Source organism: Aquarana catesbeiana, linkage group LG06, assembly GCF_042186555.1.
Source record: "Aquarana catesbeiana isolate 2022-GZ linkage group LG06, ASM4218655v1, whole genome shotgun sequence".
NCBI lineage: Eukaryota > Metazoa > Chordata > Amphibia > Anura > Ranidae > Aquarana > Aquarana catesbeiana.
Window position 1 is genome coordinate 14,548,525 of NC_133329.1, and position 241,545 is coordinate 14,790,069.

Consider the following 241,545-nt stretch of genomic DNA (forward strand, 5'->3'; position numbering starts at 1 on the left):
ATATCACAGATCCCCCATATCACAGATCCCCCCATATCACAGATCCCCCATCACAGACTCCCCATATCACAGATCCCCCCATATCACAGATCCCCCATCACAGACTCCCCATATCACAGATCCCCCCATATCACAGATCCCCCCATATCACAGATCCCCCATCACAGACTCCCCATATCACAGATCCCCCTATATCACAGATCCCCCATCACAGATCCCCCCATATCACAGATCCCCCATCACAGATCCCCCCATATCACAGATCCCCCCATCACAGACTCCCCATATCACAGATCCCCCATCACAGACTCCCCTCATCAATATTACACTGCCGCCCCTTGTATAATGTCACAGCACTCCCACTCAGCACTTACCTGTATCACGCAGGACGCGAGGCATGGTAGGTCCGGACGGAGGGCGGGACTTTGGAAGTGAGGGGCAGGTGATTGGTTCCTGGGACTGCCCCGATGCCTAGTAACCAATCACCTGCTTCTTAGCACAGAAGGTCCTTCGTCATGTTTCCCGTCCTGTGGGAAGTAGCAGAGGGCAGGGGGAGTGCTGCGATGTTAAAGGGGCAGTCCGCGGGCCGGATAAAAAACGATGGAGGGCCGGATTCGGCCCGCGGGCCGTAGTTTGAGGACCCCTGACATAGACCATAGACCAGGGGTGCCCAACCGCTGGCCCGTGGGCCACATGTGGCCCGCCATGTCTTGCTCTGAGATGGCGGGTCGGCAAGCCCAGATCGCGGGTTCCCGACCCGCCATCTCTGAGCATTAGTGCAAAGAACGGAGCTGCCGCTTGAGGAAGCAGATCCGATGCTTCCTGTATAGCGCCGGCTCCTTCACAGGCGGAGTGATACCAAATGTACTCCGCCTGTGAAAGGAAGCATCGGCTCTGCTCTCTACTGCAGCTGCATGCTTCTGTCACAATTATGCTCGGGGCTGGTGAGTCGGGACACAGAAACCCGCGATCTGGGACAGCAGCCACCAGTACCAGCCACCAGTACCAGTACCAGCCACAAGTATCAACCAACAGTACCAGCAGTACTAGCCAGCAGTACCAGCACCTGTCAGCAGTACCCACCGGCAGTACCAGCCAGCTGCAGGAATCCTGAGGAAGAAGTGAAGATTGAGGTCAGTTGAGGAGCAGGTAAACCGATGTGCATCAGTGTGAAAGCAGCTTTAGGCCCCTTTCACATGATCGGTCCGATCGGGTCCACCAGTCTGTTTTTCAGGTGGACTCAAATGGACTCTCCATTCACCTCTATAAAGCGGCAGATGTAAATGGACTCATGTCCATTTACACCCGCCTATCTGCAATCCGATATCCTTAAAAGAAAAACAGAAGGGGATCTGTCCCCTTCTGTCTGGGTGGATTGGAGGGCCCTTAGGGTAGAGCGGATTGCATCCGTGTCTGCTCTACATATGCAGAGTGGACACAGACCTGCCATCACCCCTTTATGCTCATTGTGGCCCGCGACCGATTACCAAGTCGATAAAGTGTCCCTCGCTCCTCAAAAGGTTGGGCACCCCTGCCATAGACCATCCCCCGCACCACCGGCTCTCACCGCTGTCAGTCTGCAATTGTGACAATCCCTCCACTGGTTTCCATTCAGTGTCTGCCACCCCACTTTGCCAGTCCCTCCACTGGTTTCCATTGAGTGTCTGCCACCCCACTCTGCCCACCCCTCCACTGGTTTCCATTGAGTGTCTGCCACTCCACTCTGCCAACCCTTCCACTGGTTTCCATTGAGTGTCTGCCACCCCACTCTGCCAATCCCTCCACTGGTTTCCATTCAGTGTCTGCCACCCCACTCTGCCAATCCCTCCACTGGCTTCCATTCAGTGTCTGCCACACCACTCTGCCAGTCCCTCCACTGGTTTCCATTCAGTGTCTGCCACCCCACTCTGCCAATCCCTCCACTGGTTTCCATTCAGTGTCTGCCACCCCACTCTGCCAATCCCTCCACTGGTTTCCATTCAGTGTCTGCCACCCCACTCTGCCAATCCCTCCACTGGTTTCCATTCAGTGTCTGCCACCCCACTCTGCCAGTCCCTCCACTGGTTTCCATTCAGTGTCTGCCACCCCTCTCTGCCAGTCCCTCCACTGGTTTCCATTCAGTGTCTGCCACCCCACTCTGCCAATCCCTCCACTGGCTTCCATTCAGTGTCTGTCACCCCACTCTGCCAGTCCTTTCACTGGCTTCCCATTGCCCAACTAATAAAATTCAAAACACTAACAAAAACATTCTCAATGCTAAAACGTATTAGGTTATTCATCCAAAGTAGAGCTCTAGTCAAAAGTTAAAATTGACTCTACCCATTGTCCATCAACATAGGTGTATTTAGAAGAGAACTACAGAGGTAGCATGTGGTGATGAAAACAGAAAGTCCAAAGGAGCATACAGCTGGAAATCTAAGTGTAATCTGTAAACTGGCACCTTCCACCAGATTCCTCATGTATCACACACCCCTCTGGGGTTTGAACTCACCAGACTTCTATAGTAAACGAGCCTTAACCAATATCCGTGGCTACCTCCACACCTTGTCCTCAATCGGAGTCACAAACAAAATCCTCAGGTGCCCAAAATATGAGAAGAAAACTCCACATAGTCTAGTCCCGTTTTAAAACTTTATTTGAACACTTCCGATAAGTAAAACCATATACTCTTCTAAAATGTAGTTTACACAGTCCTTGTTCCCCGGTTGGTCTGATAACCAGTTGTCTAGTGTTAATACCAAACCTTTCACTGAGAGGACATACAATGGTTCCGTAGTGTGCTGAGCGTTCCACGCCATCCAGCACCACTTCCGGTTTCCTCACTCAGTAGTTTGACCTTTGGCAAAGTCGTAATGATGAAACGCGTCAGAGAATGACCTTACGGCGACCAGGAAGTGAGGTAGTGACGCCTTGCGTTCCAAACTGCTGAGCGAGGAAACCGTAAGTGGTGCGGGACGACGTGGAATGCTCAGCACACTACGGAACCATCGTATGTCCCCTCAGTGAAAGGTTTGGTATTAACACTAGACAACCGGTTATCAGACCAACTTGGGAACAAGGACTGTGTAAACTACATTTTAGAAGATTATATGGTTTTACTTATCGGAAGTGTTCAAATAAAGTTTTAAAACAGGACTAAACTATGTGGAGTTTTCTTCTCATATTTTGGGCACCTGAGGATTTCGTTTGTGACTCCGATTGAGGACAAGTTGTGGAGGTAGCCACGGATATCGGTTATGACTCGTTTACTATAGAAGTCTGGTGAGTTCAAACTCCAGAGGGGTGTGTGATACATGAGGAATCTGGTGGAAGGTGCACGTTTACATATTCCACTTAGATTTCCAGCTGTATGCTCCTTTGGACTTTCATCACCACATGCTACCTCTGTAGTTCTCTTCTAAATACACCTATGTTGATGGAGTCAATTTTAACTTTTGACTAGAGCGCTGCTTTGGATGAATAACCTAATACGTTTTAGTATTGAGAATTTTATCTGACAAGATGAAGTGTTTTATTTTAATTAAGCGGCTGCTAAGTAACATATTCAATTCAAGTTTGAGTAGGTTTTTTTTTTTATATATATATATATATATATATATTTTATCCTATTTTATTTTATGTACTTTATGCATTTTATTGAAATTTATGCTCCATAGCGCTGAGATAGGGGAAATAGGTATCGGGATAGTCTACATTGTTACCTTTCTGTTTACATTTACTAACAATAACATACAAAGACATTTACAACTCTGCCCTGAGCTACATCACCAATCTTGTCTCCAAATATCACCCAAACCGTCCTCTCTGCTCCTCCCAAGACCTCCTACTCTCTAGTTATCTTGTCTCCTCCTCCCACGTTCATCTCCAGGACTTCTCCAGAGCCTCTCCCATCCTCTGGAACTCTCTACCCCAATCTGTCTGGCCACCTCCTACTCTGTCCACTTTTAGATGATCCCTGAAAATGCATCGCTTCAGGGTGGCCTATCCTGCCTTCAGCTAACAACTGAATCTTCTACTTCCCTCATCAGTTTATCCCTCACACAGTGGCGGCTGGTGTATTTTTTTTGGGGGGGGCAAACAATGCACCCACAGCCACCACCCCCCTGGTTGATCGGGTCACCCCCACCCCCGTGGGTTGGTCGGATCAATTGCAACCCCCACTCTCCCCTGGTCGGTCAGCCCCCACACTTATCCCATCTATGGTGTAAGCAGCGCTTCCCTCCGGGCAACGGCTTCTTCTGCGTCTCCTCATGGTAGTCGTGCATCTCCTCATTCCTCCTTCCTTCTACTAGACCAATAGGATCGCTTCTCATTTTGGACAATCAAGAAACGGGTCTCAAGACCCACTTCCTGATTGGCTGGGAGGAAAATCAGTGTGACAATAGCGAATATTCATTCGCTATTGTCACACAACTGGGTAAGCACTGCACCCCAAGCCCACCCTTTATTGAAGCCAATTAGAGCCTCGCTCTAATCACGTGCTTAAAAATAAAAAAAACATTGAAATCCATGTGTCCGGCGCCCTGCATGCAGATTAGGGGGCCGGACGCATGGATAGAGGGGCGGCCCCCCTAATGGACGTTCCACCACTGCCCTCACAGTTATTACCTTTTGTTTCACCAGCCCCTCCCTATTAGATTGTAAGCTCCCAGCAGCAGGGTCCTCCTAACCCTCTTGTATTGAATTGTATTGTTGCTGTATTGTCTCCATTTATATTGTAATGCACTGCACAGACTGTTGCTACTATATAATCCTGTATATTAATAATAATAATAATAATAATGTATGTATTATGTGTGGAATTACATTTTCTTTTTATTTCCTATAATCGTCAGCTCCATCTAGTGGCCGTAATGCATAGAGCCTGTAAAGAGCCTCTCCTGTCTCTCCAGGAGGGCTTTCACACTGGAGCGGTGCGCTGGCAGGACACTAAAAAAAGTCTGCATCTTTGAAGTGGTGAAGGAGCGGTGTATACACCGCTCCTCCACAGCTTCTACCCATTAAAATGAATGGGCAATGCTGCCAAACCCGCTTTGCGGGTCGTTTTAGCCCTTTTTTGGCCGCTAGCGGGGGTTAAAACTGCCCCGCTAGCGGACGAAAACCCCGGCTAAAAATAGCGGCACTTTACCACTGACGGCGCCCACGCCCTAGTGTTTTACGCTGAGGCACTTGTAAACTGCCAGTAAAAGATTTGAGCGCTTTTGAAAAGCTTTTCAGGTGCTTTTGAAGAGCTTTCCATTAATTTCAATGGAGAGGGGCGTTTTTTCACCGCCCTGCCAGCGCCCTGCCCCATTGTGAAAGTATTCATTGATTTTAATGGAAATAGGTTTTCGGGAGCTTTTCATGCACTTTTTTTAGCGTTAAAGCGCATGAAAAGCACCTCATTGTGAAAGGGGTCTAAGAGGCAGTCCTGTTCATTTATTGTTTTAATACTGGATGGATGAAGACTTTTTCCACTCTGATAATGAAGACCGCTTATCCATTCACGTCATCCAATGCAACAAATTATTCTCACAAGAAAAATGACCCAAAAAGTTCTTTTTTTTCATTAGTGTTTGTATATGTTCTGTTGTTCTTCAGAGGGCGGGACTAGAGGGTCCTGTTTTGAATGGTGCAGTGTTATTGGTAGAACAATCACCAGGAGTAAAACAACAATCAAGATACCGATAATGATCATACACCTCTGAAAAGGAAAAGAAAAGCACAATCAGGATCAAAGAGAAATGGAAGATGTAGCCCCGCCCTTTTCCACCTTTTTGATGCGTCATAGTGTGACCATATATCAGGCCAGTGGCGTCGCTAGGGGGTGGCCTCTGGGGCTATAGCCTCGAATCTAGGCCCATAGCCCCGAGTCTCTGTAGGGGTCGCCAGCCACTGGGCCGTGGCATCCCTGCGGCCGGGCCGTGAGTATGGTGGGCCGCATGACAGAGCCAGAGAGCCGGCAGGCAGAACAGGAGAGCCTGAGAGGAGGCGGGCCACATCACAGAGCCCGAGAGCTGGCGAGCAGAGCCGGAGGTCGGGTGGACAGCATGACAGAGCCGGAGAGCCAGCCGGCAGGCAGCACAGAAAAGAACGGGAGAGTGGGTGGGCAGGTGAGAGAGCAGAGAGAAGACATCATCTCTCACCACTCGGCCTGCATCACCGCTGTTCCCCCCTCACTGTGCAGCTGCGGTCAGCAGAAAGATTACATCATCTCTCACTGCCCACCCTCTCTCTGGGGACCCTGATGTAATGAGGGGGGCTCTTGGGACCCTGATGTAAGGGGCAGGCTCTCTGGGGACCCTGATGTAATGCGGGGGGGCATTGGGGACCCTGATATAAGTGTGGGGCTCTCTGGGGACACTGATGTAAGGGGGGGCTCTCTGGGGACCCTGATAAAATGATGGGGGCTCTGGGGACCCTCATGTAAGTGGAGGGCTCTCTGGGGACCCTGATGTAAGGGCGGGCTCTCTGGGGACCCTCATGTAAGTGGAGGGCTCTCTGGGGACCCTCATGTAAGTGGAGTGCTCTCTGGGGACCCTCATGTAAGTGGAGGGCTCTCTGGGGACCCTCATGTAAATGGAGGGCTCTCTGGGGACTCTGATGTAAGAGGGAGGCTCTCTGGGGACCCTGATGTAAGTGGAGGGCTCTCTGGGGACTCTGATATAAGGGGGAGGCTCTCTGGAGACCCTGATGTAAGGGGGAGCCTCTCTGGGGACCCTTATGTAACGAGGGGGGCTCTGGGGACCCTGATTATAGAGGAGGGCTCTCTGGGGACCCTGATGTAATGATAACATATATATATATATATATATATATATATATACATATACACACATATATACACACACACACGTATATTATATACATGTGTATACTGCCCAAACGTATGACCTTGTTCACTTCGCTGCTATGGGCTCTAGCCCAGATCTTTTATAGACCTAGCAATGCCCCTGGTGTATATAGGATTGTATCATTTTTTTCTCTTTTTTTTGGTTGAACTAAATGGACTTGTCTTTTTTCAACCAGACTAACTATGTAAATGTGAGGTCCTGGAAGAAAGTTTGCTGAATTTCTGGGAACGCCCATTGCCAACTCTTCTGAATGTGCAGCTCAGCTAATCTCTACCTTGTAGCCAAATTGCAAACTGATGAAAGTTTGCTTACACTGATTCATTGTAGAGTCATGACCCAAATTTGGAGAACATAGGAAGAACATAAAGCAAAAGAACTTGTATCCTTACTGGAGAGGGACATAGTTTTCTCTGTGTTTGAGTATTGGGTCCTGGATCTGGCATTGAAATTCTTGTTTCTTCACGCTGTATTGAACAAATGGAAGGGAGACTTATTGGTCAATAAAATCAAAAATGTCCTATGAGCCTCCACTAACTCTAAATCCAGTAATATCTCTTTACTCTTATAAATCAGCTGTAAGCGTTACACATGTCACATACAGCATGCAGGGGTAATCGAATCTAGTATATATATGCTGCGCTATCAGAAGTATGATACTTCTACTAAAATATAATACTATAAAATAATTTAAAGTGATAATAGTGCAATACATGTAAATAATAATGTCATAATATAATAATAAATAATCATGCAATATTGTGATACAATAAAATAAAGTGACAATGTGCAATCACGTGATGAATGACTGTATGTTTAAAACACAAAAGTCCATAGGATCATAGAAAGCAATTGATCCAAACTCCTCAAGATAAGGTAAAGTGAAAGTGCTTCAATTTGCTGTGCAAAGTTCAAAATGATGGCAATCTATAAGTGCTCCATAAAGACCATTGTGATTCTCAGAAAATGCTGTGAAGGTGATCCAATAACAAGATGCTGTGTTCTCACTCAGGTGCTCCCCCCAGGTATTGGACGCTCACCTTAGAGCGTGTGACCTTGCTGTTAAGCCTGGTCAATACACGCATTAGAACCACTTCTGGGTTCAGCAGTATATCCGGAATCCTGGACTGGTCCCCACTTATACCTCGGTATGTCAATAGAGAAAGGAGGACTTCATAGTGTAGTATGTTAAAACAATTTATTGAAACACAATAAAAAAAATCCCGAACAGGGTACTCACAATAGCCAGGCGCGTCAGTGCGCCACTCTACAACAAGCGTGAATGAGTTGGAGAAAAACGGCCGATAACGGGATGGTGTGCTGATCGTTCCCGGCAGATAGCCTGCCGCACGTTCCGTCCTGTCCCCTTCCCCAATGCGTGTCGATACAAGGGGTTTCCTATCTTCCTCAGGGGGCAATATTGTGTTTCAATAAATTGTTCTAACATACTACACTATGAAGTCCTCCTTTCTCTATTGACATACCAAGGTATAAGTGGGGACCAGTCCAGGATTCCGGATATACTGCTGAACCCAGAAGTGGTTCTAAGGCGTTTATTGACCAGGCTTAAGAGCAAGGTTACACACTCTAAGGTGAGCATCCAATACCTGGGGGGAGCACCTGAGTGAGAACACAGCATTTTGTTATTGGATCACCTTTACAGCATTTTCCGAATCGCAATGGTTTTTATGTAACACTTATAGATTGCCATCATTTTGAACTTAGCACAGCAAATTGAAGCACTTTCACTTTACCTTATCTAGAGGAGTTTATTTTGAGCATTATATTTTAGTATTTAGGCTCATACTTCTATACATACTAGAAACAGTAGAAAGTGTATCAGAGGCAATAAGAAACTCCAATCCTAGCGCTCAAAATGGAATGAAAGCATGGAGGACTGAGACTGGTAGCGGCTGAGGAGCTGATCATTGCGGGGAAGGAGATTACAGGCCATTTTAATTCTTACCTTTGGTAAGCATACACACAAAAGGGGGCTGATCACGTGGTGATTTGGTGAAGGTCTATCATCTTTAGGATAACATACTCCATTTGAATTAGAAGCTCTTTTTTCCTTAACCGCTGTCACTTGCATGCACCGGATTCATCATAGAAGGATATGTTTTGAATACATTTATTATACTATATATATAGTCCATTTTTTATGATATCTGGAACTTTTTTTTCTTTTAAAAGAAATTTTGCCTTAGACCAAAACCATTGCCGAACTTTTACAAGGATTGTGGATTTTTTAGCTTTGTCTTTTTTTTGGTTTTGTGATGTCAGTTTTTTTACCACTATTTGAACCTCATTATTGAGGCATACTTTTGCAGAGTCATAGTGTATATTATGACCAGAGGGTAATAGATGGTCTCAGCACTTTATGGTACATCATATGTATGAATGAACATTCATAGTTAGCGCTGTTAATACGTTCTTCTCCTAGGAAAGTATACATTTAGTATATATACTAGAGACTTATTGGACAGGTGACTCAGGAATAGGGATGAGCCGAACACCCCCCTGTTCGGTTCGCACCAGAACATGCGAACAGGAAAAAAGTTTGTTCGAACACGCGAACACTGTTAAAGTCTATGAAACATGAACATGAATAATCAAAAGTGCTAATTTTAAAGGCTTATATGCAAGTTATTGTCATAAAAAGTGTTTGGGGGCCAGGTCCTGCCCCAGGGGACATGGATCAATGCAAAAAAGTTTTAAAAACGGCCGTTTTTTCAGGAGCAGTGATTTTAATAATGCTTAAAGTCAAACAATAAAAGTGTAATATCCCTTTAAATTTCGTAGCTGGGGGGTGTCTATAGTATGCCTGTAAAGGGGCGCATGTTTCCTGTGTTTAGAACAGTCTGACAGCAAAATGACATTTCGAAGGAAAAAACCCATTTAAAACTACTCGCGGCTATTGCATTGCCGACAATACACATAGAAGTTCATTGATAAAAACGGCATGGGAATTCCCCACAGGGAAACCCCGCACCAAAAAAAAAAAAAAAAATGACGTGGGAGTCCCCCTAAATTCCATACCAGGCCCTTCAGGTCTGGTATGGATATTAGGGAGAATCCCGGCCAACATTTAAAAAAAAATGACGTGGGGTTCCCCCTAAATTCCATACCAGACCCTTCAGGTCTGGTAAGGATTTTGAGGGGAACCCCGCGCCAAAAAAAAAAACAACCGCGTGGGGTCCCCCCAAAAATCCATACCAGACCCTTATCTGAGCACGCAACCTGGCAGGCCATAGGAAAAGAGGGGGGGACGAGAGTGCGCCCCCCCCTCCTGAACCGTACCAGGCCACATGCCCTCAACATTGGGAGGGTGCTTTGGGGTAGCCCCCCAAAACACCTTGTCCCCATGTTGATGAGGACAAGGGTCTCATCCCCACAACCCTGGCCGGTGGTTGTGGGGGTCAGCGGGCGGGGGGCTTATCGGAATCTGGAAGCCCCCTTTAACAAGGGGACCCCCAGATCCCGCCCCCCCGTGTGAAATGGTAAGGGGGTACTTACCCCTTCCATTTCACTAAAAAACTGTCAAAAATGTTAAAAATGACAAGAGACAGTTTTTGACAATTCCTTTATTTAAATGCTTCTTCTTTCTTCTATCTTCCTTCATCTTCTTCTGGCTCTTCTGGTTCTTCCTCCGGCGTTCTCGTCCAGCATTTCCTCCGCAGCGTCTTCTATCTTCTTCTCCTCGGGCCGCTCCGCACCCATGGCATGGGGGGAGGCTCCCGCTCTTCTTCTCTTCTTCTTTTCTTCTCTTCTTCAAGAAGATGAAGGAAGATAGAAGAAAGAAGAAGCAGTTCAGAAGGGGGGGAGGTCGCACTCTTGTCCCCCCCTCTTTTCCTGTGGCCTGCCAGGTTGCATGCTCGGATAAGGGTCTGGTATGGATTTTTGGGGGGACCCCACGCCGTTTTTTTTTGGCGCAGGGTTCCCCTTAAAATCCATACCAGACCTGAACGGTCTGGTATAGAATTTAGGGGGAACCCCACGTCATTTTTTTAAAAAACTTTGGCCGGGGTTTCCCTTAATATCCATACCAGACCTGAAGGGCCTGGTATGGAATTTAGGGGGACTCCCACGTCATTTTTAATTTTGGTTCAGGGTTCCCCTGTGGGGAATTCCCATGCCGTTTTTATCAATGAACTTCTATGTGTATTGTCGGCAATGCAATAGCCGCGAGTAGTTTTAAATGGGTTTTTTCCTTCGAAATGTCATTTTGCTGTCAGACTGTTCTAAACACGGGAAACATGCGCCCCTTTACAGGCATACTATAGACACCCCCCAGCTACGAAATTTGAAGGGATAATACACTTTTATTGTTTGACTTTAAGCATTATTAAAATCACTGCTCCTGAAAAAACGGACGTTTTTAAAACTTTTTTTTGCATTAATACATGTCCCCTGGGGCAGGACCCAGGTCCCCAAACACTTTTTATGACAATAACTTGCATATTAGCCTTTAAAATTAGCACTTTTGATTTCTCCCATAGACTTTTAAAGGGTGTTCCGCGGCATTCGGATTTGCCGCGAACACCTCAAATTGTTCGCTGTTCGGCGAACTTGCGAACAGGCAATGTTCAAGTCGAACATGAGTTTGACTCGAACTCGAAGCTCATCCCTACTCAGGAACAGGATGGACATCCTTGTTCAAAGGGAAAATTCATCTTTATAATCATTTCTACCTGTAACACATCTCTTGTGCGTCTTCTAATTCTCAGTCACCCTGTCCATCTGGCCCACCCTCCCCATTTTCATCTATGTCCTCTGGTTGTCCTCTGGTTGTGGCAGGGAGCTGGACACTAAAGCTCCTCCATGTTTGGTACATGTCATCCACATACCTCATGGACCTCAGGAATGTCACATATGATACTCAGTATACATGTACAATTAAAGTGGAAGTTAACTTCCATGCATGACTTTTACCTATAGGTAAGCCTATAATAAGGCTTTCCTGTAGGTAACGTAAATATCTCCTCAACGTGCGCCGTTTAGGAGATATCTACATTACATGCAGCCAGTGACATCACTGGCGCATGCGCTCTGAAGGAACGGCCACCCATGCCTTCAGAGCCCCATGCCGTGACCGGCGGCTCCCGCGCGCATGCGCGTGAGTGACGTAATTGCGGCTCCGGCCAGTCACAGAGCCGGAGTCTGCGAACCCCGGAAGCAAGACGGGTGAATATGGAAGCGGCTTCAAGATTTGACCTCTCGGCGTGGGATGGCTTTGTTTTAAGGTAAGTTTAACATAATGTGCTAGTATGTGGTGCATTTTACATTCTATTTTACATTCCAACATTCAGTGTAGGATTCACCCCTGACACTAGGGATTTTCTATAAAGAGAGCACAGCAGGAACTGTTTACTTTCAGGCTGTCTTTCTCTTATTGACTCTCCATACAGTTTGTCAAAGAAGCAGACAGGCAGGGAGGGAGGGGTGGAGCCACCGCATTCGGTCATGTGTGTAACTTTCAGTTTGATATATTGAGCTCTGTAAACAACAGATTTATCTTCTAAAAGAGGAGCAAAGAAGTGGCTGGTGGATGTGTGAAAAGGTGCTGAGGGCTCCAACTGCTGGCTGGATATGAAAATACAAAATTCTTACATGAAATAGTTAACCAGTAGAAGTTTGACTGAATGGTACTTACCCCGCTGACCGACCCAGGTACTTCAGAGAATCTTTTAACTTTCTTGCCTGTAGGAGATACAGAGGTAACAGTGAGATTGCATTCTGCTGATAAAATTCAGGCTGTCATGAAAAAAATCAAAATGAAAGCCTTAGCCTCTTCCATGATGCGGGTGACAATTCTGTTGGCCTATGGTCTGTATGCAGTGTCACATTATTGTACACTCCCATTAGACATGTGGACGCTGGAAATGTGTGTTTAATTTTGGATGCATAAAACATTGAAGAACTCTATTTAGTCACATTCATTATGTTGACCCATTCTGTTTTCGGAATTCATTTTGTATCTCTTCATTTCGTATATTCCTTAGTCCCGGTGGATTTGAAAAATGTTGTAATTTTTCTGGAAGTTTGCAATACTGTATATTTAATATATTATCATTTGGAAAGATTAAATATCTTCAGACGCTAGCCCAAACCACCTGGTGGTATTTTTTTTTTTTCAGGGGGTCGGAGGGGCAGCGGCAAACAATGCCCCCACAGCCACCAACCCCCCCGGTTGGTCAGTCACCAGCCCCGCACTTACCCCATTTAGGTCATGGGCAGTGCTTCCTCCGTGCGTTGGGCATTTATAAGGAAGGGTGAATACGTGTACAAAAAAAGTGCATGTGTTAACCCACACTAAAAAGTGCACTTAAGGGTGTGCTTTGTCCAACCCCCAAAGGGGTAGGACCTCTACGCCGATACCCCCGTTGCGCAAGGATCCTGGCAGGGACATAGTGTTCAACTGGTCTACCTAGCCTGAAGGCCTGGCAGACTCCATTCTTCTAGGTCAGCCAAAGCCGACCATCGACTACTAGGTCAAGGGGCTCTCCCAAAGAGAACCTGAGGGCCACACATCCTCCCCCTAGACGTCAGGGCAAGCCCAAGGACTCACACCCTCCATCTTAGTGAGAAAAGAACACACACAAAAGTTAAAGAGTGCCAACGTGAGGGGAGAATGAATTAAAGTAAATAAGTGGCTGTGCACTGAGGCCTGGAAGACAAAAAGTGCCCTAGACCTAGCCAAAAGGCCCAGCCCTAAAAGGCGCAGTGCAGAAAAAGTTAGTGACTGTGACCATATGGCTTTTCACACAGTGTGGTCAAACACCAAAGTGTTACTAAGAACACCCCTAGGGCAACCACTCCCAGGGGGCACAGAGAGGACTCTCTGCCTTCCCAGCTCATGGCCAGACAAGGTAGATCCACTCAAATCAGGAGCAACTGGGCCTATCTGGTTTTCTCTGAGGACTGGTGCCCCAAAAGCCTGCCGATGCCCCGGTTTCTGTTCCAGCTGGTACTAACCTTCAGAGCCCCCATCACACCAGCAGGGATACTACTGTATATACTGTATATAGCAGGGATATGCAATTAGCGGACCTCCAGCTGTTGCAAAACTACAAGTCCCATCATGCCTCTGGGTGTCAGTCTTGCTATGCCTAATGGGACTTGTAGTTCTTAAACAGCTGGAGGTCCGCTAATTGCACATCCCTGCTATATAGCTATCCATTCCAGCCCCAGTTTAAGCCAGAATGACAGCATATCACCCCTACTGGTCACCGATAAGAACAGATACTACACTTGATCTTAGCCAAAATGTTGTCCTGGAGAGAATATAGCCTTTTAACATTTGATTTAGCCCTTATTCACACAGAACAAATGTACATGCAATTTCAAGGGACAAAAAGCTCATTATAGTGAGTGTTTCTCTTACCTTCAATAATCAATTTCATGCGATCCAACTTGTTCTTGAGGTCAGATGAGCTCTGATATCTGCTGGTCATCATATCTTCAAGGAGAGCCTTCTCTGTTGTGCTGAATAGGAAGAGTTCCTCAGCCTGATCTTTTATGCTTTGCTGGCTATTGAGGATTTCCGTCTTCAAATGGTCACTGCTGTCCTCCAGATCATCAACCACAACCAAGACTCTCTTCCTACCTGCTCAATAAATCCAGACATACAAATAACATGTAGTATTATCAACAAGCAATGTTCATAAAATATAATATCCTCAGATCCTGTGTTGGATCAAAGTATAGACAACTTTATTTTAAGGTGAACATTATATTAAGAAGTTGTGGGCATAAAAGGCAGTAGAGGGCAAAGAACGAGTCACCTGTATTGTCATTAGTCTTCCTTCAGCTGATTTTTTTAGATATTATTGACTAGCCATGCTTTGTTCTGCATGGCGGCTCTGTGTGAGGGCAGCCATCTTAGCCATGTCCTCATTGCCCCCAATGACAGAGATGCCTTGTTGTAGGCAGGATGCCCACATAAATAAATGTTAGTTCAGTTAGTGGCTGACCCAGGCTGAGGGAGGAAAGAGTTACTGTGTGTGCTACAGCTCCTGGGCTTTTTGCATCCAGGCCAGTAGTAGAAATATGGGGGGAAGGCTGGGTTTGAGGGATTTTTTGGTGGTTTGGACTGGCCACATCTGAAAGGACATGCCGTAGCTGCTGTGGAGAGGGGCTGCCTTGCAGTCTGTCGCAGGCATTGGGGTTCCGGAAAAAACAATCAAGACCCGGAGAAAGCTAAGATGGACTGCTACCTTTCTAAAGTATGCCTGGGCAGCCAGGTAGAGGTAGTTAAGGACATTAGAATATCATTGTTCATGTTGGACTGTACTAAGAAGAATTTCAGTAAAATTGCATCAACTGTTCTGAGACTGTTCTGAAGTTATTCAAAGGGGTGTATGTTGGGATGTATTAAAAGAACGGCAGTAGGGCACATGTAGGGTATGGAACTCTACTGATACAAATAGCAAAGCAAACAGAATATTAGCATTCATTAATAAGGGAATTAACTCCAGAGATAAAACGATAATTCTCCCGCTCTGCAAGACTCTGGTCCGGCCACACCTGGAGTATGCTGTCCAGTTCTGGGCACCAGTCCTCAGGAAGGATGTGATGGAAATGGAGTGAGTACAAAGAAGGGCAACAAAGCTAATAAAGGGACTGGAGGACCTCAGCTATGGGGAAAGACTACAAGCACTGAACTTATTCTCTCTGGAGAAGAGACGCTTGAGAGGGGATATGATTTCAATTTACAAATACCGTACTGGTGACTAGGGATGAGCCGAACACCCCCCGGTTCGGTTCGCACCAGAACCTGCGAACGGACCGAAAGTTCGCACGAACGTTAGAACCCCATTGACGTCTATGGGACTAGAATGTTCGAAATCAAAAGTGCTCATTTTAAAGGCTAATTTGCATGGTATTGTCCTAAAAAGGGTTTGGGGACCCGGGTCCTACCCCAGGGGACATGTATCAATGCAAAAAAAACTTTTAAAAATGGCCGTTTTTTCGGGAGCAGTGATTTTAATGATGCTTAAAGTAAAAAAAAAAAAGTGAAATATTCCTTTAAATATCGTACCTGAGGGGTGTCTATAGTATGCCTGTAAAGTGACGCGTGTTTCCCGTGTTTAGAACAGTCCCTGCACCAAATGTCATTTTTAAAGGAAAAAATCTCATTTAAAACTGCTTGCGGGTTTAATGTAATGTCGGGTCCTGGCAATATGGATGAAAATCAGTGAGACAAACGGCATGGGTACCCCCCAGTCCATTACCAGGCCCTTTGGGTCTTGTATGGATATTAAGGGGAACCCCGCACCCAAATTAAAATAAGGAAAGGTGTGGGGCCACCAGGCCCTATATACTCTGAACAGCAGTATACAGGCTGTAGGTTTGTTGTTAAGTAGAATCTCTTTGTAATTTTGAACGGGTACATTTTTAACGTGTTTAGCTCCAGCCAAAAAATCTTTTTTAAGCTTTTTGGAAAACATAGGGAAGGGTTATCACCCCTGTGACATTTGTTTTGCTGTCTTTCCTCCTCTTCAGAAGATTTCACCTCACTTTTTGTCCCAATGGATTGGAAAGCATCAGTGGAAAGGAGAAATGTTTTTCCCATATTAACTCTTACAGGAGAGAATTTCCCTTCCGAGGGGTAGATTTATTCTCACTTCCTGTTGTCTCCTTCCGTTTGCAAGTAGGAGTCGTTTGTAAGTTAGTTGTTTGAAAGTAGGGTCCTGCCCTATATACTCAGCAGAAATTTGGGCCTTAGGTGTTGCTGTGGCCACAACACTGTAAGCCCTCATAGGGCTCTGCTGTGAAATATTAGATCAAGAATTGTAATTACATGCCCCTGTTGAACAGGAGCTGAAAAATTAGGCCTTAGGCACTGGTGCTGGTGCCACAACACTGCAACCCCTCACAGACACTCTAGTTGGAATGCAGGAACGAGCCCTGCTGCAAAGTATTGCATCAAAAATTGTAATTACACGCCCCTGTTAAACAAGGGCTGAAAAATTGGGCCTTAGGCACTGGTGCTGGTGCCACAACACTGCAACCCCTAACAGACACTCTAGTTGGAATGCAGGAACGAGCCCTGCTGCAAAGTATTACATCAAAAATCGTAATTACACGCCCCTGTTAAACAAGGGCTGAAAAATTGTGCCTTAGGCACTGGTGGTGGCGCCCAGAACCAAAAATGCTCTTACAAGCTATCAGCGTGATGATTGAGGAGGAAGAGGATAATTACTCAGGGATAGTCACTCAGCCTCAGCATAGGCAATCTTTGAAGGGATCTGAGATTTCAAAAAAAATTATTCGGTTACATCAGCATCAGGTGCTTGGTAGCTGGTGGTGATCCAAGACTCATTCATTTTTATGAAGGTCAGTCGATCGACTGAGTCAGTGGACAGACGCACCCTGTGATCGGTTACCACGCCTCCTGCAGCACTGAATGTGCGTTCCGAAAGAACGCTGGATGCAGGACAGGCCAGTAGCTCAATTGCATACTGTGCAAGCTCTGGCCAGTGATCCATCCTCAAGACCCAGTAACCCAGAGGATTTTCGGTGGGAAAGGTGTCCAAGTCTGATCTTGCCCCTAGGTATTCCTGCACCATGTAAAACAGACGCTGGCGATGGTTGCTGGAACCAATCATACCTTGGGGCTGCGGACCAAAAAATTGTCTGAACGCATCGGTCAGACGGCCACCTTCTCCACCGCTCCTTCTTTGACTGACCGAAGCCTCAGCAACACGTTGTCCAGAAACAGGAGTTTGTAACCTCCCAGTCTCTGGGAACGCGTTGCACAGACCTTTCTGCAAGGCCTCCCGAAGATGTTTCATCCTCTGCTCCCTCTGCGATGGCAAGATAAGGTCCGCAACCTTACCCTTGTAACGTGGATCAAGGAGGGTTGCCAGCCAGTATTGGTCCTTCTCCTTGATACCACGAATACGAGGATCCTTACGCAGGCTTTGCAGGATCAGGGAGGCCATGCAGCGTAGGTTTGCTGAGGCATTCGGTCCGGAGTCCTCTGGGTCACTAAGGACGACATGGTCCACAGCCACCTCCTCCCAGCCACGTACAAGTCCATGTGTTTCTTGGGACTGATCCCTTAAAGACTGCTGCTGATGCTGAGTGCCAGGCTCCACCTCCATACTGACACAATCTTCCTCCTCCTCCTCCTCCTCTTCCTCCTCGTCCTCTTCCTGTGTGATCGGCGGGCACGCAGGAACACTGTCTGGATAAAGGGGGCCTTGAGAGCTAAGGAAGTCCTCCTCTTCCTGCCTCTGTTCTGCCTCAAGTGCCCTGTCCATTATTCCACGCAGCGTGTGCTCCAACAGGTGGACAAGGGGGACAGTGTCACTGATGCATGCACTGTCACTGCTCACCATCCTCGTGGCCTCCTCAAATGGTGACAGGACAGTGCATGCATCCCTGATCATGGCCCACTGGCGTGGGGAAAAAAAAACCAAGCTCCCCTGACCCTGTCCTGGTGCCATAGTCGCACAGGTACTCATTGATGGCCCTCTGCTGCGTGTGCAGCCGCTGCAGCATGGCCAACGTTGAGTTCCACCTGGTGGGCATGTCACAGATTAGGCGGTTCTTGGGCAGGTTAAACTCCTTTTGGAGGTCCGTCAGCCGAGCACTGGCATTATATGACCGGCGGAAATGCACACAGACTTTCCTGGCCTGCCTCAGGACATCCTGTAAGCCCGGGTACCTGCCCAAGAACCGCTGCACCACCAAGTTAAGGACGTGAGCCAAACAGGGCACATGGGTCATTTGTCCCTGTCGGAGGGCAGAGAGGAGGTTGGTGCCATTGTCGCAAACCACCATTCCTGCCTTAAGTTGGCGTGGCGTCAACCACCTCTGAACCTGCCCCTGCAGAGCTGACAGAACCTCTGCCCCAGTGTGGCTCCTGTCCCCCAAGCACACCAGCTCAAGCACCGCATGGCATCTTTTGGCCTGCGTACTTGCGTAGCCCCTTGAACAACTACGGAGCACCGCTGGTTCCGAGGAAGAGGCCATGGAGGAAGAAGAAGAGGAGGGGGTGGAGGAGAGAGGTGTGTCACAATCATTAGCATTTTGGAGGCGTGGTGGCGGAACAACCTCCAACACTACTGCACCTTGTCCTGCATCCTTCCCAGCTGCCAGCAGAGTCACCCAATGCGCCGTGAAACTTAGGTAACGTCCCTGTCCATGCCTGCTGGACCATGAGTCAGCGGTAATATGCACCTTACCGCTGACCGCCCTGTCCAGCGAGGCATGGACATTGCCTTCCACATGCTGGTAGAGAGCCGGAATCGCCTTCCGTGAGAAAAAGTGGCGTTTGGGTACCTGCCACTGAGGAACTGCACATTCCACAAACTCACGCAAGGGGGCAGAGTCTACCAACTGAAAAGGCAGCAGTTGAAGTGCTAGCAATTTTGCCAAGCTAGCATTCAACCGCTGGGCATGTGGATGGCTGGGAGCAAACTTCTTTCGGCGGTGCAGCAGCTGGGGCAGGGAAATTTGCCTGGTACAATCTGACGTCGGTGTACCAAAATCAGATTGCCCACAAGTACGTGGCTGTGACACACCTAATTCTACACCTTCATTCCTCTCAGTGCAGGTCTCAGAGAGGACTGAAGGTCTAGTGGGGTTGGAAATCTCAGCTGATGAGGAGCAAGCAGAGGTCCTCTTTGTTCTTTGGTGTGGGTCTTTTAGATACGCTTGCCAATGAACTGCATGGCAGGTCAACATATGTCTGGTCAAGCATGTGGTACCCAAGCGGGAGATGTTTTGGCCACGCGAGATACGCTTGAGACATATGTTGCAAATAGCAGCGGTGCGATCTGATGCACTCGTCTCAAAAAAGGCCCACACCAAAGAACTTTTTGAATAACGCGCAGAGACTGCAGCGCCCTGCACATGTGGAGCTTTGGGGTGTGATGCAGTCAATGCGCTGCCCTTAGGCTGGCCCCTGGAGGGCATCCTGCCTCGTTGGTGATGTGCCGCCTCCTCCTCCTCCTCTTCTCTCCTATCAGGCACCCACGTTGAGTCAGTGACCTCATCATCCCCTCCCTCCTCATCACTGGAGCAAACCTGGCAGTATGCTGCAGCAGGGGGAGCATGACTGCCAGATTGCTGTCCTTCTTGGGCACCCCCTCTGTCCGTGCTCGTGTTACTGCCTTCATCGAGCTCAGTATCATCATCAGAGCCTTCCAAACGCTGGGCATCCTCCTGGAGCATGTACCCAACACTGTGGTCAAACAGTTCGAGGGACTCCTCAGGAGGACATGGTGGGGCTAGGGAAGGAGTCACTGATGACATTGAGCCGAGGGAAGAGGCCGCTGCTTTGCCAGACAAAGTACCCTGGGCATGGGTGAGAGAGGATGAGGAGGATGAGGACGGCTTGGTCATCCACTCGACCAAGTCTTCCGCATGTTGCGGCTCAACATGGCCAGCTGCCGAAAAAAAGGCCAAGCGTGTCCCATGGCCACGTGCTGATGAGGAAGCACCGTCTCCACGACCAGCACTAGACACAGAGCCTGCTTGCCCTCTCTTATTGGCTTGTGACTGTCTGCCTCTCCTTCTTGGCCTTCCAGACATACTAATGGCCTGTAGCTGCACTAAGCTGGGATATATATATATATATATATATATATATATATATATATATATATATATATGTACTGATACTGCAGCTAGCAAAATCAACTGCCTGCCTGTAGTATGAGAACACCACCAACCTTCTACAGGTAGCTTTAGCTGAACACTGTAAGGTGGACGCACCCCACTAACTTGTAGGTTTAGCAGAACACTGTGAGCAAGACGCACTGCACTAACTGTAAATAGTCTAGCTGCCTGACTGTGGTACTAATAGGATCAAAAGAACACCAGCAATTTTATTTAAAATACTGTAACAAGACAAGCCTGCCTGTCAGTAAGAAGATAACAGGAACGGATCTAGCTGAACACTGTGAGCAGGACGCACCCCACTAGCTTGTAGGTTTAGCTGAACACTGTGAGGTGGACGCACCCCACTAACTTGTAGGTTTTGCTGAACACTGTGAGCAGCACGCACCCCACTAACTTGTAGGTTTAGCAGAACACTGTGAGCAGGACGCACTGCACTAACTGTAAATAGTCTAGCTGCCTGACCGTGGTACTAATAGGATCAAAAGAACACCAGCAATTTTCTTCAGGTAGCTGTATTTACTGTAACAAGACAAGCCTGCCTGTCAGTAAGAAGATAACAGAAACGGATCTAGCTGAACACTGTGAGCAGGACGCACCACACTAGCTTGTAGGTTTAGCTGAACACTGTGAGGTGGACGCACCCCACTAACTTGTAGGTTTAGCTGAACACTGTGAGCAGGACGCACCCCACTTACTTGTAGGTTTAGCAGAACACTGTGGGCAGGACGCACTGCACTAACTGTAAATAGTCTAGCTGCCTGACTGTGGTACTAATAGGATCAAAAGAACACCAGTAATTTTCTTCAAAATACTGTAACAAGACAAGCCTGCCTGTCAGTAGGAATATAACAGGAACGGATCTAGCTGAACACTGTGAGCAGGACGCACTGCACTAAATGTAAATAGTCTAGAAGATAACAGGAACGGATCTAGCTAAACTGAATACAGTGTATATATATATATATATGCAACACCTGGGATGCATATATATATACACAATACACTTTAAGTGCAGCTAACTGACTGACTGTCCTGCCTAATCTAGCTAACTCAAATGAAATGACACTGTCTCTCTCTCTCTCTAAGCACACTGGAACACACTGCACAGGGCCGCCGTGCAGGCGGCCTTATATAGTGTGGGGCGTGTACTAAATCCCCTGAGCCATAATTGGCCAAAGCCTCCTTGGCTTTGGCCAATTATGGCTCTCTGTTAAGGCGGCGCTGTGATTGGCCAAGCATGCGGGTCATAGTGCATGCTTGGCCAATCATCAGCAAGCAATGCACTGCGATGCCGCAGTGAATTATGGGCCGCGACGCGCCACACGAATTTGGCGCGAACGGCCCATATCGTTCGCAATCCGGCGAACGATCGAACAGCCGATGTTCGAGTCGAGCATGGGTTCGACTCGAACACGAAGCTCATCCCTACTGGTGACCCCACAATAGGGATAAAACTTTTCAGCGAAAGGGCGTTTAAAAAGACTCGCGGCCATTCACTAAAATTAGAGTTAAAGTGATTTAACAGGAAACTACGTAGAGCATTCTTTACGGTAAGAGCGGTAAGAATGTGGAATTTTCTTCCATAGGTGGTGGTCTCAGCGGGAGCAGTGTGGTCAACCGCCAGTATTTTTACAGGCAGCCTGTAAAAAATTGGCACTTTTCTCCTGCCAATAAATGCCAGTGAAAGAAAAAGGTTGCCAGTAAAAAATATGGCTGTGACGTTTGGCCGAGACCATCCGAGTGCCTGCTACAGTGTGTTCGGACTGTGGCGGCAGTGTGTCGCGTGAAGTCACAGTGCAAGGGAACGGAGCAGCCGGAGTCTCATGGGCAGGTCTGTGGAACAGGAGGGAGGCTGAAGGGACCACCTGGCATGGAGAGAGAGGGTCACTGTGACTCAGGAGGGGAGGTGTCATGTTGGTGAGGTGCCATCATCATCTCTGCTGCTGCACACTGCTGTCAGTGTCACTGTGAGAGTCAATTGCATGTGTGTGTGCCGTCCATTCTAATTTCTTGCCCTCTCGATTTCTGTTCCTGAGCTACTTATTTACTATATCGAAAATAAAATAAGTAATATGTTTTTTGCCGTAATATCTACCTTAAATCACTTTGCTAATTGCATATTGTACTTGTTTGTAGCCTAAATACTGAAATTTGCAATTAAAACTGTTATTTTGTAACTTTTAAATATGCCAGTAAAAACTTGAGTGTGCCAGTAAATTTTGGGTGTTGTGTCAGTAAATTTCAATCTGGTAGTTTGGCAACACTGGTGGGGAGTAGGGATGAGCTGAACACCCCCCTGTTCGGTTGGCACCAGAACATGCGAACAGGCAAAAAATTTGTTTGAACACGCGAACACCGTTAAAGTCTATGGGACACGAACATGAATAATCAAAAGTGCTAATTTTAAAGGCTTATATGCATGTTATTGTCATAAAAAGTGTTTGGGGACCCGGGTCCTGCCCCAGGGGACATGGATCAATGCAAAAAAAAGTTTTAAAATGGACGTTTTTTCGGGAGCAGTGATTTTGATATCCCTTTAAATTTCGTACCTGGGGGTGTCTATAGTATGCCTGTAAAGGGGCGCATGTTTCCCGTGTTTAGAACAGTCTGACAGCAAAATGACATTTCAAAGGAAAAAAAGTCATTTAAAACTACTCTCGGCTATTAATGAATTGCCGGTCCGACAATACACATAAAAGTTCATTGATAAAAACGGCATGGGAATTCCCTACAGGGGAACCCCGAACCAAAATTTAAAAAAAAATGATGTGGGGGGTCCCCTTAAATTCCATACCAGGCCCTTCAGGTCTGGTATGGATATTAAGGGGAACCCCGGCCAAAATTTAAAAAAAAAATGGCGTGGGGTCCCCCTCGAAATCTATACCAGACTCTTCAGGTCTGGTATGGATATTAAGGGGAACCCCACGCCAAAATTTAAAAAAAAAAATGACGTGGGGTCTCCCCAAAAATCCATACCAGACCTTTATCCAAGCACGCAACCTGGCAGGCCGCAGGAAAAGAGGGGGGATGACAGAGGGCCCCCTCTCCTGAACCGTACCAGGCCACATGCCCTCAACATTGCTCGCCCCCTTCTGACTCACGGGGACTTCCCTGTCCGCCCCCCTCTGACGTCACGGGGAATGCCACAGGGAAGTCCCCGTGCATCAGAGGGGGGCGGGGTCACTGGGTGGCCCCACCCTCCATTATTTAGAAGAGGAGAAGCCTCACACAGCGGGAGCCTCCCACCATGCTGGATGCGGAGTGGCCTAGAAGACGAAGGGAAGAAGACGCCTGCGCCGCAGAGGAAGATGCCGGATGAGAACACTTGAGAAAGAACCAGAAGAACCAGAAGAAGAAAAAGATGGAGGAAGAAACCGAAGGAAGATAGTAAATAGAAGAAAGAAGATAGAAGAAAGAAGAAAGAAGAAGCATTTAAATAAAGGAATTGTCAAAAAACGTCTTGTCATTTTTAACATTTTTGACCCTTTTTTTGTGAAATGGCAGGGGTACTTTTGTACCCCCTTACCATTTCACACAAGGGGGCAGGCCGGGATCTGGGGGTCCCCTTGTTAAAGGGGGCTTCCAGATTCCGATAAGCCCCCTGCCCCCAGACCCCCACAACCACCAGGCAAGGGTTGTGGGGATGAGGCCCTTGTCCTCATCAACATGGGGACAAGGTGTTTTGGGGGCTACCCCAAAGCACCCTCCCAATGTTGAGGGCATGTGGCCTGGTACGGTTCAGGAGGGGGGGCGCTCTCTCGTCCCCCCTCTTTTCCTGCGGCCTGCCAGGTTGCGTGCTCAAATAAGGGTCTGGTATGGATTTTTGGGGAGACCCAACGCCATTTTTTTTTTATTTTGGCGCGGGGTTCCCCTTAAAACCCATACCAGACCTGAAGGGTCTGGTATGGAATTTAGGTGGACCCCCATGCCATTTTTTTTTTTTAAATTTTGGTTCAGGGTTCCCCTGTGGGGAATTCCCATGCCGTTTTTATCAATGAACTTTTATGTGTATTGTCGGACCGACAATTCATTAATAGCCGCGAGTAGTTTAAAATGACTTTTTTTCCTTTGAAATGTCATTTTGCTGTCAGACTGTTCTAAACACGGGAAACATGCCCCCCTTTACAGGCATACTATAGACACCCCCCAGGTACGAAATTTAAAGGAATATTATACTTTTATTGTTTCACTTTAAGCATTATTAAAATCACTGCTCCCAAAAAAACGGCTGTTTTTAAAACTTTTTTTTGCATTGATACATGTCCCCTGGGGCAGGACCCGGGTCCCCAAACACTTTTTATGACAATAACTTGCATATAAGCCTTTAAAATTAGCACTTTTGATTTCTCCCATAGACTTTTAACCACTTAAAAACCTGCCCATAGCCAAATGAAGGCTACAGGGCGGTTGCTTAAATCCTCCCACTCGAGAGCATCCGTGACCGCCTGGTCCAGAGGACCCGGCGCATCACGGATCTCGGTAAATGGGCGCTAATCGCAGCCATTTACCATGTGATCGCTCCGTCAAATGACGGAGCAATCACATGTGAACAAACCTTCCTCTCCTCCCCTCTGTGTACCGATCGGTACACTGTGAGAGGAGAGGGGGATGGATGGATGGTAGCAGCGCTGTGGCACAGTGACAACTGTCATCCATCCATCCATGCTCAGCCATCCCTCACTACTCTGCAATGCCCCACAAAACTCTGCAATGCCCCACAATACCCTGCCATACCCTGCCATACCCCGCAATACTCCGCAATACTCCGCAATACTCTGCAATACTCTGCCATACCCCGCAATACTCCGCAATACTCCGCAATACTCTACAATACTCTGCCATAACCCGCAATACACTGCCATACCCTGCCATACCCCGCAATACTCCGCAATACTCTGCAATACTCGGTGATACCCAGACATACTCTGCCATACCCAGTCATACTCGGCGATACCCTGCAATACCCAGCCATGCTCTGCCATACCCAGCCATGCTCAGTCATACTCGGCCTCTGTATGTGGCCAGGCTGTGGAAGTCTCACACATGTGGTATCGCCGTACTCAGGAGGAGGAGGAGAATCTATTTTGGGGTGTCATTTTTGGTATGTACATGCTATGTGTTAGAAATATTGTATAAATGGACAACTTTGTGTTAAAAAAAAAAGCGTTTTAACCACTTCCCGCCTGCCGTCATACGACGTCCTTGACTTTGTGCGGGGATATCTGAATGATGGGTGCAGCTGCAGGCATCATTCAGATATCAGCTTTTTCATCCGGTGATTCCCTACACCATAGGAAAGATCATAGTGGCTGTTCCACTGCTTGATCGTTCTTACGGGAGGCGAGAGGGGACGTCCCCCCTCCCGCCCCTTCCGTTGCTTCTACCGACTCACCGCTACGATCGAAGCCAGGATCATTTTTTTTTTATTTCAGGCACAGCCTAGAGGTGAGATGTGGGGTCTTACTGACCTCATATCTCACTGTAAAGAGGACCTGTCATGCCATATCCCTATTACAAGGGATGTTTACATTCCTTGTAAGAGGAATAAAAGTGATCAAAAAATTTTTTTTTTGGAAAAAAGTGTCAAACTAAAATAAATAAAGTAAAATGAACAATAATAAAAAAAAAAATTTTAAAGCGCCCCTATCCGTGTGCTTGCATGCAGAAGCGAACGCATACGTAAGTCCCGTCCACATATGAAAACGGTGTTCAAACCACACATGTGAGGTATCGCTGCGATCGGTAGAGCAAGAGCAATAATTGTGGCCCTAGACCTCTGTAACTCAAAATTTGTAACCAGTAAAAAATTTTAAAGCGTCGCCTATGGGGATTTTTAAGTAGCGAAGTTTGGCGCCATTCCACGAGCGTGTGCAATTTTGAAAGGTGACATGTTGGGTATCTATTTACTCGGCGTAACTTCATCTTTCATATAATGCAAAAACATTGGGCTAACCTTACTGTTTTGTTTTTTTTTTAAAGCACAAAACATTTTTTTTTTCCAAAAAATACGCGTTCGAAAAATTGCTGCGCAAATAGCGTGCGAGATAAAAAGTTGCAATGCCTCCATTTTCCACCCCTACTGAGAACAATTAGAACACTACCAAACCAATGGAACACAGGCCTACATTCATGGATAGGACGATGTAATATCTTGAAAATGACGATTCTCCCGAAATTCCTGTACCTCATGCAAGCGTTACCTATTAATATCCCTCCATCCTATTTTAAACAGATGCAATCTATGTTCACAGAATTTATATGGGCCAAAAAGAGACCCAGACTCTCACACAAACTTCTAATCCTACCCAAACATTATGGTGGACTGGCGGTACCTGACATCCGAGCTTATCATAAGGCGACACACTTGGTGAGGCTAATAGACTGGTGTCGACACAGAGAAACCAAGATCTGGGCACAAATAGAGCAAGACCAAAGCAAGGTCCCCCTTAACAGAGCCCCCTGGTGCTACACGGACCTGCCGTCAGAAACAAAAGGACACCCACTGATTGGTGACACAATACGAATTTGTGCCCGACTCATCTCTCACACATCCATTTCTTCCCCTAATTCACCTCTATATCCCATACTGGGTAACCCTAGGTTTGAGCCGGGCATACAGGATGCGATCTTTCAGGGTCTGGGCGATGCGGGCCTGCACCAGTCCTCCCACTTTAACGCTGGGGGACGCTGGTACACTATTGCAGAATTTTCGGACCCGGCGGGCCCGTTTCGCTTAGACTTCTTGAGGTCCCGTCAGCTGGGACATTTCCTTCACTCCCTGGAACTTCCTGTCGCCAACGATCAACCCCTCACAACTTTAGAAGAACTCTGCAACACCACAGGCACATTAACGCATACTCTATCCATGGCCTACAGTCTCCTAAACACACCGCAAGCAGATTTTGTACCCCCGGGGTTGGTTAAATGGGAACTGGAACTAAATTGCCACTTTAGTACAACTACACGTCAGCACATTCTTAGATTCACTCACAATTCCTCTATCTGTGCCAAAACCCAGGAGACCAATTATAAATTACTATCGAGATGGTACAGAACACCAGCTCTACTCCACAGGTTTTTCTGGACAACGTCTGACCTATGTTGGCGATGTCGGGCAGACACAGGAACATTGGTGCACATTTTTTGGTCATGCCCTGTCCTGAATCATTTCTGGAGGGTGGTGAGGGAGGTTACTCAGAAATTCACTGAGTATATTATACCAGATGACCCCGCATTCTTTCTCCTGCATGCATCGGACATCTTGGAGAAAGTATACAAAAAATTAGTGATTAGACACCTGCTAGACGCGGCCAAAGCCTGCATCCCAATACACTGGAAGGCCACATCCCCACCGACAATTGCATCATGGCTTACAAGAGTGGAGGAAATAAAACGCATGGAGGATCTCATTCTCACGGCGCAAGATAGGCAAGAGACATTTACTAAAACTTGGCAGCTATGGAACATCTTCATATTATCTGATGAAGGTCAGGCGCTAAGAGACCTTGTTTTGGCTGTGTGAGCGTACATCCTCCAACACAACACGCTTCCTACCACTCTTTCAGAACGTTGGCGCAAAACACCATGTACGTGACCCGAGAATACCCTCTTTGATACTTCGTGATAAAGGGACTAACACCCCTCTCCCCCCCTCCCTCTACCCCTCCCGCTTTTGACCATCTATTCTTCTTTCATATAGCTATCTTTTACCATACTATTATTTCCTGTTCTCTCTACCCACATCCGTGGGATTACCCTCTTTTTTTCATTTTTAATTTCTTTTTAAAAAAAGAAGAGAAAAGAAAATGAAGGGACGGGGCGCATGGACCCCGACATCTAACTTCATGACCAGACCAAGTACATATACACTCTCCCAGAGAAGTTTCTCTTTTTACACCGCATAATTATTAAAGAGACACTGAGACAGTCACTGAAAACACACGAGGTGCCTTTAACGATGAAACATTTGTTATGTGTCTACCATGATTTGTTCTGCTGCCAGGAATTTTGTCTGTCTAGACATTTCTCTTAAGCACCTTAATCTGTAAAAGTGAAAATATGTCATTAGTTATACTATTGTGTAACTTGTTGGGCCATGATGGCCTTGTCTCTGTTATAAATAAACAATTAAAAAAAAAAAAAAAAGTTGCAATGACCGCTATTGTATTCTGTAGGCTCTTTGCTAAAAAAAATATATATAATGTTTTGGGATTCTATGAATTTTTCTAGCAAATAAATGATGATTTTTACACGTAGGAGAGAAATGTCAGAATTGGCCTGGGTGCTCCAGAATGCCTGAAGGTGCTCCGTGCATGTTGGGCCTCTGTATGTGGCCACGCTGTGTAAAAGTCTCACACATGTGGTACGCCATACTCAGGAGTAATAGCAAAATGTGTTTTGGGGTGTAATTTGTGGTATGCATATGCTGTGTGTGAGAAATAACCTGCTAATATGACAATTTTGTGAACAAAAAACAAAACAAAAAAAAACTTGATTTTGCAAAGAATTGTGTGAAAAAATGACAACTTCAAAAATCTCACCATGCATCTTTCTAAATACCTTGGATTGTCTTCTTTCCAAAAAGGGGTCATTTCGGAGGTATTTGTACTTTTCTGGCATGTTAGGGTCTCAAGAAATGAGATAGGCCGTCAGTACTTCAGGTGTGATCAATTTTCAGATATTGGCACCATAGCTTTTGGACTCTATAACTTTCACAAAGACCAAATAATATCCACCGATTTGGGTTATTTTTACCAAAGATATGTAGCGGTATAAATTTTGGTCAAAATATATGAAGAAAAAATTACTAATTTGCAAAATTTTATAACAGAAACGAAGAAAAATGCATTTTTTTACAGATTTTTCGGTCTTTTTTCTTTTATAGCGCAAAAAATAAAGAACCCAGCGGTGATTAAATACCACCCAAAAGAAAGCTCTATTTGTGTGAAAAAAAGGACAAGAATTTCATATAGATACAGTGTTGCATGACTGAGTAATTGTCATTCAAAATGTGAGAGCGCCAAAAGCTGAAAATTGGTCTGGTTATTAAGGGGGTTTAAGTGCCCAGTGGTCAAGTGGTTAAAGGGTGTTCTGCGGCTTTCGAATTTGCCGCGAACACCCCAAATTGTTTGCTGTTCAGCGAAAGTACAGAGCCCTCAGAGCCCTAGAAGATGGTATTATTTCCAAAGCTGAACTGTCATTTCTCATCAAAGGTTTTCGTAAAACTCCCTATTTTTACCATTTACCAAAAATCCATAAAGACCAGTCCAACCCACCAGGCCGTCCCATAGTAGCTGCTATGGAGAGCATCACCAGCGGGTTTTCTATGTACATAGACCATTTCCTTCAACCCCTTGCGCAACACCTCCCATCTTATATTAGAGATAGTACCCACCTATTGGAGATGCTTTCCTTCTACATCTGGGAACCCACCTACCAGTGGGTATCCTTGGACATTACATCTCTATACACTTCCATCCCCCACGCAGTAGGCCTCAGAGCAGTAGAATATTTTCTCTCTGAGGACCCCCTCATCAATTCCAGATAGGCACAGTACATCCTGGAGGCTACACAATTCTGTCTAGAACACAACTACTTTGAGTTTGACCACACCTTCTATCTACAAACTCAAGGCACTTTCATGGGTGCCAATTTTGCCCCAAGCTACGCCAACCTGACTATGGGCTACTGGGAACTACAATACGTCTCACATAATCATATCATATCATATATTATGGGCGCTACATCGATGATATCATTATGATCTGGGAGGGCACATCAGAGAGTATAGAGTCCTTTGTCAAGCATTGCAACTGCAACTCCCTAGGTCTATCCTTCACCCATGTCATAGACCCTGAAAAACTAATCTTCTTGGACTTAGAACTTTTTCATAGTGAATCTGAAATACATGCTACAAACTTTGTCAAACCCACCGCTGGAAATTCCTATATTCACTACCAGAGCTGTCACCATCCAACATGGATCAACAACATACCGAAGAGCCAATTCCATAGAATTCGGCGGAATTGCACCAAGGATGAAGATTACCACATACAGGGTAAACTCCTTTCCAATAAATTTCAAGACAAAGGATACCCACCACATCTGGTACAAAAGGCCTTCCTCCAACAGGCAAAGAAACCTCCACCCAAACTCAAAACTTCAGATAATCCACAACCAACACTTTTCACTACCCAATTTCATGATTGTCACAAGAAGATGGAGAACATCTTAGCCAAACATTGGTGCATCTTGCTTGGAGACCCCTTTCTAGGTTCTTCCCTCACCCAACTACCCAAGGTTTCATATCGTAGAGCAAAAAATATTAAAAGTAGGATAGCACCCAGTAAAATCCGTAAAGTCCCACTCACTCCAGCCTCACACATCCCCCTAATTCCATTAGTGGGAATGTACCAATGCCGGAAAAAATTATGCCTAACGTGCAAATTTGTTGACCATGGACAAAAAAACTTCACCGTTAAAGACAAAACATACACCATAAAAGACTTTTATAATTGTTCCAGTGAATACGTGGTTTACTGCCTGACCTGCCCATGTGGTCTCTTTTATGTGGGCAGGACCATACGCCCCCTACGCCAACGTTTTGGCGAACACAGGCGTTTCATAGAAAAGGGCTGGGACAAACAGTGTCCCTCTTCATTTTTTGAAGGAACACCAAAAATCTACCATGGGCCTCAGAGTCTGGGTCATCGAGGCCATGCCCAGAGGTCTTCCTGCTGCGGAACGTTTTAAACGCCTGTGTCAGCAGGAGGCCTACTGGATATATTCATTGGGTACTCTCTCGCTAGGGGGACTCAATGAAGAATTAGAAACACATTCTTTGTTGTAGTTTACTTCCCCCCCCTTCCCCTCTCCAATCATACATTCATTCTTCACTTTCTTATTATATATATATATATATATATATATATATATATATATATATATATATATATATATACACCTTGCCCATCACTATACAAACCATGTAGAAGTTTCTTACAACATAAAAATACCCCCATGGTCCTTTGCTGTCATATCATCCAGTCACCTGAGGGACCGCTGTCTCCTCATGGACCCAGATAGCAACTCCATTGTTCTCTATAACAACTTCACCCCCTTTCCCAGGAAATTGAAACTATGCCATAGAGGCTTTGCCTTCCTCTGAGGTTCTTAAACAACACAAATTATATTTTTAAGTGTTTGAATTATTCCCACTGATCACCAAACTAAGATGATACTTTTCCACTGACCATCAATGTAAGGGGTCCCATCCCACCAAGCAACAATGTAAGGGGAGCTTACCACCAATGGAAGGAAGCCCTTGCCCCACTGAATAATATATAAATTTAGGAGGGCTCTTACTCCACTAACCATCAATGCAAGGGAACAATTCTTTACTGGACATTAATGTAAGGTGGGACTATACACTGTTCTCCATTGTAAGCTGGCAGTACACTAATGTAAGGTGGTCCTACTCCACTGATCAAGAATGTATAGGGTCCATTCTCCACTGACCATGGAAGTAAGAGGCCATTACACCACTGATCACAATTGTAAGAGAGCATTACACCACAGACTACCAATGCAAGGGGACATTATACCACTATCCACCAATGTAAGGAGGCCATTCTCTCACTGATCACTAATGTATGGGGTCTTTACCCATTGACTAGCATGGTCTCTTACGATTATTGTAAGGAAGCCCTTCTCTGCCTCTATAAGAGAGCCATTCTCCACCAACCACAAATGTAAGCGGGTTCATCTCCACTAACCATCCATGTAAGGGGACCCTACTTCTGCTGACCACCAATGTAAGGCACACTCAGTGGCGGCTCTCTAATTAGGCAAATTAGGCGATCGCCTAAGGCCCCGCAGTCACAGGGGCCTCACGGCCGCCTAATTTGCCTGTGATCAATCACTGATGTTGTCAAAGTCTCACCCTGGTTCGGTGGTAGCAAGTGTGGGGAGCGGGACAATAGAGGCCTCTAGGTGGCCTCTCTCCCCCGTTCCTGCTCTCCGGCCCCTCCATGTTCTCCCTGGCTCAACCCCTCCTGCTCTCCAGCCCCTCCGTGTGCTCCCTGGCTCCTCCCCTCCTGCTCTCCAGCCCCTCCTTGTGCCCCCTGGCTCCACCCCTCCTGCTCTCCAGCCCATCCTTGTCCTCCCTGGCTCCGCCCCCATTTCATCAGCACCCCCCCTGCTCTCCACTCCAATTCTTTCTCCCCCCTCTCAAGCTCTCCCCCAGCGCTCTCCGGCCCCCACCCTCCAGCACTCTCTGGCCAACACCCCCCAGCACTCCCTTGACCCCAGCACTCTCTGGCCCCCAGCACTCTCCTCCCCCAGGACTCTTCACCCCCCACCCCCCAGCACTCTTTACCCCCCACCCTCCAGCACTCTCCACCCCCAGCACTCTTCAGCTCCTCCCTGCTCCTTGCCTCCCCCAGTGCTTTCACATACTGGGACATGGGGCACAGGAGGGGCTGCAGACAGGGACAGGGCTAGAGATCCCCCCCTCTTTCGCTAACCCCCTCTTTCTCACCTCCCCTTCTTTCTTTCACCCCCTGTCACTTCCCTCACTCCCTCTTTCTCTTACCCTCGCTCTCTTTCTCTCTCTCCCTCCTTCCTCTTTCTCACCACACTCCTCTCTCTTACCCCTTACCACCACTCCCTCTCTCTCTCTCCCCCCTCCCCTCCCTCACTCCCCCCTCCCTCTCTCTCTCTCTCCCCTCCCTCTCTCCCTCTCTCTCCCCTCCCTCTCTCCCTCTCTCTCCCCTCCCTCTCTCCCTCTCTCTCCCCCTTTTGCGCACCCTTTCTCTACCCCTCTCTCTCATCACCCTCTCGCTCACCTTCTCCTCTTTCTCCCCCTCTCACTCACCCTCGCTCCCCCTCTCTCACAATCTTTTGCTCCCTCTCTCTCCCCCCTCCTTTTCTCTCTCTCTCTCCCCCTCCCCCCTCTTCCCCTCTTTCTCTCGCTCTCTTTTTCACTCCCTTTCCCTCCCCCTCTCTCTCTCCCCTCCTTTCTCCCCCCCTCTTTCTTTCCCCTTGCGCTGTGCTGGGATCCCCCCACTCTACTTCGTCTGTGGATGTGGAATGACTCAGTGACATCGCCTCCCCATTCTCCTAAGACACAGGAAATTCTTAGAGGGGTTGCCACCTGGCTGGGCCCCAGATGTTTTATTGGCTGCATATGTCTGATGGGTGAGTAGGGTGCCCTGGAAGTTGTGCTGATGAACTGTGTGCTAGATTTGTCCATCTTTTTGCAGCCATTTTTATTGCTTGACTTTTTGTTCCCATTATGGGCGTGATTGGGGCCTCATGTGTAAGTTTCGCCTAAGGCCTCACAAAGCCTAGAGCCGCCTCTGCACACTTCTCCACTGACCACCAATGTAAATGGGTTTTTTCCCTGCCAAATATCATTATAAGGAAACCTTTCTCCAACAACTGGTAACAACTATTATTCATTTAATTCTATGATTTGTATTGCTAAAAATAATTATGTTGCATACAGGAAGTGCTAAAAAATTATCCACCCCAGCTGACAAATATACTAAGTATGGCATTACAAAAGACCCCTGTACTAGTTCAGCATATAAATTTGTCCAGATAAGTGAGTAATTCATGGCAAACATCTACATGCATAGATCCACCTAATCTGATGCTAATGCCAGCTGTAGTGAAATGTGCTATCCATAAGGATTTAATGTCATAGTTGTAAACAATATAGTGTTTATGGGTGGTTTAATGTTGCTACATCAATGTGTCTATAATTTATTGGACTATATAGATTAGTAGCTCACCAAAAGTTTGATGGAGATGTTGGAGCTCCCTGTCGTACAGAGAGTCTGTGACGTCTGTGACGTTGAGTCTTCCTCTTCTCTTGGAGTGGTAGAGGATGACAAAGTTACATTTGAACACCTCTTGCTGAAACTCAGGGAAGTTGTTGGTGATAACGACCGGGCGGACATCTTTCACTACAGAAATGCTGAGAAGAAAACGGACCAGCCACTGGTACAGATCTGGATGCTCTCGGGTGAATATCCCTACAACATACTTTTTAAAAACCATTTTCACCAGAGGACGAGTTTCTAAAATGAAACACAATCGCAAAGTTTCCATTAGAATATGATGGTCATCACTGGAATATGTGTGATCGGTCACTTAGAGGACGTTATACAAATGAGAAACAAAATTAAAAACAAGTAAACATGATAGCTTACTGGTTAGTTCTGGGACTTTGCAACGCCAAGGGTTCTCCTTGAATTCCCAACAAGAATTACCGTTATGGCACAAAGTTTCTGGGCACTTGACCTTCATTTCTACTATATGGCCAAAAGTATCTAGCACCCCCTCCAAATGATTCAGGTGTTTCCAATGGAGACGACTGCTATTGATGCAGTATACAAAGACATGGTAGTCTATTTTGCTTTCAACCCTGCAGTATTAGTTCAGTGAAGGCTCTTTTCTGTTGCAGCATAACTGTGCCCCTGAGTGTTGTATATGTTGTAATATGTTCACCGATTTATGTGGGACATTGTTGTGTGTATGTGCACATGCAGTCAATGTTGACCAGGCCAGAATGACAATGACAGAATGGTTGATTTGTCCAACTGAATTTTAACAGCTGAAGACTCTTTGATGTGTTAATCTTATGCAAGTCTATTTGAACATCTCAAAGGGTATTCAGGTGGTATCTGTTAATCTAATCTAATTACACATATCTAAAGGAGACTTGTTGATGTTGATATGCGGGAGTGCAAATTGGGGCGGTTTATGACTACAGCTGTTCACGGCTGGGGGTTGTTGTCTGTTTGAAAGACTAAAGCTAATCAAAGTCCTAAATTGAAACGGCCAATCAAATTGCTCAGCCATTCAATATTTAGTGAATATAACACGGCATTCAGTCTATAGGTTTTAGTGAGGCTTGTCTGTGTATGCACACAGACCTATGAACATGGGGTTCTGAATTATATTTACTCTGTCGGATTTTTCTGTCATCTGTGGACTTTGGACTTTGTTCTGTGTTGGAAGTCAATAAAGTGCATCTCTCTGGAAGAATTGGTTTGCTGCGGAAGAGTACTTACTAATTCATTATCATACCCACGATACCACTATACTACCACCCAATATACATATACCCGATCACTACACTGAGTACAAAGGCAAGCTCCATAAAGACATGAGCAGGCACAAATACCAACAGATACACTCCAAAATCATAGAAATCATGGAAAGCCCGACCAGAAAAGTGGAGGATTGAATAGAAATAAAGGTGGTGGTAGTTGTGATGCAACTCCATATTAATGGCCATGGTTTTGGAATGGCATGTCCAACAAGCTCATATAGATGTGATAGCCAGGGGTCCCCAAACCATTGACCAAATAGTACGAGGGGGTGCTGATAAGTATTGAGCCTTACCCAGAAAAAATTGAGCTAGGAAGTTATAAAATGCAGGGTGTACTGGCCAATTTATTTGTATACAATGGTGCAAAAATCAACTACCTATGATTTTAACTTATCTTTCTTTTTCAGGTCCAAATTGAACATGGCAGCGCCACCATAAAAAATTCAATGTGGAAGAGCATAGGACCTTCAAGGGAAAGGTGCAAAGCATATCCATGATGAAATGTCACAAACTTTGGGTGACAGTGGCCCTTCATATGCAACAGTTGGTTGTCAATTTTAAAACTGGCCATTTCGGTGTTGAAAGTCAGAAACTCAGTGGAAGGCCTGTTTCTGTTTCTGTGCCTGAAAAAGTCAAAAGTTTTGGGGACCCCTGTGCTGCAAGCTTTCTCGTTTCTAAGTCGTTGTGGATAATGGCACCAACTCTTTCACGTGATATTCCCAGATATGTAGCAATACTTTTGGCTGATATTGGTCCTCCATGATCAATGTCATGGATGGCTTTTACATTTGCAGGCACAGAGACAGAAACAGGCCTTCCAGTTTTTTTTTGCTTTTAACACCAAAATGGCTAGTTTTAAAATTGACAACCCAACGTTAAACTGTTGCATATGAAGGGTCACTGTCACCCAAAAGTTTGTGACATTTCATCATGGATCTGCTTCACACCTTTCCCTTGGAGAAACAAGAACTTGATTATGGCCCTATGCTCTTCCACATTTAATTTTTCTGGAGGTGCTGCCATGTTCACTTTGGACCTGAAAAAGAAAAATACCTTAAAACCAAAGGTAGTTGTTTCTTGCACCATTGAATATAGACAAATTGGCCAGTACACCCTGCAATTTACACCTTCCTAGCTCAATTTTTTCTGGGTAAGGCTCAATACTTATCAGCACCCCCTTGTATATGCTTCTGTTTATAGGAGTTTCCTACAGCTTCCTCCCGCAATCCATGGTAATTAGCTTCACCTCTAAAATGGCCCCAATATTTGTGGAGGATGGGCTCTAACCTCTTTGAATGCAGAGACTATGGTCAATTATTTTTTTTTTCTCTGTACACTACAGACTAATGTCTGCTATTTACATAAGAGGAAATTGTGTAGCTTTCATTTTGCTGATCACATTACTTCCTCCAGCAAACATGAGTCCTCTCTAAGAACAGACTCTCCCAAGGTGGAGCCGGGCCCATATATGACACAACTTCTTCTCCCATCCTCAATTGTCTCCTTCTATCTGGAAATCTGGTATAAGATTTAGGAGGTTCCATAAACCTCAGTTACTACCTGGGAAAAATGACAACTTCAATATTCAAAAACAGAGGGGATGGAGGTAATAAGACAGAGAAGGTGGGGGAGAGAGAGAACGGGGGGGGGGGGGAGACACAACGAGAGAGGGAAACACAGTGAGAGAGGGAGACAGAGAGGAAGGATGGGAGAAGAGAGACAGATGAGGGAAAGAAAGGAGGAAAAAAAGAGAAAGAGAGAGAGGGGAGAGTAAAAAAGGAGGAGGAGGAGGGGGGAGAGAAAAAGGAGGAGAGGAGAAAATGGGGTAGGGAGACATAGTAGATGGGGAAAAGAGAGGAGAATAGGGGAAAAAGAAGGAGAAAAGGAGGAGGGAGGAAGGAGGAAAGGTGGGGAAGAGAAATGAGAACAGAGAGAGGGAAGGAGGAGGGGAGGGGAGCGATAGGGTGAGAGGAGAGAGGAAAAGAGGAGGGGAGAAGGAAGGGGAGAGAGAGGGGGGAGAAATAGAAGGGGGGGAAGGAGGGGGAGAGAGGAAAAGAGGAGGGGAGAAGGAAGGAGAGAGAGAGGGGGAGAAGGATGGGTGGAAAAGAAAGGTGGAGAGAGAGAGGAGGGGGATAGAGGCGGGACACAGTGAGAGAGGGAGACAGAGAAGAAGAATAGGTGAAGAGAGACAGATGAGGGAAAGAAAGGAGAAAAAAAATAGAGAAAGAGAGAGGGGAGAGTGACAAATGAAGAGGAGGGGGAGAGAAGGGGGGGTGGGGAGATAGGTAGATGGAGAAAAGAAAGGAGAAGAGGGGGGAGAATAGGGGAGAAATAGGGGGAAAGGAGGAGGAGGGGGCAGATGGAGAGGTGGGCACGAGAAAGGAGAAGAGAGAGAGGAACGGAGGAGGGGATAGATAGGAGGGAGAGGAGAGAGGAAAGGAGGAGGGGAGAGAGAAGGGGGGAAAGAAGGGGGGAGAGAGAGAAGCAGGGGGAGAGGACAATCGGGGGAGGAGAGGGGGGGAGACAGGAAAGAAGGAGGGGAGAAGGAGGGGGCGAGAGGGGTGAGAAAAAGGGGCGGAAAAGAAAGGAGGAGGGAGAGAGGAAAGGAGAGGGGAGAATGAGGGAAAGAGGGGGGAGAAGGAGGGGTGGAAAAGAAAGGAGGAGAGAGAGAGGAGAGGGAGAGAGAAAAGGAGGAGGGGAGAAGGAAGGAGAGAGAGAGGGGAGGGGGGAGAGAGAGAAGTGGGGAAAGAGGGAAAAGGAGGAGGGGAGAAGGAAGGGAGAGAGGGGAGAGAAGGAGGGGCAGAAAATAAAAGGAGAAGAGAGAGAGGAGGGGGAGGAAGGAAAGTACGGGGGGGATAGATGGTGATAGAGAGAGGGGGGGAGAGAGGAAAGGAGGGGGCGAGGAGGGGAAGGAGGAGAGAAAAGAAAGGAGGGGGAGAGAGGAAAGGAGGAGGGGAGAAGGAGGGGGTGAGAAAAAGAAGAGGTAGAGAGATGGGGAGAGGTAAAGGATTAGAGAGGAGTCAAGAGAGGATAGGGGGATAAAGAGGGGGAGGAGAGAGATGAGGGGGGGGGGAGAAGGAAAGCAAAAAAAAAAGTTATCATCATCTATCATAAAGTATATCTGAGATATAACACAGAAAACACAATATACCACAGGAATGAAGACTTTATAGTAGATGTAAATCGTTTCTATATAGAAGTATTATATATCACACACTTACTTGGATGTGTATTGGTCTTCTGGTTACGTTTCCAGTATTTGTCGTTTATGAAAAATCTTTTTCTATCAATAAATATAAAATGTTTCCGATCATCGGACGGAGGAGTTGCTGCTGACTGCTCCCAGTTCTGTCTTCTATGTGTAATATAATTTTATTGACATTGGACTTTGTCCTGAGCAGCAAACAATGAACATTGTTCATAACGAAAGGGAAAGCATTCCACACTAGCGCTGGTTTTTATATAAATGTATCAATAGTTTTAATTATATACAATATGCTGACAGATAAAGCTCTCTGTGGTCATTCCATGTGCAGCGCCTTGCAAAAGTATTCACCCCCTTGACATTTTTCGTGTTTTGTTGCCTCACAACCTGGAATTAACATGGATTGTTTGAGGATTTGCATCATTTAATTTGCAGAACACGCCCACAACTTTGAAGATTTTTTTTATTATTGTGAAGCAAACAACAACTAGGACAAAATAACAGAAAAAGTCAATGTGCATAACTATTCACCCCCCTAAAGTCAATACTTTGTAGATCCACCTTTTGTGGCTATCACAGCTCCAAGTCACTTTGGATAAGTCTCTATGAGCTTGCCACATCTTACCACTGGGATTTTTGCCCATTCCTCCTTGCAAAACTGCTCCAGCTCACTCAAGTTGGATGGTTTGCGCTTGTGAACAGCAATCTTTAAGTCTGACCACAGATTTTCTATTGGATTAAGGTCTGGGCTTTGACTATTCCATTCTAACACATTTACATGTTTCCCCTTAAACCACTCAAGTGTTGCTTTAGCAGTGTATTTGGGGTCATTGTCCTGCTGGAAGGTGAACCTCCGTCCTAGCCTCAAATCACACACAGAGAGGTACAGGTTTTGCTCAAGAATATCCCTGTATTTAGCACCATCCACCTTTCCCTCAACTCTGACCAGTTTCCCAGTCCCGACTGCTGAAAAACATCCCCACAGCATGATGCTTCCACCACCATGTTTCACAGTGGGGATGGTGTTCTTTGGGTGATGTGATGTGTTGGGTTTGCGCCAGACATAGCATTTTCTTTGATGGCCAAAAAGTTCAATTTTAGTCTCATCAGACCAGAGCACCTTCCTCCATACATTTTGGGAGTCTCCCACATGCCTTTACGCAAACTCAAAAACCTGCCATTTTGTTTTTTACTGAAAGTTATGTCTTTCTTCTGGCCACTCTGCCATAAAGCCCAACTCTATGGAGCGTATGGCTTATTGTCGTCCTATGTACAGATACTCCAGTCTTTCCTATGTGCAGCTCCTCCAGGGTTACCTTAGGTCTCTGTGCTGCCTCTCTGATTAATGCCCTCCTTGTCCGCTCCGTGAGTTTTGGTGTGCGGCCGTCTCTTGGCAGGTTCGCTGTTGTGCCATGCTCTTTCCATTTGGTTATGATAGATTTGATGGTGCTCCTAGGGATCATCAAAGATTTGGATTTTTTTTTATAACCCAACCCTGACTTGTACTTCTCAACAACACTGTCCCTTACTTGTTTGGAGAGTTCATTGGTCTTCATGGCAGTGTTTGGTTAGTGGTGCCTCTTGCTTAGGTGTTGCAGCCTCTGGGGCCTTTCAAAAAGGTGTGTCTATGTAATGACAGATCATGTGACACTTAGATTGCACACAGGTGGACATCATTTCACTAATTATGTGACTTCTGAAGGTAATTGTTTGCACCAGAGCTGTATATTGGCTTTTCTAACAAAGGAGGTGAATGCATAGGCACATGCATAATTATCAGTTTTTTATTTCTGAAAAATAGTTTGATGTATATATTTTTCTAATTTTACTTCACCAACTTAGACTATTGTGTTCTGATCCATCACATATAATTCAGATTAAAAAAACAGTAAACTGAAGGCTGTAATGTAAGAAAATAGGTAAAAAGCCAAGGGGTGGAATAATTTTGCAAGGCACTGTATATGTGATTAGGTGGTCGGTATTGATGGGCACACTGCAGTCTCAGATTATTGTATCATCAACTGAGATACAACAAGCAAGGTAAATCTAACTGACTGCAGTACTTATGAGTTACTGTAGATGGCAGCAGACATATTAAAGTCTATGATTATAATGGTGGAGGCTTTGTTAGATTTTTACCAGTAAACTCAGATTATATCGTGAAATACGGCATTTAGAAGCCCGTGACACTGTTTTGATGTCGAATTTTAAAAGCAGCAGTGTTCTGTCAGATTAGCAAACATGTGAGATTAGCAGGTTTGCCGCTGCTTTTAAAATTCAACATCAAAACAGTGTCACTGACCTCTAAATCCTGGTACAAATGTGTGCTGAAATAAATAAAAAGTATCTAAATCCCAAAACAAGAATGTCGTATATTACTGATTACCAGATGTGGTGGCAGCATTAGTTTTCTTTTTTCAATTTTTATACCGTCTATTTATATTCACCTACTAATCCCGCCAGTAACACACTTCCTGTTTTTAAGGTGACAGCGCTCTCTGTACTTTATCTATAGAGGTGTAGCTTTCTCAAATCAAGAACAGGAAGTGTGTTAGAACTACAAAACATCTCCTCTCTCTTCATCTCCATTATATGAGGGGGGGAGGGGGTTGAAGTTCACAAAAGAATGTTGAGATTTCAGTTCATATAAAGGCGCTGGATTTCTAACAGGACCAACCGTTTCTTTCAGTACTTGCAGACAATGTATTAAAGGAAAAGTACGGCGAAAGCTTGTTTGGCTGTACTTCTCCTATGGATCACAGGATTGCAGTTCAATCTGAACTCCTGTCACCCATTTTCAGCAGCAGCAGCAGCAGCGTCCCCCCTATCCATGTGTCTGGCCCCCTGATCTACATACAGGGCACCAGACTATGGATTCCAATGATGGGGGTGTGTTTTTCTGAAGCATGTGATTAGAGCCAGAGGCCCCGCCCCCCGTTATTTAAGAACTGTCAGAAGAGGAGACGCGTCACACAGCGGGAGCCTCCCACCATGCCAGCATGGGTGCGGAGCGGCCCGGAGAAGAAGATGAAGAAGAGAAGAAGATGAAGAGAAGAGCGGGAGCCTCCCCCCATGCCATGGGTGCGGAGCGGCCCGAGGAGAAGAAGGGAAGAAGACGCCGCGGAGGAGATGCTGCACGAGAACACCGAAAGAAGAACCAGAAGAACCAGAAGAAGAAGATGAAGGAAGATAGAAGAAAGAAGAAGCATTTAAATAAAGGAATTGTCAAAAACTGTCTCTTGTCATTTTTAACATTTTTTACAGTTTTTTAGTGAAATGGTAGGGGTACTTTTGTACCCTCTTACCATTTCACACAGGGGGGGCGGGATCTGGGGGTCCCCTTGTTAAAGGGGGCTTCCAGATTCCGATAAGCCCCACGCCCGCAGACCCCCACAACCACCAGCCAGGGTTGTGGGGATGAGGCCCTTGTCCTCATCAACATGGGGACAAGGTGTTTTGGGGGGCTACCCCAAAGCACCCTCCTAATGTTGAGGGCATGTGGCCTGGTACGGTTCAGGAGGGGGGGCACCCTCTCGTCCTCCCCTCTTTTCCTGCGGCCTGCCAGGTTGCGTGCTCGAATAAGGGTCTAGTATGGATTTTTGGGGGGACCCCACGCCGTTTTTTTTTTAAATTTTGGCGCGGGGTTCCCCTTAAAATACATATCAGACCTGAAGGGTCTGGTGTGGAATTTAGGGGGACCCCCACGTCATTTTTTTTTTAAATTTTGGCAGGGTTTCCCCTTAATATCCATACCAGACCTGAAGGGCCTGGTATGGAATTTAGGGGAACCCCCCACGTCATTTTTTTTTAAATTTTGGTTCAGGGTTCCCCTGTGGGGAATTCCCATGCTGTTTTTATCAATGAACTTCTATGTGTATTGTTGGACCGGCAATGCAATAGCCGCGAGTAATTTTAAATGACTTTTTTCCTTTGAAATGTCATTTTGCTGTCAGACTGTTCTAAACACGGGAAACATGCGCCCCTTTACAGGCATACTATAGACACCCCCCAGCTACAAAATTTAAAGGGATATTACACTTTTATTGTTTCACTTTAAGCATTATTAAAATCACTGCTCCTGAAAGAACGGCCGTTTTTAAAACTTTTTGTTGCATTGATCCATGTCCCCTGGGGCAGGACCCAGGTCCCCAAACACTTTTTATGACAATAACTTGCATATAAGCCTTTAAAATTAGCACTTTTGATTTCTTCCATAGACTTTTAAAGGGTGTTCTGCGGCATTCGAATTTGCCGCAAACACCCCAAATTGTTCGCTGTTCGGCGAACTTGCGAACAGCCGATGTTCGAGTCGAACATGAGTTTGACTCGAACTCGAAGCTCATCCCTACTGGTCTCAGTAGTCCATTCATATCGGCCAATCTTCTTATGGGAAGACCTGCTGTCTGTGACCCCAAATCCCTCCTCTGCCCTTTAAAGTAAAAAAGAAAGTAAAAGCAAAAAAATAAATACAGTAAATAAGAAACACACAACATTGATCTCATGCTGTAGTCTAGGTGAACATCATGGGAAATGTAGTTCCAAAACGTCTGGGGTGCTGTCAGGGAAATGGCCGTGTTGTGGGCAATTCCGCCAGTAACTGTCATGGTGGCAGGCGAGTCTAGTGAGCACGCCCTGATCTTGTGGGAACACCCCCCCGGCCTATTTAAACCTGCCACTGACACTTGCAGTTTGCTGGATTATCAAACAGCTCCTGTGTTCCTGTGCCTTGTATACTCTGAAGACTCCTGCTTGACCTCTGCTCGGCTTGACCTGTGTTCCTGTTTATCTCCTCGCTCTGACCCCGGTTTGGCTGACTACTCGCCAGTCTTCTGCCCTCTGTGTATGGCCCAGCTTGTTCCTGTACCTCTCTTGGACTGTCTTTTGGTATCTGACCCCTGGCCTAGCTGCGGACCCTGTTCCTGGTTTACCCTGCTGTTACCGTTCAAGACTTCTCTCCGCACGGCTGCCACAATGCACTCTAGCTACTTACAGCCAACCAGCCAGCTTGCAGTATCCCTTGCAACCCGTGCACCTCTGTGCATCGCATTCCCTGTATCCAAATTTAGGGACGCACTGCACTCAGCCGCAAGGGGCGCCTTCTCAGCAACCCGGCCTCACACTACAGACTTGACAGTATAATCCAGCCATGACTGAGGCCGGTGGAGGTGCGTCCCCATTAGAGACTTTGTGCCAACAAGCCACCACTCTGACTCAAGCAGTTCAGAAATTACAGGAAGGTTATCTGCAACTAACAGATAAGTTGCAACACCTGTCAGAGTCATCTGCTCACGAACAATCCTCTGCGGCTCCCTTGATGATGTTCCCGCCTCCAGAACCTCGAGTTCCCATTCCGGAGCGATTCTCCGGAGACCGGAAAAAGTCAGATCCTTCAAGACTGCCTGCCTATTGTACCTAGCCCTGCAACCCCGGACTTTTGCTTTAGAGACTGTTAAAGTCGGGTTCCTCATCTCTTTGCTGTCCGATGAACCTCAGGCCTGGGCCCATAACTTATGGGAACAAAAGAGTCCAGTCATTTGCACGGTGGACGCATTCCTGGCAGCTATGGCACAACTTTACGAGGATCCCCAGCATACTGCCACCGCTGAAGCCGCTCTACACTCTCTGCAGCAGGGTAGGCGACCAGTAGAGGACTATACCCTGGACTTCTGGCGGTGGTCCGCAGACACAGCCTGGAATGAGGTAGCTTTACTACACCAGTTCCGCCTAGGACTCTCCGAATCCCTCAAGGACGAGTTGGCCAGGATCGAGATTCCCACTACACTCGAGGGTCTCATCCAATTATCCATCCAACTAGATCAACGTTTGCAGGAGAGACAGTGCGAACGATCACGAACCTGCAGACCCGCCAGTACACCCACCTTTGAATCAGTTCCCAAGCAGATTGGCCTGTTATGTTCCGCACTAACTATTGATGAAAGACGTTGTCGTATCCTAGCCAATCTCTGCCTCTATTGTGGAGGAAATGGACATTTTCTATGCGACTGTCCCAGGACGTTCAAGAAGCCACCTACCTACTCTCCAGCATATTTCCAGATTTCCGGGACTTCTCCCTCACAACTCGTTCTTCCCATTTCACTGCAGTTGGGAGAAGAAGAGATCCAGGTCCAGGCTATAATCGACTCTGGAGCATGCAGTTGCTTCATGGACTTGAACCTGGCAAGGAACCTTAGGTTGCCCCTCCTCCACAAGAAACAGGGTCTGGAAGTCCCTCTCCCGATGGCCATTGGGAATTCATACATTTTGACGTTTTGAGTTCACCTATGTCTCCAATTATCTTGGGTATCCCTTGGCTCCAAGCCCATAACCCCCAGATCGATTGGATCAAGAAGGAAGTCCTGTTTCCCTGAATCCAGAGATACCACCAGTTGTCTGACAGTCCATTCGGTATCCTCCACTAACCAGGATGTGCCCCGGGCGTACCATGAATTCCTGGACGTTTTTGATAAGAGAAAGGCCGATGTTCTACCACCACATCGGCCATATGATTGTCCTATCGAGCTGCTTCCAGGGGCCGAAGTTCCATTTGGACATATATTCCCCCTCTCTGAAGTGGAATTGGGGACACTACGACAGTACATAGACGAAAATTTGGCAAAGGGCTTCATCCGTCCTTCTTCTTCTCCTGCCGGTGCCGGCATTTTCTTTGTCGAAAAAAAAAGATAAGACTCTAAGACCATGTGTGGACTATAGGGAATTAAATAAAATCACCATAAAGAACCGATATCCACTCCCACTGGTCCCTGAACTCTTCCAGAGACTTCGTTCAGCCCAAGTGTTCACCAAACTCGACTTCTGGGGTGCCTACAACCTCGTTCGCATCCGTAAGGGCGATGAGTGGAAGATGGCATTCAGAACGAGGTTCGGGCACTTTGAGTATTTGGTGATGCTGTTTGGGCTCTGTAATGCCCCGGCTACTTTCCAGCACTTCGTAAACAACATCTTCCGGGAATATCTTGACTACTTCGTCATCATCTATCTGGATGACATCCTTATCTTCTCAACCACCTTGGAGCTCCATCGGACTCACGTAAAGACAGTATTACTCACACTAAGAAAACACAGACTTCACGCAAAAGCAGAAAAGTGTGACTATGAAAAGAAATCCATACAATTCCTAGGGCTCATCATCTCTACCGGTGGTGTAGCTATGGATCCACAGAAAGTGCAGGCAATCCTAGACTGGCCAACTCCGTCAGACAAGAAGGGTGTACAAAGGTTTGTAGGGTTTGCAAACTTCTATAGAAGGTTTATAAGGAACGTTTCTTCCATCATCTCGCCCATAACCCAAGTAACCCGCCTACATGTTCACTTCCTGTGGTCCTCCGAAGCCCAATCTGCCTTTGAGAAACTGAAGTCTTTGTTTACTTCTGCACCAATTCTTCGACACCCTGATCCTGCCCTGCCCTATATTTTAGAGGTCAATGCCTCAGAGGTAGCTACAGGAGCAGTACTTTCACAGCGCCTGGGACCCAAGTCTCTGCTTCACCCTGTGGCCTTCTCCTCCCTGAAAATGAGCCAGGCCTAGAGGAATTACGAAGTAGGTGATCCTGAGCTTCTGGCCATTAAGACAGCCTTAGAAGAGTGGAGATACCTTCTTGAGGGAGCCACGCACCCAATAATGATATTCACCGATCACAGAAATCTCGAGTACCTCCGCACTGCCAAACGCCTGAGACCCCGTCAAGCTCGCTGGGCTCTGTTCTTTTCACGATTCAACTTTCACATCACCTACCGCCCTGGCTCCAAGAACGGCAAGGCCGATGCTTTATCCCGAATGTTTCCTGATACCCCAGAAGAAACAACATCCAGTACGATCTTGTCTCCACAGAACTTTCTTTTGATTCAACTTGATCTAAGGTCTTCTCTTGAATAGGCCTCCCTCCAATGCCAGGAACCAGAGACTTCCTCTTTAAGAAGCCGGGGGGGGGGGGTATCTCTGGTATCAGGACAAGGTCTTTGTCCCACAACAAGCCAGAATCCAGGTCTTACAAACTTTACATGATCATCAAACTTGCTGGCCATTTCGGTGTACGGAAAACTATGGATCTTATTCAGCGATCCTTTTGATGGCCTACCTTGAAAACTGATTGCAAAAAGTATGTAAGCTCCTGCACTACCTGCCAGCGAAACAAGGGGTTCAACATTAAGTCTTGGGGTCTGCTACGTCCTTTGCCGGTACCAGAACAACCATGGAGGAATATATCTATGGACTTCATAGTAGAGCTGCCACCCTCTGAAAGATTCACAACGATTCTAGTTGTAGACCGTCTGTCCAAGATGTCACACTTCGTGACTATGATAGGTACTCCTTCCGCTGCAGACACAGCAAAGGCCTTCATAAGAGAGATAGTCAGACTTCACGGCCTTCCTGACAGCATTGTGTTGGATAGAGGGGTCCAATTTACTTCCCCGATTTTGGAAAGAGCTCTGCAAAGTTTTGTCTATTGAAGTTTGCCTATCCTCTGCCTATCACCCCCAGAGCAACGGTCAGACTGAAAGGACTAATCAGACCTTAGAACAATATTTACACTGTTTTTGCTCCACTTCCCAGGATGACTGGTCCTTGTTACTCCCCTGTGCGGAGTTCACATACAATAACTCAGTACACTCAACCACCGATCAATCACCGTTTTGGGCCAACTATGGGTTCCATCCTTCATTTCTACTTAATGTCATTCCAGAGACCTCAGTTCCAGCAGTTCAAGACAGGATAAAATCCATTCAGACTAACTTTCAAACTCTCCGGTTAACCATGCAAAAGGCCCAAGAGGACTACAAGGAACAATATGACAAAAAGAGGGGGTGAGTCCTAGCTTTAAGGTTGGAGATGAGGTTTGGCTCTCCTCAGCAAATCTTAAACTTGCTTGTCCCTCCCGGAAGTTGGGACCAAGATTTATTTGCCCATTCAAGATTAGACGGGAGATTTATCCAGTAGCTTTTGAACTGTCACTCCCGAGTTCTTATAAAGTGCACCCTGTTTTTTATGTCTCCTTACTTAAAGCTGTTATCTCTAGTCCTTTTTCAGGAAGGAAAGAAGATCCTTCGCCTCCAGTTTCTGTGGGAGATGAAACAGAGCATGAAGTTGGGGCCATCCTGGACTGCCGCCGGAGAGGTAGGATCATTCAATTTCTTATAAAATGGAAGGGTTACCCAGCAGAAGAAAGTTCTTGGGAACCTGCAGCCAATATACATGCTCCTAGACTTTTGCAGAGATTCCGAATTCGTTACCCCGAAAGATGGGCCCGGTTGGGCATCCGGAGGTTGCCCCTTGGGGGGGGGGCACTGTCAGGGAAATGGCCGTGTTGTGGGCAATTCCGCCAGTAACCATCATGGTGGCAGGCGAGTCTAGTGAGCATGCCCTGATCTTGTGGGAACACCCCCCCGGCCTATTTAAACCTGCCACTGACACTTGCAGTTTGCTGGATTATCAAACAGCTCCTGTGTTCCTGTGCCTTGTATACTCTGAAGACCCCTGCTTGACCTCTGCACGGCTTGACCTGTGTTCCTGTTTATCTTCTCGCTCTGACCCCGGCTTGGCTGACTACTCTCCGATCTTCTGCCCTTTGTGTATGACCCGGCTTGTTCCTGTACCTCTCTCGGACTGTCTTTTGGTATCTGACCCCTGGCCTGGCTGCGGACCCTGTTCCTGGTTTACCCTGCTGTTACCGTTCAAGACTTCTCTCCGCACAGCTGCCACAACGCACTCTAGCTACTTACAGCTACTTACAGCCAACCAACCTGCGGCTTCTATCGCGTCTCCTTGTCCTCTGCATCACAGTGGCTTCTGCCGTCCATCTCCTCCCTTCTCCTCTTAGGTGTCCAATAGGAACACCTGTCTTTTTAGCCAATCAGGTGACAGGTCTCCCGCTTCCTGATTGGCTGGAAGGAGGATCAGTGTGGCAATGGCGAATATTTTTTGCAATTGTCACACAACTGGGTGGGCTCGGGGTGCAGTGCTCTGTGCCCCGAGCCCACCCTTTTTTGAAGCCTATTAGAGCCCATGATTAGAGCCAGAGGCTCTAATAGGCTTCAAAAAAGGGTGGGCTCGGGGCACAGAGCACTGCACCCCAAGCCCACCCAGTTGTGTGACAATTGCAAAAAATATTCGCCATTGCCACACTGATCCTCCTTCCAGCCAATCAGGAAGCGGGAGACCTGTCACCTGATTGGCTAAAAAGACAGGCGTTCCTATTGGACACCTAAGAGGAGAAGGGAGGAGATGGACGGCAGAAGCCACTGTGATGCAGAGGAGAAGGAGACGCGATAGAAGCCGCAACCCATAGGAGCACTGACTGCCCACAACCTAGATGGGGTAAGGGCACGCAGGGTGGGGCTGGCGTACCGGGATACCGAGAAATTACCTGGTAGGCCGCCTGCCCTGGGGCCGCTTTGAGCTGCAGCGCTCCTCTCCCTCCTCCTCTTGTGTGTTGTGGAGCTGGGTCTGTGTGTGTACGGCGGCGCTGTAACAAGGTCCCGCCCCCCTAGGCCGTCTCGTGTGATAGAATGAATCAGTGTTTCGCCCATCACACAAGCCCCTCAAGGGGGGTGGGACCTTGTTAGCACCACTGTACAAACACAGACCCAGCTCACACATTGGGAGATGGCTGCTGTGTGTGTGTGATCCAGGAAATGGTGAGGCTGCATTGGTGGGCACAGAAAAGCTGTATTCATGGGCACAGTGAGGCTGCATTAAGGGGCACAGTGAGGCTGCAATGATGGGCACAGGGAGACTGCAATGATGGACACGGAGAGGCTGCATTGATGGGCACAGTGAGAGTGCATTCATGGGCACAGTGAGGCTGCATTCATGGGCACAGTAAATCTACATTTGATGGGTACAGTGAGGCTGCAATGATGGGCACAGTGAGGCTGCAATGATGGGCACTGTAAAGCTGCATTTGATGGGCACAGTGAGGCTGCATTGATGGGCACAGTGAGGCTGAATTTGTGGGCACAGTGAGGCTTCATTGGTGAGCACAGTGAGGCTGCATTCATAGGGAACAGTAAGGCTGCATTCATGGGCACAGCGAGGCTGCAGTCATGGGCACAGCGAGGCTGCATTTATGGGCACAGAGAGGCTGCATTCATGGGCACAGAGTGGCTGCATTTATGGGCACATTGAGGCTGCATAGGTGGGCACAGTGAGGCTGCATTGGTGGGCACAGTGAGGCTGCATTGGTGGGCACAGTGAGGCTGCATTTAGGAGCACAGTGAGGCTGCATTCATAGGGCACAGTGAGGCTGCATTCATGGGCACAGCGAGGCTGCATTCATGGGCACAGCGAGGCTGCTTTAAGGGTACAGAGAGGCTGCATTGATGTGCACAGTGAGTCTGCTATGATGGGCATAGAGAGGCTGCATTGATGGGCAGAGTGAGAGTGCATTCATAGGCACAGTGAGAGTGCATTTATGGGCAGTGAGGCTGCATTCATGGGCACAGTGAGGCTGCATTGATGGGCACACTGATGCTGCATTGATGGGCACACTGATGCTGCATTGATGGGCACAGTTGAGGCTGCATTTGATGGGCACTGGTGAGGTGCATTTGACGGGCACTGGTGAGGCTGCATTGATCTCTTGTATCATGTCTGCAGTCTCTAACCATCTCTTGTACCATGTCTGCAGTCTCTAACCATCTCTTGTACCATGTCTGCAGTCTCTGACCATCTCTTGTACCATGGCTGCAGTCTCTGACCATCTCTTGTATCGTCTGCATTCTCTAACCATCTTTAGTATGATGTCCTCAGTCTCTAACCATCTCCTGTATCATGTCCGCAGCCTCTGACCATCTCTTGTATCATCTCCACAAACTCTAACCATCTCTTCTATCATGTCCTCAGCCTCTAACCATCTCTTGTATCATGTCTGCAGTCTATGACCATCTCTTGTATCATGTCTGCAGTCTCTGACCATCTCTTGTATCCTGTGCTCAGTCTCTAACCATCTCTTGTGTCATGTTCCCAGTCTCTAACCATCTCTTGTATCATTTCTGCAGCCTCTAACCATCTCTTGTATCATGTCCGCATCCTCTGACCATCTCTTGTCTTATATCATGTCTGCAGTCTCTGAGAGGGAGGCTGGAGAGGTGTCAAGCGTGGGAGTGCCGCCAGGATGCGGATCATGGGGAAGTCAGATGTGTGTGGAGTGGACTGTGGAGAGGAGACTATAGGATAAAACCAGAGCCACCAACCTGGAGCCATCTAACTGAGCCCTGCATGGTGTACCTGAGAGGAGGTCAGTGACGCCAGGCAAGCTGGAGAGCCGTAGTTTGAAGATTCCCGGTATAGTGGGTATCTAGCCTAAAGCCTCATACACATGGTCTGATTGTTGGACGACCAAGCGCCTGATTTTTGTCAAAAGTGCGTGTGCAGGATTTTGTCTAGCGTACTAACGATACGCAAATTGTCGTTTGATAAACACGAACGTAGTGACATACTACGAGAGTGTAAAGAGGAAGTTCATTTCTCAAGCGCCACCCTTTGGGCCTTTTCTGCTAATTTTGTGTTAGTAAAGTTTCGTGAGTGTTGATTTGTGATTTTCAGATTGTACAAAACAAATGCCTTTTAAAATACGTTTGCCGTACATGCAAAGCAGCTTCATTATTATCCCATTAAAGAAGAAGAGAATTGTGCGCTGAATTGCCAGATTTCATCAATTGCCACGTCACGAATGTTAATTTTAGATTACGAATGGTAGTTTACAAGACCAAACTCTTCCCGGTCATTCCTTGATTCCGATCATGCATGTTTGTGCTTTCCACTTTTGTGTGACTGATTTCCGTACTGACCATTAGAAAATCAGAGGTTTTATATGCTGCACATCCAACTTCTGTCTGATGTAAAAGTCAAATCGTCTGTCGAATGCACCGTACTAACCATCCGAAAATCCACAGACACCTCGTCTTACGAATTTTCCCTTCTGGTTTTTGTACCGTGTATACGAGCCTTAAGTCTAAAGGGTGCCTATAGACGGGTTGAATCTTCGCTACTTTCCAGAAACTGAAAGTAATTCAAGGTTATTGAGTGAGTGATATATTTTATTGGGATACCTCCAGATAACATCAGTGTATATTTCCACAAGGTGTATTGGGTGTGTTGCCAACTGGAATACAGGCAGGGCACAGTGTGCATTCCTTTGTAGCCTGAATACAGACTGATATTCTTATAATATGATTACATTTAACAGAAGACATATATATTATTCTTTAATAGAGAATTGTGTAGGTAACTGTTGAGTAGGGATGAGCTTCGAGTTCGAGTCGAACTCATGTTCGACTCGAACATTGGCTGTTCGCAAGTTCGCCGAACAGCGAACAATTTGGGGTGTTCACGGCAAATTCGAATGCCGCGGAACACCCTTTAAAAGTCTATGGGAGAAATCAAAAGTGCTAATTTTAAAGGCTTATATGCAAGTTATTGTCATAAAAAGTGTTTGGGGACCTGGGTCCTGCCCCAGGGGACATGGATCAATGCAAAAAAAAGTTTTAAAAACGGCCGTTTTTTCAGGAGCAGTGATTTTAATAATGCTTAAAGTCAAACAATAAAGTGTAATATCCCTTTAAATTTCGTAGCTAGGGGGTGTCTATAGTATGCCTGTAAAGGGGCGCATGTTTCCTGTGTTTAGAACAGTCTGACAGCAAAATGACATTTCGAAGGAAAGAACCCATGTAAAACTACTCGCGGCTATTGCATTGCCGCTCCGACAATACACATAGAAGTTCATTGATAAAAATGGCATGGGAATTCCCCACAGGGGAACCCCGAACCAAAATTTAAAAAAAATTTAGGGGGTCCCCCTAAATTCCATACCAGGCCCTTCAGGTCTGGTATGGATATTAAGGGGTACCTCGGCCAAAAAAAAAAAAAACGGCGTGGGGTCCCCCCAAGAATCCATATCAGACCCTTATCCGAGCACGCAACCTGGCAGGCCGCAGGAAAAGAGGGGGGACGAGAGTGCGCCCCCCCCTCCTGAACCATACCAGGCCACATGCCCTCAACATTGGGAGGGTGCTTTGGGGTAGCCCCCCAAAACACCTTGTCCCCATGTTGATGAGGACAAGGGCCTCATCCCCACAACCCTGGCCGGTGGTTGTGGGGATCTGCGGGCGGGGTGCTTATCGGAATCTGGAAGCCCCCTTTAAGAAGGGGACCCCCAGATCCCGGCCCCCCCTGTGTGAAATGGTAAGGGGGTACTTACCCCTACCATTTCACTAAAAAACTGTCAAAAATGTTAAAAATGACAAGAGACAGTTTTTGACAATTCCTTTATTTAAATGCTTCTTCTTTCTTCTATCTTCCTTCATCTTCTTCTTCTTCTGGTTCTTCTGGTTCTTCCTCCGGCGTTCTCGTCCAGCATCTCCTCCACGGCATCTTCTATCTTCTTCTCCTCGGGCCGCTCCGCACCCATGGCATGGGGGGAGGCTCCCGCTCTTCTCCATCTTCTTCTTTTCTTCTTTTCTTCTCTTCTTCTCTTCTTCTCTTCTTCATTTTCTTCTCCGGGCCTCTCCGCATCCATGCTGGCATGGTGGGAGGCTCCCGCTGTGTGACGGCGTCTCCTTGTCTGACGGTTCCTAAATAACGGGGGGGCAGGGCCACCCAGTGACTCCGCCCCCTGTGACGCACGGTGACTTGACGGGACTTCCCTGTGACGTCACGGGGAATGCCACAGGGAAGTCCCGTCAAGTCACTGTGCGTCAGAGGGGGGAGGGGTCACCGGGTGGCCCTGCCCCCCGTTATTTAAGAACCATCAGACGAGGAGACGTCGTCACACAGCGAGAGCCTCCCTCCATGCCAGCATGGATGCGGATCGGCTCGGAGAAGAAAATGAAGAAGAGAAGAAGAGAAGAAAAGAATAAGAGAAGAAGATGAAGAGAAGAGCGGGAGCCTCCCCCCATGCCATGGATGCAGAGCGGCCCGAGGAGAAGAAGATAGAAGATGCCGCGGAGGAGATGCTGGACGAGAACTCCGGAGGAAGAACCAGAAGAAGAAGAAGATGAAGGAAGATAGAAGAAAGAAGAAGCATTTAAATAAAGGAATTGTCAAAAACTGTCTCTTGTCATTTTTAACATTTTTGACAGTTTTTTAGTGAAATGGTAGGGGTAAGTACCCCCTTACCATTTCACACAGGGGGGAGGGCCGGGATCTGGGGGTCCCCTTGTTAAAGGGGGCTTCCAGATTCCGATAAGCCCCCCGCCCGCAGACCCCCACAACCACCGGTCAGGGTTGTGGGGATGAGGCCCTTGTCCTCATCAACATGGGGACAAGGTGTTTTATGGGGGCTACCCCAAAGCACCCTCCCAATGTTGAGGGCATGTGGCCTGGTACGGTTCAGGAGGGGGGGTGCTCTCTCGTCCCCCCTCTTTTCCTGCAGCCTGCCAGGTTGCGTGCTCGGATAAGGGTCTGGTATGGATTTTGGGGGGACCCCATGCCGTTTTTTTTTTTTGGCGCGGGGTACCCCTTAAAATCCGTACTAGACCTGAAGGGTCTGGTATGGAATTTAGGGGGACCCCCACGTCATTTTTTTTAAAAATTTTGGCCGGGGTTCCCCTTAATATCCATACCAGACCTGAAGGGCCTGGTATGGAATTTAGGAGGACCCCCACGTCATTTTTTCTTTTTAATTTTGGTTCGGGGTTCCCCTGTGGGGAATTCCCATGCCGTTTTTATCAATGAACTTCTATGTGTATTGTCGGAGCGGCAATGCAATAGCCGCGAGTAGTTTTAAATGGGTTTTTTCCTTTGAAATGTCATTTTGCTGTCAGACTGTTCTAAACACAGGAAACATGCACCCCTTTACAGGCATACTATAGACACCCCCCAGCTACGAAATTTAAAGGGATATTACACTTTTATTGTTCGACTTTAAGCATTATTAAAATCACTGCTCCTGAAAAAACGGACGTTTTTAAAACTTTTTTTGCATTGATCCATGTCCCCTGGGGCAGGACCCAGGTCCCCAAACACTTTTTATGACAATAACTTGCATATAAGCCTTTAAAATTAGCACTTTTGATTATTCATGTTCGTGTCCCATAGACTTTAACGGTGTTCGCGTGTTCGAACAAACTTTTTTCCTGTTCGCATGTTCTGGTGCGAACCGAACAGGGGGGTGTTCAGCTCATCCCTACTGTTGAGTAATAATAAGACAAAGAAAGGGACTGAGGACAGAGATTCCCCAGTCCCTTTCTCTTCAGCCTCAGCTGCACTAATGAATGGGACGTGCTCTGTACTGAGCTGTTTCCTGTTCATTCATAAACTGAAGAACAGTGAACTCACTTTACTATGCTTCAGTTATAAAATGAACACAGTGAGCGATCAGTAACGATCGCTCACTGTGTTCATTCAGAAAAGGAAGGGGCCAGTTAATGATATATTTATCATCCCCTTCCCAGCTCTCCATCCTGAAAAAATCCCTTACAATATACAAACAACAGACTTTGGGGGCACACCCTAAAAACACGCCTACATTCAAGATGGTGCTGCTATAAGACCAAAAACAGAACAAAATAGATTACAGCACACACATACAAAAATGACATTTAAATCCTGCAAGGCTATTTAAAACACCTGATCAGATCCCTTGGGCCGGAGCACCCCATCTCCCTTCATTACCTCCTATTAGTGTCCACCTGTGTTATAGGAGGAGTCCTTATAGACCTCTCATAAGGCCCCTTTCACACTGGGGCAGTGAGTGCGTCGGCGGTAAAGCGTCGGTATTTTTAGCGCCCGTCAATTTTGAGGCGCTATTCGGCCAAGAAAGGGTTAAAACCACCCGCAAAGTGCTGCTGCAGCAGCGCTTTGCCGGCGGTATAGCCGCGCTGTCCATTGATTTTAATGGGCAGGAGTGGTGAAGGAGCGGTATACACACCGCTCCTTCACCGCTCCAAAGATCCTGCTAGCAGGACTTTTTTTAGCATCCTGCCAGCGCACTGCTCCAGGAGGAAAACCCTTGGGGCTTTTACATTGGAGACACAGCAGCGGCTCTTTTAGGGCGCTTTGCAAGCGCTATTTTTTAGCGCTGTAGCACCTGCAAAGCGCCCCAGTGTGAAAGGGGTCTAAGGAGGAGTTTGTCTCCCATTCTTTGAGATGCAGGACCATTCATTCTATGAATAGTGTAGGACCCACTGATAATGGGGTACTTTGGCGCAGTAGTGGGCTCAGCACTATATGGCCATATGGTGTAACCCAATCCCCATATTTTTTTACAAAGTTACACTTACAATGATACAAACAACTCCAATGTTAACATCAAGCACAGTGAAGATCATTTTGTCTCTCTAGATCGGGGGTGCGCAACATTTTGAAGAATGAGGGTCACTTAAGTGATTTTGGTAACTGGTCGCAGGCCACAATGAAATGAAATGGTTCAGAATTTAGATTTCACTTTTTATTTTGAATATCATAGTGAGCATTTTCCTTCTGCAGCGGCTGGATGCAGGTGTGAGGGAGAGGAGGAGAAATTGCCTTTGAGCATTTGCAGGAGGAACATTGAGAGGATCGGTTCCTGTAGATGCCGCCTTCACCACCCCTCCTGTCCAAGTGTAAAACAGAATGTGTTGAATGGGTCAACATTGCGACCCCTGACACTATCACAGTGGTTGGGGGAGGGGTAAAAACATGGGGTTCTACTACACCCAAAACCACAAATGTCAATGAGCCTTTACTGTCCTGAAACCCCTATAAGGCTGCTTTCACAAAGATGTGCTACAGTTTACCTGCACCATAGGTTCAGCACAGTGCACCTGCGGCTTTCCTGCGAGTTAGCTGCACTTTGCCATAGACTTCTATTATATATTGCAGGCGTGGTGCACTTTTAGAAAATTCACCAAACCTGCAGGATAAATTAGAAGTGTGCTTCCCTAGTTTGAGGTCAAGGCCCACATAAAAAGATTTAGACTGTCTATATTGTCTGTGGGTCTTTGGAGAACCCAATAAGGTGAACCTCTCCATTTGAAACATTGGGCACACAAGTGATCATTCACTGAAGTGAGATAACTATTGTACTATTTATGTTGGGGTGGGCTCAGTGTTTCTTGTGGGTGCTAGTGGTCCTTTGCACAAAATCTTGTATAATCCTCTGTGGCGGCTGCACCGCCTACACCTTGTCTATTACCCGCAGCCCGGCTGTTGATATAAGCCTTCTCCGTGTATAAATTACCCAGGATTTTGATCTTTAACTATGAGGTCCTTTTCTACATTTAAGGCCACCTTTACTGAGGCATTTTCTGAATGCTCATCTAGCCTGAGGTGTTCAAATATATACGCTAAACCCCTTAATGTGTGAGGCACCCAGTCACCTTGATATTTTTTTATAATAGGATTAGGGATGAGCTTCGTGTTCGAGTCGAACCCATGTTTGACTCGAACATCGTCTGTTCACCCGTTCGCCGAATTGCGAACGATATGGGCCGTTCGCGCCAAATTCGTGTGGCGCGTCACGGCCCATAATTTACTGCGGCATCACAGTGCATTGCTGGCTGATGATTGGCCAAGCATGCACTATGACCCGCATGCTTGGCCAATCAAAGCTCCGTCTGAACAGAGAGCCGTAATTGGCCAAAGCCAAGGAGGCTTTGGCCAATTATGGCTCAGGGGATTTAGTACACGCCCCACACTATATAAGGCCGCCTGCACGGTGGCCCTGTGTAGTGTGTGTTCCGGCGTTGAAAGAGATAGACAGAGAGACAGTGTCATTTGATTTGAGTTAGATAGATTAGGCAGAACAGTCAGTCAGTTAGCTGCACTTACAGTGTATTGTGTATATATATATGCATCCCAGGTGTTGCATATATATATATATATATACACTGTATTCAGTTTAGCTAGATCCATTCCTGTTATCTTCTTACTGACAGGCAGGCTTGTCTTGTTACAGTAATTACAGCTACCTGAAGAAAATTGCTGGTGTTTTTTTGATCCTATTAGTACCACAGTCAGGCAGCTAGACTATTTACAGTTAGTGCAGTGCGTCCTGCTCACAGTGTTCAGCTAAAACTACAAGTTAGTGCTGTGCGCCCTGCTCACAGTGTTCAGCTAAAACTACAAGTTAGTGTGGTGCGTCCACCTCACAGTGTTCAGCTAAACCTACAAGTTATTTTTTTGCGAGCTCTGCACAGTGTTCACCTAAAGCTACCTGTAGAAGGTTGGTGGTGTTTTCCTGATCCTATCACTACCGCAGGCAGCTAAAAAAGCTACAAGTTAGTTTTTTGTGAGCTCTGCACAGTGTTCAGCTAAAGCTACCTGTAGAAGGTTGGTGGTGTTCTCATACTACAGGCAGGCAGTTGATTTTGCTAGCTGCAGTATCAGTACATATATATATATATATATATATATATATATATATATATATATATATATCCCAGCTTAGTGCAGCTACAGGCCATTAGTATGTCTGGAAGGCCAAGAAGGAGAGGCAGACAGTCACAAGCCAATAATAGAGGGAAAGCAGGCTGTGTGTCTAGTGCTGGTCGTAGAGACAGTGCATCCTCATCAGCACGTGGCCGTGGGACACGCTTGGCCTTTTTTTCGGCAGCTGGCCATGTTGAGTCGCAACATGCGGAAGACTTGGTCGAGTGGATGACCAAGCCGTCCTCATCCTCCTCATCCTCTCTCACCCATGCCCAGGGTACTTTGTCTGCCAAAGCAGTGGCCTCTTCCCTCGGCTCAATGTCATCAGTGACTCCTTCCCTAGCCCCACCATGTCCTCCTGAGGAGTCCCTCGAACTGTTTGACCACAGTGTTGGGTACATGCTCCAGGAGGATACCCAGCGTCTGGAAGGCTCTTATGATGATACTGAGCTTGATGAAGGCAGTAACATGAGCACGGACAGAGGGGGTGCCCAAGAAGGACAGCAATCTGGCAGTCATGCTCCCCCTGCTGCAGCATACTGCCAGGTTTGCTCCAGTGATGAGGAGGGAGGGGATGATGAGGTCACTGACTCAACGTGGGTGCCTGATAGGAGAGAGGAAGAGGAGGAGGAGGCGGCACATCACCAACGAGGCAGGATGCCCACCAGGGGCCAGCCTAAGGGCAGCACATTGACTGCATCACACCCCAAAGCTCCACATGTGCAGGGCGCTGCAGTCTCTGCGCGTTATTCAAAAAGTTCTTTGGTGTGGGCCTTTTTTGAGACGAATGCATCAGATCGCACCGCTGCTATTTGCAACATATGTCTCAAGCGTATCTCGCGTGGCCAAAACATCTCCCGCTTGGGCACCACATGCTTGACCAGACATATGTTGACCTGCCATGCAGTTCGTTGGCAAGCGTATCTAAAAGACCCACACCAAAGAACAAAGAGGACCTCTCCTTGCTCCTCATCAGCTGAGATCTCCAACCCCACTATACCTTCAGTCCTCTCTGAGACCTGCACTGAGAGGAATGAAGGTGTAGAATTAGGTGTGTCACAGCCAAGTACTTGTGGGCAATCTGCTTTTGGTACACCGACGTCAGATTGTACCAGGCAAATTTCCCTGCCCCAGCTGCTGCACCGCCGAAAGAAGTTTGCTCCCAGACATCCACATGCGCAGCGGTTGAATGCTAGCTTGGCAAAATTGCTAGCACTTCAACTGCTGCCTTTTCAGTTGGTAGACTCTGCCCCCTTCCGTGAGTTTGTGGAATGTGTGGTTCCTCAGTGGCAGGTAACCAAACGCCACTTTTTCTCACGGAAGGCGATTCCGGCTCTCTACCGGCATGTGGAAGGCAATGTCCATGCCTCGCTGGACAGGGAGGTCAGCGGTAAGGTGCATATTACTGCTGACTCATGGTCCAGCAGGCATGGACAGGGACGTTACCTAAGTTTCACGGCGCATTGGGTGACTCTGCTGGCAGCTGGGAAGGATGCAGGACAAGGTGCAGTAGTGTTGGAGGTTGTTCCGCCACCACGCCTCCAAAATGCTAATGATTGTGACACACCTCTCTCCTCCACCTCCTCCTCTTCTTCTTCCTCCATGGCCTCTTCCTGTGCTTTGTCCTCGGAACCAGCGGTGCTCCGTAGCCGTTCAAGGGGCTACGCAAGTACGCAGGCCAAAAGATGCCATGCGGTGCTTGAGCTGGTGTGCTTGGGGGACAGGAGTCACACTGGGGCAGAGGTTCTGTCAGCTCTGCAGGGGCAGGTTCAGAGGTGGTTGATGCCACGCCAACTTAAGGCAGGAATGGTGGTTTGCGACAATGGCACCAACCTCCTCTCTGCCCTCCGACAGGGACAAATGACCCATGTGCCCTGTTTGGCTCACGTCCTTAACTTGGTGGTGCAGCGGTTCTTGGGCAGGTACCCGGGCTTACAGGATGTCCTGAGGCAGGCCAGGAAAGTATGTGTGCATTTCCGCCGGTCATATAATGCCAGTGCTCGGCTGACGGACCTCCAAAAGGAGTTTAACCTGCCCAAGAACCGCCTAATATGTGACATGCCCACCAGGTGGAACTCAACATTGGCCATGCTGCAGCGGCTGCACATGCAGCAGAGGGCCATCAATGAGTATCTGTGCGACTATGGCACCAGGACAGGGTCAGGGGAGCTTGTTTTTTTTGCCCCCTTTATCCAGACAGTGTTCCTGCGTGCCCGCCGATCACACAGGAAGAGGACGAGGAGGAGGAGGAGGAGGAGGAAGATTTTGTCAGTATGGAGGTGGAGCCTGGCACTCAGCATCAGCATCAGTCTTTAAGGGATCAGTCCCAAGAAACACATGGACTTGTACGTGGCTGGGAGGAGGTGGCTGCGGACCATGTCGTCCTTAGTGACCCAGAGGACTCCGGACCGAATGCCTCAGCAAACCTACACTGCATGGCCTCCCTGATCCTGCAAAGCCTGTGTAAGGATCCTCGTATTCGTGGTATCAAGGAGAAGGACCAATACTGGCTGGCAACCCTCCTTGATCCACGTTACAAGGGTAAGGTTGCGGACCTTATCTTGCCATCGCAGAGGGAGCAGTGGATGAAACATCTTCGGGAGGCCTTGCAGAAAGGTCTGTGCAACGCGTTCCCAGAGACTGGGAGGTTACAAACTCCTGTTTCTCGACAACATGTTGCTATTATCTCCTGTGACTATGTACTGGATATGCTATTAAGATGCTGCTATACTTACTTGGATATTATGTGTTTTTATTCATATTATTTATGTTTAATAAATTTATAGTTTTTTATATCATATACCCTTTGTGGTCGTGCCTAGTCCAAGTCCAAGCCCTCCAATTCCATTCTCTATTTCGTAATGTAGGACGTGGCATAGAGCATTTCTTCTTTTATCCACAGCAGCACTCTGTGGTGATGCAAAATTGTCTATAGTATTCTTGTTTGTATCGTTGTCACTGTATGCCTGATGAAGGGGTTAATGTAGGAGCTCCATAACATTGTGCTGCTTGTTCTGGGACTAATAAAAGGGTCTACTTCAAGCATGTAATTGGCTAGTAATATTCTACCATTGAAGATTTCTGTCAATGATGCCATACAATTCACATCATTGCAGCACTCTTTTCTGCGTGGCTGAAAAACCTTTGGCAAGCACCATATTCCATATGAGCAGCATATTCTTGTCAGTACCTTTTTAAGGGCAGCACAGTGGTGTAGTGAGTAGCACTCTCGCCTAGCAGTAAGAAGGGTCGCTGGTTCAAATCCCAACCACGACACTGCCTGACTGGAGTTTGCTTGTTCTCCCTGTGCCTGTGTGGGTTTCCTCCGGGTACACCGGTTTCCTCCCACACTCCAAAGACATGCTGGTAGGTTAATTGGCTTCTGTCCAAAATTGGCCCTAGTATATGAATGTTAGAGACCTTGGATTGTGGGCTCCTTGAGGGTAGGGATCGATGTGAGTGTGTGATATATGTGTGGAGCGCTGCGTAAAAATTGACACATCGCTATATGGGTACCTTAAATAAAAATAGGGATAGTTGTAGACACGCACCCACACTTGCTCAGGTTGAACTTGATGGACTGGTGTCTTTATTCAACCTTACCAACTATGTAACTATAAGGTTGAGCAAAACCAGCTTGGGGGACAGGAGTCACACTAGGGGCAGAGGCTCTGTCAGCTCTGCAGGGGCAGGTTCAGGCTTCATGCACACGAGACTCCGGTGCAAACTCTGCTGAACACGTTTTTAAAAGCTGAAACCAGTGTTTAGAAACCCCCTTTTTCCCGCGTTTGCATGTCGCGTTTAGCAGCGTTTTACCGCGTTTGCGTCTAGAAGCGGTTAGTTAAGATAACAAAGACCCTCCCCAAGCTCAGAAAGCATGATAAATTTTAACTGCTGCAGAGCAGAGAATGACATTTTGCGACCCAAATTTGGGGCTCCATATCTCAGGGCCACTTAGAGCTAGGAACCCCAGAAGTGGAGTGCAAACACAGTGGAACTAGCACTGCAACATATCCAAAGTTCGGGTTCCTAGCACCAAGTGGCCCAGAGATATGGGGCCCCAAAGTCGGGTCGCAAAATGTCAAGCACTTTTCTGCAGCAGAGAATGACATTTTGCGACCTGACTTTGGGGCCCCATATCTCGGGGCAACTTGGTGCTAGGAACCCCAAATATATATTGTAGTGTTAGTTCCACTGTATTAGCACACCAAATTTGGGGTTCCTAGCACCAAGTGGCCCTGAGATATGGAGCCCCAAATTCGGGTCGCAAAATGTCTTTCTCTGCTGCAGTTTACCATCATATTTCTGTGTTTTCTGGTCCAAAAAATAGGGTTCCTTTAAAAACACTTATAAACGCAAACACGGCTAAATGCCGGTACCGTGGTGCTAACCTGGAAAAAGAAAAGAAAATAGTTGTATATTTTTAGCTGAAGTCCTACGTTCCTCAGAAAAAGTGGCCTGTCCAACAAGGACTACAAGCCTAGCAGCTAATCCATCACATTTTTCTTCAAATTTACAGTCTGTAAAAAGGAAGCCAAAATTGTTGCTTGCAGAAATTGCTATTTGTGGTGCATTTCTGTTTAATGCATTAAACACGCTCAGTGGCTCAGAAATTGTAGCCTGCACATATAGGCTTGATATCTGTGGTGCAAATATCCTGCAGTCAGTCTCTGAAACAAGGAACTCATTTTTTTAATTCCAGATATAATGTGCCTGCTCTCTCCATCAGACATTGCGCCCTATCCAATGAAGGCTTCAAAGGTGTGGTGAAAATCGGTTCATATTTTTTATTTACAATTTGACACAAAAGACATGAATTGTTTAATTCCCAGATGCAGTATTCCCACTCAGTCTTCCTGAAATTGCTGCCTGTCCATGCAGGTTAAGCCCTGTGGTGAAAATCTGTATCATTTTTCTTTCCGGGTGCAATGTATTTAATCTCTCCCTCAGAAATGGTGGCCTTTTCCAATAAAGGTTTAAAAGGTGTCCTGTACAAATAGACAATCATTTTTTGGACAATAAATCTGCCTGATCTCTCCCTGTGAAATAGTGGTGTATCAAAAAGCAGTGGTGGCTGGTGCTCCATTTTTTGGGGGGGCGGCAAACTAACCCCCCACCCATCCGCCCTGCCAGCCGCGCTCGCCAGCCCTGCACTTATACCATCCAGGTCCCAGGCGGCTTCAGCGGCTTCAGCGGCTTCCCCAGCATCTCCTCCAAGCCAATCCAGTTGCTTCTCCTCCCGGCCAATCCGGCTGCTTCTCCTCCCGGCCAATCCTGTCCCAGGACCCGCTCCCTGTCCTGATTGGCCAGGAGGAGAAGCAGGAAGACAAATGCGAATGTTGATCCTCTATTGTCACAAGTGGGTGGGCTTGGGGCCCATTGAAGCCAATTAGAGCCTCTAATTGGCTCTAATCACATGATTTACAAAAAAAACCAGAAAACCCAGTAGAACTCTATGCGTCCGGGGCCCTGCATGGAAATTAGGGGCCTGGGTGCATAGAGATTAGAGAGTGGTGCCCCTGCACCCTGCATGGAGATTAGGGGCTAAGCACATAGAGATTAGGGGGCGGCACCCCTGCGCCTTGCATGGGGATTAGGGGCCAGGCGCATAGAGAATTAGGGGGGCGGCGTCCCTGCGCCCTGCATGGAGATTAGGGGCCGGGCGCATAGAGATTAGGGGGCGGCCCCCCTGCCCCCTGCATGGGGATTAGGGGCTGAGCGCATAGAGATTAGGGGGTGGCGCCCCTGCCCCCTGCATGGGTATTAGGGGCCAAGCGCATAGAGATTAGGCCCCTTATGGACGGGCCTCAGCTTTCAAAAAGACTGCTGCAAATACTATTTTTCTGTGGTCAGTCTGAAAAAATATTTTTTTTTGTTTAACAAAGCTAAAATGGGCTGCAGCCAGCAATGGATGATTTTCGTGTGGCCATCGAGTGGTCGGGCATGTTGGAAATTTTTGGGAAGACAAACAAATTTATAATCAATGATGGGTGAATCGTGCAAAAAATATAATCGAAAAATAAATGTGTATGAGCTGTGACCTGGAGAGAAAGGAAGATTCCTGGACACAAAATTTATTTTCTGTAGCAACATGAGGTGAAATTGAAGGCTTGTTTGGTCAAATTTTGAAATCAATGGTGGCACCAACAGATTACAAAATGCATGTAATTTCTAGTTTGCAATCTACTAGGGTGGGGCAAGTGCTCGTTTTTTGAGCGTTTTGTTTTGTTTTTTTACTTGAGCGTTTTTTGGAACAGCACCTTTCATTTGAATGGGCCTCTCTCTGCTCTAAAAACGCTCAAAAAGAAGCTCACATACCAAATCTTGACACAGAGCCAGGAGTGTTTGTGGCTGTGATTTTTGTACCACAATTTGTCACTCCACAAAATCACCCCCATGTTTGGGGTGCCATTAAATCTGAGTTTCTCCCGCCCCTTTAAAAATGAACATACTGTAGCTGCTGACTTCTAACATTAGGACACTTACCTGTCCTGGAGTCCAGCGATGTCGGCACCGCAGCTGATGTTTCCACCGGTTGGTCGGGAGCTGCCGCCACCATCGTGTTTGAGGGAACCCAGCAGTGTAGCCTTTCGGCTTCACGGCCGGGTCCCTACTGCGCATGCGCAAAGCATGCTGCGCTCTCTCACTGGCCCGGCAGAAGGGGAGGAGAAGGGGGCGCACACGCGCCCGCTGCACTGCGGGGATGCCGATGCTCGTGGCCGATGGTCGCGATGACCGCCGGCCGCAAGCGATCGCGGGCACGAGAGGCAGAGCAGGGATGTGTGTGTGTGAACATAATATATGTATTATTTTTCTGTGCTATTCACAAACCCATATCTGCCTTTGAAAGGATCCATGCCTCCACGTTTTGCTCTATTGGGTATCTGCCGACCTTGTCAAGTAAAGGGTGTCATCTGTTTGTTGTCTGTTTGTTACTGCATGTTTTTTAAACAATTTTGTGATATATTTTATAATTTACTGCCTCGTGTTATGCCCACAAAGTCACGCAATTTTTTAAAGAGTTTTTTCTCTTTTCAACCCTTTTGTCTATTATCATTAACCAATTCCATATCAAAAAAACATAACGCCACAAAATGATACTTGGCTCTGTATTCTCTGAAAGGAGCGGTACTAGGAGGTGGATAGAAGATGAAGACAAGGGATGGAGCTTAGAGGTAGATCAGGGTGGAGAGAGTACCTGCACCTATTCTTTGAGAAAAAAGCCCTGAATGTAACTGATATAGCTAGAAGCAGGGCTTTTTTTCAGCGGGAATGTGGGGGAACGCGGTTCCGGGACCTCCAGTACTGAATGGGGTGTGCTGGAGGGTCTATTGATCCCGGCTGCTGGGGGATCTTATGTTGCTAGGGGAGCAGTCACTTGTTGCTGGGAGGGATCTACTGTTGAGGGAGGGGTCTATTGTTGCTGGCTACTGGCAGATCTACTGTATTATAAGGTTGGGGGTCTATTGTTGCTGGGGGAGAGGGGTTATTGTTGTGGGGGTAGTATTTTGTTGCAGGGGGCCTATTGCTGCTGGGGGATCTATTGTTGCTGATGGGAAAATGTTGTTGCTGGGGGGGGGGATCTATTGTTCTTGAATGCAGAAGATTATGCTCGGAGGTAGGTAGGGGATGGAGACAAGGGGTGAAGCAAGGAGAAAAAATCCCTGGTTAGATGCCATCTTTTTTTGTATATTAGAGGTATTGTTATACCTCAGATGATATCTTCAGAGCTTGGCTGCCGTGGTAAACATTGAAATCTATTTAGAAAAATTAACTGTGCAATTGGTACAGCCATAGTAAGAAGAGCCGGTGTCTTGCTGAGAAAGTTCCCTCGGCGGAAAAGTTCCCCCACTGTACTGTGCAGGCGCAGCGCCTGCGCAGTACGAAATACTGTCCGCCACCGGAGATAGCCGAAGCTCAAACTCTTCAATCAGCTGTACACGGCGCCTGCGCCCTAGGTCCAGGTTCCTTCCCACCATCCAAGTGGACCTAGAGGGGGAATCTTCGCCGTGCCCGAAGCGTGGCGAGCGAAGCGTGCCCGCGAGGGGCCCTCTTACAGGTGCCGTGTACAGCTGATTTTCAGCTATTCTGCTTCGGCTATTTTTGCCGGATCCTACTGTGCAGGCGCAGCGCCTGCGCAGTAGAGGGAGGGACTTATCCGCCGAGCGGAACTTTCTCGGCAGAACACAGGTAAGACTGTAATAGTTGAAGTGTCGTTTATTGGTACATCAGAGTGACAATAAAACAATAATTCTGACGCGTTTCGACAATAGCCATAGTTGTAGCTCTTGGTGCAGCCATCACAAATAATCCCTGTCTCTACTCCTCACCTCACTCCTTCAGTCTCCTCTCGGATTAATATCTTACTAACTGACATATCAGTACGGATGTCGCACCTCTTCCTCAAACTCAATCTTTCTAAAACTGAGCTCATAATATTTCCTCCTGCCCGTATCCCCTCCCCTGACTTCTCCATCAAGATCAATAATACAACCATCAGTCCCTCCCCTCATGCCAGGGTACTAGGTGTAATCCTAGACTCTGACTTGTCCTTTCAGCCCCACATCCAATCGCTGTCCAAATCTGGCAGATTCCACCTCCGTAACATCTCCAAAATACGCCCCTTTTAACCGTTGAAGCAACTCATTCAATCCATTGTTATCTCTCGGAATGACTATTGGAACTTCCTCCTCATTGGTCTACCTCTCCGCAAGCTATCCCCTCTTCAGTCTATCATTATTATTATTATTATACAGGATGTATATAGTGCTGACATTTTACGCAGTGCTTTACAGCATTCGGGCAGACATTACAATTACAATACAATTACAATACCATTTGATACAGGAAGAATCAGAGGGCCCTGCTCATTAGAACTTACAATCTAGGAGGGAGGGTCGAGTGATACGAAAGGGTAATAACTGTTGGGGGATTAGCTGCTGAAGAAAATTAAAAAAAACAGTTGTTAGGTGGAGGCAGAGTAGGCTTCTCCGAAGAGAAAAGTTTTAAGGGATGAACTGAAGTAAAGAGAGATTTGGAGAATAGTCTGACAGATTGGGGTAGAGGATTCCAGAGGACAGAAGTGGTTCAGGAGTCCTGGAGGTGAATACGGGAGAAGGTGACAAGGGAGCTAGAGAGCAGGAGGTCTTGGGAGGAACAAAAATGAAGATTAGGTTGGTATTTTGAGACTAGGTTAGTGATGTAGCTGGGGGCAGAGTTGTGGATGGCTTTGTAAGTTATTGTTATTATTTTGAATTTAATTCGTTGGGCGAGTGGCAGCCAATGGAGGGATTGGCAGAGAGGGGTAGCAGACGCTGAGCGGTTTGTAAGGTGGATGAGTCTGGCAGCAGCATTCATGATGGACTGAAAGTGGGAGGAGCCTATTTAAAGCCTGGCCAATGAGGAGGCAGTTGCAGTAGTCGAGGTGAGAGATAACCAGGGAGTGGATCAGGAGCTTTGTGGTTTCATTGGTTACGAATGGACGTAGTTTGGAGATGTTGCGAAGGTTGAGGCGGCAAGCTTTGGAAAGGGATTGGATGTGAGGCTGTAAGGAGAGTTCAGAGTCCAGGATAACACCTAGCACCTTGGCATGTGGGGATGGGTGACAGAGAAGTCAGGGGAAGAGGCACTTGGAGGAGGAAATATTATGAGCTCGGTTTTGGATAAGTTGAGTTTGAGGAAGTGGTGTGACATCCAGACAGATATGTCTGTTAGTAAGTTAGTAACGTGTGAGGAGACTGATGGAGTGAGTTGAGGGGTGGAGAGATAGACTTGGGTGTCAATGATATTGAGAGCCATGTCAAGCTGACCCATGGAAGAGGTGTAGATTGAAAATAAGAGAGGTCCAAGAACAGAACCTTGGGGGACCCCGACAGAGAAGGGTAGAGGAGAGGAGGAAGTAAAATTGTATCACGAATGCTGCTGCTGGACTCATCCACCTTACCAACCGCTCAGTGTCCTCCACCCCTCTCTCCCAATCCCTCCACTGGTTTCCATTCAGTGTCTGTCACCCCCACTCCGCCAATCACTCCACTGGTTTCCATTCAGTGTCTGTCACCCCACTCTGCCAATCCCTTCACTGGCTTCCCATTGCCCAACTTATAAAATTCAAAACACTAACTCTAACATACAAAGCCATTTACAATTCTTCCCCAAGCTACATCACCAATCTTGTCTCCAAATATCACCCAAACCGTCCTCTCCGCTCCTCCCAAAACCTCCTTCTCTCTAGTTATCTTGTCTCCTCCTCCCATGCTCATCTCCAGGACTTCTCCAGAGCCTCTCCCATCCTCTGGAACTCTCTACCCCAATCTGTCTGGCCATCTCCTACTCTGTCCACTTTTAGATGATCCCTGAAAACGCATCGCTTCAGGGTGGCCTATCCTGCCTTCAGCTAACAACTGAATCTTCTACTTCCCTCATCAGTTCATCCCACACACAGTGGCGGTGTTTTTTTTTTTTTGGGGGGGGGCAGCAAACAATGCACCCACAGCCACCACCCCCCTGGTTGATCACGTCACCCGCACCCCACCCCCATGGGTTGGTCGGGTCAAACGCATCCCCCACTCACCCCTGGTCGGTCAGCCCTGCACTTATCCCATCTATGGCGTAGGCGGGCCTTTTCCTCCGGGCGACGGATTCTTCTGCGTCTCCTCATGGTAGCCGTGCATCTCCTCCCTCCTCCTACTAGACCAATAGGATCGCTTCTCCTTTCGGCCAATCAGGAAACGGGTTTCAAGACCCGCTTCCTGATTGACTGGGAGGAAAATCAGTGTGACAATAGCGAATATTCATTCGCTATTGTCACACAACTGGGTGAGCACTGCGCCCCGAGCCCACCCTTTATTGAAGCCAATTAGAGCCTCTGGCTCTAATCACGTGCTTCAAAATAAAAAAACATTGGAATCCATGTGTCCGACGCCCTGCATGCAGATTAGGGGGCCAGACGCATGGATAGAGGGGCGGCGCCCCTGCCCCCCTAACGGACGGCCCACCACTACCCTCACAGTTATTACCTTTTGTTTCACCAGCCCCTCCCTATTAGATTGTAAGCTCCCAGGAGCAGGGTCCTCCTAACCCTCTTGTATTGAATTGTATTGTTGCTGCATTATCTCCATTTATATTGTAAAGCACTGAGCAGACTGTTGCTACTATATAAATCCTGAATAATAATAATAATAATAATAATAATAATAATAATAATAATAATAATAATGTATGTATTATGTGTGGAATGACATTTTCTTTTTATTTCCTATGATCATCAGCTCCATCTAGTGGCCATAATGCAGTATTTTTCTGAAATACCTCCATCAGGAAACTACCACATTATGGCCACTAGATGGAGCTGATAATCGTAAGGAAAAAAATTGAAAATTAAATTTCATTCATATAACAAAAATGACAGGTAATATTCGGGACAGGGGAGGCATTTGCACAGTGAATTTCTATATAGATGGACCCCATTGTGTGTCATCTCATCCACGTCCTAAGTTTGGCATTATACATCTATATCACTACATATCATGTCATTATACATCTATATCACTACATATCATGTCATTATACATCTATATCACTACATATCATGTCATTATACATCTATATCACTACATATCGTGTCATTATACATCTATATCACTACATATCATGTCATTATACATCTATATCACTACATATCGTGTCATTATACATCTATATCACTACATATCGTGTCATTATACATCTATATCACTACATATCGTGTCATTATACATCTATATCACTACATATCGTGTCATTATACATCTATATCACTACATATCGTGTCATTATACATCTATATCACTACATATCATGTCATTATACATCTATATCACTACATATCATGTCATTATACATCTATATCACTACATATCGTGTCATTATACATCTATATCACTACATATCATGTCATTATACATCTATATCACTACATATCGTGTCATTATACATCTATATCACTACAAATTGTGTGGGAATTTCCTGGTACTCTTAGACCCCTTTCACACTTCAGCGCTTTACAGGCGCTACAGCGCTAAAGAAACTGCCTGCATAGCGCCTGTAAAGCGCCTCTCCTGTCTCTCCAGTATGAAAGCCCCGAGGGCCCTTCACACTGGAGCGGTGCGCTGGCAGGACGGTAAAAAAAGTCCTGCAAGCCGCATCTTTGGTGCGGTGAAGGAGTGGTGTATACACCTCTCCTCCACCGCTTCTACCCATTAAAATGAATGGGCAACGCTGCTGAACCGCTGGCAAAGCGCCGGCAAACGACCCCGCTAGCGGGCGAAAACCCCAGCTAAAAATAGCGGCCCTTTACCGCTGATGGCGCCGGCGCCCCAGTGTGAAAGGGGCCTAAGGCCCCTTTCACACTGAGGCGCATCTAAACTGCCAGTAAAACATTTGAGCGCTTTTGAAGAGCTTTTCTTTCATTTCAATGGAGAGGGGCATTTTTTCACCACCCTGCCAGCGCCCTGCCCCATTGTGAAAGCATTCATTGATTTTAATGGAAATAGGTTTTCAGTAGCTTTTTTAAGCGTGAAAGTGCCTGAAAAGTGCCTCAGTGTGTAGGCGTGTGCACCCAAAAGCTCAAGCACACATACGTGTGTATATGTATGTATGTATGTATATATGTATATATATATATATATATATATATATATATATATATATATATATATATATATATAAGTATTGGGACGCCTGCCTTCACACACACATGAACTTTAATGGCATTCCAGTCTTAGTCCGTAGGGTTCAGTATTACGTTGGCCCGCCCTTTGCAGCTATAACAGCTTCAACTCTTCTGGGAAGGCCGTCCACAAGGTTTAGGAGGGTGTCTATGGGGATGTTTGACCATTCTTCCAGAAGAGCATTTCTGAGGTCAGGCACTGATGTTGGACGAGGAGGCCTGGCTTGCAGTCTCAGTTCTAATTCATCCCAAAGGTGTTCTATCGGGTTGAGGTCAGGACTCTGTGCAGGCCATTCAAGTTCCTCTACCCCCAAACTCACTCATCCATGTCTTTATGGACCTTGCTTTGTGCACTGGTCCAAACAATTTGGTGGAGGGGGGATTATGGTATGGGGGTTGTTTTTCAGGGGTTTGGCTTGGCCCCTTAGTTCTACTGAAGGGAACTCTTAAGGCGTCAGCATACCAAGACATTTTGGACAATTTCATGCTCCCAACTTTGTGAGAACAGTTTGGGGATGGCCCCTTCCTGTTCCAACATGACTGCGCACCAGTGTACAAAGCAAGGTCCCTAAAGACATGGACTTAGCAGGGGTTGTGGGAAATTAACTTCAAGTACAATAATTCACATTATAACCGTAACTAAAACATACATAATTAAGTATAACACTCTAAAAAATATAAAATTCCAAAGTGCTATAATGGTGTAAACCTCCCAACTAAAAAGTTGTTGCACTTGAAGGTAATTTGTATTGCAATTATCTGTAGAGGGGTTTCCACCATCCCTGCTAAGGCAGCACTGATGGGCACTGATTGGCAGCACTGATTGGCAGCGTTGATGGGCACTAATTGGTAGCACTGATGTGCACTGATAGGCAGCACTGATAGGTGGCACCGATGGGCAGCACTGATGGGCACTGAATGTCAGCACTGGCACTGATACGCGGCACTGATGGGCACTGATATGCATCACTGATGAGCTCCGATTGGTTGCACTTATGGGCACTGATAGGCTCTGATTCGCAGCACTGAATGGCAGCACTGATGGACACTGATTGGCACTGATAGGCAGCACTGATCGGAAGTGCTGATGGACACTGATGGGCACTGATAGGCTGCACTGATGGGCACTGATAGGCAGCACTGATGCGCACTGACTGGCAGCACTGATTGGCACTGATAGGCAGCACTGATGGGCACCAATTTGTTAATACTGATGGGCACTGATATGCAGCACTGATGGGCACTGATTGACAGCATTGGTTGGCACTGATTTACAGCATTGGTTGGCACTGATAGGCCGCATTGATTGGCACTGATAGGCAGCACTGACTGGCACTGGTTGGCACTGATAGGCAGCATTGGTTGGCACTGATAAGCAGCACTGGCACTGATAGGCAGCACTGGTTGGCACTAATAGGCAGAAATGGTTGGCACTGATAAGCAGCACTGGCATGGATAGGCAGTACAGGTTGGCACTGATAGGCAGCAATGGGTGGCACAGATAGGGGAGAGGGGGAGTTTCACTGTCAGCAGATCGTGAGAATTGCCAGAGCTGTTCAGTGTATGAAACTGTCAGATAATGACAGTGCATGCAGGGAGAGAGACCAGCTGTCAAAAGTCAGTGGTGATGTCGGTGGTGGGTGGGCCGCTACACCAGCCGATAGGATGGGTCTGGGTGGGCCGCTACATTTCTCTGGCTCTGCCCCCTCTCCGACACCTCTTCTAACACCGCGTCACTAACAAGAAGGATCCCATCGAGTGTCATCTCTGCAGGTATGGAGCCTTCGGTTTAATGCTGTGAGTCTGCTCCGTCCATCTACTAGCCTCATACATCTAGTCGGTGATCCATCTGTTTGTTAGGATATCTGCATTTTTGGGTTTGCCATCTGGTAAGGAGGCTCTCGGCTTGGCTTTGGTGCACTGATTTGCTACATTCACTGGGTGTCTCTCATGCACTTTTCTCCTTTTTTGAGTGTTATTGTGTGAGTGTTATTCTACCGTATTTATTGGCGTATAACACGTACCCCAAGTTTAGGAGGGAATTTTAAGGAAAAAAACCTTTAGGAGGGAAGTTTAAGGAAAAAAAACTTACATTAAAATGCCCATCAATGCAGCCTCATCAGTGTTCATCTGCAGCCTTGTCAGTGTCAGTGCAGCTTTGCCCCAGTGCAGCCTTGTCAGTGCAGCTTTGCCCCAGTGCAGCCTTGTCAGTGCAGCTTTGCCCCAGTGCAGCCTTGTCAGTGCAGCTTTGCCCCACGATCGCCGCCGACATACACATAGCCTGTAGATTTAAATATGGCGCCGCGGAGTTTGGAGCTGAACGAGCGCCACCGAGATCACAGTGACTGGGCGGAGCCGAGATACACATAGCCGACTGTACTCGGCTCTTCTCGGCGCCGCTCACAGTCACGCCCAGTCCTGCCCTATGATGGACATCAAACAGGTCCAATGGCGGGACTGTGAGCGGCGCCGAGAAGAGCCGAGAGTACACTCGGCTATGTGTATCCCGGCTCCGCCCAGTCACTGTGATCTCGGCGGCGCTCGTTCAGCTCCGAACTCCGCAGTGCCATATTTAAATCTACACACTATGTGTATGTCGGCGGCGATCACCGTGATCGCTCGCAATTAGCGGGGATCGTGTATAACACGCACCCACTATTTTCCCCTGATTTTAAGGGGGAAAAAGTGCGTGTTATATGCCGATAAATACGGTAATTTATCTTAATTGCTTACCTGTGACAATGTTACGCTATGCCATATTTATTTTCTTTTCCGGGATGATTTCGTAATGTGGAATCAACGTTATCCTGTGATTTAAGTCTGCTACGAATCCATCATATTGTGACTATTTTCCAATCAAGGCCCGGGCTGGGTTTAAGCCATCAGTCTAATTGGCTCACCTTTCTGGTAAGCATGTAATTCATCAGTTGGGGATTCACTTCGTTATGTCAAATCACTGAGTGTTATTTTTGAATTATTGGAACATTCATTATTTTGGACTTTATTCAGCACTATCACAAGAAGTCTAATTTTTATATATGTCTTGTATTGATATAAATTTTTTTCACAAAAATTTGTTTTCACAATTAGTTTAATATATATATACTCTATATATTTTTTGCTTCATAGCTTATACTGAAAAGTAAATATTCTTTTCAGGTTTAATATAAATTTTTACATTTTTTGCACAGCTTCTCTGTTCCGTATTTGTTTTGTGCATATCCCACAATAAGCCGCTGCTTACTAGGTTCTTCCAAGCGCAGTTTTTTCTTCTTTCTTTTTAATAGTAGTACAAAACGGCAGGAGTGCAACAACAAAAATGCTGATAACGATACCGATACCAATCGTACACATCTGAAAAGGAAAAGAAAACCACAATTAGGATCAAAGAGAAACAGAAGATGTAGCCCCGCCCTTTTCCACCTTTTTGATGCGTCATAGTGTGACCATATATCAGGCCAGTGGCGTCGCTAGGGGGTGGCTTCTGGGGCTATAGCCCTGAATCTAGGACCCATAGCCCTGAGTCTCTGCAGGGGTCCCCAACCACTGGGCCGCGGCATCCCTGCAGCTGGGCCGCGAGTGCGGTGGGCCGCATGACAGAGCCAGAGAGCCGGCAGGCAGAACAGGAGAGCTGGACAGGAGGCAGGCCGCAGCACAGAGCCGGAGATCAGGCGGGCAGCATGACCGAGCCAGAGAGCCAGCCGGCGGGCAGCACGGAAAAGAGCCAGAGAGCGGGCGGGCGAGTGAGAGAGCAGAGAGATGACATCATCTCTCACCACCCGGCCTGCATTACCGCTGTTGCCCCCTCGCTGTGCAGCTGCGGGCAGCAGAAAGATTACATTATCTCTCACTGCCCACCCTCTCTCTGGGGACACTGATGTAAGGGGAAGGTTCTCTGGGGACCCTGATGTAATGAGGGGGGCTTTGGGGACCCTAATATAGGTGAGGGGATCTCTAGGGAAACTAAAGTAAGAGGGGGCCTCTCTGGGGACCCTGATGAAATGAAGGGGGCTCTGGAGACCCTGATGTAAGGGGGAGCCTCTCTGGGGAACCTGATGTAAAGAGGGGGGTTCTGGGGACCCTGATTTAAGAGGAGGGCTCTCTGGGGATCCTGATGTAACGATTATATTATATATATATATATATATATAGTGGGGACGGAAAGTATTCCGATCCCCTTAAATTTTTCACTCTTTGTTATATTGCAGCCATTTGCTAAAATCATTTAAGTTCATTTTTTTCCTCATTAATGTACACACAGCCCCCCATATTGTACACACAGCCCCCCATATTGTACACACAGTGTCATGAAGATCCTGCCAATAATCAGCGATCCAGACGCAGGGGGACACGGCCGCGGGTTCCACTGCGCATGCGCACGCGTTCACGGGTGCTGTCACGCACGGGCACGCGCACGCGCACTCCCGCTAGTGCCAGGCGGGCTATTTAAACCGGCCTGTCACACTCCATCCCCGCTGTCTGCTCTACAGCGTTCCGTGTGCCTTAACCTGATCTGACCTGTGTACTCTGCCTATCTGACCCGGCTTCCTGTTAGACCATCCTGCTATCCGCCTGCACCAGACCCTCTTGGCTTGCCTGACCATCCCTCTGTGTTGTCCCTGGTACCTCTGCTGATCGACCGATACCGACCTCTGGCTTGTTTGACCACCCTTCAGTCTGACACCTGTATCCAGCGTTCCAGTCTACTACCTGCTGCCTTGTTCCTGGTTCCAGTCCAGCGTTCCAGTCTACTACCTGCTGCCTTGTTCCTGGTTCCAGTCCAGCGTTCCAGGCTACTACCTGCTGCCTTGTTCCAGGTTCCAGTCCAGTGTTCCAGGCTACTACCTGCTGCTTGTTCCAGGTTCCAGTCCAGCGTTCCAGTCTACTACCTGCTGCTTGTTCCTGGTTCCAGTCCAGCGTTCCAGTCTACTACCTGCTGTCTTGTTCCTGGTTCCAGTCCAGTGTTCCAGGCTACTACCTGCTGCCTTGTTCCAGGTTCCAGTCCAGTGTTCCAGGCTACTACCTGCTGCTTGTTCCAGGTTCCAGTCCAGCGTTCCAGGCTACTACCTGCTGCTTTGTTCCTGGTTCCAGTCCTGCTTACTTACCTGCTTACTTACCTGCTTCCTTATCTGCTGTGGTTCCGGACCTCTCTGTGATTCAGCGTCCTCTACAGCTTCTGGACCCAGAGGGTGTCACCACTCCTGAACTTCCGGTGACTGTCGATCCTGCCAGGCACCCATACCACTCCTCACTCCTGGCCTTCTGTCTCCATTCCAGAGGAACAGGAGTGGGAGCTGTAAGGGAGGTCCTTCTCTGCACTTCAGGCTCACAACCCACCAGGTACGTGACACACAGCGCCCCAATATTATACACACAGCCCCCCTTATTGTACACAACAGCACTCCATATTGTACACACAGCACCCCATATTGTACACACAGCACCCCATATTGTACACACAGCACCCCCATATTGTACACACAGCCCCCCATATTGTACACACAGCACCCCATATTGTACACACAGCACCCCATATTGTACACACAGCACCCCATATTGACAGAAAAACACAGAATTGTTGACATTTTTGCAGATTTATTAAAAAAGAAAAACTGAAATATCACATGGTCCTAAGTATTCAGACCCTTTGCTCAGTATTTAGTAGAAGCACACTTTTGATCTAATACAGCCATGAGTCTTTTTGGGAAAGATGCAACAAGTTTTTCACACCTGGATTTGGGGATCCTCTGCCATTCCTCCTTGCAGATCCTCTCCAGTTCTGTCAGGTTGGATGGTAAACGTTGGTGGACGGCCATTTTTAGGTCTCTTCAGAGATACTCAATTGGGTTTAAGTCCGGGCTCTGGCTGGGCCATTCAAGAACAGTCACGGAGTTGTTGTGAAGCCACTCCTTCGTTATTTTAGCTGTGTGCTTAGGGTCATTGTCTTGTTGGAAGATAAACCTTCGGCCCAGTCTGAGGTCCTGAGCACTCTGGAGAAGGTTTTTGTCCTGGATATCCCTGTACTTGGCCGCATTCATCTTTCCCTCGATTGCAACCAGTCGTCCTGTCCCTGCAGCTGAAAAACACCCCCACAGCATGATGCTGCCACCACCATGCTTCACTGTTGGGACTGTATTGGACAGGTGATGAGCAGTGCCTGGTTTTCTCCACACATACCGCTTAGAATTAAGGCCAAAAAGTTCTATCTTGGTCTCATCAGACCAGAGAATCTTATTTCTCACCATCTTGGAGTCCTTCAGGTGTTTTTTAGCAAACTCCATGTGGGCTTTCATGTGTCTTGCACTGAGGAGAGGCTTCCGTCGGGCCACTCTGCCATAAAGCCCCGACTGGCGGAGGGCTGCAGTGATGGTTGACTTTCTACAACTTTCTCCCATCTCCCGACTGCATCTCTGGAGCTCAGCCACTGTGATCTTTGGGTTCTTCTTTACCTCTCTCACCAAGGCTCTTCTCCCCTGATAGCTCAGTTTGGCCAGACGGCCAGCTCTAGGAAGGGTTCTGGTCGTCCCAAACGTCTTCCATTTAAGGATTATGGAGGCCACTGTGCTCTTAGGAACCTTAAGTGTAGCAGAAATTTTTTTTGTAACCTTGGCTAGATCTGTGCCTTGCCACAATTCTCTCTCTGAGCTCTTCAGGCAGTTCCTTTGACCTCATGATTCTCATTTGCTCTGACATGCACTGTGAGCTGTAAGGTCTTATATAGACAGGTGTGTGGCTTTCCTAATCAAGTCCAATCAGTATAATCAAACACAGCTGGACTCACATGAAGGTGTAGAACCATCTCAAGGATGATCAGAAGAAATGGACAGCACCTGAGTTATATATATGAGTGTCACAGCAAAGGGTCTGAATACTTAGGACCATGTGATATTTCAGGTTTTCTTTTTTAATAAATCTGCAAAAATGTCAACAATTCTGTGTTTTTCTGTCAATATGTGGTGCTATGTGTACATTAATGAGGAAAAAAAATTAACTTAAATGATTCTACCAAATGGCTGCAATATAATAAAGAGTGAAAAATTTAAGGGGGTCTGAATACTTTCTGTCCCATATGTATATATATATATATATATATATATATATATACACACACATATACACACACACACACACACATATATATGTGTGTATACTACCCAAACGTACAACCTTGTTCACTTCGCTGCTATGGGCTCTAGCCCCAGATCTTTTGTAGACCTAGCAATGCCCCTGGTGTATATAGGATTGTATCATTTTTTTTTTCCCTTTTTTTTTTTGGGTTGAACTAGATGGACTTGTCTTTTTTCAACCAGAATTACTATGTAAATGTGAGGTCCTGGAAGAAAGTTTGCTGAATTTCTGGGAACGCCCATTACCAACTCTTCTGAATGTGCAGCTCAGCTAATCTCTACCTTGTAGCCAAATTGCAAACTGATGAAAGTTTGCTTACACTGATTCATTGTAGAGTCATGACCCAAATTTGGAGAACATAGGAAGAACATAAAGCAAAAGAACTTGTATCCTTACTGAAGAGCGGTATCGTTTTCTCAGTGTTTGAGTATCGGGTCCTGGATCTGGCATTGAAATTATTGTTTCTTCACGCTGTATTGAACAAATGGAAGGGAGACTTATTGGTCAATAAAATCAAAAATGTCCTACGAGCCTCCACTAACTCTAAATCCAGTAATATCTCTTTACTCTTATAAATCAGCTGTAAGAGTTACACATGTCTCATACAGCATGCAGGGGTAATCCAATCTAGTATATATACACTGCGCTATCAGAAGTATGAGTCTAAATACTAAAATATAATACTATAAAATAATTTAAAGTGATAATAGTGCAATACATGTAAATAATAATGTCATAATATAATAATAAATAATCATGCAATATTGCGATGAAATAAAATAAAGTGACAATGTGCAATCACGTGATGAATGACTGTATGTTTAAAACACAAAAGTCCATAGAATCATAGAAAGCAATTGATCCAAACTCCTCAAGATAAGGTAAAGTGAAAGTGCTTCAATTTGCTGTGCAAAGTTCAAAATGATGACAATCTATAAGTGCTTCATAAAATATATTGCAATTCTCAGAAAATGCTGTGAAGGTGATCCAATAACAAGATGCCGTGTTCTCACTCAGGTGCTCCCCCCAGGTATTGGACGCTCACCTTAGAGCGTGTGACCTTGCTCTTAAGCCTGGTCAATACACGCCTTAGAACCACTTCTGGGTTCAGCAGTATATCCGGAATCCTGGACTGGTCCCCACTTATACCTCGGTATGTCAATAGAGAAAGGAGGACTTCATAGTGTAGTATGTTAAAACAATTTATTGAAACACAATAAAAAATCCGGAACAGGGTACTCACAATAGCCAGGTGTGTCAGTGCGCCACTCTACAACAAGCGTGAATGAGTTGGAGAAAACTGGCCGATAACGGGATGGTGTGCTGATCATTCCCGGCAGATAGCCTGCCACACGTTCCGTCCTGTCCCCTTCCCCAATGCGTGTCGATACAAGGGGTTTCCTATCTTCCTCAGGGGGCAATATTGTGTTTCAATAAATTGTTCTAACATACTACACTATGAAGTCCTCCTTTCTCTATTAACATACTGAGGTATAAATGGGGACCAGTCCAGGATTCCGGATATACTGCTGAACCCAGAAGTGGTTCTAATGCGTGTATTGACCAGGCTTAACAGCAAAGTCACAGGCTCTAAGGTGAGCATCCAATACCTGGGGGGGAGCACCTGAGTGAGAACACAGCGTTTTGTTATTTGAACATCTTCACAGCATTTTCCGAATTGCAATGGCTTTTATGAAGCACTTATAGATTGCCATCATTTTGAACTTTGCACAGCAAATTGAAGCACTTTCACTTTACCTTATCTTGAGGAGTTTGGATCACTTGCTTTCTATGATCCTATGGACTTTTGTGTTTTAAACATACAGTCATTCATCACGTGATGGCACATTGTCACTTTATTTTATTGTATCACAATATTGTATGATTATTTATTATTATATTATGACATTATTATTTACATGTATTGCACTATTATCACTTTAAATTATTTTATAGCATTATATTTTAGTATTTAGGCTCATACTTCTGATAGCTCAGCGTATATATACTAGAGACTTATTGGTCACGTGACCCAGGAACAGGATGGACATCCTTGTTCAAAGGGAAAATTCATCTTTATAATCATTTCTACCTGTAACACATCTCTTGTGCGTCTTCTAATTCTCAGTCGCCCTGTCCATCTGGCCCACCCTCCCCATTTCCATCTATGTCCTCTGGTTGTCCTCTGGTTGTGGCAGGGAGCTGGACACTAAAGCTCCTCCATGTTTGGTACACGTCGTCTACATACTTCCTGCACCTCAGAAATGTCACATATGATACTCAGTATACATGTACAATTAAAGTGGAAGTTAACTTCCATGCATGACTTTTACCTATAGGTAAGCCTATAATCAGGCTTTCCTGTAGGTAACATAAATATCTCCTCAACGTGCGCCGTTTAGGAGATATCTACATTACATGCAGGCAGTGACATCACTGGCACATGCGCTCTGAAGGAACGGCCACCCATGCCTTCATAGCCCCATGCCGTGACCAGCGGCTCCCACACACATGTGCGTGAGTGACGTCATCACGGCTCTGGCCAGTCACAGAGCCGGATTCTGCGAACCCCGTAAGCAAGACGGGTGAATATGGAAGCGGCTTCTAGATTTGACCTCCCGGTGTGGGATGGCTTCGTTTTAAGGCAAGTTTAACATAATGTGCTAGTATGTGGTGCATACTAGCACATTATGCCTTTACCTTGCAGGGTAAAAAAAAAAAAAAAAAATCATCCAGCGTTTGCAACCGCTTTAAATGTCAAAACTTTATTGGTCAAACACAATCCTCTTGTTAAAAAGTTAAAAGTAGGGTCAAAGCTCTTTTCTCTCTCTTGTGGGTCAAAGGAATGCACTTAGTTCTCCTGAGGCTGCGACCAAGATTCAGCCGGCTGTGGCCTAAAGCCTGCTGTTTCTGACATCACAGATCCAGTCCATACTCTGGAGAGATCCCAACTTTAATGTCGGAATCCAACCAGATGTCTGATCGGCCAGCTGCTCCCGGCCCCACCACAGCCCAGTGCTCCAGTGAGCACTGGAGGGGCAGAGCAGAGATCCAGTGACCGACAGTCACCACACTCTGCTCACTGAAGACTGAGAACTGAGTGATCAGCGGTCATGTGATTGCTCAGTTCTCTGTCTTAAAGGTGGCGGCAGACAGATGCAACATTGGACCAATGCTGCACCCACCTAGGCGAGTATAAATGTTTTGTTTTTTTTTTAACCCACACTTCTCTTTTAACTGGGTTTCAGACCAGCTGCCGCAGGTTGGCTCCTCTGGCCGAACCGCCGTAACTGTATGTCGGCCCTTTAAGAAGCTGTAGGAGGCGCGCGCGCCCGCAGCGTGTGCCCGGAGCGAATGTGAGTGCCCGGCGGGCGCGATGACCGCCAGGCACCCGCGATCGCTCGTAACAGAGCGAGAACCAGGATCTGTGTGTGCAAACACACAAATCCCGGTTCTCTCAGGGGAGAGGAGAGAGATTGTGTGTTCATACTATGTATGAACACCGATCTCTCTCCTCCCCTAGTTAGTCCCATCCCCCCACAGTTATCACACACCTAGGGAACACAGGTAACCCCTTGATCGCCCCCTAGTGTCAGTGCCCCCTTCCCTGCCAGTGACAATTATACAGTAATCAGTGCATTTTTATAGCACCGATCGCTGTATAATTGTCAATCGTTTAAAAAATGTGTCAAAAGTGTCCAATGTGTCCACCACAATGTCGCAGTCCCGATAAAAAAAATGCAGATCACTGCCATTACTAGTAAAAAATAATAATAATAATAATAATAATAAATAATACAAATGTAATAATGCCATAAATCCATCCCCTATTTTGTAGACTCTGTTACTTTTGCGCAAACCAATCAATATACGCTTATTGCAATTTTTTTTTACCAAAAATATGTAGAAGAATACATATTGGCCTAAACTGAGGAAAAATATTAAGCAGCCAAATCTTCCGGGGCTGAAGTGATTAATGTGCATTAAAACTCCAAAACAAAAAATATATACACTGCAGATTATCAGTCCTTACATGTAGTGGCTGCATTCGTTTTCTTCTTTTCAGGCGAAAGGGGGCCATGGTTGCCACCAGGGCTGTGCACAGGCTGAGGCAGAAAGAAGAGGTATTCACTCCCTTTTTTTTTTCTTACTATTTTAAATTTGTGTTAGTTTTTGTAGTCCCTGCTGGGAGGGGGGCTTCGGCATCCTCGTCCTGAGCTCCAGAGGAACTTGTCCAAGCGTTGTTGGTCACCCAGGTAAACTATGGACATCTACCTTTCTTCATGTCCCTGACATGGGGACTGGGAGAGTAATAGTTTGCAGAAGAAATTTTATATTAAAAAAAAGCCAAAAAAGAAAACTAATGCAGCCACCATATCTAGAGACTATTACATTTTTGTTCTTGGGTATATATACACTTTAAAGGTAAACTATTATGATTAGGGCTCATTTTTTTATTTTTTTTTAATGTTTAAAATCATTTTATGTCTTAAAATTATATTTTATAAAAACGTTATAGAATTAAGAATTTTATATCTTAGAAAGTATTTTTAAAAACTTTTTTATATCTGTAGAAAGTATTATTTTACCGAAAGGGTAGTTGATGTTTGGAATAAACTAACAGCAGAGGTAGTGAGACAGTCAACAGTAAATGGCTTCAAACATGCTTGAGATAAACATATCTCTATACTCAGACAACAAGGTTGATGAAAAGAAAGGAAAAAAAAATACAAAAATAAATACATAAATAAATAAATAATTAAAAAATAAAATGGGCAGACTCGATGGACTACTCCTTCTGCCGTCACTTTTCTATGTTTCTATGTTTCTGTCTCTTTTTTTTTTTTTTCCTTTTTTATTATTTAAAACCTCTATTTTACATTCTAACATTCAGTGCAGGATTTACCCGTGACACTAGGGATTTTCTATAAAGAGAGCACAGCAGGAACTGTTTACTTTCAGGCTGTCTTTCTCTTATTGACTCTCCATACAGTTTGTCAAAGAAGCAGGCAGGCAGAGAGGGAGGGGCGGAGCCACCGCATTCGGTCAGAAGGTGTGTGGAACTTTCAGTTTGAGATATTGAGCTCTGTAAACAACAGATTTATCTTTCAAAAGGGGGACAAAGGAGTGGCTGGTGGATGTGTGAAAAGGTGCTGAGGGCTCCAACTGCTGGCTGGATATGAAAATACAAAACGCTTACATGCAATAGTTAACCAGTAGAAGTTTGACTGAATGGTACTTACCCAGCTAACTGATCTGGATTCTTCTTTCTTGCCTGTAGGAGATACAGAGGTAACAATGAGATTTCATTCTGCTGATAAAATTCAGGCTGCCATGAAAAAAAAATGAAAGCCTGAGCCTCTTCCATGATGCGGGTGACAATGCTGTTGGCATATGGTCTGTATGCAGTGTCACATTATTGTACACTCCCACTAGTAGACATGTGCACGCCAGAAATTTGTGTTTAATTTTGGATGCATTCATACATTGAAGAACTCTATATAATCACATTCATTATGTTGACCCATTTTGTCTTCGGAATTCATTTTGTATCTCTTCGTTTCGTATATTTGTTAGTCCGGATGGATTTGAAAAACTTTGCAGTTTTTTCCGGAAGTTTGCTATACTGTGTATTTGACATATTATCATTTGGAAAGATTGTACAAAGAACAGTGCAGCGCTGGAAAATTGTCACAAGTGTAAAATGTGTTATGTCAAAAATAAAACAAAGTGACCAACAACAGTGAATGACAGCCAAAAAAATGGCCGATATGAAATCAATCAATTGAGTGCTCATAAATAATTTGCAAAAGATATGGTGAAGACAAATATGATAAAAAACAGTTCATATAGTAAAGTGAAGGTGAGAAGTAGAGTCCAAAAATTATGATGCTCAATGCAGGAGTTGTGCATCAATATTCCACCGCTAGTGCTGCCCACCACCTGGTGATAAAGTAATGGAGGCTTACCGGAAAGCCTGCGACCACCCTTATTCAGGGGAGTCAAAACAGGCTTAGTAGTATATGGATCTCAGGGGATGTCCCACTGGAAGCTCTGTGTGATGTCCTACCACCCTCCTTCATGAACGGATAATCAGCAACAACAGGGCGCCAGTTCGGAGAATATAGTCCCAGGGGCACTTCCTATGTGGCAATCAATGTTGCTTCCAAAGAAGTCCGGCGAAGATGAACCGTAGATGCCAAAAAGAAAGAAGGGACTCCAATAGTGTAGAAGAACTAAGACTGCTATCAGCTAGCAGCTTCAGTGATGTGTGGGAAAGATTCAACATCTTCAGACGCTAGTCCAAACCACCTGGTGGTATATTTTTTTTGGGGGGTAGGGGGGGGTTTAGCGGCAAACAATGCCCCCACAGCCACCCCCCCTGGTTGGTCGGTCACCAGCCACACTTACCCTATCTAGGTCACGGGCAGCGCTTCCTCCGTGCATCGGGCGGCGGCTTCCCCTGCTTCTCCTCTGCATCATGGTGGCTTCCGCCATGCGTCTCCTCCCTCCTCCTTCTAGGCGGCCAATAGGGTCACTTATCCTATCCACCAATCGGGTAACGGGTCTCAGGACCCGCTTCCTGATTCTCCGGGAGGAGAATCAGGAAAACAATAGCGAATATTAATTGCTATTGTCACACAAGTGGGTGGGCAAGACCTTTGTGTTGCATACTCCCTCTGCGGAATAATGGTCATGATGCATGCAAATTATTGCCCCCAAAATCTATGAGGTGTACTTTTAGAAAAATGGCAAGCTATTCATCCTGTGAAACTGTGCAGGTGGGAGCAGAATCAAAGGCTATTGGGCTACTTTCCCTCCAAGTCGCATGTTATTCATTTATAAGGAAGAGTGAATACGTGTGCAGAAAACGTGCATGTGAAACCCACACTAAAAAGTGCACTTAAGGGTGTGCTTTGTCCAATCCCCGAAATGGTAGGACCTCTACTCTGATTCCCTCCGTTGCGCAAGGCTCCTGGCAGGGACATAGTGTTCAACTGGTCAGCCTAGCCTGAAGGACTGGCAGACCCCAATCTTCTGTGTCATCCAAAGCCGACCATCGAATACTAGATCAAGGGGGTCTCCCAAAGAGAACCTGAGGGCCACACATCCTCCCCCTAGACGTCAGGGCAAGCCCAAGGACTCACACCCTAAATCTTAGTGAGAAAAAAAACACACAAAAGTTAAAGAGTGACAAAGTGAGGGGAAATAAATTAAAAATAAATAAGTGGCTGTGCATGTGCACTGGCCAGGCCCTGAGGCCTGGAAGACAAAAAAGTGCCCTAGACTTAGCCAAAAGGACCAGCCCTAAAAGGCGCAGTGCAGAAAAAGTTGTAGTGACTGTGACCATAAGCCTTTTCACACAGTGGGGTCACACACCAAAGTGTTACTAAGAACACCCCTATGGGGACCACTCCCAGGGGGCACAGACAGGACTCTCTGCCCTCCCAGCTCATGGCCAGATAAGGTAGAACCATCCAAATCAGGAGGAACAGGGCCTATCCAGTTTTCTCTGGGGAATTACTCCCATGCCCTGACAGCCTGCGGGCACCCCGGTTTCTGTTCCAGCCGGTACCAACCTTCAGAGCCCCCATCATACCAGCAGGGATACTATATAGCTAGCCATTCCAGCCCCGGTTCAAGCAGGAACAACAGCATATCACCCCTACTGGTCACTGATGAGAACAGATACTACACTTAATCTTAGCAAAAATATTGTCCTGGAGAGAATATAGCCTTTTAACATTCAATTTACCCTCTATTCTCACAGAACAAATGTACATGCAATTTCAAGGGACAAAAAGCTCACTATAGTGAGTTTCCCTATTACCTTCAATAATTGATTTCATGCGATCCAACTTGTTCTTGAGGTCAGATTGGCTCTGATATCCGCTGGTCGTCATATCTCCAAGGAGAGCATTCTCTGTTGTGCTGAATAGGAAGAGTTCCTCGGCCAGATTTTGTATGCTTTGCTGGCTATTGAGGATTTCCATCTTCACATGGTCACTGCTGTCCTCCAGATCATCAATCACAACCAGGACTCTCTTCCTACCTGCTCAATAAATCCAGACATACAAACAACATGTAGTATTATCAACAAGCAATGTTCATAAAATATAATATCCTCAGATCCTGTGTTGGATCAAAGTATAGACAACTTTATTTAAGGTGAACATTATATTAAGAAGTTGTGGCTATAAAAGGCAGTAGAGGGCAAAGAACGAGTCACCTGTATTGTCATTAGTCTTCCTTCAGCTGATTTTTTTAGATATTATTGACTAGCCATGCTTTGTTCTGCATGGCGGCTCTGTGTGAGGGCAGCCATCTTAGCCATGTCCTCATTGCCCCAATGACAGAGATGCCTCGTTGTAGGCAGAGTTCCCACATAAATGTTTGTTCAGTTACTGGCTGACCTAGGCTGAGGGAGGAAAGAGTTACTGTGTGTAACCAGGCCAGTAGTAGAAATATGGGGGAAGGCTGGGTTTGAGGGATTTTTTGGTGGTTTGGACAGGCTACATCTGAAAGGACATGCCGTAGCTGCTGTGGAGAGGGGCTGCCTTGCAGTCTGTCGCAGGCATCGGGGTTCCGGTAAACAATCAAGACCTGGAGAACGCCAAGATGAACTGCTACCTTTCTGAGGTATGCCTGGGCAGCCAGGTAGAGGTAGTTAGGGACATTAAAATATCATTGATCAAATTGGACTGTACTAAAAAGAATTTTAGTAAAATTGCATCAACTGTTCTGAGCCTAGTCTGAAGTTATTCAAAGGGGTGCGTGTTGGGATGTATTAAAAGATGTATTAAAAGAACGTCAGTAAGGCACATGTAGGGTACGGAACTCTACTGATACAAATAGCAAAGCCAAAAGAATATTGACACACATTAAAAAGGCAATTAACTTCAGAGATAAAACTGCAATTCTCCCACTCTACAAGACTCTGGTCCAGCCGCACCTGGAGTATGCTGTCCAGTTCTGGGCACCAGTCCTCAGGAAGGATGTACTGGAAATAGAGCGAGTACAAAGAAGGGCAACAAAGCTAATAAAGGGTCTGGAGGACCTCAGCTATGGGGAAAGACTACAAGCACTGAACTTATTCTCTCTGGAGAGGAGATGCTTGAGAGGGGATATGATTTCAATGTACAAACACCGTACTGGTGACCCCACAATAGGGAGAAAACTTTTCCGCGAAAGGGCATTTAAAAAGACTCGCGGACATTCACTAAAATTAGAGGAAAAGTGATTTTACAGGAAACTACGTAGAGGGTTCTTTACGGTAAGCGTGGTAAGAATGTGGAATTCTCTTCCACAGGCGGTGGTCTCAGCGGGGAGCAGTGTGGTCAACCGCCAGTATTTTTACTGGCAGCCTGTAAAAAATGGGCACTTTTCTCCTGCCAATAAATGCCAGTGAAAGAAAAAGGTTGCCAATAAAAAATATGGCTGTAACGTTTGGCCGAGACCAACCGAGTGCCTGCTACAGTGTGTTCGGACTGTGGCGGCAGTGTGTCGCGTGAAGTCATGGTACAAGGGAATGGAGCAGCCGGAGCCTCATGTGCAGGTCTGTGGAATGGGAGGAAGGCTGAAGGGACCACCTGGCATGGAGAGAGAGGGTCACTGTGACTCAGGAGGGGAGGTGTCATGTTGGTGGGGTGCCATCATCATCTCTGCTGCTGCACACTGCTGTCAGTGTCACTGTGAGAGTCAATTGCATGTGTGTGTGCCGTCCATTCTAATTTCTTGCCCTCCGATTTCTGTTCTTGAGCTACTTATTTACTATATTGAAAATAAAATAAGTAATATGTTTTTTGCCTTACTATCTACCTTAGATCACTTTGCTAATTGCATATTGTACTTGTTTGTAGCCTAAATACTGAAATTTGCACTTAAAACTGTCATTGTGTAACTTTTAAATATGTCAGTAAAAACGTGACTGTTCCAGTAAATTTTGGGTGTCGTGTCAGTAAATTTCAATCTGGTAGATTGGCAACACTGGCGGGGAGCATAGATAATTTCAAAAAACTATTAGATAGGCACCTAAACGACCACAACATACAGGGTTATTCAATGTAATATTGACATATAATCACACACATAGGTGTAAGTTGCTATGGGTAACCAAGCATTAGTTCAAGTCACAAAACCTGGTACCTGGTAAAGGTGACGGGTCCTCTGGTAGAGAGGGTGTTGATGTTCTGGCTCCCTCCCTAGCATTCGGTTTCCACTAGCAACTGGAACTGAACCCACATTACAGAGATCCATGACTTGCTCACATACTGTCGATATGGGATGGAAGGAGTTACCAAGTGCATGCATGAGGTCCACGCTAGGTGCACAGCAGGACACCATTTTGTTATTGGGAGTGAGATAACAGAAGTACACTGGACTGGTGGAGAGGTCGTGGGCTCAGCAGCTTCCCACCTAATGAAACCTGCATCAAGTTACAGTGTGTAGTTAAATGGGACAGCGCTTTCAGAGGAACTCTGTACTTTTACTACTGCACACAGTGTCATGGCTCATCTCTAAGTCGGAATTGCCTTAAAGTGATTGTAAAGTCTTGTTTTTTTTTTTGTTTTGTTTTTAAATAACAAACAGAGCAGCCCTGATCCTCCTCTTCTCGGGTCCCTCTTTGCTGGTCCTGGCCCCTATTGCGTTCCCCCACAGTCAGCAGCTTCCTATGAGGGCACCAGAGCCAAGTCACAGCTCCGTGCATCCTTACAGACAACCTGACCCTCGTCCCCTCTCTCCCCTTATTGGCTGACTGACTTTAATTGACAGCCCCGGGAGCCAATGGCGCTGCTGCTGTGTCTCAGCCAATCAGGAGGAGTGTCTTGGACGGCTTAGACATTAATGGACCTCACTGGAGAGAGATGGGGCTCAGGTAAGTAATTAGGGGGTGCTGGGGTGGCTGCTATGAATGAATGAATGAATGATTTGTAAAGCGCTGCAAATGAAAACTGAATCGCCTCAAGGCGCTAAATGCGTTTAGTGTTGTCAGCTTCTAGAAGAGGAAGGTCTTGAGTTTTTTTCCTGAAAGCCAGATGGTTTTCTTCCACGCGGATGTGGGTCGGAAGAGCATTCCATAGCTGAGGTCCTTGGACTGCAAATCTTCATTCTCCCTTTGTTTTGTAGCGGTATTTGGGAACGAGGAGGAGGTTTTGGTTAGATGATCGAAGATTGCAATTGGGTGTGTAGTGTTTTATTTTCTCTCGAAGATATTGAGGAGCGTTTCCTTGTATGCATTTTGTGGGTGAGGCAGAGGGTCTTGAATGTGATCCGATTCTTTACGGTTAGCCAATGTAGGTTCCTTAGGGATGGGGAAATGGACTCCCAGGGTTTTTTTCCTGTTAACAGTCTTGCCGCCGCGTTTTGAATGACCTGTAGGCGCGCAAGCTGATATTGGGGTAATCCTATGTAGAGCGAGTTTGCGTAGTCGAGTCGGGAATTAATTATTGTTCCAACTACTGCTGCTTTGTCCTCTTCTGGGATGAAGGGGATGAGTCTATGTAGCAGGCGGAGGAGATGGTGAGATCCGCTAACTACTGATCCTATTTGTGCATCCATTGTCATTTCTGAGTCAAAGATAACTCCGAGGCTTTTGGCTTTGGTGCTTGGAGAGATGGTTTGTCCAAAGATGGTGGAAGGTGTCCACGGAGTCTTGGTTTTTGAATTTTGGTTAGCGTGTAGGAGAAGAAGTTCTGTTTTTGAACCGTTGAGTTTGAGGGAGCTAATGGTCATCCAGTCATCTATCAAAGTGAGGCATTTCTCTAATTGCTGATGGTGGTCTTTTTGTCCAGTGATGCGAAAGTACAGGTGGGTGTCATCAGCGTATGAGTGGAAGCAGAGGTCTGATTTTTTGATGATTTTGAGGAGTGGGCAGATGTAGATGTTGAATAGGACTGGTGACAAGGGTGAACTCTGAGGGATTCCACAGGAGATTGTGCGGGTTTCAGAGGTGAATGCTCCCAGTTTCACTGTCTGAGAGCAATTCCCTAAGAAGGGTGCAAACCATTTTAGACTAGAATCTGTGACTCCTGCTACTTCAGTGAGGCGGACAGGTAGAGTATTGTGGTCCACTGTATCAAATGCTGCACCGAGGTCTAATAGTACCAGGAGACATGATTCTCCGTCATCTGCTGCTTCAAGGGCATCATCCCATATTTTGAGAAGTGCTGTTTCTGTGCCATGGCCTGGGCGGAAGCCTGATTGCAGAGGGTCCAGGAGTTGGTGTGTGTCCAGGTGGCGTTGTAGCTGTTGTACTACCGCTTTCTGCATATTCTTGGAGATGGTGTTGAGGCTTGTTATCGGTCTGTGGTAGTTAGGGTCCTTAGGGTCGAGATTGGGTTTCTTTAGTAGGGGTTTGATGATAGCTTGCTTGAGGGTGGTTGGCACAATCCCTTCTTTGAACAACTGATTTATGAGGTGTGTTATAGTAGGGGCCAAGATGTCGGAACATTCTTTCAGGAGTTTTGTGGGAATGATGTAATTTGGTGATGTGCTGTCTCGAAGGCTTCTCATAATGTTTCTAGTCGTGTCAGTGGTGATTGGGGTCAAAGAGAAATCTGGTGGTTGTGTGATGTTCGTGTCGATATCCTCTTCTTGCTTTGGTTGAGTGAGGTGGGTTGTTTTTTTCTGTTGAATTGATTTCCGAATGTTGTCAATTTTGTCGATGAAGACATTTGATAACTCATTGCAGAATTCTTGAGTATCGTTTGCTGTGGGTAGGGTTCATTGACTGGCGACTATTTTGAAAAGTTCCCGTGGCTGGTTTAAGGCAGTTGAGATGGTGTTCGAGAAATGTTCTTTTTTTGGCTTCAAAGATTGCTTTGTGGTATTTCACAGTGAGTACTTTGTAGTTTGTATGGTTTTCCTTGGTAGGATTTCTTCTCCATGCTCTTTCAACTCTTCTACCTTCATGCTTGAGTAGGGTGAGGGTGCCATTAAACCATCTTAAGTTTTTTTTGCGGATTAGTGTTCTGCGTTTTGGCGCCACTAAGTCTGCTGTTTGTAGTAGTGCATTGTTTAGGCAGTTGAGTGTTTGTTCCGTTGAGAGGTTTAAGTTTAACAATGGTATTTTGTTTGATAATGTGGTTTTGAAGAGTTCAGAGTGTAGTTTCTTCTGAGATCTGTTCCAATGTGTTGTTGTTACATGTTTCTGTTTTTTGGAGGGTGGTGTTGGTGGTGATTTTAAACTTAATAGCGTGGTGGTCCATCCATGGTAGTGGTGTGTTGTCGAATATGTTTATGTCCATATTCTGTTTGAAGATGAGGTCTAGAGTGTGTCCTGAACCGTGCGTGGGAGCATTTATCAGCTGTTGAAGACCTAATTCTTCCAGTTGGTTAATGCAGGTGGTCGCGATAGGGTCTTGGGTAGAGTTTGCCCAGAGGTTAAAGTCCTCAAGTACCAGAAAGTTTTTGGTTTTTAGGGTGTGCATTGAAATGAATTCAGTGAGTGGTGTAGGGAGATTGGTCTTTGGTCCTGGTGGTCTGTAGCATAGTAGTATGTGAATGGTGTCTTGGGGTGTTGTTTGAAGACGCATGGAGAGTATCTCCATGAAAGGCACTGAGTTCTGTAAAGTTGGTTTGGTGAACACAAGGTGTGATTTGAAGATCACTGCTAGGCCTCCTCCTTTTTTTCCTATTCTATGCTCAGTTAGGATGCTGTAGTTCTCAGGCACCAGTTCAGTTAGGATGGTATTGCAGTCGGATGTTAGCCAGCTTTCTGTAATGAAGAGGCAATCTATGTTGTTTTCGGTGATGAAGTCATGGATTTCCAGTCTGTGCTTGACTGCAGATCTGGTGTTGATCAGGGCGCATGCTAGTTGTTGTGGTTGGATTGGTGTCTCCCTGTATTTGATGGTTGATTGTGGTTTGGTCCTTTAGTATTTTTCTTTTTTTAGTCTTTTTTGAGTGGCGGTTAGTAAAGTTGAGGCGGTGTTTCTTAGCCTGTGGAGGGCGTCCGCTGTGTATTTGAAATTGCACATGGTGGTAAAGACAAGTTGCTGAAGGAGGATGATGAGTTTGCTGGGGGATGGAGGGATCAGATGGCTGCCTCTGCTACTGGAAGTGTAGTTGACGGGCTAAATGATGGTGCGGAAGTTCTGGAGGTGATTGAGGGGCTACCTACCTCCCTCCTGTTGATCCAGAAGGCGAAAAACCCATATCTTGGCTGGCCAATAGCTACAGCAGAGGAAAAAATTCCTTCCTGACCCCCCGACGGGCGATCGGACTCGAGGACCCTGGATCAACTGCTAGGGTACCCGGTGGGCTTACCTGTACAGGAAGGTCCAGAGGAAGAGGGGGGCAAATGGGTAGGGGGATGCCGCTACTTACTGATTACACTGGTGCTGCGGTTGCATTTAGGAGGATCTATGAAGGACGCTGGTCAGGCCAGAGCCATGGATATCCTGGTCTCCGGTGTTAACCTGTGCCCCTGCAGTGAGGTCCAGTATCGAGGAGGGGGTGTTCCAGGTAAACAGGGCACGGGGGCCCGCTGGATGGGTGTAGGAGGGGTATGAGGTGCTGCCGTGGTCTGTCCCCCGAGTCTAGAGACTAGAGAAGCGTGGTGATTGGACGGCGGCTGCGGTGGTGCCCCCGGGGGGGTTCGGGACCGTGAACAGAGGGGGGTCTGTGGGATGGTGGGTCCTACCTGGAGGTAGGCCGGTGCAGGCCTGGGAGGGTCGGGAGGGACCGGGTCCCGGTACTAACCTGCAGGGTGGCGGTCCGGGGATGAGCTCCGGGTGGAAGGTGCCATCAGTGACCCCTAATGTTCTGACACTGCAGATATGAGGCTACAGAACTGGAGTGCCTAAGCACAGGACATGCTCTATATTTCAGGAGGAATTCAGGGTACTGCTAAGGTACAGGCTATAAGTCCTACAAGCATTTACTGGTTGCATTTACTAGTGAATACAGAGTCATTTTATGTCAACAAAAGGCTTGCCAATTCGGCATTAGGATTAACTGACCACCATGTGATTATTAGAAGTAACTCATCTCTGACTAATAATGTAAGGGGGTTCTTCTTCTGCTGATGTAGAAGGGTCCTTCTGCACTGACCATCAATGTAAGGGGGCCCTTCTTCCACTGACTACAAATGTAAAGGGGCACTTCTCCAATGACCAACCACCTTTTGAAATGTGCACTTTCTATACATTTCTCTTTCTCTAGTAAACTACACTAGAGACATACCAAAGAGTGGTGGGTATATTCATCCATGGGTACAGCCAGTGTACTGTACCTGGGGGGGGGGCACTGCACTGTTTTTCAGCAGGCAAGCTTGGATTAATTGATCTCCTGCCCAACAGTTTCTGCATAGTTCTGTCACTGAAATCAAAGCCAGGAAATTGAAAAGATGCCGTAGAGACTTTGCCTTCCTCTGAGGTTCTTAAACAACACAAATTATATTTTTAAGTGTTTGAATTCCTCCCACTGGTCACCAAACTAAGATGATACTTTTCCACTGACCCATCCCACCAAGCAACAATGTAAGGGGAGCTTAATGGAAGGAAGCCCTTCTTCCACTGAATAATATATAAACTTAGGAGGCTCTTACTCCACTAACCATCAATGCAAGAGAACAATTCTTTACTGGACATCAATGTAAGGTGGGACTATACACTGTTCTCCATTGTAAGCGGGCACTGCACTAATGTAAGGTGGCCCTACTCCACTGATCAAGAATGTATGGGGTCCATTCTCCACTGACCATGGAAGTAAGAGGGCATTACACCACTGATCACCAATGTAAGAGAGCATTACACAATAGACTACCAATGCAAGGGGGCATTATACCACTATCCACCAATGTAAGGAGGCCATTCTCTCACTGATCACCAATGTATGGGGTCTTTACCCATTGACCAGCATGGTCTCTTACGATTATTGTAAGGAAGCCCTTCTCTGCCTCTATAAGAGAGCCATTCTCCACCAACCACAAATGTAAGAGGGTTCATCCCCACTAACCATCAATGTAAGGGGACCCTACTTCTGCTGACCACCAATGTAGGGCACACTTCTCCACTGACCACCAATGTAAATGGGTTTGTTTCCTGCCAAATATCATTATACGAAAACCTTTCTCCAACAACTGGCCACAACTATTATTCTTTTAATTCTATGATTCGTATTGCTAAAAAATAATTATGTTGCATACAGGAAGTGCTAAAAATGTATCCACCCCAGCTGTCAAATATACTAAGTATGCCATTACAAAAGACCCCTGTACTAGTTCAGCATATAAATTTGTCCAGATAAGTGAGTAATTCGTGGAAAACATCTACATGCATAGATCCACCTAATCTGATGCTAATGCCAGCTGTAGTGAATAAATTTGCTATCCATAAGGATTCAATGTCATAGTTGTAAACAATATAGTGTTTATAGGTGGATTAATGTTGCTACATCAATGTGTCTATAATTTATTGGACTATATAGATTAGTAGCTCACCAAAAGTTTCATTGAGATGTTGGAGCTCCCTGTCGTACAGAGAGCTTGTGACGTCTGTGACGTTGAGTCTTCCTCTTCTCTTGGAGTGGTAGAGGATGGCAAAGCTACATTTGAACACCTCTTGCTGAAACTCAAAGAAGTTGTTGGTGATAACGACCAGGTGGACATCTTTCACTACAGAAATGAGGAGAAGAAAACGGACCAGCCACTGGTACAGATCTGGATGCTCTCGGGTGAATATACCTACAACATGCTTTGTAAAAACCATTTTCACCAGAGGACGAGTTTCTAAAATGAAACACAATCGCAAAGTTTCCATTAGAATATGATCGTCATCACTGGAATATGTGTGATCGGTCACTTAGAGGACATTATACAAATGAGAAACAAAATTAAAAACAAGTAAACATGATAGCTTATTGGTTAGTTCTGGGACTTTGCAACGCCAAGGGTTCTCCTAGCATTCCCAGCAAGAATTACCATTATGGCAAAAAGTTTCTGGGCACCTGACCTTCATTTCTACTATATGGCCAAAAGTATCTAGCACCCCCTCCAAATGATTCAGGTGCTTCCAATGGAGATGACTTCTATTGATGCAGTATACAAAGACATGGTAGTCTATTTTGCTTTCAACCCTGCAGTATTAGTTTAGTGAAGGCTCTTTTCTGTTCCAGCATAACTGTGCCCCTGTGTACAAAGGCAAGCTCCATAAAGACATGAGCAGGCACAAATACCAACAGATACACTCCAAAATCATAGAAATCATGGAAAGCCCACCCAGAAAAGTGGAGGATTTAATAGAACTAAAGGTGGTGGTAGTTGTGATTCAACTCCATATTAATGGCCATTAAACTGTATGATTAAAATGGTGGAGGCTTTGTAACATGATAACAATGCAGGTGTTCCGTCAGATAAGGCGACCCGTCAAAACTTGTAACGGAAGTGACGTACCATGACGGCCATCTTGGTACACCCCGCACTCAGCCACAGTAAGCTTACAGTCTGAAGTCTTAGAAATCATGGAACGCCCGCCCAGAAATGTGGAGGATTTAATAGAAATAAAGGTGGTGGTGGTTGTGCTGCAACTCCATATTAATGGCCATGGTTTTGGAATGGGATGCCCAACAAGCTCATATAGATGTGATAGCCAGGGGTCCTCAAACTGTTGCCCAAATAGTATGAGTGTGTGCTGATAAGTATTGTGCCTTACCCAGAAAAAATTGAGCTAGGAAGTTATAAAATGTAGGGTGCACTGGCCAATTTATTTGTATACAATTGTGCAAAAATCAACTATGATTTTAACTTATCTTTCTTTTCCAGGTCCAAATTGAACATGGCAGCGCCACCATAAAAAATTCAACGTGGAAGAGCATAGGGCCATAATCAAGTTCCTGTTTCTTCAAGGAAAAGGTGCAAAGCAGATCCATGATGAAATGTCACAAACTTTGGGTGACAGTGGCCCTTCATATGCAACAGTTGGTTGTCAATTTTAAAACTGGCCATTTTGGTGCTGAAAGTCAGAAACCCAGTGGAAGGCCTGTTTCTGTCTCTGTGCCTGAAAATATTGAATATAGACAAATTGGCCAGTACACCCTGCAATTTACACCTTCCTAGCTCAATTTTTTCTGGATAAGGCTCAATACTTATCAGCACCCCCTTGTATATGCTTCAGTTTATAGGAGTTTCCTACAGCTTCCTCCCGCAATCCATGGTAATTAGCTTCACCTCTAAAATGGCCCCAATATTTGTGGAGGATGGGCTCTAACCTCTTTGAATGCAGAGACTATGGTCAATTATTTTTATTTTTTCTCTGTACACTACAGACTAATGTCTGCTATTTACATAAGAGGAAGTTGTGTAGCTTTCATTTTGCTGATCACATTACTTCCTCCAGCAAACATGAGTCCTCTCTGAGAACAGACTCTCCCAAGGTGGAGCCGGGCCCATATATGACACAACTTCTTCTTCTCCCATCCTCAATTGTCTCCTTCTCTCTGGAAATCTGGTACAAGATTATGGAGATTATAAACCTCAGTTACTACCTGGGGAAAATGACAACTTCAACATTCAAAAACAGAGGGGATGGAGGTAATAAGACAGAGAAGGCGGGGGAGAGAGAGAAGGGATAGGAGGGGGGAGAGAGACACAACGAGAGAGGGAGACACAGTGAGAGAGCGAGACAGAGAGGAAGGATGGGAGAAGAGAGACAGATGAGGGAAAGAAAGGAGGAAAAAAAAGAAAAAGAGAGAGGGGAAAGTAAAAAAGGAGGAGGAGGAGGGGGGAGAGAAAAAGGAGGAGAGGAGAAAATGGGGTAGGGAGACATAGTAGATGGGGAAAAGAGAGGAGAATAGGGGAAAACAAAGGAGAAAAGGAGGAGGGAGGAAGGAGGAAAGGTGGGGAAGAGAAAAGAGAACAGAGAGAGGGAAGGAGGAGGGGAGGGGAGCGATAGGGTGAGAGGAGAGAGGAAAAGAGGAGGGGAGAAGGAAGGAGAGAGAGAGGGGGAGAAGGATGGGTGGAAAAGAAAGGTGGAGAGAGAGAGGAGGGGGATAGAGGCGGGACACAGTGAGAGAGGGAGACAGAGAAGAAGGATAGGTGAAGAGAGACAGATGAGGGAAAGAAAGGAGAAAAAAATAGAGAAAGAGAGAGGGGAGAGTGACAAATGAAAAGGAGGGGGAGAGAAGGGAGGGGGGTAGGGAGACAGGTAGATGGGGAAAAGAGAGGAGAAGAGGGGGGAGAATAGGGGAAAAATAGGGGGAAAGGAGGAGGAGGGGGGCAGATGGAGAGGTGGGCACGAGAAAGGAGAAGAGGGAGAGGAACGGAGGAGGGGATAGATAGGGGGGAGAGGAGAAAGGAAAGAAGGAGGGGAGAGAGAAGGGGGGGGGGAAGAAGGGGTGAGAGAGAGAAGCAGGGGGAGAGGGCAATAGGGGGAGGAGAGGGGGGGAGACAGGAAAGAAGGAGGGGAGAAGGAGGGGGCGAGAGGGGTGAGAAGAAGGGGCGGAAAAGAAAGGAGGAGGGAGAGAGAAAAGGAGGAGGGGAGAAGGAAGGAGAGAGAGAAAGGGGGGAGAGAGAGAAGTGGGGAAAGAGGGCAAAGGAGGAGGGGAGAAGGAGGGGAGAGAGGGGAGAGAAGGAGGGGCAGAAAAAAAAAGGAGAAGAGAGGGGGGAGGAAGGAAAGGAGGGGGAGAGGAGGAGAGGAGGAGGGGAGAAGGAGGGGGTGAGAAAAAGAAGAGGTAGAGAGATGGGGAGAGGTAAAGGATTAGAGAGGAGTCAAGAGAGAATAGGGGGATAAAGAGGGGGAGGAGAGAGATGAGGGGGGGGGGAGAAGGAAAGCAAAAAAAAAAGTTATCATCATCAATTATAAAGTATATCTGAGATATAACACAGAAAACACAATATACCACAGGAATGAAGACTTTATAGTAGATGTAAATCGTTTCTCTATAGAAGTATTATATATCACACACTTACTTGGATGTGTATTGCTCTTCTGGTTACGTTTCCAGTATTTGTCGTTTATGAAAAATCTTTTTTTATCAATAAATATAAAATGTTTCCGATCATCGGACGGAGGAGTTGCTGCTGACTGCTCCCAGTTCTGTCTTCTATGTGTAATATAATTTTATTGACATTGGACTTTGTCCTCCTGAACAGCAAACAATGAACATTGTTCATAACGAAAGGGAAAGCACTCCACACTAGCGCTGGTTTTTATATAAATGTATCAATAGTTTTAATTATATACAATATGCTGACAGATAAAGCTCTCTGTGGTCATTCCATGTGCAGCGCCTTGCAAAAGTATTCACCACCTTGGCATTTTTCGTGTTTTGTTGCCTCACAACCTGGAATTAACATGGATTGTTTGAGGATTTGCATCATTTAATTGTACAGAACATGCTCACAACTTTGAAGATTTTTTTTTTCATTGTGAAGCAAACAACAAATAGGACAAAAGAACAGAAAAAGTCAATGTGCATAACTATTCACCCCCCTAAAGTCAGTACTTTGTAGAGCCACCTTTTGCGGCAATCACAGCTCCAAGTCGCTTTGGATAAGTCTCTATGATCTTGCCTCATCTTACCACTGGGATTTTTGCCCATTTCTCCTTGCAAAACTGCTCCAGCTCCTTCAAGTTGGATGGTTTGCGTTTGTGAACAGCAATCTTTAAGTCTGACCACAGGTTTTCTATTGGATTGAGGTCTGGGCTTTGACTAGGCCATTCCAACACATTTACATGTTTCCCCTTAAACCACTCAAGTGTTGCTTTAGCAGTGTGTTTGGGGTCATTGTCCTGCTGGAAGGTGAACCTCCGTCCTAGCCTCAAATCACACACAGAGTGCTACAGGTTTTGCTCAAGAATATCCCTGTATTTAGCACCATCCATCTTTCCCTCAACTCTGACCAGTTTCCCAGTCCTGACTGCTGCAAAACATCCCCACAGCATGATGCTGCCACCACCATGTTTCACGGTGGGGATGGTGTTCTTTGGGTGATGTGATGTGTTGGGTTTGCGCCAGACATAGAATTTTCTTTGATGGGCAAATAGTTCAATTTTAGTCTCATCAGACCAGAGCACCTTCCTCCATACATTTTGGGAGTCTCCCACATGTCTTTTCGCATACTCAATACGTGCCATTTTGTTTTTTGCTGAAAGTAATGTCTATCTTCTGGCCACTTTGCCATAAAGCCCAACTCTATGGAGCGTACGGCTTATTGTCGTCCTATGTACAGATACTCCAGTCTCTGCTGTGGAACTCTGCAGCTCCTCCAGGGTTACCTTAGGTTTCTGTGCTGCCTCTCTGATTAACCACTTGACGACTGCCTCACGCTGATATACGTCAGCAGAATGGCACGGGCAGGCAAAATCACGTACCTGGTACGTGATTGCCTTCCCGCGGGCGGGGGGTCCGAGGCGGTCGCCTTTGGTCTGGGAGCGTTCAGTAATGAGGGGGAGGCCATCCGATCGTGCCCCCCCCCTCGCAATCGCTCCCAGCCAATGAGAATCGTCCCCTGCCTGTGTGTAGTACACACAGGCAGGGGATGTGGCGTCATCTCTCCTCGGCTCGGCAGTTTCCGTTCCGGCGCCGAGGAGAGAAGACTTCACTGTGAGTTACACAAACACACACATACAGTAGAACATGCCAGGCACACATAACACCCTCCTTTACCCCCCGACCCCCCCCCCCCGATCACCCCCCCCCCCCCCCATCACACTGACACCAAGCTGTTTTTTTTTTTTCTGATTACTGCATTGTGTCAGTTTGTGACAGTTACTGTGGTAGGGCAGTTAGTATTAGCCCCCTGTAGGTCTAGGGTACCCCCCTAATAAAGTTTTAACCCCTTGATCACCCCCTGTCGCCAGTGTCGCTAAGCGATCATTTTTCTGATCGCTGTATTAGTGTCGCTGGTGACGCTAGTTAGGGACGTAAATTTTTAGGTTCGCCGTCAGCGTTTTATAGCGTCAGGGACCCCCATATACTATCTAATACATTTTTTAACCCCTTGATTGCCCCCTAGTTAACCCTTTCACCACTGATCACCGTATAACTGTTACGGGTGACTCTGGTTAGTTCGTTTATTTTTTATAGTGTCAGGGCACCCGCCGTTTATTACCGAATAAAGGTTTAGCCCCCTGATCGCCCGGTGGTGATATGCGTCGCCCCAGGCAGCGTCAGATTAGCGCCAGTACCGCTAACACCCACGCATGCAGCATACGCCTCCCTTAGTGGTATAGTATCTGTACGGATCAATATCTGGTCTGATCAGATCTATACTAGCGTCCCCAGCAGTTTAGGGTTCCCAAAAACGCAGTGTTAGTGGGATCAGCCCAGATACCTGCTAGCACCTGCGTTTTGCCCCTCCGCCTGGCCCAGCCCAGCCCACTCAAGTGCAGTATCGATCGATCACTGTCACTTACTTAACACTAAACGCATAACTGCAGCGTTCGCAGAGTCAGGCCTGATCCCTGCGATCGCTAACAGTTTTTATGGTAGTGTTTGGTGAACTGGCAAGCACCAGTGGCCTAGTACACCCCCGTCGTAGTCAAACCAGCACTGCAGTAACACTTGGTGACGTGGCGAGTCCCATAAGTGCAGTTCAAGCTGGTGAGGTGGCAAGCACAAGTAGTGTCCTGCTGCCACCAAGAAGAAGACAAACACAGGCCCGTCGTGCCCATAGTGCCCTTCCTGCTGCATTCGCCAATCCTAATTGGGAACCCATCACTTCTGCAGCGCCCGTACTTCCCCCATTCACATCCCCAACCAAATGCAGTCGGCTGCATGAGAGGCATTTTCTTTATGTCCTCCCGAGTACCCCTATCCAACGAACCCCCCAAAAAAGATGTTGTGTCTGCAGCAAGCACGGATATAGGCGTGACACCCTCTATTATTATCCCTCCTGTCCTGACAATCCTGGTCTTTGCATTGGTGAATGTTTTGAACGCTACCATTCACTAGTTGAGTATTAGCGTAGGGTACAGCATTGCACAGACTAGGCACACTTTCACAGGGTCTCCCAAGATGCCATCGCATTTTGAGAGACCCGAACCTGGAACCGGTTACAGTTATAAAAGTTACAGTTACAAAAACAGTGTAAAAAAAAAAACACAAAAAAAAATATACAATAAAAAATAATAGTTGTCGTTTTATTGTTCTCTCTCTCTCTATTCTCTCTCTATTGTTCTGCTCTTTTTTACTGTATTCTATTCTGCAATGTTTTATTGTTATTATGTTTTATCATGTTTGCTTTTCAGGTATGCAATTTTTTATACTTTACCGTTTACTGTGCTTTATTGTTAACCATTTTTTTGTCTTCAGGTACACCATTCATGACTTTGAGTGGTTATACCAGAATGATGCCTGCAGGTTTAGGTATCATCTTGGTATCATTCTTTTCAGCCAGCAGTCGGCTTTCATGTAAAAGCAATCCTAGTGGCTAATTAGCCTCTAGACTGCTTTTACAAGCAGTGGGAGGGAATGCCCCCCCCCCCACCGTCTTCCGTGTTTTTCTCTGGCTCTCCTGTCTCAACAGGGAACCTGAGAATGCAGCCGGTGATTCAGCCAGCTGACCATAGAGCTGATCAGAGACCAGAGTGGCTCCAAACATCTCTATGGCCTAGGAAACCAAAAGCTACAAGCATTTTATGACTTAGATTTCGCTGGATGTAAACAGCGTCATTGGGAAATTGGGGAAGCATTTTATCACACTGATCTTGGTGTGGTCAGATGCTTTGAGGGCAGAGGAGAGATCTAGGGTCTAATAGACCCTAATTTTTTCAAAAAAGAGTACCTGTCACTACCTATTGCTATCATAGGGGATATTTACATTCCCTGAGATAACAATAAAAATGATTTAAAAAAAAAATGAAAGGAACAGTTTAAGATAAAAAAGCATAAAAATAATAAAGAAAAGAAAAAAAAAAAAAGCACCCCTGTCCCCCCCTGGTCTCGCGCTAAGGCGAACGCAAGTGTCGGTCTGGCGTCAAATGTAAACAGCAATTGCACCATGCATGTGAGGTATCACCGCGAATGTCTGATCGAGGGCAGTAATTTTAGCAATAGACCACTTCTGTAAATCTAAAGTGGTAACCTGTAAAGGCTTTTAAAGGCTTTTAAAAATGTATTTATTTTATTGCCACTGCACGTTTGTGCGCAATTTTAAAGCATGTCATGTTTGGTATCCATGTACTCGGCCTAAGATCATCTTTTTTATTTCATCAAACATTTGGGCAATATAGTGTGTTTTAGTGCATTAAAATTTAAAAAAGTGTGTTTTTCCCCCAAAAAATGTGTTTGAAAAATCGCTGCGCAAATACTGTGTAAAAAAAAAAAAATGAAACACCCACCATTTTAATCTGTAGGACATTTGCTTTAAAAAAATATATAATGTTTGGGGGTTCAAAGTAATTTTCTTGCAAAAAAAAATAATTTTTTCATGTAAACAAAAAGTGTCAGAAAGGGCTTTGTCTTCAAGTAGTTAGAAGAGTGGGTGATGTGTGACATAAGCTTCTAAATGTTGTGCATAAAATGCCAGGACAGTTCAAACCCCCCCCCAAATGACCCCATTTTGGAAAGTAGACACCCCAAGCTATTTGCTGAGAGGCATGTCGAGTCCATGGAATATTTTATATTGTGACACAAGAGACAAAGAAAGAGAAAAAGACAATTTTTTTTTTTTTTTGCACAAAGTTGTCACTAAATGATATATTGCTCAAACATGCCATGGGAATATGTGAAATTACACCCCAAAATACATTCTGCTGCTTCTCCTGAGTACGGGGATACCACATGTGTGAGACTTTTTGGGAGCCTAGCCGCGTACGTGACCCCGAAAACCAAGAACTGCCTTCAGGTTTTCTAAGGGCGTAAATTTTTTATTTCACTCTTCACTGCCTATCACAGTTTCGGAGGCCATGGAATGCCCAGGTGGCACAAAACCCCCCCAAATGACCCCATTTTGGAAAGTAGACACCCCAAGATATTTGCTGAGAGGTATAGTGAGTATTTTGCAGACCCCACTTTTTGTCACAAAGTTTTGAAAATTGAAAAAAGAAAAAAAACATTTTTTTCTTGTCTTTCTTCATTTTCAAAAACAAATGAGAGCTGCAAAATACTCAACATGCCTCTCAGCAAATAGCTTGGGGTGTCTACTTTCCAAAATGGGGTCATTTGGGGGGGTTTTGTGCCACCTGGGCATTCCATGGCCTCCGAAACTGTGATAGACAGTGAAGAGTGAAATCAAAAATTTACACCCTTAGAAATCCTGAAGGCAATGATTGGTTTTCGGGGGCCCGTACGCGGCTAGGCTCCCAAAAAGTCCCACACATGTGATATCCCCATACTCAGGAGAAGCAGCTAAACGTATTTTGGGGTGCAATTCCACATATGCCCATGGCCTGTGTGAGCAATATATCATTTAGTGACAACTTTGTGCAAAAAAAAAAAAAAATTGTCACTTTCCCGCAACTTGTGTCAAAATATAAAATATTCCATGGACTCAACATGCCTCAAAGCAAATAGCTTGGGGTGTCTACTTTCCAAAATTGGGTCATTTGGGGGGGTTTTGTGTCATCTGGGCATTTTATGGCCTTCAAAACTGTGATAGGTAGTGAGGAGTAAAATCAAAAATTTACGCCCTTAGAAATCCTGAAGGCGGTGATTGGTTTTCGGGGCCCCGTACTCAGGCTCCCTAGGCTCCCAAAAAGTCCCACACATGTGGTATCCCCGTACTCAGGAGAAGCAGCTGAATATATTTTGGGGTGCAATTCTACATATGCCCATGGCCTGTGTGAGCAATATATCATTTAGTGACAACTTTTTGTAATTTTTTTTTTTTTTTGTCATTATTCAATCACTTGGGACAAAAAATAAATATTCAATGGGCTGAACATGTCTCTCAGCAATTTCCTTGGCGTGTCTACTTTCCAAAATTGGGTCATTTGGGGGGGTTTGTACTGCCCTGCCATTTTAGCACCTCAAGAAATGACATAGGCAGTCATAAACTAAAAGCTGTGTAAATTCCAGAAAATGTACCCTAGTTTGTAGACGCTATAACTTTTGCGCAAACCAATAAATATACGCTTATTGACATTTTTTTTACCAAAGACATGTGGCCGAATACATTTTGGCCTAAATGTATGACTAAAATTGAGTTTATTGGATTTTTCTTATAACAAAAAGTAGAAAATATCATTTTTTTAAAAAAATTTTGGTCTTTTTCCGTTTATATCACAAAAAATAAAAATCGCAGAGGCAATCAAATACCATCAAAAGAAAGCTCTATTTGAGGGGAAAAAAAGGACGCAAATTTAGTTTATTTAGTTATTTTTCTCTTCTGTCTGGGAAGAAATAGCCCCATTTTTAAAGATGCAATCTACTAGATTTATGGCCCACATATAGCAGCCTATCCAACCAGGCTCAAAAGATGTGGTGCTAACCTGGAAAAGAAAAAGAAAATAGTTGCATATTTTTAGCTGAAGTCTACGTTCCTCAGAAAAAGTGGCCTGTCCAACAAGGACTACAAGCCTAGCAGCTAATCCATCACATTTTTCTTCAAATTTACAGTCTGTAAAAAGGAAGCCAAAATTGTTGCTTGCAGAAATTGCCATTTGTGGTGCATTTCTGTTTAATGCAATAAACACGCTCAGTGGCTCAGAAATTGCAGCCTGCCCATATAGGCTTGATATCTGTGGTGCAAATATCCAACCTTTTCCTGCAGTCAGTCTCTGAAACAAGGAACTCATTTTTTTAATTCCAGATATAATGTGCCTGCTCTCTCCATCAGACATTGCGGCCTATCCAATGAAGGCTTCAAAGGTGTGGTGAAAATTGGTTCATATTTTTTTATTAACAATTTAACACAAAAGACATGAATTGTTTAATTGCCAGGTGCAGTATGCCCACTCAGTCTTCCAGAAATTGCTGCCTGTCCATACAGGTTAAGCCCTGTGGTGAAAATCTGTATCATTTTCCCATCTTCAATCTCCAACAAATACACACATTTTTTCTTTCCGGGTGCAATGTATTTGATCTCTCCCTCAGAAATGGTGGCCTTTCCAATAAAGGTTTAAAAGGTGTCCTGTACAAATAGACAATCATTTTTTGGACATTAAATCTGCCTGATCTCTCCCTGTGAAATAGTGGTGTATCAAAAAGCAGTGGCGGCTGGTGCTCCATTCGCTCCATCCGCCCTGCCAGCCGCGCTCACCAGCCCCACACTTATCCCATCCAGGTCCCGGGCGGCTTCAGCGGCTTGCCCGGCATCTCCTCCCAGCCAATCCGGTTGCTTCTCCTCCCGGCCAATCCAGTTGCTTCTGCTCCCGGGCCAATCCGGTCCCAGGACCCGCTTCCTGTCCTGATTGGCCAGGAGGAGAAGCAGGAAGACAAATGCGAATGTTGATTCTCTATTGTCACAAGTGGGTTGGGCTTGGGGCGCATTGAAGCCAATTAGAGCCCCTAATTGGCTGTAATCACATGATTCACAAAAAAAACAAAAAACCCAATAGAACTCTATGCGTCCGGTGCCCTGCATGGAAATTAGGGGCCTGGGTGCATAGAGATTAGGGGGCGGTGCCCCTGCACCCTGCATGGAGATTAGGGGCTGAGCACATAGAGATTAGGGGGCGGCACCCCTGCACCCTGCATGGGGATTAGGGGCCGGGCGCATAGAGATGAGGGGGCGGCGCCCCTGCGCCCTACATGGAGATTAGGGGCCGGGCGCATAGAGATTAGGGGGCAGCGCCCCTGCCCCCTGCATGGGGATTAGGGGCTAAGCGCATAGAGATTAGGGGGGCGGCGCCCCTGCGCCATGCATGGAGATTAGGGGCCGGGCGCATAGAGATTGGGGGGCGTTGCCCCTGCCCCCTGCATGGGGATTAGGGGCTGAGTGCATAGAGATTAGGGGGTGGCGACCCTGCCCCCTGCATGGGGATTAAGGGCCAAGCGCATAGAGATTAGGCCCCCTTATGGACGGGCCTCCGCTTTCAAAAAGACTGCTGCAAATACTATTTTTCTGTGGTCAGTCTGAAAAAATATTTTTTTTTGTTTAACAAAGCTAAAATGTTCTCTCTCTCTCTCTCTCTCTCTCTCTCCCTCTCCCTCTCCCTCTCCCTCTCCCTCTCCCTCTCCCTCTCCCTCCAAATTTTCTTTCGAAAATCGTTACTAAGAATCCTCTTTTGAATTTCGCACCATTAGTTGGCTGCAGCCAGCAATGGATGATTTTTGTGTGGCCATCGAGTGATCGGGCATGTTGGAAATTTTTGGGAAGACAAACAAATTTCTAATCAATGATGGGTGAATCGTGCAAAAAATATAATCGAAAAAGAAATGTGTATGAGCTGTGACCTGGAAAGAAAGGAAGATTCCTGGCCACAAAATGTATTTTCTGTAGCAACATGAGGTGAAATTAAAGGCTTGTTTGGTCAAATTTTGAAATCAATGGTGGCACCAACAGATTACAAAATGCATGTAATTATTAGTTTGCAATCTACTAGGGTGGGGCAGGTGCTTGTTTTTTGAGCTTTTTGTTTTGTTTTTTTACTTGAGCGTTTTTGGAGCAGCACCTTTCATTTGAATGGGCCTCTCTCTGCTCTAAAAACGCTCAAAAAGAAGCTCACATTCTAAATCTTGACACAGAGCCAGGAGCATTTGTGGCTGTGATTTTTGCCTTGATTGTACCGCGATTTGTCGCTCCACAAAATCACCCCCATGTTTGGGGTGCCATTAAATCTGAGTTTCTCCCGCCCCTTTAAAAATGAACATACTGTAGCTGCTGACTTCTAACATTAGGACACTTACCTGTCCTGGAGTCCAGCGATGTCGGCACTGCAGTTGATGTTTACCATCGGTTGGTCGGGAGCTGCCGCCACCATCGTGTTTGAGGGAACCCAGCAGTGTAGACTTTCGGCTTCACTGCCGGGTCCCTACTGCGCATGCGTGAAGCGTGCTGCGCTCTCTCACTGGCCCGGCAGAAGGGGAGGAGATGGGGGCGCACACGCGCCCGCTGCACTGCGGGGGTGCCGATGCTCGTGGCCGATGGTCGCGATGACCGCCGGCCGCAAGCGATCGCGAGCACGAGAGGCAGAACAGGGACGTGTGTGTGTGAACATAATATATGTATTATTTTTCTGTGCTATTCACAAACCCATATCTGCCTTTGAAAGAATCCATGCCTCCACGTTTTGCTGAATTGGGTATCTGCCGACCTTGTCAAGTAAAGGGTGTTGTCTGTTTGTTGTCTGTTTGTTACTGTATGTTTTTTAAACAATTTTGTGATATATTTTATAATTTACTGCCTCGTGTTATGCCCACAAAGTCCCGCAATTTTTTAAAGAGTTTTTACTCTTTTCAACCCTTTTGTCTATTATCATTAACCAATTCCAAAAAAAACGTAACGCTACAAAATGATACTTGGCTCTGTATTCTCTGAAAGGAGCGGTACTAGGAGGTGGATATAAGATGAAGACAAGGGGGTAGATCAGGGTGGAGAGAGTACCTGCACTTATTCTTTGAGGAAAAAGAGCCCTGAATGTAACTGATATGGCTAGAAGCAGGGCTTTTTTTTAGCGGGAATGTGGGGGAATGTGGTTCCGGGACCTCCAGTAGTGAATGGGGTGTGCTGGAGGGTCTATTGATCCCGGCTGCTGGGGGATCTTATGTTGCTGAGGGGGGGGGGGGTCACTTGTTGCTGGGAGGGATCTACTGTTGAGGGAGGGGTCTATTGTTGCTGGCTACTGGCAGAGCTACTGTATTATAATGTTGCTGGGGGAGAGGGGTTATTGTTGTGGGGGTAGTATTTTGTTGCAGAGGACCTATTGCTGCTGGGGGATCTATTGTCGCTGGTGGGAAAATGTTGTTGCTGGGGGGGATCTATTGTTCTTGAATGCAGAAGATTGTGCTCGGAGGTAGGTAGGGGATGGAGACAAGGGGTGAAGCGAGGAGAAAAAAGCCCTGGTTAGAAGCCATCTTTTTTTGTATATTAGAGACACTGTTATACCACAGATGATATCTTCAGACCTTGGCTGCTGTGGTAAACATTGAAATCTATTTAGAAAAATTCACTGTGCAATTGGTACAGCCATAGTAAGAAGAGCCGGCAAGACTGTGATCGTTGAAGTGTCATTTAGAGGTACATCAGAGTGACAATAAAACAATAATGCTGACGCGTTTCGGCAATAGACTTAGTCATAGCTCTTGGTGCAGCCATCACAAAGAAACCCAAATCACAAATGTCTCTACTCCTCACCTCACTCCTTAAGTCTTCTCTTGGATTAATAACTTACTAACATATCAACATGGATGTCGCACCTCTTCCTCAAACTCAATCTTTCTAAAACTGAGCTCATAATATTTTCTCCTGCCCGTATCCCCTCCCCTGACTTCTCCATCAAGCTATCCCCTCTTCAGTCTATCATTATTATTATTATTATACAGGATGTATATAGCACCAACAGTTTGCGCAGCTCTTTACAGCATTCGGGCAGACATTACAATTACAATGCAATTACAATACAATTTGATACAAAGAATCAGAGGGCCCTGCTCGTTAGAGCTTACAATCTAGGAGGGAGGGTCAAGTGATACCAAAGGGTAATAACTGTGGGGGGATTAGCTGATGAAGAAAATAAAAAAACAGTTGTTAGGTGGAGGCAGAGTAGGCTTCTCCGAAAAGTTTTAAGGGATGAACTGAAGTAAAGAGAGATTTGGAGATAGTCTGACAGATTGGGGTAGAAGATTCCAGAGGACAGGAGAGGTTCAGGAGTCCTGGAGGTGAATATGGGATTAGGTGACAAGGGACCTAGAGAACAGGCGGTCTTGGGAGGAACAAAGAGGACAATTAGGTTGGTATTTTGAGACTAGGTTAGTGATGTAGCTGGGGGCAGAGTTGTGGATGGCTTTGTAAGTTATTGTTAGCATTTTTAATTTAATTAGTTGGGTGAGTGGCAGCCAATGGAGGGATTGGCAGAGAGGGGTAGCAGATGCTGAGCGGTTTGTAAGGTGGATGAGTCTGGCAGCAGCATTTATGATGGACTGAAGGGGGGATAGTCTATTTTAGGGTAAGCCAATGAGGAGGGAGTTGCAGTAGTCGAGACGAGAGATAAACATGGAGTGGATCGGTAGCCTTGTAGTTTCATTGGTTACGAACGGATGTAGTTTGGAGATGTTGCAGAGGTTGAGGCGGCAAGCTTTGGAAAGGGATTGGATGTGGGGCTGAAAGGAGAGTTCAGAGTCCAGGATAACACCTAGCATCCTGGCATGCGGGGATGGGTGACAGAGAAGTCAGGGGAAGAGGAGTAGGAAATAATATGAGCTCGGTTTTGGATAAGTTGAGTTTGAGGAAGTGGTGTGACATCCAGACAGATATGTCTTTTAGTAAGTTAGTGACGTGTGAGGAGACTGATGGAGTGAGTTGAGGGGTAGAAAGATTTGGGTGTCGTCAGCATAGAAATTATATTGAATGCCGTGTGAAGCTATGTAGATTATTTAGAGGTGTAGATTGAAAATAAGAGAGGTCCAAGAACATAACCTTGGGGGACCCCAACAGAAAAGGGTAGAGGAGAGGAGGAAGTAAAATTGTATCATGAATGCCACTGCCAGACTCATCCACCTTACCAACCGCTCAGTGTCCTCCACCCCTCTCTCCCAATCCCTCCACTAGTTTCCATTCAGTGTCTGTCACCCCACTCTGCTAGTTCTTCCACTGGCTTCCCATTGCCCAAGTTATAAAATTCAAAACACTAACAATAACATACAAAGACATTTACAACTGTGCCCTGAGCTACATCACCAATCTTGTCTCCAAATATCACCCAAGCTGTCCTCTCCGCTTCTCCCAAGACCTCCTCTCTAGTTATCCTTTCTCCTGGACTCCTATGCTCATCTCCAGGACTTCTCCAGAGCCTCTCCCATCCTCTGGAACTCTCTACCTCAATCTGTCTGGCCATTTCCTACTCTGTCCACTTTTAGATGATCCATGAAAACGCATCGCTTCAGGGTGGCCTATCCTGCCTTCAGCTAACAACTGAATCTTCTACTTCCCTCATCAGTTCATCCCACACACAATGGCGGTGTTTTTTTTTTTTTCTTGGAGGGGGGGCGGCAAACAATGCACCCACAGCTACCACCCCCTGGTCGATCGGGTCACCCCGTGGGTTGGTCAGGTCAATCGCAACCCTCACTCCCCCCTGGTCGGTCAGCCCCGCACTTATCCCATCTATGGCGTAGGCAGCGCTTCCCTCCGGGCGGCGGATTCTTCTGCGTCTCCTCATGACAGCTGTGCATCTCCTCCCTCCTCCTCCTCCTTCCTCCTCCTAGACCAATAGGATCGCTTCTCCTTTCGGGCCAATCGGGAAACGGGTCTCAAGACCCACTTCCTGAATGTCTGGAAGGAAAATCAGTGTCACAATAGCGAATATTCATTCGCTATTGTCACACAACTGGGTGGGCACTGCGCCCCAAGCCCTCCCTTTATTAAAGCCAATTAGAGCCTCTGGCTCTAATCACGTGCTTCAGAAGAAAAAAAAACATTGGAATCCATGCAACCACCTCCCTGCATGCAGATTAGGGGGCCGGACGCATGGATAGAGGGGCGGCGCCCCTAACGGACGGCCCACCACTGCCCTCACATTTTATACCTTTTGTTTCACCAGCCCCTCCCTATTAGATTGTAAGCTCCCAGGAGCAGGGTCCTCCTAACCCTCTTGTATTGAATTGTATTGTTGCTGTATTGTTTCTCTTTATATTGTAAAGCACTGAGCAAACTGTTGCTACTATATAATCCTGTATAATAATAATAATAATAATAATAATAATAATAATAATAATAATAATGTAAGTATTATGTGTGAAATGACATTTTCTTTTTATTTCCTATAATCGTCAGCTCCATCTAGTGGCCATAATGCAGTATTTTTCTGAAATACCTCCATCAGGAAACTACCACATTATGGGCGCTACATGGAGCTGATAATCATAGGAAAAAAATAGAAAATTCAATTTCATTCATATAACAAAAATGACAGGTAATATTCGGGACAGGGGAGGCATTTGCACAATGAATTTGTATATAGATGGACCCCATTGTGTGTCATCTCATCCACGTCCTAAGTTTGGTATTATACATCTATATCACTACATATCGTGTGGGAATTTCAAGGTACTCTTAGAGACAGTCCTGTTCATTTATTGTTTTAGTACTGGATGGATGAAAACTTTTTCCACTCTGACAATGAAGACCGTTCATCCAATCACGTCATCCAATGCAACAAATTATTCTCACGAGAAAAATGGCCCAAAAAGTTCCTTTTTTCCATTAGTGTTTGTATAGGATCTGTTTTTCTTCAGAGGGCGGGGCTAATGGTCCTGTTTTCAATGGTTCAGTGTAGAGATGAGCCCGATGTTCGAGTCGAACGTAAGTTTGACTCAAACATCGGGTGTTTACCGAACAGCGAACAATATGCGGTGTTCGCGGCAAATTCGAAAGCCGCCGGAACACATTATAGTCTATGGGACATTAACATGAAAAATCAAAAGTGCTAATTTTAAAGGCTTATATGCAAGTCATTGTCATAAAAAGTGTTTGGGGACCCGGGTCCTGCCCCAGGGGACATGGATCAATGTAACAAAGAGTTTTAAAAATGGCCGTTTTTTCGGGAGCAGTGATTTTTTTAATGCTTAAAGTGAAACAATAAAAATGAAAGACAAAGAAAGGGTAGACAGGCGGCCCATGTAGAAAAGGGGGAGTTCCACATCCGATCATGGTATCAAGAAATGCAGAAGAGTTCCCCTAAGTGGACTTTTAAGGCACTCGAGGTAGTAAAGCAATATACAAAGGTATATATAAAAAAAGTTGCGTAAATTTTATTGAAACACTTTAAAAACAATTGCAACAAGGCATTAATTAGTCCATACAAAACATATGTAGTGCTATAAAAAAGCATATAACAGATTCTCCTTACACCCAACGCGTTTCAATATATGTGTCTAGTCCTTCTTCAGGGATGTGGAGATTTAGAAGAACTTTATCTAAAATGAAGTTAAATGTACAAAAATCAGTTTGAAGCAGACCCAAGGCATGAGGTTCAGAAACAGTCGTTAGATTCAGACATTATATTTATCACTTACATATAGTTGATTGATAGAGTGGTTTGACAATGATCAGTTGATTTCCATAGGAGCTTGCAATTGGAATGGCATCAAATTTTAGACTGGTAATGGAGCAGCCATAGGCTCGAAAGATATATGTGCAGATGATTTGTGCGGAAAAAAGTGTGAACAGGGGATGGGGGAGGGAAAGGTCCCTCATGCACTCCACCGAAGTGATCTGGCCAAAGGAATATACTGTGGCAAGAGAGGAATCCCTGGGAGTAAAAAAGGAGTGTAGAGATAACAGTAATAAGTGGTACAGTTAGGGATAAAGGATATAATTCAAATTAATATATTTATTTGTATCTAAATAATACAATCAATGTAATGAAGGAAAAATGAAGGGCAGCAAATATAGTTTGCAAAGAAAGAAAGGAGGGGTATTGATGAGTGGTGTATGGTATACAAGTTTGTTTATGCTAATTTGATAAGGAGGTTAAATAATCTATGTTTCTATGTGAAATAAAGTAAAAAGATATATATATATATATATATATATATATATATATATATAATATATTTCATATTTTATATGAAAAAAGTGTATTGCCATGTATAAACCAGCATAGGAATATTGTTGTAATCCATATAGAAAAATAGTATGGATATAGAGTCACAATGGTATCAAAATAGATAAGGTAGAAAAACAGCTATATATATGGACAGAAAATTCAATGTCTGTCATTAGAGTGGAGGCAGATAGGAATTTATACTTATTTGAGAAGTGTATACTGAGCAGGGAATATATTGAAGGGATTAAAAATTAAAATAGAGATCAGTAAAGAAGCAAAAGAAACGTTTCTTAGTATAAGTATAGACATACATTCAATGCTTTAAGTAATATTGAATAGCGTATGGCAAAAAAGTACCTGTATCAATGGAGAGATCAAAAAGACTAACCGTGCTCGGATAAGGGTCTGATATGGCTTTTGTGGGGACCCCTACGCCATTTTTTTTTAATTTGGCGCAGGTTACCCCTTAATTTCCATATCAGACCTGAAGGGCCTGGTATGGATTTTAGGGGGACCCCCATGCAATTTTTTTTATTTTGGTTTGGGGTTCCCCTTAATATTCATACCAGACCCAAAGGGTCTGGTAATGGACTAGGGTGGGGGGACCCATGCTCTTTTTTTCAGTGAGTTTTTTCTATATTGCCGAGACCTAACAATTCATTACAGCCGCAATCAGTTTTAAATGACAATTTTTCTTTTAGAAATGTCATTTTGTGCAGGGACACAGGAAACACGTGCTACTTTACAGGCATACCCCCAAGGCAAGATATTTAAAGGAATATTTCATTTTCATTGTTTCACTTTAAGCATAAATAAAATCACTGCTCCTGAAAAAACAGACGTTTTAAAAAAAAAAAAATTGCATTGATCCATGTCCCCTGGGGCAGGATCCGGGTCCCCAAACACTTTTTATGACAATAACTTGCATATAAGCCTTTAAAATTAGCACTTTTGATTTTTCATGTTCATCTCCCATAGACTTTAACAGTGTTCGTGTGTTCTGCTGAATTTTTTGCCTGTTCGGTCTGTTCTGCTGCGAACCGAACCGGGGGGGGGGGGGAGGGGGGGTGTTCGGCTCATCCCTAGTGCAGTGTTAGCAGTAGAACCATTGAATCGCCCAGAGTATGGCAGCAATAATGATAGCGACAATGATGATACGCATCTGAAAGGAAAAGATAACCACAATCAGGATCAAAGAGAAAATATAAGATGTAGCCCCGCCCCTTTACACATTTCGATGCGTCATGGTGTGCCCATATATCAGGCTATATACCATGTTGTGCTCATCCCAGCTGTCATATTAGCCAATTCTTTAAAGTGGTTGTAAATCTCAGACATGAAATATGAACAAAGCATATCCCTCTATAGTGTGTACTTGTCTCTATCCAGAGCACTGAGTGTCATTTCTGTCTGCTGTGTCCGGCAGGCCTGCTCTTCACATGTTGGATATGACTACGCCCCACTCACACCTATTTGCTACCTGCTCCTTCCTCATTGGATACGCCTGTTCCTTTTGTACAGCAATAACATCTGCCACATCCATAAACATTTCATTTTCACCTTTTTTTATGGATGTGGCTGATGTCATTGCTGTACAAAAGTTTTGCTGTACAAAAGTTCGGAACAATATCATGAAAAGGAAAGAGTTTACTAATCCCTTAAACCAAAAAATCATATCCTATTAACCATTTTCAGCCCCGGAAGATTTGGCTGCTGAATGACCGGGCCATTTTTTTTTGCGATTCGGCGCTGCATCGCTTTAACTGACAATTGCGCGGTCGTGCGACGCTGTACCCAAACAAAATTGACGTCCTTTTTTTCCCCACACATAGAGATTTCTTTTGGTGGTATTTGATCACCTCTGCAGTTTTTATTTTTTGCGCTATAAACAAAAGAAGAGCGACAATTTTGAAAAAAAAAAACACATTATCTTTTTCTTTTTGCTATAATAAATACCCCACATTTTTTATCAAAAAAACTAATTTTTTTCCTCAGTTTATATATTCTTCTACATTTTTATTGGGACTGCGACATTGCGACGGACAAATTGGACACCTTTGACACATTTTTGGGACCAGTGACATTTATACAGCGATCAGTGCTATAAAAATGCACCGGTTACTGTGTAAATGTCACTGGCAGAGAAGGGGTTAACATTAGGGGGCGATCAAGGGGTTAAGTGTGTTCCCTAGATGTGTTCTAACTGTGGGGGGATGGAACTGTCTAGGGGAGGAGAGAGATCGGTGTTCATACATAGTATGAACACATGGTCTCTCTCCTCTCCCCTGAGTGAACCGGGATCTGTGTGTTTACACACACAGATCCAGGTTCTAGCTCTGTCACGAGCGACTGCGGGAACCTGGGGTCATCGCTGCGCATGCCCCTAGTGGCCAAAAGGTAAAGCGACGCAAGGTAACGTCGTTTAGCCCAGCCGTGCCATTCTGCCGCAGTAAAACTGCGGCGGCTGGTCGGCAAGTGGTTAAACCAAAATTCATATGCTATTAATGACTTTATATCTTGAGATACTAAGGGGGTTGTATATGCCCTCAAATGCCCATGTGATATGATCTATATAGGCAGAACAAAAAAGGCATCTAAAAGGTAGAATAAAAGACATATACATAAACATACACTGTATATAATGTTAGTACAGGATATATTAAATAGACATATACAGTTCGTTTAGTTCCAAATTCATTTTTTAACGTATTTAGACAAATTTGTTAATTCAGAAATATCAGAATTTTCGATTTTCCGAATTTTTCCGAATATTCGGAAATTTGGAAATTCGAAAAATCGGAAATTTGAATATTCGGAAACGCAAAAATTCGGAAATTCGGAAATTTGAAAATCCGATAATTCGAAATTTCGGAAATTCGGAAATTGGAAAATGAGGAAATTCGAAATTCGAAAATCCGGAAATTCGAAAATTCCAAAATCCAAAAGTAAGAATGAAAATCCAAAAATTCAAAAGAACGAAAATCCGAAAATAAGAACAAAAACCTGAAAATTCAAAAACCCGAAAAACTCAGAAATCTGAATTAATAAATAACTAATAATAACTTAACTATTACTAACTATTAAATTATAGGTATTGGAATTTCCTTTCAAATTTGGCTGTTAGTAAATGAAACGAATACGTATTTAACCAAAGTTACGAATTATCCAAAATAACGAATGCCATATTTAAATGAATGGAACATAAAGAATTAATAACAATAAATACCAATAATAATAATAATAATAATAATAATAATAATAATAATAATAATTGAAAAAAACATATTATTATTATTATTTAGTTTTGTTCCATTTAGATGCGGCATTCTTTATTTTGGATAATTCGTAACTTTGTATTTGTTTTGTTCACTAACAGACACATTTGAAAGGGAATTTCAATACCTATAATTTAATAGTTAGTTATTATTAGTTAGTTATTATTTAGAATTTTTGGATTTTTGGATTTTCATTCTTTCTAATTTTCGGATTTTTCCTTTTTTATTTCCGGATTTTCAAATTTTTGAATTTCTGAATTTTCATATTTCGAATTTACAAATTTCCGAATTTGCCAATTCTGAATTTTCAATTTCCGAATTTTGAATTTTGAAATGAAAACAAACCAATTTTTCGGCAGTGCATATGTCTAATATTAAACATCATTTATCATTACATTTTAAAAATGTCCAGAATAAAGACCATAGGGGGTTGCAATTCTGGGGCATTGAAGCCCTGAAAAAACATTGGAGGAGGCCAAAATGGCATTAGAGAGCTTAGCAAGAGAGAATTATGGTGGATCCATGAATTATCTGTTATGGCGCCTAATGAGTAAAACAAATTATTTGATTTGGGTTGTTTCTTAAGTAATTATTAATAATATTTTTATAAAGTTAGTACATGACATTATTTTTAAAGTAGCGGTAATATTGATATTGGATGATTTTAGTATAAGTATACATTCTACTGAGGTTTTTTGTTCATCGAGATATATAGATAGAATGTTACCTTGTATGTAGGGATGAGCTTCACGTTCGAGCCGAATCCATGTTCGACTCGAACATCGGCTGTTCGATCGTTCGCCGAATTGCAAACGTTATGAGCCATTCGCGCCAAATTCGTGTGGCACGTCACGGCCCATAATTCACTGCTGCAACGCAGTGCATTGCTGGCTGATGATTGGCCAAGCATGCACTATGACCCGCATGCTTGGCCAATCACAGCGCCGTCGGTAGAGAGAGCTGAAATTGGCCAAAGCCAGGGTGGCTTTGGCCAATTATGGCTCAGGGGGTTTAGAACACGCCCCACACTATATAAGGACGCCTGCACGGCGGCCCTGTGTAGTGTGTTCCGGCGTGCTGAGAGAGAGAGAGAGACAGAGAGAGAGACAGTGTCATTTCATTTGAGTTAGCTAGATTAGGCAGGACAGTCAGTGAGTTAGCTGCACTTAAAGTGTATTGTGTATATATATATGCATCCCAGGTGTTGCATATATATATATATATATATACACTGTATTCAGTTTAGCTAGATCCGTTCCTGTTATCTTCCTACTGACAGGCAGGCTTGTCTTGTTACAGTATTTACAGCTACCTGAAGAAAATTGCTGGTGTTCTTTTGATCCTATTAGTACCACAGTCAGGCAGCTAGACTATTTACATTTAGTGTAGTGCGTCCTCCTCACAGTGTTCAGTTAAAGCTACAAGTTAGTTTAGTGTGACCTCTGCACAGTGTTCAGCTAAAACTACAAGTTAGTGTAGTGCACAGTGTTCAGCTAAAGCTACAAGTTAGGGTAGTGCGTCCTCCTCACAGTGTTCAGCTAAAGCTTCAAGTTAGTGTAGTGCGTCCTCCTCACAGTGTTCAGCTAAAGGTACAAGTTGGTGTAGTGTGTCCTCCTCACAGTGTTCAGCTAAAACTACAAGTTAGTGTAGTGCGACCTCTGCACAGTGTTCAGCTAAAGCTACAAGTTAGTGTAGTGCGTCTACCTCACAGTGTTCAGCTAAAACTACAAGTTAGTTTAGTGTGACCTCTGCACAGTGTTCAGCTAAAGCTACAAGTTAGTGTAGTGCGTCCTCCTCACAGTGTTCAGCTAAAACTACAAGTTAGTGTAGTGCGACCTCTGCACAGTGTTCAGCTAAAGCTACAAGTTAGTGTAGTGCGTCCTCCTCACAGTGTTCAGCTAAACCTACAAGTTATTTTTTTGCGAGCTCTGCACAGTGTTCAGCTAAAGCTACCTGTAGAAGGTTGGTGGTGTTTTCCTGATCCTATCACTACCGCAGGCAGCTAAATAAGCCACAAGTTATTTTTTTGCAAGCTCTGCACAGTGTTCAGCTAAAGCTACCTGTAGAAGGTTGGTGGTGTTTTCCTGATCCTATCACTACCGCAGGCAGCTAAATAAGCCACAAGTTATTTTTTTGCAAGCTCTGCACAGTGTTCAGCTAAAGCTACCTGTAGAAGGTTGGTGGTGTTTTCCTGATCCTATCACTACCGCAGGCAGCAAAATAAGCCACAAGTTTTTTTTTTGCAAGCTCTGCACAGTGTTCAGCTAAAGCTACCTGTAGAAAGTTGGTGGTGTTCTCATACTACAGGCAGGCAGGCAGTTGATTTTGCTAGCTGCAGTATCAGTGTATATATATATATATATATATATATATATATATATATATATATATCTCCCAGCTTAGTGCAGCTACAGGCCATTAGTATGTCTGGAAGGCCAACAAGGAGAGGCAGACAGTCACAAGCCAATAAAAGAGGGCAAGCAGGCTCTGTGTCTAGAGGCAACAGTGCTGGTCGTGGAGACGATGCATCCTCATCAGCACGTGGCCGTGGGACACGCTTGGCCTTTTTTTTCGGCAGCTGGCCGTGTTGAGCCGCAACATGCGGAAGACTTGGTAGAGTGGATGACCTAGCCGTCCTCATCCTCCTCATCCTCTCTCACCCATGCTCAGGGTACTTTGTCTGCAAAGCAGCGGCCTCTTCCCTCGGCTCAATGTCATCAGTGACTCCTTCCCTAGCCCCACCATGTCCTCCTGAGGAGTCCCTCGAACTGTTTGACCACAGTGTTGGATACATGCTCCAGGAGGATGCCCAGGCTCTGATGATGATACTGAGCTAGATGAAGGCAGTAACGTGAGCACGAACAGAGGGGGTGCCCAAGAAGGACAGCAATCTGGCAGTCATGCTCCCCCTGCTGCAGCATACTGCCAGGTATGCTCCAGTGATGAGGAGGGAGGGGTTGATGAGGTCCCTGACTCAACGTGGGTGCCTGATAGGAGAGAGGAGGAGGCGGCACATCACCAATGAGGCAGGATGCCCTCCAGGGGCCATCCTAAGGGCAGCACACTGACTGCATCACACCCCAAAGCTCTGCATGTGCAGGGCGCTGCAGTCTCTGTGGGTTATTCAAAAAGTTCTTTTGTGTGGGCCTTTTTTGAGACGAGTGCATCAGATCGCACCGCTGCTATTTGCAACATGTGTCTCAAGCGTATCTCGCATGGCCAAAACATCTCCCGCTTGGGCACCACATGCTTGACCAGACATATGTTGACCTGCCATACAGTTCGTTGGCAAGCGTATTTAAAAGACCCACAACAAAGAACAAAGAGGACCTCTTCTTGCTCCTCATCAGCTGAGATCTCCAACCCCACTATACCTTCAGTTCTCTCTGAGACCTGCACTGAGAGGAATGAAGGTGTAGAATTAGGTGTGTCACAGCCAAGTACTTGTGGGCAATCTGCTTTTGGTACACCGACGTCAGATTGTACCAGGCAAATTTCCCTGCCCCAGCTGCTGCACCCCCGAAAGAAGTTCGCTCCCAGCCATCCACACGCCCAGCGGTTGAATGCTAGCTTGGCAAAATTGCTAGCACTTCAACTGCTGCCTTTTCAGTTGGTAGACTCTGTCCCCTTCCGTGAGTTTGTGGAATGTGCGGTTCCTCAGTGGCAGGTACCCAAACGCCACTTTTTCTCACAGAAGGCGATTCAGGCTCTCGACCGGCATGTGGAAGGCAATGTCTTGGCATCGCTGGACAGGGCGGTCAGCGGTAAGGTGCATATTACTGCTGACTCATGGTCCAGCAGGCATGGACAGGGATGTTACCTAAGTTTCAACGCGCATTGGGTGACTCTGCTGGCAGCTGGGAAGGATGCAGGACAAGGTGCAGTAGTGTTGGAGGTTGTTACGCCACCACGCCTCCAAAATGCCACTACTAATGATTGTGACACACCTCTCTCCTCCACCCCCTCCTCTTCTTCTTCCTCCATGGCCTCTTCCTGTGCTTTGTCCTTGGAACCAGCAGTGCTCCGTAGCCGTTCAAAGGGGCTACGCAAGTATGCAGGCCAAAAGATGCCATGCCATGCTTGATTTGGTGTGCTTGGGGGACAGGAGCCACACTGGGGCAGAGGTTCTGTCAGCTCTGCAGGGGCAGGTTCAGAGGTGGTTGACGCCATGCCAACTTAAGGCAGGAATGGTGGTTTGTGACAATGGCACCAACCTCCTCTCTGCCCTCCGACAGGGACAAATGACCCATGTCCCTGTTTGGCTCACGTACTTGGTGGTGCAGGGGTTCTTGGGCAGGTACCCGGGCTTACAGGATGTCCTGAGGCAGGCCAGGAAAGTCTGTGTGCATTTCCGCCGGTCATATAATGCCAGTGCTCGGCTGGCGGACCTCCAAAAGGAGTTTAACCTGCCCAAGAACCGCCTAATCTGTGACATGCCCACCAGGTGGAACTCAACATTGGCCATGCTGCAGCGGCTGCACACGCAGCAGAGGGCCATCAATGAGTACCTGTGCGACTATGGCACCAGGTCAGGGTCAGGGGAGCTTGTTTTTTTTTCCCCACGCCATTGGGCCATGATCAGGGATGCATGCACTGTCCTGTCACCATTTGAGGAGGCCACGAGGATGGTGAGCAGTGACAGTGCATGCATCAGTGACAGTGTCCCCCTTGTCCACCTGTTGGAGCACACGCTGCATGGAATAATGGACAGGGCACTTGAGGCAGAACAGAGGGAGGAAGAGGACTTCCTTAGCTCTCAAGGCCCCCTTTATCCAGACAGTGTTCCTGAATGCCCGCCGATCACACAGGAAGAGGACGAGGACGAGAAGGAGGAGGATTGTGTCAGTATGGAGGTGTAGCCTGGCACTCAGCATCAGCAGCTGTCTTTAAGGGATCAGTCCCAAGAAACAGATGGACTTGTACTTGCCTGGGAGGAGGTGGCTGCGGATCATGTCGTCCTTAGTGATCCAGAGGACTCCAGACCGAATGCCTCAGCAAACCTACGCTGCATGGCCTCCCTGATCCTGCAAAGCCTGCGTAAGGATCCTCGTATTCGTGGTATCAAGGAGAAGTACCAATACTGGCTGGCAACCCTTCTTGATCCACGTTACAAGGGTAAGGTTGCGGACCTTATTTTGCCATCGCAGAGGGAGCAGAGGATGAAACATCTTCGGGAGGCCTCGCAGAAAGGTCTGTGCAACGCGTTCCCAGAGACTGGGAGGTTACAAACTCCTGTTTCTGGACAACGGGTTGCTGAGGCTTCGGTCAGTCAAAGAAGGAGCGGTGGAGAAGGTGGCCGTCTGACCGATGCGTTCAGACAATTTTTTGGTCCACAGCCCCAAGGTATGATCGGTTACAGCAACTATCACCAGCGTCTGTTTTACATGGTGCAGGAATACCTAGGGGCAAGATCTGACTTGGACACCTTTCCCACCGAAAATCCTCTGGGTTACTGGGTCTTGAGGATGGATCACTGGCCAGAGCTTGCACAGTATACAATTGAGCTACTGGCCTGTCCTGCATCCAGCGTTCTTTTGGAACGCACATTCAGTGCTGCTGGAGGCTTTGTAACCGATCACAGGGTGCGTCTGTCCACCGACTCGGTCGATCGACTGACCTTCATAAAAATGAATCAGTCTTGGATCACCACCAGCTACCAAGCACCTGATGCTGATGTAACCGAATAATTTTTTTTGAAATCTCAGATCCCTTCAAAGACTGCCTATGCTGATGCTGAGTGACTATCCCTGAGTAATTATCCTCTTCCTCCTCAATGATCACGCTGATAGCTTGTAAGAACATTTTTGGTTCTGGGCGCCACCACCAGTGCCTAAGGCCCAATTTTTCAGCCCCTGTTTAACAGGGGGGTGTAATTACAATTTTTGATGCAATACTTTGCAGTAGGGCTCGTTCCTGCGTTCCAACTAGAGTATCTGTGAGGGGTTGCAGTGTTGTGGCACCAGCACCAGTGCCTAAGGCCCAATTTTTCAGCCCCTGTTCAACAGGGGCATGTAATTACAATTTTTGATCTAATATTTCACAGCAGGCCCTGTTTCTGCACCCACCAAGAGCGAGTGAGGACTTACAGTGTTGTGGCACCACCACCAAAGGCCCAATTTTTTTTGCCCCTGTTTAACAGGGGCATGTACTTACAATTCTTGATCTAATATTTCACAGCAGGGCCCTGTGAGGGCTTACAGTGTTGTGGCCACAACAACACCTAAGGCCCAAATTTCTGCTGAGTATATAGGGCAGGCCCCTACTTTCAAACATCCAACTTACAAATGACTCCTACTTGCAAACGGAAGGAGACAACAGGAAATGAGATGAAATCTACCCCTAGGAAGGGAAATTCTCTCCTGTAAGAGTTTATATGGGAACAACCTTTCTCCTTTCCACTGATGCTTTATCACCAATCCTTGTTTCACAAAAAAACCCACATTTTAAAAAAACATTTGTCATTGGGACAAAAAATGAGGTGAAATCTTCTGAAGAGGAGCACAGACAGCAAAACAAATGTCACAGGGGTGATAACCCTTCCCAATGTTTTCCAAAAAGCTTAAAATAGATTTTTTGGCTGGAGCTAAACACGTTAAAAATGTACCAGTTCAAAATTACAAACAGATTCTACTTAACAACAAACCTACAGTCCCTTTCTTATTTGCACCGCCTGTATACTGCTGTTCAGAGTATATAGGGTCTGGGGGCCACACGCCTTTCCTTTTTTTAATTTAGGTGCGGGGTTCCCCTTAATATCCATACAAGACCCAAAGGGATTGGTAATGGACTGGGGGGTACCCATGCTGTTTGTCTCACTGATTTTCATCCATATTGGCAAGACCCGACATTACATTAACCACCTCACTACCCGGCCATTGTCAAATGACATCCACAGATGGGATCTCCCATCCTGGGTGGACGTCATATGACGGCCTGGGCTTCCCAGCCGTCTAGGGAGCGCACCCGGTGTGTGTGCCCGGTCAGCAGCGATGTCTGCTGGGCACCCGCGATTGCCCGTTAACCGGGCCGGACCGTGGATCTGAGTGTGTAAACACACAGATGCACGTCCTGTCAGTTGAGAGGAGACCGATCTGTTTTCCCAGTACAGAGGAACACCGATAGGTCTCCTCCCCTTGTACGTCCCCGCCCCCTACAGTTAGAATCATTCCCTTAGGAAACATAATTAACCCCTTGTGTCCCCCTAGTGGTTAACCCCTTCCCTGCCTGTCACATTTATACAGTAATCAATGCAATTTTATAGCATTGATCACTGTATAAATGTGAATGGTCCCAAAAATGTGTCAAAAGTGTCCGATGTGTCCTCCTTAATGTCGCAGTCACGAAAAAAAATCAGGATCTCCGCTATTACTAGTAAAAAAATAAATAAATATATATTTTTTTTAAATGCCATAAATCTATCACGTATTTTGTAGACGCTATAATTTTTGCGCAAACCAATCAATATACGCTTATTGCGATTTTTTTTACCAAAAATATGTAGAAGAATACGTATCGGCCGAAACTGAGTAAAAAATGTGTTTAAAAAAAAAAAATTGGGATATTTATTATAGCAAAAAGTAAAAAATATTGTGTTTTTTCAAAATTGTCGCTCTTCTTTTGTTTATAGCGCAAAAAATAAAAACCGCAGAGGTGATCAAATACCACCAAAAGAAAGCTTTATTTGTGGGGAAAAAAAGGACGTCAATTTTGTTTGGGTACAACGTCACATGTCTGCGCAATTGTCGTTTAAAGTGCGACAGCGCTGAAAACTAAAAATTGGTCTGGGAAGGAAGGGGGTAAAAATGCCCTGTATTGAACCGGTTAAAGCCGCAAGCAGTTTTAAATGACTTTTTTTCCTTTAAAAATTAAATTTTGTGCAAGGACTGTTCTTAGCACGGGAAACATGCGCCACTTTACAGGCAAACTATAGACACCCCCCAGGTACGATATTTATCCACTTGACCACTAGGCACTTAAACCCCCTTAATAACCAGACCAATTTTCAGCTTTTGGTGCACTCACATTTTGAATGACAATTACTCAGTCATGCAACACTGTATCTATATGAAAATTTTGTCCTTTTTTTCACACAAATAGAGCTTTCTTTTGGTGGTATTTAATCACCGCTGGGTTCTTTATTTTTTGTGCTATAAAAGAAAAAAGACCCGAAAAATCTGTAAAAAAAATGCATTTTTCTTCGTTTCTGTTATAAAATTTTATATACAGTAATTAGTAATTTTTCTTCATATATTTTGGCCAAAATGTATACCGCTACATATCTTTGGTAAAAATAACCCAAATCAGTGGATATTATTTGGTCTTTGTGAAAGTTATAGAGTCCAAAAGCTATGGTGCCAATATCTGAAAATTGATCACACCAGAATTACTGACAGCCTATCTCATTTCTTGAGACCCTAACATGCCAGAAAAGTACAAATACCCCCCAAATGACCCCTTTTTGGAAAGAAGACATTCCAAGGTATTTAGAAAGATGCATGGTGAGTTTTTGAAGTTGTAATTTTTTCCCACAATTCTTTGCAAAATCAAGTTTTTTTTTCTTCTTTTTTTTTTCACAAAATTGTCATATTAGCAGGTTATTTCTCACACACAAAAGAAAAAAGATAAAACTGCGCATAGGTAAGTATAAACAAATTAGAAAGCTGCAGTTCCTATTTAAAACACGAACATAAATGGAACCAAAGAAGAAAATGTGAAACTGCGCTAATATATTTAAATAACAGTTGACCATCATAAAGTGCAAAGAAAGACCATGTGAATATATGGGGCATATATAGTTGATCTTAAACAATGTATTAAACACATGTAATAAAGTGCATAATCATGTAATGTCGGGTCCTGGCAATATGGATGAAAATCAGTGAGACAAACGGCATGGGTACCCCCCAGTCCATTACCAGGCCCTTTGGGTCTTGTATGGATATTAAGCGGAACCCCGCATCCAAATTAAAATAAGGAAAGGTGTGGGGCCACCAGGCCCTATATACTCTGAACAGCAGTATACAGGCGGTGCAAACAAGACAGGGACTGTAGGTTTGTTGATAAGTAGAATCTGTTTGTAATTTTGAACAGGTACATTTTTAACGTGTTTAGCTCCAGCCAAAAAATCGTTTTTAAGCTTTTTGGAAAACATAGGGAAGCGTTATCACCCCTGTGACATTTGTTTTGCTGTCTTTCCTCCTCTTCAGAAGATTTCACCTCACTTTTTGTCTCAATGACAAATGCTTTTTGAAAATTTGGGGTCTTTTGTGGAACAAGGATTGGAAAGCATCAGTGGAAAGGAGAAATGTTTTTCCCATATTAACTCTTACAGGAGAGAATTTCCCTTCCTAGGGGTAGATTTCATCTCACTTCCTGTTGTCTCCTTCCGTTTGCAAGTAGGAGTCGTTTGTAAGTTAGATGTTTGAAAGTAGGGGCCTGCCCTATATACTCAGCAGAAATTTGGGCCTTAGGTGTTGTTGTGGCCACAACACTGTAAGTCCTCACAGGGCCCTGCTGTGAAATATTAGATCAAGAATTGTAATTACATGCCCCTGTTGAACAGGGGCAGAAAAATTGGGCCTTTGGTGGTGGTGGTGCTGGTGCCACAACACTGTAAGTCCTCACTCGCTCTTGGTGGGTGCAGAAATGGGCCCTGCTGTGAAATATTAGATCAAGAATTGTAATTACATGCCCCTGTTGAACAGGGGCTGAAAAATTAGGCCTTAGGCACTGGTGCTGGTGCCACAACACTGCAACCCCTCACAGACACTCTAGTTGGAACACAGGAACGAGCCCTGCTGCAAAGTATTGCATCAAAATTGTAATTACACCCCCCTGTTAAACAGGGGCTGAAAAATTGGGCCTTAGGCACTGGTGCGCTAAGAACCAAAAATGTTCTTACAAGCTATCAGTGTGATCATTGAGGAGGAAGAGGATAATTACTCAGGGATAGTCACTCAGCATCAGCATAGGCAGTCTTTGAAGGGATCTGAGATTTCAAAAAAAATTATTCGGTTACATCAGCATCAGGTGCTTGGTAGCTGGTGGTGATCCAAGACTGATTCATTTTTATGAAGGTCAGTCGATCGACCGAGTCGGACAGACGCACCCTGTGATCGGTTACCACGCCTCCAGCAGCACTGAATGTGCGTTCGGAAAGAACGCTGGATGCAGGACAGGCCAGTAGCTCAATTGCATACTGTGCAAGCTCTGGCCAGTGATCCATCCTCAAGACCCAGTAACCCAGAGGATTTTCGGTGGGAAAGGTGTCCAAGTCTGATCTTGCCCCTAGGTATTCCTGCACCATGCAGACGCTGGCAATGGTTGCTGGAACCGATCATACCTTGGGGCTGCGGACCAAAAAATTGTCTGAACGCATCGGTCAGACGGCCACCTTCTCCACCGCTCCTTCTTTGACTGACCGAAGCCTCAGCAACACGTTGTCCAGAAACAGGAGTTTGTAACCTCCCAGTCTCTGGGAACGCATTGCACAGACCTTTCTGCAAGGCCTCCCGAAGATGTTTCATCCTCTGCTCCCTCTGCGATGGCAAGATAAGGTCCGCAACCTTACCCTTGTAACGTGGATCAAGGAGGGTTGCCAGCCAGTATTGGTCCTTCTCCTTGATACCACGAATACGAGGATCCTTACGCAGGCTTTGCAGGATCAGGGAGGCCATGCAGCGTAGGTTTGCTGAGGCATTCGGTCCGGAGTCCTCTGGGTCACTAAGGACGACATGGTCCGTAGCCACCTCCTCCCAGCCACGTACAAGTCCATGTGTTTCTTGGAACTGATCCCTTAAAGACTGCTGCTGATGCTGAGTGCCAGGCTCCACCTCCATACTGACACAATCTTCCTCCTCCTCCTCCTCTTCCTGTGTGATCAGCGGGCACGCAGGAACACTGTCTGGATAAAGGGGGCCTTGAGAGCTAAGGAAGTCCTCCTCTTCTGCCTCTGTTCTGCCTCAAGTGCCCTGTCCATTATTCCACGCAGCGTGTGCTCCAACAGGTGGACAAGGGGGACAGTGTCACTGATGCATGCACTGTCACTGCTCACCATCCTTGTGGCCTCCTCAAATGGTGACAGGACATGCATCCCTGATCATGGCCCACTGGCGTGGGGAAAAAAAACCAAGCTCCCCTGACCCTGTCCTGGTGCCATAGTCGCACAGGTACTCATTGATGGCCCTCTGCTGCCTGTGCAGCCGCTGCAGCATGGCCAACGTTGAGTTCCACCTGGTGGGCATGTCACAGATTAGGCGGTTCTTGGGCAGGTTAAACTCCTTTTGGAGGTCCGTTATCCGAGCACTGGCATTATATGACCGGCGGAAATGCACACAGACTTTCCTGGCCTGACCCAGGACATCCTGTAAGCCCAGGTACCTGCCCAAGAACTGCTGCACCACCAAGTTAAGGACATGAGCCAAACAGGGCACATGGGTCATTTGTCCCTGTCGGAGGGCAGAGAGGAGGTTGGTGCCATTGTCGCAAACCACCATTCCTGCCTTAAGTTGACGTGGCGTCAACCACCTCTGAACCTGCCCCTGCAGAGCTGACAGAACCTCTGCCCCAGTGTGGCTCCTGTCCCCCAAGCACACCAGCTCAAGCACCGCATGGCATCTTTTGGCCTGCGTACTTGCGTAGCCCCTTGAACGGCTACGGAGCACTGCTGGTTCCGAGGACAAAGCACAGGAAGAGGCCATGGAGGAAGAAGAAGAGGAGGGGGTGGAGGAGAGATGTGTGTCACAATCATTAGCATTTTGGAGGCGTGGTGGCGGAACAACCTCCAACACTACTGCACCTTGTCCTGCATCCTTCCCAGTTGCCAGCAGAGTCACCCAATGTGCCGTGAAACTTAGGTAACGTCCCTGTCCTTGCCTGCTGGACCATGAGTCAGCGGTAATATGCACCTTACCGCTGACCGCCCTGTCCAGCGAGGCATGGACATTGCCTTCCACATGCCGGTAGAGAGCCAGAATCGCCTTCCGTGAGAAAAAGTGGCGTTTGGGTACCTGCCACTGAGGAACCACACATTCCACAAACTCACGGAAGGGGGCAGAGTCTACCAACTGAAAAGGCAGCAGTTGAAGTGCTAGCAATTTTGCCAAGCTAGCATTCAACCGCTGGGCTTGTGGATGGTTGGGAGCAAACTTCTTTCGGGGGTGCAGCAGCTGGGGCAGGGAAATTTGCCTGGTATAATCTGATGTCGGTGTACCAAAAGCAGATTGCCCACAAGTACTTGGCTGTGACACACCTAATTCTACACCTTCATTCCTCTCAGTGCAGGTCTCAGAGAGGACTGAAGGTATAGTGGGGTTGGAGATCTCAGCTGATGAGGAGCAAGGAGAAGTCCTCTTTGTTCTTTGGTGTGGGTCTTTTAGATACGCTTGCCAACGAACTTCATGGCAGGTCAACATATGTCTGGTCAAGCATGTGGTACCCAAGCGGGAGATGTTTTGGCCACGCGAGATACGCTTGAGACATATGTTGCAAATAGCAGCGGTGCGATCTGATGCACTTGTCTCAAAAAAGGCCCACACCAAAGAACTTTTTGAATAACACACAGAGACTGCAGCGCCCTGCACATGTGGAGCTTTGGGGTGTGATGCAGTCAATGTGCTTCCCTTAGGCTGGCCCCTGGAGGGTATCCTGCCTCGTTGGTGATGTGCCGCCTCCTCCTCCTCTCTCCTATCAGGCACCCACGTTGAGTCAGTGACCTCATCATCCCCTCCCTCCTCATCACTGGAGCAAACCTGGCAGTATGCTGCAGCAGGGGGAGCATGACTGCCAGATTGCTGTCCTTCTTGGGCACCCCCTCTGTCCGTGCTCATGTTACTGCCTTCATGGAGCTCAGTATCATCATCAGAGCCTTCCAAACGCTGGGCATCCTCCTGGAGCATGTACCCAACACTGTGGTCAAACAGTTCGAGGGACTCCTCAGGAGGACATGGTGGGGCTAGGGAAGGAGTCACTGATGACATTGAGCCGAGGGAAGATCCCGCTGCTTTGCCAGACAAAGTACCCTGGTCATGGGTGAGAGAGGATGAGGAGGATGAGGACGGCTTGGTCATCCCACTAACTTGTAGGTTTAGCTGAACACGGTGAGCAGGACGCACCCCACTAACTTGTAGGTTTAGCTGAACACTGTGAGCAGGACGCATCCCACTAACTTGTAGGTTTATCTGAACACTGTGAGCAGGACGCACTGCACTAACTGTAAATAGTCTAGCTGCCTGACTCTGGTACTAATAGGATCAAAAGAACACCAGCAATTTTCTTCAGGTAGCTGTATATACTGTAACAAGACAAGCCTGCCTGTCAGTAAGAAGATAGCAGGAACGGATCTAGCTGAACACTGTGAGCAGGATGCACCCCACTAACTTGTAGGTTTAGCTGAACACTGTGAGCAGGATGCACCCCACTAACTTGTAGGTTTAGCTGAACACTGTGAGCAGGACGCACTGCACTAACTGTAAATAGTCTAGCTGCCTGACTGTGGTACTAATAGGATCAAAAAAACACCAGCAATTTTCTTCAGGTAGCTTTATATACTGTAACAAGACAAGCCTGCCTGTCAGTAGGAAGATAACAGGAACGGATCTAGCTAAACTGAATACAGTGTATATATATATATATATATATATATATATATGCAACACCTGGGATGCATATATATATATACACAATACACTGTAAGCGCAGCTAACTAACTGACTGTTCTGCCTAATCTATCTAACGCAAATCAAATGTCACTGTCTGTCTCTCTCTCTCTCTCTCAATGAACGCCGGCAGGCGGCCTTATATAGTGTGGGGCGTGTACTAAATCCCCTGAGCCATAATTGGCTAAAGCCTCCTTGGCTTTGGCCAATTACGGCTCTCTGTTCAGGTGGCGCTGTGATTGGCCAAGCATGCGGGTCATAGTGCATGCTTGGCCAATCATCAGCCAGCAATGCACTGCGATGCCGCAGTGAATTATGGGCCGTGACGCGCCACACGAACATGGGTTCGACTTGAACACGAAGCTCATCCCTATTGTGGGGCAATGCAGAGTATTGTGGGGCAATGCAGAGTATTGTGGGGCAATGCAGAGTATTGTGGGGCAATGCAGAGTATTGTGGGGCATTGCAGAGTATTGTGGGGCATTGCAGAGTATTGTGGAGCATTGCAGAGTATTGCACAGCATTGCAGAGTATTACACAGCATTGCAGGGCATTGCAGAGTAGTGAGGGATGGCTGAGCATGGATGGATGGATGGCAGTTGTCACTGTGCAGCGCTGAGGGCACTACAGATGCAGCCCACAGCGCTGCTACCATCCATCCATCCCCCTCTCCGCTCACAGTGTACCGATCGGTACACAGGAGGGGAGGAGAGGAACCTGTGTCATGACATGACGCCGGTTTGTGTACATGTGATCGCTCCATCATTTGACGGAGCGATCACATGGTAAACGGCCGCGATTAGCGGCCATTTACCGAGATCCGTGATGCGCCGGGTCCTCTGGACCACTTTTTTTTAACTTTAAGCATCATTAAAATCACTGCTCCTGAAAAAACGTCCGTTTTTAAAAGTTTTTTTTGCATTGATACATGTCCCCTGGGGCAGGATCCGGGTCCCCAAACCCTTTTTAGGACAATACCATGCAAATTAGCCTTTAAAATTAGCACTTTTGATTTCGAACGTTCAAGTCCCATAGACGTCAATGGGGTTCTAACGTTCGTGCGAATTTTCGGTCCGTTCGCAGGTTCTGGCTCGGACTGAACTGGGTGGTGTTCGGCTCATCCCTACTTGTATGATATTTTATATATATATTTTTAAACTTTTTAGTTTGATATATTTTTTTAAATTTTTAGTTTAATATTTTGTAAACCACGGCACAGTGACAACAACCAGATATTATCTCAAAGAAACACACGTATACACTTTTGGAACTGGGTTGATTTGGATGTGGTTTCCTTGAGCCACGCTGTGTTTTAACCAAGATCAGCGGCTCACAATTAGTGAATTTCCAACGTCTGTGAATGACAAGGCAATAGCGGAATCGGGTTGGGGATAAAAGCAATGAGCATCTTGTTGGCCAATAGGAATCCCCCTGAGGAAGTCACGTGACCATGTGACGTAACGCGTAGGGGAGGGGCATATGGTGGAACAAGACGCGGAGATACCTATTGGCAAAGCACGGAGCTGTTGTCACAGAGTTGTGGAATAAAAACACGCTGTACATAGTTGGTGCGCTGGAGCGCCTTATACATGTGAGTGCAACTTCTTTTTTTAAATAAGGTCTGAAGGCTTTAAACAGAGTGAAGCACTATGTGGAGCTTTTTATCTTTTGCATGCATCGATTTAACCTCGCCATGTGGAGACATATACAGATAAATTGGAAGGAGAAAAAGACATCTCAATAAGTCCTGGGAGACTAAACAGACTTTTCTGACCACGCTTAGGTGTGAGGTCACATCAACTGCAGTGAGCACATAAATGGGGGGGGCACCTGGGCACATACCCGAGAGGGGGGGGGGCACCCGGGAGCAAGGTGTTGAGTTATTAACTTTAAAGTCATCACAGAGGACAAGGGGGCACTTTTTACGTCTGGATTTCATCTCCAAATACGGAAAGGTTTCTTCACAGTCAGAGCTGCGAAAATGTGGAGTAGACTCCCTCTAGAGGTGGTTCTGGCCAGCTCAGTAGATCAACTGTTTCCCGTCATTCAGCTACAGCGTGGACTTTAATTGCTGGGAGGCCGTCATACGATGTCCTCCCGTGCAGGGGAGCGGCACGCTCTGTGATCACCGAGTTAATGCAGACTCGGCTGATCACAGATCAAAGTAAGGGGCCAATCCCGGCCCCTTACCACATGATCAGCTGTCAATCAATGACAGTTGATCACGTGATGTAAACAAAAGATCAGTAATCAGCTTTTTTTCTGCTTGCGCTGATAGCGTGAGAAAAAAAAAAGGCGATCACCGGCTTTTGTCAGAGGGACAGCGGTTCCGAAGAGGGTGAGACATCACCCAAGTACCTGTGCCCACCAGTGCCACCGGCCAGTGCCCACCAGTGCCGGCTGCCAGTGCATACCGGTGCTGCCTACCAGTGCCCACCTGTGCCACCTATCAATGCTCATCAGTGCTGCCCATCAGTGCCTCATCATCCGTGACACATACCAGTGCCACCCATCACTGCCACCCATCAGTGCCCTTCAGGGCCACCTATCGGTGCCCTTCAGTGCCACCTATCAATGCCCTTCAGTCCCACCTATCAATGTCATCAGTGCCATCCATCAGTGCCATCAGTGCCACCCATCTGTGCCACCCATCAGTGCCATCAGTGCCACCTATCAGTGCCATCAGTGCTACCCATCTGTGCCACCCATCAGTGCCACCTCTCAGTGCCACCTATCAGTACCCATCAGTGCCCACCAGTGCCCCCTTATCAGTGCCCACCAGTGCTGCCTCATCAGTGCCCACCAGTGCTATCTATCGCTTTCCTTCAGTGCCACCTATTAATGCCCTTCAGTCTCACCCATCAGTGCCACCTTATCCGTGCCCATCAGTGCAGCCTTTCAGGGCCCATTAGTGAATGAGAAAAATTATCTGTTTGCAAAATTTTATAACAAACTTTAAAACTGTTTTTTTTTTTTTTTTTTAATTTCAGTCTTTTTTGTTTTTTTTAGCAAAAAACAAAACAAAAAAACAGCAGTTATTAAATACAACCAAAAGAAAGCTCTATTTGTGTGAAAAAAAATAAAAAAAATGTCATTTGGGTACAGTGTAGCATGACCGTGCGTTTGTCAAAGTGTGACAGCGCTGAAAACTGAAAGTTGGTCTGGGCAGGAAGGGGGTATAAGTGCCAAGTAAGCAAGTGGTTAAAGTCCTAGATTATTTCTTAAATGTACAGAATATATCTGGGTACTGACATTTATAGGTAAAGTTGATCCAGGGAATATACGATTGCCTCTCAGGGGATCAGGAAGGAATTTTACCCTGCTGGAGCAAATTGGATCCTGCTTTGTTTTTTTTTGTTTTGTTTTTTTACTGTTTTATGGATCAACTGTGGGAATAGGATTGTGTATATAGGATTATATCATTTTTTTCCCCCCTTTTTTGGTTGAACTAGACGGACTTGTCTTTTTTCAACCAGACTAATGCCCTGTACACACGATCGCACATTTTGACAACAAAATCCATGTTTTTTTTCGACGGATGTTGGCTCAAACTTGTCTTGCATACACACGGTCACACAAAGTTGGTCGGAAATTCTGAACGTCAAGAACGCGGTGACGTACAACATGTACGATGAGCCGAGAAAAATTAAGTTCAATAGCCAGTGCAGATCTTCTGCTTGATTCCGAGCATGCGTGGAACTTTGTGTGTCGGAATTGTGTACACATGATCGGAATTTCCGACAACAAGGTTTTGTTGGTGGAAAATTTGAGATCCAGCTCTCAAATTTTGTGTGACGGAAGTTCCAATGGAAAATGTGTGATGGAGCCTACACACGGTCGGAATTTCCGACAACAAGCTCCCATCAAACATTTCCCGTTGGAAAATCTGACCGTGTTTACGGGGCATAACTATGTAAATGTGAAGTCCTGGAAGAAAGTTTGCTGAATTTCTGGGAACACCCATTGCCGACTCTTCTGAATGTGCAGCTCAGCTAATCTCTACCTTATCTCTACCTTGTAGCCTCCAAATGCTTACACTGATTCATTTTAGAGTCATGACCCGAACTTGTATACTTACTGGAGTCCAACATTGTTTTTTCGGTGTTTTATCAACGGCTGTAAGCTGTATTGAACAAATGGAAGGGAGACTTATTAGTCACATGACTCAGGAACAGGAAAATTCATCTTTATAATCATTTCTACCTGTAACACTTCTCTTGTGTGTCTTCTAATGCTCAGTCGCCCTGTCCATATGGCCCACTCTCCCCATTTTCATCTATGTCCTCTGGTTGTGGCAGTGAGCTGGACACTAAAGCTCCTCCATGTATAGTACATGTCGTCCACATACCTCCTGGACCTCAGAAATGTCACATATGATACTCAGTATACATGTACAATTAAAGTGAAAGTTAACTTCCATGCATGACTTTTACCTATAGGTAGGCCTATAATAAGTAATAAATCAACGTGTGCTGTTTAGGAGATATCTACATTACATATAGCCAGTAGGGATGAGCTTCGCGTTCGTCTCGAACATCGACTGTTCGATCATTCGCCGAATTGCGAACGATATGGGCCATTCACGCCAAATTTGTGTGGCGCGTCATGGCCCATAATTCACTGCGGCATCGCAGTGCATTGCTGGCTGATGATTGGCCAAGCATGCACTATGACCTGCATGCTTGGCCAATCACAGCGCCGTAGGTAGAGAGAGCTGTAATTGGCCAAAGCCAGGGTGGCTTTGGCCAATTATTGCTCAGGGGGGTTAGAACACGCCCCACACTATATAAGGCCGCCTGCACAGCGGCCCTGTGTAGTGTGTTCCGGTGTGCTGAGAGAGAGAGAGAGAGAGAGACAGTGTCATTTCATTTGAGTTAGATAGATTAGGCAGGACAGTCAGTCAGTTAGCTGCACTTACAGTGTATTGTGTGTATATATGCATCCCAGGTGTTGCATATATATATATATACACTGTATTCAGTTTAGCTAGATCCGTTCCTGTTATCTTCCTACTGACAGGCAGGCTTGTCTTGTTACAGTATTTACAGCTATCTGAAGAAAATTGCTGGTGTTCTTTTGATCCTATTAGTACCACAGTCAGGCAGCTAGACTATTTAGAGTTAGTGTAGTGCGTCCTCCTCACAGTGTTCAGCTAAAACTTCAAGTTAGTGTAGTGAGACCTCTGCACAGTGTTCAGCTAAAGCTACAAGTTAGTGTAGTGCGTCCTCCTCACAGTGTTCAGCTAAAACTACAAGTTAGTGTAGTGAGACCTCTGCACAGTGTTCAGCTAAAGCTACAAGTTAGTGTAGTGCGTCCTGCTCACAGTCAGTCTGGATCAGTCTGAATAGCTGAATAGCTGAATAGCTGGATTGCTAAAACGGCCCCCATCAAAACTGCCCCCATCATACTGCCATAAAAACTGCTCCATCAGAATTGCCCCATCAAAACTGCCCCATCAAAACTGCCCCATCATATTGCCACCATCAAAACTGCCCCATCAGAATTGCCCCATCAAAACTGCCCCATCATATTCCTCTATTATAAATCAGTACATGGTGTGTCTGTCCCCTCCCCCGGGCTCTGTAATCAGAGCTGAGATGCTCCAGCCCCCCCCCCTGTGTATAACAGAAGCTTTGGTAACCATGGCAACAAAAGCAACACAGTACACTCTGTTTAATAGCTAAAATTTCCTGAAATGACCACTAAACAAACAGCTTTTTCACAAAAACTGTAAAAGATATCAAACTGAAAAGATATAGCCAGATAGCTGAATATTTTGTGAACATTTTAAAGTTTGTTTGGTGTCTGTAGGTGAAAGTATGAAGGAGCTGAAACTTTTGGGAGCAGAAGAAGATTTTAAGGATCTGAAGCATGCTCCAATTGACTTCAATGTTAAAAAAGTGTTAAAAAGCTTAATATTTTAAAAAGTATAAATAGTAGAAAAAAAGTTGAAAAAGTCCCATCATCAGCTGAAAGAGACGAACGTTTTAATAGTTCAATGGTTTTAATAGCTAAAAGTATGCAGAAGTTACGCAGAGCCAAAAAATGTACGGAATAATAAACTAGAAAATGCATTTCCTGGGGAAAATGCGTGGGAATGCTGAATAGCTGAATTGCTAAAACTGCCCCCATCATATTGCCATCAGAATTGCCCCATAAAAATTGTCCCCATCAAAACTGCTGCATCATATTGCCACCTTTAAAATTGTTCTGTTAAAATTGTCCCCATCAAAACTGCTCCATCATTTTGCCACCATCAAAACTGCCCCATCAGAATTGCCCCATCAAGGCGGCAGAGCCGGCAGCCAGAGCGGATGGTAGTGTGAGGAGAGAGCTCTGCCACAACGGCCTATATACAGCGGCTCACAGCGAAACTACACGAACCAAAACTACATCCATAGAGAGGGGAGACTAAGGGGAACAAAGCGGTCAAGATGAAAAAAAAAAAAAAAAGGAGAGAGGGACCGAAAAAACTGACCGACTTCTACCCCCTCATGGCCGGCCGAGATTCCCAAGATGGAGCCCGCTCTGAGAACAGAAGCTCAGCATCCCCTGCACACTCCTGCAGCCATCCATCGCCATCCTCGGGTGAGTCTAATTTCACACACTATCCACAACCATCCTCACCCTCTGACAGCCCTGTTAAGCAAAAAAGGAGGATTGGGGTGGAGGAAGAGAATCAGGATGAGGCAGGGTCAGAGGGAGACATAATGGAGGAATCATCCTCTCACAGCCAGCAGTTAGATGCTTTCCCTACATCCGAGCAGCCCATCCTGGATACCACGATGAAAGAAATGTTATTGACTCTTAGGGGGGCCCTCCAACAGGACATATCTGCATTTATGCATACCACCAAAAATGAACTGTCAGCATTCAGTAGCAGAGTCAATTATGTGGAAAAAAAAATGGAGGAATTCACACTAGCTCATAATGAGCTGGTGGATGCTCACTTTGATGTAGAAGATGAGATCAAAGCCATGCGTCTAAAAATGGCGGACATCGAAGACAGGGCACGCAGGAACAATATTAAGTTCAGAGGGATCTCTGAATCGATCAAACCAGCAGAACTCACTGCGTCAAGTCAATGGGAGCATGCTCCAAAAGCTCATGACCACGGTTCTGCCGTCTCTGGGGCCTAACGACATAATCATAGACAGAGCCCATAGACTGCCAAAGCCCTCATTCCTGCCTGACCAAATCCCCAGGGATGTCATCGCTAGGATCCACTTTTACCACATAAAGGATCAGCTGATGCGATTTGCCAGACAGCACCCCAAGCTCCCTGATCCATTCACTGGAATCGCATTGTATGCAGATTTATCGCAAGCTACACTAACGGCAAGGCACAACTTAGTCCCTATTACTAAAATCTTACGCAACCATAAGATTCTTTATAAATGGGGATTCCCTGCCAAACTGCGGTTGGAAATACACAGCGAATCGCACGCAATCACTTCACTGGAAAAAGGTATGGAGCTCCTCAGAAAATGGCATCTTCTACCACCGGATGGAGAAGCTGCAGACCCTGATCCCCTACATGACAGACGAAACAACTACCGTCAAAACAGAAGGGGCAAGTAAACGTCACCCGGATACACGTTTGCCTCTGCTGATGGCTCCTATACACGTGTGGCACTTCTCTCAGGATCACTAACCCCTGATGCCTTCCAAACCTCCCATGAACCCAGGTGTAGGTTCAAGAAGCAGCCGTTGTTCGGCTAATATGTTTCTTAGTTATCCCCCTTCTTCAATTACAGGATGACTCCTGTGACCTGTTCTATGCAAACTTTACTGTTTGATTGTTCCATATTGCTGCATAATTCAGCTTGGTTTTTTGTTCATGTTTTTCTTTTTCTTTTTGCTATTCTGAAATTTTCTTCAGAATCTTTACCTCAAATCTTACACGTACCCAACATCAGCCCAAGAGCATATTGTTTATTGATTTCTACCACTAGATGGCAGCAGCTTGTACTCATTGAATGGAATGAACCTTAAAACCGTATCACACAATGTGAGAGGTTTAAACGGCCCCTATAAGCGCAGGGCCATGTGGAAATCAGCTCTGGACCTGAAATGTGATATCCTGTGTGCACAAGAAACACACTTCACTAGCAGCAAACCTCCAAAGTGCACGCACAATACATTTTCCAAAGTATTCACCGCCAATGACATTTCGAAAAAAAATGGGGTATTGATCGCTATTAAGGACACATTACCTTTTCTTTATTGCAGATTCATAATGACCCCCATGGATGATTTATTATTTTGATTGCAGAAATAGACCGGGTCCTCTACACACTGGTAAACTTATATGCCCCAAATATTAAGCCAATGAAGTTTATCCGTAAAGTTGTTAAACTTGCCAAATCCTTGCAAAAGGGTAATCTCATAATATGTGGGGATTTTAATATGGTCATGAATGAGGAAATTGATTCCTCCTCAGTGGCTATGAGGAAGAGGCCCTCTTTAGGTACCTGGTGTCATGAAGAAAGGCTCTTTGATCCCTGGCACTGCCTTAGATCCACCGAGAGGGACTACTCTTATTACTCCATGGTGCACAATAGCTACTCTAGAATTGATTTTTTTTTTTAACAGATATGTATACCCTGCAGAAAGTGAATAAGGCTGATATCCTCAACATTACATAGTCTGATCATGCGCCAGTGGCCATTGAGGTTGAAGTTAGCAACAAAACATCCCATAAACCACTACAGCGCAACAATACTTACCTTCTGTCATCACATTAAAGAGGAGATAGAGGAGAAACTTAAAGAATACTTTAGTATCAATACCAATGGGGAATGCTCCCCAACAACGATCTGGTGTGCTCACAAAGCATACGCTAGGGGAATTCTTATCCAGATTGCCTCGAGGGAAAGGAAAGTCTATTGCAGAACTAGAGGCCCAACACAAGGACCCCAGCTCCACATCCCCCAGGATCTTGAAACGCCTTAATTCCTGTCACGAAGAACTGCAACAGGAACTTAGGGCAGACTACGACCTATATTTCAAAAGGCTGAAACTATCATTTTACTCTCAAAATAACAGGGCAAGCAAACTTCTGGCTTCACAAATCAAAAAAAGACATATTAAGTCCAACATCACTCATATTCAACATCACAGATCCAATACCACACTCCATAACCCTAAGGACATAGCTAATGCTTTTGGGGACTATTACAAATCCCTTTACAACCTCAGCAAAGACCTATCCACCTACCAACCTACAGATAAAGAGATAGATGAGTTCCTCCAAGGAATCCAACTGCCCTCAGTAGACTAAACAACTCTACAAGCCTTAAACTCTCCAATCACTAATGCAGAAAATGAGACAGTTATTAAATCTCTCCCCATGCACAAATCCCCAGGAGCGGACGGCTTTTCCGCTGAGTACTATAAAGCATTTAGCTCCCTTCTAGCACCAAAACTAGTAGATGTCTTCAATAAAGCAGCCACAGCGGGATCCTTCCCAAGAGAAATGCTCCAAGCAATAATAGTAACTCTACCCAAACCCGGCAAAGACAACTCCCACCCCCAAAATTATAGGCCAATATCCTTACGCAACTCTGACCTAAAGATATATGCAAAGGTACTGGCCAACAGGTTACTGGAAATTACCCCTTCCCTAATAGGACTGGATCAGGTGGGTTTTGTAAAGGGCAGACAAGCACCGGATGGAACTAGAAGGACGTTAGATCTACTATGATTCGCAGAAATCAATCAATTACCAAGTATTTTTCTTGCATTAGATGCCGAAAAGGCGTTCGATAGGGTGCACTGGGGTTACCTATCAAGAACTTTACACAAATTTGGAATATCAGGAATGATTCATTCAGCAATTATGTCCTTATACTCAAATCCCTCAGCCCAAGTATATACCTCTAGTTTCCTATCTGATCCTTTCCTATTATCTAATGGTACGGACAAGGTTGCCCCCTCTCCCCAATAATTTTTTCACTCATTATAGAACCCCTGGCACAAAGTATTAGGTCCAATGCAACAGCCATAAGATAGGACTCTTTGCCGACGATATAATATTAGCTTTATCCAATCCAGCAGCCTCTATACAAGAACTTAAAAAGCTATTGCACAATTTTAGTCAAATCTCCTTTTACAAAATCAACACAAACAAGTGTTTCGCTTTGACACTCAATATACCCATAGAAGAACAAAGCATGATCAAACATATGTTTCCCTGTAATTGGGACCCCCCCTCAATTACGTATCTTGGTGTGCAGCTCACCTCCTCTTCCGCTAAACTATATTCCAGCAATTACCCTCCTCTACTTGCAAATGTTGATGAAGAGATGGTCCAAATTGGCAAACTGCACTTATCATGGATGGGGAGAGTAGCTGCATATCAAATGCAAATACTACCTAAACTTCTATACCATTTCAGAACACTGCCCATACCTATCCCCCAAACATTCTTCTCACAATTAGCGAAAATTCTAAATAAGTTTGTTTGGGCAGGCAAAAAACCTAGATTCGCACTGAAACATCTGTATAAACACAAACACGTAGGCGGTGTAGGACTCCCCAATGCACACATTTACTATCAAGCAGCTATATTAGAACAAACTCGATATTGGTTCACATGCCAAACTGACAATAAATGGTCTGAAATAGAACAAGAAATCACCCCGGCCATAATCTACCAGCCCTGGCGTTAGCTGCCGGTATACACCATAGACCAGTCATTCCACTGTACCCTACTGTACAAGCTTCTATAACAGCATGGTCCTCCATGCTAAGACAGCCATTTACGGACACTACTATGCAGGAAATACAAATCCCATTAGCAACGTATGAATACTTGATCCCAAACATCTCGACCCAAACTTTGAAAAAAAGAGGGGAACATTTCTTCACACCTGACCTACAGGGACAGGAAGCAATGGAAAGATACCAATTGTTTCAAATAAAGCACTACCTCAAACACAACACTCCTAGACCACTAAAAATACCCCAAATACTATGGCACTATCTATTAAACAAATGCTCGGGGAAACACAAGGGAATATCCTTATTCTACAAATTCGCTACCCCTCTATACATGCAGGCTAAATTGCCCAACATGAGAAAGTGGGAACAGGAACTAAAAAAAGAATTCCCATTGCATCAATGGCATCTAGCGGTAAAGAGTAATGGTAAATGGGATAATGCACAGAAGATACTGAATAGGTGATACTTTACTCCCCTACGTATTCATAAAATGAACCTGAGCTTCTCCCCAATATGCTGGCGGAACTGTGACAATACTGGTAATCTTCTACACATATTGTGGAGCTGCAAGGTAATAAAACCCTTCTGGCAGAAAGTAGCTACCATTATTCATACAATTACAAATACCACAAGCACACTAAACCCTGAACTTGCCCTCCTCAGCCTGGGCATAGACAACTTTCCCCATTTGCCGAGAAAGGTTTTTTTAAATATACTATTTGCAGCACACGTATCATTAGCAAGGGAATGGCGCTCTCAATCACCCCCAAAAATTGAGGAAGTAATTTCCAGAGTGAATACCCACTACACAATGGAAAAAATGCTAGCGTATAAGGAAAGAAGAGCCCCGGCCTTCCACAAAAACTGGGAGGTCTGGAAATTAGCTCATTATGCTCCCTCTCACTTGTGAATTGTGAATTGTGTTTTATGATATTTAGGCTAAGCAACTAGGCATATAGTGGTAAAAGTATTTACCGTATTTATCGGCGTATAACACGCACTTTTTTCCCCTTAAAATCAGGGGAAAATCGTGGGTGCGTGTTATACGCCGATCCCCTGCGATCCCCCACTGACAGATCTAAAAAATCGCTGATCGCGATTTGAAAATGGCGCCGCCGGCGCCGAAATACACAGAGCCGGTCCTCGGCTCTTCTCGGCCACTTTCGGCACCATTTTCAAATCGCGGTCGTCGATTTTGAAGCCCAGGATGGCAGGGGATCACTGGGGAAGGCTGCACTGGGGAAGGCTGCACTGACAAGGCTGCACTAACAAGGCTGCACTGGGGCAAGGCTGCACTGGGGAAGGCTGCACTGGGGAAGGCTGCACTGGGGAAGGCTGCACTGGGGAAGGCTGCACTGACAATGCTGCACTGGGGAAGGCTGCACTGACAAGGCTGCACTGACAAGGCTGCACTGGGGAAGGCTGCACTGACAAGGCTGCACTGACAAGGCTGCACTGGGGAAGGCTGCACTGACAAGGCTGCACTGACAAGGCTGCACTGACAAGGCTGCACTGGGGAAGGCTGCACTGACAAGGCTGCACTGACAAGGCTGCATTGATGGGCATTTAAATGTAAGTTTTTTTCCCTTCAACTTCCCTCCTAAAAGTTTTTTTTCCTTAAAATTCCCTCCTAAATTGGGGTGCGTGTTATACGCCGATAAATACGGTAATTAATTAGATAAAGTAATAAGAATATCAATAAATAATTAACATTACTAGAAGTAGTCACACCAGAAGATCCAACCCAGACTTTATTACTTTGTGACTATACTAAAAAGTATGTGTTTTCTGTTATTAATGTATTAAGAAAGTATCAACGTTTGAAGTTCATAAGATAGTTGTCTACAAAGTAAGAATTGAGCATATACTGTATTTCTTCACTATTGACCCTCACTAAGGTCATTAGAGGGCTACCTTGCTTAAGACTATTAGAGGTTCCTGCTCACAGTTTGTACCCAGTCGGGGTGACAGGTCCTACCTCATGTTGAGGTCGTAAGCTACGTGGTTATGGGTGGCTCAAGTAACATTGGTGACATTGGTGAAACCAGTCAGGGACCAGCACTGCTGGAGCTAAGGGACTCTCCTAGCTGCCGGGGGAAGAACTCCTCCAGTGAGAGTGGGGGGGCAGCAAAGGGAAAGGAAAGACAGATTCTGGTGGTAGGGGACTCAATTCTTAGAAGGACAGAGAGGGCAATCTGTAACCAAGACCTGAAGCGCCGAACAGTATGTTGTCTACCGGGCGCTCGGGTTCGGCACATCACGGATCTTGTGGACAGATTACTGGGAGGGGCTGGGGAAGACCCGGCTGTCATGGTGCACGTTGGCACCCACTAATTCGGGGTACTTTGTCGCAGTAAGTGGGCTTAGCAATATATGACCATATAGTGTGACCAAACCCCTGTATTTTTTTAATATGTTCAGGTGTTCAGGTGTTTTTAACTAGCCCTGCAGGAAATGTCATTCTTGTATGTGTGCTCTGTAAAATATTTTGTACTGTTTATAGGTCTTACAGCAGCACCATCTTGAATTTAAATGCATTGTATGGTGTGCCCCTCAAATACTTGTAGATTACTGGGAGGGGCTGGGGAAGACCCTGCTGTCATGGTGCACGTTGGCACCAATGACAAAGTCAGAGGCAGATGGAGTGTCCTAAAGAACGATTTTAGGGACTTAGGAGCTAAATTGAGGAAAAGGACCTCCAAGGTAGTATTCTCAGGAATACTACCGGTACATCGAGCCACACCAGAAAGGCAGAGGGAGATTAAGGAAGTAAACAAGTGGCTGAAGAGCTGGTGTAGTAAGGAGGGGTTTGGGTTCCTGGAGGACTGGGCCGACTTCTCAGCCGGTAACCGATACTATAGAAGGGACGGACTGCACCTAAATGAGGAGGGTGCAGATCTGCTGGGAAGGAAGATGGCCAAAAAGTTAGAGGGGTTTTTAAACTAGGCGATGGGGGGGAGGGTCCAGAGACAGTGAAAGCCAGCACGGAAGATATTCCAGAGGGTAGTATTGGGGGCATTAGTGGTAGGTTAACCAAAGCACAAAAACACAAGGTGAGTATAGTAGCAAGTCCTAGTTGCAATCTCAAAACACCCAATACGAAGACAATATGCGACCCGTCTAAACTATGTGGCATGTTCACCAATGCCAGGAGCATGGCGGACAAGATGGGTGAACTAGAGATACTGTTGTACAAGGAGGATTCAACAGCTCTCATGATTGGCTGGCAAACATTCAAGGGTATACCCTATACCGCAAGGATAGAGAGGGTAAAAAAGGGGGAGGGGTATGTCTATATATCAAGAATAATGTACAAGTGAATGTGAGAGATGACATCACTGAGGGAGCTAGGGAGGAGGTGGAATCCTTATGGGTAGAGCTCCAAAGGGATAAAGCTGAGGGGAAAATAATACTGGGAGTATGCTATAGGCCCCCTAACCTGAGGGAGGAAGTGGAGACGGATCTCCTATCACAAATTGGAGTAGCAGCAAGGATGGGAAGTGTTATCATAATGGGGGATTTTAATTATCCAGACATAGACTGGGCGGAGGGAACCGCGCATTCATTTAAGGCTCGCCAGTTCCTTAATGTCTTGCAGGACAATTTTATGGGTCAGATGGTAGACGCACCAACTAGAAATAAAACATTACTGGAGCTACTGATTACCAACAATATAGACCTGATCACAGATGTGGAAATACGGGGCAATTTAGGTAACAGCGATCACAGGTCAATTAGTTTCAGTATAAATCACACAAATAGGAAACATGAAGGGAACACAAAGACACTGAATTTCAAAAGAGCCAACTTCCCTAAACTACAAACCTTGCTAAAAGGCATAAACTGGAATAAAATATTAGGAACAAAGAATACGGAGGATAGATGGGTTTGCTTTAAGAGCATATTAAATAAGGGCATTAGCCAATGTATCCCATTGGGTAATAAATTTAAAAGAGCGAACAAAAGTCCTGGATGGCTTAACTCCAATGTAAAAATGCATATAAAAGCAAAGGAGAAGGCCTTCAAAAAATACAAGGTTGAGGGATGATCCTCAGCATTCAGACTTTATAAAGAATGCAACAGGAAATGTAAAGGTGCAATTCGGACAGCTTAGATAGAACATGAAAGACACATAGCGGTGGAGAGCAAAAAAAATCCCAAGAAATTCTTTAAGTACGTAAACAGTAAAAAAGGGAGGACAGACCATATTGGCTCCATAAAGAATGAGGAAGGACATCTGGTTACAAAGGATGGGGAGATGGCGAAGGTATTGAATTTATTCTTCTCCTCAGTCTTCACGAGTGAATCGGGGGGCTTCAGTAACCAAAACTTCCTGCCCAAGCCATTTTTCAGCTTTCAGCGCTGTCGCACTTTGAATGACAATTTCGCGGTCATACAACACTCGACCCAAATGAAATTGTTATCATTTTTTCCCTACAAATAGAGCTTTCTTTTGGTGGTATTTGATCACCTCTGCGGTTTTTATTTTTTGCGCTATAAACAAAAGAAGAGTGACAAGTTTTAAAAAAAACACAATAATTTTTACCTTTTGCGATAATAAATATCCAATTTTTTTTTTCTTTAAAACAATTTTTTTCTCAGTTTAGGCCGATATGTATTCTTGTACATATTTTTGGTAAATAGAAAAAAAATCGCAATAAGCGTATATAGATTGGTTTGCGCAAAAGTTATAGCGTCTACAAAATAGGGGATAGTTTTATAACATTTTAATTTTTTAAAATTTTTTTACTAGTAATGGCGGCGATCTGCGATTTTTATTGTGACTGCGATATTGCGGCGGACACATCGGACACTTTTGACACATATTTGGGACCATTCACATTTATACAGCGATCCGTGCTATAAAAATGCATTGATTACTGTATAAATGTGACAGGCAGTGAAGGGGTTAACACTGGGTGGTGATCGAGGGGTTAACTGTGTTGCTAGGGGAGTGATTCTAACTGTAGGAGGCGGGGACTCACTAGGGGAGGAGACAGATCGGTGTTCCTCTGTACTGGGAACACACCATCGGTCTCCTCTCCTCTGACAGGACCGTGGATCTGTGTGTTTACACACACAGATCCACGGTCCTGCTGTGTTACCGGTAATCGCGGGTGCCCGGCGGACATCGCGGCCGCCGGGCATGCGCACCGGATGCCTAGTGACACGGCGGGCGCGGGCGATCGGCGCGCTCGATCGCCGGCGGCGGCGCGCACGCCCCCTGGTGGCCTAAGAAAGCGAGGACGTCATATGACGTCCGCCCGCAACGAGAGCTGCGCCGCCTGGCCGTCAATTGACGGCCGGCGGTCGGCAGGCAGTTAAAAAAATCACTGGGACCAAATGGCTTGCATCCGAGGGTACTTAGGGAACTCAGTCAAGTGATTGCCAGACCGTTGTTCCTAATTTTTACAGATAGTCTACTGACTGGAATGGTACCAGCTGATTGGAGAAAAGCCAATGTAGCACCAATATTTAAAAAGGGCCCAAAATTCATTCCTGGGAATTACAGACCAGTTAGCCTAACATCGATAGTATGTAAACTCTTGGAGGGGATGATAAGGGACTATATACAGGATTTTAGTAATACGAACGATATCATTAGCAGTAATCAGCATGGATTCATGAAGAATCGTTCTTGCCAAACCAATCTATTAACCTTCTATGAGGAGGTGAGTTGCCATCTAGATAAAGGAAGGCCCGTAGACGTGGTGTATCTGGATTTTGCAAAAGCATTTGACACAGTTCCCCATCAATGTTTACTGTACAAAATAAGGTCCGTTGGCATGGACCATAGGGTGAGTACATGGATTGAAAATTGGCTACAAGGGCGTGTTCAGAGGGTGGTGATAAATGGGGAGTACTCAGAATGGTCAGGGGTGGGTAGTGGGGTTCCCCAGGGTTCTGTACTGGGACCAATCCTATTTAATTTGTTCATAAACGATCTGGAGGATGGGATAAACAGTTCAATCTCTGTATTTGCAGACGATACTAAGCTAAGCAGGGCAATAACTTCTCCGCAGGATGTGGAAACCTTGCAAAAAGATCGGAACAAATTAATGGGGTGGGCGACTACATGGCAAATGAGGTTCAATGTAGAAAAATGTAAAATAATGCATTTGGGTGGCAAAAATATACACTGGGGGAGAACCTCTAGGGGGATCTAGGATGGAAAAGGACCTGGGGGTCCTAGTAGATGATAGGCTCAGCAATGGCAGGCAATGCCAAGCTGCTGCTAACAAAGCAAACAGAATATTGGCATGCATTAAAAGGGGGATCAACTCCAGAGATAAAACGATAATTCTCCCGCTCTACAAGACTCTGGTCCGGCCGCACCTGGAGTATGCTGTCCAGTTCTGGGCACCAGTCCTCAGGAAGGATGTACTGGAAATGGAGCGAGTACAAAGAAGGGCAACAAAGCTAATAAAGGGTCTGGAGGATCTTAGTTATGAGGAAAGGTTGCGAGCACTGAACTTATTCTCTCTGGTGAAGAGACGCTTGAGAGGGGATATGATTTCGATATACAAATACCGTACTGGTGACCCCACAATAGGGATAAAACTTTTTCGCAGAAGAGAGTTTACCAAGACTCGTGGCCACTCATTAAAATTAGAAGAAAAGAGGTTTAACCTTAAACTACGTAGAGGGTTCTTTACTGTAAGAGCAGCAAGGATGTGGAATTCCCTTCCACAGGCGGTGGTCTCAGCGGGGAACATTGATAGCTTCAAGAAACTATTAGATAATCACCTGAATGACCGCAACATACAGGGATATACAATGTAATACTGACACATAATCACACACATAGGTGGACTTGATGGACTTGTGTCTTTTTTCAACCTCACCTGCTATGTAACTATGTAAGTAGATATATCTCTTTGTGGAAATATGTCTGTCATTCAACACTCACCCTGTTTATGTCATATGTTGTAAACAATGCTTCGTACTTTATGTATAATCTGAAACTTTATAATAAAAATCTATGGTTAAAAAAAAAAAGAATTGCCCCATCAAAAATGCCCCATCATATTCCTCTATTATATATATATATATATTATCAGTACATGGTGTGTCTGTCCCCTCCCCCGGGCTCTGTAATCAGAGCTGAGATGCTCCAGCCACCTCCCCCCCTATGTATAACAGAAGCTTTGGTAACCATGGCAACAAAACAAACACAGTACACTCTGATTAATGGCTAAAATTTATTGAAATGACCTCTAAACAAAAAGCTTTTTCTCAAAAACTGTAAAAGATATCAAACTGAAAAGATATAGCCAGATAGCTGAATATTTTGTGAACATTTTAAAGTTTGTTTGGCGTCTGTAGGTGAAAATATGAAGTATCAAGCAAATACAAAAATGCTTTAGCAGTCCCACTATTGTTATTCGATTTTATTTATTTTTAATCTTAATTTTAATTTCTAATTTTATTCTGTACGTTTTTTGGCTCTGCGTAACTTCTGCATACTTTCAGCTATTAAAACCATTCAACTATCAAAATGTTTGTCCCTTTTAGCTGATGTGTGCTCTTTTTCAACTTTTCTTCTACCATTTATACTTTTTAAAATATTAAGCTTTTTATCACTTTTTTTTAACATTGAAGTCAATGGGAGCATGCTTGAAATCCTTAAATTCTTCTTCCGCTCCCAAAAGTTTCAGCTCCTTCATACTTTCACCTAGAGACGCCAAACAAACTTTAAAATGTTCACAAAATATTCAGCTATCTGGCTATATTTTTTCAGTTTGATATCTTTTACAGTTTTTGAGAAAAAGCTTTTTGTTTAGAGGTCATTTCAGGAAATTTTAGCCATTAATCAGAGTGTACTGTGTTTGTTTTGTTGCCATGGTTACCAAAGCTTCTGTTATACACAGGGGGAGGTGGCTGGAGCATCTCAGCTCCGATTACAGAGCCCGGGGGAGGGGACAGACACACGATGTACTGATTTATAATAGAGGAATATGATGGGGCAGTTTTGATGGGGTAATTCTGATGGGGCAATTATGATGGGGCAGTTTTATTGGTGGCAATTATGATGGGTCAGATTTGATGGTGGCAATATGATGGGGCAGTTTTGATGGGACAATTCTGATGGGGCAGTTTTGATGGTGGCAATATGATGGGCAGTTTTGATAGGGCAATTCTGATGGGGCAGTTTTGATGGCAGTATGATGGGGCAGTTTTGATGGCGGCCATTTTAGCAATTTAGCTATTCAGTATTCCCACGCATTTTCCCCAGGAAATGCATTTTCTAGACAATTCTGATGGGGCAGTTTTGATGGTGGCAATATGATGGGCAGTTTTGATAGGGCAATTCCGATGGGGCAGTTTTGATGGTGGCAATATGATGGGGAAGTTTTGATGGGGACAATTTTAATGGAGCAGTTTTAAAGGTGGCAATATGATGGGGCAGTTTTGATGGGGGCAGTTTTGATGGTGGCAATTCTGATGGGGCAGTTTTGATGGTGGCAATATGATGGGGCAGTTTTAATGGGGACAAGTTTGATGGGGCAATTCTGATGGGGCAGTTTTGATGGCGCCGTTTTAGCAATTTAGCTATTCAGCATTCCCACGCATTTTCCCCAGGAAATGCATTTTCTAGTTTTTCTTCTTATTAGTGGGAATGCTTTAGCAGTCCCACTATTGTTATTCGATTTTATTTATTTTTATTAAACTTAATTAGTGGGACTGCTTTAGCAGTCCCACTATTGTTATTCGATTTTATTTATTTTTAATCTACTTAATTTTAATTTTAATTTTATTCCGTACTTTTTTTGGTTCTGCGTAACTTCTGCATACTTTCAGCTATTAAAACCATTCAACTATCAAATGTTCTTTTAGCTGAGGTGTGCTCTTTTTCTACTTTTTTTCTACCATTAATACTTTTTAAAATATTAAGCTTTTTATCACTTTTTTTAACATTGAAGTCAATGGGAGCATGCTTGAAATTCTTAAATTCTTCTTCCGCTCCCAAAAGTTTCAGCTCCTTCATACTTTCACCTAGAGACACAAAACAAACTTTAAAATGTTCACAAAATATTCAGCTATCTGGCTATATCTTTTCAGTTTGATATCTTTTACAGTTTTTGAGAAAAAGCTTTTTGTTTAGAGGTCATTTCAGGAAATTTTAGCCATTAATTAATCAGAGTGTACTGTGTTTGTTTTGTTGCCATGGTTACCAAAGCTTCTGTTATACACAGGGGGGGGAGGTGGCTGGAGCATCTCAGCTCTGAATACAGAGCCCGGGGGAGGGGACAGACACACCATGTACTGATTTATAATAGAGGAATATGATGGGGCAGTTTTATTGGTGGCAATTATGATGGGTCAGTTTTGATGGTGGCAATATGATGGGGCAGTTTTGATAGGGCAATTCTGATGGGGCAGTTTTGATGGGGCAATTATGATGGGGCAGTTTTATTGGTGGCAATTATGATGGATCAGTTTTGATGGTGGCAATATGATGGGCAGTTTTGATAGGGCAATTCTGATGGGGCAGTTTTGATGGTGGCAATATGATGGGGCAGTTTTGATGGGGACAATTTTAATGGAGCAGTTTTAAAGGTGGCAATATGATGGGGCAGTTTTGATGGTGGCAATATGATGGGGGCAGTTGTGATGGGGCAATTCTGATGGGGCAGTTTTGATGGTGGCAATATGATGGGGCAGTTTTGATGGGGCAATTCTGATGGGGCAGTTTTGATGGGGCAATTCTGATGGGGCAGTTTTGATGGGGAATTTCTGATGGGGCAGTTTTGATGGTGGCAATATGATGGGGCAGTTTTGATAGGGCAATTCTGATGGGGCAGTTTTGATGGTGGCAATATGATGGGGCAATTCTGATGGTGGCAATATGATGGGACAATTTTGATGGAGCAATTCTGATGGGGCAGTTTTGATGGTGGCAATATGATGGGGCAGTTTTAATAGGGACAATTTTGATGGGGCAATTCTGATGGGGCAGTTTTGATGGCAGTATGATGGGGCAGTTTTGATGGGACAATTCTGATGGGGCACTTTTGATGCTGGCAATATGATGGGCAGTTTTGATAGGGCAATTCTGATGGGGCAGTTTTGATGGTGGCAATATGATGGGGCAGGTTTGATGGGGGCAGTTTTGATGGTGGCAATATGATGGGGCAGTTTTGATGGGGCAATTCTGATGGGGTAGTTTTGATGGCAGTACGATGGGGCAGTTTTGATGGCGGCCATTTTAGCAATTTAGCTATTCAGCATTCCCACGCATTTTCCCCAGGAAATGCATTTTTAGTGGGACTGCTTTAGCAGTCCCACTATTGTTATTCGATTTTATTTATTTTTAATAATTTTAATTTTAATTTTATTCCGTACGTTTTTTGGTTCTGCGTAACTTCTGCATACTTTCAGCTATTAAAACCACTCAACTATAAAAATGTTTGTCTCTTTTAGCTGAGGTGTGCTCTTTTTCAACTTTTTTTCTACCATTTATACTTTTTAAAATATTAAGCTTTTTATCACTTTTTTAACATTGAAGTCAATGGGAGCATGCTTGAAATCCTTAAATTTTTCTTCCGCTCCCAAAAGTTTCAGCTCCTTCATACTTTCACCTAGAGACACAAAACAAACTTTAAAATGTTCACAAAATATTCAGCTATCTGGCTATATCTTTTCAGTTTGATATCTTTTACAGTTTTTGAGAAAAAGCTTTTTGTTTAGAGGTCATTTCAAGAAATTTTAGCCATTAATCAGAGTGTACTGTGTGTGTTTTGTTGCCATGGTTACCAAAGCTTCTGTTATATATAGGGGGGGGGAGGTGGCTGGAGCATCTCAGCTCTGATTACAGAGCCCGGGGGAGGGGACAAAAGCTGGAAAATCAGAACATGATTTCTAAACTGCCGCCACTCCCTCATTTTCAAGCCCACCTACACAAATCTTATATCAAAACGTTCAGCTATCCCTGCATCCACTAAACATGTCCACGGCTAAGCCATAGTCCTGATAGTTTTCACAATATGACCATTTGTTTGCAACTCACACCGTCCATTGACATTCATTGAAACTACACTCTAGCCCCTTCAAATTTGAAGGGCAATTTCTAAACTGCGACCGTGCCTTCAATTTTAATATTTCAGAGACATACTATGTATCAAAATCTAGGTCTGGGTCTTGTGATTCTCACAATATAAAGATCTTCGCTGTAGGATGTATAGTTTTTAAAATACGGCCATTTGTTTAGAGGTCATTTCAGGAAATTTTAGCCATTAATCAGAGTGTACTGTGTTTGTTTTGTTGCCATGGTTACCAAAGCTTCTGTTATACACAGGGGGGGAGGTGGCTGGAGCATCTCAGCTCTGATTACAGAGCCCGGGGGAGGGGACAGACACACCATGTACTGATTTATAATAGAGAAATATGATGGGGCAGTTTTGATGGGGTAATTCTGATGGGGCAGTTTTGATGGTGGCAATATGATGGGGCAGTTTTGATGGTGGCAATATGATGGGGCTGTTTTGATAGGGCAATTCTGATGGGGCAGTTTTGATGGTGGCAATATGATGGGACAGTTTTGATGGCAATATGATGGGGGCAATTTTGCTGGGGGCCGTTTTAGCAATTCAGCATTCCCACGCATTTTCCCCAGGAAATGCATTTTCTAGTTTTAATTAGTGTTAATGCTTTAGCAGTCCCACTATTGTTATTCGATTTTATTAGTGGGAATGCTTTAGCAGTCCCACTATTGTTATTCGATTTTATTTATTTTTAAATTTAATTTTAATAATTTTATTCCGTACGTTTTTCGGTAATGCGTAACTTCTGCATACTTTCAGCTATTAAAACCATTCAACTATCAAAATGTTCGTCTCTTTTAGCTGAGGTGTGCTCTTTTTCAACTTTTTTTCTACCATTTATACTTTTTAAAATATTAAGCTTTTTATCACTTTTTTTAACATTGAAGTCAATGGGAGCATGCTTGAAATCCTTAAATTCTTCTTCTGCTCCCAAAAGTTTCAGCTCCTTCATACTTTCACCTAGAGACACCAAACAAACTTTAAAATGTTCACAAAATATTCAGCTATCTGGCTATATCTTTTCAGTTTGATATCTTTTACAGTTTTTGAGAAAAAGCTTTTTGTTTAGAGGTAATTTCAGGAAATTTTAGCCATTAATCAGAGTGTACTGTGTTTGTTTTGTTGCCATGGTTACCAAAGCTTCTGTTATACACAGGGGGGGAGGTGGCTGGAGCATCTCAGCTCTGAATACAGAGCCCGGGGGAGGGGACAGACACACCATGTACTGATTTATAATAGAGGAATATGATGGGGCAGTTTTGATAGGGCAATTCTGATGGGGCAGTTTTGATGGGGCAATTATGATGGGACAGTTTTATTGGTGGCAATTATGATGGGTCAGTTTTGATGGTGACAATATGATGGGGCAGTTTTGATGGGACAATTCTGATGGGGCAGTTTTGATGGTGGCAATATGATGGGCAGTTTTGATGGTGGCAATATGATGGGCAGTTTTGATAGGGCAATTCAGATGGGGCAGTTTTGATGGTGGCAATATGATGGGGCAGTTTTGATGGGGACAATTTTAATGGAGCAGTTTTAAAGGTGGCAATATGATGGGGCAGTTTTGATGGGGGCAGTTTTGATGGTGGCAATATGATGGGGCAGTTTTGATGGGGCAGTTTTGATGGGGCAATTCTGATGGGGCAGTTTTGATGGTGGCAATATGATGGGGCAGTTTTAATGGGGACAATTTTGATGGGGCAATTCTGATGGGGCAGTTTTGATGGCAGTATGATGGGGCAGTTTTGATGGCGGCCATTTTAGCAATTTAGCTATTCAGCATTCCCATGCATTTTCCCCAGGAAATGCATTTTCTAGTTAGTGGGAATGCTTTAGCAGTCCCACTATTGTTATTCGTTTTTTTATTATTAGTGGGAATGCTTTAGCAGTCCCACTATTGTTATTCGTTTTTTTATTATTTTTCTTCTTATTCCGTACGTTTTTCGGTAATGCGTAACTTCTGCATACTTTCAGTTATTAAAACCATTCAACTATCAAAATGTTCGTCTCTTTTAGCTGAGGTGTGCTCTTTTTCAACTTTTTTTCTACCATTTATACTTTTTAAAATATTAAGCTTTTTATCACTTTTTTTTAACATTGAAGTCAATGGGAGCATGCTTGAAAAACTTAAAATCTTCTTCCGCTCCCAAAAGTTTCAGCTCCTTCATACTTTCACCTAGAGACGCCAAACAAACTTTAAAATGTTCACAAAATATTCAGCTATCTGGCTATATCTTTTCAGTTTGATATCTTTTACAGTTTTTGAGAAAAAGCTTTTTGTTTAGAGGTCATTTCAGGAAATTTTAGCCATTAATCAGAGTGTACTGTGTATGTTTTGTTGCCATGGTTACCAAAGCTTCTGTTATACACAGGGGGGGAGGTGGCTGGAGCATCTCAGCTCTGATTACAGAGCCCGGGGGAGGGGACAAAAGCTGAAAAATCAGAACATGATTTCTAAACTGCCGCCACTCCCTCATTTTCAAGCACACCTACACAAATCTTATATCAAAACGTTCAGCTATCCCTGCTGCCACTAAACATGTCCACGGCTAAGCCATAGTCCTGATAGTTTTCACAATATGACCATTTGTTTGCAACTCACACCGTCCATTGACATTCATTGAAACTACACTCTAGCCCCTTCAAATTTGAAGGGCAATTTCTAAACTGCGACCGTGCCTTCAATTTTAATATTTCAGAGACATACTATACATCAAAATCTAGGTCTGGGTCTTGTGATTCTCACAATATAAAGATCTTTGCTGTAGGATTTATAGTTTTTGGGAAAAAGCTTTTTGTTTAGAGGTCATTTCAGGAAATTTTAGCCATTAATCAGCATGTACTGTGTTTGTTTTGTTGTCATGGTTACCAAAGCTTCTGTTATACACAGGGGGGGAGGTGGCTGGAGCATCTCAGCTCTGAATACAGAGCCCGGGGGAGGGGACAGACACACTATGTACTGATTTATAATAGAGGAATATGATGGGGCAGATTTGCTGGTGGCAATATGATGGGGCAGTTTTGATGGTGGCAATATGATGGGGCTGTTTTGATAGGGCAATTCTGATGGGGCAGTTTTGATGGTGGCAATATGATGGTGCAGATTTGATGAGGCAATTCTGATGGGGCAGTTTTGATGGTGGCAATATGATGGGACAGTTTTGATGGCAATATGATGGGGGCAATTTTGCTGGGGGCCGTTTTAGCAATTCAGCATTCCCACGCATTTTCCCCAGGAAATGCATTTTCTAGTTTTTCTTCTTATTCCGTACGTTTTTCGGTAATGCGTAACTTCTGCATACTTTCAGCTATTAAAACCATTCAACTATCAAAATGTTCGTCTCTTTTAGCTGAGGTGTGCTCTTTTTCAACTTTTTTTCTACCATTTATACTTTTTAAAATATTAAGCTTTTTATCACTTTTTTTTAACATTGAAGTCAATGGGAGCATGCTTGAAATCCTTAAATTTTTCTTCCGCTCCCAAAAGTTTCAGCTCCTTCATACTTTCACCTAGAGACACCAAACAAACTTTAAAATGTTCACAAAATATTCAGCTATCTGGCTATATCTTTTCAGTTTGATATCTTTTACAGTTTTTGAGAAAAAGCTTTTTGTTTAGAGGTCATTTCAGGAAATTTTAGCCATTAATCAGAGTGTACTGTGTGTGTTTTGTTGCCCTGGTTACCAAAGCTTCTGTTATACACAGGGGGGGGGAGGTGGCTGGAGCATCTCAGCTCTGATTACAGAGCCCGGGGGAGGGGGACAGACACACCATGTACTGATTTATAATAGAGGAATATGATGGGGCAGTTTTGATGGTGGCAATTCTGATGGGGCAGTTTTGATGGTGGCAATATGATGGGGCAGTTTTGATGGTGGCAATATGATGGGGCTGTTTTGATAGGGCAATTCTGATGGGGCAGTTTTGATGGTGGCAATATGATGGTGCAGTTTTGATGAGGCAATTCTGATGGGGCAGTTTTGATGGTGGCAATATGATGGGACAGTTTTGATGGCAATATGATGGGGGCAATTTTGCTGGGGGCCGTTTTAGCAATTCAGCATTCCCACGCATTTTCCCCAGGAAATGCATTTTCTAGTTATTTTTAATTTTATTCCGTACGTTTTTTTGGTTCTGCGTAACTTCTGCATACTTTCAGCTATTAAAACCACTCAACTATCAAAATGTTCGTCTCTTTTAGCTGAGGTGTGCTCTTTTTCAACTTTTTTTCTACCATTTATACTTTTTAAAATATTAAGCTTTTTATCACTTTTTTTAACATTGAAGTCAATGAGAGCATGCTTGAAATCCTTAAATTCTTCTTCCGCTCCCAAAAGTTTCAGCTCCTTCATACTTTCACCTAGAGACACCAAACAAACTTTAAGATGTTCACAAAATATTCAGCTATCTGACTATATCTTTTCAGTTTGATATCTTTTACAGTTTTTGAGAAAAAGCTTTTTGTTTAGAGGTCATTTCAAGAAATTTTAGCCATTAATCAGAGTGTACTGTGTTTGTTTTGTTGCCATGGTTACCAAAGCTTCTGTTATACACAGGGGGGGGAGGTGGCTGGAGCATCTCAGCTCTGATTACAGAGCCCGGGGGAGGGGACAAAAGCTGGAAAATCAGAACATGATTTCTAAACTGCCGCCACTCCCTCATTTTCAAGCCCACCTACACAAATCTTATATCAAAACGTTCAGCTATCCCTGCTGCCACTAAACATGTCCACGGCTAAGCCATAGTCCTGATAGTTTTCACAATATGACCATTTGTTTGCAACTCACGCCGTCCATTGACATTCATTGAAACTACACTCTAGCCCCTTCAAATTTGAAGGGCAATTTCTAAACTGTGACCGTGCCTTCAATTGTAATATTTCGGAGACATACTATGTATCAAAATCTAGGTCTGGGTCTTGTGATTCTCACAATATAAAGATCTTCGCTGTAGGATGTATAGTTTTTAAAATACGGCCATTTGTTTAGAGGTCATTTCAGGAAATTTTAGCCATTAATCAGAGTGTACTGTGTTTGTTTTGTTGCCATGGTTACCAAAGCTTCTGTTATACACAGGGGGAGGTGGCTGGAGCATCTCAGCTCTGATTACAGAGCCCGGGGGAGGGGACAGACACACCATGTACTGATTTATAATAGAGGAATATGATGGGGCAGTTTTGATGGTGGCAATATGATGGGGCTGTTTTGATAGGGCAATTCTGATGGGGCAGTTTTGATGGTGGCAATATGATGGGACAGTTTTGATGGCAATATGATGGGGGAAATTTTGCTGGGGGCCATTTTAGCAATTCAGCATTCCCACGCATTTTCCCCAGGAAATGCATTTTCTAGTTATTATTCCGTACGTTTTTTGGTTCTGCGTAACTTCTGCATACTTTCAGCTATTAAAACCATTCAACTATTAAAATGTTCGTCTCTTTTAGCTGATGTGTGCTCTTTTTCAACTTTTTTTCTACCATTTATACTTTTTAAAATATTAAGCTTTTTAACACGTTTTTTTAACATTGAAGTCAATGGGAGCATGCTTGAAATCCTTAAATTCTTCTTCCGCTCCCAAAAGTTTCAGCTCCTTCATACTTTCACCTAGAGACACCAAACAAACTTTAAAATGTTCACAAAATATTCAGCTATCTGGCTATATCTTTTCAGTTTGATATCTTTTACAGTTTTTGGGAAAAATCTTTTTGTTTAGAGGTCATTTCAGGAAATTTTAGCCATTAATCAGAGTGTACTGTTTGTTTTGTTGCCATGGTTACCAAAGCTTCTGTTATACACAGGGGGAGGTGGCTGGAGCATCTCAGCTCTGATTACAGAGCCCGGGGGAGGGGACAGACACACCATGTACTGATTTATAATAGAGGAATATGATGGGGCAGTTTTGATAGGGCAATTCTGATGGGGCAGTTTTGATGGTGGCAATATGATGGGGCAGTTTTGATGGGGCAATTAGGAAACGGGTCTCAAGACCCACTATTCATATATTCCATATTCATTTGCTATTGTCACACAATTGGGTGAGCACTGCGCCCCAAGCCCACACTTTATTGAAGCCAATTAGAGCCTCTGGCTCTAATCACGTGCTTCAAAAAGAACAAAAAACATTGGAATCCATGCTTCCGGCGCCCTACATGCAGATTAGGGGGCCGGACGCATGGTTAGAGGGGCGGCGCCCCTGCCCCCCTAATGGACGGGCCACCACTGCCCTCACATTTATTACCTTTTGTTTCACTAGCCCCTCACTATTAGATTGTAAGCTCCCAGGAGCAGGGTCCTCCTAACCCTCTTGTATTGAATTGTATTGTTGCTGTATTGTCTCCCTTTATATTGTAAAGCACTGCGCAGACTGTTGCTACTATATAAATCCTGTATAATATAAATAATAATGTATGTATTATGTGTGGAATGACTTTTTCTTTTTATTTCCTATAATCGTCAGCTGCATCTAGTGGCCATAATGCAGTATTTTTCTGAAATACCTACATCAGGAAACTACCACATTATGGCCACTACATGGAGCTGATAATTGTAAGGAAAAAAATTGAAAATTACATTTCATGCATATAACAAAAATGACAGGTAATATTCGGGACAGGGGAGGCATTTGCACAGTGAATTTGTATATAGATGGACCCCATTGTGTGTCATCTCATCCACATCCTAAGTTTGGCATTATACATTTATATCACTACATATCGTGTCATTATACATCTATATCACTACATATCGTGTCATTATACATCTATATCACTACATATCATGTCATTATACATCTATATCACTACATATTGTGTCATTATACATCTATATCATTACATATTGTGTCATTATACATCTATATCACTACATATTGTGTCATTATACATCTATATCACTATATATTGTGTGGGAATTTCCTGGTACTCTTAGACCCCTTTCACACTGAGGTGCTTTACAGGCGCAACAGCGCTAAAAATAGCGCCTGTAAAGCGCCTCTCCTGTCTCTCCAGTGTAAAAGCCCTGAGGGCTTTCACACTGGAGCGGTGCACTGGCAGGACACAAAAAGTCCTGCAAGCCGTATCTTTGGTGCGGTGAAGGAGTGGTGTATACACTGCTCCTCCACCGCTTCTACCCATTGAAATGAATGGGCAATGCTGCCAAACCGCCGGAAAAGCGCCGCTGCAGTGGCGCTTTGCGGGTCGTTTTAGCCCTTTTTCGGCCGCTAGCGGGCGTTAAAACCGTCCGCTAGCGGATGAAAATCCCCCGCTAAAAATAGCAGCGCTTTACCGCTGATGGTGCCGACGCCCCAGTGTTTCACACTGAGGCACTTCTAAACTGCCAGTAAAACATTTGAGCACTTTTGAAAAGCTTTTCAGGTGCTTTTGAAGAGCTTTCCATAAATTTCAATAGAGAGGGGCGTTTTTTCACACCCTGCCAGCGCCCTGCCCCATTGTGAAAGCATTCATTGATTTTAATAGAAATAGGTTTTCGGGAGCTTTTCAGGTGCTTTTTTTAGCGTTAAAGCTCCTGAAAAGCTCCTCAGTGTGAAAGGGGTCTAAGAGGCAGTCCTGTTCATTTATTGTTTTAGTACTGGATGGATGAAGACTTTTTCCACTCTGACAATGAAGACCGCTTATCCATTCACGTCATCCAATGCAACAAATTATTCTCACAAGAAAAATGACCCAAAAAGTTCTTTTTTTTCATTAGTGTTTGTATATGATCTGTTGTTCTTCAAAGGGCGGGACTAAGGGTCCTGTTTTTAATGGTACAGTGTTATTAATAGAACATTTACCAGGATTGCAGCAACAATAATGATACCGGTAATGATCATACACATCTGAAAAGGAAAAGAAAACCACAATCAGGATCAAAGAGAAATGGAAGATGTAGCCCCGCCCTTTTCCACCTTTTTGATGTGTCATAATGTGGCCATAGATCAGGCCAGTGGTGTCAATAGGGGGTGGCTTCTGGGGCTATAGCCCTGAATCTAGGGCCCATAGCCCCGAGTCTCTGCAGGGGTCCCCAACCACTGGGCTGCGGCATCCCTGCAGCTGGGCCGCGAGTGCGGTGGGCCGCATGACAGAGCCAGAGAGCCGGCAGGCAGAACAGGAGAGCCTGAGAGGAGGCGGGCTGCATTACAGAGCCCGAGAGCCGGCGAGCAGAGTTGGAGATCGGGCGGGCAGCAGGGCAGAGCCGGAGAGCCAGCCGGCGGGCAGCACAGAAAAGAGCCGGAGAGTGGGTGGGCAGGTGAGAGAGCAGAGAGATGACATCATCTCTCACCACCCGGCCTGCATCACCGCTGTTCCCCCCTCACTGTGCAGCTGCGGGCAGCAGAAAGATTACATCATCTCTCACTGCCCACCCTCTCTCTGCGGACCCTGATGTAATGAGGGGGGCTCTTGGGACCCTGATGTGAGGGGCAGGCTCTCTGGGGACCCTGATGTAATGGGGGGGCTTTGGGGACCCTGATATAAGTGGGGGGCTCTCTAGGGACACTGATGTAATGGGGGGCTCTCTGGGGATCATGATGAAATGATGGGGGCTCTGGGGACCCTCATGTAAGTGGAGGGCTCTCTGGGGACCCTCATGTAAGTGGAGGGCTCTCTGGGGACCCTCATGTAAGTGGAGGGCTCTCTGGGGACTCTGATATAAGGGGGAGGCTCTCTGGAGACCCTGATGTAAGGGGGAGCCTCTCTGGGGACCCTGATGTAACGAGGGGGGCTCTGGGGACCCTGATTAAAGAGGAGGGCTCTCTGGGGACCCTGATGTAATGATTATATATATATATATATATATATATATATATATACACACACACACACACACATATATACACACACACACGTATATTATATACATGTGTATACTGCCCAAATGTACGACCTTATTCACTTCGCTGCTATGGGCTCTAGCCCCAGATCTTTTGTAGACCTAGCAATGCCCCTGGTGTATATAGGATTGTATCATTTTTTTTCTCTTTTTTTTTTGATTGAACTAGATGGACTTGTCTTTTTTCAACCAGAATAACTATGTAAATGTGAGGTCCTGGAAGAAAGTTTGCTGAATTTCTGGGAACGCCCATTGCCAACTCTTCTGAATGTGCAGCTCAGCTAATCTCTACCTTGTAGCCAAATTGCAAACTGATGAAAGTTTGCTTACACTGATTCATTGTAGAGCCATGACCCAAATTTGGAGAACATAGGAAGAACATAAAGCAAAAGAACTTGCATACTTACTGGAGAGGGGTATCCGGGTCTTAGATCTGGCATTGAAATTCTTGTTTCTCCAGGCTGTATTGAACAAATGGAAGGTAGACTTATTGGTCAATAAAATAAAAAACGTCCTATGAGCCTCCACTAACTCTAAATCCATTAATATCTCTTTACTCTTTCATGCATATAACAAAAATGACAGGTAATATTCGGGACAGGGGAGGCATTTGCACAGTGAATTTGTATATAGATGGACCCCATTGTGTGTCATCTCATCCACGTCCTAAGTTTGGCATTATACATCTATATACCAACATATTGTGTCAATATACATCTATATCACTACATATCGTGTCATTATACATTTATATCACTATATATTGTGTGGGAATTTCCTGGTACTCTTAGACCCCTTTCACACTGAGGTGCTTTACAGGCGCAACAGCGCTAAAAATAGCGCCTGTAAAGCGCCTCTCCTGTCTCTCCAGTGTAAAAGCCCGAGGGCTTTCACACTGGAGCGGTGCACTGGCAGGACACAAAAAGTCCTGCAAGCCGTATCTTTGGAGCGGTGAAGGAGTGGTGTATACACTGCTCCTCCACCGCTTCTACCCATTGAAATGAATGGGCAATGCTGCCAAACCGCCGGAAAAGCGCCGCTGCAGTGGCGCTTTGCGGGTCATTTTAGCCCTTTTTCGGCCGCTAGCGGGGGTTAAAACCGTCCGCTAGCGGATGAAAATCCACCGCTAAAAATAGCAGCGCTTTACCGCTGATGGTGCCGACGCCCCAGTGTTTCACACTGAGGCGCTTCTAAACTGCCAGTAAAACATTTGAGCGCTTTTAAAAAGCTTTTCAGGAGCTTTTGAAGAGCTTTCCATAAATTTCAATAGAGAGGGGCGTTTTTTCACACCCTGCCAGCGCCCTGCCCCATTGTGAAAGCATTCATTGATTTTAATAGAAATAGGTTTTCGGGAGCTTTTCAGGTGCTTTTTTTTAAGCGTTAAAGAGCCTGAAAAGCTCCTCAGTGTGAAAGGGGTCTAAGAGGCAGTCCTGTTCATTTATTGTTTTAGTACTGGATGGATGAAGACTTTTTCCACTCTGACAATGAAGACCGCTCATCCATTCACGTCATCCAATGCAACAAATTATTCTCACGAGAAAAATGACCCAAAAAGTTCTTTTTTTTCATTAGTGTTTGTATATGATCTGTTGTTCTTCAAAGGGCGGGACTAAGGGTCCTGTTTTTAATGGTGCAGTGTTATTAATAGAACATTTACCAGGATTGCAGCAACAATAATGATACCGATAATGATCATACACATCTGAAAAGGAAAAGAAAACCACAATCAGGATCAAAGAGAAATGGAAGATGTAGCCCCGCCCTTTTCCATCTTTTTGATGTGTCATAATGTGGCCATATATCAGGCCAGTGGTGTCAATAGGGGGTGGCTTCTGGGGCTATAGCCCTGAATCTAGGGCCCATAGCCCCGAGTCTCTGCAGGGGTCCCCAACCACTGGGCTGCGGCATCCCTGCAGCTGGGCCGCAAGTGCGGTGGGCCGCATGACAGAGCCAGAGAGCCGGCAGGCAGAACAGGAGAGCCTGAGAGGAGGCGGGCTGCATTACAGAGCCCGAGAGCCGGCGAGCAGAGTTGGAGATCGGGCGGGCAGCAGGGCAGAGCCGGAGAGCCAGCCGGCGGGCAGCACAGAAAAGAGCCGGAGAGTGGGTGGGCAGGTGAGAGAGCAGAGAGATGACATCATCTCTCACCACCCGGCCTGCATCACCGCTGTTCCCCCCTCACTGTGCAGCTGTGGGCAGCAGAAAGATTACATCATCTCTTACTGCCCACCCTCTCTCTGCGGACCCTGATGTAATGAGGGGGGCTCTTGGGACCTTGATGTGAGGGGCAGGCTCTCTGGGGACCCTGATGTAATGGGGGGGCTTTGGGGACCCTGATATAAGTGGGGGGCTCTCTAGGGACACTGATGTAATGGGGGGCTCTCTGGGGATCATGATGAAATGATGGGGGCTCTGGGGACCCTCATGTAAGTGGAGGGCTCTCTGGGGACCCTCATGTAAGTGGAGGGCTCTCTGGGGACTCTGATATAAGGGGGAGGCTCTCTGGAGACCCTGATGTAAGGGGGAGCCTCTCTGGGGACCCTGATGTAACGAGGGGGGCTCTGGGGACCCTGATTAAAGAGGAGGGCTCTCTGGGGACCCTGATGTAATGATAATATATATATATATATATATATATATATATATATATATATATATATATACACACACACACACACACATATATACACACACACACGTATATTATATACATGTGTATACTGCCCAAATGTACGACCTTATTCACTTCACTGCTATGGGCTCTAGCCCCAGATCTTTTGTAGACCTAGCAATGCCCCTGGTGTATATAGGATTGTATCATTTTTTTTTTATTTTTTTTTTAGTTGAACTAGATGAACTTTTCTTTTTTCAACCAGGCTAACTATGTAAATGTGAGGTCCTGGAAGAAAGTTTGCTGAATTTCTGGGAACACCCATTGCCAACTCTTCTGAATGTGCAGCTCAGCTAATCTCTACCTTGTAGCCAAATTGCAAACTGATGAAAGTTTGCTTACACTGATTCATTGTAGAGCCATGACCCAAATTTGGAGAACATAGGAAGAACATAAAGCAAAAGAACTTGTATTCTTACTGGAGAGGGGTATCCGGGTCTTAGATCTGGCATTGAAATTCTTGTTTCTCCAGGCTGTATTGAACAAATGGAAGGGAGACTTATTGGTCAATAAAATAAAAAAACGTCCTATGAGCCTCCACTAACTCTAAATCCATTAATATCTCTTTACTCTTATAAATCAGCTGTAAGTGTTACACATGTCACATACAGCATGCAGGGGTAATCCAATCTAGTATATATATATATATATATATATATATATATATATATATATATGCTGCGCTATCAGAAGTATGATACTTCTACTAACATATAATAATAAAAAATAATTTTAAGTGATAATAGTGCAATACATGTAAATAATAATGTCATAATATAATAATAAATAATCATGCAATATTGTGATACAATAAAATAAAGTGACAATGTGCAATCACGTGATGAATGACTGTATGTTTAAAAACCAAAAGTCCATAGGATCATAGAAAGCAATTGATCCAAACTCCTCAAGATAAGGTAAAGTGAAAGTGCTTCAATTTGCTGTGCAAAGTTCAAAATGATGGCAATCTATAAGTGCTTCATAAAATATATTGCGATTCTCAGAAAATGCTGTGAAGGTGATCCAATAACAAGATGCTGTGTTCTCACTCAGGTGCCCCCCCCAGGTATTGGATGCTCACCTTAGAGCGTGTGACCTTGTTGTTAAGCCTGGTCAATACACGCCTGAGAACCGCTTCTGGGTTCAGCAGTATATCCGGAATCCTGGACTGGTCCCCACTTATACCTCGGTATGTCAATAGAGAAAGGAGGACTTCATAGTGTAGTATGTTAAAACAATTTATTGAAACACAATAAAAAAATCCCGAACAGGGTACTCACAATAGCCAGGCGTGTCAGTGCGCCACTCTACAACAAGCGTGAATGAGTAGGAGAAAAACGGCCGATAACGAGATGGTGTGCTGATCATTCCTGGCAGATAGCCTGCCACACGTTCCATCCTGTCCCCTTCTCCAACGCGTGTCGATACAAGGGGTTTCCTATCTTCCTCAGGGGGCAATATTGTGTTTCAATAAATTGTTCTACCATACTACACTATGAAGTCCTCCTTTCTCTATTGACATAACGAGGTATAAGTGGGGACCAGTCCAGGATTCCGGATATACTGCTGAACCCAGAAGTGGTTCTAATGCGAGTATTGACCAGGCTTAAGAGCAAGGTCACACGCTCTAAGGTGAGCGTCCAATACCTAGGGGGGGGGGGGGGCACCTGAGTGAGAACACAGCATTTTGTTATTGGATCACCTTTACAGCATTTTCCGAATCGCAATGGTTTTTATGTAACACTTATAGATTGCCATAATTTTGAACTTCGCACAGCAAATTGAAGCACTTTCACTTTACACTTATCTTGAGGAGTTTATTTTGAGCATTATATTTTAGTATTTAGGCTTATACTTCTATACATACTAGAAACAGTAAAAAGTATATCAGAGGCAATAAGAAACTCCAATCCTAGCGCTCAAAATGGAATGAAAGCATGGAGGACTGAGACTGGTAGCGGCTGAGGAGCTGATCATTGCGGGGAAGGAGAATACAGGCCATTTTAATTCTTACCTTTGGTAAGCATACACACAAAAGGGGGCTGATCACGCGGTGATTTGGTGAAGGTCTATCATCTTTAGGATAATATACTCCATTTGAATTAGAAGCTCTTTTTTCCATAACCGCTGTCACTTGCATGCACGGGATTCATCATAGAAGGATATGTTTTGAATACATTTATTATGCTATATATATAGTCCATTTTTTATGATATCTGGAACTTTTTTTCTTTTAAAAGAAATTTTGCCTAAGACCAAAACCATTGCCGAACTTTTGCAAGGATTGTGGATTTTTTAGCTTTGTCTTTTTTTTGGTTTTGTGATGTCAGGTTTTTTTACCACTATTTGAACCTCATTATTGAGCCATACTTTTGCAGAGTCATAGTGTATATTATGACCAGAGGGTAATAGATGGTCTCAGCACTTTATGGTACATCATATGTATAAATGAACATTCATAGTTAGCGCTGTTAATACGTTCTTCTAAGAAAGTATACATTTAGTATATATACTAGAGACTTATTGGACAGGTGACCCAGGAACAGGATGGACATCGTTGTTCAAAGGGAAAATTCATCTTTATAATCATTTCTACCTGTAACACATCTCTTGTGCGTCTTCTAATTCTCAGTCGCCCTGTCCATCTGGCCCACCCTCCCCATTTTCATCTATGTCCTCTGGTTGTCCTCTGGTTATGGCAGGGAGCTGGACACTAAAGCTCCTCCATGTTTGGTACATGTCGTCCACATACCTCCTGGACCTCAGGAATGTCACATATGATACTCAGTATACATGTACAATTAAAGTGGAAGTTGACTTCCATGCATGACTTTTACCTATAGGTAAGCCTATAATAAGGCTTTCCTGTAGGTAACGTAAATATCTCCTCAACGTGCGCCCTTTAGGAGATATCTACATTACATGCAGCCAGTGACATCACTGGCTCATGCACTCTGAAGGAACGGCCACCCATGCCTTCAGAGCCCCATGCCTTTACCGGTGGCTCCCGTGCGCATGCGCGTGAGTGACGTCATCGCGGCTCCGGCCAGTCACAGAGCCGGAGTCTGCGAACCCCGGAAGCAAGATGGGTGAATATGGAAGCGGCTTCAAGATTTGACCTCTCGGCGTGGGATGGCTTCGTTTTAAGGTAAGGTTAACATAATGTGCTAGTATGTGGTGCATTTTACATTCTATTTTACATTCTAACATTCAGTGCAGGATTCACCCGTGACACTAGGGATTTTCTATAAAGAGAGCAAAGCAGGAACTGTTTACTTTCAGGCTGTCTTTCTCTTATTGACTCTCCATACAGTTTGTCAAAGAAGCAGACAGGCAGGGAGGGAGGGGTGGAGCCACCGCATTCGGTCAGAAGGTGTGTGTGACTTTCAGTTTGAGATATTGAGCTCTGTAAACAACAGATTTATCTTCCAAAAGAGGAGCAAAAGAGTGACTGGTTGATGTGTGAAAAGGTGCTGAGGGCTCCAACTGCTGGCTGGATATGAAAATACAAAACGCTTACATGCAATAGTTAACCAGTAGAAGTTTGACTGAATGGTACTTACCCAGCTGGCCGACCCAGGTACTTCAGATAATCTTTTATCTTTCTTGCCTGTAGGAGATACAGAGGTAACAGTGAGATTGCATTCTGCTGATAAAATTCAGGCTGTCATGAAAAAAATTAAAATGAAAGCCTTAGCCTCTTCCATGACGCGGGTGACAATTCTGTTGGCCTATGGTCTGTATGCAGTGTCACATTATTGTACACTCCCATTAGACATGTGGACGCTGGAAATTTGTGTTTAATTTTGGATGCATTCAAACATTGAAGAACTCTATTTAGTCACATTCATTATGTTGACCCATTTTATTTTCGGAATTCATTTTATATCTCTTCATTTCGTATATTCGTTAGTCCCGATGGATTTAAAAAATTTTGTAATTTTTCTGGAAGTTTGCAATACTGTATATTCAATATATTATCATTTGGAAAGATTTAATATCTTCAGATGCTAGCCCAAACCACCTGGTGGTATATTTTTTTTTTCAGGGGGTGGGGGGGTTAGCGGCAAACAATGCCCCCACAGCCACCACCCCCCCGGTTGGTCAGTCACCAGCCCCGCACTTACCCCATCTAGGTCAAGGGCAGTGCTTCCTCCGTGCGTTGGGCATTTATAAGGAAAAGTGAATACATGTACGAAAAAAGTGCATGTGGTAACCCACACTAAAAAGTGGACTTAAGGGTGTGTTTTGTCCAACCCCCGAAGGGGTATGACCTCTACGCCGATTCCCCCGTTGCGCAAGGCTCCTGGCAGGGACATAGTGTTCAACTGGTCTGCCTAGCCTGAAGGCCTAGCAGATCCCGTTCTTCTAGGTCAGCCAAAGCCGACCATCGACTACTAGGTCAAGGGGCTCTCCCAAAGAGAACCTGAGGGCCACACATCCTCCCCCTAGACGTCAAGGCAAGCCCAAGGACTCACACCCTCCATCTTAGTGAGAAAAAAACACACACAAAAGTTAAAGAGTGCCAACGTGGGGGGAAAATAAATCAAAGTAAATAAATGGCTGTGCATGTGCACTGGCCAGGCCCTGAGGCCTGGAAGACAAAAATTGCCCTAGACTTAGCCAAAAGTACCAGCCCTAAAAGGCGCAGTGCAGAAAAAGTTAGTGACTGTGACCATATGCCTTTTCACACAGTGGGGTAAAACACCAAAGTGTTACTAAGAACACCCCTAGGGCGACCACTCCCAGGGGGCACAGACAGGACTCTCTGCCTTCCCAGCTCATGGTCAGACAAGGTAGATCCACTCAAATCAGGAGGAACTGGGCCTATCCGCTTTTCTCTGAGGAATTACTCCAGTGCCCCAACAGCCTGCCGATGCCCCGGTTTCTGTTCCAGTCGGTACTAACCTTCAGAGCCCCCATCACACCAGCAGGGATACTACTGTATATAGCAGGGATATGCAATTAGCGGACCTCCAGCTGTTGCAAAACTACAAGTCCCATCATGCCTCTGGGTGTCAGTCTTGCTATGCCTAATGGGACTTGTAGTTCTTAAACAGCTGGAGGTCCGCTAATTGCATATCCCTGCTATATAGCTAGCCATTCCAGCCCCGGTTTAAGCCAGAATGACAGCATATCACCCCCTACTGGTCACCGATAAGAACAGATACTACACTTGATCTTAGTCAAAATGTTGTCCTGGAGAGAATATAGCCTTTTAACATTTGATTTAGCCCTTATTCACAGAGAACAAATGTACATGCAATTTCAAGGGACAAAAAGATCATTATAGTGAGTGTTTCTCTTACCTTCAATAATCAATTTCATGCGATCCAACTTGTTCTTGAGGTCAGATTGGCTCTGATATCCACTGGTCATCATATCTCCAAGGAGAGCCTTCTCTGCTGTGCTGAATAGGAAGAGTTCCTCTGCCAGATTTTGTATGCTTTGCTGGCTATTGAGGATTTCCTTCTTCACATAGTCACTGCTGTCCTCCAGATCATCAATTACAACCAGGACTCTCTTTCTACCTGCTCCATAAGTTCAGATATACAAACAACATGTTGTATTATTAATGAGCAATCCTCATAAAATATAATATCCTCAGATCCTGTGTTGGATCAAAGTATAGACAACTTTATTTAAGGTGAACATTATATTAAGAAGTTGTGGCCATAAAAGGCAGTAGAGGGCAAAGAACGAGTCACCTGTATTGTCATTAGTTTTCCTTCAGCTGACTTTTTTAGATATTTTTGACTAGCCATGCTTTGTTCTGCATGGCGGCTCTGTGTGAGGGCAGCCATCTTAGCCATATCCTCATTGCCCCAATGACAGAGATGCCTTGTTGTAGGCAGAGTTCCCACATAAATGTTAGTTCAGTTACTGGCTGGCCCAGGCTGAGGGAGGAAAGAGTTGCTGTGTGTGCTACAGCTCCTGGGCTTTTTGTATCTAGGCCAGTAGTAGAAATATGGGGGAAGGCTGGGTTTGAGGGATTTTTTGGTGGTTTTGGCAGGCCACATCTGAAAGGACATGTCATAGTTGCTCTGGAGAGGGGCTGCCTTGCAGTCTGTCGCAGGCATCGGTGTTCCGGAAAACAATCAAAACCTGGAGAACGCTGCGATGGACTGCTACCTTTCTGAGGTATGCCTGGGCAGCCAGGTAGAGGTAGTTAGGGACATTAGAACATCATTGTTCATGTTGGACTGTACTAAGAAGAATTTCAGAAAAATTGCATCAACTGTTCTGAGCCTGGTCTGAAGTTATTCAAAGGGGTGCGTGTTGGGATGTATTAAAAGATGTATTAAAATAATGGCAGTAGGGCACATGTAGGGTACAAAGCTCTACTGATACAAATAGCAAAGCCAAAGAATATTGGCATTAAAAAGGGAATTAACTCCAGAGATAAAACTATGATTCTCCCACTCTACAAGACTCTGGTCCGGCCGCACCTGGAGTATGCTGTCCAGTTCTGGGCACCAGTCCTCAGGAGGGATGTGCTGAAAATGGAGCAAGTACAAAGAAGGGCAACAAAGCTAATAATGGGACTGGAGGACCTCAGCTATGGGGAAAGACTACAAGCACTGAACTTATTCTCTCTGGATAGAAGATATGATTTCGATGTACAAATACCCTACAATGGGGATAAAACTTTTCCACGAAATGGCGTTTGAAAAGAATCGTGGCCATTCATTAGAGGAAAAGTGATTTTACAAGAAACTACGTAGAGGGTTCTTTACGGTAAACGCGTAAGAATGTGGAATTTTCTTCCACAGGCGGTGGTCTGAGCGGGGAGCAGTGTGGTCAACCACCAGTATTTTTACTGGCAGCCTGTAAAAATTGGCACTTTTCTCCTGCCAGTAAATGCCAGTGAAAGAAAAAGGTTGCCAGTAAAAAATATGGCTGTAACGTTTGACCGAGACCATCCGAGTGCCTTCTACAGTGTGTTCAGACTGTGGCGGCAGTGTGTCGCGTGAAGTCACGGTGCAAAGGAACGTAGCAGCCGGAGTCTCATGTGCAGGTCTGTGGAATGGGAGGAAGGCTGATGGGACCACCTGGCATGGAGAGAGAGGGTCACTGTGACTCAGGAGGGGAGGTGTCATGTTGGTGAGGTGCCATCATAATTTCTGCGGCTGCACACTGCTGTCAGTGTCACTGTGAGAGTCAATTGCCTGTGTGTGTGCCATCCATTCGAATTCCTTGCCCTCTTGATTCCTGTTCCTGAGCTACTTATTCACTATATCAAAAATAAAATAAGTAATATGTTTTTTGCCTTAATATCTACCTTAGATCACTTTGCTAATTGCATATTGTACTTGTTTGTAGCCTAAATACTGAAATTTGCACTTAAAACTGTCATTTTGTAACTTTTAAATATGTCAGTAAAACTTGACTGTGCCAGTAAATTTTGGGTGTTGTGTCAGTAAATTTCAGTCTAGTAGCTTGGCAACACTGGGGGGGCATAGATAATTTAAAAAAACTATTAGATAGGCACCTAAACGACCACAACATACAGGGTTATACAATGTAATACTGACATATAATCACACACATAGGTTGGATTTGATGGACTTGTGTCTTTTTTCAACCTCACCTACTATGTAACTATGTAAAAGGTCTACTTGGCAAGTCAAACAGGAGAAGTGTAGATGCTTTGGGTAACCAAGCATTAGTTCAAGTCGCAACACCTGGTACCTGGTAAAGGTGACGGGTCCTCTGGTAGCGAGGGTGTTGATGTTCTGGCTCCCTCCCTAGCATTCGGTTTCCACTAGCAACCGGAACTGAACCCACATTACAGAGATCCATGACTTGGTCACATACTGTCGATATGGGATGGAAGGAGTTACCAAGTGCCTGCATGAGGTCCACACTAGGTGCACAGCAGGACCCCATTTTGTTATTGGGAGTGAGGTAACAGAAATACACTGGACTGGTGGAGAGGTCGTGGGCTCAGCAGCTTCCCACCTAATGAAACCTGCATCAAGTTACAGTGTGTAGTGAAACGGGACGGCACTTTCAGAGGAACTCTGTACTTTTACTACTGCACACAGTGTCATGGCTCATCTCTAAGTCGGAACTGCCTTAAAGTGATTGTAAAGTCTTGTTTTTTTGTTTTGTTTTTAAATAACAAACAGAGCAGCCCCGATCCTCCTCTTCTCGGGTCCCTCTTTGCTGCTCCTGGCCCCTCCCCCCTATTGCATGCCCCCACAGTCAGCAGCTTCCTATGAGGGCACCAGAGCCAAGTCACAGCTCCTTGCATCCATACAGACACAGAGCCCCGACCCGGCCCTCGTCTCCTCTCTCCCCTTATTGGCTGACTGACTTTAATTGACAGCTGCGGGAGCCAATGTCGCCGCTGCTGTGTATCACCCAATCAGGAGGAGTGTCCTGGACGGCTTAGACATTAATGGACATCGCTGGAGAGAGATGGGGCTCAGGTAAGTAATTAAGGGGTGCTGGGGTGGCTGCTACACATAGAAGGTTTTTTATCTTAACCACTTGAGGTCCGGGCCATAGCCGAATGACGGCTACAGCGCGGACCTCAATTTCCGGGAGGCCGTCATGGGATGTCCTCCCCTGTGCACACGCACCGCGCGCACCCTGCAGGGCCCGCGGTGTGTGCGCTGTGATCACCGAGTCACGGAGACTCAGTGATCACAGATCCGAGTAAGGGGAAGGTCCCGGCCCCTTACCATGTGATCAGCTGTCAGCCAATGACAGCTGATCACATGATATAAACAAAACCTCGGTGATCGGTTTCGTTTTCTCCTCACACTGACAGCATGAGGAGGAAAAACAAGCCGATTACCGGCTTATGTCAAAGGGACATCGGTCCCGAAGAGGAAGAAGGCACATATGCCTCATCTGTGCCAACAGGTGCCATCTGTTATTGCCACCTGCCAGTGCCCACAGTGCCCACAAGTGCCACCTGTCAATGCCCACAAGTGCCACCTATCAATGCCCACAAGTGCCACCTATCAATGCCCACAAGTGCCACCTATCAATGCCCATAAGTGCCACCTATCAATGCCCTCCAGTGGTGCCAATCAGTGCCACTAGCAGTGCTGCCATCAATCAGTGCCCATCACCGCCACCCATCAGTGCCCATCACCGCCACGCATCAGTGCCCATCACTGCCACCTATCGGTGCCCATCAGTGCTGCCTCATCAGCGTACATCAATGAAGGAGAAAAATTATCTGTTTGCAAAATTTTATAACAAAATATAAAAAAAAATATTTTATTTTTTTTTTATTCTGTCTTTTTCATTTTTTTAAAAAAAAACTAAAAACCGCAGAGGTGATCAAATACCATCAAAAGAAAGCTCTATTTGTAGGAAAAAAATGATAAAAATTTCATTTGGGTACAGTGTTGTATGACCGCGCAATTGTCATCCAAAATGCGACAGCGCTAAAAGCTGAAAATTGGTCTGGACAGGAGGGGGGTTTAAGTGCCCAGTAAGCAAGTGGTTAATGCATAAAATGTATTAAGATAAAAAACCTTCTGCCTCTAAAACTCCTTTAATGTTAGACTTTCACGTGACCACAGTCCCCGCCTGGTCCTCGGCATTGGTGAGAGCGTTCACAGTGAAAGGTACCTCAATGTACAGGGCGAGTGGCCCTGCCCACATGGTGATCTGATAGTTGGTGGGTAATATTCAAAAAATACCAGAAGAGGTGCAGAAGAAGCATAGAGATCCATACACTACAGGTCCTCGGGTACAGCTTCTTCTCCAGCAAGGAGAACAGTGAACAGCATGGTAGCGACATCACCAAATCTCATTCCAAATGTGGTAAGACTAGCAGCCATCAGCAGCCCTAAATGTTCTGACACTGCAGACATGAGACTACAGAACTGGAGTGCCTAAGCACAGGACATGCTCTATATTTCAGGAGGAATTCAGGGTACTGCTAAGATACAGGCTATAAGTCCTACATGCATTTACTGATTGAATTTACTAGTGAATACAGGGTATTCGGCATTAGGATTAGCTGACCACCATGTGATTAACAGAAGGAGCTCTTCCACTGACCACAAATGTAAAGGGGCACTTCTCCAATGACCCACCACCTTTTAAATTATGCACTTTCTATACATTTCTCTAGTAAACTACACTAGAGACATACGAAAGAGTGGTGGGTCTATTCATCCATGGCTACAGCCAGTGTACTGTACCTGGGGGGAGCACTGCACTGTTTTTCAGCAGCAAGCTTGGATTAATTGATCTCCTGCCCAACAGTTTCTGCATAGTCCTGTCACTGAAGTCAAAGCCAGGAAATTGAAACAATGCCATAGAGGCTTTGCCTTCCTCTGAGGTTCTTAAACAACACAAATGATATTTTTAAGTGTTTGAATTCTTCCCACTGATCACCAAACTAAGATGATACTTTTCCACTGACCATCAATGTAAGGGGTCCCATCCCACCAAGCAACAATGTAAGGGGAGCTTAATGGAAGGAAGCCCTTCCTCCACTGAATAATATATAAATTTAGGAGGGCTCTTACTCCACTAACCATCAATGCAAGAGAACAATTCTTTACTGGACATCAATGTAAGGTGGGACTATACACTGTTCTCCATTGTAAGCGGGCACTACACTAATGTAAGGTGGCCCTACTCCACTGATCAAGAATGTATGGGGTCCATTCTCCACTGACCATGGAAGTAAGAGGGCATTACACCACTGATCACAATTGTAAGAGAGCATTACACCACAGACTACCAATGCAAGGGGGCATTATACTATCCACCAATGTAAGGAGGCCATTCTCTCACTGATCACCAATGTATGGGGTCTTTACCCATTGACTAGCATGGTCTCTTACGATTATTGTAAGGAAGCCCTTCTCTTCCTCTATAAGAGAGCCATTCTCCACCAACCACAAATGTAAATGGGTTATCCCCACTAACCATCCATGTAAGGGGACCCTACTTCTGCTGACCACCAATGTAAGGCACACTTCTCCACTGACCACCAATGCAAGGCACACTTCTCCACTGACCACCAATGTAAATGTTTTTTTTTTCCCGTCAAATATCATTATAAGGAAACCTTTCTCCAACAACTGGCCACAACTATTATTCATTTAATTCTATGATTTGTATTGCTAAAAATAATTATGTTGCATACAGGAAGTGCTAAAAAATTATCCACCCCAGCTGTCAAATATACTAAGTATGGCATTACAAAAGACCCCTATATAAATTTGTCCAGATAAGTGAGTAATTCATGGCAAACATCTACATGCAAAGATCCACCTAATGTGGTGCTAATGCCAGCTGTAGTGAAATGTGCTATCCATAAGGATTCAATGTCATACTTGTAAACACTATATTGTTTACGGGGGGTTTAATGTTGCTACATCAATGTATCTATAATTTATTGGACTATATATATTAGTAGCTCACCAAAAGTTCCATTGAGATGTTGGAGCTCCCTGTCATACAGAGAGTCTGTGACGTCTGTGACGTTGAGTCTTCCTCTTCTCTTGGAGTGGTAGAGGATGACAAAGTTACATTTGAACACCTCTTGCTGAAACTCAAAGAAGTTGTTGGTGATAACGACCGGGCGGACATCTTTCACTACAGAAATGCTGAGAAGAAAACGGACCAGCCACTGGTACAGATCTGGATGCTCTCGGGTGAATATACCTACAACACACTTTTTAGAAACCATTTTCACCAGAGGACAAGTTTCTAAAACGAAACACAATCGCAAAGTTTCCATTAGAATATGATCGTCATCACTGGAATATGTGTGATCAGTCACTTAGAGGACGTTATACAAATGAGAAACAAAATTAAAAACAAGTAAACATGAAAGCTTACTGGTTAGTTCTCGGACTTTGCAATGCCAAGGGTTCTCCTTGAATTCCCAACAAGAATTACCGTTATGGCACAAAGTTTCTGGGCACTTGACCTTCATTTCTACTATATGGCCAAAAGTATCTAGCACCCCCTCCAAATGATTCAGGTGCTTCCAATGGAGATGACTTCTATTGATGCAGTATACAAAGACATGGTAGTCTATTTTGCTATTAACCCTGCAGTATTAGTTTAGTGAAGGTTCTTTTCTGTTCCAGCATAACTGTGCCCCTGAGTACAAAGGCAAGCTCCATAAAGACATGAGCAGGCACAAATACCAACAGATACACTCCAAAATCATAGAAATCATGGAAAGCCTGCCCAGAAAAGTGGAGGATTTAATAGAAATAAAGGTGGTGGTAGTTGTGATGCAACTCCATATTAATGGCCATTAAACTCTATGATTATAACGGTGGAGGCTTTGTAACATGATAACAATGCAGGTGTTCCGTCAGATAAGGCGACCCGTCAAAACTTGTAGCGGAAGTGACGTACCGTGACGGCCATTTTGGTTCACCCCGCACTCAGCCACAGTAAGCTTACAATCTGAAGTCTTAGAAATCGTGGAACGCCCGCCCAGAAATGTGGAGGATTTAATAGAAATAAAGGTGGTGGTGGTTGTGCTGCAACTCCATATTAATGGCCATGGTTTTGGAATGGCATGTCTAACCATCTCATATAGATGTGATAGCCAGGGGTCCTTAAACTGTTGACCAAATAGTACGAGGGGGTGCTGATTAGGGATGAGCTTCGAGTTCGAGTCGAACTCATGTTCGACTCGAACATCGGCTGTTCGCAAGTTCGCCGAACAGCGAACAATTTGGGGTGTTCGCGGCAAATTCGAATGCCGCGGAACACCCTTTAAAAGTCTATGGGAGAAATCAAAAGTGCTCATTTTAAAGGCTTATATGCAAGTTATTGTCATAAAAAGTGTTTGGGGACCCGGGTCCTGCCCCAGGGGACATGGATCAATGCAAAAAAAAGTTTTAAAAACGGCCGTTTTTTCAGGAGCAGTGATTTTATTAATGCTTAAAGTCAAACAATAAAAGTGTAATATCCCTTTAAATTTCGTACCTGGGGGGTGTCTATAGTATGCCTGTAAAGGGGCGCATGTTTCCTGTGTTTAGAACAGTCTGACAGCAAAATGACATTTTGAAGAAAAAAACACATTTAAAACTACCCGCGGCTATTGCATTGCCGACAATACACATAGAAGTTCATTGATAAAAACGGCATGGGAATTCCCCACAGGAACCCCGAACCAAAAAAAAAAAATGATGTGGGGGTCCCCCTAAATTCCATACAAGGCCCTTCAGGTCTGGTATGGATATTAAGGGGAACCCCAGCCAAAATTTAAAAAAAAAATTGATGTGGGGTTCCCCCTAAATTCCATACCAGACCCTTCAGGTCTGGTATGGATTTTAAGGGGAACCCCGCGCCAAAAAAAAAAAAAAAAAAACGGCGTGGGGTCCCCCCAAAAATCCATACCAGACCCTTATCCGAGCACGCAACCTGGCAGGCCGCAGGAAAAGAGGGGGGGACGAGAGTGCGCCCCCCCCTCCTGAACCGTACCAGGCCACATGCCCTCAACATTGGGAGGGTGCTTTGGGGTAGCCCCCCAAAACACCTTGTCCCCATGTTGATGAAGACAAGGGCCCTTATCCCCACAACCCTGGCCGGTGGTTGTGGGGGTCTGCGGGCGGGGGGCTTATCGGAATCTGGAAGCCCCCTTTAACAAGGGGACCCCCAGATCCCGGCCCCCCCCCCTGTGTGAAATGGTAAGGGGGTACTTACCCCTACCATTTCACTAAAAAACTGTCAAAAATGTTAAAAATGACAAGAGACAGTTTTTGACAATTCCTTTATTTAAATACTTCTTCTTTCTTCTATCTTCCTTCATCTTCTGGTTCTTCTGGCCCTTCTGGTTCTTCCTCCGGCGTTCTCGTCCAGCATCTCCTCTGCGGTGACTTGACGGGACTTCCCTGTGACGTCACGGGGAATGCCACAGGGAAGTCCCGTCATGTCCCGTGCGTCAGAGGGGGGCGGGGTCACCGGGTGGCCCCGCCCCCGTTATTTAAGAACCGTCAGACGAAGGGACGCCGTCACACAGCGGGAGCCTCCCACCATGCCAGCATGGCTGCGGAGTGGCCCGGAGAAGAAATGAAGAAGAGAAGAAGGAAGAAGAGAAGAAGAAGAAGAAGAAGATGAAGAAGAAGATGAAGAAGAGAAGAAGATGAAGAGAAGAGCGGGAGCCTCCCCCCCCATGCCATGGGTGCGGAGCGGCCCGAGGAGAAGAAGATAGAAGACGCCGCGGAGGAGATGCTGGACGAGAACGCCGGAGGAAGAACCAAAAGAGCCAGAAGAACCAGAAGAAGATGAAGGAAGAAAGAAGAAGCATTTAAATAAAGGAATTGTCAAAAACTGTCTCTTGTCATTTTTAACATTTTTGACAGTTTTTTAGTGAAATGGTAGGGGTAAGTACCCCCTTACCATTTCACACAGGGGGGGGCCGGGATCTGGGGGTCCCCTTGTTAAAGGGGGCTTCCAGATTCCGATAAGCCCCCCGCCTGCAGACCCCCACAACCACCGGCCAGGGTTGTGGGGATGAGGCCCTTGTCTTCATCAACATGGGGACAAGGTGTTTTGGGGGGCTACCCCAAAGCACCCTCCCAATGTTGAGGGCATGTGGCCTGGTACGGTTCAGGAGGGGGGGGCGCACTCTCGTCCCCCCCCTTTTCCTGCAGCCTGCCAGGTTGCGTGCTCGGATAAGGGTCTGGTATGGATTTTTGGGGGGACCCCACGCCGTTTTTTTTTTTTTTTTTGGTGCGGGGTTCCCCTTAAAATCCATACCAGACCTGAAGGGTCTGGTATGGAATTTAGGGGGAACCCCACGTCAATTTTTTTTTAAAATTTTGGCTGGGGTTCCCCTTAATATCCATACCAGACCTGAAGGGCCTTGTATGGAATTTAGGGGGACTCCCACATCATTTTTTTTTTTAATTTTGGTTCGGGGTTGCCCTGTGGGGAATTCCCATGCCGTTTTTATCAATGAACTTCTATGTGTATTGTCGGCAATGCAATAGCCGCGGTAGTTTTAAATGTGTTTTTTCCTTCAAAATGTCATTTTGCTGTCAGACTGTTCTAAACACGGGAAACATGCGCCCCTTTACAGGCATACTATAGACACCCCCCAGGTATGAAATTTAAAGGGATATTACACTTTTATTGTTTGACTTTAAGCATTATTAAAATCACTGCTCCTGAAAAAACGGCCATTTTTAAAACTTTTTTTTGCATTGATTCATGTCCCCTGGGGCAGGACCCGGGTCCCCAAACACTTTTAATGACAATAACTTGCATATTAGCCTTTAAAATTAGCACTTTTGATTATTCATGTTCGTGTCCCATAGACTTTAATGGTGTTCGCGTGTTCGAACAAATTTTTTTCCTGTTCGCATGTTCTGGTGCGAACCGAACAGGGGGGGTATTCGGCTCATCCCTGGTGCTGATAAGTATTGAGCCTTACCCAGAAAAAATTGAGCAAGGAAGTTATAAAATGTAGGGTGCACTGGCCAATTTATTTGTATACAATGGTGCAAAAATCAACTATCTATGATTTTAACTTATCTTTCTTTTTCAGGTCCAAATTGAACATGGCAGCGCCACCATAAAAAATTCAACGTGGAAGAGCATAGGACCATAATCAAGTTCCTGTTTCTCCAAGCAAAAGGTGCGAAGCAGATCCATGATGAAATGTCACAAACTTTGGGTGACAGTGGCCCTTCATATGCAACAGTTGGTTGTCAATTTTAAAACTGGCCATTTTGGTGTTGAAAGTCAGAAACCGAGTGGAAGGCCTGTTTCTGTCTCTGTGCCTGAAAAAGTCAAAAGTTTTGGGGACCCCTGTGCTGCAAGCTTTCTCATTTCCAAGTCGTTGTGGATAATGGCACCAACTCTCTCACGTGATATTCCCAGATATGTAGCAATACTTTTGGCTGATATTGGTCCTCCATGATCAATGTCATGGATGGCTTTCACATTTGCAGGCACAGAGACAGAAACAGGCCTTCCACTGTTTTTTTGCTTTCAACACTGAAATGGCCAGTTTTAAAATTGACAACCCAACGTTACATATGAAGGGTCACTGTCACCCAAAAGTTTGTGACATTTCATCATGGATCTGCTTCACACCTTTTCCTTGGAGAAACAAGAACTTGATTATGGTCCTATGCTCTTCCACATTTAATTTTTCTGGAGGTGCTGCCATGTTCACTTTGGACCTGAAAAAGAAAAATACCTTAAAACCAAAGGTAGTTGTTTCTTGCATCATTGAATATAGACAAATTGGCCAGTACACCCTGCAATTTACACCTTCCTAGCTCAATTTTTTCTGGGTAAGGCTCAATACTTATCAGCACCCCCTTGTATATGCTTCTGTTTACAAGAGTTTCCTACAGATTTCTCCCGCAATCCATGGTAATTAGCTTCACCTCTAAAATGGCCCCAATATTTGTGGAGGATGGGCTCTAACCTCTTTGAATGCAGAGACTATGGTCAATTATTTTTATTTTTTCTCTGTACACTGCAGACTAATGTCTGCTATTTACATAAGAGGAAATTGTGTAGCTTTCGTTTTCTGATCACATTACTTCCTCCAGAAAACATGAGTCCTCTCTGAGAACAGACTCTCCCAAGGTGGAGCCGGGCCCATATATGACACAACTTCTTCTTCTCCCATCCTCAATTGTCTCCTTCTCTCTGGAAATCTGGTACAAGATTATGGAGGTTCTATAAACCTCAGTTAGTACCTGGGGAAAATGAAACAGAGAAGGTGGGGGAGAGAGAGAAGGGATGGGGGGGGGGGAGACACAACGAGAGAGGGAGACACAGAGAGGGAGCTCATGGCCAGACAAGGTAGATCCACTCAAATCAGGAGGAACTGGGCCCATCCAGTTTTCTCTGAGGAATTACTCCTGTGCCCCGACAGCCTGCCGATGCCCCGGCTTCTGTTCCAGCCAGTACTAACCTTCAGAGCCGCCATCACACCAGCAGGGATACTATATAGCAGGGATATGCAATTAGCGGACCTCCGGCTGTTGCAAAACTACAAGTCCCATCATGCCTCTGGGTGTCAGTCTTGCTATGCCTAATGGGTCTTGTAGTTCTGAAACAGCTGGAGGTCCGCTAATTGCATATCCCTGCTATATAGCTAGCCATTCCAGCCCCGGTTTAAGCCAGAATGACAGCATATCACCACTACTAGTTACCGATAAGAACAGATACTACACTTGATCATTTCAAGGGACAAAAAGCTCATTATAGTGAGTGTTTCTCTTACCTTCAATAATCAATTTCATGCGATCCAACTTGTTCTTGAGGTCAGATTGGCTCTGATATCCGCTGGTCTTCATATCTTCAAGGAGAGCCTTCTCTGCTGTGCTGAATAGGAAGAGTTCCTCGGCCTGATTTTTTATACTTTGCTGGCTATTGAGGATTTCCATCTTCACATGGTCACTGCTGTCCTCCAGATCATCAATCACAACCAGGACTCTCTTCCTACCTGCTCCATAAGTTCAGAAATACAAACAACATGTTGTATTATTAATGAGCAATCCTCATAAAATATAATATCCTCAGATCCTGTGTTGGATCAAAGTATAGACAACTTTAAGGTGAATATTGTATTAAGAAGTTGTGGCCATAAAGGGCAGTAGAGGGCAAAGAACGAGTCACCTGTATTGTCTTTAGTCTTCCTTCAGCTGATTTTTTTTAGATATTATTGACTAGCCATGCTTTGTTCTGCATGGCGACTCTGTGTGAGGGCAGCTATCTTAGCCATGTCCTCATTGCCCCAATGACAGAGATGCCTCGTTGTAGGCAGAGTTCCCACATAAATGTTAGTTCAGTTAGTGGCTGACCCAGGCTGAGGGAGGAAAGAGGTACTGTGTGTGCTACAGCTCCTGGGCTTTTTGTATCCAGGCCTTAGTAGAAATATGAGGGAAGGCTGGGTTTGAGGAATTTTTTGGTGGTTTGGACAGGCCACATCTGAAAGGACATGCTGTAGCTGCTGTAGAGAGGGGCTGCCTTGCAGTCTGTCGCAGGCATTGGGATTCCGGAAAACAATCAAAACCTGGAGAACGCCACAATGGACTGCTACCTTTCTGAGGTATGCCTGGGCAGCCAGGTAGAGGTAGTTAGGGACATTAGAATATCATTGTTCATGTTGGACTGTACTAAGAAGAATTTCAGAAAAATTGCATCAACTGGTATGAGCCTGGTCTGAAGTTATTCAAAGGGGTGTGTGTTGGGATGTATTAAAAGATGTATTTAAATAATGGCAGTAGGGCACATGTAGGGTACGAAGCTATACTGATACAAATAGCAAAGCCAAAAGAATATTGGCATGCACTAAAAAGAGAATTAACTCCAGAGATAAAACTATGATTCTCCCACTCTACAAGACTCTGGTCCGGCCACACCTGGAGTATGCTGTCCAATTCTGGGAACCATTCCTCAGGAAGGATGTACTGGAAATGGAGCGAGTACAAAGAAGGGCAACAAAGCTAATAAAGGGACTGGAGGACCTCAGCTATGGGGAAAGACTACAAGCACTGAACTTATTCTCTCTGGATAGGAGATATGATTTCAATGTACAAATACCCCACAATGGGGATAAAACTTTTCCGCGAAAGGGTGCTTAAAAAGACTCACGGCCATTCACTAAAATTAGAGGAAAAGGGATTTTACAGGAAACTACGTAGATCGTTCTTTACGGTAAGCGTGGTAAAAATGTGGAATTTTCTTCCATAGGCGGTGGTCTGAGCGGAGAGTAGTGTGGTCAACCGCCAGTATTTTTACTGGCAGCCTGTAAAAAATGGGGACTTTTCTCCTGCCAGTAAATGCCAGTGAAAGAAAAAGGTTGCCAGTAAAAAATATGGCTGTAACGTTTGGCCGAGACCATCCGAGTGCCTGCTACAGTGTGTTCAGACTGTGACGGCAGTGTGTCGCGTGAAGTCACGGTGCAAAGGAACGGAGCAGTCGGAGTCTCATGTGCAGGTCTGTGGAACAGGAGGAAGGCTGAAGGGACCACCTGGCATGGAGAGAGAGGGTCACTGTGACTCAGGAGGAGACGTGTCATGTTGGTGAGGTGCCATCATCATTTCTGCTGCTGCACACTGCTATCAGTGTCACTGTGAGAGTCAATTGCATGTGTGTGTGCCATCCATTCTAATTCCTTGCCCTCTTGATTCCTGTTCCTGAGCTACTTGTTTACTATATCAAAAATAAATTAAGTAATATGTTTTTTGCCGTAATATCTACCTTAGATCACTTTGCTAATTGCATATTGTACTTGTTTGTAGCCTAAATACTGGAATTTGCACTTAAAACTGTCATTTTGTAACTTTTAAATATGTCAGTAAAACTTGACTGTGCCAGTAAATTTTGGGTGTTGTGTCAGTAAATTTCAATCTAGTAGCTTGGCAACACTGGGGGGGCATAGATAATTTCAAAAAACTATTAGATAGGCACCTAAACGACCACAACATACAGGGATATACAATGTAATACTGACATATAATCACACACATAGCTTGGATTTGATGGACTTGTGTCTTTTTTCAACCTCACCTACTATGTAACTATGTAAAAGGTCTACTTGGCAAGTCATACAGGAGAAGTGTAGTTGCTTTGGGTAACCAAGCATTAGTCCAAGTCACAACACCTGGTACCTGGTAAAGGTGACGGGTCCTCTGGTAGCGAGGGTGTTGATGTTCTGGCTCCCTCCCTAGCATTCATTTTCCACTAGCAGCCGGAACTGAACCCACATTACAGAGATCCATGACTTGGTCACATACTGTCGGTATGGGATGGAAGGAGTTACCAAGTGCATGCATGAGGTCCACGCTAGGTGCACAGCAGGACCCCATTTTGTTATTGGGAGTGAGGTAACAGAAGTACACTGGACTGGTGGAGAGGTCGTGGGCTCAGCAGCTTCCCATCTAATGATACCTGCATCAAGTTACAGTGTGTAGTGAAACGGGACGGCACTTTCAGGGGAACTCTGTACTTTTACTACTGCACACAATGTCATGGCTCATCTCTAAATCGGAACTGCCTTAAAGTGATTGTAAAGTCTTTTTTTTTTTTGTTTTGTTTTTAAATAACAAACAGAGCAGCCCCGATCCTCCTCTTCTCGGGTCCCTCTTTGTTGCTCCTGGCTCCTCCCCCCTATTGCGTGCCCCCACAGTCAGCAGCTTCCTATGAGGGCACCAGAGCCAAGTCACAGCTCCGTGCATCCATACAGACACAGAGCCCCGACCCGGCCCACGTCCCCTCTCTCCCCTTATTGGCTGACTGACTTTAATTGACAGCTGCGGGAGCCAATGGCGCCGCTGCTGTGTATCACCCAATCAGGAGGAGTGTCCTGGACGGCTTAGACATTAATGGACATCGCTGGAGAGAGATGGGGCTCAGGGGAGTAATTAAGGGGTGCTGGGGTGGCTGCTACACATAGAAGGTTTTTTATCTTAACCACTTGAGGTCCGGGCCATAGCCGAATGACGGCTAAAGCGCGGACCTCAATTTCCGGGAGGCCGTCATGGGACGTCCTCCCCTGTGCACACGCACCGCGCGCACCCTGCAGGGCCCGCGGTGTGCGTGCTGTGGTCACCGAGTCACGGAGACTCGGATGATCACAGATCCGAGTAAGGGGCCGGTCCTGGCCCCTTACCATGTGATCAGCTGTCAGCCAATGACAGCTGATCACATGATATAAACAAAACCTCGGTGATCGCTTTCGTTTTCTCCTCACGCTGTCTGGAAAAACAGGCCAATCACCGGCTTATGTCAAAGGGACATCGGTCCCGAAGAGGAAGAAGGCACATATGCCTCATCTGTGCCAACAGGTGCCATCTGTTATTGCCCCCTGCCAGTGCCCACAGTGCCCACAAGTGCCACCTGTCAATGCCCACAAGTGCCACCTATCAATGCCCACAAGTGCCACCTATCAATGCCCACAAGTGCCACCTATCAATGCCCTCCAGTGGTGCCAATCAGTGCCACCTAACAGTGCTGCCATCAATCAGTGCCCATCACCGCCACCCATCAGTGCCCATCACCGCCACCCATCAGTGCCCATCACTGCCATCTATCGGTGCCCATCAGTGCCGCCTCATCAGCGTACATCAACGAAGGAGAAAAATTACCTGTTTGCAAAATTTTATAACAAAATATAAAAAAATATATATATATATATTTTTTTAATTCTGTCTTTTTCATTTTTTTTTTAACAAAAACTAAAAACCGCAGAGGTGATCAAATACCATCAAAAGAAAGCTCTATTTGTAGGAAAAAAAATGATAAAAATTTCATTTGGGTACAGTGTTGTATGACCGCGCAATTGTCATCCAAAATGCGACAGCGCTAAAAGCTGAAAATTGGTCTGGACAGGAGGGGGGTTTAAGTGCCCAGTAAGCAAGTGGTTAATGCATAAAATGTATTAAGATAAAAAACCTTCTGCCTCTAAAACTCCTTTAATGTTAGACTTTCACGTGACCACAATTCCCGCCTGGTCCTCGGCATTGGTGAGAGCGTTCACAGTGAAAGATACCTCAATGTACAGGGCGAGTGGTCCTGCCCACATGGTGATCTGATAGTTGGTGGGTAATATTCAAAAAATACCAGAAGAGGTGCAGATATGAGGCTACAGAACTGGAGTGCCTAAGCACAGGACATGCTCTATATTTCAGTAGGAATTCAGGGTACTGCTAAGATACAGGCTATAAGTCCTACAAGCATTTACTGATTGAATTTACTAGTGAATACAGGGTATTCAGCATTAGGATTAGCTGACCACCATGTGATTAACAGAAGGAGCTCTTCCACTGACCACAAATGTAAAGGGGCACTTCTCCAATGACCAACCACCTTTTAAAATATGCACTTTCTATACATTTCTCTAGTAAACTATACTAGAGACATACGAAAGAGTGGTGGGTCTATTCATCCATGGCTACAGCCAGTGTACTGTACCTGGGGGGAGCACTGCACTGTTTTTCAGCAGGCAAGCTTGGATTAATTGATCTCCTGCCCAACAGTTTCTGCATAGTCCTGTCACTGAAGTCAAAGCCAGGAAATTGAAACTATGCCATAGAGGCTTTTCCTTCCTCTGAGGTTCTTAAACAACACAAATGATATTTTTAAGTGTTTGAATTCTTCCCACTGATCACCAAACTAAGATGATACTTTTCCACTGACCATCAATGTAAGGGGTCCAATCCCACCAAGCAACAATGTAAGTGGAGCTTACCACCAATGGAAGGAAGCCCTTCCTCCACTGAATAATATATACATTTAGGAGGGCTCTTACTCCACTAACCATCAATGCAAGAGAACAATTCTTTACTGGACATCAATGTAAGGTGGGACTATACACTGTTCTCCATTGTAAGCTGGCACTACACTAATGTAAGGTGGTCCTACTCCACTGATCAAGAATGTATGGGGTCCATTCTCCACTGACCATGGAAGTAAGAGGGCATTACACCAGTGATCACAATTGTAAGAGAGCATTACACAATAGACTACCAATGAAAGGGGGCATTATACCACTATCCACCAATGTAAGGAGGCCATTCTCTCACTGATCACCAATGTATGGGGTCTTTACCCATTGACCAGCATGGTCTCTTACGATAATTGTAAGGAAGCCCTTCTCTTCCTCTATAAGAGAGCCATTCTCCACCAAGCACAAATGTAAGAGGGTTCATCCCCACTAACCATACATGTAAGGGGACCCTACTTCTGCTGACCACCAATGTAAGGCACACTTCTCCACTGACCACCAATGGAAATGTTTTTTTTTTCCTGTCAAATATCATTATAAGGAAACCTTTCTCCAACAACTGGCCACAACTATTATTCATTTAAAAATTATCCACCCCAGCTGTCAAATATACTAAGCAGGGGCGTAACTACCACCATAGCGACCCATGCGGGCGCTATGGGGCCCGCAGCCGAGTGGGGCCCAGTGAGGATAAGAGCACCGCCGGGACAGTCTCCCAGCCAGGGGAAGAGAGAGGAAAGGAAGAGGCGAGCTGTCCGTATCAGCAGAGAGCTGAATTGCCCGATGTAAGAGCTTTCATTAGAACTTCCAGTGTTCCCGGGGCTCACGTCACGTAGCTCCACCTCTTGGCCCGGCGCCTTTGATAGATGGAACGCCGATCCAATGCGGGACATGTGACGTCATGAAAGGCGTCGGGCCAAGAGGTGGGGCTATGTGACGATGAGCCCCGGGAAGACGGGAAATTCAAATGAAAGCTATTACAGCGGGCAATCCCGCTCTCTGCTGATCTGGGTGGCTTGCCTCTTCCTCTGCATAGGTGAGGCTGTATGGGGCACAGGCAGACCAGGCTGTATTGGGCACAGGTCACGCTGTATGGGGCACAGGTCATGCTGTATAGGGCACAGGTCACGCTGAATGGGGCACAGGTCACGCTGCATGGGGCACAGGTCACGCTGTATGGGGCACAGGTCACGCTGCATTATGCACAGGTCACGCTGCATTGTGCACAGGTCACGCTGCATTATGCACAGGTCACGCTGTATGTGGCACAGGTCACGCTGTATGTGGCACAGGTCACGCTGCATTGTGCACAGGTCACGCTGTATGTGGCACAGGTCATGCTGCATTGACACTAGGGCAGCTGTGGGGGGGGGGGGCTGTTTGCAGGGGGGCCCCATACAACATTTTGCTATGGGGCCCTGCTATTTCTAGTTATGCCCCTGATACTAAGTATGCCATTACAAAAGACCCCTATATAAATTTGTCCAGATAAATGAGTAATTCATGGCAAACATCTACATGCATAGATCCACCTAATCTGATGCTAATGCCAGCTGTAGTGAATAAATTTGCTATCCATAAGGATTCAATGTCATAGTTGTAAACAACATAGTGTTTATAGGTGGTTTAATGTTGCTACATCAATGTGTCTATAATTTATTGGACTATATAGATTAGTAGCTCACCAAAAGTTTCATTGAGATGTTGGAGCTCCCTGTCGTACAGAGAGTCTGTGACGTCTGTGACGTTGAGTCTTCCTCTTCTCTTGGAGTGGTAGAGGATGGCAAAGCTACATTTGAACTCCTCTTGCTGAAACTCAAAGAAGTTGTTGGTGATAACGACCGGGCGGACATCTTTCACTACAGAAATGCTGAGAAGAAAACGGACCAGCCACTGGTACAGATCTGGATGCTCTCGGGTGAATATCCCTAGAACATGCTTTGCAGAAACCATTTTCACCAGAGGACGTTTCTAAAATGAAACACAATCACAAAGTTTCCATTAGAATATGATCGTCATCACTGGAATATGTGTGATCGGTCACTTAGAGGACGTTATACAAATGAGAAACAAAATTAAAAACAAGTAAACATGACAGCTTACTGGTTAGTTCTGGGACTTTGCAACACCAAGGGTTCTCCTTGAATTCCCAACAAGAATTACCATTATGGCACAAAGTTTCTGGGCACCTGCCCTTCATTTCTACTATATGGCCAAAAGTATCTGGCACCCCCTTCAAATGATTCAGCTGCTTCCAATAGAGATGACTGCTATTGATGTAGTATACAAAGACATGGTAGTCTATTTTGCTTTCAACCCTGCAGTATTAGTTTAGTGAAGGCTCTTTTCTGTTCCAGCATAACTGTGCCCCTGAGTACAAAGGCAAGCTCCATAAAGACATGAGCAGGCACAAATACCAACAGATACACTCCAAAATCATAGAAATCATGGAAAGCCTGCCCAGAAAAGTGGAGGGTTTAATAGAAATAAAGGTGGTGGTAGTTGTGCTGCAATTCCATATTAATGGCCATTAAACTCTATGATTATAATGGTGGAGGCTTTGTAACATATTAACAATGCAGGTGTTCTGTCAGATAAGGCGACCAAAACTTGTAACGGAAGTGACGTTCCGTGATGGCCATCTTGGTACACCCCGCACTCAGCCACAGTAAGCTTACAGTCTGAAGTCATAGAAATGGTGGAAAGCCCACTCAGAAATGTGGAGGATTTAATAGAAATAAAGGTGGTGGTGGTTGTACTGCAACTCCATATTAATGGCCATGGTTTTGGAATGGCATGTCCAACAAGCTCATATAAATGTGATAGCCAGGGGTCCTCAAACTGTTGACCAATTAGTATGAGGGGGTGCTGATATGTATTGAGCCTTACCCAGAAAAAATTGAGCTAGTAAGGTGTAAATTGCAGGGTGTACTGGCCAATTTATTTGTATACAATTGTGCAAAAATCATCTACCTATGATTTATCTTTCTTTTTCAGGTCAAAATTGAACATGGCAGCACCTCCAGAAAAATTCAATGTGGAAGAGTATAGGACCATAATCAAGTTCTTGTTTCTCCAAGCGAAAGATGCAAAGCAGATCCGTGATGAAATGTCACAAACTTTGGGTGACAGTATCACTTCATATGCAGCAGTTGGTTGTCAATTTTAAAACTGGCCATTTCGGTGTTAAGTCAGAAACCCAGTGGAAGGCCTGTTTCTGTCTCTGTGCCTGAAAAAGTCAAAAGTTTTGGGAACCCCTGTGCTGCAAGCTTTCTCGTTTCCAAGTCGTTGTGGATAATGGCACCAACTCTCTCACGTGATATTCCCAGATATGTAGCAATACTTTTGGCTGACATTTGGTGGGCCTCCATGATCAATGTCATGGATGGCTTTCACATTTGCAGGCACAGAGACGGAAACAGGCCTTCCACTGAGTTTTTCACTTTCAACACCGAAACTACGGTACTTAAAAATCTCCATAGGCAACACTCTAAATTTTTTTTACCTGTTTAGCCACTTGACGACCGCCTCACGCCGATGTACGTCGGCAAGGTGGCACGGACAGGCAAAATCACGTACATGTACGTGATTTGCCTTCCGCAGGTGGGGGGTCCGATCGGTCCCCCCCCCCGGTGCCCGAGGCGGTCGCCATTTCTTCCCGGGCGATGAGAGGTGAGGGGGAGGCCATCCATTGTTGACCACCCCCTCCCGATCGCTCCCGGCGAATGAGAATGCTTCCTTTCCCTCTGTAATGTAAACAGAGGGAAAGGAAGTGATGTCATCCCTCCTCGAGCCGGTCTTTTCGATCCGGCACCGAGGAGAGAAGACATCAAGTAAGTCTGCACAACACTACACTAACAGTAGAGCACGCCAGGCACACTTGTCACCCCCCATCACCCCCCGATCACCCCCCGATCACCCCCCTGTAACCCCTGTCACTCTGACACCAATAGCATTTTTTTTTTTGCATTGGTGTCAGTTTGTCAGTTACAAGTGTTAGGGCAGTTAGGTTAGCCCCCTTTAGGTCTAGGGTACCCCCCCTTAGGTCCAGGGTACCCCCCTAACCCCCCCCCTAATAAAAGTTAACCCCTTGATTACCCCCCGTCACCAGTGTCGCTAAGCGATCGTTTTTCTGATCGCTGTATTAGTGACACAGGTGACGCTAGTTAGGGAGGTAAGTATATAGGTTCGCTGTCAGTGTTTTATAGCGACAGGGACCCCCATATACTACCTGCTAAAGGTTTTAACCCCTTGATTGCCCCCTAGTTAACCCTTTCACCAGCGATCACCGTATAAGTGTTACGGGTGATGCTGGTTAGCTAGTTTGTTTTTTGTAGTTTATTACAGTTTATTACAGTTTATTATAGTTTATTATAGTTTTAGGGCACCCGCCGTTTATTACCCTATAAAGGTTTAACCCCCTAATTGCCCGGCGGTGATATAAATTACATTTTTAGGGTCAGCTTAGGTCTGCGTCGCCCCAGGCAGCGTCAGGTTAGCGCCAGTACCGCTAAAACCCACGCACGCAGCATACACCTCCCTTAGTGCTATAGTATCTGAGCGGATCGATATCTGATCCGATCAGATCTATACTCCCCAGCAGTTTAGGGTTCCCTGAAACGCAGTGTTAGTGGGATCAGCCCAGATACCTGCTCGCACCTGCGTTTTGCTCCTCGGCCCAGCCCTGCCCAGCCCACCCAAGTGCAGTATCGATCGATCACTGACACTTACAAAACACTAAGCATACATAACTGCAGCGTTCGCAGAGTCAAGCCTGATCCCTGCGATCGCTAACAGTTTTTTGGTAGCGTTTTGATACAGTCGCTGACAGTCAGGAGCTTTTTTGCCTGTGAGTCTCACTAGTGTACCCCTAAATTTAGAGCCCAAAATGGCAAATCGAAGGTACACTAGTGAAGAGGCCTACACGTTTCTGAGTATGACAGATAGTGAAGAGGAAGTCACTCATCTGTCAGATTCAGGCTCAGAATACGATCCTGTAGAGGACAGCGGCTCCATGACAGATAGCTCTGACGACAGAGTTGTGGTCCCTGCTAGGGTCAGGCGTACCAGACCCCAATCTTCTTCTTCTGTCCTTGAAGTGCAAGAACCGCAGGGCTCTCGTATGGAGCAGAGCAGTACTAGCACCGCTATTCCTTCTGGTGAACTGGCAAGCACCAGCGGCCTAGTACACCCTGGTCGTACATCCAGCACTGCAGTATCACGTGGTGACGTGGCGAGTCCCATAAGTGCAGTTCAAGCTGGCAAGGTGGCAAGCACTAGTAGTGTCCCGCTGCCACCAAGAAGACAAAGACAGGCCCGTCGTGCCCATAGTGCCCTTCCTGCTGCATTGGCCAATCCAAATTGGGAACCCACCACTTCTGCAGCACCCGTACTTCCCCCTTTCACTGGCCAACCCAGAATTCAGGTGGAAACAGTTGACTTTACGCCACTGGATTTTTATTCACTGTTTTTCACCAAAGATCTCTATAGATCTATTGTGGACCAAAGCAATTTATACGCTGGTCAACACATCGCCGCTAATCCCCAGTCCTCCCTTGCCAGAGATTGGAGACCAATTACGGTCTCCGAATTTAAGACCTTTCTGGGCCTTTCCCTCCTCATGGGGTTGAATAAAAAGAGTAAGTTGCGGTCATATTGGTCCACTGACCCAATTTACCATTCACCCTTGTTCTCTGCTTCCATGGCCAGGGCACGATACGAGCAGATTTTGCGGTTCATGCACTTCAACGACAATGAACTCTGTCGTCCTCGTGGAGACCCTGCATACGATCGGCTCTACAAAATTCGGCCCCTCGTAAACCACTTCAACCAACGTTTTGCAGACTTGTTTACCCCCCATCAAGTTGTCTGCATTGATGAGTCCCTGATTAAATTTTCTGGCCGCTTGTCATTCAAACAGTACCTTCCCAGCAAGCGTGGCAGATACGGGGTCAAGATGTATAAGCTCTGTGACAGGGCCACAGGCTATACATGTAGTTTTATGGTTTACGAGGGAAAAGATAGTCACGTAGAGCCGACAAACTGCCCTGACTACATAGGAAGCGCTGGCAAGATAGTGTGGGACTTGGTGTCACCCTTATTCGGAAAGGGGTACCACTTGTACGTGGACAATTATTATACGAGCGTGCCACTTTTTAGTCACTTGTTTGATCAGCAGATTGGAGCATGTGGCACCATGCGACCTAATCACCGGGGCTTTCCCCAGCGGCTTGTAGATTCCCGTCTTAGGCTGGGGGAGAGAGCCTGCTTGAAGTATAATAATTTGCTCGCTATGAAGTGGAGGGATAAGAAGAATGTTTTAGTTCTTACCTCCCTTCATGCAGACACGACGACCCAAATTCCTACGGTGACTGGTGTTGTGGAGAAACCCCTCTGTGTCCACGAATACAACCTTAATATGGGAGGGGTGGACCTCAACGACCAGTTGTTGGCACCGTACCTAGTTACCCGTAAGGCCAGACGCTGGTACAAAAAAGTGTCTGTTTATTTCAATTGGCTTTGCTGAATGCTCATGTGCTATACAGAGCTTCAGGACGGACTGGATCCTTCCTTAAATTCCAGGAAGAGATCGTCAGAGCCCTTCTGTTTCCAGACGGTGCTCCACCTCACCTTCCCCAACCAAATGCAGTAAGCCGGCTGCATGAGAGGCATTTTCTTTATGCCATCCCGAGTACCCCTACCCAACGAGCCCCCCAAAAAAGATGTCGTGTCTGCAGCAAGCGCGGATTTAGGCGTGACACCCGCTATTATTGTCCCTTCTGTCCTGACAATCCTGGTCTTTGCATTGGTGAATGCTTTGAATGCTACCATACATTAGTTGAGTATTAGCGTAGGGTTCAGCACTGCACAGACTAGGCACACTAACACAGGGTCTCCCAAGATGCCATTGCATTTTGAGAGACCCAAACCTGGAACGAGTTACAAAAGTTAAAAGTTACTAAAAAAAAGTGTAAAAAAAAAAAATAAAAAAAAAATAAAAAAAATAAAAACACAAAAAAAATAAAATAAAAAAAACAAAAATAGTTGTTGTTTTATTGTTCTCTCTCTCTCTATTCTCTCTCTATTGTTCTGCTCTTTTTTACTCTATTCTATTCTGCAATGTTTTATTGTTATTATGTTTTACCATGTTTGCTTTTCAGATTTTTTATACTTTACCGTTTACTGTGTTTTGTTGGTAACCATTTTATTGTTTTCAGGTACGCCATTCAGTTGCAGCGCGGATTTATTTATCTTGACAGCAACAGCGTTTGCTCCCACGATATATAAAGCCGTGACTCCAGCGCTGTCGGAGGTGATTTCACCACCACAGTTACATGCTTCAGCATATATGCCGAAGCGTGGGGGCAGCAGTGGGTGGAGGAGCAATTTGCTCCTGCCTTTTGCGGGAGGATGCCCCCATGCTTCGGCATATATAAATGGTGCATGTATGCCCATCATTAGAAGTGGGTGGATGAAGGGAGGTATTCTAATGGTGGGCATACCCACCGATCAATATCTTTTTTTCGTTCAGCCCACAGGCTGCATGAAAAAAAAGTTTACAATATATGCCCAAAAAGGACCAGCAACGTACTGGTATGTTGCTGGACTTTGAGTGGTTATACCAGAATGATGCCTGCAGGTTTAGGTATCATCTTGGTATCATTCTTTTCAGCCAGCGGTCGGCTTTCATGTAAAAGCAATCCTAATGGCTAATTAGCCTCTAGACTGCTTTTGCAAGCAGTGGGAGAGAATGCCCCCCCCACCGTCTTCCATGTTTTTCTCTGGCTCTCCTGTCCCAACAGGGAACCTGAAAATGCAGCCGGTGATTCAGCCAGCTGACCATAGAGCTGATCAGAGACCAGAATGGCTCCAAACATCTCTATGGCCTAAGAAACCGGAAGCTACGAGCATTTCATGACTTAGATTTTGCCGAATGTAAACAGCGCCATTGTGAAATTGGGAAAGCATTTTATCACACCGATCTTGGTGTGGTCAGATGCTTTGAGGGCAGAGGAGAGATCTGGGGTCTAATAGAGCCCAATTTTTTAAAAAAAGAGTACCTGTCACTACCTATTGCTATCATAGGGGATATTTACATTCCCTGAGATAACAATAAAATTAATAAAAAATAATTAAAATGAAAGGAACAGTTTAAAAATAAGATAAAAAAGCAAAAAAATAATAAAGAAAAAAAAAAAAAAAAAAAGCACCCCTGTCCCCCCCTGCTCTCGCGCAAAGGCGAACGCAAGCGTCAGTCTGGCGTCAAATGTAAACAGCAATTGCACCATGCATGTGAGGTATCACCGCGAAGGACAGAACGAGGGCAGTAATTTTAGCAGTAGACCTCCTCTGTAAATCTAAAGTGGTAACCTGTAAAGGCTTTTAAAGGCTTTTAAAAATGTATTTATTTTGTCACCGCTGCGCGTTTGTGCGCAATTTTAAAGCATGTCATGTTTGGTATCCATGTACTCGGCCTAAGATCATCTTTTTTATTTCATCAAACATTTGGGCAATATAGTGTGTTTTAGTGCATTAAAATTTAAAAAAGTGTGTTTTTTCCCCAAAAAATGCGTTTGAAAAATCGCTGCGCAAATACTGTGTGAAAAAAAAATATGAAACACCCACCATTTTAATCTGTAGGGCATTTGCTTTAAAATAATATATAATGTTTGGGGTTCAAAGTAATTTTCTTGCAAAAAAAAATAATTTTTTCATGTAATCAAAAAGTGTCAGAAAGGGCTTTGTCTTCAAGTGGTTAGAAGAGTGGGTGATGTGTGACATAAGCTTCTAAATGTTGTGCATAAAATGCCAGGACAGTTCAAACCCCCCCCAAATGACCCCATTTTGGAAAGTAGACACCCCAAGCTATTTGCTGAGAGGCATGTCGAGTCCATGGAATATTTTATATTGTGACACAAGTTGCGGGAAAGAGACAAATATTTTTTTTTTTTTTGCACAAAGTTGTCACTAAATGATATATTTCTCAAACATGCCATGGGAATATGTGAAATTACACCCCAAAATACATTCTGTTGCTTCTCCTAAGTATGGGGATACCACATGTGTGAGACTTTTTGGGAGCCTAGCCGTGCACGGGACCCCGAAAACCAAGCACCGCCTTCAGGCTTTCTAAGGGCGTAAATTTTTGATTTCACTCTTCACTGCCTAGCACAGTTTCGGAGGCCATGGAATGCCCAGATGGCACACCCCCCCCCCCCCCCATGACCCCATTTTGGAAAATAGACCCAAGCTATTTGCTGAGAGGTATAGTGAGTATTTTGCAGACCTCACTTTTTGTCACAAACTTTTGAAAATTGAAAAAAGAAAAAAAAATACATTTTTCTTGTCTTTCTTCATTTTCAAAAACAAATGAGAGCTGCAAAATACTCACCATGCCTCTCAGCAAATAGCTTGGGGTGTCTACTTTCCAAAATGGGGTCATTTGGGGGGGTTTTGTGCCATCTTGGCATTTTATGGCCTTCAAAACTGTGATAGGTAGTGAGGAGTGGAATCACAACTTAACGCCCTTAGAAATCCTGAAGCCGGTTCTTGGTTTTCGGGGCCCCGTATGCGGCTAGGCTCCCAAAAAGTCCCACACATGTGGTATCCCCGTACTCAGGAGAAGCAGCAGAATATATTTTGGGGTGTAATTCCACATATGCCCATGGCATGTTTGAGCAATATATAATTTAGTGACAACTTTGTGCAAAAAAAAAAAAAAAAATTGTCACTTTCCCGCAACTTGTGTCAAAATATAAAATATTCCATGGACTCAATATGCCTCTTAGCAAATAGCTTGGGGTGTCTACTTTCCAAAATGGGGTTATTTGGGGGGGTTTTGTGCCATCTTGGCATTTTATGGCCTTCAAAACTGTGATAGGTAGTGAGGAGTGAAATCACAACATTACGCCCTTAGAAATCCTAAAGGCGGTGCTTGGTTTTCAAGGCCCCGTATGTGGCTAGGCTCCCAAAAAGTCCCACACATGTGGTATCCCCATACTCAGGAGAAGCAGCTAAATGTATTTTGGGGTGCAATTCCACATATGCCCATGGCCTGTGTGAGAAATACATCATTTAGTGACAACTTTGTGCAAAAAAAAAAAAATTGTCACTTTCCCGCAACTTGTGTCAAAAAATAAAGTATTCCATGGACTCAACATGCCTCTCAGCAAATAGCTTGGGGTGTCTACTTTCCAAAATGGGGTCATTTGGGGGGGGGTTGTGCCATCTGGGCATTTTATGGCCTTCAAAACTGTGATAGGTAGTGAGAAGTGAAATCAAAAATTTATGCCCTTAGAAATCCTGAAGGCGGTGATTGGTTTTCGGGGCCCCGTACGTGGCTAGGCTCCCAAAAAGTCCCACACATGTGGTATCCCTATACTCAGGAGAAGCAGCTGAATGTATTTTGGGGTGCAATTCCACATAGGCCCATGGCCTGTGTGAGCAATATATCATTTAGTGACAACTTTTTGTAAATATTTTTTTTTTTTTTGTCATTATTCAATCACTTGGGACAAAAAAAATAAATATTCAATGGGTTCAACATGCCTCTCAGCAATTTCCTTGGGGTGTCTACTTTCCAAAATGGGGTCATTTGGGGGGTTTTTGTACTGCCCTGCCATTTTAGCACCTCAAGAAATGACATAGGCAGTCATAAACTAAAAGCTGTGTAAATTCCAGAAAATGTACCCTAGTTTGTAGACGCTATAACTTTTGCGCAAACCAATAAATATACGCTTATTGACATTTTTTTTACCAAAGACATGTGGCCGAATACATTTTGGCCTAAATGTATGACTAAAATTGAGTTTATTGGATTTTTTTTATAACAAAAATTAGAAAATATAATTTTTTTTCAAAATTTTCGGTCTTTTTCCATTTATAGCGCAAAAAATAAAAACCGCAGAGGTGATCAAATGCCATCAAAAGAAAGCTCTATTTGTGGGAAGAAAAGGACGCAAATTTTGTTTGGGTACAGCATTGCATGATCGCGCAATTAAAAGTTAAATCGACGCAGTGCCAAATTGGAAAAAGACCTCTGGTCCTTAGGCAGCATAATGGTCCGGGGCTCAAGTGGTTAAATGATTTTAGCAAATGGCTGCAATATAACAAAGAGTGAACAATTTAAGGCGTTTGAATGCTGTCTGTTATATACACACACGTATATTATATACATGTGTATACTGCCCAAACGTATGATCTTGTTCACTTCGCTGCTATGGGCTCTAGCCCCAGATCTTTTGTAGACCTAGCAATGCCCCTGGTGTATATAGGATTGTATCTTTTTGTTTCCTTTTTTTTTTGGTTGAACTAGATGGACTTGTCTTTTTTCAACCAGACTTATGGGGCGTACACACGGTCGGACTTTGTTCGGACATTCCGACAACAAAATCCTAGGATTTTTTCAGACGGATGTTGGCTCAAACTTGTTTTGCCTACACACGGTCGCACAAACGACACCACGTACGACGAGACTAGAAAAGGCTGGTTCAGAACCAAGCGCGGCACCCTTTGGGCTCCTTTTGCTAATCTCGTGTTAGTAAAAGTTTGGTGAGAGACGATTCGCGCTTTTTCAGACTCGTGGCTTTCAGATCGTTTTCTGCCGTTCAGTTTGTGCTTGTGGGTTTGTATCTGCTCTTCAGTGCGTGCAGTCAGTTCGTATCAGGGTTTTCTGTGTGATCTTGCCTGCTCGTTGCTGTTTTTCAGGTCGCTCTTCACAGGCCTTGCTGTTCTTCAGTGCGTTCTGTTACTTCGTTCTGAGCAGCCGACCGTTTTCTAGCCATGTTTCATATGCGTACTCCTCGTAGAGTTCGTGCTGTGCGGGGGCTTGGTGTTGGGGTCCTGACCTTGACACAAATCCAGTCCATGAACAGGGTGGGGAGGAGTTCATGGACCAAGAATTGGTTGCTTCAGCGTGACCAGTTCTCTCATATGCCTTTGCTCTGTGAGATCCGTGAGAATAATCCTGATGATTTCAGGAACTTTCTCAGGATGACGGACCCCGTGTTTCACCGTTTGTTGGCTTCGCTGACCCCCTATATCAGCAGGCAGGATACCTGCATGAGGCAAGCCATCACTCCGGAGCAGAGGTTGGTCGCTACCTTGCGGTATTTGGCCACAGGGAGAAGCCTGCAGGACCTCAAGTTCTCGACAGGCATCTCCCCCCAGGCTCTGGGGATCATTATCCCAGAGACCTGTTCTGCCATCATCCAGGTCCTTCAGAAGGAGTATATGAAGGTAAGATTTTTATCCTTTAATATCACATTTTATAGTATTGAATGTTTGCTAATATATTGTATTTCTTTCCTCATTCCCTAATTACCATGATTGTAATATGCTGTGAATGTCCCCTTTGTTCTCATGCATGCTGGATTTTTATGTAATTATTATTTTATGTCCTTCATACATATTTGCCCTTCACTAACCTCCCCAGCATGGTGTCTCCTGCCCTATATTCACCTCATGTAGTCACTTAAAAATGTATTTTATCAGCTCCATAGTAGTGCTTTACCCCAAACACCCCCTAAAATGTTTGGAAATGTTATTTTTGATTTAAATTCATGCAGAGTGGCAGACGCTTTTTTTTGTGGTGTCCCCAAATAATTTTTAGTAACCCTCCCTCCCCCCAACTGCTAAGTCAGCTGATCCCAATTGTCTATCCTCAATCATCTATCTGCTGACTTTGCCAAACCCATACACACTATACCCATCTCTTTACTGGTCAGATTTATGGATGAATTCCCCAAAGCATGTAGTGCAAGGGCCTGCCTGTATACTTTACAATGGTACTGTTTAAAGTTTTTGTATCCTATTATTATCTTGATAGGTAATAGCAGAATGTCCAAATGTCCTCAAATGTGTACAGTGTGTATTTATATCTTTGTATTATGACACTTCTTACCTGTCCAGTGGGCTGCCAATAGTGTAACTAAGGAGGGGCTGTTCCAAGTAATACCCTGTATTTAGGCATTCATCTCTCAATGAAGCGAAGAGGGTTACCTGTCCAAGAGTTCCCCCCCCCCTATAATGTTAGAAATGGCCCATGAGAGGGGGGGGGGGAATATGATAGGTGTACCTTTTACTTTGGCGTTGTTAAATTCCCCTTAAGAAATGCTATCTGGAGGTTGCCCCATAATGTTTGTGTCTAATCTGCTTGCCATGTTTCTGTGAAAAAATAGTAATGTTTATTGTTTTTTCCTCAACAGTTTCCTTCCACGCCACAGGAATGGCAGACTGTGGCCTCCCACTTTGCCCAGCGGTGGGACTTTCCTAACTGCGGAGGGGCAATTGATGGGAAACACGTCCACATCGTCCCACCACCCAACTCGGGATCGTACTATTATAATTACAAGGGGTTTAATAGTATAGGGATGTTGGCGGTGGTGTCGGCTAATTACGACTTCTTGTATGTGGACGTGGGGAAGAATGGCTGGATGTCCGATGGTGGAGTCAATGCCCAGACGGAGTTCTACAGGCATCTCCAGAATGGCAGCTTGGACTTGCCAGCTCCAGAGGACAATGTTGAAGGTCTCCCATTTGTGTTCGTTGCTGATGAAGCGTTTGCGCTGGGGGATCACCTGATGCGGCCATTCCCGATGAGGACCCTCACCCCGGAACAGAGGGTTTTTAATTACCGGCTGGCCAGAGCCCGAAGAGTGGTGGAGAACACATTTGGAATCCTGGCCAGCCGGTTCCGACTATTTCTAACACCCATCCATATGGCGGAGTATAAACTGAACCATATAATACTTGCGTGCTGTGTTCTCCATAATTTTTTAAGAAAACATTCTGCCAACTATGCTGGCTCAGTTGGGCCTGAGGCCGGAATCCTACATCCAACAACCCTGATGGCGCTTGAAAGTGGCCGTCCTGGCTTGCCCTCCCTGAGTGCCCGTGATGTCCGGTTACGATACCTGGAGTTCTTTGCGGGTAGGGGGGCTATCAATATGCCAGACAATATGTGAAGCCTTTTTCTAATAAAAAAAAACAAAAGAAATTCTTTGTGGACATTTACTGCTTGTGTTTGTTTTAGCTGACCCTGACAGAAATGTGTTGAGTGTAGAAAATGTCGTGATTGGGTAACCTTATAAAAAACACTGTTGGCTGGTATTTCCTAAATTCAAAAACACATTTCACTACAAGTGCACTTGCAACTGCACTGAAACTGCACTTGTAGTGCAAAGTGGATTTGCCTTTAGGAAATAACCCCCATTTTTGCATTAAACAGCTATTACATCACCCCAAAAGTGTTGTAGTGTTGAGACAATAATCCACACATTCTTGAGTAAGCAACTTTTTTATACCTGCACAATCACATGTGCATTTACCAAAGGTTTTTAAAACAAACCAACATGTTTGTTGTATAACAATTTTTACTGTAGCATTATCAAAAATCAAAATGTCCATTTAAGATAAAACAGGCATGTGTAAAACCCAAAAGAAAGCCAAAAAACTTGAACTTACAAAGTTCACATTAGGTAAAACCTGAAGGCTATATCAGACATCAGTATTTAGGAACTGGGTTTGATATAGCGTTCAGATGGGGGGAAATCACCCCTGGAAAAGCCAAATTTGGAAGATGCACACCAAGTTCCGAATGTCAACATGTGCGACCTGCCATCAGGGGGGATCAAGGGACGTGTTTTGGGGAGCAAGCCCTTCCTCAACGCTACTTTATAATTGAGGAAGGGGTTGCACCCCCAAAACGCGTCCATTGATCTCCCGTGATGGCAGATAGCACATGTTGATACACTGTGTGCATCCTCCAAATTTGGCTTTTCAAAACATTGCAAAAAGAATTTAAAAATTGGAACACAATCCCAAAAATACATTTTGTGGGGTTTTAAATTCGCCCCAAAACATCAATGATGTTATTATTTTTTTTAATAACATCATTGATTTTTTGCTGTATGTTGTGCAATTGGAGATTACACCCCATGATCTCCCCGATCAGGATCTGGGCACTTTCTGAAGTAAAGCGTTCTGGATCCACAACCTCACGATCACCTAAAAAGAGAGAAACAAAACAAAAACAGGTCTCAAAAATCTGCCACCATCCATATCGGTAACCTGAGCCTGTGGTCGCAGACACTCACCTGTTGTGGTGCCAATCTCCACCACGTCTTCTTCTTCCTCCTGCTCAGCTTGGGTTGGGGGTATTTCACCTTCTTCCATAGGTGGGGGGTCTCTGGTCTCCTCGGATGAGGGGTGTCCTCCGAGTCTTTTCTCCCCTATGTAAAACAAAAATGGTATAATTAGCACACAGATATTTGATGGCAGAACTAGAAATAGCAAACATTGCTTGGAAGTGGGGTACAATTGTCTATTTTAGCCAAGATGTATTTTTTTTATTGCCCTTTGTCAAGCTGCAATACTTTACCGATTTAGTACAAACTTCACAGATGGAGACACCCCTATAGTATACACTGGAGCACCTGTGTGGCCCCCCCTAATAAAAATGTTGTTCTGGGGTCCCACACTAGTGCTCCAGTGTCCAGATGTGAAAACAGCTGCTCAGTGTCTTCTCCTTACACACAATCTAGTTGGCATTTCATTCTAGTAACAAACCCATCTACACAAACAAATAGGCCCAAAAAAATGTGGGAAAATGCATATGGCCTAAACAATGGTGTTTTAGAGGCCCAAAGAAAAATTTTGATACGAACGAATAATGGGCCCATGAACATTAAAGTTGCCCTTTTAAACGTTACAATTACTAAAAGCATATGGAGCAGAACGAACGGAATAAAGACAGAAAGAATAGGAACACAGCACAACTACTTACTTTATTGCAGCACTCTCCGGATCTTTCGGTACTGCTCTGGCTCTCTTAATTTCAGGTCCGACCACCGCTTCCTGAGCTGATCTTTTGATCTTCGGACCCCGAAATTCCTCTCAAGACTCCTGACTACTTTTGCCATGATCTTGGCCTTTCGGATGTTCGGGTTGGGGTAAGGCCCATACTTCCCGTCATAGTCGGACTTCTTCATGATGTTGACCATCTCCAACATCTCCCCAAAGGACATATTTGTTGCCTTAAAACGTCTCCTTCTGGATCGGGAAGTGTCCGGATCCGGGCTTTCCTCCTCCTCCTCCTCGTTCCTGCAATTAGCACACACCTGCTGTGACTCCGCCATGTGCTCTTCCCCCACTGCGCTGAACGAAAAGGGGCGGGGAATAGACTAGAAAGAACGTCGGGGCGGGCGGAGTTACACGCATGCGCAGTGTGTATAAAGCGTAACACGCGTGCGTATTACGTACGATCTGTGAGCGGAGGAAGGAGCATTGGACGCGCCGATCGTAAGAACGAAGGTAAGAGACAAACTTGTGCCTATACTGCTTCTACATTGAGGCCTATATTGTAACAAGATTAGGAGAGTTTTGTCTGACATTAGGCTTTGTCTTGTGTTGTGTCTTGCAGTGAACATGGATATGGTACTCAAAGATAATGACTTCATGTCAGTATTCATAGATATGCTAAGGGAGCTGCCCTGTCTGTGGGAGATTAAACACCCACATTACAAGAACCAAGCAAAGAGGAAGGCAGCACTGGTCCAATTGTGTGAAATTGTGAAGCAGATGATCCCCACGGCAAACATCACCTATTTAAAGAAATTAATTGGTGGCCTGAGGAGTACATATCTAAGGGAGCGCAAGAAAGTCCTGGATTCACAGAGATCCGGAGCAGCAGATGACATCTATGTCCCCAGGATGTTGTACTACGACAGGCTGCATTTTCTGGCAGGCCAGACTGAACCCAGGCCATCCCTCTCCAGTCTTCCTTCCACGCTTCCTTCCCCCCCGGCTGAGGCTTCTGACGCCCAACCTGGGCCTTCCAGGCAACATGTGGAGGAGCCCAGATTGAGCCAGGTATAGCATTCCTCTAAATATTTCTGCTTGTCCAATCAATGATGTTAACTAGATGTTAGTTGGGAGTACTAATTTAGGATTGTGATTGATGATGCAAAACATTACAACCATGTCCCTTTTCATACACAGGGAAGTCGCAGCCAGGAGGTGGCCGGGCCGAGCCGGCTGGCTGATCTGCAGGTCCCTCCACCCCCCCTGGAAAGAGAAAGTGGCAGGAGGAGGAGTGCCCTAGAGGAGGCTACCGGTGGAGTCTTTTGGAGGGCTACAGAAGTCCTGGGAGCACAACAGACCGTGGAGGAGGACATTGCTGCCGCCATTGCATATAAAATGCAGAGGATGGAGGAGGGCCAACAAGTCATGTGTGAGGCCCTCATATCGGAGGCTCTGGAGAAAGGCATGAGGGGCCAAATTACACCTCAGACACACCTTTGCGATGGTCCTCCTCCTCCTCCTGCAGGTTCAGCTCCTCCTCCTCTATCTCCTCCAGGTCCTCCTCCTTCTCCTCCTCCTCCTCCAGGTCCTACTCCTCCTCCTGCCACCTCTCCAACTGCACAGCCACAGCCTAGAAGGAAGCGTGAAAGGAAGACCAGAAAGTGAGGACCCTGGATCCAGTCTGGTCAGCCAAAAAATGCAGCCTCTTGTGGTACCACAGCCAGGGGACACACATGTCATCTGCTGCTATCCAGATCTCTGCGAATTCTGGACCAGACTGCCCTCCCTTACATATGGACTCCTCAGGCCACCAATTTTGATGTTGAAGAATTGATGTCTGCCGTGGGGGTCCCAGGCTTCACTAATTTCTCCTGTTTCTCCAGTGTTGCCTTCCTCTTTGTTTGGTTCTGATCCCTTAATAAAGGATTTTTGTTTTGAATTATACTCTCCTATGTGTTTTACTAAAAAATGACAGTTTGTGAGGATTCAGGTACATTTCAAATATACAATGTGAAATGAACAAGGGTCACCAACAACAAACAATCTCCTTGAGATTAAATAATAAAAGATATCAATGGTGTTGGGGTAACTTGACACACAAAACACACACAAAAATATTCAGGAGTAAAAAGAAAAATAACATTAAACAAAGATAAGCCTTTGAAAAAATACAAACATTACAGAAAAAAAAGGCTTCAAAACTAAACAAAAAAAAAAAAAAAATGATATAAAACTGTCAGATGTGACAACTAATAACAATATATTGAGGGAATCCCCAAAAAATACACAAATAAACATTTGTGAGAAGTGTGTGTGAATATGAGCAGCAAAATTACTTCATTCTTGTCACATTATAAAGAAGAAGAGAGTGCGCTGTATTAAACCATTTTGAACATTGCAGCGTGACGAAAGTGCTGTATCCATTGCGAACGTAAGTTTACCAGAACGAGCTGTCCCGTCTCGGAATTTCTTCTGAGCATGCGTGGCACTTTGTGCGTCGGAACAGGCCACACACGGTCGGAATTGACGCGATTGGATTTTGTTGTCGGAAAATTTTATCTCCTGCTGTCCAACTTTGTGTGTCAGAAAATCCGATGGAAAATGTCCGATGGAGCCCACACACGGTCGGAATTTCCGACAACACGCTCCGATCGGACATTTTCCATCGGAAAATCCGACCGTGTGTATGGGGCATTACTATGTAAATGTGAGGTCCTGGAAGAAAGTTTGCTGAATTTCTGGGAATGCCCATTGCCAACTTTTCTGAATGTGCAGCTCAGCTAATCTCTACCTTGTAGCCAAATTGCAAACTGATTGAAGTTTGCTTACACTGATTCATTGTAGAGTCATGACCCAAATTTGGAGAACATAGGAAGAACATAAAGCAAAAGAACTTGTATCCTTACTGGAGAGGGGCATAGTTTTCTCAGTGTTTGAGTATCGGGTCCTGGATCTGGCATTGAAATTCTTGTTTCTTCAGGCTGTATTGAACAAATGGAAGGGAGACTTATTGGTCAATAAAATAAAAAATGTCCTACAAGCCTCCACTAACTCTAAATCCAGTAATAACTCTTTACTCTTATAAATCAGCTGTAAGTGTTACACATGTCTCATACAGCATGCAGGGGTAATCCAATCTAGTATATATACGCTGCGCTATCAGAAGTATGATACTTCTACTAAAATATAATGCTATAAAATAATTTTAATGCCGCGTACACACGGTCGGACTTTCCGGCGGACTTGGTCCGGCGGACCAGAGTGTGCCGGACAATCCGCCCGTGTGTAGGCGCCAGCGGACTTTTCCGGCGGACTTTTTCCCCAAAGTCCGCCGGACCAAGATTTGAAACCTGTTTTAAATTTATCCGTCGGACTCAGTTTCGGGCGGAAAGTCCGCTCGTCTGTGTGCTGGTCCGACGGAAAGCCCGCTCGTGTGTATGCTGGTCCGACGGACCAGATACGACGCAAGGGCAGGGTATTGCATCTCGCGCTCGCTGCAATAGGAAAAACAGATTTTCCTATTGCGGTGAGCTCGGGGCATACCAGGCCCTTAGGTCTGGTATGGATTATGAAGGGGAACCCCCTACGCCGAAAAAACGGCGTGGGGTCCCCCCTAAAATCCATACCAGACCCCAATCCGAGCACGCAGCCCGGCCGGTCAGGAAAGGGGGTGGGGACGAGCGAGCGCCCCCCCCCCTCCTAAACCGTACCAGGCCGCATGCCCTCAACATGGGGGGGTGCTTTGGGTGAGAGGGGCACCCTGCGGGGCCCCCCACCCCAAAGCACCTTGTCCCCATGTTGATGAGGACAAGGGCCTCTTCCCGACAACCCTGGCCGTTGGTTGTCGGGGTCTGCGGGCGGGGGGCTTATCGGAATCCGGGAGCCCCCTTTGATAAGAGGGCCCCCAGATCCCGCCCCCCCACCCTATGTGAATGAGTATGGGGTACATGGTACCCCTACTCATTCACCTAGGGAAAAAGTGTCAATAATAAAACACACTACACAGGTTTTAAAAATAATTTATTAAACAGCTCCGGGGGGGGTCTTCCTCCGGCTTCGGGGGTTCCTCTTCTCCCGGCGTCCGGTTGGTTCTTCTCCGCTCTCTTCTCCCGGTGTTCAAGTTCTTCGGCCGGCTCCTCTGCTGTCTTCAGGTAGCTCTCTTGCCAGCAGAGGTCCGGGCTTCTGGGCTTCTGGGCTTCTTGGCTTCTTCCCTCTTCTCTTCTCCAGATGTTGACACGACGCTCTCTCCGGCTGGACTGCTCTCTGAGGGCTCCGTTGTGACTTATATAGGCGGAGACCCCGCCCCCTAATGATGTCACAGTCCCTGGGCATGCTGGGACTGTGACGTTTTAGGGGGCGTGGTCACCGGGCGATGTTGACCACGCCCCCTAAAACGTCACAGTCCCAGCATGCCCAGGGACTGTGACATCATTAGGGGGCGGGGTCTCCGCCTATATAAGTCACAACGGAGCCCTCAGAGAGCAGTCCAGCCGGAGAGAGCGTCGTGTCAACATCTGGAGAAGAGAAGAGGGAAGAAGCCAAGAAGCCCAGAAGCCCAGAAGCCCGGACCTCTGCTGGCAAGAGAGCTACCTGAAGACAGCAGAGGAGCCGGCCGAAGAACTGGAACACCGGGAGAAGAGAGCGGAGAAGAACCAACCGGACGCCGGGAGAAGAGGAACCCCCGAAGCCGGAGGAAGACCCCCCCGGAGCTGTTTAATAAATTATTTTAAAAACCTGTGTAGTGTGTTTTATTATTGACACTTTTTCCCTAGGTGAATGGGTAGGGGTACCATGTACCCCATACTCATTCACATAGGGTGGGGGGGCGGGATCTGGGGGCCCTCTTATCAAAGGGGGCTCCCGGATTCCGATAAGCCCCCCGCCCGCAGACCCTGACAACCAACGGCCAGGGTTGTCGGGAAGAGGCCCTTGTCCTCATCAACATGGGGACAAGGTGCTTTGGGGTGGGGGGCCCCGCAGGGTGCCCCTCTCCCCCAAAGCACCCCCCCATGTTGAGGGCATGCGGCCTGGTACGGTTTGGGGGGGGGGCGCTCGCTCGTCCCCACCCCCTTTCCTGACCGGCCGGGCTGCGTGCTCGGATTGGGGTCTGGTATGGATTTTAGGGGGGCCCCACGCCGTTTTTTCGGCGTAGGGGGTTCCCCTTTATAATCTATACCAGACCTAAGGGCCTGGTATGCCCCGCGACGGGGCTCGCAAGGTGTCAATCTTGCCGATAAAAGCGGCAAGATTGATTTCCTTTTCTAGTCCCGTCGCACATGAGTCACGTTCAAAATGAACGGACTTGTCCGTGTGTGGGCAAGTCCGTTCATTCTGAAAGTCCGCCGTATCTCCGGCGAAAGTCCGTCGGAAAGACGGGCGGACTTAGCCCGCCGGAAAAGTCCGGTCGTGTGTGGGCAAGTCCGTCCGTTTTAAAGTCCGGCGCACCTGGCGGACAAAGTCCGTCAGAAAGTGTGCCGGACCAAGTCCGCCGGAAAGTCCGACCGTGTGTACGCGGCATAAGTGATAATAGTGCAATACATGTAAATAATAATGTCATAATATAATAATAAATAATCATGCACTATTGTGATAAAATAAAATAAAGTGACAATGTGCAATCACGTGATGAATGACTGTATGTTTAAAACACAAAAGTCCATAGGATCATAGAAAGCAATTGACCAAAACTCCTCAAGATAAGGAAAAGTGAAAGTGCTTCAATTTGCTGTGCAAAGTTCAAAATGATGGCAATCTATAAGTGCTCCATAAAAATAATTGGGATTCTCAGAAAATGCTGTGAAGGTGATCCAATAACAAGATGCTGTGTTCTCACTCAGGTGCTCCCCCCAGGTATTGGACGCTCACCTTAGAGCATTTGACCTTGCTCTTAAGCCTGGTCAATACACGCATTAGAACCACTTCTGGGTTCAGCAGTATATCCGGAATCCTGGACTGGTCCCCACTTATACCTCGTTATGTCAATAGAGAAAGGAGGACTTCATAGTGTAGCATGTTAAAACAATTTATTGAAACACAATAAAAAATCCCGAACAGGGTACTCACAATAGCCAGGCGCTTCAGTGCGCCACTCTACAACAAGCGTGAATGAGTTGGAGAAAACCGTCCGATAACAGGATGGTGTGCTGATCATTCCCGGCAGATAGCCTGCCGCACGTTCCGTCCTGTCCCCTTCCCCAACGCATGTCGATACAAGGGGTTTCTGTATCTTCCTCAGGGGGCAATATTGTGTTTCAATAAATTGTTCTAACATACTACATTATGAAGTCCTCCTCTCTCTATTGACATACCGAGGTATAAGTGGGGACCAGTCCAGGATTCCAAATATACTGCTGAACCCAGAAGTGGTTCTAAGGCGTGTATTGACCAGGCTTAAGAGCAAGGTCACACACTCTAAGGTGAGCATCCAATACCTAGGGAGGAGCACCTGAGTGAGAACACAGCGTCTTGTTATTTGATCACCTTTACAGCATTTTCCGAACCGCAATGATTTTTATGGAGCACTTATAGATTGCCATTATTTTGAACTTTGCACAGCAAATTGAAGCACTTTCACTTTACCTTATCTTGAGGAGTTTGGATCAATTGCTTTCTATGATCCTATGGACTTTTGTGTTTTAAACATACGGTCATTCATCATGTGATTGCACATTGTCACTTTATTTTATTTCATCGCAATATTGCATGATTATTTATTATTATATTATGACATTATTATTTACATGTATTCTACTGTTATCACTTTAAATTATTTTATAGCATTATATTTTAGTATTTAGGCTCATACTTCATGCAATAAACAGTTTAACACTATGGAGAGCCTCCCCTTATATTCCTACATGATACATCCATGGTATTGAAACACCTTAAGCATGGAGGACTGAGACTGGTAGCAGCTGAGGAGCTGATCATTGCGGGGAAGGAGACTACAGGCTGTTTTAATTCTTACCTTTAGTAAGCATACACACAAAAGGGGCTGATCACGCGGTGATTTGGTGAAGGTCTATCATCTTAAGGATAATATACTCCATTTGAATTAGAAGCTCTTTTTTCCTTAACCGCTGTCACTTGCATGCACGGGATTCATCATAGAAGGATATGTTTTGAATACATTTATTATGCTATATATATAGTCCATTTTTTATGACATCTGGAACTTTTTTTCTTTTAGAAGAAATTTTGCCTTGGACCAAAACCATTGCCGAACTTTTACAAGGATTGTGGATTTTTTAGCTTTGTCTTTTTTTTAGTTTTGTGATGTCAGTTTTTTTACCACTATTTGAACCTCATTATTGAGGCATACTTTTGCACTAAGGGTCATAGTGAATATTATACTTTTGCACTAAGGGTCATAGTGTATATATTAGGGTAATAGATGGTCTAAGCACTTTATAGTGCTAGTTCATAGTTAGCGCTGTTAATACTTTCTTCTCCTAAGAAAGTATACATTTAGTATATATACTAGAGACTTATTTGTCACTTGACCCAGGAAAAGGATGGACATCCTTGTTCAAAGGGAAAAAACAAATTTTTAAAACAGCTTACCTGTAAAATCCTTTTCTTGGAGTACTTCACGGGACACAGAGCACCATAATAATGACTCTGTGGGTTATACGCTTACCTTTAGGTGATTGGACACTGGCAACCAATAGTAAGACGGTTCCTCCCATATGACCCCTCCCATACCGGAAGGACCTCAGTTTTGTAGCAAGCAATGATGATCCCAGAAAGAGGGGAGGCACCTCTGTGTCCTGTGATGTACTCCAAGAAAAGGATTTTACAGGTAAGCTGTTTTAAAAATCAGTTTTTCTTTATCGTACATCAGTACATCGTATCGGACACAAAGCACCATAATAATGACTATGTGGGATGTCCTAAAGCAATGCATCTGAGGGGGGGGACACATTATCCCTAAGCCCAACGGGCCTGAGATTATAAAGCAGCCCGCAACACACTGTGGCCAAAAACAGTCTCATTTTGAGATCTCACATCCACCTGGTAAAACCTGGTGAATGTATGAACTGAAGACCAAACGGCTGCTTCGCAAACCTGAGCCATAGACACCTGCTGGCGTACTGCACATGATGCACTAACCCCTCTAGTGGATTGTGCTCTTAAATCCCGGGGGTTGAACCCTGCGCTTTAATCCATACGCCTGGACAATGGTCTGGCGAATCCACCTGGATATAGAAGAACTTGTTGCCGGCTGTCCTTTTTTAGGACCCTCAGGCAAGACAAAAAAACAGTAAATTTTCCGAAAGGGAGCTGATATTTCCAAGCAAACCTTTATCGCTCTTACCACATCCAGTGTTTGAAGCGACCTTTCCTCCCTAGTCTTAGGGTTTGGAAAAAAGGAAGGTAAAATGATATCCTGATTCAAATTAAATTTGGAAACCACCTTCGGTAGAAAATCCAGGCGAGGACGCTTGACCTCTCTGTCCTGATGAAGAACCATAAAAGGTTCCTTGCAAGAAAAGCCCACCAATTCTGACACCCTTCTAGCCGATGTTATAGCCACTAGGAAAACTAATTTCCTGGTCAATAGGACAAAAGGAATATGCCTAATAGGTTCAAAGGGCTGATTCTGTAAGGCTGACAGTACCAAATTTAGGTCCCAAGGACATAAACTTGGTTTAAGCAGCGGCCTCAGGTGCATTACTCCCTTGACAAAGGTTCGCACCAAAGAATGGGATGCAATTGGTCTCTGGAAAAAAACTGATAAGGCCGAAATCTGTCCCTTAATTGTCCCTAAAGCGAGCTGGAAGTCTACTCCTGTTTGGAGAAAGGAGAGAACTCTTCCAATCGTATACCTACGGGGGCTCCATTTCCTTTTCTCTCACCAAGAAATGTATGACTTCCATACTCTGTAATAGATAGCTCTAGAAACTGACTTTCTAGCGTTTATCAAAGTGGACAAGACTGAACCCATAATACCACGGTCTTTCAATAGTCTGGTCTCAATAGCCAGGCCATCAAATTCAGCAACCGTAAAGAAGGATGGAATATGGGCCCCTAAGACAACAGGTCTGGGCGGCAAGGAAGGTCCAATGGGTCCCCTACTGCCAATTTCACCATGATCTCCTGGGCCATGCTGGGGCACCAAGATCACCAGCTTTCGTTCCTCCCATATTCTGCGTAGTAAGTGCGGCAGAATCTGGATCGGAGGAAAGGCATATATCAGAGAATACTGACCCCAAGAAACCACTAATGCGTCTATCCTGACAGCAAGCAGATCCTTGGTCCTGGATACAAACCTGTCCAGTTTGGCATTGAATCTGGATGCCAGACGATCCACATCTGGGGTCCCCCGGTATTGGCAGATCTGTAGAAAAACCTCGGGATGCAGGGACCATTCCCCTGGTAACAATTTCTGGTGACTCAGGAAATCCGCCTGCCAATTGTCCACCCCCGGGATAAACACTGCCAACAGAAATGGCACATGTTTTTCTGCCCAGGTTAGTATATGATTTACTTCGCATTGGGCTGCCCGACTCCTGGTACCTCCCTCATGGTTGATATACGCCACTACTGTGGAGTTGTTGGACTGAACTCTGACAGGAAAACCCCGCAATCTGGACATCTAGAATCGCAGGGCCAGACAAGCTGCCCGGATCTCCAATAGATTGATGGGCAGAGTCCTTTCTGTCTGGGACCACTCTCCCTGAACAGATGCTTCCTCTAGGACTGCTCCCCAGCCGAGAAGACTGGCGTCCGTGGTTACCACTTTCCAGGCCACTGGTGGGAAAGATTTCCCTTTTTTTAAGTTGCTGGTTCTTAACCATCAAGAGAGGTTCCATAGAACCTGTGGAGATAGAACCATAGGTTGATCCAAGGTTCGAGCAGACTTGTCCCAGGCTTTCAGGATACTGTTCTGGAACACTCTGGAGTGGAACTGTGCATATGGCACTGCGCTGAAAGATGACACCATCTTGCCCAATAACTCATGCACAGCCGAACAGAAGGTGTTAGTTCTTTTTTCACCTTCTGTACAAGTTCCACTTTAAGGGCGGAAGAAACACTCTTTCTTGGGCGGTGTCCAAGACCAGACCCAGATACACCAAGGCTTGGGTCTGACTTGAGCTGACTTGTCCAAATTTAGCACCCAACCTAGGCGTTGTAAAACCCGTACTGTTCTTGACACGTTTAGAATTAGTATAGGGCGAGAGCATTCCCTTAGAAGTAGATAGTCCAGATATCCTATTACGGAGACTCCTTGAGATCTTAGGGAAGCCAACACTGGGGCCAGAATCTTTGTGAAGACCCTGGGGGCCGTGGCCAGACTGAAAGGCAGTGCCAAAAACTGGAAATGACTGCCCTCTACAGCAAAGCATAAGAACCTTTGGTGTGGACCGAAGATCGGCACATGAAGGTACGCGTTCTTGATATCTATAGACGCTAAATAGTCTCCCTTTCTTAGGGACCTTTTTACTAAATGAACCGACTCCATCCGGAAAGATCGGACGTCTACAAAGAAGTTGAGAGCCTTGAGGTCCAAAATGGGCCTTACTTCCCCATTTGGTTTCGGCACGGTGAATAGGTTTGAGTAAAACCCCTTGAATCTTTCTTCGTGCGGGACCTTTACAATTACTCCCTGCATTAGCAGATGGTGTAAAGCTAGGAATAGGCATCTTCTTTTCTCTGGATCCGCCGGGACCCTTGAGTGTAGAAACCGGTTCGGGGGAACCTCCCGGAACTCTATTCTGTAACCGTATTTTACAGTGGAAATGACCCATCTGTCTTGAACCAGTTCTTCCCAGGCCTCCCCAAACAGCCGAAGCCTGCCCCCCACCTTTGAGAGCGGGGGCGCCTCTTCACAAGGTAGACTTGGAGTTGGGCTTGGGTGGCTTTTGGGTCCAGGGTTTTTTCTGACCCTGTGGTCTTTTAAACCCAGACGGCTGAGGCCATCGTTACCGCTTAGGGGAAGAGGCACCAGGCCCTGGGGGGATTAGGAATTTTATAAGAGGGCTGCTTCCCCTTCTTTTTAATAGGAAGCAGAGCGCTCTTTCCTCCAGAAATCTTTTGGATATATTTATCCAGATCTTCGCCAAACAGGCACTCTCCATGAAATGGAAAAGCAGCAAGTAGCCTTTTACATGGCGTCTCAGCAGACCAGTTCTTTAGCCACAATACTCTGCGCATATGAACTGATAGTAACGCAAAACGAGACATCTGTTGGATTGAGTCTTTTAAAACGTCTACCGCAAAACACAAGGCATGAGGGATCTCTGATAGCCCCTCAGCAGATTCCTCCTGGCAAGGTATGTTCTTTACTATCCTCTTAAAGCGATCCTTTAGGGGTTGACAAATCCCAATAGCTGCAATAGCAGGCTGAACTGCTGCACTGGCAACCGAGAAGGAGGCCTTTAATAAGGACTCTAGCTTTTTATCAGCCGGATCCTTGAAAACCTGGGTATTATCCACTGGACAGGTTACATTTTTATTCACAGAAGATATGGCAGCGTCTACCAAAGGTGTGCTCCATTTCTTCCTGAACTTCTCCTCCATAGGGTATAAAACAGAAAACTTTTTTGGAGGTAAGTATATCCTGTCAGGATGCTCCCAGTCCGCGTAAATCACCTGCTCCAGTAACGGATGCAAGGGAAAATCTTGGGAAATTTGTTTAGGTCGCAAAGATCCCAGAGTAGAACAGGAGAGTGCAGACTCCTGAACCGGGGGTAACTTAAACCCAATTCGTACCATCTCCATTAGAGATTGGATAAACAATTTCTGGGAATAGGAGGCTGAAATTGGCTCTTCAGAGCCAGAGTCTTCAGCCGAGGAATCTTCAGCCTCTCTTACCTCTTGGTCCTTTATGACCACCTCCTCCGGATCCTCTGCCCATTCTGGTTCCAGGTCACCTGGAGCCATCTGGCTATAAGAGTCCTGGGGCTCTAGGGACTCTCCACTTGGCCCAGGCTCAGGGAAGGGAGATCTATTATGCTTCCTTCCCCCCCTGTGTTACAGAGGCAATCATGCCAGCTATTTTGCCTTCAAGGCCCGCTAAGGCAGATGCCAAATCATCCTTTGTAACATAAGCCGAGGCAGGTACATTGGTAGTGGCTACTATGCCTGACAAGTGCAATGGTTTAGCCAGGTCAGAAGCCGCAGGTCCTTCAGGAGAGACTGAGGCTGCATCAGCATGGGGTTGGTCTCCTGTTTTTTGTGGAGGGACTCTTACCCCATGAGCTTGCCTTGTTCCCTGTTCCTTGTTTTCTGGAAGACATTGCTTACACACGAGGAATAACAAAGGAGTACTCCCCACAAACTACAACCCGTCTTTAACCTGTTACCGTTGTGTCCAAGACCACCAGACTCACGTGCCCACCATTCGCTCTGCTTCCTCCATGCCCACGCCAGGAGCTCCATGCCTACAAGCCCTAGCATGGAAGCGAGCACGCGCATCAGCGGCCGGCGACCCGCCTACCGCATGGCGCATGCGCCGTCCTGACGCACGCGATGCTGTGACGTGGACAGTAGCGGCGCACACGCACGCCAGCGGCGCACTCACACGCCGGTGGCGCGCACGCGGTGGACAAGCGCATTCGCACTCGCACGCCAAGTTTAAAAATGTGCGCCAACTGGCCCTCTGTAACCCTGGACACAGGATCAAGGCTTACTCTGGCAGTTTTACAAAAAAAAGGGGAAATATATATATATATGTATATATGTATATATATATATATATATATATATATATATATATATATATATATATATATATATAATAAAACCCCAAAAGGGAGTACTCACCATCCCAAGCAGCAGGGCCTGTCTTGCCAGGCCCAATCTTTCCCCATCACGGCGGGTAGCGCCTCTAAGGACCTTCAGGGACCGGGTCCCCCATATATTGGGGTCCACACCCCTGGACCTGTAAAGCACCCTTTGTGGTTTCCTTGGGCAAGGTTGACCAGGAATACCAACTTTAACAAGGGTCCAGCGCCTATATACACATTACAAGCAATACCTCGTTCTTGAACCGAGGTTCGGGTACCATCCACTTTAGCTTTAGTAAGCCATCCGAATGGATCTGATTATAACGTCCTCGGTGGGACATTCTTTTGAAGAAATTGAAGAGCTTCAACAGCCATGACCATCACCTTCAAGACACTGGCGAAAAAACAGGTCCTTCCAGTATGGGAGGGGTTATATTGGAGGAACCGTCTTACTATTGGTTGCCAGTGTCCAGTCACCTAAAGGTAAGCGTATAACCCACATAGTCATTATTATGGTGCTCTGTGTCCCGTGATGTACGATAAAGAAATTCATCTTTATAATCATTTCTTCCTGTAACACATCTCTTGTGCGTCTTCTAATTCTCAGTCGCCCTGTCCATCTGGCCCACCCTCCCCATTTTCATCTATGTCCTCTGGTTGTCCTCTGGTTGTGGCAGGGAGCTGGACACTAAAGCTCCTCCATGTTTGGTACATGTCGCCCACATACCTCCTGGACCTCAGAAATGTCACATATGATACTCAGTATACATGTACAATTAAAGTGGAAGTTACCTTCCATGCATGACTTTTACCTATAGGTAAGCCTATAATAAGGCTTACCTGTAGGTAACGTAAATGTCTCCTAGACGTGCGCCGTTTAGGAGATATCTACATTACATGCAGGCAGTGACATCACTGGCGCATGCGCTCTGAAGGAACGGCCACCCATGCCTTCAGAGCCCCATGCCGTGACCTTCGGCTCCTGCACGCATGCACGTGAGTGACATCATCGCGGCTCCGGCAAGTCACAGAGCCAGAGTCCGCGAACCCCGGAAGCAAAACGGCTGAATATGGAAGCGGCTTCAAGATTTGACCTCTCGGCGTGGGATGGGTTCGTTTTAAGGTAAGTTTAACATAATGTGCTAGTATGTGGTGCATTTTACATTCTATTTTACATTCTAACATTCAGTGCAGGATTCACCCCTGACACTAGGGATTTTCTATAAAGAGAGCACAGCAGGAACTGTTTACTTTCAGGCTGTCTTTCTCTTATTGACTCTCCATACAGTTTGTCAAAGAAGCAGACAGGCAGGGAGGGAGGGGTGGAACCACCGCATTCAGTCAGAAGGTGTGTGTAACTTTCAGTTTCAGATATTGAGCTCTGTAAACAACAGATTTATCTTCCAAAAGAGGAGCAAAGGAGTGGCTGGTGGATGTGTGAAAAGGTGCTGAGGGCTCCAACTGCTGGCTGGATATGAAAATACAAAACGCTTACATGCAATAGTTAACCAGTAGAAGTTTGACTGAATGGTACTTACCCAGCTGACCGACCTGGATACTTCAGGGAATCTTTTATCTTTCTTGCCTGTAGGAGATACAGAGGTAACAGTGAGATTGCATTCTGCTGATAAAATTCAGGCTGTCATGAAAAAAATTAAAATGAAAGCCTTAGCCTCTTCCATGATGCGGGTGACAATTCTGTTGGCCTATGATCCGTATGCAGTGTCATCCTATTGTACACTCCCATTAGACATGTGGACACTGGAAATTTGTGTTTAATTTTGGATGCATTCAAACATTGAAGAACTCTATTTAGTCACATTCATTATGTTGACTAGGGATGAGCTTCGAGTTCGAGTCGAACTCATGTTCGACTCGAACATTGGCTGTTCGCAAGTTCGCCGAACAGCGAACAATTTGGGGTGTTCGCGCAAATTCGAATGCTGCGGAACACCCTTTAAAAGTCTATGGGAGAAATCAAAAGTGCTAATTTTAAAGGCTAATATGCAAGTTATTGTCATAAAAAAAGTTTGGGGACCTGGGTCCTGCCCCAGGGGACATGGATCAATGCAAAAAAAAGTTTTAAAAACGGCCGTTTTTTCAGGAGCAGTGATTTTAATAATGCTTAAAGTCAATCAATAAAAGTGTAATATCCCTTTAAATTTCGTACCTGGGGGGTGTCTATAGTATGCCTGTAAAGGGGCGCACAGTCTGACAGCAAAATGACATTTTGAAGGAAAAAACTCATTTAAAACTACCCGCGGCTATTGCATTTCCGACAATACACATAGAAGTTCATTGATAAAAACGGCATGAGAATTCCCCAAAGGGGAACCCCGAACCAAAATTAAAAAAAAAAAAATGACGTGGGAGTCCCCCTAAATTCCATACCAGGCCCTTCAGGTCTGATATGGATATTAAGGGGAACCCCGGCCAAAATTTAAAAAAAAAAATGACGTGGGGTTCCCCCTAAATTCCATACCAGACCCTTCAGGTCTGGTATGGATTTTAAGGGGAACCCCGCGCCAAAAAAAAAAACGGCGTGGGGTCCCCCCAAAAATCCATACCAGACCCTTATCCGAGCACGCAACCTGGCAGGCCGCAGGAAAAGAGGGGGGGACGAGAGTGCGGCCCCCCCTCCCTCCTGAACCGTACCAGGCCACATGCCCTCAACATTGGGAGGGTGCTTTGGGGTAGCCCCCCAAAACACCTTGTCCCCATGTTGATGAGAACAAGGGCCTCATCCCCACAACCCTGGCCGGTGGTTGTGGGGGTCTGCGGGCGGGGGGCTTATCGGAATCTGGAAGCCCCCTTTAACAAGGTGACCCCCAGATCCCGGCCCCCCCCTGTGTGAAATGGTAAGGGGGTACATAAGTACCCCTACCATTTCACGAAAAAAGTGTCAAAAATGTTAAAAATGACAAGAGACAGTTTTTGACAATTCCTTTATTTAAATGCTTCTTCTTTCTTCTATCTTCCTTCATCTTCTGGTTCTTCTGGTTCTTCTGGCTCTTCTGGTTCTTCCTCCGGCGTTCTCGTCCAGCATCTCCTCCGCGGCGTCTTCTATCTTCTTCTCCTCGGGCCGCTCCGCACCCATGGCATGGGGGGGAGGCTCCCGCTCTTCTCTTCTTCTTTTCTTCTCTTCTTCATTTTCTTCTCCGGGCCGCTCCGCAATCCATGCTGGCATGGAGGGAGGCTCCCGCTGTGTGACGGCGCTCCTCGTCTGACAGTTCTGACAGACTTCCCTGTGGTATTCCTCGTGACATCACAGGGAAGTCCCGTCAAGTCACCGTGCGTCAGAGGGGGGCGGGGTCACCGGGTGGCCCCGCCCCCCCGTTATTTAAGAACTGTCAGACGAGGAGCGCCGTCACACAGCGGGAGCCTCCCTCCATGCCAGCATGGATTGCGGAGCGGCCCGGAGAAGAAAATGAAGAAGAGAAGAGAAGAAAAGAAGAAGAGAAGAGCGGGAGCCTCCCCCCATGCCATGGGTGCGGAGCGGCCCGAGGAGAAGAAGATAGAAGACGCCGCGGAGGAGATGCTGGACGAGAACGCCGGAGGAAGAACCAGAAGAGCCAGAAGAACCAGAAGATGAAGGAAGATAGAAGAAGCATTTAAATAAAGGAATTGTCAAAAACTGTCTCTTGTCATTTTTAACATTTTTGACACTTTTTTCGTGAAATGGTAGGGGTACTTATGTACCCCCTTACCATTTCACACAGGGGGGGGGGGGCCGGGATCTGGGGGTCACCTTGTTAAAGGGGGCTTCCAGATTCCGATAAGCCCCCCGCCCGCAGACCCCCACAACCACCGGCCAGGGTTGTGGGGATGAGGCCCTTGTCCTCATCAACATGGGGACAAGGTGTTTTGGGGGGCTACTCCAAAGCACCCTCCCAATGTTGAGGGCATGTGGCCTGGTACGGTTCAGGAGGGAGGGGGGGCCGCACTCTCGTCCCCCCCTCTTTTCCTGCGGCCTGCCAGGTTGCGTGCTCGGATAAGGGTCTGGTATGGATTTTTGGGGGGACCCCACGCCGTTTTTTTTTTTTTTTTTTTTTGGCGCGGGGTTCCCCTTAAAATCCATACCAGACCTGAAGGGTCTGGTATGGAATTTAGGGGGAACCCCACATCATTTTTTTTTTTAAATTTTGGCCGGGGTTCCCCTTAATATCCATACCAGACCTGAAGGGCCTGGTATGGAATTTAGGAGGACTCCCACGTCATTTTTTTTTTTTAATTTTGGTTCGGGGTTCCCCTTTGGGGAATTCCCATGCCGTTTTTATCAATGAACTTCTATGTGTATTGTCGGCAATGCAATAGCCGCGGGTAGTTTTAAATGAGTTTTTTCCTTCAAAATGTCATTTTGCTGTCAGACTGTTCTAAACACAGGAAACATGCGCCCCTTTACAGGCATACTATAGACACCCCCCCAGGTACGAAATTTAAAGGGATATTACACTTTTATTGTTTCACTTTAAGCATTATTAAAATCACTGCTCCTGAAAAAACGGCCGTTTTTAAAACTTTTTTTTGCATTGATCCATGTCCCCTGGGGCAGGACCCAGGTCCCCAAACACTTTTTATGACAATAACTTGCATATAAGCCTTTAAAATTAGCACTTTTGTTTATTCATGTTCGTGTCCCATAGACTTTAACGGTGTTCGCGTGTTCGAACGAACTTTTTTCCTGTTCGCATGTTCTGGTGCGAACCGAACAGGGGGGTGTTCGGCTCATCCCTAATGTTGACCCATTTTGTTTTTGGAATTCATTTTGTATCTCTTCATTTCGTATATTCGTTAGTCCCGGTGGATTTGAAAATTTTCTGGAAGTTTGCAATACTGTATATTCGATATATTATCATTTGGAAAGATTCAATATCTTCAGATGCTAGCCCAAACCACCTGGTGGTATACTTTTTTTTTCAGGGGGTGGGGGGGCAGTGGCAAACAATGCCCCCACAGCCACCACCCCCCCCGGTTGGTCAGTCACCAGGCCCGCACTTACCCCATCTAGGTCACGGGCAGCGCTTCCTCCGTGCGTTGGGCATTTATAAGGAAGGGTGAATACGTGTACAAAAAAAAGTGCATGCGTTCACCCACACTAAAAAGTGCACTTAAGGGTGTGCTTTGTCCAACCCCCGAAGGGGTGGGACCTCTACGCCGATTCCCCCATTGCGCAAGGCTCCTGGCAGGGACATAGTGTTCAACTGGTCTGCCGAGCCTGAAGGCCTGGCAGACCCCGTTCTTCTAGGTCAGCCAAAGCCGACCATCGACTATTAGGTGTCATGGTTATGCAATAGTGTTGTCTATCAGCTTACCTGTTTCCATGTGTTCATCTCTAAAGACCAGCTGACTCTCACCTGACTGCTTTTATTAACTCTCCTCTAGCACGGCTCCACCCCAGCTCCTATCAGAGAACTCTATATTAACCTCTGCACTGCAGGCCAGCCCTGCTGATCAATCTTTGCGTGTTTGGCTTCCTGTTCCTGCCTGCCGTGTGCTCTACGTTTGTTTCTGTTACTGACCTTGGTGTGTTCTCTACTATTCCTGTCTGCTCGTGACCCTGACCTCTGGCGTGTCCCCGACTATCCCTGTTTGCCTGTGACCCTGAACCTTGGCGTGAACTCTGTTGTCCTTGTCTGCTTGTGGCCCTGACCTTGGCTTATTCCTTTACTATCCCTATCCTCCTGTTGCCTACTGTGGGTGTGAGCTGGGGGACCCTGGGGGTCGCGACCTGGAGCCAGTTGCAGCCCAGTCCATCCTCACTACTAGAGGCTCTGGTGAACACCTGCTGGCTCTTAGACTCTGCGCCCCAGGGAATCCTATGCTCTAACCCCGGTGGGATCAGTGTTGGTGTCCCAGCGGCCCTGCCTTCCTTACCACCCCGACTCCCATCCGCAGCAGTCAGCCATAAGGTCCACTGCCTTGTGGTGCACTCCTGACCCCAACGGTGTGCATCTGTCACCCAGCTTAGGTGACCTGACACTAGGTCAAGGGGCTCTCCCAAAGAGAACCTGAGAGCCACACATCCTCCCCCTAGACGTCAGGGCAAGCCCAAGGACTCACACCCTCCATCTTAGTGGAGTGGAGTAGAGAAAAAAAAACACACAAAAGTTAAAGAGTGCCAACGTGAGGGGAAAATAAATTAAGGTAAATAAGTGGCTGTGTATGTGCACTGGCCAGGCCCTGAGGCCTGGAAGACAAAAAATGCCCTAGACTTAGCCAAAAGGCCCAGCCCTAAAAGGCGCAGTGCAGAAAAAGTTAGTGACTGTGACCATATGCCTTTTCACATAGTGGGGTCAAACACCAAAGTGTTACTAAGAACACCCCTAGGGCAACCACTCCCAGGGGGCACAGACAGGACTCTCTGCCTTCCCAGCTCATGGTCAGACAAGGTAGATCCACTCAAATCAGGAGGAACTGGGCCTATCCGGTTTTCTCTGAGGAATTACTCCGGTGCCCCAACAGCCTGCCAATGCCCCGGTTTCTGTTTCAGCCGGTACTAACCTTCAGAGCCCCCATCACACCAGCAGGGATACTATATAGCAGGGATATGCAATTAGCGGACCTCCAGCTTTTGCAAAACTACAAGTCCCATCATGCCTCTGGGTGTCAGTCTTGCTATGCCTAATGGGACTTGTAGTTCTGAAACAGCTGGAGGTCCGCTAATTGCATATCCCTGCTATATAGCTAGCCATTCCAGCCCCAGTTTAAGCCAGAATGACAGCATATCACCCCTACTGGTCACCGATAAGAACAGATACTACACTTGATCTTAGCCAAAATGTTGTCCTGGAGAGAATATAGCCTTTTAACATTTGATTTAGCCCTTATTCACACAGAACAAATGTACATGTAATTTCAAGGGACAAAAAGCTCATTATAGTGAGTGTTTCTCTTACCTTCAATAATCAATTTCATGCGATCCAACTTGTTCTTGAGGTCAGATGGGCTCTGATATCCGCTGGCCATGATATCTTCAAGGAGAGCCTTCTCTGCTGTGCTGAATAGGAAGAGTTCCTCTGCCTGATTTTTTATGCTTTGCTGGCTATTGAGGATTTCCTTCTTCACATAGTCACTGCTGTCCTCCAGATCATCAATCACAACCAGGACTTTCTTCCTACCTGCTCAATAAATCCAGACATACAAACAACATGTTGTATTATTAGTGAGCAATCCTCATAAAATATAATATCCTCAGATCCTGTGTTGGATCAAAGTATAGACAACTTTATTTAAGGTGAACATTATATTAAGAAGTTGTGGCCATAAAAGGCAGTAGAGGGCCAAGAACGAGTCACCTGTATTGTCTTTAGTCTTCCTTCAGCTGATTATTTTTAGATATTATTGACTAGCCATGCTTTGTTCTGCATGGCGGCTCTGTGTGAGGGCAGCCATCTTAGCCATGTCCTCATTGCCCCAATGACAGAGATGCCTTGTTGTAGGCAGAGTTCCCACATAAATGTTAGTTCAGTTAGTGGCTGACCCAGGATGAGGGAGGAAAGAGGTACTGTGTGTGCTACAGCTCCTGGGCTTTTTGTATCTAGGCCAGTAGTAGAAATATGGGAGATGGCTGGGTTTGAGGGATTTTTTGGTGGTTTGGACAGGCCACATCTGAAAGTACATGCCGTAGCTGCTGTGGAGAGGGGCTGCCTTGCAGTCTGTCGCAGGCATCGGGGTTCCGGAAAACAATCAAAACCTGGAGAACGCTGTGATGGACTGCTACCTTTCTGAGGTATGCCTGGGCAGCCAGGTAGAGGTTAGGGACATTAGAACATCATTGTTCATGTTGGACTGTACTAAGAAGAATTTCAGAAAAATTGCATCAACTGGTATGAGCCTGGTCTGAAGTTATTCAAAGGGGTGCGTGTTGGGATGTATTAAAAGATGGATTAAAATAATGGAAGTAGGGCACATGTAGGGTACGAAGCTATACTGATACAAAGAGCAAAGCCAAAAGAATATTGGCATGCATTAAAAAGGGAATTAACTCCAGAGATAAAACTATGATTCTCCCACTCTACAAGACTCTGGTCCGGCCGCACCTGGAGTATGCTGTCCAGTTCTGGGCACCAGTCCTCAGGAAGGATGTGCTGAAAATGGAGCGAGTCCAGAGAAGGGCAACAAAGCTAATAAAGGGACTGGAGGATCTCAGCTATGGGGAAAGACTACAAGAACTGAACTTATTCTCTCTGGAGAGAAGATATGATTTCAATGTTCAAATACCCTACAATGGGGATAAAACTTTTCCGCGAAATGGCGTTTAAAAAGACTCATGGCCATTTATTAGAGGAAAAGTTATTTTATAAGAAACTACGTAGAGGGTTCTTTACGGTAAACGCGATAAGAATGTGGAATTTTCTTCCATAGGCGGTGGTCTGAGCGGAGAGTAGTGTGGTCAACCGCTAGTATTTTTACTGGCAGCCTGTAAAAATTGGCACTTTTCTCCTGCTAGTAAATGCCAGTGAAAGAAAAAGGTTGCCAGTAAAAAATATGGCTGTGACATTTGGCCGAGACCATCCGAGTGCCTTCTACAGTGTGTTCGGACTGTGGCGGCAGTGTGTCGCGTGAAGTCACAGTGCAAGGGAACGGAGCAGCCGAAGCCTCATGTGCAGGTCTGTGGAACAGGAGGAAGGCTGAAGGGACCACCTGGCATGGAGAGAGAGGGTCACTGTGACTCAGGAGGGGAGGTGTCATGTTGGTGAGGTGCCATCATCATCTCTGCTGCTGCACACTGCTGTCAGTGTCACTGTGAGAGTCAATTGCATGTGTGTGTGCCGTCCATTCTAATTCCTTGCCCTCTTGATTCCTGTTCCTGAGCTACTTGTTTACTATATCGAAAATAAAATAAGTAATATGTTTTTTGCATTAATATCTACCTTAGATCACTTTGCTAATTGCATACTGTACTTGTTTGTAGCCTAAATACTGAAATTTGAACTTAAAACTGTCATTTTGTAACTTTTAAATATGTCAGTAAAACGTGACTTTGCCAGTAAATTGTGGGTGTTGTGTCAGTAAATTTCAATCTAGAAGCTTGGCAACACTGGGGGGGGGGCATAGATAATTAAAAAAAAACTACTAGATAGGCATCTAAACAACCACAACATACAGGGTTATTCAATGTACCGTATTTATCGGCGTATAACACGCGCCGGCGTATAACACGCACCCCAAGTTTAGGAGGGAATTTTAAGGGAAAAAAACTTTTAGGAGGGAAATTTAAGGAAAAAAAACTTACATTAAAATACCCATCAATGCAGCGTTATCTGTCCATCTGCAGCCTTTTCAGTGTCAGTGCAGCCTTGCCCCAGTGTCCATTGCAGCCTTGTCAGTGCAGCCTTGTCAGTGCAGCCTTGTCAGTGCAGCCTTGTCAGTGCAGCTTTGTCAGTGCAGCTTTGTCAGTGCAGCCTTGTCAGTGCAGCTTTGCCCCAGTGCAGCCTTGCCCCAGTGCAGCTTTGTTAGTGCAGCGTTGTCAGTGCAGGTTTGCCCGTGCAGCTTTGCCCAAGTGCAGCCATGTCAGTGCAGCTTTTTGCACTCGCCGCCGATATACACAGCCGTGTGTAGATTCAAATATGGCGCCGAGACTGCGGGGATTCGTCGGAGCCGAGATACACATACCCGAGTGTTCTCGACTTTTTTCGGCGGCGCCGAAAAAAGCCGAGAACATTCGGGTATGTGTATCCCGGCTCCGACGAATCCCTGCAGTCTCGGCGCCATATTTGAATCTACACACGGCTGTGTATGTCGGCGGCGACCGCGGCAATTGCTGCGATCGCTCCGATCACACAAAATCGGCGGGGATCGGCCTATAACACGCACCCACGATTTTCCCCTGATTTTCAGGGGAAAAAAGTGCGTGTTATATGCCGATAAATACGGTGACATATAATCACACACATAGGTTGGATTTGATGGACCTGTGTCTTTTTGCAACCTCACCTACTATGTAACTATGTAAAAGGTCTACTCGGCAAGTCAAACAAGAGAAGTGTAGTTGCTTTGGGTAACCAAGCATTAGTTCCAGTCACAACACCTGGTACCTGGTAAAGGTGACGGGTCCTCTGGTAGCGAGGGTGTTGATGTTCTGGCTCCCTCCCTAGCATTCTTTTTCCACTAGCAACCGGAACTGAACCCACATTACAGAGATCCATGACTTGGTCACATACTGTCGGTATGGGATGGAAGGAGTTACCAAGTGCATGCACGAGGACCACGCTAGGTGTACAGCAGGACCCCATTTTGTTATTGGGAGTGAGGTAACAGAAGTACACTGGACTGGTGGAGAGGTCGTGGGCTCAGCAGCTTCCCATCTAATGAAACCTGCATCAAGTTACAGTGTGTAGTGAAACGGGACAGCACTTTCAGAGGAACTCTGTACTTTTACTACTGCGCACAGTGTCATGGCTCATCTCTAAGTCGGAACTGCCTTAAAGTGATTGTAAAGTCTTGGTTTTTTTGTTTTGTTTTTAAATAACAAACAGAGCAGCCCCGATCCTTCTCTTCTCAGGTCCCTCTTTGCTGCTCCTGGCTCCTCCCCCCTATGGCGTGCCCCCACAGTCAGCAGCTTCCTATGAGGGCACCAGAGCCAAGTCACAGCTCCGTGCATCCATGCAGACACAGAGCTCCGACCCGGCCCACGTCCCCTCTCTCCCCTTATTGGCTGACTGACTTTAATTGACAGCCGCGGGAGCCAATGGTGCTGCTGCTGTGTATCAGCCAATCAGGAGGAGTGTCCTGGACGGCTTAGACATTAATGGACATCGCTGGAGAGAGATAGGGCTCAGGTAAGTAATTAAGGGGTGCTGGGGTGGCTGCTACACATAGAAGGTTTTTTATCTTAATGCATAAAATGTATTAAGATAAAAAACCTTCTGCCTCTAAAACTCCTTTAATGTTAGACTTTCACGTGACCACAATCCCCGCCTGGTCCTCGGCATTGGTGAGAGCGTTCACAGTGAAAGGTACCTCCATGTACAGGGCGAGTGGCCCTGCCCACATGGTGATCTGCTAGTTGGTGGGTAACATTAAAAAAATACAAGAAGAGGTGCAGAAGAAGCATAGAGATCCATACACTACAGGTCTTCGGGTACAGCTTCTTCTCCAGCAAGGAGAACAGTGAACAGCATGGTAGCGACATCACCAAATCTCATTCCAAATGTGGTAAGACTAGCAGCCATCAGCAGCCCTAAATGTTCTGACACTGCAGATATGAGACTACAGAACTGGAGTGCCTAAGCACAGGACATGCTCTATATTTCAGGAGGAATTCAGGATACTGCTAAGATACAGGCTATAAGTCCTACAAGCATTTACTGGTTGAATTTACTAGTGAATACAGGGTATTCGGCATTAGGATTAGCTGACCACCATGTGATTAACAGAAGTAGCTCTTCCACTGACCACAAATGTAAAGGGGCACTTCTCCAATGACCAACCACCTTTTAAATTATGCACTTTCTATACATTTCTCTAGTAAACTACACTAGAGACATACAAAAGAGTGGTGGGTCTATTCATCCATGGCTACAGCCAGTGTACTGTACCTGGGGGGAGCACTGCACTGTTTTTCAGCAGGCAAGCTTGGATTAATTGATCTCCTGCCCAACAGTTTCTGCATAGTTCTGTCACTGAAGTCAAAGCCAGGAAATTGAAACAATGCCATAGAGGCTTTGCCTTCCTCTGAGGTTCTTAAACAACACAAATGATATTTTTAAGTGTTTGAATTCTTCCCACTGATCACCAAACTAAGATGATACTTTTCCACTGACCATCAATGTAAGGGGTCCCATCCCACCAAGCAACAATGTAAGGGGAGCTTACCACCAATGGAAGGAAGCCCTTCCTCCACTGAATAATATATACATTTAGGAGGGCTCTTACTCCACTAACCATCAATGCAAGAGAACAATTCTTTACTGGACATCAATGTAAGGTGGGACTATACACTGTTCTCCATTGTAAGCAGGCACTACACTAATGTAAGGTGGCCCTACTCCACTGATCAAGAATGTATGGGGTCCATTCTCCACTGACCATAGAAGTAAGAGGGCATTACACCACAGACTACCAATGCAAGGGGACATTATACCACTATCCACCAATGTAAGGAGGCCATTCTCTCACTGATCACCAATGTATGGGGTCTTTACCTATTGACTAGCATGGTCTCTTACGATTATTGTAAGGAAGCCCTTCTCTGCCTCTAAAAGAGAGCCATTCTCCACCAACCACAAATGTAAATGGGTTCATCCCCACTAACCATCCATGTAAGGGGACCCTACTTCTGCTGACCACCAATGTAAGGCACACTTTTCCACTGACCACCAATGTAAATGTTTTTTTTTTCCTGTCAAATATCATTATAAGGAAACCTTTCTCCAACAACTGGCCACAACTATTATTCATTTAATTCTATGATTTGTATTGCTAAAAATAATTATGTTGCATACAGGAAGTGCTAAAAAATGATCCACCCCGGCTGTCAAATATACTAAGTATGCCATTACAAAAGACCCCTATATAAATTTGTCCAGATAAATGAGTAATTCATGGCAAACATCTACATGCATAGATCACCTAATCTGATGCTAATGCCAGCTGTAGTGAATAAATTTGCTATCCATAAGGATTCAATGTCATAGTTGTAAACAATATAGTGTTTATAGGAGGTTTAATGTTGCTACATCAATGTGTCTATAATTTATTGGACTATATAGATTAGTAGCTCACCAAAAGTTTCATTGAGATGTTGGAGCTCCCTGTCGTACAGAGAGTCTGTGACGTCTGTGACGTTGAGTCTTCCTCTTCTCTTGGAGTGGTAGAGGATGGCAAAGCTACATTTGAACACCTCTTGCTGAAACTCAAAGAAGTTGTTGGTGATAACGACTGGGCGGACATCTTTCACTACAGAAATGAGGAGAAGAAAACGGACCAGCCACTGGTACAGATCTGGATGCTCTCGGGTGAATATCCCTACAACATGCTTTGTAGAAACCATTTTCACCAGAGGATGAGTTTCTAAAATGAAACACAATCGCAAAGTTTCCATTAGAATATGATGGTCATCACTGGAATATGTGTGATCGGTCACTTAGAGGACATTATACAAATGAGAAACAAAATTAAAAACAAGTAAACATGATAGCTTACTGGTTAGTTCTGGGACTTTGCAACGCCAAGGGTTCAAATTGAATTCCCAACAAGAATTGTGGTTATGGCACAAAGTTTCTGGGCACTTGGCCTTCATTTCTACTATATGGCCAAAAGTATCTGGCACCCCCTCCAAATGATTCAGGTGCTTCCAATGGAGATGACTTTTATTGATGCAGTATACAAAGACATTGTAGTCTATTTTGCTATTAACCCTGCAGTATTAGTTTACTGAAGGCTCTTTTCTGTTCCAGCATAACTGTGCCCCTGAGTACAAAGGCAAGCTCCATAAAGACATGAGCAGGCACACATACCAACAGATACACTCCAAAATCATAGAAATCATGGAAAGCCCACCCAGAAAAGTGGAGGATTTAATAGAAATAAAGGTGGTGGCAGTTGTGCTGCAACTCCATAATAATGGCCATTAAACTCTATGATTATAATGGTGGAGGCTCTGTAACATGATAACAATGCAGGTGTTCCATCAGATAAGGCGACCCGTCAAAACTTGTAATGGAAGTGACGTACCGTGACGGCCATCTTGGTACACCCCGCACTCAGCCACAGTAAGCTTACAGTCTGAAGTCATAGAAATCGTGGAACGCCCGCCCAGAAATGTGGAGGATTTAATAGAAATAAAGGTGGTGGTGGTTGTGCTGCAACTCCATATTAATGGCCATGGTTTTGGAATGGCATGCCCAACAAGCTCATCTAAATGTGATAGCCAGGGGTCCTCAAACCGTTGACCAAATAGTATGAGGGGGTGCTGATAAGTATTGAGCCTTACCCAGAAAAAATTGAGCTAGGAAGTTATAAAATGCAGGGTGTACTGGCCAATTTATTTGTATACAATGGTGCAAAAATCAACTATCTATGATTTTAACTTATCTTTCTTTTTCAGGTCCAAATTGAACATGGCAGCGCCACCATAAAAAATTCACTGTGGAAGAGCATAGGACCATAATCAAGTTCCTGTTTCTCCAAGGGAAAGGTGCAAAGCAGATCCATGATGAAATGTCACAAACTTTGGGTGACAGTGGCCCTTCATATGCAGCAGTTGGTTGTCAATTTTAAAACTGGCCATTTCGGTGTTGAAAGTCAGAAACCCAGTGGAAGGCCTGTTTCTGTCTCTGTGCCTGAAAAAGTCAAAAGTTTTGGGAACCCCTGTGCTGCAAGCTTTCTCATTTCTAATTTGTTGTGCATAATGGCACCAACTCTCTCACGTGATATTCCCAGATATGTAGCAATACTTTTGGCTGATATTGGTCCTCCATGATCAATGTCATGGATGGCTTTCACATTTGCAGGCACAGGGACAGAAACAGGCCTTCCACTGTTTTTTTGCTTTCAACACTGAAATGGCCAGTTTTAAAATTGACAACCCAACGTTACATATGAAGGGTCATTGTCACCCAAAAGTTTGTGACATTTCATCATGGATCTGCTTCACACCTTTCCCTTGGAGAAACAAGAACTTGATTATGGGCCTATGCTCCTCCACATTTAATTTTTCTGGAGGTGCTGCCATGTTCACTTTGGACCTGAAAAAGAAAAATACCTTAAAACCAAAGGCAGTTGAGTCTTGCACCATTGAATATAGACAAATTGGCCAGTACACCCTGCAATTTACACCTTCCTAGCTCAATTTTTTCTGGGTAAGGCTCAATACTTATCAGCACCCCCTTGTATATGCTTCTGTTTATAGAAGTCTCCAATCATGTTCTGCTTCTGTTTACAAGAGTTTCCTACAGCTTCCTCCCACAATCCATGGGAATTAGCTTCACCTATAAAATGGCCCCAATATTTGTGGAGGATGGGCTCTAACCTCTTTGAATGCAGAGACTATGGTCAATTATTTTTATTTTTTCTCTGTACACTACAGACTAATGTCTGCTATTTACATAAGAGGAAATTGTGTAGCTTTCGTTTTGCTGATCACATTACTTCCTCCAGCAAACATGAGTCCTCTCTGAGAACAGACTCTCCCAAGGTGGAGCCGGGCCCATATATGACACAACTTCTTCTTCTCCCATCCTCAATTGTCTCCTTCTCTCTGGAAATCTGGTACAAAATTAAGGAGGTTCTATAAACCTCAGTTAGTACCTGGGGAAAATGACAACTTCAACATTCAAAAACAGAGGGGATGGAGGTAATAAGACAGAGAAGGTGGGGGAGAGAGAGAAGGGATGGGGGGGGGAGACACAACGAGAGAGGGAAACACAGAGAGGGAGCTCATGGCCAGACAAGGTAGATCCACTCAAATCAGGAGGAACTGGGCCCATCCAGTTTTCTCTGAGGAATTACTCCCGTGCCCCGACAGCCTGCCGATTCCCCGGCTTCTGTTCCAGCCGGAAGTAACCTTCAGAGCCCCCATCACACCAGCAGGGATACTATATAGCAGGGATATGCAATTAGCGGACCTCCAGCTGTTGCAAAACTACAAGTCCCATCGTGCCTCTGGGTGTCAGTCTTGCTATGCCTAATGGGACTTGTAGTTCTGAAACAGCTGGAGGTCCGCTAATTGCATATCCCTGCTATATAGCTAGCCATTCCAGCCCTGGTTTAAGCCAGAATGACAGCATATCACCCCTACTCGTCACCGATAAGAACAGATACTACACTTGATCATTTCAAGGGACAAAAAGCTCATTATAGTGAGTGTTTCTCTTACCTTCAATAATCAATTTCATGCGATCCAACTTGTTCTTGAGGTCAGATGAGCTCTGATATCCGCTGGTCGTCATATCTTCAAGGAAAGCCTTCTCTGCTGTGCTGAATAGGAAGAGTTCCTCGGCCTGATCTTTTATGCTTTGCTGGCTATTGAGGATTTCCATCTTCACATAGTCACTGCTGTCCTCCAGATCATCAATCACAACCAGGACTCTCTTCCTACCTGCTCCATAAGTTCAGAAATACAAACAACATGTTGTATTATTAATGAGCAATCCTCATAAAATATAATATCCTCAGATCCTGTGTTGGATCAAAGTATAGACAACTTTATTTAAGGTGAATATTGTATTAAGAAGTTGTGGCCATAAAGGGCAGTAGAGGGCAAAGAACGAGTCACCTGTATTGTCTTTAGTCTTCCTTCAGCTGATTTTTTTTAGATATTATTGACTAGCCATGCTTTGTTCTGCATGGCGGCTCTGTGTGAGGGCAGCTATCTTAGCCATGTCCGCATTGCCCCAATGACAGAGATGCCTCATTGTAGACAGAGTGCCCACATAAATGTTAGTTCAGTTAGTGGCTGATCCAGGCTGAGGGAGGAAAGAGGTACTGTGTGTGCTACAGATCCTGGGCTTTTTGTATCTAGGTCAGTAGTAGAAATATGGGGGAAGGCTGGGTTTGAGGAATTTTTTGGTGGTTTGGACAGGCCACATCTGAAAGGACATGCCGTAGCTGCTGTGGAGAGGGGCTGCCTTGCAGTCTGTCGCAGGCATTGGGGTTCCGGAAAACAATCAAAACCTGGAGAACGCTGTGATGGACTGCTACCTTTCTGAGGTATGCCTGGGCAGCCAGGTAGAGGTAGTTAGGGACATTAGAATATCATTGTTCATGTTGGACTGTACTAAGAAGAATTTCAGAAAAATTGCATCAACTGGTATGAGCCTGGTCTGAAGTTATTCAAAGGGGTGCATGTTGGGATGTATTAAAAGATGTATTTAAATAATGGCAGTAGGGCACATGTAGGGTACGAAGCTATACTGATACAAATAGCAAAGCCAAAAGAATATTGGCATGCATTTAAAAGGGAATTAACTCCAGAGATAAAACTATGATTCTCCCACTCTACAAGACTCTGGTCCGGCCGCACCTGGAGTATGCTGTCCAGTTCTGGGAACCAGTCCTCAGGAAGGATGTACTGGAAATGGAGCGAGTACAAAGAAGGGCAACAAAGCTAATAAAGGGACTGGAGGACCTCAGCTATGGGGAAAGACAACAAGCACTGAACTTATTCTCTCTGGAGAGGAGATATGATTTCAATGTACAAATACCCCACAATGGGGATAAAACTTTTCCGCGAAAGGGCGCTTAAAAAGACTCGCGGCCATTCACTAAAATTAGAGGAAAAGGGATTTTACAGGAAACTACGTAGAGCGTTCTTTACGGTAAGCGTGGTAAGAATGTGGAATTTTCTTCCATAGGCGGTGGTCTCAGCGGAGAGTAGTGTGGTCAACCACCAGTATTTTTACTGGCAGCCTGTAAAAAATGGGCACTTTTCTCCTGCCAGTAAATGCCAGTGAAAGAAAAAGGTTGCCAGTAAAAAATATGGCTGTAACGTTTGGCTGAGACCATCCGAGTGCCTTCTACAGTGTGTTCGGACTGTGGCGGCAGTGTGTCACGTGAAGTCACGGTGCAAAGGAACGGAGCAGCCGGAGTCTCACGTGCAGGTCTGTGGAACAGGAGGAAGGCTGAAGGGACCACCTGGCATGGAGAGAGAGGGTCACTGTGACTCAGGAGGGGAGGTGTCATGTTGGTGAGGTGCCATCATCATTTCTGCTGCTGCACACTGCTGTCAGTGTCACTGTGAGAGTCAATTGTATGTGTGTGTGCCCTCCATTCTAATTCCTTGCCCTCTTGATTTCTGTTCCTGAGCTACTTGTTTACTATATCAAAAATAAAATAAGTAATATGTTTTTTGCCTTAATATCTACCTTAGATCACTTTGCTAATTGCATATTGTACTTGTTTGTAGCCTAAATACTGAAATTTGCACTTAAAACTGTCATTTTGTAACTTTTAAATATGTCAGTAAAACTTGACTGTGCCAGTAAATTTTGGGTGTCGTGTCAGTAAATTTCAATCTAGTAGCTTGGCAACACGGGGGGGGGGGGGGAGCATAGATAATTTCAAAAAACTATTAGATAGGCATCTAAACAACCACAATATACAGGGTTATTCAATGTAATACTGACATATAATCACACACATAGATTGGATTTGATGGACCTGTGTCTTCTTGCAACCTCACCTACTATGTAACTATGTAAAAGGTGTACTCGGCAAGTCAAACAGGAGAAGTGTAGATGCTTTGGGTAACCAAGCATTAGTTCCAGTCACAACACCTGGTACCTGGTAAAGGTGACGGGTCCTCTGGTAGAGAGGGTGTTGATGTTCTGGCTCCCTCCCTAGCATTCGGTTTCTACTAGCAACCGGAACTGAACCCACATTACAGAGATCCATGACTTGGTCACATACTGTCGGTATGGGATGGAAGGAGTTACCAAGTGCATGCATGAGGTCCACGCTAGGTGCACAGCAGGACCCCATTTTGTTATTGGGAGTGAGGTAACAGAAGTACACTGGACTGGTGGAGAGGTCGTGGGCTCAGCAGCTTCCCACCTAATGAAACCTGCATCAAGTTACAGTGTGTAGTGAGACGGGACGGCGCTTTCAGAGGAACTCTGTACTTTTACTACTGCACACAGTGTCATGGCTCATCTCTAAGTCGGAACTGCCTTAAAGTGATTGTAAAGTCTTGTTTTTTTTGTTTTGTTTTTAAATAACAAACAGAGCAGCCCCAATCCTCCTCTTCTCGGGTCCCTCTTTGCTGCTCCTGGCCCCTCCCCCCTATTGCGTGCCCCCACAGTCAGCAGCTTCCTATGAGGGCACCAGAGCCAAGTCACAGCTCCGTGCATCCATACAGACACAGAGCCCCGACCCGGCCCACATCCCCTCTCTCCCCTTATTGGCTGACTGACTTTAATTGACAGCCGCGGGAGCCAATGGTGCCGCTGCTGTGTATCAGCCAATCAGGAGGAGTGTCCTGGACGGCTTAGACATTAATGGACATCGCTGGAGAGAGATGGGGCTCAGGTAAGTAATTAAGGGGTGCTGGGGTGGCTGCTACACAGGGAAGGTTTTTTATCTTAACGCATAAAATGTATTAAGATAAAAAACCTTCTGCCTCTAAAACTCCTTTAATGTTAGACTTTCACGTGACCACAGTCCCCGCCTGGTCCTGGACATTGGTGAGAGCGTTCACAGTGAAAGGTACCTCCATGTACAGGGCGAGTGGCCCTGCCCACATGGTGATCTGATAGTTGGTGGGTAACATTAAAAAAATACAAGAAGAGGTGCAGAAGAAGCATAGAGATCCATACACTACAGGTCCTCGGGTACAGCTTCTTCTCCAGCAAGGAGAACAGTGAACAGCATGGTAGCGACATCACCAAATCTCATTCCAAATGTGGTAAGTAGGGATGAGCCGAACACCCCCCGGTTCGGTTCGCACCAGAACCCGCGAACGGACCGAAAGTTCGCACGAACGTTAGAACCCCATTGACGTCTATGGGACTCGAACGTTCGAAATCAAAAGTGCTCATTTTAAAGGCTAATTTGCATGGTATTGTCCTAAAAAGGGTTTGGGGACCCGGGTCCTACCCCAGGGGACATGTATCAATGCAAAAAAAACTTTTAAAAACGGCCGTTTTTTCGGGAGCAGTGATTTTAATGATGCTTAAAGTAAAAAAAAAAAAAGTGAAATATTCCTTTAAATATCGTACCTGGGGGGTGTCTATAGTATGCCTGTAAAGTGACGCGTGTTTCCCATGTTTAGAACAGTCCCTGCACCAAATGTCATTTTTAAAGGAAAAAATCTCATTTAAAACTGCTTGCGGGTTTAATGTCATGTCGGGTCATGGCAATATGGATGAAAATCAGTGAGACAAACGGCATGGGTACCCCCCAGTCCATTACCAGGCCCTTTGGGTCTTGTATGGATATTAAGGGGAACCCCGCACCCAAATTAAAATAAGGAAAGGTGTGGGGCCACCAGGCCCTATATACTCTGAACAGCAGTATACAGGCGGTGCAAACAAGACAGGGACTGTAGGTTTGTTGTTAAGTAGAATCTCTTTGTAATTTTGAACATTTTTAACGTGTTTAGCTCCAGCCAAAAAATCTTTTCTAAGCTTTTTGGAAAACATAGGGAAGGGTTATCACCCCTGTGACATTTGTTTTGCTGTCTTTCCTCCTCTTCAGAAGATTTCACCTCACTTTTTTGTCCCAATGAAAAATGTTTTTTGAAAATTTGGGTTTTTTTGTGGAACAAGGATTGGAAAGCATCAGTGGAAAGGAGAAATTGTTTTCCCATATTAACTCTTACAGGAGAGAATTTCCCTTCCTAGGGGTAGATTTCATCTCACTTCCTGTTGTCTCCTTCCGTTTGCAAGTAGGAGTCGTTTGTAAGTTAGATGTTTGAAAGTAGGGTCCTGCCCTATATACTCAGCAGAAATTTGGGCCTTAGGTGTTGCTGTGGCCACAACACTGTAAGCCCTCACAGGGCCCTGCTGTGAAATATTAGATCAAGAATTGTAATTACATGCCCCTGTTGAACAGGAGCTGAAAAATTAGGCCTTAGGCACTGGTGCTGGTGCAACAACACTGCCACCACTCACAGACACTCTAGTTGGAACGCAGGAACGAGCCCTGCTGCAAAGTATTGCTTCAAAAATTGTAATTACACGCCCCTGTTAGACAGGGGCAGAAAAATTGGGCCTTAGACACTGGTGCCACAACACTGCAACCCCTCACAGACACTCTAGTTGGAACGCAGGAACGAGCCCTGCTGCAAAGTATTGCATCAAAAATTGTAATTACACGCCCCTGTTAGACAGGGGCAGAAAAATTGGGCCTTAGGCACTGGTGCTGGTGCCACAACACTGCAACCCCTCACAGACACTCTAGTTGGAACGCGCCCTGCTGCAAAGTATTGCATCAAAAATTGTAATTACACGCCCCTGTTAGACAGGGGCAGAAAAATTGGGCCTTAGGCACTGGTGCTGGTGCCACAACACTGCAACCCCTCACAGACACTCTAGTTGGAATGCAGGAACGAGCCCTGCTGCAAAGTATTACATCAAAAATTGTAATTACACGCCCCTGTTAAACAGGGGCTGAAAAATTGTGCCTTAGGCACTGGTGGTGGCGCCCAGAACCAAAAATGTTCTTACAAGCTATCAGCGTGATGATTGAGGAGGAAGAGGATAATTACTCAGGGATAGTCACTCAGCATCAGCATAGGCAGTCTTTGAAGGGATCTGAGATTTCAAAAAAAATTATTCGGTTACATCAGCATCAGGTGCTTGGTAGCTGGTGGTGATCCAAGACTCATTCATTTTTATGAAGGTCAGCCGATCGACCGAGTCGGTGGACAGACGCACCCTGTGATCGGTTACCACGCCTCCAGCAGCACTGAATGTGCGTTCCGAAAGAACGCTGGATGCAGGACAGGCCAGTAGCTCAATTGCATACTGTGCAAGCTCTGGCCAGTGATCCATCCTCAAGACCCAGTAACCCAGAGGATTTTCGGTGGGAAAGGTGTCCAAGTCTGATCTTGCCCCTAGGTATTCCTGCACCATGTAAAACAGACGCTGGCGATGGTTGCTGGAACCGATCATACCTTGGGGCTGCGGACCAAAAAATTGTCTGAACGCATCGGTCAGACGGCCACCTTCTCCACCGCTCCTTCTTTGACTGACCGAAGCCTCAGCAACACGTTGTCCAGAAACAGGAGTTTGTAACCTCCCAGTCTCTGGGAACGCGTTGCACAGACCTTTCTGCAAGGCCTCCCGAAGATGTTTCATCCTCTGCTCCCTCTGCGATGGCAAGATAAGGTCCGCAACCTTACCCTTGTAACGTGGATCAAGGAGGGTTGCCAGCCAGTATTGGTCCTTCTCCTTGATACCACGAATACGAGGATCCTTACGCAGGCTTTGCAGGATCAGGGAGGCCATGCAGCGTAGGTTTGCTGAGGCATTCGGTCCGGAGTCCTCTGGGTCACTAAGAACGACATGGTCCGCAGCCACCTCCTCCCAGCCACGTACAAGTCCATGTGTTTCTTGGGACTGATCCCTTAAAGACTGCTGCTGATGCTGAGTGCCAGGCTCCACCTCCATACTGACACAATCTTCCTCCTCCTCCTCCTCCTCTTCCTCCTCGTCCTCTTCCTGTGTGATCGGCGGGCATGCAGGAACACTGTCTGGATAAAGGGGGCCTTGAGAGCTAAGGAAGTCCTCCTCTTCCTGCCTCTGTTCTGCCTCAAGTGCCCTGTCCATTATTCCACGCAGCGTGTGCTCCAACAGGTGGACAAGGGGGACAGTGTCACTGATGCATGCACTGTCACTGCTCACCATCCTCGTGGCCTCCTCGAATGGTGACAGGACAGTGCATGCATCCCTGATCATGGCCCACTGGCGTGGGGAAAAAAAACCAAGCTCCCCTGACCCTGTCCTGGTGCCATAGTCGCACAGGTACTCATTGATGGCCCTCTGCTGCGTGTGCAGCCGCTGCAGCATGGCCAACGTTGAGTTCCACCTGGTGGGCATGTCACAGATTAGGCGGTTCTTGGGCAGGTTAAACTCCTTTTGGAGATCCGTCAGCCGAGCACTGGCATTATATGACCGGCGGAAATGCACACAGACTTTCCTGGCCTGCCTCAGGACATCCTGTAAGCCCGGGTACCTGCCCAAGAACCGCTGCACCACCAAGTTAAGGACGTGAGCCAAACAGGGCACATGGGTCATTTGTCCCTGTCGGAGGGCAGAGAGGAGGTTGGTGCCATTGTCGCAAACCACCATTCCTGCCTTAAGTTGGCGTGGCGTCAACCACCTCTGAACCTGCCCCTGCAGAGCTGACAGAACCTCTGCCCCAGTGTGGCTCCTGTCCCCCAAGCACACCAGCTCAAGCACCGCATGGCATCTTTTGGCCTGCGTACTTGCGTAGCCCCTTGAACGCCTACGGAGCACCGCTAGTTCCGAGGAAGAGGCCATGGAGGAAGAAGAAGAGGAGGGGGTGGAGGAGAGAGGTGTGTCACAATCAGCATTTTGGAGGCGTGGTGGCGGAACAACCTCCAACACTACTGCACCTTGTCCTGCATCCTTCCCAGCTGCCAGCAGAGTCACCCAATGCGCCGTGAAACTTAGGTAACGTCCCTGTCCATGCCTGCTGGACCATGAGTCAGCGGTAATATGCACCTTACCGCTGACCGCCCTGTCCAGCGAGGCATGGACATTGCCTTCCACATGCCGGTAGAGAGCCGGAATCGCCTTCCGTGAGAAAAAGTGGCGTTTGGGTACCTGCCACTGAGGAACCGCACATTCCACAAACTCACGGAAGGGGGCAGAGTCTACCAACTGAAAAGGCAGCAGTTGAAGTGCTAGCAATTTTGCCAAGCTAGCATTCAACCGCTGGGCATGTGGATGGCTGGGAGCAAACTTCTTTCGGCGGTGCAGCAGCTGGGGCAGGGAAATTTGCCTGGTACAATCTGACGTCGGTGTACCAAAAGCAGATTGCCCACAAGTACTTGGCTGTGACACACCTAATTCTACACCTTCATTCCTCTCACTGCAGGTCTCAGAGAGGACTGAAGGTCTAGTGGGGTTGGAAATCTCAGCTGATGAGGAGCAAGGAGAGATCCTCTTTGTTCTTTGGTGTGGGTCTTTTAGATACGCTTGCCAACGAACTGCATGGCAGGTCAACATATGTCTGGTCAAGCATGTGGTACCCAAGCGGGAGATGTTTTGGCCACGCGAGATACGCTTGAGACATATGTTGCAAATAGCAGCGGTGCGATCTGATGCACTCGTCTCAAAAAAGGCCCACACCAAAGAACTTTTTGAATAACGCGCAGAGACTGCAGCGCCCTGCACATGTGGAGCTTTGGGGTGTGATGCAGTCAATGTGCTGCCCTTAGGCTGGCCCCTGGAGGGCATCCTGCCTCGTTGGTGATGTGCCGCCGCCTCCTCCTCCTCCTCCTCCTCCTCCTCCTCTCTCCTATCAGGCACCCACGTTGAGTCAGTGACCTCATCATCCCCTCCCTCCTCATCACTGGAGCAAACCTGGCAGTATGCTGCAGCAGGGGGAGCATGACTGCCAGATTGCTGTCCTTCTTGGGCACCCCCTCTGTCCGTGCTCATGTTACTGCCTTCATCGAGCTCAGTATCGTCATCAGAGCCTTCCAAACGCTGGGCATCCTCCTGGAGCATGTACCCAACACTGTGGTCAAACAGTTCGAGGGAATCCTCATGAGGACATGGTGGAGCTAGGGAAGGAGTCACTGATGACATTGAGCTGAGGGAAGAGGCCGCTGCTTTGCCAGACAAAGCACCCTGGGCATGGGTGAGAGAGGATGAGGAGGATGAGGACGGCTTGGTCATCCACTCGACCAAGTCTTCCGCATGTTGCTCAACACGGCCAGCTGCCGAAAAAAAGGCCAAGCGTGTCCCATGGCCACGTGCTGATGAGGATGCACCGTCTCCACGACCAGCACTAGACACAGAGCCTGCTTGCCCTCTCTTATTGGCTTGTGACTGTCTGCCTCTCCTTCTTGGCCTTCCAGACATACTAATGGCCTGTAGCTGCACTAAGCTGGGATAGAACACCTGTAATTTTCTTCAGGTAGCTTTATATACTGTAACCAGACAAGCCTGCCTGTCAGTAGGAAGATAACAGGAACGGATCTAGCTGAACACTGTGAGCAGGACGCACTGTACTAAATGTAAATAGTCTAGCTGCCTGACCGTGGTACTAATAGGATCAAATAGAACACCTGTAATTTTCTTCAGGTAGCTTTATATACTGTAACCAAACAAGCCTGCCTGTCAGTAGGAAGATAACAGGAACGGATCTAGCTGAACACTGTGAGCAGGACGCACTGCACTAAATGTAAATAGTCTAGCTGCCTGACCGTGGTACTAATAGGATCAAATAGAACACCTGTAATTTTCTTCAGGTAGCTTTATATACTGTAACCAGACAAGCCTGCCTGTCAGTAGGAAGATAACAGGAACGGATCTAGCTGAACACTGTGAGCAGGACGCACTGCACTAAATGTAAATAGTCTAGAAGATAACAGGAACGGATCTAGCTGAACACTGTGAGCAGGACGCACTGCACTAAATGTAAATAGCAGGAACGGCTCTAGCTGAACACTGTGAGCAGGACGCACTGCACTAAATGTAAATAGCAGGAACGGATCTAGCTGAACACTGTGAGCAGGACGCACTGCACTAAATGTAAATAGCAGGAACGGATCTAGCTGAACACTGTGAGCAGGACGCACTGCACTAAATGTAAATAGCAGGAACGGATCTAGCTGAACACTGTGAGCAGGACGCACTGTACTAAATGTAAATAGTCTAGCTGCCTGACCGTGGTACTAATAGGATCAAATAGAACACCTGTAATTTTCTTCAGGTAGCTTTATATACTGTAACCAGACAAGCCTGCCTGTCAGTAGGAAGATAACAGGAACGGATCTAGCTGAACACTGTGAGCAGGACGCACTGCACTAAATGTAAATAGTCTAGAAGATAACAGGAACGGATCTAGCTGAACACTGTGAGCAGGACGCACTGCACTAAATGTAAATAGCAGGAACGGATCTAGCTGAACACTGTGAGCAGGACGCACTGCACTAAATGTAAATAGCAGGAACGGCTCTAGCTGAACACTGTGAGCAGGACGCACTGCACTAAATGTAAATAGCAGGAACAGATCTAGCTGAACACTGTGAGCAGGACGCACTGCACTAAATGTAAATAGCTGGAACGGATCTAGCTGAACACTGTGAGCAGGACGCACTGCACTAAATGTAAATAGCAGGAACGGATCTAGCTGAACACTGTGAGCAGGACGCACTGCACTAAATGTAAATAGCAGGAACGGATCTAGCTGAACACTGTGAGCAGGACGCACTGCACTAAATGTAAATAGCAGGAACGGATCTAGCTGAACACTGTGAGCAGGACGCACTGCACTAAATGTAAATAGCAGGAACGGATCTAGCTGAACACTGTGAGCAGGACGCACTGCATTAAATGTAAATAGTCTAGATAGAAGATAACAGGAACGGATCTAGCTAAACTGAATACAGTGTATATATATATATGCAACACCTGGGATGCATATATATACACAATACACTGTAAGTGCAGCTAACTGACTGACTGTTCTGCCTAATCTATCTAACTCAAATCAAATGACACTGTCTCTCTCTCTCTCTCTATCTCTCAGCACACCGGAACACACACTACACAGGGCCGCCGTGCAGGCGGCCTTATATAGTGTGGGGTGTGTACTAAATCCCCTGAGCCATAATTGGCCAAAGCCACCCTGGCTTTGGCCAATTACAGCTCTCTCTACTGACGGCGCTGTGATTGGCCAAGCATGCGGGTCATAGTGCATGCTTGGCCAATCATCAGCCAGCAATGCACTGCGATGCCGCAGTGAATTATGGGCCGTGACGCGCCACACGAATTTAGCGCGAACGGCCCATAAAGTTCGGAATTCGGCGAACGGGCGAACAGCCGATGTTCGAGTCGAACATGGGTTCGACTCGAACACGAAGCTCATCCCTAGTGGTAAGACTAGCAGCCATCAGCAGCTCTAAATGCTCTGACACTGCAGATATGAGGCTACAGAACTAGAGTGCCTAAGCACAGGACATGCTCTATATTTCAGGAGGAATTCAGGATACTGCTAAGATACAGGCTATAAGTCCTACATGCATTTACTGGTTGAATTTACTAGTGAATACAGGGTATTCGGCATTAGGATTAGCTGACCACCATGTGATTAACAGAAGTAGCTCTTCCACTGACCACAAATGTAAAGGGGCACTTCTCCAATGACCAACCACCTTTTAAAATATGCACTTTCTATACATTTCTCTAATAAAATACACTAGAGACATACGAAAGATTGGTGGGTCTATTCGTCCATGGCTACAGCCAGTGTACTGTACCTGGAGGGGAGCACTGCACTGTTTTTCAGCAGCAAGCTTGGATTAATTGATCTCCTGCCCAACAGTTTCTGCATAGTTCTGTCACTGAAGTCAAAGCCAGGAAATTGAAACGATGCCATAGAGGCTTTGCCTTCCTCTGAGGTTCTTAAACAACACAAATGATATTTTTAAGTGTTTGAATTCTTCCCACTGATCACCAAACTAAGATGATACTTTTCCACTGACCATCAATGTAAGGGGTCCCATCCCACCAAGCAACAATGTAAGGGGAGCCTACCACCAATGGAAGGAAGCCCTTACTCCACTGAATAATATATACATTTAGGAGGACTCTTACTCCATTAACCATCAATGCAAGAGAACAATTCTTTACTGGACATCAATGTAAGGTGGGACTATACACTGTTCTCCATTGTAAGCGGGCACTACACTAATGTAAGGTGGCCCTACTCCACTGATCAAGAATGTATGGGGTCCATTCTACACTGACCATGGAAGTAAAAGGGCATTACACCACTGATCACAATTGTAAGAGAGCATTACACCACAGACTACCAATATAAGGAGGCATTATACCACTATCCACCAATGTAAGGAGGCCATTCTCTTACTGATCACCAATGTATGGGGTCTTTACCAACTGACCAGCATGGTCTCTTACGATTATTGTAAGGAAGCCCTTCTCTGCCTCTATAAGAGAGCCATTCTCCACCAACCACAAATGTAAGGGGACCCTACTTCTGCTGACCACCAATGTAAGGCACACTTCTCCACTGACCACCAATGTAAATGTTTTTTTTTTCCTGTCAAATATCATTATAAGGAAACCTTTCTCCAACAACTGGCCACAACTATTATTCATTTAATTCTATGATTTGTATTGCTAAAAATAATTATGTTGCATACAGGAAGTGCTAAAAAATTATCCACCCCAGCTGTCAAATATACTAAGTATGCCATTACAAAAGACCCCTATATAAATTTGTTCAGATAAATGAGTAATTCATGGCAAACATCTATATGCAAAGATCCACCTAATCTGGTGCTAATGCCAACTGTAGTGAATAAATTTGCTATCCATAAGGATTCAATGTCATAGTTGTAAACAATATAGTGTTTATGGG

The 241,545-nt window shown here is 45.5% G+C and overlaps 1 protein-coding gene and 1 long non-coding RNA gene across 3 annotated transcripts; both read right to left on the minus strand.

Annotated features, from left to right (window-relative positions):
* Window positions 1–73,869: 73,869 nt before the first annotated feature.
* On the minus strand, window positions 73,870–186,952 carry LOC141148167 (uncharacterized). 2 transcript variants are annotated; one of them, XM_073635354.1, is made up of 7 exons: window positions 186,676–186,952; window positions 179,984–180,205; window positions 174,190–174,477; window positions 85,823–86,044; window positions 83,235–83,266; window positions 78,388–78,462; window positions 73,870–74,217 (listed from the first exon to the last, which is right to left on the minus strand). In XM_073635354.1, exons 1-7 carry the CDS (start codon window positions 186,941–186,943, stop codon window positions 74,107–74,109), a joined length of 1,218 nt encoding a protein of 405 aa, XP_073491455.1. In that variant the 5' UTR covers window positions 186,944–186,952; the 3' UTR covers window positions 73,870–74,106. The 2 variants fall into 2 exon arrangements, 1 of the variants encoding a protein (XP_073491455.1); XR_012245175.1 differs by having other exon boundaries at window positions 74,164–74,217; window positions 78,388–78,484.
* LOC141147507 (uncharacterized) lies at window positions 111,765–160,577 on the minus strand. The gene is made up of 3 exons (XR_012245058.1): window positions 160,523–160,577; window positions 133,592–133,636; window positions 111,765–113,745 (listed from the first exon to the last, which is right to left on the minus strand). It is a non-coding gene; the product is annotated as an uncharacterized lncRNA (long non-coding RNA).
* Window positions 186,953–241,545: the final 54,593 nt, after the last annotated feature.

What these genes read in the sequence shown, in the direction of transcription:
- LOC141148167 (XM_073635354.1), bottom strand. Translation starts at nt 186,943, where the DNA reads ATGGTTTCTGCAAAGCATGTTCTAGGGATATTCACCCGAGAGCATCCA. An exon ending in CATGAAATTGATTATTGAAG is followed by an intron (nt 174,478 to 179,983) that starts GTAAGAGAAACA and finishes GTTTCGTTTTAG; the next exon opens with AAACTTGTCCTCTGGTGAAA. An exon ending in CATGAAATCAATTATTGAAG is followed by an intron (nt 83,267 to 85,822) that starts GTAATAGGGAAA and finishes TATCTCCTACAG; the next exon opens with GCAAGAAAGAAGAATCCAGA.